Source organism: Hermetia illucens, chromosome 1, assembly GCF_905115235.1.
Source record: "Hermetia illucens chromosome 1, iHerIll2.2.curated.20191125, whole genome shotgun sequence".
Lineage (NCBI taxonomy): Eukaryota > Metazoa > Arthropoda > Insecta > Diptera > Stratiomyidae > Hermetia > Hermetia illucens.
This window is the reverse complement of record NC_051849.1, coordinates 139,047,716-139,293,149: the sequence shown is the minus strand read 5'-3', so window position 1 is coordinate 139,293,149 and position 245,434 is coordinate 139,047,716. Positions and strand designations below refer to the sequence as shown.

The window sequence follows — 245,434 nt, the reverse complement described above, 5'->3', positions numbered from 1 at the left end:
ACTATCTTGCTAGGCCGGATAGCCCCATACGCCCACAAAATCATTGGCCCATACAGGCAAATCAGCAACAGATCAGATTTTCTCTCTGCGGCAAGCGATAGAAAAACTGTTGGAATATGGACAACAGTTGCACCATCTATTCATCAACTTTAAAGCCGCCTATGATAGCATAGCCAGGATAAAACCGTACACGGCCATGAGAGAATTCGGTATCCCGACGAAATTGATAAGATTGACTAGTCTGACCCTGACCAATGTGCGAGGCCAAATGAAAGCAGCAGGATCACTCTCAAGACCATTCGACATCAACAACGGTCTACGACAAGGGGATGTCCTACCATGTGTCCTCTTTAACCTGGCCTTCGAGAAAGTGATACGTGATGCGGAGCTAAATGCAAGAGGTACGATCCTCTTTAAGTCCACCCAACTACTGGCCTATGCTGACGATATCGACATCATGGGAAGAACTACCCGAGACGTACAAATTGCCTTCATCCAGATCGAGCAGGCGGCGATTGGCGCGAGATCTTGGGCTGCACATCAATGAAGGCAAGACAAAGTATATGGTGGCAACGTCAGCACCGAAGACGAATCAACTAACAACATCAAACCGCACTGGTCAAACACGAAGAAGAATAAGGATAGGAGAATACAACTGTGAGACCGTTAATAATTTCTCCTATCTAGGGTCGAAAATCGCAACCGATTACAGCTACAATGAGGAAATTCGCGCACGGTTGTTGTCAGCCAACAGAGCTCGGCTTACAAATTGTTCCGCTCGAAACGTCTCACCATAGGGTCAAAGCTCTTACTGTACACGACTATGATCTTGCCAGTCCTCATGTATTCCTCGGAGACTTGGGTTTTTAGCAAGAAGAATTGCGAACTCTTGGTCAAGAGAGAAAAATCCTCCGAAGAATTGTTGGCCCCCTATATGAGGATGGACGATTCCGTAGCCTACATAACGACGAAATCTATGAGCGATACCATGACCATCCGGTTGTGGATAAAATCCGGCTCAATAGGTTACGGTGGGCGGTTTACTTAATCCGTATGGATGAGGATGATCCCACTCGGGAAGTCTATAAGGGCGATATCTATGGTAGAAAAAGAAGACGAGGCAGACTCTGTCTAAAATGGAGCGATGGCGTAGACCAGAACGCCAGACAGCTTTTAGGGATATCGAATTGGTGGACCTCGGCGCAAAACCGGGATGTCTGGAGTTCCTCTTCGTTGTCGTTTCTGGTCGATTGTGAGGTTAGGCGACACACTTTGAACAGAGCTTTTGCATACACAAACATTCATGCACGATATGTCCAACACGTTCCGTTGATACCTTTAGAGCCTCAGATATCTCGATCAACTCCACTTTGCGCCATCCAAAATTATTTGGTGGACTTCTTTGATATTTTCTTCGGTAATAGCCTCTTCGGGACATCCACACCACATTGGACCACATTGCCCACGATGCTCATTTCACCTCGTTTAGACTTCGTCAACCACTTCTCAATGGGTGATTTTCCCGGTGGAAAGTTCATATAATTTCATCAAGCTAAGCCTTCACTTTAACAGTATTTTTTTTGCCAAAAAGCAATGCTTTGACACACGAAATTCATTTTAATCCATTTTCTTCAAACTAACAAAAGTTGCTTCGTTCAAAATACTCCATCCCACAAATTAATAGTCCGACATCTATCAAAATTGCATACGTGTATTTTGAATTCATTAAAACTAATTATGGATTTAATACTAGAAGTGTTAGCCTATGAACTTTTCAGCCAAACTGTTACATTTTTGGTGGTGTTGGATCAGTAAAGTGGACTACGGATCCTCGAAACTGAGAACCTGCGTCCTGATATTAAAATTGTTAGATGCAACCACACTGAGACAATTCTGTTCCCGAAACCTAGTTGCGATCAACTTATAAATCCAAATTAATGGCTTGCGGAGAAAAGTCATAGTTGCCTCTGCTTACTTATTCTGTGATTCTTTGTGTCTTCCGTCGCCCCAACGACTGTTCTTACAAACCCCTAATAATTAATGGAAAAACAATTACAATGAACACATTTTGTGCCTTTGGGAAGCTATTACTTCTACACAGCTTACTCTGTTTTCACAAATAAATTTTTTGGGGTGAAATCCTAGTTAGGATTCAACATTTATCCCAATACTCTACCTATCGTAGTTTCTGAGTTATTAAAATTTAACATATGTATTCTTATATTTACATGAGTAAAATATATAAAATTCAACCTTCGTAACCTAATGTAGATAAATTTACATTTTATTGGATTTTGGGCTTGTCTGGCGAAGGATTGCCACTATGAAAAATGTCTGCCAATGTAAAATTTGATTTCTGGCACTATCCCGAAAAAAAATATAAAATAAACCTTTATACTATGACGTTGTTAAGTAGGAATTTTATTCACCTTCGCTACCTGTTACCTGCCGAGTCCACTACAACTCAAACTTGTTCCCATACCTATAGGGACTTTACAGAGCCAAACTTTCAAGTTTTATACTATGACGTAGGTCTTGGGCCGCGGACCTTAGAGCAGAACCGAGTAGCCTTGAGCTCTTAAGGGGGTCATCCTGTGTATCAGATCTGCAGAATCGAATTTTTTTTGGCATCAATTGCATCTAGATATAGTGTAGAATATATGGGCAAAGAGATTTTTGATATTCGGAGTCGTTTGGAAATTATAGTGTTAAACACGTGATAAGTGGTTAGATATTGTCTTCTATTTGTAGTAAAGTCTAAAATTGATAGACCAGTAGCTTACTCCAAACTACAATTTTATTTTATTGTGTATATATAATATATGTATATAAGCTAAGTAGCTTTGTACTAATGAAAGGGATAAGTTGCTCCCGAAATATATATATACACAATAAAATAAAATTGTAATTTGGAGTAAGCTACTGGTCTATCAATTTTACGTGATAAGTAACATGCCACATTTATGTTGATCGCCGTAATAAAGCTTGTATTTATCGGTCCGAATGACGTTAGACTGACTTCGCTCAAAGGACAAGAATTGAAGCCAAGGCTGTACATGTGTTTCTTGAAGAAACCTAAGGTTTATGGATTGCAGATTAATGGTGAGTTAAGGTTTTATGACTAAAAATCGCATTTTACTTTTTAAGTGCGTTTTTCTCGAAACTGCATGTTGAAAATCGGCTGCCACCATCCCAGAATCCATGCCCAAAATCTATCCAACCAAATTCTTTGAAATTTCCACGACTTATTCCGAATATATTTCTACGGTACGCAAACTAGAATAATTGCGATTTATTCAGTAGTTTTTTTTATTCATTGAAGAAGCCGTGAAAAAAACACCAAAATTCATAAAAAAAAGTTTAACAAGGCACCAAAAATTTAGCTTTTTAATATTTTTTAATAATCCTAGTTTGCGGACTGTAGTTAAGTCTGTACGTTAAAATGCCGTTTACATTTTTTCTTTAAGATGGTCGCAGCGCCCTCTAGCGTGGAAGCAGAAAAACACCTATTTCCCGAGGCCACAGCAGTAACACGATTCTATGGTAGAGCCGAGAACTGCAAAGACTCATCCATTAACCAGACGATTTATGAATCGTGCTTGTAAGCAATAATACTGAAGATACAATTAAAATATTTGGCTATTATTATTTTTTGCTAATTAAAACTATAATTATAAAACTAATTTTGAACAATCCTAAGAGAGAAGTTCTTCATTATTCGAAATCCGGCCTCTCACTTCTTTAATTACTTTTTTAAAAAACAGCTGAGCCGTGAGATCTACTTTTTAATCGGCAAGGTCTACTTCACACGATTACGATTACTCCGTGTGAAGTAGTTCCGCTCTTTCAAATCGGCCTGGTGGCAGGCCATCTTCCAGTGCACTCGGTGTCCCTCCACCAGAGAAGTACAACACCCGGGAGAACAGGTGACAAAAGTGGGAAGGAAAGAATTGAGTGTAAAGTTTTGTAAGAGGAATTGGGACACTGCGAGATTGGATGTTGCCAATGAAAAAGCAGGAGCTGTTATATCCTATTCTTTGAATACTTCAAAGCACCTGGCATGGATGTATCTATCCAGCGATGCTAAAAGAGGATGTAGAGCCCTTGGAGCAACTACTTTCGAGGAGTTCTTGTTCTGGGCTACGTGCCTTTCTCTTTGCAGAAGGTTAAGGTAGTTATCATACCTAAGCCTGAGAAAGATGATTATTCAAATTCAAAAAACTTCCGACAAATCAATTTAACATCATTTTCGCTAAAATATGTGGAGAGACTCGTTGAGTGTCATATTCGCGAAAACGTATTAAGGTCGCATCAACGAAATGAAAACCAATACGGTTACCAGCGTGTAATGGTTCAAGAGCACTCACAGGGTATTGGCAAATCAATTTAATCAGATGATTGCCGATCCTAAATTAGTTCCAGAATTTTTTAGCAAGGGGGTAACTTTCCTCATCCCCAAGGAACAGGGTGCCTTTTGCCTTTAAAAATGTCGGCCAATTACTTGTCTTCCTACCATCTACAAGGTCTTCACTTCAGTTCTGTGCGCGAACATCTCAAAACATCTTGATGTCGCATTCGTGGTTACTATAAGTGTTACGCTTGTGCAAAATCAATGCCATTCTTCTCCTGAGAAAAGTGATGAAGAATTGGAACACGAAGTTATCGGTATCCTCCCAAACATCAGGAGAGATATTAATCAGGCGTCACATTTTCCAAGGCGACTCCATAGGCCCACTGTGATTTTGCTTGGCTTTGAATCCACTATCCCATCTTTTGCATGAAAGCAAATATGGATTCCATGTCAAACATGGCATATTGTCGAAATGTACATTAAGCCATTTAATGTACATTAACGACATCGAATTGTATGCCAAAGACGAAAACCAACTTCGCTACTTGCTGGACATCACCATCCAGTTTAGTAGTGGTATCGGCATGCAGTTGGGTTTGGAGAAATGTCGCATAAAAACAATTGTTCGTGGAAAACACACCGACAACGAAGGATATAACCAAAATGACATCCAAATTCAGGGTATGGATTCGGATGACGTGTACAAACACCTCGGCATATTGCAAGCAACAGCACCTGCTGTAGCAATAATGAAATCTAAGTTGCCGGGGGAACTTGAACGGCGTCTGGATCTTGTCCTGAAAACTGAGCTATTCGGGAAAAATAAAATCATGGCAATCAACACCTTCGCCATTCCCGTCTTTCTTTATACTTTCTGTGTGATACAGTGGAGTAATACGGATTTAGAATCTGTCAATAGACGAGTAAGGGTAGTTCTTGCAAACAATAACATGCACAATAGAGCTGCCGAAAAATTGAGGATCACTATTCCACGTCACCAGGGAGGAAGGGGGGTACTTGATTTGAAAACGTTGCGCTATAATCCAGTTCATTCTGTTCGAGAGTTTTCTTTGAGAAACAATCCTCTAGTCAATTACACTAGGCTACCGTCGTGGCAGATAGTAAATTATTTCCTTTGAACTTGAGAAGCAGAGAATGGGATCCCATGTCGAATGTTACTTCAGTCCAACAGAAGATTGACAAGAGAAACCCATTCATGGAGATCATATCAAAAAATTGTTTTTGCCAGGCATTGACATCGAAGCCTCCAACAAATGATTGACTAATGGTATACTTTTCTATGAGACCGAAGCATTCCTAACTTCAATTCAGGATGCTTCGCTCCCAACAAAAAAATATAAACGGTACATTCTTCACGACTCCTCAATCACCAACTTCAGTTGTAGGTTATGCAACTGTGAAGAGGAGACCATCCAGCACATAACATCTGCGTGCAGGATGTTGAGCGGTACCGAGTACACCAATCTTCATAACTCCGTCTGCAAGATTCTCCATCAAAACCTTGCGTTGAAGTATAACTTAGTGGCAACCTACCATCCTTACTATAAGTATACTCCGCAGAGAATCTTGGAAAATGATCGGGTCAAACTACCGCAGTGTTAATCATAACAGATCTAGTTCTGCTTCTGAAGGAAGAACGAGCGTGCTTTATAATCGATGTAGCCGTACCGTTGGACCAGAACACTGTTGAAAAACAGCACGAAAAAATCCGGAACTATGGCCCCTTGGCAGACGATATGAAGCAGACTTGGAGACTACAAAAGATCGAAGTAGTCCCAGTAGTAATTTCAGTGACGGGATTAGTCCCGCAAAACCTACATAAAGGGCTCAAACGCTCGATCTTAGGGCTGAACTATACATGGAGATGCAAAAAGCGGTTATCCTTGCAACCTGTGCTATAGTCCGAAGAGTCCTGCCCGGTAACAATCTGACCTAATGGGTTTCAGTCTTGATCCGCACTGTCTTCGATATAAGATCCATATCTCTGTAGTGTAGAACCTCCGCGTCATTGGCTGAAGTGTTTGCGACAATCGGGATGTAGTAATACATTTTCGCATGGTCGCACACACGCTGGGATTCGGGCCTTTGGAAGTTGCCTTCAGCCCATCCTTAGGTTGGTCGCCCCTCGGTCCGGTTGGGCGGGAAGAGGGTCCGTGGGCTTTTTTAACTATATATATATAAATTAGCAGCAGTATTAGTCGGAGGGAATTTTACCAATAAAACACAAGAAAATTTATTTTCACAAGCCAAAGTGGAGTAATTTTTGCGATTGGGTGCAAAAGCCAATTAGGGAAAGTCGTAACATCAATAAAAGTGTTTTAACGAACCAAAGGGGGGCTTTTAATTGCAACAGTTGTCTTTTAGTGAAGTGATTAGTTCAGCATATTATCAAAACCGATGGAGTTTAAACGCTCGGTCAGGAATTATGGTCGACAAACTTTCACTAACTTATATTCTCTTAAACCGTTTAACAGCTGAAAAGCTCGTCCGGTTTTAAAAAAACCGTGTATAGTACTACAGAGAGAACATTGGCAAAGAACGACCGTGATTTTGAGATTGATTTCCAGATTTTGGACATTCGAAATAGCGATACTGATGGCAACATCATTGTACGTTGAGTTTAAGTGGGGATCCATACATGTAAAAAGGGGTGCACTTTTTTAACCGAATATAATGAGGATAACAAATGATTAAAATTATCCGAAGTCGAAATCCTGCGGGGTCGGAAAGTGAAGTTCTTTCACAGAGGCACTCGCAGATACTACCCGACCGAAAATTAAGAAAGATATCATGAAGTTGCCCTTGTAGGGTGTCCAGGCCTCAAAATATCCTTCATACCCAAATAAAATTAATAATTGTATATTTCTACGTTTAAGCGCAATTGACTTGAAATCCCTTTCAGTTTATCTTAGAATCGTTGAGTTGCAGTATTACCTATAGACTACAGTATAGAAAATGGTGAACATCGTACTATAAGTGACAAAGATACAGTAACTCAAAGTTATTTCTTCCATGTAAATTTACTTCAACCTAAAGCACCAAATACAAGTATCACACCAAAGTAACTTCCAATGCATATATATTCCAAGCTAAGTACAAATGAAACTGTTCTGTACTCAAATACACACAAGAAATACACAAAACCTTTCATACCTGAAGTGTCAACCTTATTAAAATTGGTTTACTGTCTGTGCGTCTGTCTGTCTGTCCGTCTTGTTTTTTTTTTAAGGAGGTGGAAATCTTCAAAAGACTCTGGCCTGGGTACGCCAGAGTGTGGGATTTTTATCCAATAAAACCAAGTGAGATTATAATTGATCTCCCCATGCTTTCTCTCCAACCACTCCTCGATGGAAGGGATCAACTGTCAGTCTAACGACCCTTTTCTGACTGATCCCATTGCTGTTGCCATCTGCTTATGGATCTCTCCTATTCGGCTTTTTTCACCTGCGATAAGGGAGAGATGGACCTGGTGTTATAAATGTTCATCATTTCGGTTGCCAAGATCATCCCCGAGATAACGAACGCTGCATCGTCTGAGACGGTCCTGAAGGCCGAACACACCCTTAAGGCTGTTTTTTTGTAAACCGTACTCAGTTTATGAGCATTACCTAAAACTTGCAGGGCTTTTCCCCCAACTGGGACTGCATACAGCATGATAGAACTCACCACCTTGGCTATGAGCAGCCTGCAAATATGCCGCGGTCCTCCTAAGTTCGGTATCATCCTTGTCAGAGCCATACTCGTGGTGGATGCTTTTTCGCAAGTATGCTCTATGTGCTGTTTAAAGTTGAGTTTTCCGTCTATCATCACCCCAAGTATTTGATGGCCGGCTTGGAAGTTTAATTTTTTTTGCGGCGCTTAGTGATGAGGACCGCTTCCGTTTTTTTTTCCGCAAGTGCGAGTCCAGCACTCTTTCACCAAGCCTTAACAACACTGGTTGCTTCGCTTGACTTCAACTCAGCATCTTCGAGAAGCTTTGCGACCACAACCAGTACTATATCATCGGCGTAACCCACCACCATGGCATCCTCCGGAACCGGAAGATTAAGAGCATCATTATACATGATGTTCCACAGTAGTGGGCTCAGTATAGAGCCTTGTGGGACACCCGCGGAGACAACGTACTTCTTGGCTCCATCATTGGTATTATACTAGAGTGTCCGCTCTTGTAAGTAGCTATAGATAATAGCGGCGAGGTAGGTGGGATGTGTATAAGGTTACAATTGGCCGAGTTGAATGCATTCCTCACATCCAGGGTCACCACCACACAATATTTGCTGGTACCCCTTCCGTGAATTACATTTTTGGCCAAGCCAGTAACCATCTTGATGACATCAATGGTTGATCTGGCTTTACGGACTCATACTTCCTATCTGAAAGGCCTCCTTGGCTCTCGCCAACTGGGGATAATGTGTTATGAATAACCCGCTCCAAAATTTTCCCCATAGTGTCTTGAAGAGCTATGAGTCTATAGGAGGACGGTTCCCCTGGAGGCCTTAGGCAGCGGCACTAGCTTCTGCTGCTTCCATGGTGCAGGAAATATACCCTCGGACATGCACGTTTCGAACAGCTCCGGTTTATATTTGACGGCAAGTTTTAGGGCATTATTCGGTATGCTGTTCAGACCCAGGGCTTTGCTGTCGCCTATTCGACTACAGATCTCCATCAGCTCGTCCCTGGTGACTGGTGGAATTGGCGTCACATTCAGGGGACGCTGGAAGGTGTCAGTACCCCCCCCCTCTTCCTGCGGAAATAACGCCTGGATTATTTTCAACAAGGGCATCGGGTACGTGATCTGCGGAGATGATCGGCCTTTGAATTGTCCTGTCACGATCTTATAAGCGCCACCCCAGGGATTTATGTCCGCTTCCAAACAGAGTTCCTTAAAACATTTCCTTTTACTCCGCTGGATGGCGAGCTTCCGGTTCTTACGAGCTTCCCTATAGGCATGCTCCTTTTGCCCTTGATCGATCCTACCTATTGCCCTCTGAGCCGTTCGTCTGGTTCTGTGGCAAATCGATCGAAGGCTGGCAAGTTCACTACTCCACCAATAATTGGGTTTTCTAGTGGGGAATGAGGATCTCCTGGGAATCGATGCGTCACATGCTTTAGAGATGCTTTGTCTAACATGGAGAGCTCTATCCATTAAAGTCACTGGCTATCACCTTTCGATCTCGTCCCCTTGCGTCGTGAACAAGATCGTCTAACAGGTCTTCAAACTCAGGCAGTGTGAGGTGTAGCAGCTGTAGACGAAGGTATTGCTTATTTTTGCCCACACAAAGCCACTAGCCACCTGCCTCATGCTACATTGTATAATTTGACGACCGCACGTCCATATCGCCGCTCGAATCTGCGACCCATACACCACCGTCAAGATTTCTTTACGGTTCGCTAATGACAGCAATCTCCATTGCGGATTCGTAAGTGGTCTGCGCAAGCAAATCTTGTGCGACCCTGCAATGATTAAGGTTTATTTGTATTAATCTCATTTTTTCACAGCAGTTAGCGCTTTCCTAAATTCTGGGCATTTACCACTTCCGGCAATATGCGGGCTATCCCTTCCCTCCTTTTCTTCGCACAAAATGCATTTGAGGTCTCTGTTGCACTCCTTGGCAATATTTCCTTTCTCTCCACACCTTCGACATTGATCGGACCGATCGATGCCGGTAGTTTATGCCTTTGCGAAGTGTCTAAACATTAGGAATTTGAAGCATCTCTTAAAGAGATTTGCTTCCTTAGTCTGAAAACAACCCATCTAATCCGAACGTTCCCCATGGCCAACAACTTCTGCGCTGGCTCCACTGGGAGTCGCATTGTAGCCGTTTGAGTACCGCCGTAAGCTTCTCTTAGGCTCACGATAGATTCTTCGCCGAATTTCTCCAACTTGAATTGTTGCTTTATGGCAGTGCAGATTTCTTCTCTGGATGTTACCTCATCTAGATTCTTGCACTGGAAATAGATCTCATGTTTTTGGGCACGAACCTCAATATTCTCCCCAAGTAAGTTGGTTATGAAAGCCGTCAGTTTTCCCCACGCTGGATTTTTTCAGCTAAAACATGAGATCCCCCTTCTGGGTCCTCCGGATTTTGCTGACATTTCCGCCTAGGTCTTTTAGGTCGGGGTCAGATTTCACCTTCCTCAGTATCTCCGCAGACGTTAGATGTCCTCTGCTGGAGATTACAATTGCCTCCGGGCGAATTCGCACCTTTGATTTCTTGTTTCTTTTTGTATTCACGACCTTAGCCCAACCATCGTTCTTATTCCCTTTCAGTTTCACTTCGCTAGCCGACATTCCTACTATCTGAAAAATCAGGATGCTGCCAGTCTATGGTGCTTAGGCTCCGAAATACCCTCCATGCCGATATCTGTTCAAATAAAGTTAATAATAGTATCTTACTATAATTTTTAGTAACTGACTACAAAACCCTCTTTAATTATGAAATTTTTCAGCAATGTAGGCTGATATGATCCTACCAAGTTTGGTCGAAATCGCACTATTATTAACAAAGTTACAATAATTCAATGTTGTCCCTTCTGAACAAGTTCAAGACTTTGAATCACTCGAAAGTGCATATTCTCACATAATATATGCACATATTACGTGGTAAGTATTAATGGGACAAATGTCCACACAAAACTTCTCATACCTGTAGCGTCCAGCTTCCGGTTTCATGACTTGTTTTTATTTTATTCTTGTTTGATTCTATTGGATTATCGCAATTAAGTTGCGGTAAGTCTTTAATTTAAGGACACCTCCTTCTCCTTCCTAACTTTTGCAGGACTCCCACAACAAGCGCCATTCTCCATTGTTATAGCCTAAGAATGCCAAACAAAAGTTTGAACCCCAAAAGCCGAGCCTCGTAAATATCTGAGGATGTCATGCGTCGTGGATCTTCCTTCTCGAACACTGTACTCGATATTTTTTCATTCCCAATTTTATGGTGTGTGCTTTCCAAAAGGTGAATGTGATATTCCCTTTACGCAAACATATCAGGTTTCGGTGCTGTCCCACATATCCGTGTAAGGAAATGTCCAAAAGAACCAAACTCTCATATTTCTAAATCTGGTTACTACAGAGGCATACAAGCGCCTGTCAATGGGGCACTTCAGTGGAACTTCGGCATTTGAGAACGGATTTTCATGGTCAATTTCGTTGAAACTTTTTGGGTTTTTGGGATAGTTTGGCCCTCTTGGTTGAATGCGTCTAATTGGGATGGTCTGTTGGCCATCGCTCAATCCACTTCATCAATATAAATATTCATCCTTTATACTTGCAAATTGTCACTACTAAACATATTTTAAAGGACATCGCACGTACTTTTCTAAACTGATTTTCGTATAAATGTGAAGTCTATGGGTCAGTCCCCATTTGTGTATTGCTAATGCAAGATTAACTATTAAATTCAACTGTGGAGGTGCTGCAGTGTGAAGCCACTTGGCGGAGATTTATCCGAGCACCACACAAAAGTAGCACAACTCACCACGACTCAAAGCTCACCTCCCTAATTAATAAGCAAATATAAAAATATAATTTGGTAATTTTATTTACTCACAATTGGTGACCCCGTAACAAAGAAGGAACGAGGCCCTTTCTTATCGTGTCTTGTCGTCGTCGGCCTTCAGAATTTGAAAAACTCGGTTAGGAAACAAACTTTCGCTACGCTTCGAAGAAAATCACCAGCAGTTGCAAAGTAAGCGGCGTTCATCTGTGGATCGGCGCAAATTCAGCTCGATACTGTCGTAATTCAGTTAGTGGTCAGTCGATAGCAACGTAAAATTTCGGAGAAACTCGATTTCCGTGGAAAGTTAGCCACAGTTTTCCAGTGTGTGCCTGACCGTGCATCCCATGAGAAGTTGCATTGCATGCTTGTATCGTTTCGTTGTCGACAGTAGTGGCGGATTCCCATAGTCTGTTTGTGGATGGAGAAGAAACTGTTGTGCAGCGCTCGCCACTTGACAGGAGCTGACAAGGTGTTTAGCTAGTCGAGCGAGTTCAGCGAATGATGTCGGTAAACAACTCAAAGAACAACATTTGGTCACGCGATCAACCGATTCTTCCCAACAGCAGCTAATGTTGGTGGTTTGTGATCGGTGTGCTATCCATTTTAGGTGACTTTTTAGCAGCTATTAGCTCAACAACTGGTATCCTGTTGGCCGCCACCATCATCTATCAATGAGTCCTGCATCTTTGCCCGCAAAGCAAAAAGTTGTACCAGCCCGTGCACTTTCCCGGCTTCAAAAAACTGAACTCGTTGGAAGCGGCGGTAGCGGCTACTCAGAGCGCAGCTCCATGCCGTTTAGCAATATTGATCTCTTGAGCAAGCGGCATTATCTGGTCGACACAGGCACAACTCAACCTCACTGCTCAACCATACGCACTTACGGCTACTGGCAGCTAGACGTAAGTCTAGGATTTCGACGAACGTTGTCACGTTTCGTTGTAGTGGATTTCAGCAGTCCCATATTAGGCGCAGATTTACGAGGCCACTATGGATTGGTAGTGAATGTGCAGAATACGTCTCTTATAGACCACAGTAGATCTACTATAGGCAGTACCCTTACAAAAATGACCCCACTTGCAAATGTGCTTGCAGAAGCTTATCTGTACACATCAGAGACGCTAAACAAGGAAAAGGCATAATCTTCGTCAAATCGTATTGGTAAGAGAGAGATCGGTGAGCTTTTGCTATTCTGGTATTAAGGCGTGCTCATCCATATAGCAAAAAGTTGTTTCACGTATTCACTGATACATAAGCAAAAACTTGCGGATCTCACCAATACATTGGCAAGTCCGGGCGGTATGTCAAACACAGCTGATCGGGTTTTCGGTACATCTCGTTCATGCACAAGGGCAAAACAATTTGAAATCGTGTGTACTCGCACTGATTTCCCCCCTTGAGGGGCAAGGGGGAGTGAGGTAGCTGTCTAGTATCTAACTGTGTTATAGACCACGTAACCCCGCTCAGGCCTTCAGGGAAACTTGCTAACGGGTCTACTGTCAGTCTTTCAATCATTTTTGAATAAGTAGCCGATCCTCGCATTTGCGCGCTTTTTCAAAAATACTGCGTCATTATTACCCAAACTAGTCTCTTGCAGCCAGCTAAGCTTAATGCACCATACCACATTCGCAGTACTGGCTCACATTTCTTCTTGGTGCGTCCATTACCACCCGAGAAGCTGCTGGTCTTCTCCACTACACATAGTCTCAAAGTCAAACGGCGAATGGAGACCATGTGGCGATTACAGTTTGGAACATCTCAAATCCATCCATCAACGTCTCCTTGAGGCTGGTCTTGTACTTAACGTCGAAAAATGCAAATTTCTTCGACAGCAGGTAAAGTTTTTAGGCGACACGATTTGCTCTGAGAGAATCCACCCGGATCCAGATAAGGTTCCGACCATCACAGACTTCCCACAACCTAAAACAGTCAAGGCTCTGCGTAGGTATTTAGATATGTTAAACTTCTATTGTCGTTTCTTGCCCAAAGCCGCACAACATCAAGTAATGCACAACCCCTACTTTTGCGGACCTAAGACCAAAGACTTACACGTGATTGCGTGGTCCACAGAGGTCGTCCGAGTATTTGAGCTAGCCAAACCACAGCTGGCGGACGCTACACTCCTGGCATTTCCTCAATCAGATGCACCTCTACCCGTATTCGACGTGCTTCAGACATCCCATTAGACTCTGCTCTTCACCAAAAGGTGAACCAATTCTGGCAGTCATTGAACTTTTATTCAATACAGTTCAACAGAACTACAACACCTACGATCGTGAGCTATTAGCCGCGAACATGCCAATAAAATACTTCCAATATTCCTTAGAAGGCAAGCTGTTCACAGTGTTTATGGACTATAAGCCTCTTACCTTCACTTTTAAGCAGAATCTCGACAAACCGTACCCTCGCCAACTTCAGCACCTAAATTTCTTAAGCTAGTTTACTTCGGACATCCAGCATGTGTTCGGCAACAACAGTGTAGTTGCAGACGCATTGTCACGTGTTTCAGAGGTTAAAATCCCTGCGAGATACAGAAGGATGACGCAGTGCTTCAGAACTTCAAGGACAACTCCAAATACAAATTTCGAGAGTTTCCCGTCTTCGGCACAACCTCCGAAATACTTTGCAAGACATCTGAAAAGGATCTAGGCCATATATTTCGGTCGCTTTTCGCAAGGAAGTATTCCCTGCATCACACGATCTTGCGCACCCAGGCATTCGGACAATGAATCGGCTGGTTACAAACAAATATTTCTAGCCCTGAAAGTATAAGGATGTTAATTCCGTGCATCGCGTGCCAGAAGTGTAAGGTCATCAAACAGAAGTAGGCTCATTCCCTCGGTCTATAAAGCGTTTTCTCACTATCCACATCGACATCATTGGCCCTTTGCAAGATTCGCATGGTTTCAAGCATGGTCTCACAATCATAGATAGATTCATACGGTGGCCTAAAGCAATATCTGCGACATTTGCGCACAATCGTGCGCCGAGGCGCTTTCATGTGAAGGGATCCCACGCAGCTCGAGATTACTCTGTTCTTGGAGTTAGGAAAACTCCTGGGGTTCGGACGACTGCGTACCACCCGTAATCCGATTGGATGCTGGAACGCTGGCGTAGGTCGCAAGTCCTGCCTTTCGTTTTACCTGGCTTACGTACAGCTCATTGTAAAGAGTTTGCCGGCAGCTCCGTCGAGCTAGTATACGGGATCAATTTTAGTCTCCCCAGCGATCCTGTGTTCGATACCACGTCAGCTCTTTCCACCATTGGGCTTTTGCGCTTGCTTTGGGAGGGGTGGGGGGAACACTTCTTTAGGCTTGATGTCGACGGCAGGCCCAAAAACGTTTCCGTGCCCAGGTTGAAGCCTATCCTCTCCGGGGCTGAAGTCTCGGGGAACAAAGGGACACGGCGCGTGAGATTCGATTTGTGCCTCTAAAATTGGCGGGCCAGGAGTCGGGTTTTATCGCTGAAACCCAGTAACAGCTGGTGGGGTGGGGTAGTTTGGAGCGGCTGTAGTATGAAGAGCTTAGTGGAGATTCATTCAAGTTCTACACCGAAGTAGTGCAACTCAAAATTCAGCGCCTGAGTGGCTCGCGGTGGAGCAACCGAGAGAAAAGTCAGCAGGGAGTAGTGAAAAAATGAGAACTCCGAGTAGCATAATTATTCATTAAAATTTAATATTATTAAATTAAAAGTAATTAATAATCGAATCTATAAATATAATTTGGTAACTTTATTTATCCACACAACTGTTCTGAGCGGAGGTTACATATCCTATTCTCACAAATGTGATCTTAATGGAGGTTCTGTTTGATGGACGAGAAACTCTCTTCCCTTAAATCAAATTCGATGAATTCCCAGAATTTTTACGGAGATATCGGGAGGAACAGTGTAACATGAATATGGTAATTACTTTGTATAAAATTGCGAGATATCTTTTTCCTCGCTAACATCAGTTTTCCACTATGATGTGGAACCTGGCGGCTACCGTTTCTATATTCTCCCCTTCCTTATTAGGCATCAATGAGATATTGTACGATTAGTTTTCAAAATTATCCGGCGCCTTATACCAGTAATTCCTAATTACTTGCCGCCAGAAAAAGCAACCAACAAGCGAGCAAAGCAAGTGATGGTTTCGCGTGAGGTTGCTGGTTCCACATGAAATGTTCCCATGACTTTTCCGCCCGCGTCCTACATCCATTTTTCAGATAGATCTGATGTCCTTTGTAGCTCGAATAAAGTTTTAATGAGACTTTCGAAAGTCTTCCACTATGTACATACCAGTTGAAATGGAAATACTTAATGGATAGTTGACGGCACAGCAACCCTTTACAACATTTCCTTATATCCGATGCAGGCAGTTAGTTCTTCCTGGCAGCTTAGTTTAGTTTAGTTCTTGCCGCTTTGTACAGTAATTGCTTGCGGTGAGGGTGGCACACTCCCCCGCCGAGCTGAGTGTATCCCAAGAAAATAATGTGCCCAACAATGAGTGGATAGTAAATTGTTGAAAGTTTACTGCCAAATTGCATTCTAATTGCTCTCCTTTGATTTAATCCTCCCATGCATCATAATCTTGCTTTCGATTATCTTTTCATCGCACGGCATGTCGCTGTGGAGTGTGGAGTCATGGCGCCGACATAAGTTTTTCGCACAACTTCAAGTTTTCGGGATAATGATACAACGGAAACTTTTGCAATTGTGCAAAGCACTCGCAAGCGGAATATAATTCGCGTGAAACAGGCTCGGAATTAAATATGCACTCGAGCTGTCGGGATATAGGCGAATTCCGAAAAGTACAAACTAAGGGGCGAAACTGTGCAATAGTAAGACGGAATTATATCATCGCGCAATGAGCGGAGCCAAGAAAGTCTGAACAAACTCGCAACTGGGGCATTAAGAAATAATGACTGGTAACCGGTCGTAATTGATGCCAGGACTCCGGGAATGTAGGGATAAGGCTTGAAATTTAACTTCATTCGAATGATCTAAGTAGACTTAGCTGGGGATGATACCAACGCCGATACATCTAGCAAGTTTTGTAACGCTTAGTGTCGCCTTGGGAGCCTTGGCTTATTCTGTACAACCTGTGAAATCATACACCCGTGGAACTTACAACAATCATCTAATAAGGAGATAGTCTGGCATAGGATCATTAATTTTGCTTAAGAATACGTGTGGCGGGGTGGCTTGATTCACAGCATCTCCAGCTGGAAGACTCGAAAGTTTTTGAGCGAACTCTGAAATATTTCTGATCCTGAAACTTTATTTACGCCCCAAATTCGCGCTTTTGACTTCATGAAATTGTTGAGAATGTTTTTGCAATGTGTGCATGTTATAAACTGGTTAGAATCTAGGGAAAATGCTGTAGTCAAATTGGTATTTATCCTCATCAGAATGACTTCATAATTTTTTTCAAAACTCAGAGCGGTTTTGAAATGGACTTTTATTTTTTTATTTTTTCTACGCAAATCGAAATGAATCAGGGCATCGTTCGTAAGAAGGAATTATCGAGGACATGACGTGTTACCTTGTCTTCTTGATGATTGCTTTGAAGTGTCTATCCTGTCCAAAGCACTTCCAGTCTCAAAACAGTAACAAGTCGAAAACCGGAAGCCTGACGACGGTTTTATGTAAGTATATTTGAGTGCAGAACTACCCCAGTTGCACGTAGCCCATAATGTATATGCATTTAGCATGTCAGACTACTCACTCAGTGTGATATTGATATTTAGTATTTTGGGCAGGAGTCAATTTACACCGAAGAGACCAAACTTGGGCATATCGTGCTTCATACAATAGTCCATATTATTATTATATATTCTATGACGCTAGAACTAACTTAAAGAGGTTTCCAGTCTATTTACATATTTATTTAATTTGAGTAGATATCGGTATGGAGGGTATTTTGGGGCATGGACACCGTACAAAGGCAGCTTTGTGGTTTTTTTTTAGTTTTTTCGGTTTGGTAGTTTCTGAGAAAGGGTTTGTGAAAAAAATGATCATCTTTTAAGCAAAACTACTCAAAACTTGTCGTCAATAAAACCTTTAAAAGATGGGAAACTACATATACCTAAGTCGAATTTACATGGATAGTAAAAAACTGTTTCCAAGCAACTTTTTGATATGCAGGGAAACAGAAATTCAATTGCATCGAAACGTCAAAGACTGCAACTGCAAAATCAAAATCCTTTCCAGCAAGATATCCAGGCAGAACTTCAAACAAATTGATTGGAAGGAATTCCAGGAGATATTTGCTAACGGTATCTGGGAAAGTGACCACTTTTTGATGGGGTAAACGGTAGTATAATTGCACCTGAACTTGAGAAATGAGGAGATAGTCCGGTACCTTCCTAAGTTGGTGAACTTAACCCGGGACACTATTGAATAAATCGCCACAAGATCAAATCTTGGAATAATGTGAATATGAAACAGTAACCATAAACAAGTCGGGAAACCGGAAGCTGGGCGCTTCAGGTATGAAAGGTTTTGTTTGCTTCTTCTGTGGATATTTAAGTGTAGAACTATTCCATTTGTACGTTATGTATTTGCATTTAGTATGTCTGACTTCTCACTTTAGTGTGATATTGATATTCAGTTGCAGTAAATTTACACGATAAAGTCAACTTCGAGCTACTGTAACTTTGTTACTAATAGTGTGACTTTGATCAAATTTGGGGATAATATGCATCATATTATATTTTATACTGCTACCAACTTTTATAACTCTGAGATATACTTAAGGGGGGTTTACTCAATTTCCCCAAAAATATGATAATATACTATTATTAACTTAATTTGGATGGATATCCATATGGAGAGTATTTTGAGGCCTGGGCACCATATAGAGGCAGCTTCATTATTTTTTTCAGATTTTTTGGTTAGGTAGTTTCTGAGAATGGGTCCATTAAAGAAATCATCACTTTTGACCCCTCCCACTCCCCGCCTTTCTAATAAATCTCAAAACTCAGGTTGGCTTCAAAAAGTACTAATCGAGACTTTTCATTTGATACTCCACATGACTATATTCGGTGAAAAAAAATTTTACAATCCCGTTTTATATGTATGGGGACCCCCCTAAATATCAACGTAGAAAGATATCACTCACTGCATGCAGTTCCGACCTTCTCACCAAATTTCGTGCTAATCGATATAGTCGTTTCTGAGAAAAGTGCCTGTGACAGACAGACAGACGGAAAAACTGGTCGTTGGACATACCGCATCATTCCGGATATTCGAGTTAACATAATTCTTAAGTGGACATGGAGGTTATCGTGCTTATTTACATCGATTTGGTCACGACGAATTACCATGCTGCCCAAGATGCGGTAACGTGGCTGAGAATGCGGAGCATGTCATATTTGATTGGCCCAGGTTCACCACACACCGAACAAGAATGGAAGCGGTCGCAGACAGGCGTTTAACACCCGAAAAACTTTGTGGAGTTCATGCTGGAGTCAACGAATGCCTGGAATCAGGTTGTAAGGGAACTGCAAGCTATTCACCAACAGCTTAGGCAGGAAGAACTACGACGAAAACATGGAAGGGAGATCCAGCCCCGCGACGCAATACTTTATAGGAGTTCCGTGGGGAGAGTGGAATGAGAAGGAGGTGGTTTTAGTGAGTAGAAGTCTCACATAACTGCGTGGCAGGAGCCAACAGTAGGTTTTGAACCTTTCCACCTTCGAACGCCGAACAAAAAAAAAAAGACAGACAGACATACAGACATTGAACCGATTTTAATAAGGTTTTGCTTTGCAAACAAAACCTTAAATACGTTCTGCTTAAACGACAGAAACTACTCTCAAGGAGTTATGCTAGCGTAAATTCTGTAGAGTATACTGGTGCACTCAGGCCCGAGCATATGCGGATAATGTGGTTGCACTGACTGTTGATTGAAACCTCAGAGCATGATTTAATTGACAGTTAGTGCTTAAGAGGCTTTCCATAAATCCAAACAAAATCATAATGGTATTATTTAAAAATAGGTTGAACATCGGGAAGTGGATGCATCAGGCATGAAAGATTTTGTGTAATTCCTATGGAAGAATATTTGAGTTCACCGCTGTTTTAATTGTACAGACATAGCTAATAATGTAAATGCATTTAGTGTGTTAGACTATTTACTTTAGTGTAATGTTCATATTCAGTGTTTTTGGGTGTAGTAAATTTATACAGAAGAGATAATTTTAACCTACTACCTTTATAGTAATACAGTAGAATACCGATAATTCGCATGGTCAAGGGATCGACGATTTGGTACGAAATATCGGAATTATGCAAATATGAATTAGCCGATATATAAGTTAACTTTTTAAACACACGGTTTGTTTAAAAATTATAACTTTATTTGATCAAATCTACTTATCGACTAACTCACATGATTTACTTAATAATAAATTACGCCTGTGTAATTACTGCAGGTTCAGCAATGCGTTCCGGTGCATCCGGTAGCATTCTGCTTACCAGGTAGCGCGTGTTAATATTGCTGACCTATTGATGGGATTGTTGGCGCGTGTTGTTGCAATTCGCTGACATTCGCTTATTGAAATGGTAACTTATATGTTGACATTATATTTTATATTATAGTCTGTATTACTGCAAATTAATATGATTCCAGGATTAACTCCACTCAATTTCCCAAAAAACTTAGTAATGTACCGTTATTAGCTTTATTTGAGCAGATATCGGTTTGAAGGCATTTGGAGGCCTAGACACCATAAAGTGACGGCGTCATGACTTTCTTCAGAATTTTCAGTTGGGTAGTTTCTTAGATTAGGTCCGTGAAGAAGATGATTACCTTCTAACCGGCTTCGAGAAATCCTAATTGAGACCTTTCATTTCATACCCCATATGACTATATTCGGTGGAAAAAAAATGCACCTCCTATTTGCATATGAGAGGACCGTTCAACTTTGAAAGAGCTTACTGAGGTGACGTTATTCAAAACCTATCCACTTTTGCTTTTCTAATTTGTATCGCCAACTGCCCATAAACAAACTCCATTCTTCGATTGAGGTTTTTCAGGACAAAGTACATCAACGACACGATGGATATAGGTGTTAACGAAGGCTGGGAGTTTTTGATAAACGAGGGGGTCATTTCATGTACTGCTTCTTTATAAAATTACATAGAGAACAAAATCAACTTGATGTTGGTTTTGAGATATCTGCATTTCAAAATTTCAGATAAAACAGCACAAACGGAATCTTCAAGATTATCCTCTTCTCCAGCTCCACTCCACTCCTTAAGTTGACCTTCGTCTTTGATTAGAATCTATTGAGTGAATTCTAAACCCCAAACACTCCGGAGTAGGGGGGTTTCCATCTGTGCGTAAATGCAATTAGTCCGGGTGGAGTTGGACCCACCTACTTCCTGAGATGCTAAGCTGTTACACGGCCATTCAGACTGTGATTGGTCCCTTCACCACCATGGCAGAGCCACTAGTGCTTGGAAAGGTGATAGCTCCGATTTTGCTAAGGATTGACGACACGAGCCTTCGATGAATGGCTTTAAGCCAGGCTTTTGTTATCCCTAAAACTCAGTCCCAGTTTGATGATATTAAGGAACGGAAGATGAATACCATTGAATTTAAAATAGTTGAAGGTTTGAATCTTCCGGGGTCAATTTGACCAAATGAAGTATTCAATAATATCATATATAACAGTCACGTATTTTTCTACCCCTTTAGTTTTCCCAGTTCACAGGTCACATTTTCTGACTAGATAATTTCGTATTTTGACAATCTATTATTACTAGCATCAATAATTGATTCATTATTCGAGGTTGTACGAAAAGAAAATTGCAAATTACAGAAACGTGAGTTTTGGAAAATAATTTTTGATGATTAGTGAACATGAAATGCGATCCGAGGGAGGCCCATGAAGGGGACTGAATGTGCATCGACTTGAAGCGTCCATATTGACTTGACTGTTGCTGTGCTGTTCCGTGCCCGGGACAATCCGCCCTTGGCTTCACCCAGGATCGGGACAGGTGCGTGCTCGACGGAAGCGCATCTTGAATTGATTCATAAATAATCCAGGTAAGTGCATCTAGTACATTTATATGTATAGTAGTTCTACATGCATACACTAGATGTCTCACTTCTTTCTACTACTGAATATTGTAACCTATGTACTTTTATATAAGCTTGACCCAGCACTCTATACAGTACAGTAATAAAAGATGTGCAGTACGTCAAAGTCTTGCCGTCTTTCTTTACCACCACCTCACTTTTCTTAACAAATCCCAATGTGCGTATTTACTTTTCAGAGCCACATGTAATGCGAGCTAAATACTTGCGGATCGATTGCAAAAGAAATCACAGTAACAGAAGGACTCGCGAGGAACAATTTAGTCCCGCTAAACCCACGCTAGGCTGCTTCGCGTTCACCAAGACCTGGGATTACACACTTTGTCCTGACAGTCACAGAGAATTCTTTTTTTTAACGTGTTTCGTGCTGGATTCACATTTTTAAGAAATTCCTTAAAGAAGGGCAAAAGATTGAAATCTCCCTGGTTCCTTTTATTTTATTTATCGTGGATCCTTCTTTTCGATCGCGGCACTCGGGTCCGAAGTTTTACTGCTCCACGCGCGTGGTTGAGTTGTCTTTTGTTTGTATTTCAATTCCAGATTTGGCTCGCGTGTTGTCCATTTCGATAGGTGCACGCGAATCTCCACCGGAAAGGACACGTGAATTTTTATGAAATAACTCGTCAGGGATCCATGCCCTCAAAGTACAAAATTAAAACTCTTCCGGTGTCCTACTTGAAAAATCCAAGAACGATGAAAATTCATAAAGCAGATTTGTCTGGAATAGGGTCATTACCCAAAATGGCTTCGACGACAAAGAACATGTTTAAAGACTGTTATTAATAATAATAATAATATAAACTCCACCATAGCCGTTTCTAGGTCCGGTTGTGGAAGGAGGAGGGTTGGATAGCTTCAGTCTGAGTGGCTGTACACCACCGCAGCGCCTCAGGGGGTAGGCGAGGAAAGTGCAGGAACTTTACAGTCTTGTAGATGACTCACTAAGGAAGCTATCACCACACCTGGCAGTTAGGTATAAAATGCAAATCCGTATATGAGAAGAAGACTCGATGGGAGCAGAGGCAGCGACATCAACAATAAGACGCCGCACTGTAGGCAACAGTTTCAGTACTCACCGAAGCACTCTTCTCCACCGTCAGCTGAGGTTTCCGTTGGGGTTCGGGACGAATTCCTGTATAGAATTCTCGAAAATGAATTCTTTGCATGGACCAGGTATTCCCAGGCTCTATGCATCTCGAGCAACTCCGGGAATTCTTTCTCAAATCAAAGATGAGATTACATATCGACTTGTGTATTGTGATGCAGTTACGGTTGTCCGCTTGCACGGTTAAAAGATTGGCTTTCGTGTTATTGGTTTGAATGTCCGAAGAGATCCACCATGGAAAATGCGTCTGGAACGTTGGCGGGACTCACTAAGACAGCACATTGTTAGAGTGATCCAGATCAGCACTGGCAATGCCAGCAGACGGGTGAGAAATAAAGTGCAGTGGGTTCACAGAAAATATGCCAGCCCCAGTGAGACACACGTAGTTGAAATTCTGGACACACTTAAACAGAAACTTTCTGTCATATGCAGTCGGTTACGACAGTATAGCAAAATTCACTCCAGACGTGACGTGACGGAACCAGCGGAGCTTTTTCAGATCTATCAACGAATCCCGACAGAGCGTCCAGACAGTGCAGTTTTCGGTAACGGAAGCGAAAGAATACTGGGGTGGATTTTGGGGGTTACCCACCCAGAATGCTGAGCATGCTGATTGGATCACCGCCGAAGGCACCCGCCATGCCAATACGCCTGGCATGAATTTTGCGGACGTTACCTCAAAAAATTTGTAAGGTCCATTATTAGTGGAAGGGTCAATGCGCCCTCGAGACCAGCAACATTCTGTCCGAAGAGCAGAACGGCTGCCGAGTTGGGTCAAGGGGTTGCAAAGAACAACTCATTATCCACTCGGTAGTTGTACAAGCAACTAGGGGCCAAAGAAACCTCTTTAGTTGCTATATCGATTATGACGAAGCTTTCGATATCATCTTGCATACCGGGCTAATCGATGTCCTACATCTGTATCGCATTGATCCGAAACAGTGCGTACAACTGAGGGTGATAATACCTCAGTATCCGTATACGGAGGGACATATTCCAGGGGGATTCGTTGAGTCCCCTTTGGTATGGCATTGAACCCCCTTTCATGATTACTGAATGATGCTAGAGGACATGGTTTTGCAATAAGTGCGAACTGACACACTTGATGTGTGTGTATGCTGGTACTGACAACCACCTTAGAAGTCTGTTGCGAATAGTTGATATGTTCAGCCGTGATATTCGAATGGTGTTTGAATTAGACAAGTGTCGAATTCAAGCTATCCGCAAAGGTCATCACGACCGCTTGGCGGACACAGCTTTAGTGACATCCACGTTGAAGCTATAACCGAGACAGACTCTACAAGTACCTAGAAATTCTGCAAGGAACCCATGCTCGAGTTGATGATCTGAAGGATGTTCTGCTGTCCGAATTCCTGCGACGTGTAAAGCTGGTGCTGAAATCGCATCTCTCGGGAAAGAATAAAATAAGCGCGTTGAATGTATTCGCTATCCCTTCACTGGCTTATGCATTCGGAATATTGCCGTGGACGAAGATCGACCTGGAAAATGTCCAGCGGCGGATATGAACAACTATATCCAAATTCCGGGTGCATAATCCAAACTCTGCCGTGGAGCGGATGAACCTGCCGCGTGACATTTTAGGTAGGGGCATAGTTGATGTGGCGGAACAACATCATCGCCAAGTCGACTCGTTGTGTGCTTATTTTTACAGCAAAGAGCAGGCGTGTGGGCTGATTCCATTTAACTTGAAGGATCGATCTTTCAATCCTCTGAGTGGGGTGAAGTCGGACCAAGAGCGGATCGATGAATGGAAGTCGAAGGCAATACATGGTAAACACATATATTGTCTTTGGCAGCCATTTGTCGATTTGCATTTATCGAACAGATGGCTGTGTGCTGGGAAGCTCTTTGCTGAGACGGAGGGGTTCATGTGTGCGATTGAGGACGGTGTGGTCGCCACCCGAGCTTATAAAAAGTTTATCATGAAAGAACGGGTGGAGAAAGACCAGTGCAGAATGTGTGGTTCGGCGTTAGAGACGTTGGACAATACATCACCAGGCATAATGCTGTATGTAAGGTTAATCATCAAAACCTAGCATGCTAGCATGGGCTGATCACGGGAACATGTCCAGTTTACCGATATGAGCATGAGCAATTCTTGATAGATCTGCTTATAGCATGTTTTGGGATCGGCAAGTTCTGACTGATCGCCACACTGCACATAACAAGCCTGACGTACTGTTAGTTGACAAGAGGGGTCGTTCCGCGTATATTATTGATGTTGCTATCCCCCATAACAGCAAAATCGAACGGAAATACGTGGAGAAGAAGGTCAACTATGAGCCACTGGCTCGGGAAATCAAAGAAATTTGGCGCCTCGAGCGGGTGGTTGTAGTTCCCATAATATTGTCGGCAACAGGTATTGTGCCTAAATCCCTCACGGCTTCCCTTGATGTCCTGGGACTTTCGCACAGTCTGGTTCAAAGCATGTAGAAATATACCATTCTGCATGCGTACCCGGTGTTGTGGGGAGTTCTCGACGGATTCTCCCATTGACCTACCACCGGCCACTACCACTATCTTTATAATTTAAGTAGGTAGGATCGTCCGAGCCTAAATGTATGGCACTTAGTATTAGCATTAGGTAAAATCCGGGTAGGTGTCCGGGTAGCTGAGTGGTTAGAGCACTAGGCTATCGTACGGAAGGTCGCGGTTCAAATCTCACTGGTGACAGTGGAATTTGTATCGTGATTTGACGTCGGATACCAGTCGACTCAGCTGTGAATGAGTACCTGAGTCAAATCAGGGTAATAATCTCGGGCGAGCGCAATGCTGACCACATTGCCTCCTACAGTCTACTGTGGTGTACCGTTACGGTCTTGAATGAAGTGCTCTAACACACTTCAAGGCCTAGATCCAATATGGATTGTTGCGCCAACGATTATTATTATTAAAATCCGGCATCTGCCGAGATTGTGGGAATTCGGAAATATAATAATCATTAACACGGCATCCAATTGGCACCTCATTCAAGACCGTAACGGTACCCTACAGTACACTGTAGGAGGCAATGTGGTCAACCGTGCACTCCCCTGAGGTTATTACCCTGATTTGACTCAGGTACTCATTCACAGCTGAGTCGACTAGTATCTACCGTCAAGTTACGGTACAAATCTCACTGGTGGCAGTGGGATTTTCCATATGACAGCCTTGTGCTCTAACCACTCAGCTATCCGAACACACTGTGACTGTTATTAGATGGGGAAAAGGTAAAAAGGAAGATGTTATGTCTCTTCCTTTCAATACGACTTCATTGCTTCAGACTCTGAATCAAGCAGTAATTAGCTAATTAATCAAATTGATTCAGACAAACTGTCCATAGAAGAACGATGGAAATCGATCAACATTGTGAAAGTATTAGAAGCATTGATCCTTCATAGAAGAAGAACGCAGAACGAACAAACAATGAACTGACATGACCAAAGGTGATGCAAATGCTTAAAAACTTTCAAATTTGGTGAATGATATCACCCCACTGTGAATACAGGTAGACTAAGTAAAGAGTCAATGGAAGAACAAGTTATCATCCAGAGAAAACAGCCCAGTGATCGCAACTACCATGAAAGAAGATTTCGAAGAGAGCTGTCCACTCCACACGCCAAAGAAGAGTAAAACAACATGTGTGTCAACCGATCTCTAGTCTGATTCAACCGCTGGCTGGAATCGGCGCAAAAAGGCTCAAAACGCTCTAAAGAGGAGAATATGGTCGACTAAATGGTCATCATGGAGGCGCTTTTCCTGAAGTGGATGCTTGTCAAATAACGTAGCGAGCATCTGGGTTATCTACATTTACGTATGTCCCAAGGTGGCATGCAAAGTAGTATCACTTGAACTAGTAAAATATGCGTTTAACTCGTTCAGTAGATGCAAGTTTGCGGGTCCGGATAGAATTATTCCTGCTCTAGGAATAGAGCAAGTGGATGCCCTCGGTCTGCATATTCGGAATATATACCTTGCTTCCGACAAATCAGTCTAACTTCCTTTCTACTAAAAGGATTGGAAAGATTAGTAGATCGGTTCATAAGATCGTTGCATCGTTGCTCACTTACTCAAGGAACTCAAACCCACTAGAATGGCAGTTTTATTGTCCCCTAAGAAGGGACATGAAAACCCTAGTACGGTTTTAAAAATTTGAAGTGCTGGTCTCGGCTATATGCAGTCAATGTAAGGAGGGGAAGAGACAGACCTGCACTTCGTATGCAGCTACCCGGCCTCCTCTGGCCTCAGACGAATGTCAGGTTTTCTTCAACGAAGAGTCTGCGTTTTCTCTGTCTCTGAAGAATGTTATCAACTCAAGACTGTGAACACCGTAGGCAGGAGGCTATTGAATAGGTGATCTCCGGGGAAAGTACAATGGGCCTAACAAAGGCCCCACTGCTGGGACCTGCGGCTTCTCCCACAAATTAAACTATCATTCAATTAATTGTATCTCGCAGGCAGCTTAGGATCAATGAAATGCTTTACCGAGATGATGGTTCAAAAAGATTTCTCGCTCTTGAAGGAATACCCTGCGTTTTACACCGAGAAGGTTTACTGCTAACACAAAATGGTTTAAACCTGAAAAAGCAAAAAGGAAGTAGATTCAGATAGGACTACTGAAGTAAAAAAATTGTCAATGATAGAATAAATTGTGTCCGGATGGCTCAATGCTGACTGCAGCATCCTGCAGTGCACTGTTGTGTACCATTGGAGTTTTGAATGAAGTGGTCTAACCCCAATTCCCTGATCCAAATGGATTGTTGCGCCAACTATTATTATTATAGAATAAATTGTTACTAACAGTGATCGAATGAAATAAAGTGAAAAGCATCGCAACTAACACTGCATTCGTTCTTTCAAAAAGCTTATTAATAGAAAACCACACGAGGAACATAAGGACAGCACTTCTCAGGTCTTTAAATGACTGAATTCGTGCAGTGTATATTCAGTATTTGCATGTATGTGCATATTTAATTATATTGTTGGCAAATGTATTTATTTTATGGTAAAAAATCTTTAAAGCCTTTTCTCAGATAATCAGGGATTAAAATGTATGAGACCTCGCTTGGTGTTTTACGTGGATTCCTCAGAAATAACTGCGGATTGCTTTCGTGTATGAGGTAGGTCACCCCGGATTGGCTTCATTGTTAAAGCTTTTTGATATTACACAATTCCACTGGAATGCCACCAAACCTAAAAAGGCGGATTGATTAACCCTTTTAAAAATAGCTGTCGTAATTTCTAGAAGAATTATTTGAGAAAAATGTTTTATTCAAACATCAAATTATACTAAGTGCGATATTTTTGATATAATCTTAAAATCGCTTGACCCGGTATCGTGGAAAGGTATAGTATGTAGATGAAATATGGGGGGGGGGCTAGTTCTTTAGATTTTGATAACACTACAATCAACATTAATGACAATGAGGGGATAAGAATATCTATTGCGAGGGTATTGAAAACTGGAAACTTTTTTCTGATGTGTACTATGTATCATATAATGACTTACTGATAAATGTGCAAGATATTATATATACCGGAGTGGATGACTCTCGACTCCCATGTGGCATACGTCTTAGATTGCATCCTACACACTTTTTTGAATTAAGATATCAACATCGTCCGCTATACATATATTTCATAGAAATGTAGCAGATTTATGGAAGGAAGAACACTGAAAAGGTCAACTGTCTTCACGGCATATTGTCTTGCTTCGTTGAAAGCTTTCGTCAAGGACACAATTTTCGAATGAAACCCTTTTTAAATATTTGCAGCGTAAATTTTCTGCCTCTAACAATTGTTCAAGCTTAAGAAAATCGTTACATTTAGGATGGGGTGGGCAGAGTAATGCCATCCTCCTTAGTTCATGATGGTCGACGTAGGTTTCGGTGTTTGTAGTTGCCGTTTGTTTCGAATTAGTTTCTGAGTGACAATAAGAATTTTAATTATATACCCCGGCGGGCGAGGGTCAATTGCATCCTTCCGTTTGATATCCTATAACTTTCCGCCGGTTAATTTGCTAAAAGGCAGTTGCAGGCTAGAATGGTTGGTAAGTGTTTCATTTAGTTTGTTTTGATGCGAGCCCAAACAAGCCCTGCTAGCCATCAGTCCACGGGTGTTAAATGCCCTTATAAGCTTAACTGGACCATTGGTAGTTAGATGGAAAGGATTGTAATTATGTCCTGTAGAGTAGTGAAGATCATGGCAGTATTTTATGGCAGTTAGAACAAATGGTTGGGGACGAGGATTGCAAACACGGCTTTTATATTTTCAATGTGGAATTGACCTTAAATAGCAAATGCTAAGAAGGAATTGCATTTGTAAATTAAATTGAGTGAAAAGCCGTTTATAATGCTTGCTCCAATATTAATTTAATTTATTGTAAAGCCTTAGCTGTTACTGTTACATTTGAATACAATATAGTACGAAAAACTAAGAAAAGTTGGTTATAGGGAAGCAGGAGTCAACAATTTTTCAGTATACGAACAAAACCAATTATTCTGATTACATGCATGCATATAATAAAGTGGAATGACGTAGTGCCAAGAAACATTATTTTTCTGACATTTATTGTTCGGTAATATTTCATTTACACTTCTGGTCATACTGAGATAGAGGGTTTGATTGAATGGCGTAATTTGCAATGGAGTTGTCGTCTATCTCAAGCCTAAAATGCAAGACAGTGATGAATGCGTGCGTGCTCAATGAGAGAGCTGTCAAATAAAGTTCATTACACGGGCTTGTATGTAATAACTCCGATCTCCAGTTCAGTCACGAACAGACGTGGCATCTCAGAGGCAACATGAGAACAAACATCATCCGAATCCGAATCCGGTCGGCAGTCATCCACGACGGATAACAAAAAACTTTACCCATTGATATTAATTTCACCGACCGACGTTAGTGGGACGGATAAAATTAGTGTTTTCATATTTTTTATATTTCTCCACAGGTGGAAATCACATCCTCAGGACAACAAAAACAACAAATTGCAGGCAGCAGCAGAAATAGTGGAACCAGGAAGATGTCCGCCAAGAGGGCGAAGACCAGGGACCCCTCTGACGAAGAGGAGGGCCCAAATCCCGGAGACGAGACTCGACCAGAACTGTTTGAAATCATCACTATGCTGAAGGAGTAGATTACAGAATTCCCAGCAGAAATAAAAGGAGAGAGAGAAAAACAGCAGAAAAGAGAAAATCAACAGCAGCTACAACAGCAAACGGAACAACCAACCGAAATGGACGCCATAGCGGGATGTGCGATAATAGAAGGCATCAACAACGAAGCGGCAACATCCGACAATGAGGACGAGGACCAGTTTAACTTCACGTAAAGACGAAAGCCGAAAAGAGTTAACGTTAGTGCCAAAAATGTTAAAAATGTCCGCAGGTTAATCACAGCCCAGCCCCCGCCCAGAAACCCAAAACGCCCAAAATACCGGTAATTGCCGGTTACTCGCTAAACGTCCCACAATTATTAAAGTCTCTCAAGAGCTCAACGATGACTTTAAGGTACTTCCTCAGAAGGTTACACTCGAGAAGATCAGGGCGTTGGAACAAATACAATGTTCCAGCTGCCAGAATTTTGGGCACGTAGTTTAAAATTGCACGATCATCCACGGGTGCATCAGATGCACGCACGTGACGACTGCCCATGCTTCGCAACGGAGGTGCCGCAATGCTGCAACTGCCACAAGGCTGGACATCCTGCCAGCTACAGCGGTTGCCCGGCATACAAAGGTATGCTGGCTCGGGAAGAGGCTGCGAAAGTTCGTAAAATTGATGAGTCACCGTAGACCAAACAGGCAGAAAACGAAATGTTTGGCCAAACCAGGCGTCTCTTACGCCCAAGCGCCCCACCTCCAACAATACCGTCAATCCCAAACGAAGCAGCTGTGTTCCGCGAATTGGTTAGAGCTCAGGTAACACACATGAGCAACGGCAGTTCGCCGCCATCAAGCTCGTTCTTACTCTATGAAGTTAAATATAGTAACTCTTAACTCCGCGACCCTTTCATCTCACGCCCAGCGGGCCACTGCCCAGGTGTTGGTTGATTCTCTGAAAGCAGACATTTGCTGCGTTTCGGAGGCTCATCTTAAAAGCAGGCGTAACGTGAACTTCACCGGATATACACATAGTACCACCCGGGACGACATCAACAGCGGTGCCGCCCTTTTAACAAAAAACTTAACGTCGATGATGATAGCGCATCCCCTTGTCGTAGACCGTTGTTGATGTCGAATGATCTTGAGAGTGATCCTGCTGCTTTTATCTGGCCTCGCACATTGGTCAGGGTCAGCCTAGTCAGTCTTATTAATTTCGTCGGGATACCGAATTCTCTCATGGCCGTGTACAGTTTTGGCTATGCTATCATAGGCGGCTTTAAAGTCGATGAACAGATGGTGCAACTGTTGTCCATATTCCAACAGTTTTTCCATCGCTTGCCGCAGAGAGAAAATCTGATCTGTTGCTGATTTGCCTGGAATGAAGCCTCTTTGGTATGGGCCTAGCAAGATAGAGGAGAATATCTTATAGATGGTACTCAGCAACGTGATACCTCTGTAATTGCTGCACTGTGTGATATCTCCTTTTTTTTTCTCAACATTATGGAGCGTTTTTTCGATAAACGGGAAAAACCATCCAATTTCAAAAATTAGAAGACTGCATGAGCAGGGGAAAACAATCCCACTGGCGACGTTCCTTAGGCCGTGCCAGATACTTAACTCTGACCTAAGCCCCAATACTCCTGTCGACACACCTTGCCTGGTAGGAGTACAAAGAGGTTAAACACTGTAAGAATGTAAAGCGCTATTGACAATTGCATTTGTAAAGGTAGAAATAAGGTAGATGTAAGTAAGTAACTTCAACCTTTTCGCGTCATTAGTGCGGACGCAGTTTGCAAATAGGTTAAGTAATGTTTAATTAAAAACAAGAAAAGGATCGTTGTAAAATTATAAATTTTTTACACAATAAAGTAAATACTGAGAAGGTCGGGTAGGCCAAACAATGTACAGACATCCATTGTAATAATTCTCAGCTTGCTCAGCAACTCCAAGCTACTTGTAAGTTGAAATGTATTAGAAGTAAGTCCCTATTGGGAAAATAAATCAAATGAAAAATGAGTCCGACGTGCAATACGTCATGCAGAAAAGTTCGGAAAAGTGAACTTTTGCGACGCGACAGTTTGTTCACACTTCACGTTATTTGCAGTTTGGCGGTTAGTTTTGAATGCAGTTAATTTGAATCAATTCGTTTTGAGAACTGTCTAAAGATCTATTTGAGGTGTAAGTGTTAATTGTTAATGTCACTTGCATTAGTTCCATCGCTTCCACTTTTAAAATTGAAATTAAGCAGGAGGTATATGCATTCATAGTGGCATTAGTTTTTTGAATTTTATAACAAAAATTATCGGAAGAAACATACGCTAATTGTATAAACTCGAAGATTATGTGCAATGTCGACCTGCGTGCATATTTTATGTTATAAAAATCGTTCAATTAAATGTCTTCTGGCCCAGCGACTATGATTAAGCTTTAAAAGTGAATCTGTCTACTCATGACGCGTGTTGCACTTTTGGTACTGAAAAGCCAGCATTGCTGTCAGGTTGTTATTGACCCTGGCGGGCACTGTTGTGTGGGCATTTCCATGTACTTCTCCCATAAAATAGAACAGAGAGAATATTGGAGCGAAATAGCCTCAGCTGAAGTTAGTATTGTTAGTTGCATTTTCAAATTTTGGAGGATTTAGTACATTAATGCGTCTTACGACATCAAGCTCGGTACCATCGTTTGCAGAAACAATGCCTTCTAGGTATACAAATTTATCAATGCCTTCTATGTTTTGCCCATTTATGCAAATAGGAGGATTGAGATGGAAAGTTAGACTGCATACTTTGGTTTGCCAGTGTTTTTGTTTTCAGTCCAGCATTGCTTGCCTCCTTTTCCAAATGTAGAGCTTTTCTCTTCACTCTGGTCAAGGTCCATGATTAAAAAGCAAGCAGATATCATCAACGTAGTCGAGGTGTTTGAGGAATGATGACATGTGTCCTTCACGTCCTCTCTGAAAAGAAGGTTTCAGTGATAAGGTGCAGCCGTGGTGGACTCAGCTTCGGACTTCCAATTTCCTCAGACTTTTCAGCTCGAGGCAGAACACAATATTTTGTGTGCCCTTCTTGTGTAGAGCATGCATCCGGCATGCATACATTTTCACGCTATTGAAAGCTTTCTCGAAATCGACGAATAATTGGTGGACTAGTGATCTAAACTAGAATGATGCTAATGTGGTCTTTACAGCAGGATCTAGACAGTTTTCGTTCTGCTCTCTGTGGTTCAAATATTCGAGATGTCCCTTGATGCTTTCTTTAACTGTCGCAAGTCAGTTATCCTTTGGAATCTTATCAATCATTCCCTTCTTCCGCTCAATGGGAGATATCTCAGATTCCCGGCATTTATAAATGAGTGGAAATAGCATTTCTACTGAAACTTAAGTAGCTAGACGGAGGAGCTTCGCAGGGAGATCATTAACACCGGCAGTTTTACTCCCTTTGAGTTTGTTATTGTGAGTGATAATTTCGCCTGTATCCGAATGTTACAGGGGCTTGCAGCCAGTGGTGGAACTTTACATTGAGAATTGTGGTGAAGTGCTCTTTTTATCTCCTCAATTGCGTATCATCGTCGATGAGAAGGTTACCCTTAACGTTCCTCAAAGAACCATCGAAAAGCTTACTACCACTAGCAAGTTCTTTCCTGATGTGGAATACAGTGGCGAAATCGCTACTATTGGTGGCAACTTTTGCTTCCCCGCCAGGACAATGGTGGACCTTTTATCACGGAGCATATTACGTTGAAAATACTTTTGGTGGCGGCCCAGTGCTCATCAACATTTCCCAGTGAGTTGTGTTGCATGCGAAGCAAAGCAGTTTTTCCACTGCTGGGCAACATTTCGAAAATTTTGTGATACTCGTATATTAGTATTAACTTTATTTACTCAGAGTTCGGAATGCGAGTTACTTTGTAGACATAAATTTTATACAGGGTGTCCCGTTTATGATGGTACAAATTTTAATGGTGGATATTACCACTTGTCTGAGGAAACTGTCCGTGGAATGAGCATTCTATTTTTTACCGTTACACAGTTATAGTGTTTTTCTAAAATAGTGTCAAAAGCTTGGCTTTCTCAAAAAAGTCATTCCCTGAATCATTTAATCCCAGATATAATACTGTTTTCGAAACTGGAACAATTGGAAAGGTCATCATCGCTTCGGAGATATATATGCTCTCTCACCATTCCTAACTGCCAATATGAAAATATACGGTCCGCGGCTCAACAGTTTCATTATTCGCCCAATAGTTGGGATGCATGGTTCTGTAAGAGGGGGGGCGATTTGAATGAATGGCAGTGCTAAAGTGGGTTTCGTAAAATACATTCTTCTCAGAAACTTTCGAGGTACAATCATGCAACCTGCTGAGGATTTTTTCAATCAATATTTCCGTTTATTGATTTACCATTGATCTGAATATATGATGCCGGGCGCTCATTCTAGTTAAAGAGCTCACCACGAGTCCCATGTCTGTCCGTTTGTCCATCTTTCTTTTTTTGAGGAGGTGGAAATCTTCAAAAGACACTGGGTTGCGCACGCCAACGCGTAGAATTTCTCCCCAATAAAACCACCGACTCTCTTCGAGCCTTCTGTTCGTCTGCCCGTCAGTCCGTCTGTCCGTTCGTGCGTGTTTTTTTTTTTTGAGGAGGTGGAAATCTTCAAAGGACACTGGTCTGGACACACCAGCGTGTGGGATTTTTACCCACTAAAACCACCTCTGACTTCCTCTCGGCCCCGCGGAACCACCATAAGGCATTACATCACGGGCCGGAGTCAGCTCACTCTAGCTTTGTCACCTTTCTTCTATACAGGGTGCACGTGACCGCGTTTTTCTCCTCTTCTCTGCTTTTCGCAGTTTATTTTGGATAGATGCGATCATGCAGTTGGCCACATCCCAATTCTCTTGATGTACTAGCATTTTCGGCACCAGATTTTCTGGTACCAGCACCTCTCCTAGAGTCTCCTCTAGATTCCTCCTTTCTTCCAAAAATCTCGGACAGTGGAAGAATACATGCTCTGGGTCCTCTGGAACTCCATCGCAATTTGGACAGTCGGGTGAGGTCTCCGATTTAAACCTGTGAAGGTATTGGAGATATCCTCCATGTCCCGTGAGAAACTGTGTGAGATTTTAATTAATCTCACCGTGTCGTCTCTCCAACCACTCCTTGATGACAGGAATGAGCCTGTGAGCCCACCGACCATTTCCCGAGCGTTCCCACCGCTCTTGCCATCTATTTATGGATCTCTCCCTCTCAGCGTTCTTCGTCTGCAATAAGGGAGAGATTGACTTCACATGGTATATATTCGCCATCTCATCTGCCAAGATTTCAAGTGGCATCATTCCAGGCAGAGCATAACCTAAGGGTTGTCCTCCTGTAGACTGAATTCATTTTGGTAGCGTTCTCTGACATCTGCAACGCCTCCCTCCAAACTGGGGTTGCATAGAGCAGGTCGAGGTCACCACCTTGGCTATAAGCAACCTAGAGGTATGCCGTGGCCCTCCCATGTTCAGCATCATCCTTGCCAGGGCCATACTAACAGTTGATGATTTTTCGAAAACATACCGCACATGTTGCTTATAGCTGAGCTTCCTGTCTATCACCACCTCCAAGTATTTGATGGTCGGCTTGGAAGTGATGATATGATTTCCGATCCTAATACAGGCATAATTTCTCTTCCGGCGCTTAGTGATGAGGACCGCCTCCGTTTTTTCCTCCGCAAGTGTTAGTCCAGAGCTCTTTAGCCAACTTTTAACAGCACCGATATCCTCGCATGAGTGTAACTCAAAATCTTGGAGATGCTTTGCGACAACAACCAGTGCTATGTCGTCAGCGTAACCCACCACTGTGACTTCCCCCGGAAGGGGAAGATTAAGTACATCGTTGTACATGATGTTCCTCAGTAGTGGGCCCAATACGGAGCCCTGTGGGACACCCGCGGAAACAACGTACTTCTGGGGTCCGTCATCGGTGTCATACCAGAGCCTCCTTTCAGTTAGATAACTATCGACAATTGCGGCGAGATAGGCGGGAATACCAACCTTCGCCAAAGATTTCCGTATTAGATTTCAATTGGCCGAATTGAATGCATTTTTCACATCCAAGGTTACTACCACGCAATATTTGCTGGTACTACTCTTTCCATGAATTGCATCATCGGCCAAGCCAATAATCAATTTTGTGAAATCAATGGTTGATCTGGCTTTACGGATCCCATACTGCCGATCTGATAGGCCGCCTTGGCTCTCAACAACCGGGAGTAATCTATTATAGATTACCCGCTCTAACATTTTCCCCACCGTATCCAGGAGACATATGGGTCGGTATGAGGATGGTTCACCTAGAGGTTTACCAGGCTTAGGCAGAAGTACCAACTTCTGTCGCTTCCATGCCGCTGGAAATATCCCCTCGGACATGCACGCTTCGAAGAACTCAGCGAACATGTCCGGTCTGGATTTCACTGCAAGCTTAAGGGCCTTATTCGGTACTCCGTCCAGGCCCGGCACTTTATTGTCTCCTATTCTACCGCAGATATCCAACAGCTCTGGTGACTAGCGGAATTGCCGTCACATTCAGAGGTGGTTGGAATGTGTCGGCGCTCTCCTCTTGCTGGGGGAATAACCCCTGTATGATTTTTAGCAAGAGGGTGGGACACGTGATCTGCGGAGATGAACGGCCTCTGAATCGCCCCATCACGATTCTGTAGGCACCCCCCTCCCCCGGGTTTATGTCCGCTTCTGAGCAGAGCTCCTTAAAACACTTCCTCTTGCTTGAGTCGTCGTCTCTACGCGACCGTTACCGGGTTTTTGGCGCCTCCCTTTTCGCAGTATGCTCTGTATAGATGCGACCATGAAGTTGATCACATCTTAGTTTTTCTAACATGCTAACATTCTTCGCACCAGATTTTCTGGTACCAGCACCTTTCCTAGAGTCTCCTCTAGGTTCTTCCTTTCTTTCACAAATCTTGGACAGTGAAAGATTACGTGTTCTGGGTCCTCTGGGACTCCATTTCAGTCTGGATAATCGGATGGGGTATTCAATTTAAACCTGTACAGGTATTGGTGGTGATATCCTCCACGCCTCGTGAGAAACTAGGTAAGATTATAATTAATCTCACCGTGCCGTCTCGCCAATCACTCCCTCATGGCAGGGATGAGCCCATTCCGGAGCGATCCCAACTCTCTTGTCATCTATTTAGAAATCTCTCCCTTTCGGGGTTGTTTACCTGCGATAAATAGATAGACTTCGCATTGTATATGGTCGTCATCTCATCTGTCAAGATGCCCATTGACACATCATTCCCGAGATAACGAATGCTGCATTATCTCAGACAGTCTTGAACGCAGAGCACACCCTTGGGGCTATTCTTCTGTAGACTGCACTCAGTTTGTTAGCGTTAAATGTGACCTGCAATGCCTTGCCCTAAACTGGAACTGCATAGAGCAAAATCGAATTTACTGTCCAAGGCATAAGCAATCTGGAAGCATGTCGAGGTGTTCCCACGTTCGGGATCATCTTTGCCAGGGCCACACTTGCAGTGGATGCTTTGTCATAAGCATACTGGACGTGTTGCTTATAGCTGAGCTTCCCCTCTATCATCACTCTCAAATATTTGATGACAGGCTTAGAAGTGATGATATGATTCCCAATTTGAATACGGGCAAAATTTCTTTTACGGCGCTTGATCGTGAGGACCGCTTTCGTTTTTTCCTCCGCAAGTGTCAGACCAGAACTTTCTAGCTAAAACTTAACTACACTGATTGCTTTGCATGAGTATAACTCAGCCTCTTCGAGATACATTGCGACTACAACCAGCGCCATATCGTCACCGTAGCCCACATCTGTGACTTCCCCCGGAACGGGAAGATCGCCGTCAGTGGCATAACAAAGCCTCCGTTCTTGTAAATAACTGTTGACAATAGCTGCGAGATAGGCGGGAATACCAAACTTCGCCAGAGATTCCCGTATTAGGTTCCAATTGGGCGAATTGAATGCATTTCCTACATCCAGGTTCACCACCAAACAATATTTGCTAGTACCCTTTACGCGAATTGCATCTTCGGCCAAGTCAATAACCATTTTGATGGCATCAATGGTTGATTTGGCTTTATAGAACCCATACTGCCGATCTGAAAGGCCTCCCTGGCCCTCAACAACCGGGAGTAATCTATTGTAGATTACTCGCTCTAGCATTTTAGGTTTTATTTGAATAAATCTCATTTTTTTATTGAAATCAGTGCCTTCCTAAATTCCGGGCATTTAGCACTTCCGTCCCTCCTTTCCTTTGCACAATAACATTTGGAGTATGTCTTGCATTCTTTGGCAATATGGTCTTCCTCCGCCCATTTTCTCCATCGATCGAATCGATCAATGCCGCTGGTGCACGTTTTCGCGAAATGACCAAACGGGAGGGACTTGAAGCACCTCTTTAGAGAATTTTTTCTATCTCAAACAGCACACAACCCATCCGATTCGAACTTTCTGGGCCACCAATAACTTCTGCGCTGCGTCCACTGGCAATCGCAATGTCACCATTTGAGTATTGGCGTAGGCTTTCCGCAAACTCACAATCGACTCCTCAGCAAGTTCCTCCAACTTGAACTGTTCCAGGAAATGCAAATTTCTCCTTTGGATGTCACTTCATCGAGATCTTTGCACTGTATATAGACCTCATGTTTTTGAGGCCGTACTGTGACATTCTCCCCAAGTGAGTTCTTAACTTGAGTTCAAAAGCCGTCAGTTTTTTTCAAGCTAAATTTTTTTACCTCAAAAATGAAGACCCCCTTCTGGGTCCTTCCAATCCTGCTGATATTTCCCCCTAGATCTTTTATATTGGGGTCAGTTTTGACCTTTTCCAATATCCCCGCATAGGACAAATTTCCCTTGCTCGAGATCACAATTGTCTCTCGGGGATTTCGCACTTTTGCTTTCTTCTTCGTCTTTTTATTAACTACTTTAGTCCATCCACCGTTTTCATTTTCCTTGGATTTTGCCGATTCGATTGTCGTAGGTCGCACTTGGGGAACCTACTTTCTCTCTTCAGTGTCTTTAGTACCGTTTTTCGGCATTATTTGTATGTGCTTTTTCCTCCTAGGTGCCTGCTGATTCCCCAGAGGATCCACATCCAGTAGTAGCTTAAGTACTGAGGAAGAGAGTAAGTAGCTTTCGAAATACGTGTTTACTAACTATTAAAATATATTGTAGTAGGAGCAAGCTACCTAGTTTTATTTTTATCCACATCTTTTTTCCGCACTCTCCTGTTTGGTGGCAGGATGATTGCAATACGACTAGGTGTGACTTGGGTCACCTGTGTCACCGTTGGGCCAACAGGTTTCAGCTTGTCCTTGGAATTTCTTTCCTCCTGCTGCGATTCGTTTTAGAGCACTCTAATCGCTCTCACCATTTTTTTATGGCTTGGTGCACGTTGTGCTTGTCCTTGATGAACTCGGACAGCTCAATTACTTTTGTACCAAGTTGTGTGAAGGGTAATTTTTTAGGATCAGGGCTTTGTTCTCCGTGGGTCGTAACTGGATTTCTGCTTTTAAATAGTCCTTCAGCTTTGGAATTCATTGGCCTTGCCTCCGTTTTATCTTTTATGATCTTTGGCGTTGGCGGAGATCTCAGGGTCGACGAATTTATACTGAATGGCTATTTTTGTTGATCCTGGAGTGTCCCCTTGAATACGCGCGGTCGGTGTCGTTGCCGTTGCTGGTCAGAATGACCACAATAATTCTATAAGCCTGTATATTATTCCAACGAAAAACCCAATTTCCTTTTCTATTAGAGACATAAACTCCTGCAGCAGGGCCCTGTTCTGTTTATGAGCCATCAATGTAGGTTTATCTCAGTTTTCTCTACGTTTGAGGATGCATTGCAAAAACTAATTCAGTTCTGCCAATAACTTTTCCAATGCTCTACGCTCTCACGTCCGTCAATCGAAGGCCTGTAAATTGCAGTTAGAGCACCGCCGGATATCGGAGGGAGAGAGCTCTACTCTCTGCACTGAAGATAGATATCAACAAAACCGAAGACCTCAGTCTGACTGATCGTTACACGCTTCTCATCTCTATAAATGTGGCGGATAGGTTGGCGTTGAGCAGTTTGTATATTTAAGTAGCATTGTTTCTATTAACTCATTTTTCTGTTGCCAATAAATTGGCATATAACTCCACCTAGAATAGGGGCATTATTTTTGCGTATTGGTTACTGGCTATCGTCATTTAAAGATTATTTTTCTGGTGGTGATCATAATAAGATATGCCTTCTCAAAGGCAAGTCTGCAAATCTTACAATCCATAGACAACAAAGCTACTAATCTACAAGAATCCTAATATTGCTCTAAATGTGGTTTTTACGTTAGAAGTGAAGATGCAGTCATAAATGTTTGATTATTCACCCTGATTGGATTTTGAACTCCCATAAAATAGATGACGCGTAGGTGCCCTAATTAACGTCATTAGTGAACATACCTAGTCCGATCATTCCGGCTCTTGCGAATAGTATGTGTGGTACAACCCTAAATCGATCACGGACATCCTCATTTCGGACGTGATCATGACGTGTTATGCTACTATTCCACGTGAAAATTTCGTCTTCATTACCTTGAGGCGTCGTTTATTGCCGGGCGACAGGGAGAACGACACTGCAGTTAATTTAGGGTCATTGGAGGTTAGTCCGTCAAAAGTATTGTCTAATCGAACGGAGAATTTGTTTTTGATGACATTATCAATCCATCTGTGTAAACATAGGAGATAATGAACTTCACCTTGATGCGGACCAAACAGATTCGTTCATTGATTGACCTGCAGCCAAGTATGTAATACAAATATGCTATCTATAGGCTATGAGGCTTCTTTCACTCTTTGTGTGATTCGTTACTTTAATGCTACTTACTATGGTACTTTTCGGAGGAGCCATTATTATCATTATCCTGTACTCCCCTTCAGCTTCCTTCGCTTTCAGTTTCAGCAATAGAATACCCAGTACTCAGGTTACAATATTCCAATTTGCTTGACCACGACTTCATTTTGCAGGATTAAGGCATCCAACTTTTCTGAGTTCTGCGACTAGATATGAACTCTACTAATTCGTGACTTCAATCTGTTTTTCGAATAAAGCTTCATTTACGTGCACACTATTATTGGCCAATGAAAAAGTACTTCATAACCTAATAACCAACTTACATTATTTTGTCGGGATTATTATGTGCTCATGTTTCTGCTAATGACAGTATTCGCGTCTAAAGAAAGTATTCTAAAGCATTTTCTTGCTACACGCCTGGAATCCAACAGAATTTTCCTTACCTTAAAAGGTGGATTCTTGGAGAACTTCCGAAACATTCGCCGTACGCTTGATGGACATGCCAAATAACAGGGAACTGAAATGCCCGGAATTTTCGAAAATATTGGTAAAATCTTTATTGGATATAATGAAGTAACCACTAAACATTCTTAAATTAATTCCTTAAGTTACAATAAAGACAACCAATTCACAATCCTCCAACCCTTGTCCTTTGTCCGCCATTGCTTCGCTCGTAGATTCCTTTTGTTTTCGTCCGTTTCCAAGATACAATTGCTTCTTAATAAAACTCCTGCTTGCGTCTGCCAGGGCATGATTTACATCTTGCTCAAATGTGTATTTGACAAGTTATTGTCCATTCCTTGTGGTTTAGAATCCTTAAAACTGCTTCGTCCGGGGCCACACTATCAGTCTTGTCGGGCACATTAAAGTGCGGGCAGCAAGTGCCGCTGTCAAGGATATTCCGAGATGATAGAGAACATTCCTGCTGCCTGTCTGTCCTTTACTTTTCCGTTTGCTGTCCGAGAATGTCTTTGACCACAAGAAGAAACTCGGATATAAAGAAGTTGATGCTGAAGAAGATAAATCTATTGTGAAGGAAGAGATGGGAGAAATTTGTTAAAAAAGAGTGACATGTAGTTTAAGATAAAATGCTGTTGGTGGTGAGGATAGTTTGGTGGGTTAAGGACACTAAAATGCAAATTGGTGCAAGCTCTGATATGAAGGTGACGTGATAATTGATTTCATAAATACGTCTGCGAGATAATGCTCCAAGAAAGTAATGGACAAATGTTTGCCGAATTGCAAACAGCGATAGTGGTAAGTTGAAGGATTACCTTCACGCAAACTTATTAAAAAGTTAAATTCGAAGAAACACTGTAAATCCATGACGAATTGTAGGTAACATCATTCCTATCTAGTTGGTACTTTCTCCATAAACGTTTTTCCCATGAGGATTAAAAGAAATTTATTACAAATATTATAAAATCGAACTGCATATGTAGAACTTTGCTGTTTATGGTTACATATGCGTTTAAAGTTTAAATTTCGAAGAAAATTATACGAAAGAGTGTTGGCTTGGCTCGATTCAATCTTAGTGATGGTTTTATTCCGGTTCGGCGCTCCGTTGAATTTTGATATGGCTATTATTGTTGTAAAGATATGTCTCGCAAAAGGAAGAATACTACCGGACCTTTTGCACCTATAACCGCCACAGCGATAAGGGTGCCACCATTCTGATAGTTCTGTTTCTGGTTCCTGCAACTAGAGGTCCAAGCTCGCGGGCCAGGATGAGGAGTCAGTCGGATTCGTTGTCGATTTACTCGGCGAGCGCTTATACGTTCGACTCAAGGAGCAGCTCATGAGCCTGTCAATAAGTGAGACAGCAAAGCTTAATCACTTATTGACGGACTTGACGCTTGAAGGCCGTACTCTCAACCAACTGCTGTGTGAAATGAAGCAGCTGGGCGGGAACAAGATCGCCATGAAACCACTGATCCCGGACCGGTACCTCATTTGAGATTGTGCCCATTACTTAGGAACCTACCATGTTTCTCAATCTTGGATCTTGCCGGGGAATACTGCCAAATCCCTGTAGCACCAGAAGATATTCCAAAGACAGACATTCTAGACACCTTTCGCACTATTTGAGTTCACACGGATAACTTTTAGCATGTCTAATGTGGCGCAACCCTTTTCATAGATTGATCCACTCTGTGGAATTTGAACTTTTGTTTTGTCTACTTGTCTCCTCCATCGATTCCGAGCATTCGGCACCTCTCGAGTGCAGTTTTCGACGTTTTCTTGACCAGGACCTGGTTTTCAACTTCGAAAAATTCAAATTCCTCCAGCCGCAGGTGAAATTTCTAGGGCATTTCATCACCCTTGGCGACCCAGAGAAGGGCGTTGCCTAAAACGGTGAAAATTCACAGAAGTTTCCGATCATTACGAGCCTTTTCTTAACGCCTTCCTGTCTACGCCTAAAACCCAGGAATTGCGCACGGTTGTGTAGTGCAGAAGACATCCAGGTGTTTGAGGCACGCCTAGCCGTAAAACTCGATGCCTCAGATATCGCAGTAGGCATTACTTTTCGTCAGATGGTAAACCAAAGGTCTGTTCCAAATCTCAGGGATCAATATTCCAGCGCAATTGCCACAGATCAGAAGGATGACGCAGTTCAGAGCCTGCAGCCGGACTCCAAATACACTTTCAAGGAGTTCCCTATCTTACTCTCTTTTTGAAGCTTAGAAAGCTCCTTGTCTTCAAACGTCATTGGAGAACTGCCTACGCTCTGCAAAACGTTAGCATCGGACGCTATTATCATGGCACACGACGATCCGCCCTGGTCGCAGATATTGCCTTTCGTTTTGTTTAGCCTCCGTACATCGGTCCTGATGATCTGGTGTACGGGAGGGAAGAAAGATGATTTTGAAGAGACTGTATGATCCAGTATTTTCGACGATACTACAAAGGTCATCGACCACGTCCAGAAAAGACGTAAGATCAGGCTAACTGTGGAATCGGGAAATGGATGGATAAACTGAAAGGATTGAAAACTCTATTGGCTGCTGCGAGTGATGGCAGGCGTGACGCGCTTGAACATCGACACCGAGCGAAATGACAAGAAGGTCATTGTAGTGTGCACTGTCGCACGTTAATCGTTTAAGAAGTGTATACCCCATCACGAAAGAGCTAGCATGTGGTCAAAAATATTTTGGTGGACCCATGAAGACCTTTAACAGCCAACACCTCATCCGCGATGACAGTTATTCGTCAGAGGTGGAAGGAACACTTTACTAAGGTTCTTAGCTTATCATATGCAGTGAAGTTCCGTCTCTTGTGGATAAATTGGCTAGTCACCGCAATATGCAGATACGGATCGTTCCTCCAAACAGAAGATAAATCATCTCGGCCATTAAAGCACTCAAGTGAAATAAAACCGCTGCGTTAGACCCGTAGAGTTATTTATCGCTGCACATGCAGTTATTGCAGATTTGCCACTCGTACGGAATCCAAGACGTTTCCCAGAGAGTGGAAGAAAGGGGTGATCGTTAAGATTCCAGAGAAGGGCACCCGTTTTGAATATGGAGGAGTATCTGCATGCTCCCTGCCGCCACAAAGATAATAGCTAAAATAATCCTGGAAGGCGTCAAAGAAATCGAACCGCGAGCGATGGCGAGTAGGTATGGTTGACGCGCTCCAGTACTGTATTATATTATTAATTTGAGCTATGAAATATAGCTCGTGAACAATGTGCTACCGTTGCTGGTTCACTGAAATGTGCTTCAGCTTGACCCACGACTTCGTCCTCTGTTCTTTGCCATGTATATTACTTCAAGATCGACCACGCATAATTTTATAATGACGGAATATTTGGGCCATGACCAACAACCATTGAAGTTATTCGAAGGTGACTTAGACGGTAGTGCGACCTCAAGAGCTTAAATAGAAATTAACCCGTCCCTTTGACGCTTGCACGGAGTTGGAGTTGCGTACAATTTTTTTTTTCATAGAATACAGTCATGTGTGGTATCAAATGAAAGGGTTCGATTAGTACTTTTTGAAACTAATCTTATTTCTGATATTAGGTGAAATATAGGGGAGTAGGAGTTTAAAATGTGTGCCCCGAAAAGTGAAAAAGGTTTCGTTCTAAGAACCTATCTGACAGGCAAATCTGAAAAATTCACAATGGTGCATCTATATGAAATCTAGGCCTCAAAGTACATCCCATTTGCATGCCTGCTCAAATAAAGAGAAGAGTAACGAAATTTACCCGAAAACCCTCCTTAATTTCATACTAAAAGTGCAAGATTTGATATTGATATAAGGGATAATATAAGGCATAAGTTTGGTAAGTTTGAATGAAATCTACCTACTACTAGCAAGTTATAGGAGGCCAAACTATTCATTTCACGAAAATTTATGGCACTCTAAGACTTGTATGACGTCATCAACATATAAAGTGAACTCATAATAATGGCGGGGTCTTTGGGAACATTTTAGTTTTCTTTTTTAGCTTTTTTGGCTATTTGTATGTATATCAGTATGAATTACTCGAGGCAGCCATGTATGTGCTAGTTAGGTTTGCGGGTAGTGTCCAATAGGATAGACATATGTGACGTTAGTACCAGTGGGATTTACTTTAAGTATATGTATGTTTGCTTTGTGTACGGAGTGAAGTGGGAATGCGTGAAGATGCGTTAGATAAATTTCGATGGGCAACGTTTGTTATGTAGGATTAGCATGTTTTTGATATGTATGTACATATCTATATCTGGAGTTTATTAATAAAGAAATATTTGGCATTTTTAGCTATGTACGGCTGGGAAACCGTGCATAGAGAGTTCTTCACATAAGATGAACACAAAACCTTTAATCCCGAAGCGCTCAGCTTGCGGGGCGAAGTGAAGGGGAAATGGAGTGTTAAGACCAAAGACTTTACTCGATTTTATAGCATTCAAAAAGCAAGTTAGTTAACGATTAACGGAAACCATATGATTGCGAGTTAATCGCCGCAAAGGTCAGTTACCCGTGGGCGATATCAGGCGATCAGAAGACAAAAGTGGTAATGGATGAGTCACACATTAAGGAGAGGCAACAATTCCATTGCATTGGTACCTGCTCTCCCAAGAGGCCCGATGAGTGGGTCTTCCCAAGAAGGCGCAGAACAGTAGAGGAAGCGTAGTTGATGCGTTATGCCCAACCGAAGGGTGAATGGCATATTTCCTTCTAAGCTCCCAGGGTCAACTTATGGTAACATGAAGGTATCATGTAGCAAAGCGCATTGCCATTGGTCAGCAATTTGCAAAATACTACTTTTCCTGTTTCATGACGAATTTGTTTTCTTTGCATGATTCAATTTAAAATTTGCATGACTAAATTTATTTGACTTTTTGCTTTATTTTCACATTGCCCGTTTCACGCACAATCTAGAAAATCCACTGCTCTGTTATCACATGGTGGTCGGCCCATCAAATCAAATGGTTTGAAATCACTCAAAAGGGAGGTTGGAGGTTCGCTACAGAAGAAAGCGGAAGCCGGCATTGTTGAAGACAACAATGTTGTCTCCGTGTTTCTAGATAAGTGTACCGCAGGACAAAAATGGTCTATTTATTTCAAATAATTTAATCGCTAGAAACACCGCATGATTTCCCTTAGATTAGAGTACTTTGACCTCTCTCGGGTGCCAAGCTTAAAAGGGGTAGTAACTCTGGCCGCGTTATAGCTTAATTTAATGAGATGCATCCTCCACAGATTGAATGTAATGGTTAACCCTACTTTCTGGCCGCAAAACGTATTCACCAAGGCGAACAAAGGCATCGAACATGCCACTTACCTAATTGATTAATGCAACTGATCACTTTTACACTATTTGGTTGTTTCAAATGGTATAGGTCTATAATTTGCCTGCGTTGGCGCAGCAACATTCTGTCATCTGTACAAGAAAAATCTGGCCTGATGGTAAAATATTAAGCTCCGGGCTCCCGGCAACTTGTAACCCCACCTACCATCGGCATATTTCTGAACAAGGAGAAATCTTCAAATGGTTGTTCATCCAATTCTTCCCCACCTTTTTCTGAAATTCCTCATTCCTATTATTTCTACATTTTATGAATCGCGTCCTTTAAAACTGTTTGAATCCTATTCGTTGCCCTTGGTCTATGGTGGTGCTTCACGTAAATACTGCCCACCATCACTTTCCCACTCTTTTGATGGATAAACTTCATCATATTTGACTTCTTTTGAAAACCTACTTTGTTGACATATTCAAACGTTCCTCCAGTAGCCTTCCATGTCTGACTAATAATCCGCTTTTGGTTTCCCCAGCTTAGGACATATTGCTTTGAATCGTGATACATTTTATCATCTGATGATCAGTGTGTGTATACTCTTCGCTGATATGCCATTTTAGATGTTTAACCAGCGAGTCGGAATTTTTTGCATCAAATATACTAGAATCTAGATTCTAGCTTTGACATTGGTTGCGATTTACGGGAGTCGGGAGTCGAATCCTCCAAGTTACCCTGAAAAGCTTGAAAAAATCATAATGATACCCCTTCATAACATCTAGCTGTGAAAATAGCTCCCTCCTCAATATCTTCCCAAATAAAGCTAATAATAAGTTATTCTATTATCTGTCCGGGTGTCTGTTCTGACTTTGGCTATTGTACTATTATTCGAATAGGATCGTGGATTATGCTTATGCTCCTTGTTCAGGTTGGGGGATTAAATTAGGTAAGACGATAGAAAAATCTAACGGAAGTAAGCGTGAGTTCGATGTCGGATCAACGCTTACAACAACCGCAAAGGACGTCCTCATTACTTGGGACCTTGCTTAGAACAGGAAATTCCACTTCAGAAAGAAGGACGTTTTAGTAGTACAGCACTACGCACCAACGGAGACTTTCGATCCAGTCAGGAAGAACGCTCTCCATGAGCAAGTGATACATTCATGCAAGGCTTCATAAAGGTGATACTACGATCGTGATCGGTTTCCCGGATATATGATGAGGAAACATGCAATCGCAAGGGCAATGGTGATAGGTTTCTAGATTTCTGCTGTTTCAACCGCCGCATCAATGGTGTCAAATTTCACCACAGGGCCTTTCATATAATTAGTTTGGCTTGAACTGACCGACGACGGACGAGTAATTATTAGGTTGTTGTACATGAAATGGCCGATTTGGTACTACAATTTGAAACGACTATAAAGATTACAAAAATTTATTTAATTAATCAAAATAGGTGCCAGTCGATTTAAAACACTTTTCCCAGCGAGATACAAGAGCATGTATGCCATTTTCGTAGAAGTCCAATTTTCAGGGGTTGATAAACTCGTTGAAGGCAATTTTGATGACATCTTCTTTCTTCAGTTGTTATTCCGCCAAAAAATGATCCAAATGTTTCAAAAAGTGGTAATCGGTTGGCGAAAGGTCCGGTGAATAAGATGAATGAGGCAGAGTCTCATACTGAAATTCGTTCAACTTTTGAACCATTGTTCTGGATTCATGAGGTCGTGCATTGTCGTAAAGGAGTATCACATCATCTCTGTTGACCAATCTCGGCCGTTGAATACTAAATTTTTGGTGCATTTCCTCGTGTTTGGCATAGTATTTCTGTGCAATTATCGTTTCTCCAGGTGTCAAGAAAGAATAGTGGATAACTCCAGCTGTAGACCACCAAACAGTCACCATTACCTTCTTTGAATGGAGGCTCGGTTTCGGCATATGCTTCGGTGGTTCGACAGCAGCTAGCCATTTTCCTGATCGACGACGATTGTCGTATAATATCCACTTTTCATCACATGTCACTATTCTGTGCAAAAAGGGATCGCTTCTGTTGCCGGAGAGTAAAGAACTGCAAATTTCCATTCGAAGCGTCATGTTTTGCTCCGTAAGGGATTGCGGAACCCATTTGTTGAGCTTTTTCACCTTTCCAAGTTGTTGCAAGTGCCGGGAAACTGTCGAATAGTGTAGGCGCAGTTTCTCTGCAATGTCTCTCACAGACTGACGTATGTTGCATTCGAGTGGCAAACGCACCTAGTCGTTATCAATCGATGGTCCTGGATGTCCACGTGGTTCACTTTGAGGGTTTACGCCACTTGAGCGGAATTTTTCGAACCACCGCCGTGTGGTTCGTTCGCTTACCGTATCAGCTCCAAATGCTCTGTTAATGTTACTGGTCGCCTCCACCGCTTTATGACCGAGTTTGAACTCATACAAAAAAAGTATACGTTCTTGGCTCTTTTCCATCCTTTTTTCCTCTTTATTGACTGTTATCCCAACGATGGTCAAAACTGAAATGACTCCTTGATTAAATGTAGGAGTATTTATACTTCATTATCCGACACCAACAGCGTCAACTGGTGGTGGTTTGATACAGCAAAATCGCAAATAACTTCACTTGATTGTCAAATCGGCCATTTTATATGCAACAACCTAATAGATTGAATATATTGCAATCAACAATAAATTTAGGAGCCGACTTCTCGATGTACGTAAGAAGAAAGGTTTCTACTCGGATCATTCCTTCGGTTGCCTGTTGCGTTTTCTTTTTCTCGCAGAATTGGAGAGCTTTGACCTGACAAATTCAACACCAAGAACAGTTGCAACATTTTACAAAGGTCAAATCATCTTGGCAATCAATGACCTCAAACAGGGAAAGGCCGCCGGAGTCGACGGCCTCACCACGAAGTTCTTGATATAACTCCTGCAGTTTATGCTAATGCTACTTTTACTTCGTGGAAATCCTAGGAATTTGAGGCATTTTCCAGTAATCACTGAAATTCCGTAAAAGGATATCTCAAAGGAATTTGAAGGTCAAATCGTAATTCAACAGGACTGCATCGTATTAGCGATATTTTTTCTTTTTGTTATCGGTGAAGTTCTACATGTTTCCTTGGGTGGAAGAAATAGAGCGGTTTAATGTACAATAACATCATCCCTCAAACACCTCGACTACGTATCTGTTTCCTTTTTCACCAAGTCATGGACCTTGGCCCAGTGGTTTTGGAGGAGAAGGCAAGTAGAGTCGGACTGAAAGTAAACATTACAAAGCCAAGGTTCCTATTCTGACTGGTCATCTCACTCTTCCTATCTGTATACATAAATGGGCAGAGCATTGAAGGCATCGATTAATTTGTATTTTGGCGAAATGACTGAAGTATAATAAGTTTGCAGTTTAGGTCCTTAGCAGTTTGTAAAGAAGTTTTAAAACAATTGTACAGAGTTATTCGGACTAAATCTATGTCCTCTAGCTCATACCCTTTCCTTGAATGTATACTGCCAGACTGAGCACAAAACTATTCATTTTTAAATAATTCGCCCAAAATTTCCTTGCTGCTGATTCATTGCACTTAATTTTTTTTAAATATAGCATCATAATTGTATCATTGTCTAGGTTTTGTGCAGAACAAAACCTTGTTAAAATCGATTCACTGTCTGTCTGTATGTGACACGCACTATTCGCCAAAACGGCTGAACCAATACGAACGAAATTTGGTGGACAAATCGGAGCTATGAAATCCCACGCATACAGAGAGTGACATAAATTTATGTGAAGTTTAAAGGGGGCTTCCCATACTTGCAAAGGGGGGATTCAAAAAATGTTTCCACCGGATATAGTCGTGTAGGGTATCAAAGGTCTCAATTAGTACTTTCTGAAACTGATATTAGTTGTACGCACTTAAAGTGAGACAGGACTCATTTTCGGAAACTACCCAACCTAAAAATCCGAAAAAAATCAGGAAAGTGCGCTTAGATGAAATCTAGGCCTCAAAATATGCCCCATTCCGATATCTGCTCAAATAAAGTAAGTATATTATCAACTTTAAGAAATTTACTGAAAACCCCCCTTAAATTCATCCAAGCACTACCAAATTTCGCACGAGCATAGAGGACCGCATGCCATATTTCATGAAAATGTGGTCATTAACGCCAAAATTATAGCAATTCAAATTTAGCAATTTCGCACGAATGTACTGCTTATAAATCCATGCAAATAAGATACAGATGTCATAATTAACGAAAATAATTGACATTCAAATGAAATATTAAAATTCCATTTTTGAGGAATCTAGTTCTTCCTAGCCCTTTTTAAGGTTTTGTGTAAAAAAAAACCTTATTAAAATCGATTCAATGTCTGTCTGTCACGCGCACTTTTCTTCAAAACAGCTAAACATATCCGAACGAAATTTGGTGGACAGATGGGAACTATGAAATCCCACGCATACATCGAGTGGTTTTATTTGGATTAACTGAAAGACCATGTTTGAGGCACCAGCTGTCTATCAAATCAACAGCACGTTGTATATTCCTACACACCGTCCCAAGATCCCGATCAACAGCAAGCACAGCCACGTCATCAGCATAAGCTTGAGCGTGTATTGGCAAATTTTGCAGTTCGCATAGTAGTGAGTCGATCAGCAGCATACTCCACAGGAGTGGCGAAAGCACATCTTATTAGGGGCAGCCCTTCGTTGCTTCTGCAGTCAGGTAGCGATCGACACCCACCTCAGCTCACAGCAATCTCTGCGTTAGCATAGCATGGATCCACTTAATTAAAGCATCATGAACGCCATGCTCTCTAGCGGTATCACAAAGATTTTGAAAAGGCGCACAGTCGAAAGCCCCTTCAATGTCCACGAACACCCCCATCGCGTACTCACCATTCAAAGTTGCATCCTCTATCTTTGTGACCAAAGAATTAAGAGAAGACTCACAGGACTTTCCACGTTGCTAAGCATGTTGGTTTTCACTAAGTGGGTGTGACCTAAGTGCGTTTCCACGAATGTGACGCTCCACCAGTCTCTCTAAACCTTTCAGCAAGAATGAAGTCAAGCTGATCTGTCTGAAGTTCTTTGGGTTAGAATAGTCATCTTTCCCAGGTTTCGGTATGAAGACTACCTTAACCTGTTGCCAAGAGGAAGGCACGTAGCCCAGAGCAATACATCCTCGAAAAATATTTCTTAGAGGTCGCTCTAAACGCTCCATACCCTCCTTTAACATTGCCGGATAGATGCTACCCACGCCAGGTGCTTTGAAATGTTCAAGGGACAGTATGGCAGCTCTCACCCTTTCATGGGTAACAACCGCTTCTGCAGTGTTCCAGTTCCCCTTGCAACACTTGTGTGTTGAAGGTGCTGCATGAACCGTCAACTCTCCCCTTCCACTTCTCTCACCCGTTCTCCCAGGTGGTGTACTTCCAGGAGGGTCTGTACTAAATCCAGTCTGGAGCTTGTGAAAGTACCGTCGGGTTTTCTAAAAGAATCCAACTTGGCCGACTCATCCCTTTTGAGGACTCTGCACAGCCTTGAAGTCTCTCTTTCGCCTTCCAGTTCCTCACAGTACGCTCTAAAGGAGTCTCGTTTCGAACACCTAACGAGCCTCTTATATTCACGCTGTTAGTTCCTGAAACTGAATCAGTCTTCGATCTTGTTACTTTTGCAAACACGGGTTAGAAGTCGCCTGGTTGATTTCATGAGTTTTTGCAGTTCTCGGTTTCACCAAGGAACCGTTTTACCGCTTTGGCCTCGGGAAATAGGATAAGCCTTTTCATAGCACTCTAAAAGTGTGCAGTTCAGAGTTTTCAATTCATCTTCCAGCGTCAGTTCATTGAACTTTTCCCAATCCGTTTTCATAGGCTTCCGTCTTTGTACTGCAGACTGTTCGCCCGCAATAGTCAGATCAGCAGCACCGACATAGAGGGTAGCCTCGTGCATACACACGCCAAGTTTCATAAAAATCCAATTATTAGTGCCAAAGTTATAGCAGTTCAAACTTGTCAATTTCATGCGAATTAACAGCATCCTTAGCCATACAAATAAGATGCTGACGTCATAATTAACAAGAATAATAGACATTCGAGTGAAATATTTAAATTCCATTCAAGAAGAATCTAATTCTCCCTAGTACTTTTTTATATTTGATGCTGGTCGAATTCTTGGCATTTGCTGATAATATTAAACTCAGAGTGTGAAGTGTATGAGGGTGACTATTATCAATACAGGGGTTTCCATCAAATGATTTATTTAAATCGCTTTCTAAAAAATAGAGGGCAATGAAATTGTTAGCTATGTGACACGGACCTGTCGTGCACTCGTCGCTCCTCACATTTTTCTCCTTTTTTCAGCCTTTTTCCGGTTCACAAGCGGGGTCGGCTCGTCGAGATCGGTTTCGTCATTTTATTTTATCAAATGCCTGATCAGGATGTAATCGTGAGGCCTTTAAATCCCCATCCAGCGTATCAAGCCACCGACTTTTTGGTTGCTTACCATTGATTTTGATTGCTTACCATTGACTTCGATGTTCAGACCACACCATCGAAAACGCCTCTCTCGCAGTTTCTCCACGAGCGGTGCAAACTCATATCGATCGCGGATGTTCTTATTTCAGACTTGATCAAAATGTGTCACGCCGCCAGTGCAATGCAGCATCTTCGTCCCCATTACCGCAAGACGCCGTTCATTGTCTTTTATAATCGGCCAACACTCAGAACTATAGAGAGCGGCAAACGGACGACATTGCAGTAAATTATAGATTTGGGACGTGCGCTGATACGTCCATCACAAAAAACACCAGTTGTGGAATGCCACCTCATCCAGGTTGCGATAATGTGTGAAGCAATTTCATCACGCAGTTCTCCATTGGCTGATAGCATTGACCCGGGATATTTAAATCGTTCAGTTCTGGGCAGGTTACTGCTATGGACAGAATTGAGCGATTTAAATATCTCGAGTCGATGCTATCAGGCAATGGAAAACTGCGTTATCCTCCTCACATAGAGAAATACAAAATTTTTTATACCTGAAGCGTCAATCTTCCGGTTTCCCGACTTGTTTTACCGTCAACATAAGACATTAAATATTTATTATGGAAATTGTCAATTCGTTCAGCTTAAATTAGGAAACACAAATTTTACTAAGTAAATATCTTTAAATATATCATTTACTATACATTCCATTACATGTGGAATAAAAACTACTGAAAACAATATAGCAGATGCTAGTATTCTCGGATGCAAACAGTGTCTGGAGTGTTATTGTCTTCCAGGAGACGCGAGCGTATTCCAAGCGCAAATGCCGGCGATACATGTCGATGGGTGGAACATGACCCCACTTCCGAACAAAACGGGCGACACGTTTAAAGTAACCCTCCATCTCTCTCATACGAACATACAGAGGATTGAGGAGGTAGATGGACTGGCCTTACTTTACAGTTGCTGACTTTAGATGGTGGAGGCGTTAAGTGAAGGTCGATCTGGTCCTTCTAGAATGAAACCAGCTCGCGGGAGCTTTTGAACCAAACTCGAGCAAATACGTACAAGATTCCCGCTGTTTGCATGGGGTAGTGGCCTATAGAGAACCATGATACCATATTCGACAGACCCTACAATTCGCATTGTGAAAGTTGTAGAGAGGGGAGAGCCCCAAGCATTTCTTTGGCGATTGCCAATTTCTAGCTAGAGCCAGACTACGGATATTAATAGAAGTAAACGATTTTCTGGGGACCACAAAATATTTGGGAGCTATCATATATTAAATAGACGAAAATGCAACTATTGTGGGAATTTTGCGCTGGTTTAGGAATTAGTGACCATGGATAGCAAAAGCATAGCATAAAGGAAGGAATCAATTATTTTGGGAGAAAACAGAATGTATAAAATGTGCTTGATGAACGAAAGATGCACTTTTTTGTTGTGTAAGCTATAAAAATTCGTCATGTCTAAATTCCTTTAGAGGAATAGGGAGGAAATTTTCGCGGACGTTAAACGGGTCAAAGCCCGCTAGCATATTGTGACTTAATGACAATAAGCACAGAAATTTGCATTTATGAACACAACATAAACCTTCGCGCCAGTAATAACAAACAAACAGGCTTTTGCGGGTTTAGAAATTTGCTCAATGGTAGTTTTATGCCTTTGATTGCAAGGATCGACTGAAAGTTTATTCTTCCAATACAGAATAATCTCATTGATGACATGCATAAGTTTCCCTTTCACCTTCGCCGTTGCTCCCCCCATTCGCGAACAGCATTAATTAACAACCTTTCGCAAAAGCCATTCACGAGCCTGCACCTTTTGATGTCATATTGCACTCTCAATTATCCTGAGTCGCTTTGAATATTAAGGATCGCATTTCCCGTGTGCCAGTGTTTTGTGCTCCATGCGTGCTCGTTCCTCTAACATCAGTTTCTCGAATTTCGGAATTTTAAAATGTTCGACATTATCGCGAGGAGTCCTGAATGCGTTGCCACGGGGTGTGTTGCATATGCATGCAACCAGAACTGCAGGGCAAACGAGGTGAGATTCGAAATATCGCGCGTCGGGATTTCTTTTCCCTCGAGAGCAACTCCGGTTCGTCGAGCTAAACTTGAATTGCACCATTGAACTTCCATCCATCAATGACATTATGCGACCTATTTTCCGAGTAGATGCATCGATTTATTCAATTTGGTGATTGGTTCGCAATCCTCGACATGCATCCTCCTTGCAGAATGGGTACTTAGAAACCGCCTGGGAAATTCGCATTTTGTGAAAATGTTTTAGGAGCTTGTGGTTCTGAATAGGCCTCACAACAAGGTTATGGGAGCACTGATTGTGATTTCATATTCATAATTCGGATTAAGTGTTTGTGTGTTGATCTAAATTTGTTTGTACTCACCTTGCGCCTGCATATGATGCATTTTAATGTCTTCATTAGCATCCGCTAAATTATTTGCGTATTGCGATTGTTTGTTGTTTTCCATCGTACTCAGGGGATCGTCGAATAGAATTAAATTTGTTGATGCATCTAAGTCGATTAGTTTCTCCGTGAGTTGCTCATAAATGTTATAGATTCTGGCTAAGCATGCTAACTGGAAAAGAAAAGGACATATCATTATACGGTACTATTGAGGGTGGGCTAAAGATAATTGTGCACTGCTGAATTATCTAGTTTGTTAGAAAATGAATTTCAAAATTTCTCCGAAGAGGCTTTCATTTATAAACAACAAAAGAGTACATCCTCTTCCTAGAAGCTACGTCATGAGTAAAAAATATAAAGATCTGTGTGGTCCTGTTTTTTTCGATACAGGACTCTCGGACTTCGGGGTTTGGCGTCGTTTAAAAATCTATGGATAACCAGCAAATCAATTGGAGTCTGTGGAAATGGTATCCTGTAATCACGAACATATAATTGTCATGAGGTTAGTTGGATTTCATATGTTAACTATCAAGTAAACAAGTCGGGAAACCGGAAGCTCCGCGTTTCAGGTATGAAAGGTTTTGTTTGCTTCTTCTCTGAGTATATTTGAGTGTAGAACTATCCCATTTGTATGTAGCCCGTTATGTATATGCATTTAGCATGTCAGACTACCCACTTTAGTGTGATATTGATATTTACTTCCAGTAAATTTACAGGCTAAAGTCAACTTTTTTGGCTACTGTAACTTTGTTACTAATAGTATGATTTTGATCAAACTTGGGGATAATGTGCTCCATATTATATTTTATACTACTACCAAATTTTATAACCCTGGGATAAACTTAAGGGGGGTTTTACTCAATTTGCCCAAAAATATGGTAATATACTATTATTAACTTAATTTGAACAGATATCGATATGGAGACTATAGAACCATATAGAAGCAGCTCCATGATTTTTTTCAGATTTGTCGGTTGAGTAGTTTCTGAGAATGGGTCCATTAAAGAAATCATCATTTTTCACCCCTCTCTCCCCGCCTTTCTAACAAATCTCAAAACTAATACCGGCTTCGAAAAGTACTAATTGACATCTTTCATTTGATACCTCTCAAGACTATATTCGGTGAAAAACAATTTTACGCCCCCCTTTTATATGTTTGGGGACCCCCCTGAAATCTCAAAGTAGAAGGTTATCACTCACTGCATGTCTGGGCGTTCACAGTTTCCACTTCCCACTTCTCACCAAATTTTGTGTTAATCGGTGTAGCCGTTTCTGAGAAAAGTGCCTGTGACAGACTGCTGGAATTTAAACCAGGCGAAAACAAGTCAGAAGACTTGCAGAAAAAAATCGAGTCGTCATTGGGTAAGGCTACAGAAGTAAAGCGCAGTCAAAATCGTGTGGTTATTGAGTGTAAAGACTTGGACGAGATTACAACGAAGGATGAAATTTGTCAAGCCCTACGATCCTAGCTGGGATTTCAGGGGTTTAGAATTTGGGCACGTGGCGAAAAAATGTACTAGCGTTCACGATAGGTCTGTCCTGTGTCGTAAATAAGGGGAAAAAGGCCACATTGCAAAAGTCTGCGAAGAAAATCCCAATTGTCTGTTCTGCAGGCAAATAAACGACATTGACAGCGCCCATATCACAAGCGATCGACACTATGCGCAAATGAGGTTCCCACAGCTAAGCCTGAACTATTGCCAAGCGGCTTAGTATCTGCTCTCCCAGACAATATTTGAACACAAAATCGACGTTGCTATTATCTGCGAGCAGTACAAAAATCTCGACAGTGGAGTTTGGGTCGCGGATAAGAGGGGAAAAGCAGCGATATAGACATGCGGAAATCCGGCCATAGAAGGAACCCCGAAAATTCTCGAGAGTGGCTTCACTAGAGCAAAAATAGGCGGAATATCTATTTACAGCTGTTATGCGGCTCCAAGCCTAACGAGAGAGGAGTTCCATTCTTTAATGGAGAGGCTAGCAATGGATGCAAGCAACCATAGCCCTAAGATAGTGGCTGGTGATTTCAACGCATGGGCTGAAGAATAGGACAGCCGAGAAACGAACGAAAGAAGACGTATATTACTCGAAGCTCTCTCTCCTCTGAATCTTGTAGGATGTGTGAACACTTTCCGTAAGCGAGAAATGGGGTCCGTGATAGATGTCACTTTTTTTAGCGATGTTTTAGCTGAGGATCTGCAGTGGTATGCCAGTGAAGAATATACACATAGCGACCACCAGGCCATCATTTTTTAAATCAGACATGGTAAACGAATGAAATTATCCCGGACCAGAGCTGAAAGGTGGGCACCTAATAAGTTTGACGAGGAGGTTTTCAAAGAAGTTCTGCAGCAAAATATAGCGCTTGAAGGAAGCGCAGAAAATAAAGCTTTACAGATTGGCGAAAAGCTGCGACGAGCATGTGACGCACCCATGCCAAGGTGTGTTGTATCCCAGAAGCGAGTTCCGAACTTTTGGTGGAATTCTGAATTCGCCTCAAGGCCAGAAGGCGCAGTCATCGAAATAGAAACCGATCTGGACATGAGCAATTACATGAAGAATACTGCTCGGAAGAAATTACATGTCGCCATAATAAAAAGCAAAAGCGAACACTTTAAGCGACTGTGTAATGAATCTGACACGAACCCCTGGGGTGGCGCCTATAAAACAATAATATCAAAAGTTGAAGGCAAACGCTCCCCACCGAGTTCTGGCCCTACTCTGCTTAAAGAAATAGTAGCGGATCTTTTTCCACAGAATGTGAGTACCGCTAACCTTCCCACTGTCGAGATAGACACCGCCGAAGTTCCCATGGTAAGTGAAAAGGAGGTCCTCGAAGCTGCGGATAAAATTGTTGGAAATAAAGCACCTGGCTTGGATAGCATCCCCAATAAAGCTCTCAAGGCAGCAGTCAAAATAGCTCAAAATATGTTTGCCGAGGCGTTCACCACATGCCTTAAAGAAAGAGCATTTCTTACACAATGGAAAAATTAATACTGATCCCCAAACCAAACAAACCTTTGGGTGAAGCTTCGTCATACAGGCCGATATCCCTTCTAAATAATACTGGCAAACTATTCGAATGAGTAATCTATAACAGATTAATTAATTGCCGAAAAGGATGGCGGTCTCTCCGAAAGTCAGTTCGGTTTTCGAAAGCGGAGGTCTACAACGGATGCAATTGTCCTAGTAGCTAACACAGCTAAGACCGCACTTGACGAGGGCAAATGTTGTGCAGTGATTACACTTGATGTGAAGAATGCCTTCAATTCCGCTGGATGGAAAAATATACTTGAGTCCCTAATGAACTTAGGCGTGGCGAAGTACCTGGTGCGTATCGTCGCCGACTTCCTAATCGATAGGATTCTGTGCTGCGAATCAAATGAAGGAATGAACTCATACCAAACGACATGCGGAGTTCCACAAGGGTCAGTCCTAGGGCTACTCTTGTGGATTATTATGTATAATGGAGTACTGCCCTAGACCTTCCTACTGATGTGACCTCCATTGGTTTCGCAAACGATATTGGTGTAACGGTTGTTGCACACCTTCTCGAAGAAGTGGAGCTTTATGCAAATGAAGCAGTCTATGAGATTAAATCCTGGCTAGAGAATGCGGGTCTACAGCTCGCAGAGCATAAGATGAAAGTAGTACTTATTACCAAGCGGAGAAAGTGCACTTTCACGAAGATCAAAGTTGGACCAGAGGTTAATTTTCAGATTGCATGTGGAGGGTGCAGCAACCAAGGCATATAAGATCGGAGCGCTGGTTGCGAGAATACTACCAAATATAGGTGGCCCAAGGTCGAGCCGTTGACTCCTTATTTCGAAGGTGGTCAGTTCGATCCTACTGTATGCAGCCCCAGTATGGAGAGATGCACTGAAAAATATAGCAAAGAAGAGAAAGATTGGAGCTGCGTGTCCCATAAGTGTACTCCGAACATGTTGCGCTTACAGAACAATATCCAATCAAGCAGCTTGCGTGATAGCAGCAATCGTCCCGATTGAGACTCTGGCGAAAGAAATACAACGACTTTACGATCGAACGTATCTCGCCGGAGAATCCCCTGTCCGTCGGCGACAGTTCGCACCAACTGAAACTGTCGCGAAATGGCAAGAGAAGTGGGACGAGTCAGAAAAAGGTCGCTGCACTCACAAAATCATATGGGATATCCGGAAATGGATCGAGCAATCCCACGGCGAAGTAGGTTTCGACCTAACTCAATTCTTGAGCGGACATGGAGGTTATTGAACATATCTGTATCGATTTGGGCGTGATGATTCGCCATATTGTCCAAAGTGCCCAAATATTGCAGAGGACGCAGAACACGTCTTTTTCATTGCCCCAGATTCGAAGCCCAAAGGGCTACATTAGAAGTTACAACCGGGGAGTACTTTACACCCGAAAATATAATGGAACTTATGGTGAGAGCAAAGGGGATATGGACCGAAGTCGAAAAAGTGATTGCAGCCATCGGGAAAAAGCTTAGGCAGGAAGAAGTCATCCGAAACAATGAACGCGAGAGAAACACGAATATTAACATGCGCGCAGAATAAATGCTGATCCAGCTTCGCGACGTAATACCAAATGGGAGTCCGCGGGGAGAGTGGAAGAAGAAGAAGGAGGTGGTTTTAGTGGGTAAGAGTCCCACATAACCGTGTGACAGGAGCCTGCGGTAGCTTTTGAAGCTTTCCACCTTCCATCGGCAAAAAAAGACAGACGGGCAGACAGACAGACAAACAGACATTGACCCACTTTTAATAAGGTTTTGTTTTGCAATCGTCCACAAATTCGAAATGCTGTGACTGAACAGGCAAGCCAGTGAAAAGCTGAATTCGAAAATTACGTTTAAATTTCCAAAGCACATATACATTCCACTTGAAACACGAGTGTTTAGTAATATTTGTTTATCGGAAATGTCAAAAATGGAAGATCTAAGATATTAAGAGGTGTACACTTAAATCAAAAGATAATGCGGTTAGCACTAAGTTGTCACATTGGAAGGTCGCAGTCCAAATCCCATTATTATTATTAATGCTTATTCGGCGTTAACAGTAATAACTCTTTCGGGTGTGAAAGAAGAAAGGCTATATAGCTGCGGTGTGAATGGCTGTAGGCTATCGCAGCGTCTCAGGCAATTGAGGAAAGAGCAAGAATTTTGTGTTCTTGAAGATTGCTCACTTAGGAAGCTATCATCACACTTGGTAGTTATGGAAAGGCTGCGTCGAAACCGCTAATTATAGAGTGGTTCGAGATCTAGACACCCAAAAATTCCCATCAGGACGTCGGTGGCAGAAGCAAAAGAATATTGGGATGGACTTTGGAGGATACCTGCCGCCCAGCGTGCTGAGTAAATTACTGCAGTAGGCACCTGACATGCCACCATCGCAGATATCAATCTTGTGGATGTTACCAAAGAAGTAGTTCGATGAGCTATAGAAAACTCAAACTGAAATGACGCTGATCTGGAACGGGTGCAGAATTTTTGGTACAAAAGTTCACCAATATATAACGTTGGTTAGCACACCATAAATCAGGTCATCAGTCGGCCAGAGAAATTCTCACCTTCTTCACTACTGGGATTACTTATTTTGTCCTAAAAAGGGCACCGTGCACGTTCCCGTACGCAAGTTCGCATAGAAGCATTTTCCGAAAGATTAATTTCATGGCTAGAAAGTATGGTTTTGCAATCCAATACAGGCCACGCGCTAAGTGCGAGCTGATACACTTGTACTTAGGTAACATGAAGTTGTATGCTCACCCTGGTGACGATTTTAAAAGTCTGCTGCGCATAGATGACATGTTGAGTTGCGATATTTGTAAGGTAGCTGGTCTAGACAAGTACCGAATTCAAGAAGAAGTAAAATTTCCTAAGCCATCTAGGTACCCAACAACAACAAAACGCTTTCTTATATCTCTCACTTCTTGTATTTGAAAATGTTGGCAACTAACACCTTTTCTGGGGAGTATAGGAAAGGGATGGTCCCCGAGGTTTGCTGTTCGACGACTCAACTTTTGATAGCGTCTGCACTAATAGAATTTTTTGAAGTGCTTTACGCATGAGGGACTTTTTTTCAGAAATTATTATTAGAGTCGTTTAATGTAATGAAATGTCAGGTGCCGCATCTAATGAAAATCCACTAGAAATTTGAATTCCAAAGTGAAGTTCCCCGGAGTTGCGTCCAGTCAGTAACGCCATATGTGCTCGAATAAATATTTATTTTTTGAATCCATTGATATGTACATGTGAAACTTCAAATATATTTCAGTTCTTAAATCCAATGATTAATTTTCAATATCCCTGGGATTTAACAAATTTCCATCAGAGGCTAAGCAGTGATGAAAAGTAAAATTTTCAATTTGTTGCCAGTGCAGAACCCTTTTCTAGATCAGGAAGGTTAAATCATTTCAGCCTATTAAATTTTCGAACGAAATTTCCTTAGCCAGTATATTGAAGTACCTCCTCAGTCTGGCTAAGTGTTTGCAGCAGGACACTCGATTTCATCAACTATTGTGCTGGACCCCAAGTCTTTGTGCAGGTCAACGTTACAGAAATGCCGGGAGGAGCGCATGCACATCTCAAAATTTTGGGCTGAGATCGCTGTAGCAATTTAATGTTGGATGGTTTTTTGACAGAGCTCCAGAGTTGTATCTCTTGTATTTCCAAATAAGATTTGTAGATCAACAACTTTAGTTTTGTGAAGCATTCATAAAACGCTCTTGAACTTACAAAAATTTGAGCGGCTGATTTTTCACGTCTATGTACCGCTTCCAGGTGAGTCTTCTCTCGAGGTATATCCCCAGTAATTTAACGTCGTTGGATTGACGTAGAATAATGTTATTGATTTTTTTGTAAGGACACTTTTTTTCGCAAAGTGAAAGTTATTTGAACACAGTTCGGCTCATTTAGCTTCATCATCCACGTCTTCACTTAGATGCCATTCCAGGTGCAAGAAAGTCAGTTTTGGATCTGCATGTGAGCTCAAGTTTGCGGTATCGTCACCAAAGGCAGCTATAATTGTCAGCCCACTGGCAGGAAAATGCACCATATAGATAAGATGTTGCATTTTTACTACCAAAGGTAACAAATTTCGTAGGCTTTAAATTTCATCAGTACCTCAGTACTTTTTCTCATTTTTCAGTCCTTTTTCAGTTAAATAGGTACTATTCTAACAGTTCGAAAACAACAACCAATAAAAACCATAACAAAATGAGCTCACGTGAAGGGGAGGTTCCAGGGCAACATTTCGTTTTAGTTTTTTTAATTTATATATCAATATCAATTATACCAAATAAACTCCGCCATGCTATCAACATAGTATGCTGGTCCCAAACCCAGGTAAAGCAGGAGGGTTTGAGGCATCGTACCCTGTACTATCCTCAGTAAAACAAAAATAAAATGCTGAAATCAGGGAAAAAGAGAAAAATAGAGTAAAGTTGGAGTTATTCCACTATGCTAAATCCAACCTGATCTCTCTTGGTGACAGGTCCCGCGACAGGCCAACCAAGAAAATGCATACAATGTCGTTACAAACATGATGATTGGATTGAGTCACTAGCCTCGGAGAAATGCTAGGGCATCCACCTCAGTCGACGCGGCAGGACGGGCCCCGGTCCTGTCGAGAAATTGGCAAGGGCTCTTGACGCATGGACGGTGTCAGGATGTGAGCAAGTTAGTTCGAACAAAAGGAACAACACAAATACGTGTCTGCAAGCTAAATGTTGGTACCCTAACTGGAAAGACGGAGGAACTCGCAAGAGCCCTTCGGAAAAGATGCATTGATATCTGCGCTCTGCAAGAAACGGGATGGTCTGGTGCCAAAAGCTGCGACATTGAACGCGATTGCGGTAAAAATGGATATAAACTTCTCTATTTTGATAATCCACACACTCAATATGGTGCTGGCATTGCCATCTCAGTGGATTTCCCTGATGCCATTAAAGAAGTTGAACGATTTGATTATCGGCTGATGAAGCTCACCATTTTATCAGCTGATCGCACTATTCGCTTCTTCACCGCGTACGTAGCACAGACAGGTGGACCTGATGCCGAGAAAGATGTCTTCTGGCAACTTCTCGATGAAAAGACTTGTCACGTGCCTGCGGACGACCTTAGTGGTCATGTGGGTGAAAAGGCTAACGGTAACAGGTGCCATGGGGGAAAGGGGCGCAGAGCGCGCAATGAGGGTGGCGAGTGTATAATCAATTTTGCGGACACCCATGACCTTGTACTTATGAATATATGGTTCATCAAACGATTGTCTCATCTTCCTACATTTTATAGAGGGAACAGTAAAACGCAAATCGACTATATTCTCATAAGACACCGGCATTTCAACACTGTCACTGATTGCAAAGTCGTTCCCAATGAGACCATCGCACCTCAACATCGGCCGTTGATTGCCGTTCTGCGAATTAAGCCACCGATAAAACAGCGTAAGGAACGCGCTGGCGCTCACTCACATGATTACCGACCATTACGAATGTGGAAGAACCGTGGAACCATATGAAATACACGATCCACAAAGGGGCCTCTGCAACCCTCGTGGTCACCAACCCGGGTAAGCGGTACATCAACGGAGATACTTGGCTTTGGGATTGTGATTTTGAAATGAAAGGAAACGCCTCTACCACAAATTTCTCGACGATAAAACGCTTGCTAATTGGCAAATTTATAAGAATGCCCACCGTGAAGCAAAAAAAGCAATCGCTGTCACCTGAGCGAACTATTACAAAAATCTTTACGATAAACTGGACACTCGGGATGGCGAGAGAGATCTGTATCGACTTGCTAAAAGCCGTAACGAACGTACACTGGATATGTAACACTTCTGTTGCGTTAATGACAAGAACAGTACTTTGCTTACCAACCGTCAAGCATTTTTGAACGCATTCTTGACAACCGTATTCGCGAAATCGTTGAAATAAATCCGTTGAAATCCGTGTTGATTCACCGAATTTGTCAAAAACTGCGGAACTACCGACGCAATACACGCTGCGCAGTTCCTCATGGAGAAACACCGTAAGAAGTATAGCCCTCCTTACATTGCATTTCTGGATCTAGAGAAAGCGTTTGATCGTGTGTCACACGAACTCATCTGGTATGCTTTTCGAAAACACATAGTGCCAAAAGAACTCGTGTGCTGGGTTCAATTGCTCTACCACAATCCGAAATGTAAAGTTCGAAGTATGGCGGGTTATCAAAACCACTTCGTGTCTCTGTTGGTATTCATCAAGGAAGCGCCCTCTCACCACTCCGCTTTGTTTTTGTTGTAGACACCGTCACACGGGATATCCAACGCCCAGCGCCCTACACACTGCCTTGTGCAGATGATGTCTTCCTCATCCTCCTCCTTCGCACCCAACATCAGGAGTACAACAAGTATCCATTTCAGGGCCTACAGAATATAATGTTTTCACGGCTGACGTTCCCATTCCTGAGACCGACACTGACATTATCCAATATGCCGATGACTCCCTTATTTTCGTATCAAACCTCCGCCCCAACAAGGCCGCCAAAACAATAGAAAAATACTTGGTAGTTCTCTGCAAATACTTCCGCTATTGGGGCATTAGAATAAATGAGGCAAAAGCACGATTGGTCTAGATAGTGAGGTTCTAGAAGTATTTATTATAATAATACAATATGGAGCAATTCACAGACGATCAAATAGTTGGGAGTTAAGTTTCACGAATTTGTCAAATTTAATCCGTACCTGGAGCTCGCTATAAGTAAGGCACGCGGCGCGGTTAGTAAGATCTACTATTTTCTTCGCCAGAAAGTAGGTCTTAGTGCCAAAGCCAAACTGATTCTTTACAAGAATCTGATAAGACCCATCATCTGTTACGGAGCACCTACGTGGGTCACCTGCTCCAACCCTGCCATGAATAAATGCGAAGCGTTTGAACACCGAATACTAAGATATTGTACTGGTCTACCTTAAAACTGTAAGAACTCGGGGAAAACGCCGAAGTATATCCGCGATTAGGAGTGAAACCACTTCGGGAATACGTTCTCAATTTGATTGACAGGTTTTTGAAGAAAACGAAAGCACACCCAAATCCATTATTTCGCCATCTCTATCAACAGGGTAGCACACCCCTATTGGCCATATCTCTCAGGCCCTGCCCTATTTGATACTGCTCGCTTGGTAGGGGTATATAGAGGATAAGCAGGAATTACTGTGATGTGCGGTCGTTTACAGCAGTTTTAAGTAGGTTTAACTGACCTAACTTTGAATTAAGCATGTAAACAGTAGCCTCAAAGTATGTAAAATAATGGCGCTTTTAGTGCGAGCGCCTTTTCTTTAAATAAAGTTAATGTGTGAATATTTATGTATTTATATGAAATACACAGTAAAGTAAATTCACGTAGAAGGTCGGATAGGCCAAACAAATGTAATGGCACCCATTGAAATATAATTAGGATTCACATTTCATTAAAAAATAATACAAATCCAAATTTTTCTTTGCAGCGAGATTAAATAAAATTACGTAATTGGATCCCAAACATTTTATGAGCAAAACTAGCATTTATGTACAGCACATGTTCTACCTTAGCTTATAAATCCTCGGCATAAAAGTACTGACCTTAAATTTGCTGGTACGAAAATGTTTCGGTGTGATGACCAGTTTGATTCCTAAAATGGACGCTTCCGTGTCATTCGGTCTATCTTTCCTATTATCGTATATTACAATTTGATGGGGCGAAACCTGAGGGTCGAGGGTGGAGTGCATGTAAAAAAAGGAAACCAATTTATAAAATCTGAATATTGGATCATCGAGAGGCTGGATCCAAAAGTAATCCGTTTAGTAGGTGTCCGAAATTAATTTTCCTCCATTTACCCGACAGGAGGGTCACATTTCGAAATCAGAGAAATTTGAATAGCCGCCATAGTCAGTTTTCAATTTAATTTAACACTTATCCTGGGCATTACTTTTGCATCCGCAGACTATCGATCGACACCGTTTGATTATGAGCCATTATTTAGAATACTAATGTTTAATTTACTGGTAAATTGTTAATTAACCACGTTAAATTGGCCGCAGGCCTGCCTTTCCCTTGCGAACAATTGGCCGCCAGGATGTCTCCCACGCTGTACACCTTGTCCACACCTTCTATCCTCGGCCCCGATTTCGGAATCTCTGAAACGAGAAGGAAGAGCACTTGTCAGGGGATATTTACACTACATCTGTCTTGATGAAGACTAAACTCCTCGACTAACGTCGTTGTTTGTGATAGGAGGACTATCATGAAAAATGATCCGAAGTCACCAATGAAAAGGGAACGTTGTCCTGAAAGCTGGGCGCTATGAGAAGTTTTCCAAGATTTTATTCAAAAATTTCTCGAATGGCATAATATTCGCCCGGAGGATAGAGTAAATATCCACTTAAGGGAAATTTTCATCATTTACTCATTCTGCGTCCAAAGGACCACTTGATGTCAGTTACAGGTTGAGAGGGGATGATAATAGGGAAACCGAATCTCAAAAGTTTCTTTCGGTTTTTGCCTTTCTCACACTCCATCGCCTTTTGTTAAGTGAGGAAATATTACCTGGCGGAAGTGGGAATGAATGCTGGATTGAAATTGATGTCAAGGGCATCTTGACACAATTATTTAAACTTTTTATTTGAGAAAACAAATTCGTTTGCGGAAAGTGAGGTAATAAGCTTTAGATGGATTCCTTTTATTACATTTCTAGTTGCTACGGTCAGACCCCGTAGACTGGGACTATGTATTAAATACTTTTGTGTTGGATTTCGTTAATATTCGCGAAGGATGCCTGCAAAAGGGAGTTGTGAGAGCAACAGGTTTCTGCTCCTTCTGCTTTCTTACTTTGGAAAGTTCCAGGGAAAATATAATTTTTGAAAGGCTAATATGACGACGTAGAGTAACAGTTGGTAAAAACACTATGAAAAGTAGTATTTATACCTCCTACTTGCCTGCTTCTAAATCCCTAGAGATACGTCTTCTGAAGTGATCCAACAGCATTGCATTCAATATTTTCAATGATAATCTCGACCGCTGCTAAAAAAGAAAGGAAGATGGGAAGAGAAAGACTTATCTAACTGTTTCGGAGAAAAACTGGGGAAGACCATTTTTTTTAATTACAATCATTATTGGGTACTGCCAACTTCATTGGCTAAATTAGGCGTACACCTTCGGGCTAGCACTCTGCGGATTTTTGAAATTTTATTGTCTCGAGTAAGAATTTCCTGTTAGTTTTGTCTAAAAGTCGTCCCCATGCCCTTGGGAAGGTAGAGTCACAATGGTATATGTATGTTTGTCATAAACCCCCATATGAAGTATAGCACATCAACGACATCGAAGTGCCACCATTGTCGGTTCCAGCCAACATTCCAACAAGCTTGTCCTCTCCTCCACTGTTCTGTGCAAACTAGTTCCATGGCGATATATTCATCAGCCGTTTTGAAATGACGTCTTCAATTGTATGGCATAAACTGGTATGCCCATGGGGCCCCTTTCTCAACGTATGGCATATCCACTGACATTTTCGCCTTCTGTTGATCATTATTACAGGTAGTAAAAATGCCTTAACCAGTCATACTGAAAATCTTTGCTTTGGTAGAGTTTATCTTCAGTTCGACTCTATTTGCCTTTGCAAATCCAGAGTCATTTGACTAATCTCTATGACTCGGTCGGAGAGCAAACAGATGTCATCAGCATAGTTGAGGTATTTGGGAAAATATATCACGGCGTACTAAAGATCATCACCAATGACAACAACAAATGATATCGGTGACAAGGACTCCGCTTTCGATCTTAAATTTTTCTGATATTACTTCCGGAAGCACGTGACATATTACGTTATCATATGTCGCTATTAGAATGCCTCTCCTGCGTAGAGCATTCCGGATATATTCCTCCGTTCACGCTGTGAAAAGTGTTCTCGGAAACAATGGAGAACAGGTGGTGGTGGTCCGAAAGATTTGTATGTTGTCATTACAGGAGGATCCAGAGAGAAAACCAACCTGCCCTCGGTCGATCAAACCCAGCAGGTGTTCCCCGCTACATTCTTAGATTATTTTAGCTTTTATCTTTGCACCGGCAGGGAGAGCGCAAAGACCGTTCCGATTGTCGCACTTCTCGATTAGTACCTTCTTCGATTCCCTTCTACGGGAAGACCGTCAAAGCGAGTGGCTTTACTCCCTTTGAATACATTGATGACTTAGATAAAACTTCGTCGAATGAGATACGGTGGAGGACCATGGTGAAATGCTCTTTTCACCTTTTTAGATGTCTCAAATCATTGCAATTTGCGGCAGCTTTTACTTCATTGACTAGAGCGACAATGAATTCTCTTTTATTATGGCATATGCTACGCTGAACTTCCCAGAATTTCGGACAGTATCGGAGTCGAACCGCGTTGCTTTCACCCCCCTTACTTTCGCCGATTCGCTTTCATAATTGCGCAGTCAGCCAGATCTTGTGACGACCTTTCGCGGCAATTTTGTACTAATGCCAAAATCTACAAACTTTTTGCCATTATTGTTACTGAGTACAATAGCACAGTAACGAGAGGGCAAGAAGAGTGTTACCCAGAGTCATTTAGCTTAACCCCAGAATGTGCGCCCTGTGGTGGCGGAGCTCCCGCTCAAGTTGGAGAAAGCGAGCATTCTGGAGGTCAGAAGGCAAAAACCAACTCGTGTCTTCATATGATGACGAAAGATTGTTGGCATGGATAACGTTTCTATAGGCGAAAATTTTTGAAATCTGTACTACAGATGTTCATCCCTTCTAGAAGCCTACGACAAGGAGAAATACGTTGAGTGACTTCTTAACACCCATTTCACAGGTGAGTCACTATCGCAGTGCAGTAAAAACACAATACAATAACAATGAATACTATTAGGAAGCCTCGGCTGCTCACTAAGATGCCAAAGTGTTACGGGGTTATTCAAACTATATGGGGAAAGTTTCTTTCCATTTGGTCTGGTCTTCATCAAGTGAATGGCGGTCTTAATCATATAGATAGATTTTAACAATCCAGTAGCGTATTCAGATGATACATCGGCCACCATAGCTTGCATAAAACTACCTATGAGAACGGATTATTCTACTAGTAGTGTCACACGAAATGGTTGTTGGTGGGGCTCTCCAGACGGGACCACTTTTAACTAAATTGACCATGTGTGTGACCATCAAAAACCGCAAAAAGGTGAGAGCTGCCATACTGTCCTTTGGACTATTCTAAGCATCTGGCATGGATGGTATCTGTCCAGCACTGCTAAAAGAAGGTATAAAGTAGCGATTGACAAGAAATATTTTTCTAGAATGTCTTGCTTTGGGGTACGTGGCTACCTCTTGGCAGAAGGTTAAGGTAGTCTTCATACCGAAGCCTGCGGAAGATCACTATTCAAATCCAACGAACTTTAGACAGATCAGCTTGACTTCATTCTTGCTGAAAGGTCTGAAGAGACTGGGTTGAGCGTCACACTCGTGGGAAGGGGCATAGGTCGCATCCGCTAAATGTAAACCAATATGCTTACCAGCGTGGAAATTCCTGTGAGTCTACTTCTCACTCTTTAGTTAGTCTTTTAGGGTGTTTGACTGTGCGCCTTTTCAAAAACTTCGTGATGCCGCCAAAGCGCAAAGTTTCGATGATACTTTGAGTGGATTTATGCTATGCTAACGCAGAGATTGCTGCCTGCTGAAGTGGGTATCGAGCCCTACCTACCAGCAGAAGCGACGATATGCTGCCCCAAAAAGGGGTACTATCGCCATTCCGTGAAGTATGCTGATCGATGTTTACCACTATGCGAACTGCATTATTTGCTAATACACGCTGAAACTTATGCTGGTGTTGTGGCTGTGCTTGCTGTTATTCGGGATATCGGAACGGTATATAAAAATATACAAGGTGCTGTTGATTTGATTGACAAGTGATGCCTCAGGCGTGGACTTTTAGCTCAAACCGCGCTGGTATTATTTATAAAAAGAAGAAAACTGGCTGGATTTTGCTTCCCAGAGGGGAGTGCAACTCTTCAACTCCCCTAAGAAGTGAAATATCTGGCAGACACTTTAGATAAAAAGCTTGTAGAAGCAAAGTTGAAAGGAGTTCCCACAGCTCATGCAACCGTGGTGTGGTGGGTTAAGGTAAGACAATAAAGCTTTCACCGTAAACTAACTGCACTACAAAGAACAGTGTGTTTGGTTATCACCGGTACCATGAGCATGACATCCGGCGCAACTCAAAATACATTACATTTGCAGTAATGAGAGCAGCTCCTTGACTAATTCGCTTAAATCTATGGTAAAGCAACGGACGTAGGGCACAGAAAATTGAAAGAGTTATTGGCGGAATTGAATCCAATTCTTACAATGCCTTCTGATTCCATACATTTGTTTAGTAGAAAATATGACGGCTGCGATGCCTTCCCAAGGGGGACAAGCTGGGTGATTGGTGAGCGGTTGAAGGGCAGGCGCATCGCAATCTGTAGTAATAACCAGGCTGCACTGAGAGCGTTGAGTAGTCCTTTGACCATTTCAATCGTTCAGGAATCGAGAGACCGATTGAACTCTATCTCTAGATTCAATACGCTGAAACTTGTTTAGATAATGTAGTGTAGAAGGTAATGAAATCTCGGATACCTTAGCAACAGCGGGTTCAATCTCCCCCATTCCAGGATCGGAACCAGTAAATAGAGTATCAGTAGCATTGGCTAAGGCTGTCTTCACAAATTGAGAACAAGCTTCCCATAATGACAGGTGGCAGAGCCTAAATGCCGCTAGACATACCAAACTTTTCCTATCAGAACCTAAGATACATACTGTAAATTTTATCCTTTCGAAAAGCAGAAAGACTTGCAGGAGTGTTGTAGGCTTCCTGATAGGCCATAATTCACTGGCTGCATATATGTTCTGAATAGCAATTGTACAAGAGGATACGTGTATTCCGTTAAATAGAGGAGTCGAGTAAAATGGGCCACCACAGCCAACCACTTTCGTAACACTTAGAAGCGGGGAATGAGTGACGCAATACCCATAGCCAACAGAGGTCCTGGAGATGAAGCCCCGACAAATAATCTTCATAACCACCTGAAGAACATTATCAGTGGTACTGCCACAAACAGACTTAACCTCATCTTCAGAAAGAGTCAGAATGACGAGTTTGACAAAGAATCTCTACTGGCAATGGAACGGATTAATACTGAATACCGGGCAAAACAGCAATTTCATAGAACACAGCCACCCGCAGAAACTTTTCACCAGCTATATCGATCATAGAAGAGACGAGAAAGCAGTTTAGGAGAACCAGTAAGTCTATGAACTACTACTAAGAATACTACAGCAAGCAACCGCACCAGGCGCGGAAGTTTAATGAATACGTCAACAGAATGAAGCCGTTTGATACTCATCCTCTCCAGACAAAGAGGAAAGTCTGATAACCTCACCGCATGCACATATTAGATCCATGAGTTTAGTATTTTGATGAACTGGTTAATAACCTGAATATCGGCGAGTTGGAAGTCTTGCTGACTGAAACGACCCCACCACCAACCATGGAAGGAACGGTGTATCTTTCGTGATTGGTGGTAAGGTCCATGCAATTCATCGGTTTAAGAATTATAAGTGGCCAGGAGCCGATGGAATTACAACCGAACTAGTAAAATATGAAGGTGGCTACACCAGTTTATACTTAACGTTTGGAATAGATCAATCCCTGATGACTAGCATAGCCAGGATTCTTTTACATGACCCGCGAAAAAGTGCTCCGTTATACTGATGTTAATAATTCTTTTCAAATCCCCCAACTGAGGGAAGAGGGAGGGGAGGGAGTTGAAGATACAACTTTATGGGAAAAACAACCCGAAATGTACAAACAACTTTCATCTAGATCAAGCGAGGCGGTAAGCAGTGTTAGATCTTGGGCTGCACATTAATGAAAGTAAAACGAAATATGTGGTGGTAACGTTAATACCAAAAACACACTGGTTAAAAATCACAACCGATAACAACTACATATAAGGACAATATCTGGGCATGGTTTATTGACAGCCAGCGTCTCACCAAAGGATTATAGTTCTTGAACGACAATCGTCTTGACACTTGTTATCCCTCAAAGTCTGCCTTCCTAGTACATACTCTTAGCCGCATTTGACGGAAGAATCCTCCAAAGATTTGTTTGATTCGTTACATGGGCATCCACGATTCCGTAGCTTAATAACGACTAAATTTGTGACTGCTTAGTTGTGGATAAAATCCCGCTCACTAAGTTACGGTGGGGGGGTTATTTAACGGGGGACATTAGAAGAGCTATTTTCACGTACTTTTTTGGAATTTTTTAGTGGGAAGAAATAATTAAAATTCAATCAAATTTTTGAAATTATCGCTCGATAGATCGAACAACTTTTGAGAACTATTTTAAACAATTTAAGCCAAAAATAACAAAGTTACACGTCATTAATCCGCTGAAGGTAGTTGCGAAAGTTCTCCAACTGCGGGATGTGAAGTGACTCCAATTTTTATCTGAAACCAAAATGGTTCTAATTTTGCATTACAACTTCTTTTCTAAAAATATGAACTCCAATGTACGTGAAAACGACCAACACAAAATAGCGCCACTTGCGATATGTAAAAGGATTCACTTTCTCACCAAATTTAGTGACAATCGATTCAGACTTATTCGGGTAAATCGAACATATCGAATTGAGGGAACTCAGCCCAAAGCCAGAATATCTGCGGTTCTTTGCCGGATACCGGTTGTTGGGCCGTTAATGATGACGATAGCGAAACTCACGGAACACTTCCTATGTGAATGCTTCAGCCATCAGATTGTTGGTATTGCTGTGCTACAATTGTATAATATCCACCAACGAAAAGTTTCGAGTACATAAACGAATCCGGAATATTCCGTTAGATGAGGGAGTATAATGAACCACTAAGATCTGAGTATTCAGGGAATGAACCTTTGCTCATCTCAAAATTCCTTTAAACTCCATATAACACGGTGGAATAAGTCTGGATACGTGGTTGCTGTGTCCTAGAAGTGACTGAAATTTTTGATGCTGCAGCACTCAATTTCTCCTCAGACCAGCATCAAGAATTGGACTATTCTTGGCGCTGCCATTCATAACTGGGAACAGAATTTGCATAAGCACAAGTAGCAATGGTTAAATGTTGCTACACAAAATCAGAGAAGCAAAGAAGCAGAAAATATGTAACAACAGTACTATTTGCATTCTGATCGCCATAAGTTATTGTTTAAAATAAGAGTATGTGTCCTTCCATAATAACGAAGAGACGGAATCTGGGGAAAGCTTCCTATATAAATGTCTCTTTTTCGAATATACAAGGCATGCAGTTTTTGGTCCGGATTCACTTCAATTGTGGTGAGATGCACCTCTTCCTCTATCGAAAATTATGTATTCTGTGAAGGAGTCTGGTATATTCCATTAAACGTTAACACGACTGTTTAAGCGATTTCGCCGGATTTTCTCCAGCAGCCGCATCTTTGGAGCTAGCCCCATGAAACCCAGTCTGCTTGCGCATTTAACCTCTTCCGTCGTTACATCACATGCTATGCAAATGGCCTGTTTGGACATCACGAGATTCTTTTCCGCCATTGCATCAGCATGTTACTTACCAAATGGTATATTTGGCCTCGACATGACTTTCTTCCGTGTCAGCAATTCGCAGCGCAACAGCAGGTGTCGATTTACCGCCAACAACCAAATTTATAATAATAAACAAGTGTTATTGTGTTGTGTACAAGAACACTTTCAAAGCAATATGTAAACACGGAAGGGTCAAACATGGGTGACTTAAATAATAGCATTACTTTTAATTTTGAGTAGTCAAAAAGCCTCTGAACAGAGCTAAAGTGTTCTAACCGAGAACACTTTATTTCGCGCGGTAATTTCTTTAACTCGCTTATGAAATTAATTAGTAAAATTGTTAAAAAGAAAAAAATGGAATATTGTGTTTAGAAATAAAAGGTTTGTTGAAGTGGAGTCGCGAGTGTTTTCTTTAACTTAATCCAAGCCAATCAACGTAAGTATAATTCCTAACCTTTTAGCCTTTTCTGTTTCAGTAGTGTTTGATTACCCCATCGTTCCGAAGTTAAGTTTCGGCAGCCCGGAACGAGAGCAACCACGGTCCTATAATTAAACATCCAGGAGCTAGTGCGCGAGCTTGTCCAACGCCCAAGCAGGGTAGTCCACTGGAAGAGGCCGTTTAGGAGATCGCTGAAACAGTAGAAACACGACTACAATGGACCACTACAGTCTGAGTGCTCAGATGCTGACTTTTTCTCCACTTCACACATAAACGCCGGAGAGAAATGAATTCCAAAGAGTTACCTTAGTTAATGTAGTTTGCGGGCTTGCTCCCAGCTTTCCACAATGCATTGCGGAAATAATTTCTTGAGATGTGCTCGACGTGTACTTGGGGTTGTTGTCCCGCTGGAAGACAAACGGTTATTCTAGTCAATAAATACCAATCTCTGGCCCCTTTGAACCCCCAAGTTAACTGATTACTGCCACCATGCTTGACGGTCGCAAGTATGCTGTAAGCTCTCTGTTCCTTTCACAAAAGTGGGTTGTTTTCTTGGTTATTTTCGCAAATACACGTGTTTCCTCCTACCGCTGGACTATGCAACTTCAATACCCACAACACCCTACGTATGTAAGATTAAATTTGTCTGCTCGTGCATTTCGGAATATCTTCCGCCAATGCCGTGGCGTTTTTGAACGGACTGTTTTGTGAATTGAGAACGACATCGCATTATTTTTTAATTGCCAGCACCCGTAGTGAGTCGTCCTACTTTATGACCAACTTCATCGGTTATTTTATACCCTTTATCATATGGTGGACTTCATTCACTGAAATCATACTTTGTTCACCTGTTTCAGAAAGTTACCAGTTCAAATTTTCCGTCATTTTGTCATTTAGCAAAAGGTGATTCTAATAAATATTAACCACGTTTCGGGTTATGTTGAAAAGAATTGAAAAGTAAAAGTAAATTACTAAACAAGTCGGGAAACCGGAAGCTTGACGCTTCAGGTATAAAAGGTTTTGTGGTTCCCTATATGAGGAGCATAACGTAGTTCTCCATTGGCTTATAGCATTGACCCGAGATATTGAAATCGCTCAGTTCTGGGCAGGTTAACGTCATTGCCAGAACTGAGCGATTTAAATACATCGAAGGGCAGGTTACTGGTATTGCCAGAACTCAGCGATTTAACAATTTCGAGTCAATGCTATCTGCCAATAGAGAACGAAACGAACGAACGATGGCGTAACGAAATTGTTTCATGCATTAACGCAACCTGGATGAAGTGACCAATCAAAAATCTACTGCAATGTCGTCCGTCTGCCGCTCTCTATAGTTCTGAGTGTTGGCCGACTATAAAGGACAATGGACGAAGATGTTGCATTGCACTGGTGGCGTGACACGTTTTGATTACGTCCGAAATGAAAATATCCGCGATTGATATGGGTTTGCACCGATCGTGGCAAAACTGCAAGAGAGGTGTTTTCGACGGTGTGGTCTGAACATCGAAGTCAATGGTAAGCAATCAAAGTCAATGATAAGCAACCAAAAAGACGGTGGCTTGATACGCTGGATGGGGATTTAAAGGCCTCACGATTACATCCTGATCAGGCATTTGATAAAATAAAATGACGAAACCGATCTCGACGAGCCGACCCCGCTTGTGAACCGGAAAAAGGCTGAAAAAAGGAAAAAAATGTGAGGAGCGACGAGTGCACGACAGGTCCGTGTCACATAGCTAACAATTTCATTGTCCTCAATTTTTTAGAAAGCGATTTAAATAAATCATTTGATGGAAACCCCTGTATTGATAACAGTCACCCTCATACACTTCACACTCTAAGTTTAATATAATTAGCAAATGCCAACAATTTAACCAACATCAAATATAAACAAGTCGGGAAACCGGAAGCTTGACGCTTCAGGTATAAAAAGTTTTGTGTTTCCCTATGTAACGTAGTTCTCCATTGGCTTATAGCATTGACCCGAGATATTTAAATCGCTCAGTTCTGGGCAGGTTACCACCATTGCCAGAACTCAGCGATTTAAATATCTGGAGGCGCAGATTACTGCCATTGAAAGAACTGAGCGATTTACATATCTCGAGTCAATGCTACCAGTCAATGGAGACCTGCGTAATGAAATGTTTCAAGCATTAACGCCACCTGGATGAAGTGACATTCCGCAACTGGTGTTCTTTGTGATCGTCGTGTCAGCGCACGTCCCAAATCTAAAATTTACTGCAATGTCGTCCGTCTGCCGCTCTCTATAGTTTGAGTGTTGACTATAAAGGACAATGAACGGCGTCTTGCGGTAATGGGGACGAAAATGTTGCATTGCACTGGTGGCGTGACACGTTTTGATCACGTTTGAAATGAGAATATCCGCGATCGATATGGGTTTGCACCGATCGTGGAAAAACTGCAAGAGAGGCGTTTTCGATGGTGTGATCACGTAATTCACGCTAACGAGAATTCAACAACCAGTATTGGTCAGAACATCGAAGTCAATGGTAAGCAACCAAAAAGCAGGCCAAAACAATGGTCGCATGATACACTGGATGGCGATTTGAAGGCCTCGCGATTATATCCTGATCAGGCATTTGATAAAATAAAATGACGAAACCGATCACGACGAGCCGACCCCGCTTGTGAACTGAAGGCTAAAGAAAAAGAAGAAGATGTGAGGAGCGATGAGCCTGACAGTTCCGTGTCACATAGTTAAAACTTCTATTGGCATCTATTTTTTAGAAAGTAATTTAAATAAATCATTTGATGGAAAGCCCTGTATTGAAATAGTCAACCTCATACGCTTCACACTCTGAGTTTAATATTATTAGCAAATGCCAACAATTTAACCAACATCAAATATAAACAAGTCGGGAAACCGGAAGCTGGACGCTTCAGGTACGAAAGGTTATATCCATATATTATGTGAGAGTATCCACTTTAGGGTGATATTGACATTCATAGTCTTCAATTTTCAAAGAAGCAACAAATTTGAGGTATTATAACTTTGTTAATAATGGTGCGATTTCCACCAAACTTGGTAAGATCATGCTCTATATTATAGCCTATATCACTGCATTTCATGGTACTAGGATGAACTTAAGGGGGGTTTCTAACCAATTACAAAAAATTGTAGTAATATACTATTATTAACTTTATTTAAACAGATATCGGCATGGAAGGTATTTCGGAGCCCAGGCACCATATAGTGGCAGCCTCCTGATTTTTTTTAGATTTTTCGGTTTGGTAGTTTCTGAGAATGGCTCCCTTAAAAAAGTGATCACTTTCAACCCCCCGCGCTCCCCACCCTTCCAACGAATGTCAAAACTAAGATTGGCTTGAAAAGTACTAATCGAGACCTTTAATTTGATACCCCACATGACTATATTTGATGAAAAAAAATTTTACACCCCCCTTTTGCATGTATGGGGACCCCCGCTTAAATTCAACGTAAAAGGATGTAATTCACTGTATGCGTGAGCGTTCACAGTTCCCACCTTTCTACCAAATTTGGTGTCAATCGCTATAACCGTCTCCGAGAAAAATGCGTGTGACGGACAGACAGACAGACAGACAGACAGACAGACAGACAGACGGACAGACAGACAGACAGACAGTAAACCGATTTTAATAAGGTTTTGTGTTTACACAAAACCTTAAAAAGGGCTAGGGAGAATTAGATTCTTCTTGGATAGAATTTTAATATTTCACTCGAATTTCAATTATTCTCGTTAATTATGACATCAGCATCTTATTAGTATGGCTTAGGATGCTGTTAATTAGCACGAAATTGATAAGTTTGAACTGCTATAACTTTCCCAATAATAGTTGGATTTTCATGAAACTTGGCATGTGTATGCACGTGACTGTCCTCTATGCCGGTGCAAAATTTGGTACACCTAGGATGAGCTTAAGGGGAGTTTTTTAGTCAATTTCTAAAAATTGATAATATACTATTAGTAAATTTTTTAAGCACATACCGGAATAGGACATCTCTCGAAGATTAGATTTCACATAAATGTTTTACACAAAATCTTAAAAAGGGCTGCAGATAAGAAGATTCTTCATAAATGCGACTTTAATATTTCACGCGAATGTCAATTATTCCGGGTAATTATGACGTCAGCATCTGATTTGCATGGCTTTGGAAGCGGTAAATTCACGCGAAATTGCTAAGTTTGAACTGCTATAACTGTGGCATTAGTTGCCAGATTTCTACGAAATTTTGCATGTATATACGAAATATTGTCCTCTATGCTGATACAAGTCTGGAAGTCTTAGGATGAATTTAAGAGGGGTTTTTCAGTAAATTTCTAAAAAGTAGTAATATACTATTAGTAAGTTTATTTGAGCAGATATCGGAATGGGACATATTTTGAGGCCTAGATTTCATCTAGGCGCACCACTCCGATTTTTTTCCGGATTTTTAGGGGGGGTAGTTTCCGAAAATGAGTCCTGTCTCACTTCAAGTGCGTACATTTTGACTCATTACTCACGCACTTTGCAATTTATGCCAAAACTAATATCAGTACGAATCGAGACCTTTCATTTGATACCCTATACAACTATATCCGGTGAAAAAAATTTTTTGAATCCCCCCTTTACATGTATGGGGAGCCCCCCTTTAAACTCCACCTAAATTTATGCCACTCGCTGTATGCGTGGGATTTCATAGTTCCCATCTGTCCACCAAATTTCGTTCGGATCGTTTGTTTTACACAAAACCTTAAAAAGTACTGAACAAGTAGGGAAACCGGAGGCTGGACGCTTCAGGTATGAAAGGTTTTGTGTATTTCTTTTATAAAAATTTTTGAGTGGGCGTTTGTTCCATTAGTACGTAATACGTAATATACGCATATATTATCCACTCTCAGGTGATATTGACATTCATAGTCTTGAATTTGCAAAGAAGCGACAACTTTGACGTATAATAACTTTGTTAGTAATAGTGCGATTTCGTGGTGCTAAGATGAACCTAAGGGGGGTTTTGCAGCCAATACTAAAAATTATAGTAAAATACTATTATTAACTTTATTTGAATAGATATTGGTATGGAAGGTATTATTAGATTTTTCAGTTGGGTAGTTTCTAAGAATGGGTCCGCTAAAGAAATGATCACTTTCGACGCCCTACACTCCCCACCTTTCCAACAGATGTCAAAACTAAAACCGGCTTCGGAAAGTACTAATCGAGATTTGATACCCCACATGACCATATTTGGAACAAAAACAAACCCCTTTTGCATGTTTTGGGGTCTACCATTCGACGTAAAAGGATGCAACTCACTGTATGCGTGAGCGTTCACAGTTCCTACCCTTTAAACCAATTTTGTGTCAATCGTTGCAGCAGTCTCCGAGAAAAATGCATGTGACAGACAGACAGACAAGAAGGAACAAATTGTTTCAGTGTTACCATAAAAGAATATTGTGAGTGTAATTGCTGGCCCTGCACAAATATGTTGGGAAAACAGTTGGAAAACGTTGTAAAAACATATTTGTAAACTACAGTCTCGGGCGCACTTTTCACATTATTTTATACAGGAATAGCGTCCCGCTCATTGAATTTCAACTTTTCAAGGAGAGGATGTAAAGGTCAACAAAGAATTGAGTTCAAAATCAACTCCTTGATGTTTGCTTCCGCAACGAGGTAGCATTTAACAGTGCCGTCTTCTTCCGCTGCTTGGGGCTCGGTATGCATACGTAATGGATGCGCTGCATAATCCATACGTAAGCGCTCTTGTACCCACAAATTTTTGCATTTTTGCTGGTTATCTATTAAAACAAAGAAGTGCAAGGAATATGAGGGCGTATGGGCTGAATTTAAACAAATTTGCGAGAGACTGTATAATCTGAAAACTCTCAAAACTTTATTAATTTCGCTCCGTTTTCATGCGTTCAGAGTAGGATATCTCCGTCGTTATGCATACTTCACTTAAATTAATACGGAAAACTTTATTTCTCCCACATTTTCATTCCCGTATTGTCTGGCTTTTGTGTATCTACTTGCGTATATCGGTGCGAACTGATTTTCGGACAAAAACATCGATAACTTAGCAACATTTCCAGCGAGAAGAAAGCACTTTCCGAGCCCTGTCCACCATGGAAATGTAGAGACGAGCATTGAATTATGTCTCCCAGTAATTTCACGCGAAAAGAATTATTAATTCGTTCCGCGCGAATTCAGACGAAATAGAAGAAAAGCGGCAGTTGTTGCCGACGGGGTGAATTGCGGCGAAGCATCTCCTGTTGGAACGGTTGGGGATGAAATATACAAAGTACTTCTTTCAATGCTTTTATGAGCTTAAAAGGAGGCTTAGTGCTGAATACATTTTAGGGAAATGTAAGTTTTCCATCGATATTGTGGCATTTTATGGAAAATGATGGAATTGCTGGCACAGACATCTATTTACATGTTGAATTGGCCGAAGGTGGGGGCCTGGCTCGGTTCATTTAGCGCCTGCCTGAAATATTTATAACGAAAAGTATTGGTGAAAACCATACTTTTCCAGTTGAAAAAAGAACAATCCGATTAGACTCAAAACAAACCCCTTCAAATTAAAATCGCGACTCCAGCTAAATATTAAGGTTCAGTTCATCAAGCTGAGAACGTTCACGAATTTGGAATATTATATAAATTGAAAATTCGCCAGTCATTCTCTGGAAATACTGTTTTATCGTTTCTCAGAATTGTTAAATACTAATTGAAGAAATCCCAAAAACCTGAGAGAATTTGAACATCAGTGAAAAGAAGGCTCCGGGAAATGAATTGAATAAGGTATCCGTATTGGAAATTCTTATGAAGATTCCAAGGCTTTCACTTTTGGGACGGAAATAGCCTAGAAAACCTTGAAATATTATTTTTAGCGGTAAATATTTCACAAGTTTATCTATTTGTTGAGTAGGAACGATTTTAGCTAGAATCAAACGTAGATTGGGGTATTTGCTGGCTTCTCTAGCATGCACTAAACATAGAAAGCATAACAGCTCTTTCAACATTATTTGCTATTTTTTCAGTGTCGACTTCTTTCTAGTTTGAATGGGGGATAAACGTACTTATTGGTACGTCATGTATATCCTGTCAGTTAGGGTTTGAGAATACACTCAAAGTTTTCCCTGCTTGGAGCAAAAAGCCAGTAAGAGAGAGAGCTAGCAACCTGTAAATTTTGAACATTTACTCCTATCGAAACATCGATAGTGCCTCGGATAGGGACGAACCTCATGCTGAAGACCTTTGGCTATCGAAAAACAACTACAACTGGTTTTTGGAATGTGCGCATGCTCCTCGACAGCGGTAACGAGGGTCTCCAGAATACTCGATTTCTCCAATTGAAGCGAGATTCCAACGATATCCTGGCCTCAGTAAGGCGCTAGGATTCTGAGGACTACTCCTTTTCCTCTTGCTACACTAATTGCATGCTTTTGCATTCTGGAAAACCAAGTAATAGCAAATTCGGCACCGAATGGATTCTGACGGATACCTCAAGGCGTGCTCTCTTCAGCCGGGAGTCGTTTTCTTGTTATCGGTAACGTTCTTCATACTGTCTTATCCAGAGAATGTGGAGGAAATCCATAGTCTGTGATATCTTTGCTCAAATACCGCGACTACGCTACTCACATCTGTTTGCTCCCATCAACTCAAGGACCTTGGTCAAATAGCTCTCGATTTAGAAAACGAGGTAAGTAGAATTGAACAGCAACAAAACCAAGGTTCTCAGTCTGACTGGTCATCGCATCCTCTCTATATACATTAATGGGCGGAGCGTTGAAAGCGTCGATCAATTTGTATATCTAGGAAGCGAATCCAAACTCAGAATAGGGAACATATTAACAGTGCAGTAACAGAGCCTTCTGTAGAGAAGAAAGATACTTTCTATAAGTAGTTAAATGCAGTCCTAAAGGTGGCATTGCGATTGTGATGACTGATTTGAATGCCAAGGCAGGCTTTCTAAATACCTTCCTCAACAGTGAGCTTGAGCAAGATCCATCATTTGATGTTCGTTTGGAGTGAACTGAGGGCTTTGTGCGGTTCCGAGTGTAAATCTAGGCAAGTTCAGCGTAACGTACGCCGCAGCGAAAGGCAATTTATTATTGCGCTAGTTTGGGTAACAAAAAATTTTGCAAATAAGAATGATTTCAGAACCCTATACCTCAACTCGAAAGAAGTAGCACAACGTTAACGGTCGGCTTCTCATCCATAATGACGTGCAGCTTAAGAAGTATAACATCGGGTCAAGTTCCAATTTTTATGGATGAAATTTTTAGTCACTGTAATATGGAAGTACGAATTGCGGCTACAAACTAAAGTGAAAACATCCCTCCCCAAATGTATTTTAGCAGGACAAGACCGCTGGGTTTGACAGTTTCACTTCGAATCTGTTCAATTGAGTCCCTGAAGTCTTTGCAGAGCTATCACTTTCACTCATCTGCAAATCCTGGCCATCTGAGATTTTTCTTGGGATTACGACAACTAGAGGGAAATTTGCGTACTGGCTTATGACACAAAGGTAATAGCTAAAGTTATCCTGGAACTCGTCAAAGAACACAGCAAAGACTTGATCCACAAAGAGCAGACTGGTTTCCGGTCTTGACTCTCCCGTACTGATCACACCAAGATCCTTCGGGTCATTTTTGTACAGTGCGGGGAGTTCGGATACTAGAGAAACTAATAACTATTTTCAGAGCGACATATGATGACGGGAAATGTTACGAGTTATATCAAAGTTTAATTTCGCATGCCGTCGCTGATACTTTTCCATCTTGCTACCGGTGAACTTCTACACGCTGTCTTTCTTGGACGACGTGAACGATTTTAATGGACCATGACATCTTGACTACGTTCATGATATCTGTTGCTCGATTTTTCATCATCATCATCAACGGCGGGTCTAGGCCTGCGTTAATAAGGAGCTCCAGATATCCCGGTTTTGCGCCAATGTTCACCAATTCGATATCCCTAAAGCTGCCTGGCGTCCTGACTAACGCATCATTCATCTCAGGCAGGGTCTGACTCGTCTTCTTTTTCTACCATAGATACGGTCCTTATAGACTTTCTAGGCTGGATCATCCTCATTCACCTCCATATTTAACCAATTGGGCCGTAATTCCATCAGCTCCTGCCGACTTATGATTTTTAAGCCGATGAATTGCACGGACTGTTTCTTCTATACTTGGTGGTGGCAGTATTTGTCCGTCCTCTTCAGTTGACAGGACCTTCAACTCGTCGATGTTCTGGTTGTTGAGGTTGGTTGTTGAGCAGTTCATCAAAATTCTGTCGGAAATCGGATTTCCTTCTTTGTCTCGGCAGGATGAGCATCGAGGAATATAAGGCTTCATTCTGCTGATTTGTTGATAATACTTCACACCTGGTTTGTCTGTTCCCTGTACTTTTCGGGTTCATAGACTTCAGGCTTCCTTTTTCCGTCTGTGAAGTCACTCGATGGAATTCGCAATAAGTCCCCGCGCGTGCCCGCGTTCTTTGAAAATGCATTATCATTCAGTATGCAGCATTGTTTTGTTTCGCTGCAAGCTAACATTCATCGTTGACCCAGCCGTTTCGACTTTTGTAGTAGTATGTTTGTGGCCGTATCAATGATAACGTTCTTCAGGTGGTTGTGAAGATCATTCATTGAGGTTTCATCCGCAAGACCTCTGTTGACTGCGGTTATTGCGGCATCCATTTTTCCCTTGTAGTTGTCGCGGAGGGCTGTGATGTTCTCAATGTTTACTGTTACCTGATTATCAGAGGGGATTGTGGGTGGTGTTGTGATTGAATAATCCGCAGTTCGTTATCATTGGTATCCTAATGTAAGCTATGGGAGCCAACATATCGCCTGAATTCGGGATCAGCTCCTACTTGGCTGTTAAAATCCCCAAGTATAATTTTGATATCACATTTGGGACGGGTTTCGAGGGTCCGCCCAACTGCCTCATAGAAGGTATCCTTTTCTGACTCAGCAGTCTCCTCTGTAGGGGCGTAAACGTTAATGAGGCGTATATTTCTAAAAGTTCATAGCCGTTGGCTTATATTTTCAAAGCCGATAACAGCAGGTTTCATTTTTTGGCTGACTAAGAAACCTACTCCAAGCACATGGTTTACTGAATGGCCACTATAATATATGGTGGTGCTCTGAAGTGGCGGGGAGGAAGGCGGGGCGGCAACCCTGTCGGCTGAACCAAAACCAAGTAGCCGAGGAGAACTTCCACGTGGTGGCACCGGGAAATGCTGTATCGCATTGGCTTGCCGGCCGTGATGCAGTAGGCAAATGCTCCAAGGCTTAATTAGGGTGATCAGACCCGAGCCTGCACGGGGACTCATCTGAAGTGGTTTCGGCCACCAAACCTTATCAGGGGTATACTGGTACCATGGGAACCGGGGTAGCCCCTGGACTCTTATACTTCGGGAGAATTCCAGTCGTATATGAGTACAGCTCGGTTTTTTTCGGTTCGCCTCCTAGTGGGAGTTTCATGGGGGTCGTTGGTGATGCTCAAGCGAGAAGAGACCTTCGGGCCTCGGCGTGGTGTTGCGTTTCAACACGGGTGCCATACTCCTTAGTTCGGTAGAGATTTAGGTAGCTCTGATTGTGGTCCCAAAATCAATCCGTGTCTTAAGAAGTCCATAGGATTAAGTCTCCACGACAGGTACCTACGTTAAAACCCCAAGGGTTTAACTATAATATATATAATATATGGTGTAATGGTTCTTCTCCAGAAAACCGGTCCCTTTCCAGCGCATCTCTTGCAACGCTGTTACAACAGCCCTATATTGGGACAAGGTATCGGCTAGCTACTGGGCATCTCCTTCTCTGTACAGGGAGCGCAAGTTCCATGAAAAAATGCCCAAATCGTTATTCTGCTTTCGTTGCCGTTTTTGTCGTTGTGTTATAAATCCAGACCGAGGCTCTTTTGTGGCGTCGTAACAAGTTGTTTTCCGTATTAGTTTGTTAGCCCTACCCAACTCCCAACCTGGAGGAGCAGTTGGTATAATTTGTCCCGTTTTTAGGCGCGGGAGACTCGCCCTCATCGTTTTCCGTCGTTAAGAAAGAGCTCCCAGCTACCATATGGAGGTGGAGATAGGGTTTGTAAATAGAGCTGTTGGTGTTGGGTCAGCAGATGTCTCCCAGGTTTTATGCTCCATCGTGGGTACCAACCCACGTTTCGCCCTGGGACCTATACTACCCTTTGACTACCTTAGCTCGACACTTAACAGCGCTAAATCCACCTTCGCTCTTTTACCAGAAACCTGGAAATGCAACTAGCAACAACAACAACAAGTTGAGACAAGTTGAGAGACAAGTTGAGAGTCCGCGCCAATGTACTAATATATAGGAGTAGTGCAAGGAAAGTGGCCGCTGTTGTTACTCTAAAACTTGAAGCTTTGATCTATTGATTAACTACGTTGTGTTATCGGAGTATTTTGCCTACGACAATAACTGATGAAAAACTGGGTCGACTCTTGAAGTGAGTTGATATACATATACTGCCAGAAATCGCCTTCCTTCGATTTATGCACATCCCCGCCTCGCTGGTGCTCCCCTGTGTAGAGAGAGAGGAGCCAAACCTCTTTAGCAATGTCGTTGAGAATGATCTCATTGACCTACTGATATGCATGCAAATCAGTCTTCGAGGTTTCAGTATTAACAGTAGCCCAATTTAGATTCTTTCACGTGGGGTATCTTCATATTTACTCGTAGAGATTAAAACAATATCAACAGCGTAAACATGGACCTGTATTCCAATGTTTGTTAGCTCTCCTAGTAACCTATCAACTACCATACTCAACATTGTCGGCGGTGATAATACTCCATTTTGTGGACAACCTTGAGTAGCATTCAAGACGATAGAATTTTTACCTGCCGGTCCAGAAGTTCATTCTCTGTGTACGGTGTATTATCGAACGTAGTACATACGTCAGCTGATACATGGCATTTCGGTTGACCTTCCTGCCCGGTAAGTGTGTTGACATAAATATAGGGGATTGCGGATTAGGCCGTTAGTTATGATATAGTTGTCTATGCCCTACTCCATCGTTTTAAGTATGCAACACTTAGGCAAATTGGTCTGAAAGATTCAAAGGAGAAAGGGGTCCTTTTTACCCACTTTTAGAATAAAGAATAGTTTTGCCAGCCTCATGGTCTCGGTATATATCCCAAAGTTATACTATCCGTTGCCACTCTTATCGGGAGATCCTGAGATGATTTCTAGGCCTCTCTGAAGTTGCTCTGGGAAAATGCCATCTGCTTCGGGTGGTTTCAGTGGTTTAAAGGTTCCGACTACCCATCTTATCCTAGTTTCCGAGCATGCCTCTTTCGCAAGTTTCCAACTCACCTTTTTCCTATTTCTGTTCATTATTGGGATGTCAGGCAGAATGCTATTGCCCCTCACTGTAGGGTAGGATCCCCAGAAATTAGTTCTAAGAAGCAGATGTATACTGTCCTCCTCATTCTCGGTAAACGTCTCACTTTGTTTCATTAGGCACAAGGTATTGCTCTTCTTTTAACCATAACCTTCTATAGCCCTGAAGCTATTTTGCTTCCTTGATCGCATTGCTATTCGCTTCCTTGATCGTATTGACATCACTCAGTGCTCTTTTGCACCTCAGCTAGTCCCCGATTCATTTCGTCCTCTGCTCTCATTCTGGATAAGTTCATGTTCTACAAGAGTACGTCCTTTGATGACTTGACTATCTTAGCTGCGCAGCTGGACTCATGTACATCCATGTCGACTCCCTTGAAGCCTTCACCCACTGTTTCCAGCTTTATTTCACTCCGGATGTCACGGCTCGCGTGTAGATAAGCCACGTTGTCACTGAGGCGTTTTGTATACGATTCCTTATTATTCTATCTAGTTCCGAATCTGATTATTCTGCGATCCGACATAAAGGACTAATCAGGCACCCTCCAATTCATGACCAAGCCGCTCAAAGAGTAGCCCCATTATTTACGAAACACGGCGATTACACCTGAGAGTCCAAGGCTCATGGGTGGAGGATGGAGGTTCAGCGACGCCTTTACGTAATTTTCGGACCCATGATTTCGGAGCAAAGCCTGGAAGAATATGGGCAAAAGAGTGGAGATGGTTTTAGTGCGAGCGAACCCATAGACTGCTACAACCTGGAGCAAGAACGTCTTTCTAACATTTGCAACTTAAAACACATAACTGCGCTCTGATCAGATGTATCCAGTCTAAGCTGACGGACGCAACAAGCTAAAAATGCACGGCTTCTAAGTCAGCCAGGGAAAATAGAATTAGGTCTAAAATCCAGCCTCGTAATTCGTGGTTCGGGGCAGGAGGTCTTCAGAATTTCCAGAAATCTGAAAGACTTGTGTACCAGACACATTACCTTAGAAGATTTTCATCTCCTGAAAAGAAGGCATACAATGCTTAATGTAAAATGCCACGAAAATAGCTAGTATGCGGTTTTAAAAGGATGTCGTAGTCCCATTTTTTGCCACTTCAAATAGAAGCATCCATTTCAAGATAGCATCTTAAGTGGCACAATTTCCCCAAGCAATTGCTAAGAAATTCTGGAAGATAGAGACGCAATGGCCATCCTACCTCATTGCTTGTGAATACTAGCATAAGGCACTAGTCAAGATATCTTTGAGTAATTTCCATTTAGATTGACCGGCTGAGCAAGACTGACAGCAGTTATCGACGTCATTACATTTATTCAAGTCCTCTCCAGACAGGGCTACCCAGCGTGAGTATGCACATACGACATATTTGCCATTCGACCTAACGACTCCATTCCGCCAGGATAAAAGCCCAGCACGTGTTAGCCTGAGTACATATGCAAATTATCCAGATTTATTACTTGCTTAGTGTAAAACTTACAATACACCGAAAACAAGTGGATTCCATACGTAGCTTTGTATGTTTCTGTTCCCGGCATTTTTTCTATTTTCTGAAGCCCTTTAAAGTCGATAAAAATGTTTTCTTCACATCGTAAAATGCTATTTACATGGAAATGCTCTTATGAGGAAGATAGCCAAAGGTAATTTTAAAAAATAGATTTATCTGACGCTTTATGTGCTCATGCATATGGAGCGAGCGTGGAAGACACAGCGTGATGTATGCAGGCTCCCATGGCGTAGGCAATCTGAATCTGGGGGAAGTCCCTGCGATTTCATGCGTGTGTACATATACACACACACTAATGGATGAGTGAACTGGAATGTTTGGAAACATGTCAACATATAGGATTTTCCTGGTAAAGGATTCACAAACTGCTCCCAAGCATTTCACCCAAGGAACAACACAATTCAATCAGGATCGAACTTTTGAGGAAGCTCCAAAACGTAATGGGAGGAAAGGCTCTCACTGCAGACAGACCTATCGACTGTGTTAATTGAAAATATTGCAAATTACAGTCACCTGCCCGCAGGAGAAATATTTGTGCATGGGGCACTATGTGCAATCTATTAGATATTCTATCTTCCTTGAAAACCACATTTTTCTCATTCAGTTTATGAGAATTCCAAAACAAAGCAAAAAATGAATTAAACATTTCGCTGCAACCAGATTTCGCTCTCGTGTGGGTTGTTAATTGCTCAACATTGCAGTCTCCTCAAGGCAGTTAGAGAACTAATTATCCCCGTGTAGTACACAATTCACAGAGTTCCATCTTTCATTCAAGGTAGCTTCGAATGCGTCGTATTCATATATAATTTTCAACGTCTTCATCTGCTGAAGGACACGAAACACAAGAAAATTTCTTTTCAGTTTCGATGTTGATGTACTTCTTCATGATTATTGCCTCGTCAGCCGACCTGATTCTCGCCCACTCAAGGATCTGTTACTTTAGGCAAGGTCATACGTATGTCTGTAAGAATATAGACCCACGTGATGAGCTATTGAAATTGAGTCCTGAGGGAGAACGAATTGAAGCAGGACAACAGGAAGCAGGATTCGCTAACTGCTTCCACTGAAAAGAACACGCTGCTTAAGATGTTAACATGTTTGTCGCTTTATTTTTCATTTTCTCATTTCATATGAAGTAGGACATCATTAAAGACATCACGGCGGATGCGTTTAAGAGATCCAAGTTGTGAAATAACATTTCTCGCTTTTGTCAGCCGAATTTGACGATGTCAGATATTTGTATCCACTTCTTGGTGCATACCTTGAATATTGCAGTTATGCATCGAAATCCAACAGAAAAACAACAAGTACAACTGGAAGCTTTACACTTCAGGTATCCAAAGTTTTGAGGATCTTCAGTGTGAGAATATTTGGGTGTACAATGGTTTTAGTTGTATATGGCTTGTAGCGCATATGCATTGAGCATGTCCGGCTATTCCCAATGCTGTAATTTAACGCGTAAGACGCGTCTTTTAGGTATTATAACTTTGGTAAAAATAATAGGATTTCCATCAAACTTTTCAGCATGAAGTTCTATGTTACCACGTTGATTCTAGAATAAACTTATGCGAGATTTATAAATTCACTGATCTGGTAAAATACTATTATTAACTTTGTTTGAGGAGATATCAATATGGGGGGGGGGGCAGTTCGGGGCCTAAATATCGTATAGAGACATGACCATATTTTTTTTTAAATTAAAGCCACTTTCCAACCTCCGAACTCCCCCCTTTACAACTGATGACGAAACTGGCGCACTACATCTTTCGTTTTTGCCAGACAATCTTAAAACTGAATGGATTTGATAATATACAATAATCTTCCTTTTTCTTTTTCCGTCAAAAAAGAACAATGACCTTGCATTTAAAGTTGACCGGGTGATAAATTGTGAAATGCAGGCCCAACGGTTGTCCTTATTCAGGCGGTTGAAAATGCATTTGGCACAAAATGAGCGGGACGGAGACCGGTTAATCGAGTGACAGCTGGGCTGGCAATTTTTACTTTTGAAGCGATTCTCGGACAGTGAAGATCTTTAGAGGGAGTGAAGTGTGAAGAGCGCGCGTTGTTAAAAAAAATTTAATTTTGTGAAAATAAATCCAAATAATCGTTCGTAACACACTAATAAATAATGGATGGGGCAAATAGGAACGGAGTGAATATTTATACAAATCAGCTTCTCGAAATTCGCTAGTGTCTGGTGACTTTTTTATGCTGCATATTTTTGCTAGCAATGAAAAATTTCACGTATTAATAAATCACCGACTGAAGTATCGGAAAAACCGTTTATTGGATAGTTTAACGAACAATAGCATGCGTATACAGGTAACCTCAAACGATATGGACTGTTCTGACTTTGAAAAAGATTGGAATTCCAGATTTGTTATAATGTAAAGCGGAAAGATGTTAGAGATGGTATGAGCCATTATTGGATGGTGAACATCTTCAGAGGGAGTGATTCGATTGCACTCCGAGATTTGAAAGTTTTATTTCTTGAAAACGGACTGTCGAAGACAGCGGCTCTATGCTAGAAGTGAAATCAGAACAAAACAAAGTTACAAAGTTAATCCGAAGGTAAATGGATAGCGATTTTTCCTCTAAAAACGGACCAGTAAACCATTCGGCTAGTGTTGTACATACACACAAAAAAGTCAACAAGAGTCAAAGGTGAAAGACCGTATAAAAGGGTGATCCGGCCTGGACTCATGGGGAACAAAGTCTTGATAATATTAATAATAATCGGTGGCGCTATAATCCATACTGGATCAGGGTCTTGAAGGGTTTTCGAGCACTTCATTCAAGAGAAAGTCTTGATCCGGATGAATTATCTTTCATCCAGTCTGGCATGCAAAAGTGTGAATTCACCTAGAGGCGATTATCTCCAACAAAGGCAATCTGTTCAACGTCGATACAGATATTCAAAGAGTCAAAGCTGATTTGTTTCTTGAAGGTCTGAGGAGAATTGCCAAAAGACTGACTGCCTGAATTTGATTAAATGATCTTGATCTTGTTCTAGATGCAATGGACGAAGTCCAAACACCATCCCTGGTGGCTTTTATCAGCCCTGCTCCGGCTCGTTGTATGGGTATGTCTTTACACGTCAGTGAGAGGTACACCCACAGCGATCACCAGGCAGTTTTCTTTGAGCTATAGGGGAGCCACAGCTCAGCAAAAACAGCATTTTCGATGGATGGATGAACTAATCTTTATAGAGGTATGTCTAGACTAAACTAACAAGGTAGACACCTCCATGAAAAGAACTCTCCATGCAATGTATCGTAAAAGCATATGGTGCGTCCACCCCTGGGAGATGTACACTCGTCAATAAAAGATACAATTACTCGCGAAATAGTGTACTAGTTTATCTTTTGTCAGCTTGCCACTAAATCAAACGAGTGGCTCCGAGGGCGTAGGCAAAATCGACCACGGTCCAAAAAGAGCATATTTGCAAGAAAGTCCGCAGTAACCCTAAGCTGGCATACAGCGGAGCAAAATGGAACATTTCCAGGAACTCTGCTCGGCGCAAGTAAACCCATTGCTGAACACATGTAAAATCATAATGGGACGATTCAGATTATGTTCATCTGCACAGATCACGTGCCCTACTTTCTGGTTAAAAATCATTGAAGGGTTTTTCGCCTCTCGCTGTTGTCGTTGCTGCCCAGATCAATAAAAAATGCTAATCATGGGTAATATCAGCAAACATTCAATTGTGATGGGCCTAGGTGTCAGAAATGCATTCAATTGGGTAAATTGGCGCTCAGCTTAGAAATCTCTGGCATAAATTGGTATTTCAATAAATCTCGCTACTACTAGGGCCACGGTATATTTGTAAGCACAACGGCAGTCTTAGAGGTGTACTCTACTTTCAGGACTTTCACAGATGATGGAACGTACGTTACCTTGGAAGTGATACCGATAAAAATCTCGGCAGATTAGATAACCAGCATATACAATGTGAAGTCCATCTCTCTTTATGGTAGACGAAGAATGCCGAACGGAAGAAATATATAAATAAAATGTTTAGAGAGAGTTCCGGATAGGGTTGGTGGACACACAGTGGTGGTCAATTTCAATGTCAGGATGTCCTGATCAGGTTTAAACTTGATAAGATTATTACCTCACGGCTGAGTCAACTGGTATCCGACGTCAAATCACGATACAAATCTCACTGCCACCAATGAGATTTGAACGCGACCTTTCGTACGACAACCTTGTGCTCTAACCACTCATCTATCCGGGCTCTCTTAGCAGCATTAATTGTATGATTTTCATAACAAAAGATATGCACCCAGGTCGATTGTCCGCACAAAAAATCACGGCATTGCACATCATCTTCAAGTTTACCCAATTAGCGTATGCACCTTCCTATATTTTATGTTATGAAAATTATAAAATTAAATGCCACTAAGAGTGCACATACCGGCTTAAAATCATTTTTTATGAATGGAAGTGACGCGACTAATGTAAGTGACATTAATTATTAGCACTTGCAACGCAGGCATTATGCCTTCCGCATTTCTCAAAATTTCTCAATTTGAATGAATTCGAAATTAATTACATTCAAAAGTAATTGTCGAAAACTAAAAGCACCGCCAAATTGCAAATGGAGTAATTTGTCATCAGAATGAACCTCAGTGTGCAGAGCTAGACAAGGTAATATCAATACGAAACGTCAAATTGCTGATGACGTCACTTGTACCGATACAATGTGTAGTGACATTTTTTTTTAACACCTTAACATCTTTTATCTCTGAAACTATTACGGCTAAAGGAAAGTCCATATCTATGAAAATCGGTAGAGACGTCGCAGGGATATTCGATTACAAAATTCCAATTTGGTAAGATGATCACAGATTTGTTAATACTGCGACCAAAAATGAAGTCATCATTAAAATTTATTGTTAGTAAATCGAATGTTGCATTCGATTACGAACAACGAAACACCTCATTTTCAGAAATTCGAAGAAACATTTACAAAATTCATTGATAATAAAGTCAATTAACATGAGTAACATGAGCACATAATATTAATAAATATTCTAGTAGCAGCAAATAATTTAGGTCTCTCGTCAAAAGATAAACACACAGTCGTTAATCTCGTACTTTGATTTTGGTAGTAGTTGCAGCACAGAATCCATGATTCCAGGATTTAGTTTTATCTTTGCCCCCAATTCTTTAGTGTAGGCACTGTTGGCAGTGCTACTTTCCTCTTGTATAGAAGCCTGTCTGCTTGTGGTCTAGCAGAGTAAAGAGAAATGGCAGAAGAAATATCTTCACCATTCCAACAAATCTTTTTATTCAAATTTCCCATTTTTCAAATTTCGTAAAAATACCCTTCAGTGAAGAAATAGTACGTTTTGCTATTTGAAGACCTCAAAGTACTTTTTTATTTTTTTTTTTATTTTTTATTTCCAATTCTTTGCTACAGTTGTGAGCATCCCTGTTTTAAATATTTTATTTAGATTAGCCAAACAAATGTACTTTCACCCTAATGTTAACTTATTCTGTTTAAACCTTAGCGTCTTTTTGAGTCGATTCAGCAGGCGAAATACTTTCTACTTCGCTTTGCCAACTTGTAATCTCTTTTTGCCCTTAATACAATTATCGAAAATTAGATTTGTATTTATTTTGTTGGGGGATTTAGGGAGTCCTAAGCCCACCATCTATTTGCATGGACTGCAGCAAGTTGCTGTGCCACTTTTTATGCGCGGACCAATGAGTCCAATGAGAAAAAAAGCATAAGCCGATAAGCACTACCCAAGTGACGTCACCAAATTCTAATATGGCGGACGTGATGTTCGGATGATAACCTTGTCTAGCCTCTGTACACTGAAGGAGCCTTGCCGACGTGGAGTGAACTTCGCCGACCTGAAATCTTCATTGCAGATTGACGCTGCGAACGGATCGGAGCTTGTCTTGTGCGCATCACGCACACATCTTAATTGTATTTTCCGCATAAGAGCTACAGTGCAAAGCTTGTTTATCAACATACACTTTCGACCAGGGTGAAAATCGGTATGCTGTTGATGATGACTGATATACCAGGCCACACACGGTGGTCTATCTTCCCAAAGTCGCCGCAATGAGAACGGAGAATTTTCTGAACCTTGTAATAGCCATAAATTAAAGTTTTCATACCTGGCTATTAAAAATATTTGGAAGGAAGCGGAAGGCAAAGGCAAACTCCCCATAATCGCGGCGAGGAGGCAATAAAAAAAGTGCCACATCAATTGAGGGGTTTCGAAGGCATTATCTGCACGGGGTCATCAAATAATAAGATTCGAAATCAAGCCAATTCTGAAATAGATGGAACAGTAAGGAATCTCTAGAGAACAAATTGGGGTCCCTATGTAAGGCATCTGAGCAATCTCTTCAATTAATTCTACTGTTGTGTATGTCGTTCTGTCCAGCTTGTTTTTTAGTAAGAAACAAGTCGGGAAACCGGAAGCTGGACGCTTCAGTTACGAAAGGTTTTGTGTATTTCTTAGTACGTAGCACATAATATATGCATATGTCCACTTTCGGGTGATATTGACATTCATAGTCTTGGATTTTCAAAGAAGCAACAACTTCGACGTATTATAAATTTGTTAGTAATAGTGCGATTTCCATCAAACTTGGTATGATCATGCTCTACATTATAGCCTACATCACTGCAGAATTTCGTGCCGCTAGGGTGAATTTAAGGGGGGTTTCCAGCCAACTACAAAAAATTATAGTAATATACTATTATTAACTTTCTTTGAACAGATATCGGTATGAAAGGTATTTCGGAGCCAAGGCACCATATAGTGGCAGCCTCCTGATTTTTTTCAGATTTTTCGGTTTGGTAGTTTCTGAGAATGGCCCCCTTAAAGAAATGATCCCATTCAACCCCCCGCACTCCTCATGTTTCGAAGAAATGTCAAAACTAAGACCGGCTTCGAAAAGTACTAATCGAGACCTTTAATTTGATACCCCACATGACTATATTTGATGAAAAAAAATTGTACACCCCCCTTTTGCATGTATGGGGACCCCCTCTTAAATTCAACGTAAAAGGATGTAATTCACTGTATGCGTGAGCGTTCACTGTTCCCACCTTTCTACCAAATTTGGTGTCAATCGCTATAACCGTCTCCGAGAAAAATGCGTGTGACGGACAGACAGACAGACAGACAGACAGACAGACAGACAGACAGACAGACGGACAGACAGACAGACAGACAGACAGACAGACGGTAAACCGATTTTAATAAGGTTTTGTGTTTACACAAAACCTTAAAAAAACTAAAATAAAAGACTAAAATTCACTGAGGAAGAGGACAATTGGTCCTTGAAATACCCGCATATGGGAAATAAAAAGTCTTATTTTGCGTGCAAAGAAAAATTTAGTCTTTTATTTTAGTTTTTTTCTTCAATCAAAGAAATAGAGAATTACAAAGAAGCACTGATGAGGTGCAGCAACATGGTCAGAGAAGCAAAGTGAAATAGCTTTAAGAAATTATATGGAATGATATATCAAATCATAGAAGCATCCAGGCTATATAGGATTGTAGATAGGGCAATATATCCTGTCAATCTGTGGAAGGAAGATAGGATATTTTCCAAGAATATTAAGGACATGGGACATGAGTACAATGGAAACCTTTCTTATTGATAGAATGAATGAAAGGTATTGTTGATTTTTAAAACAAGAATATTTGGCTACACGATAGTTCCGCTTATACCCAAAATTCAATTCGATGTGGCACTGTACATTATCTAGTGAGGAGTAGTAAATTGATGCTTTGAACTTTGTTAATGATAGTAAGACTTCCCCCAAACTTGCCTGTATGATGTTTCCTATTAAAATCTATTGAAAACCTTACTGCAAAACTTTGCGAATTTGAGATGAACTTTAAGGGGGGTTCGCAGTAAATTTTCCAAAGGAAATAATATACTAATACTAACTCTATTTGAGCATATATCGTAACGAAAAGTATTTTGCGGCCTAGGTGCCATATGCACGGTCCACTATATTTTTTCAGATTTGTCGATTAGATCTTTTCTGAGAATTTCTGAGAATTTGAAGTAACTAATCCCTTTCGGACCCCCGCAATCCTTCCCTTTGTAAACAATGTCAAAACTAGTGCCTGCTTCAAAAAGTATTAATCGGAATTCCTTGATATCCCACATGGCTATAGTCAGTGAAAAAAAAATGTGCGCCCATCTTAAAATCAACGTGAAGTTTCCCATCAGTGCTAATCGGCAGAATCGTTTCTGAGAAAAGTGTGCGTGGTAGACAGTCAGACAGTGTTGGGTCCTCTCTAGTAGAATGTGATGTCCAATGGGGCTCTTCCCTTTCCAGTGCCAGAGCAGACATCGATAATCGGTTTCGCAGATGATCTAACCGTGGTAGTCGTCGCGAAATAATCTGAAGATGTTGAATTTTACATTAACCAATCCATTAGCGCGACAAAGCGTAGCTGGAGATGGTTCAATTTGACCTTGTGGAACAAAAGACGGAGACGGTCTTGATTGTCAATCATAGGAAAAGGAGTACGATTAGTATTTGTGTTGATGGCATTGACCCTCAGGGATAGTCAACGATCCTTCACGGGCCGTTTACGATACGGGGAGTGGCGTCCTCGAATTGCCCGAGCAAGTAGTTCTGACTCCCTAGCTGGCATAATATTTGCGTCCTAGGTAGTAGCCTCGAGAAAGTTTCTCGGTGGAGAGCGAACTGCTAATGACCGATACACGCCGGGACACACTGGGAGTCCCCGGAGCCGTCGACAACTACCTGTTGACGTCGATGGGGTGATGTGAGCCTAGCTCTGCTCTGGTAGTTGTGGCGTCTATCAGGAGCCAGCCCCTTCGGGACTCTGGTCGGGTAGTGTGCATTGAACCGGTGTTAGTAGACCGCGTTGCCCCGAGCGAACGCTGATCCGTCCGTGAATTCCGGGATCAGCTAAGCGTAGGTCAGGCTTAAGGAAACTGGGTAGGGGCTGTGTCCCCGAGAGTATACCCGTTCCTGACTATTGCGGCCGCTCCCTTGCACACGATGCGCTAGTAAACAACTCAAATGGAGAATAAAAACGAACGAAACGAGGAGATAGTGGAAATGGAGAGTGAGCTGGCTGCGTTTATTCGCAGCACGAAAATGAGCCGTTCGCCCCAGCGCCCAGCGAAGGACGCAACAAGGGTTGAAATACCCGACGAGACATCGGGACGCGCAGAGGAGAGAAAGACTCGGAAAGTGATGCGGCACCTGCAACACAGATAGGAACCCAGACCATACCGCACAGCGCTATAATTGGGGAAAGAGGCGCAGTGGAAACTGCCGAAACTAATCAAATGGTTTCGAATATAAGCGAGTGGGAGGACTGTCGATTACTCTGGCGCAAGCTGAAGAGGAAAGACTTATTAAGAAATGCACAGCAGTTGTGAAGCACATGCGATATGCGACGTTCCTCCAGAAAAACGTCGGCAAGGGGGTGAAAAACAGGCTAATGGAACTGGAAGAGCTCCTGGACAGGATTTCATACTATAGGCGAACATGGAAAGTAAGACAAAATCCTCAGTAAGCAGAAACAAGCGCGCTTCCCGAGGAGAACACCACGAGTACCAAACGGATCGCTGACAGCCCATTGCAGAGCGAACTTGGTAAAAAACGAAAGGAGGAAGGGACATCTGAAGGAGACTTCACTCAGGTACTCTCCAGGGCCGAAAAGAAGAAGGCAAAGAGGATCAAAAGACAACAACACGTCGCGCCATCAGAAAAAACCTCTGCCTAAAACTAAGGCGGACACGAAGGACGGAGTACCAAAAGAAAAGGTGGGGAGACGAAGGAGGACTAGACCGCCAGCTTTGCTTATTAAGCCGGCGGAAGGCAAGCCTAAACAGCTAAACAGCTTCTAAACAGCGGGAAAATAAGAATTGGTTGGGTAATGTGTAGGATACGAATTCGGACCGCCCCAACCAAATGTTACAGATGTTTGGGTTATGGGCACACATCTGCAAACTATCGGGGACCTGACAGAAGGGCAACATGCCGTAAATGCGGTCAGGCAGGCCATAAAGCGGGACCGTGGCGCGACTGATGAGAGCATTGCGCACACTGCGGGATCGGGGCGGTGTCCAGTTTTCAGAGCAGAACTGGAAAGAGCTAGGATACGGTCAACATGATTCGCATCCTACAAATCAATATGCACCGGAGTGCAACCGCTCACGAGTTGCTAGCACAGTTCGCTGCGGAGACCAAAGCTGATTTAGTACTCATCAGTGAGCAGTACCGAAACAAGGGCCCAGTTTCATGGCACCCAAACATATCAGGAACCGCTGCCATCTGGGTTCGGGACGGCACCCTCCTGGGGGTTCTTGCCCAAGGCCGAGGGGACGGCTTTGTCTGGATTCGGTGTTTAGGCATAACGTTTTTTAGTGTCTATCTTACGCCGAATGAGACGATGCCGGACTTTTGTCGGAGGCTTGATGCTTTGGAGGACGCTATCTTAAACACGGATGGGCGGATCCTGGTCGGGGGTAACTTCAATGCTAGGGCACTTGAATGGGGCATGCCTCACACAGATTCCAGAGGGAAACGAATTCTGGAAATGGCGGCGAGAACAGGACTGGTAGTTCTAAACACCGGACCTACCCCAACGTTCCGGCGCCCGAGCTGCGAAGGAAGCATTCCAGACGTAACCTTCGCGTCGGAATCACTGGTGTCGCTAGTGGACGGGTGGCGAGTTCTGGAAGACTTCTCTGCAAGTGACCACCAATACATTGCTTTCGAAGTGGTGGACACAAACTCTCGGTGTGCGCCACCCCAGCGATCTTTCTGTACATGGAACGAAGATGGAACACGCTGGAGGGTACTCCTGGGGGCGGTGGCGCCGCAGCTGACACTGTCGTAAATTCAGTTATGAACCTGATAACGACGGTCTGCGGAGCCTCCATGCCCAGGAAGACATCGAGGCGCGGCAAACCCTCCATGTATTGGTGGACAGTGGAAATCGCAGAGCTTAGGAAGGAGTGTCACAGGCTCCGCCGCTTAACACAACGTCTAGGCGACCGGGGGGGGAGGGGGGCATGGGGGTCATGTACCATAATGATGGAGTACAAATCAGCCAAAAGGAGACTCCGGAGCGCAATAAACAAGAGCAAAGCTCGCTGCTGGCAAGATCTGGTCGACGAGGTGAATGGGGATTCGTGGGGACTCGGCTACAATCTGGTAACCCGAAAAATCGGGGCTCTGCGGAAACCCTGTTCACTTAAGGCCGAGCAGATGGACCGCATTGGAAGGGCACTCTTCCCTGCGCACCCCGTATGGGATGGTGACGGCGGCGCGGAGAGCGCAGAGGACTGTCCACTTTTCTCTATAAAAGAGTTGGAACAGGCAGTCCTCTCTATGAAAAACAAGAAGGCGCTAGGACCCGATGGTATTCCAGCAGAGGTATACAAACTGGTATTCCAACACCGGCCAGACCTACTGCTCGGCGCATTCAACGCTTGCCTGAAAGAGGGCATTTCCCCTGCTCGTTGGAAAGTTGCGAGGCTTGCTCTGATCCCAAAAGGGAAAGGCGACCCCGAATTGCCGTCTTCATACCGTCCACTATGTATGCTTGACACTGCTGGGAAAGTACTCGAAAAGCTCATCAGAAGTAGACTCGCTGAAGCGATACGCGCTGCCGGAGATTTACCTCCCCGGCAGTTTGGTTATAGGGCAGGGAGATCGACAATTGATGCTGTCATGCAAGTCGTGGACGCCGTTCGACGAGCAGAGGCACATAGCCGCCGAACTCGACGGGTGGTGCTCCTCGTAACGCTTGACGTCAGAAACGCTTTAAATTCCATAAGATGGAAAGACATTCTAGGCACACTAGACAATACCTTCAACGTGCCGAACTATCTCTTACGGATTTTGAGGGACTATCTGAGGAACCACTCCCTGCTCTATGAAACACTAGAGGGTCAAAGATGGATGGAGGTCACGTCGGGGGTAGCACAGGGATCCATCCTAGGGCCGGACCTCAGGAACGCTACCTATGAAAGTCTGCTTAAACTCGACATGCCAGAAGAGTCGCGCCTGGTCGGCTACGCAGATGATGCCGCAGCGCTTGTTGCTGGACGCACTGTCGAACAGGCGCAAAGCAGACTCGGCATATTGATGCGACGGGTAAGCGGATGGATGACTACTCACGGTTTCAACCTTGCACTGGAAAAAACCAAAGTAGTCATCCTGACTAAAAAGAGAATTCCGACCCTGCGTCACATATCGTTCGGGGAGTCGATCATCGAGTCAAAATCAGCGGTAAAGTACCTCGAGTTGACTCTTGACTCAAAGATGAGCTTTTCTGAGCAAATCCAAGCAGTAGCGAACAAGGCTGCGAGTGGAGTTTCGGCGTTAGGTAGGCTAATGGCAAACATTGGGGGTCCTACGTCTAGTAGGCGACGTCTCCTGATGAGCTCAACGCAGTCTGTCCTGTTCTAAGGCGCAGAGGTATGGGCTGGCGCTCTTAAAAAGGAGGTATGTCGTAAATGCCTCGCGCAAGTACAGAGACGGGGAGCTTTACGGGTGGCGTCTGCGTACCGCACTGTCTCTGAACCGGCCGTGATGGTGATCGCGGGAGTTATCCCCGTTGCCCTTCTTGCTAGGGAGCGTCCGGCCATATACAAGCGCAAGGGAGATGAGCCAAGGGAGGTGGTTGCTTGCGAAGAACGGTAACACACTCTAGACGAGTGGCAGCTCTCTTGGCAAAATGAAACTAGAAACAGATGGACTGCGCGGCTCATCGGCAACTTAGGTGCCTGGCTGAATCGGAAGCATGGTGAGACTGACTATTTCTTTACCCAATTTTTAAGTGGGCATGGAGGTCTTCAGTCTTCCCTGCACAAAATTGGAAAGGCGCGTTCTCCGGATTGTGTGTTTTGCAATGGAGTTTTGGACGACGCCCACCACACTTTTTTCTCTTGTGGAAGGTGGGATGGAGTTCGTCAGCAGCTCTATTTAAACACAGGGGATCTCTCTCCAGACAACATTGTCGAAGAGATGCTGAGGACTGCTGACAGGTGCAACCGTGTTGTCCATTACGTTCGGGCCCTTCTCGTTGCTAAGAAGATAGAACTCGACCGGTAGAGGAGCCGGATGGCAGGGGGTTCCTTGAACTGACAGTTCCCTTCCTCCTCTCCCCTCCGTTGATAAAAGGAATTCCCTGATTTGAAGGCTCAGCAAAGCGGGAGAGTTCGGGGACTAGCCCGAAGTAATGTGACAAACGGTTCCAGGCTAGCTCTCTGATGATGGGGAGGTGTTTAGTTGGTAGTCCGACGACGTACCGAATCGGGAGTCCAACACTGTGTGCGTAAATGCATTCACCTACCCTACTCCAAAAAAAAAACCATAGGAAAAGGAGTATGATTAGTATTTGTGTTGGTGGCTGTAACATCACTTCAAGGTCAATTATAAAATATCTGGGGCTGATGATTAACGCGAAGATCAATTTCAAAGGACACTTCGACTATGCCCGTGATAAGGCGACAAATACCAGCATACTGCTAGCTGCGAGGCTGGGTGCCTTATTGTGGGAATTGTCTGCGAATTCTGGCAAGTGAGGCACGCTGTCTGTGTGTCGGGAAAATGCTGAAGCCGCAAGGCAAGGTAAACTAGTGTGCGGTGAACTTCGCAATCAATTGAATTCAAGTAGAGCTTGGAAAAGCGGTGAGAATTCTACACACTGTTGCAACCTGACGAGGTAGTATCTTTTCAAGGTATTAACCTCCATCCATAAAAAAAGGCAGACAGACAGTAAACCTATTTTAGTAAGGTTTTGTTTTCAAACCTTTCAACCTACTGGGAGTAACTCCTCTTCATCTTCACAGACAAGGGGTGCAGGCTTGAAAAGGTCTGGGCGTATTAGCAGAGGGAAGTGGAGGAGAGTTACCTAAATCGGAAGAAGACATTCTTCTTAGGCGGTAACCTAAATTAATTAAATTGAAGGAAAGCAGGGGAATGAAGTTTCATTTCGATAAAAAACTTGAATCACGATAGATCAACAGAAGGTACCGGGAGAGCGTGGTAGTGACCTACGGCTTAAACATGTAACTGATTACATAATGCATTGGTGGCACGTCCCTCCCAGCAGATGGAAATGATGCAGGAGCCATTATTCCAAGGAGGGTGAAAATATATGCCGTAAACATATGCCTAATTTAACTCGCAAAGGAATGGGGTCTAGAAGTGTATTTTAGGCGGTCAGGAATTGGAGGATGTCGGATGAGCTCTCTATGTCGGATCACAGAATCACCAGATGCGACATTGAGGGCAACTCCGAAATAAAAAAAATAAAAAAAAATCCCGGGAGAAGGGATTTGACATACCCAACACATCTGGACAACAACATGGCTCACCTACAAAGGGGCGGTTATATTAGGTGTGCCCTGGAACTGGAAACAGTGGTGTAAGACCTCAACAGAGTCGTCTTTGACGCATATGAGGCTAGCTGTTCGGCCAAGATTATTAAGTCATCTAGGGATGTACCCTAGCGAAACAGAAACCTAGCCAGAATGAGAACAGAGGTACGAAAACTCCTCAACTTCTTCGAAGAACACGAACGAGAGACTAGCCGTGGTATAAATATGCACTAGCTGCGTATAGAAACGCGATCAGAGGAGCAAAACGGGACAGCTTCAGGGAACGTTGTATAGGGATCGAATAAACCACAACCAGGCTATACAACAAAAGGGTCCGTTTCACCCATTCGTACACAAAGCGGTGGAGAAGGTTGTAGACAACTATATTATATCTAACGTTCTAATGCGTAATTCTTACCGGGCAGGGCGATTAGTCGAAACTGCCCTATATCAGCTGACGGATGTATTAAGGGATACCAAAGAAACAAAAGAAATATATTTCTGGATGGGCAAAATGTTCCTTGAGGTGTGTTAGAGCACTTCATTCAAGACCATAACGGTACACTACAAGATTATAGTACCCTATAGGAGGCAATGTGGTCATCATTGCGCTCGCCTGATATTATTACCCTGTTTCGACTAAGTTACTCATTCACAGCTGAGTTCATTGGTATCCGACGTCAAATCACGATACAAATCCCTCTGCCATCAGTGACATTTGAAACGCGATCTTCCCTACGACAGTCTTGTGCTCAAACTACCCAGCTACTTAATTAATAATCCAACGATTAAGTTATCTTTACCAGACACATTTCGAATATCCGAGGTAAACTGGTTTTGTCGGGCTTCTGCCTTAAGGTAAAAATTAGAGACTTATGGTCTGTGAAAACGGTCAACGCTTCGCCTTGAAGGGAAAAACGGAAGTACTTCAAGTAGCTCCAAGCTCAGAGTTTGAAAAGAGACCCAACGGTTGCTAGTTTTGGTTCATCAACTGGTGAAGAGCAGTGCCTACTGAACTGTCTGAGGTATTGACGAAATCACGATGGCTTCGTATTGTTGAAAAAATGCCAAAAGTGTAGCATCTACCAGCATCTACAAACTCTTGCTGGATTGTGTCAAACGCTTGGACGGCTCCTGGAGTCCACACAACCTCCTACGATTCTGCGGTCTTTAATAAAGTCTGTTGGTAAAGAATCGACGTAGCCAAAAAATTACTCTGGCAAATCCATGTTGGAAACACTTATCGGAATGCTACGAAAGCTTTCTCGGGAGGTCGTTGCAGGATGCAGGCAAGGAGGACGACCTTCAGAGTGGCCGGGAATGTCAGTGAGGCATGGATGTACCTAAATGGAAGGAAGATTGTTATACTTTCTAGGTGGTACCCCAAATTATTGAGACGAAGGGATAACATAACACCGACGGTTCATTTCGATAAGAAATTTGAAACACGTTGTAACTGATTGTTTGGTACAATGGTGGGTGCATCACAGCAGAAGGAGAGGGTAGCATTTTGAATGTTGCGAATACGTCGCGCTACAGGGTCATTGGTCCAAGGAAGATGTAATTGCTACGCAAAGGACTGTTTAAACTCCACCAAGAGGCACCTTCGGATAATAGTGGCAATACTCACTGATAACTGCCGACTAAACTATCACCTGGGGAAGCTGGAAATATAAACAGACATTGCCTGCAGGCTTTGTGCGGAGTGTGTCAACACCTCCATACACGTTCTAGGACAGTGCCCAGCACTTGTGTAAAGTAGATTGAGGCACCTGGGAGAATACTTAATACCAGTTGAAATACTTGGAAGTTGGGAATATATAAAAATTCCAGATGGTTATAAATTTGCTTTAAATGTATACATACTACATTTAATAGGCACACTATAACCAATAAAAGGGGCACAATAATTTTTTTTGGGACGCCTGGAAACTTCCCTTAACAGAATAATAATAAATATATATATACACATATTTGGGGTAGTAGTACTCAATTTTGAAATGAAGTCATCAATATACAACATCCAGTATCACTGAACTTAGCAGTAAACCTCCCTTTTCTAGTGGGGTACACTCCGGGCAAAGACAAATTCATTTTCCAGGTACTCATATCACACTCCATGTTCGTAACTCCTGCTGAGTACACTGTCAGTCTGAAATTGGTACGGTAAAGGTTTTATTGTGCTCCTAAATGCTCGTAAACGTGGAAAATCGCTTTTGAATAACAATTGCAGGCCTAATAGGCACATAAATCTTCAATGGCTGTGATACTAGAATTTACTATTCACTGTGAATGACCCATTACATTTAAAGAAGGGAAATAATTAGTTTTTCATTGTCGCAGATAAAAGGTATGAGGACATGTACATTTCATATGAGGCAATCATAAATTTTCTCTGCCCAAACAGAATTTATCTGCTTTCGGAGACAAATTTTGCGCAGAATTATCCTGAAATGGCACAGCAGGTTCCGTATCAAGTCGAGGGAAAAGCACTTGGTCAGCATAACCTTTCCTTAGCGGATGACTTCACCTTCTATCTTTCGGGGGAAATATCTAATAAAACAGCATTTAAATACTAGCAACTTACCAACAACTTCCAAATCGCCGGACATGATGTCGGTGTCGAAGGACGGCGCGTCAGCTGAAACTTCGCAACTATATTTCCCGGAAACTGATGGTCCGACAGATGTGAGTAGAAGGTGGCTTTCATTCGACTTTGATCGCTGAAACAGAAAATGAATTTAAAATCCATTCTATTGTCTACTCTTTGACAAGCGGAGTTGGGGATCTATTAGATAAATGGATTTGAATGTGGGGGAGACATTAATGAACAACTGAGTCCCTATTCGAAAGGGAGTCCTGTAGAAATACCGGTTGGCTTGTCACCGTTTGCCGGCAATTCTGCCATTGCATAAACGTCGTAACCTTCGTTTGACTATTGAATTTGGTTTATTAATTGGTCCCATTTCGTTTCATTGGATCTTTCTATATTTAGAAGGTGTCACTGAGAGTTCGATTGCTGCCTCCCTCTTCAATGGAGAATGAATTTGCTAAAAATTGATGTTTAAAATTTTGCAATTTTGAGCACGATTTCAGGTGGATGGGACTAGGGATACGTGTGCTACTACACGGTTTTTACTGCCCTAACTTTACTATTCAGTTGGCAATAATGCAAATGCGATAGGCCAAATATCCTAATGATGGCGTTGGGATACTTTACAGCAATTTAATGAACTAGAGTTTCGGACGTGATCCAGATTGTCCGAAGGCAAAAAGAATGATGAAAAGAATCGCAGACCAGATTGGTCTTGCTTGCTTTACATTGGATACAGTAATGAAAATGCAGGATGTAGTATTCCCGAAATCTAGTTCATACTGGGCAGGAAAGTCAACTATGACGCAGTAGAAACAGAGAAAGCAGCATTATCCGTAGATGGCTCAAAGACACCATCGCCTTTTGGTGCGCAAGGTGCTAAAGAAAATACTATAGTCATGAGAAAAACTCAAAGCTGTCCACGTGTTGGGGCCCTTCCACCATTAATATTGGAATATTGGCTAACTGCTGGAGGAGACAATAAATATGGGAGTAAAGGACTAGATAGTAATAGTCTGTTAGGTAAAATGCTAACCATTTGACAGACTTCAGCAACGACTGGTAAATACTTGTGAAAATAACAATAATTTCGCTACCATATATCACATCACGTGATCAGACTATGGTTTTATGAATGAAATGACTACTAACCACAGATACGGATTATTCCTTGAAATAAAAGTGAAAAGCGACATAAAGTCGCCGCAATTTCACAGTCTCCCTTTTTCCTCCGTAGGATTATCACACTCTTGATATTGATTGAGCACTTACGATCTGTAAAGTGCGGAAAAGACCATACCGCAGCCGAATGTTCGCTGACTGAAGCAGATGGCAAGGAAAAAACTTTCTGTGTCAACTGCAGAAGCGGAGGGCATCCGGCTTCGTACCGTGGATGACCGCAATGTTAAGGTCACTAGGCAGCAGGCACCGATATCGGCCCAAAGAACGAAGGTGTCAGCGGCGTTGAACGGTACCGCCCCTTCGGGACCAATCGTCTCGGGGATCCCATTTGCAGAAGTAGTTCGACAAGGGGGAGCTAAGAAGCCCCAACAAGATGCAAGAGGCGGGATGAACACCATCCTCAACAAAATACTAACCATGTGTGAAAACATGTGGCATACGCTACACGTACACAATACAAAAATAAATAGCATAAGAGAATATTTACATAAACAGTATGCCCGCTGCTAGGTCTGCAGTCACAGCGGTACCACTGGATGGTCTCCGGATCATCACGAATAATGTGAATTCCATCGTAGGAATCGATGGTTTCGCTGCCAGACAACAGCCTGACATAGTCTTGATTTCAGAAACCCATCTCAGTCCGAGGCATTCGATAACTTTCAAGGATTTTGAATTCGTGAGGAACGATAGACGAAATTCTGATGGGGGAGGTGGTACCGGAATACTTGTGGGTCGCCATTATCGTTTCAGGCATATTAATAGGCCTGAATTTGAAGCCTGAAGCCAAGTTCAAGGAGGAATTACATTCTCTGTTTACGATACTCGAACTAAATAGGCTGCATAATTATTATATTATAGCTGGCGACTTGAATGCTAAGCATACCTCGTGGCTAAACGCCACAAAACAATCCCAGAGGGGTATTCCTCAAATCTTGGATAGAGCAATACCAGATAGAGTATAAATGCGAATTATATGGGTCAGAGAGTCCAACCTGGCCTAGGGCAAATTCCTATGTGGATTTGTGCATTGCTGACGCGCGCTTGAACTTTAATTTTAGGAATCCTCAACGGAAACTACAGACTCTTCCTTACGATAGCGACCATAACGCTATTCTTATGGTCTATTGAACAAGTCGTCCCTAAGATTAAACCTCGCAATAATATGGAAGGATATGAAACTGCAGCCATAAAACGGTTGAAAAAAGTGAAAAGCCTTCTGCTCACTCGCGTCAACAAAATCTATCGGAGATATGGGGACTATCATCATCCCATATTGGTTGAGTTCAAATCACTTCTAAAGATCGCGTGGGATCTTATCCGTCAACATTACGTAAATGAAGTGACCTTCCAATGGCGGGAGAAGTTAAAGGATATTTCACCAAGCGATTCAGATTCCAGGTTTACTAAGATAAATACGTTATTCCGGAAGAAGTCACGAGTAATTGTGCCGAGAATTAAAGTCGGTGGCAGCGAAATACAACACCTTATTAACTCAGCTATAGACACGAATAGTGTAACTGCTGATGTGCAAGGCAATTACATCGTGATGGATGATGCTCTGAAACTCGAACTTATAGGGGAGTACTTTGAATCGGTGCATCGGCCCAGAACGGACTTAGAGCCAACGCGACTTTCGGAAATTGTAGAACGAGATGTCCACAATTTCAAATATAGCCTGAACGGCACCACAGTTCTTCAATTTAGCCCTGCGTTGCAGGCTGATCTCATACCGAGTGATAATCTGCTTGATTACTTTGTCTCATGTGTAGAGTTAACTTCCATATTTAGAAGAGTAAACAATAAGAGATCATCCGGTATGGATGGCATTCCCAACGTGGTCCTCAGGCATTTACCAGACATTGCCATTCGTAATTATTGCATTTTGTTCAATAATTTATTGAACAATTCCTTCTTTCCAGGACAATGGAAGAAAGCCCAAGTATTCCCGATTTTAAAGACAGGGAAGGATTCATCCAGCCCTCAAAGCTACCGCCCAATCAGTTTGTTGCCTAACATCAGCAAGGTGTTTGAGGTTTTGGTATTGAAAGCCTTGAACGGGCATATCAAGAAGAAGGAATTATTGCCGAACGCGCAATTCGGATTTCGATCTGGACATTCGACAATACATGCAATAACGAAGGTAACGTCTGATATTTGCTGGCGAATTAACAATGGTGAGTGCGTAGGCGCTTGCCTTATAGACATGGAGAAAGCCTTTGATACCGTCTGGTTGGATGGACTGATTTGCAGGCTCCTGAAGAATGAGTTTCCCAGCCACCTCGTAACGATGATGTGTAGTATGCTGTATGGCAAGTGCTTTATCATTAAGGATGGAAATCTCACTACTAGCAGAGAATTTCATGTTCTGAATGGATTACAGCAAGAGACAGTGACTGCGCCTACACTTTTTGCAGTATTTGCCGGCGAATTACTAAATTCTTTCGATTTTAATAAATCTCCCAAAAGGTCGTTGGTTGCCTTTGCTGACGATTTGATAGCCTACACAGCACACAAGAAGGTAACTGAGGTGCAAGTTGAACTTCAGAAGATGTTCAATGATATAAGGGTCTTCACGAACAGTTGGCGGATGAAAATCAATGCGCAAAAGTGTGAAATGATTCTGTTTCGGAATTCCTTGGCGTATGCCAGTAGGAACTTGAAAAGGAATTGGAGAGATTTCCACATTGTCGCGAACGAGGATAGTTCTGAGCGTATTCCTCATAAGAAGTGCGTCTTGACGAGCGTCTCCAATTTAACGAGTACGTTAAAGCCGCGCTAGAAAGCGCTCGCAGGGCATTCATGTCTCTTCGAAGACTCTCTTATGCTCCACATCTTAGCCGGAAGGTTAAGATTATTTGCTATCTTACTTTGGTTAGACCGGTGCTCACCTACGGGTGTGCTAGCTGGTTTAATTTGAGTGCTAGCCAACTGGAGAAAATAAGGATTTTTGAAAGGAAATGTCTACCTGCTTGCACGGGGCTTAATAGGACTGCTTCGTCAAACTATGAGCACTATGTAACTAATGAAGTGATGTATGCAGCTGCTGCTGTGCCAAGAATCGACACAGTTATCGTCAGATTGATTCGGAATCATATAGTGCGATCTGCTTCGCATGGTTTCGCAGCCGGTCTACCCAAATGGTGGGTATTTTGAGAAAACTCTCACGACAGGCTTCATTCCTCCCGAAGCATTCATGTACCTTGACAGAAATGGTCTAATTCTTGATTCTGCCGGTGATCCGGTTATGTATCATATACATAGACGGACCACGGACAAAAGAATAGAGTACCCCCGAATTTGACAGTGGGGGTTCCGGGATGTAAATTGTTATTCGAAAATTTTGAGAATCCACAGTGGCCATTCGACTTAAGTTATTTTTGATATTTTAAAAGATTGTTTTTTATTGTTCATTTTTCCAATCTATATACTATTGTTACCTATTTCTTAAAAATAAAAATGATTTTAAAAAACAAAAAAAACAAAAACGCCTTGTAGACTGTAATTGTAAAAACTAAGAAAATCAGAGCATGCTTTTCGCGAAAACTTATTCTCGAAGGAATATAGACATACTTAGGTGCCATTACATTCTGCGCATCAAGGAAGAGATTGTGATTCCGAAAACTACCTGGCAAAAGGCGTCCACAATTTTAGCCTGAAAAATTAAATATGTACATATATCAGGAAACTCCGCCATGCTATTAACATACGAGTAGTATGCTAGTCCCAAGCCCAGGTAATGGAGGAGCGTTTGAGGCAACGTACTCTGTACTATCCTCAGTACAACAAAAATAAAATGCTGAGATCAGGGAAAGAGATGAATAGAGTATAGTTGGAGTTATTCCACTATGCTAAATCCTACCTGATCTCTCTTGGTGACAGGTCCCGCGACAGGCCGGACAAGAAAATGGATACCATACAATGTCGTTACAAACATAATGATCGGATTGAGTCACACGCCTCGAAAAAATGCTCGGGCGTCCACCTCAGTCGACGCGGCAGGACGGGTCCCGGTCTTATGGACAAATGGGCAAGGATTCTTGACGCATGGACGGCATCAAGACGTAAGCAAGTTAGTCCGAACAAAACGAACAACACAAATACGTGTCTGCACGCTAAATGTTGGTACCCTAACTGGAAAGACTGGGGAACTCGCAGACCTTCGGAAAAGGCGCATTGATATCTGCGCTCTGCAAGAAACCCGATAGTCTGGTGCCAAGAGCTGCGACATTGCACGCGAACGCGGTAAAACTGGTTACCTACCTTTCTATTTTGGTAACCCACACACTCAATATGTTGTCATTGCCATCTTAGAGGGTTTCCGTGATGCCATTAAAGAAGTCGAACGATTTGATGATCGGCTGATGAAGCTCAGCATTTTATCAGCTGATCGCACTATTCACTTCTTCACCGCGTACGCACCACAGACAGGTCGACCTGATGCCGAGAAAGATGCCTTCTGGCAACTTATCGATGAAAAGACTTTGCCTGCTGACGACTATATTATCATTGCCGGCGATCTTAATGGTCATGTGGGTGAAAAGGCAGACCGTAACAGGTGTCATGGGGGAAAGGCATTCGGTGCGCGCAATGAGGGTGACGAGTGTATAATCGATTTTGCAGACACCTATAACCTTGTACTTATGAATACATAACTTATCAAACGATTGTCTCATCTTCCTACATTTTATGGTGGGAGCAGTAAAACGCAAATCGACTATATTCTCATAAGACGCCAACATTTTACCACTGTCACTGATTGCAAAGTTGTTCCCTATGAGGCCATCGAACATCGGCCGTTGTTTGCGTCCTGCCATTTAAGCCACCAATAAAACAGCGTGAGCAACGCACTGGCCCGCGACGCATTAAATGGTGGCGATTTGGTGAGAAGAAAGAAGAAACGATCTTACTCACACGAATACTGACCATTACGGATGTGGAAGAATCGTGGAACCAACTGAAAGACACGATCCACAAAGCGGCCCCTGCAATCCTCGGGGTTACCAAGCCGGGTAAGGGGTACATCAACCGATATACTTGGCTTTGGAATGATGATGTTGAAATGAAGGTTCGTGCAAAGAAACGCCTCTAACACATGTTTCTTGACGATAAAACGCTGGTCAATTGGCAAATTTATAAGAATGCCAACTGAGAAGCAAAGAAAGCGGTCGCTGTCACCCGAGCGAATCATTACAAAAATTTTGACGATAAACTGGACACGATGTCGACATGCTAAAAGCCGTAACGAACGTACGTAGGATATCGAACATTTCTGCTGCGTTAATGACAAGAACGGTACTTTGCTTACCAACCGTCGATCCGCAACGGATAGATGGCGAGAATACTCCGAGCAAATTTCAACTGAAGAATTTGCTCATCCTCCATTTCAACAATCATTGCCGACATTTGCACCAGTTCCACCTGTTAGCGAAACTGGTGCTCAGAGGTGGCGGTGAGGAAGACGGGGCGGCATACCTGTCGGTCAAACCAAAACCAAGTGGCCGAGGATAACCTCCATAGTGGTGGCACCGGGAGACGCTGTACTCACTTTGGTTTGCCGGCCGTGATGCAGTAGGCGAATGCTCCAAAGGCCTAATCAGGGCGATCAGATCAGAGTCTGCACGGGGACTCATCTGAAGTGGCAAATTGGTCACGAAACCTTACCAGGGGTATACTGGTACCATGGGCACCGGGATAGCTCCTGGACTCTCACACTTCGGGTGAACTCCCGTTGTATGTGGGTACAGCTCGGTTATTTACGGTAGGCCCATAATGGGAGTTTCATGGTGGTTGTGGTCATGCTCAAGCGAGAAGAGACCTTTGGTCCTCGACGTGGTGTTGCGTTTCAACACGGGTGCCGTACTCTTTAGTTCGGTAGAGATTTAGGTAAATCTTGCATCCACCAGCATGAATGCTAAGCCATGCACTTGGTATACACTGGTACCTTGCTTGTCTCAGCGGGGCTCTGATTGTGGTCACAAAATCAATCTGTGTCTTAAGAGGACCGTAGGATTAAGTCTCCACGCCAGGTACCTACGTTAAGGACTTAACTGTCAGCGCAACTGAAGTCGAGGAGGCAATAGAACGAATGAAATCGAGGAAAGCCACAGGACTTGACGACATCGCATCTGAGCTCTGGAAAGCGAAGAGCTGGGACCCAACACTGTGGCTCAGTAAATTCTTTCATTGGATTATTCAGGAAGGAAGAAGACCATCTGACTGGCAAGAAAGTACCACACAATATGGAAAAAGAAAGGTAGTCCAGCAGAATGTTCAAATTACCGTCCAATCCGACTACTTTTCCATACCAAGAAGATTTTTGAACGCATTCTTGACAACCGTATTCACGGAATCGTTGAAATAACCGTGAATCAAACCGCCGTTACTCATGGAGAAACACCGTGAGAAGCATCGCCCTCTTTACATTGCATTTATGGATCTAGAGAAAGCGTTTGACAGTGTCCTACACGAACTCATCTGGTATGCTTTACGACAATTGCTCTACCACGATCCGAAAAGTAAAGTTTGAAGTATGGCGGATGTATCAAAACCACTTCGTGTCTCTGTTGGTGTTCATCAAGGAAGCGCCCTCTCACCACTCCTCCTTGTTCTTGTTATGGACACTGTCACACGGGATATCCAACGTCCAACGCCCTACACACTGCCTTGTACAGATGATGTTTTCCTAACATCTGATAGAAAAAATTTTCTCGAACAACTTGTCCAAAAATGGAATGATCGCCTCATACAACACGGTCTCAGATTGAATCTAAACAGAACTGAATTTTTGATCCCCATGAAACAGGTACACTCACTGTTAGCGGCAGGTCACTGAGCGATTTAAATATCTCGAACTGAGCGATTTAAATACTTCGGGTCAACGCTATCAGCCAATGGAGAACTGCACTATGAAATTGCTTCACGCATTAATACAACCTGGATGAAATGGCGTTCCACAACTGGTGTTCTTTGTGATCGAAGTATTAACGAACGTCTCAAATCTAAAATTTACCGCTATGTTGTCCGTCTCTATGGTTCTGAATGTTGGTCATAAAAGACAATGAACGGCGTCTTGCGGTAATGGAGACGAAGATGTTACGTTGGACTAGTGGCGTGACACGTTTTGATCTTATCCGAAATGCACCGATCGTGGAAAAGTTGTGAGAGAGGCGTCTTCGATGGTCACGTAATTCGTGCTAACGAGAATTCACTTGCCAAGATTGGTCTGAACATCGAAGTCGATGATAAACGACCAAGAAGGCAGACCTAAACAACGGTGGCTTGATACCCTAGATGGCGATTTAAAAGCCTCGAGATTGGACCCAGATCAGGCATTCAATAGAGCCAAATGGAGAAACCTATCACAACGAGCCGACCCCGCTTGTGAACGGGACAAAGGCTAAAGAAAAAGAAGAAGATATATCAGGAAACTGGAAACTAGACGTTTGAAGTATGAAGGGGTTTTGTATTTTTCATTTCTATGGTGCAATCTAATAAAACTCTCTAAGACCTTTTTCGAAAAAAATACTGTACATTTGCACTGAAACACCTCATGCCATTATATCTGGCGTCAAGAAACTTCAGTAGACCGGCAACTGGCAGTTGCTCGTTAAAACCGCGTTAAAAACGCTGAAAGGTTTTTTAACTATCCCAAAAGGAAACATGCGTTAGTGGACCGCCATCGCCCGATGAAATCTCGTTTCTTTGGAGTCTGGGTTAAATTTTGAGATTCATTTCAACGTGAGATAACATTTTTCAAACTTGAACTCCAATTTTAATTGATAATATATGACTGCCTTAGTATTTTGTGCCATTATTATTTAAATTCAAATCGAGCAGCAAGGAGGCAGTGGAGTAGGCAGAGAGTATTACAAGGAGGCACATGTCGAGGAAAGTTCTGTATAGTCGTGGTTTACTGACTGTATTTGAATGGAGGCTCACTGATACCTGGTCAACCCAGTGAGTTTCAAAGCAGAGTTTGCTAGGGTGCCATTTTGCTACCGATATTATTTCTTCTTGTTAAAGGTGATGTTCTTCAAACTGCCTTGCCCAGAAGATGTGGAGGAATTTAACTGACTACGAGATCTTTCCTCAAACAGATCTGCTTTCGCTACTCTATCTAAAATCTGGACTTACAATTATCTCAACACCGAGATAAAGTTCTGTGCTATTGTTCTTTCTGCGTTACCGTATGGGAGTAGCATATGAAAGGTGAATCCCACTGTTACCTAAACGCTCCAAGCTTTCGTCAACACCTGTCTGGGCCGTATCATCGCGGTACGCTAGCCTAACACTATTTCAAATAAAGATCTTGGTCGACGTGCAGGCCTACCACTCGTACGTGTGATGTGATTGCAAAGCGGAAGTGGCAGTAGTTCAATCACACATTAGGTCTACCTAATACACTATTCCACTCTCCAACATGATTGAGGAGTGGGTCGTCCCAATAGCACTTGGCACAGAACAGTAGAGGAGAAGTGCGGACGTCTCGGGAAGTCTTAGAGAAGAGCTGAAGCGCATTTCATTTAACCGTGAACGATAGCGCGTAGGTGCGATTGACGCGTAATACCGTACCAAATGGTAAGTGGGTGCCATATATATCCTAACAAAATGGCTGCCTCACTTCTGCGGAGCTGGTTCATGCAGTTGATAAATGAGGTATAGTATAAGTATGTAGAGACAAGTCGGGAAACCATAAGATGGATACTTCAAGTATGAAAGCTTTTGCGGACTTCCTATATAAAAACATTTAAGGGCACATTCGGCCCATTAGTACCAAGAATGTGATGTTTTGCATATATTAGGTCACAATATTCACTTTCGCGTGCTACTGACATTCAAAGTCTTAGAATTTGCACTGAAGCGACAATTTTGGCGTACTACACCTTTGTTAGAAATAGTGCGATTTTCAGGATCATGATTCATATTATACCCTATAATACTTTCATGATTGTAGGATGAACTTAAGGCGGGTTTCACAGATAACTGCAAAAAAATAATAGTGATATTCTATTATTAATCTTACTTGAACATATATCGGTATGGAGGGTAGTTCGGAGCCTAGGCACCGTATAGTGGTAGCTTCGTGATTTTTTTTTCAGATTTTTCGATTGGGTAGGTTCTAAGAATGAGTCCGCGAAAGAAAGGTCCATTTTTCAGCTCCCACCCTCCCCTTGTGTACATTGAATGTCAGAACTGAAACCAGCTTTAAAAAGTACTAATCGAGGCCTTCCATTTGATACCCCACATGGGTATGTTTGTTGAAAAATAATTTAGACAGATATTCTTTAAGTATTTTTCTACCAAAACAGTAAACAAGTAGGGATACCAGAGGCTCACGCTTCAGGTATAAAGGTTTTATATTCGTCTTGTGTGAGAAACTTCTGCCCACTTTTTTTCATCCGTTTATAGCTGGAAATCCAACATATTCCTTCATATTTTTCCAAACAGGAAAGTTGGAAAGTTTCACCCTATATGGTTGGATTTTTTTCAAACTTCACTTGTGCCTTATGTTATTCTTTATATTACTACTAAGATCTTCTAGGATGAGCTTAAGAGGGATTGCCGGTAAATTTCTAAAATATAGAAATATATTATTATTAACTTTCTCTGTGCAGATATCGGAACCGGATGTATTTTGAGACCTAGATTTCGTAGAGATGCTCCACTTTGTTTTTTTTTCAAATTTTTTTGTTCGATAGGTTCTGAGAATAAGACCTGCTTCACTTTTTGAGGCACACATTTTGATCCTTCACTCCTCTATGTTTCACCAAAGATCATTTTCGAAAAGTACTAAAGTCCATGACCATATTTTGTGATAAAAAATTTTACACCCTCCTTTCACATGTATGGGAAGCCCCCTAAAACTCAACACAAATTGTTGCCACTTGCTATATGTAAAGGGATTTACAGAGTACACCTTCTTATTTTGTGACAATTGGTTTAGCCGTTTTCAAGTAGATCGGGTATGACAGGCGGGCAAAAAACAAATAGCCAACGGCGAGCAATACTTTTGTTCCTCAATTAGAAGTTGTCAACCGATGGTTTGGTGCCAAAAGCTGCGACATTGAACGCGAAGGCAGTAAAAATGGCTATTTTGCTAGCCCACACACTCCATATGGTGTTGGCATTGCCATCTCAGAGGGTTTCTTGATGCCACTAAAGAAGTCGAACGATTTGATGATCAGCTCAAGAAGCTCACCATTATATCAGTGATCGCACTATTCACTTCTTCACTGCGTACGCACCAGAGATAGGTCGACCTGATGCCGAGAAAGATGCCTTCTGGCAACTTCTCGATCAAAAAGACTTGTCACGTGCCTGCTGACGACTTTATTATCATTGTGAAGCCACCGATAAAACAGCGTCATGAACGCACTGGCCCGCGACGCATTAAATGGTGGCGACTTGGTGACAAGGAAGAAGAAACGATCTTACTTCCACGATTACTGACCATTACGGATGTGGAACAGTCGTGGAACCAACTGAAAGACACGATCCACAAAGCGGCCTTTGCAACCCCCAGGGTCACCAAGCCGGGTAAGCGGTACATTAACCGAGATACTTGGCTTTGGAATGATGATGTTGAAACGAAGATCCGTGAAAAGAAACGCCTCTACTACAAATTTCTCGACGATAAAACGCCTGCTAATTGACAAATTTATAAGAATGCCAACCGAGAAACAAAAAAAGCGGTCGCTGTCACCCGAGCGTGTCATTACAAAAATCTTTACGATAAACTGGACACTCGGGATAGCGAGAGAGATCTGTATCGACTTACTAAAAGCCGTAACGAACGTACACACGATATCGAACACTTCTGTTGCGGAGTAGTAGTAGTAAGAGGATGATCAGACCCGAAGAGGATGATCAGACCCGAGTCTGCAAGGGACTCACCTGAAGTGGCTCTGCCACGAAGCCTCACCGGAGGTTATCTGGTACCATGGGAACCGCGGTTGCCCTCTGAGAGCATATGCTCCAGGAGAATTCCTGGAAGATGTGTTCTCGGCCCAGTTATTTGCGGTTGGCCCCCTAGTGGGACCACCATGAAGGTGGTTGTGCTAATGCCTACATCGCGGGCAGAGCTCCTCGGAGCTCGAGCATGGAGTTGCGCTGTACAACTCGGGTGCCGTACCCCTTAGTTACGGCAGAGGTGTTAGATAGGCCTCGCATCCACTGGTATGAAGGCTGAGCCTGCACTCAGTATAAACCAGGACCGCTGTGCTTGCATGGCGGGGCTCTAATTGTGGTCCCAAAATCAATCCGTGTCCGAAGAGGACCGTGGGATTATGCCTTCACGGCAGGTACTCACGTTAAACCCCTCAGGACTTTCATGCCAGCGTAACAGAAGTCGAGGAGGCAATGAAACGAATGAATCGAAGAGCTGGGACCCAACACTGCGGCTCAGTGAAAATTTTTAATCGGGTTATTCAGCGGGTTTTGCGTATTTCTTTCATAAAGAAATTTGAGTGTGCATTTGTCCCATTAGCATGTACCACGTAAAATATACATATATTATGTGTATCACTTCCAAGAGATATTGACATTCATAGTCTTGAATTTGCAGAGGAGCAACAGTTTTGACCTAGTATAACTTTGTTAGTAATAGTGCGATTTTCACCAAATTTGGCAGGATCATGCTTTATGCTATAGTCTACATTGCTATAAAATTTTGTGATTCAAGAGTGAACTTAATGGGGGTTTTCCTGTCAATTACTAAAAATTATAGTAATTTACTATTATTAACTTTATTTGAGAGTATGGAGAGTATTTCGTAACCTAGGCACCATATAGTGACAGCCCCCTGATTTTTTTCAGATTTTTCGGTTGAGTAGTTTCTGAAAATGGGTTTGTTAAAAAATTATCACTTTCAACCCGCCGCACTCCTCACATTTTCAACAAATGTCAAAAGTACTAACCGAGACCTTTAATTTGATACCCCACATGACTATATTTGATGAAAAAAAAATGTTTACACTCCTTTTGTCTGTATGAGGCCACCCCCTTTAAATGTAACTCACTATATGCGTGAGCCTTCATAGTTCCCAACTTTCTACCAAATTTGGCGCCAATCGCTACAACCGTCTCTGAGAAAAATGCGTGTGATGGACAGACAGACAGTAAACTGATTTTAAAAGGGTTTTGCATTTACACAAACCCTTAAAAAGAAAGGTAGTCCAGCAGAATGTTCAAATAACCGTCCGATCTGGTTACTTTCCCATATCGTGAAGATTTTTGAACGCATTTTTGACAACCGTATCCGCGAAATCGTTTAAATAACCGTGAATCAAGTCAGATTTGTCTAGAACTGAGGAATTACTAACGCAATACACACTGCCCGATTACCAATGGGGACACACCGGGAGAAGCAGCGACCTCTTTTCATTTCTGGATCTAGAGAAAGCGTTTGACCGTGTACCACACGAACTCATCTGGTATTCTTTACGACAACACTTAGTGCCAGAAGAACTCGTGCGCTGGGTTCAATTGCTCTATCACGATCCGAAAAGCAAAGTTCGAAGTATGGCGGTTATATCAAAACCGCTTCGTGTCTCTCACCACTCCTTTTTGTTCTTGTTATGGAGTCCAGTGCCCTACACACTGCTTTATGCAGATGATGTTTTCCTAGCATCTAATAGCAAAAATGATCTCGAGCAACTTGTCCAAAAATGGAATGATGGCCTCATGCAACACGGTCTCAAATTGAATCTAATCAAAACTGAATTTTAGACGACCGATCCCCATAAAACAGGGACAATCACTATCAGCGGCAGTGATCTGCCCAGAACTGAGCGATTTAAATACCTCGGATCAACGTTATCAACCAACGGAGAACTGCGTTATGAAATTGCTTGACACATTAACGCAACCTGGATGAAGTGGAGTTCCACAATTGGTGTTCTTTGAGATCGACGTATCAACGAACGTCTCAAATCTAAAATTTAATGCAATGTCGTTCGTCCTGTCGCCTTCTATGGTTCTGAGTGTTGGTCAACTCTAAAAGGCAATGAACGGCCTCTTGCGGTAATGGAGACGAAGATGTTACGTTGGTCTAGTGGCGTGAAAACCAAAAGGCAGGCCGAAACAACGGTGGTTTGATACGCTGGATGGGGATTTCAAAGCCACCAGATTGCACCCAGATCAGGCATTCGATAGAGCCGATCATCACGACGAGCCGACCCCGCTTGTGAACGGGATAAAGGTTACAGAAAAAGAAGAAGAACACTACAAACAAGTGATTTCAGCCGGATGGTATCATATCCAACACGACATGCAATACAATTAGTTTCTTGAAAGAAACATTTGACGAAGGATTAATTTCACGAATTGAACCTGCTAGCTCGACCGTGCAATTGTATTTTTTTCTCTGGAATGTTGAGCATTTAGAGACCAACAGTGGACATGTTGTTGCCGAAATGTAGCCTAATGTATTGCAATGAGTGTGTGAAAATTGGTTTTCCTGATGGCAGCATGTTCACCTCAGTCGCGGTGAGGGCATGCCCGGAATCCTATTCAAAGATCAATGCTATCAAATTATCTGTCGAATAACGCCAATTCTAGGACATTAAGAACATTTTTCCGTGTTTGATTCCGATTTAAAATTCTCCGCCTCTAAAAAACCAACTTATAAAAAATAAAGGACTTTGTATGTCATTAACTGTTACTTTCCATCAGAAGCATTAGGCCCTCTTTCACTCGGTTTGATATTTCTATTTTTCCGTGGGATAATTGGAACCAATGCCGACTTTCGGTGACCACCTCAAAATAAACAAGTCAATGCGATTATTTTCGTAAAAAAAGGACGATTATGCGAAGGTTTCGAAAAGCTACTCGTAAACAAAACTTTCGAATATCCGGAATAAAATTTGGCGATTTGTATACGCTTTTAAAAGCAGGAAGGGCATGCATATGAGCTGATGTAGTTTGATATCCTTTTATCCAATTAAAATATAATTAAAACGATTTTATAATCCCCAACAATCCCTGCATGAAATTTGTTTCAAACGGCTCAACACTTCTATCTCATAAAACACCTGATTGCCCGAAAACGGCGCCTTTTTGCAATCCCGACTAAATTGTCCTGTATCCTGTTTCCCTGTTAACGTCTGTTAGCGTAGTCACTCCATTAAAACACATTTAGAGGCTCATAAAAGTTAACTGTCATGTGCACATCCCCGACACATGTTGTGATGTAAATTGTTGTGTACTTTGCAGACTAGGAGCAGGACTGGGCGACTACTCTGAGATACTTTACTTACCTCGACGTTTATGCCGCTATGCGGGAAGACTTTCATTGGGGGAGTCTGACGGGGTGTGTAGCGATAGAACTCGCGTCTACCTTTGTACCACTTCACCGAGTACAGGGTGTCGTTCTGCAAGTCATAATAGCAGCTAAGTGTCGCATTATCGCCCCGCTTAACGGTCCTCGGCACAATTACGCGGACGTCCTTAAGAGCAGTCGCTAAATCTGAAAAGATACGAATAAGACAAAAATTCAAACATAAAAATTACTGGAATATTACTATTGGAAAAGACGTTTTTCGTATCTAGTCCAAAGGAAGAGAAACTTAATTTTGGTTTACGGAGCTCTAATGGAATACACTTAGCCATAGCAAACGGCGGTTTTACGAGGTGTATGACCGCAGCAATATATATCTCCACATACTGTGTGACTTGTAAAGACTAACGCTTTTAGCGTTCGAGCACCTCATGCAGGGGATAATTTTGATAGTTATAAAACATATCTTGTGAGATATCAATATATTTTGAGTGTAAAACAGAGAAGGGACAGGACTAGTCAGCTGCGACTTAGGAACGAAATAGTCATATGAAAACCTTTCCATAGATTTTAGGTTTTGCATACAAAGTCCTAGGTCACAACATAAAACTAAATGCGTCATTTTGAGGAAATGAGGTAAATAGTCTGGTAATTTACCAACAAACAGCTTATATACCTTCTCCGTCGTATTTTGGAGGCTGTATCCCAAAACCCCAAGAGGCAGGCTTCCTAATTCCACCCACAGTGGAAATTGCACGGATTCGCAATAGTAATAAAGCAACCATAGGAAGAACTTCAGCATAACTGGGATTATTCTATCATGGCGGATTTCTAATTGACCTGACCTTGCAAATCTAACACTAAGAACTCTATTGAAGCATTCAAAGCACATTCCTAGTACAGACCAAGCACTATTGAATCCCTTATGGAACAAGGTGTAATATATGTAAATAATTGTAATTGCCCCCTACAAGGTGAAATAATACTGGAATCATGGATGCCCGAGTGCACACAATATTGCAGGTTGATTAGTCGCCTAATGACAGTTTGGGGTCATTTTTAAGCTTCTGTGTAAAGCAAAACCTCACGTGGTGGATAGGTGGGAACTATGAAATGTCACGCATACAATGAGTGACATAAATTTACGCGGAGTCTTAAGGACGGGCTCCATACATGCAAAGGGGTGTAATTTTTTTTCAACTAATGTATTCATGTGGGGTATCAAAGATCTCGATTAGTGCTTTTCAAAACTATTAGTTTGGAGTAGGTTTCAAAATGCGCGAGTAAAGAGGCAAAATATGCACACTTAAAGTGAGACAGGACTCATTTTCGCAAACTATTCAACGCAAAAGTCTGGATAAAATGAGGGTGGTGGGCTTATATGAAATCTAGACCTCAAAATATGTCCCATTCCGATATCTTCTCAAATGAGCTAACTAAAAGTATAATACCAACTTTTTGAAGTTACCCGAAAAACCCTCTTACGTTCATCTCAGGAGTACTAAATTTTGCAACAGCATAGAGGACAGTATCGCACTGCAGCTTACGTCATGCAAATAAGATGCTGACGTCATAATTAACAAGAATAATTGTCATTCGAATGAAATATTAAAATGTCATTCCTGAAGAATCTACTTCTCCCCAGTCCTTTTTAAGATTTTTTATGAAAAAAAACCTTATTAGAATCGATTCGATGTCTCTCTGTTTGTCCGTCTTTCTGTCTGTCTATCTATCCGTCTACCACACCCGATTTATTCGAAAACGGCTGGACTGATTGTCACGAAAATTGATGAGAACATGTGGTCTGGTGTTCGGTTTACATACAGCAAGTAAGGGGGCTCCCCATACATGACCATGTGGGGGGTATCAAATGAAAGGGCTCAGTGCTTTTCGAAACTGGTCCCATATTTGATATCCGGTGAAACGTAGTAGAGTGAGGGCTCAAAATATGACCCCCAAAAAGTGCAACAGGTTTCGTTCTCAGAACCTATCCAAACGAAAAATCTGAAAAAAGTCACAAAGGTTCTGATATCTGCACAAATAAAGTTAATAATAGTATATTACCACACTTTGGAAATTGAGCCGGAAACCCCCCTTAAGTTCATGCTAGAACTATAAAATTGGCACTTGTAAAAGGGATAACATAAAGCATAATTTTGGGAAGTTTAAAGGAAATTAAACTATTATTAACAAAGTTATAGAAGTTGAAACTTTTACCTCCCTCGACGATTACCTACTTTATCGTTATGAGGGAGCTCAATAAGGAAGATCCTCCAGGAAACGGGAGGTGACACCTGAAGCCAAGTGGTGATCAAAACCCCAAACCAAGGTGTGACTACCGTGCCGAGGGCTGAATGATCACAGGGATTAAGATGTGGCCGTAAACGTTGGACTCTGGGTACCAGGCGACCCCCAGTTTCAACTACCCTTGTCTTGGCAAAAAGGGGCCCTGCCGAGATCGACCTACTTTCCCCGATAAAACTGAGACAATAGCAGCCAATTATGAAAAAATAAAAAAACAAAAACATAAACCTATTAAACAAACACAATTAAACCTCGACCGTGACGATCCAACCCCGAGTAAAGGGGCAACCCTAAGCCCATCGATGGAAAACCTGAGTCTAGACTCAGATTTTCTACTTACTCAGGTGGGAACCAATCTAATTGGAACCCAGTCCTTAATGGACGAGTCAAAGCAGGCCCCTTCTGTCAGCACTCCTGACTAGAGGCTCCAATCGGCGCCACCTGCTGAGGTTAAAGTCTTGCCCATGGGTAAGCACCTGTCCACGCATAGCAAACAACCTTCGGGCAAACCACCTTCGGGCAAATCACAACCCAAGAGCTGTGCCAAGGTTGAGGGAAAAGGATCGTTCGGGGAACCTACGACTAAGGGGAAACGGAAGCAGCTGTGGTCCTCGGACGATCCTAACTCTACGACACAAGAGGCAGCAAAGAGGGCTCGGCCGGTAGGTGTATACCGTAAAATGTTACGGCGAAACTTTGCCAACGAAGACACGAACGAGTGACTCAAGCAGCACTATTACTCCCTCAACGATGTGTGGGAGGGTGCGCGACTAACGTTGAGCTACCATCAGTTAAAAATTGCTTCTTCTGCCTTTCAGAAGAAGAGCGGAATGGTGCAGGGGTTCTGGAACAACTTGGTGTGCAGAATAACATCAACACTTCCACCTCGATGTTGCTAGGCAGCAAAACAGGAGAGAGACACCAGAAGGGAACTTTTCTCACTATCGGCGTTCCCGAACCCGATGTTAAGAAGGTTCTAATAGCTAATTTATCTATCCTAAAACGAGAAGGGGTTGATTTAGTTTTCTTAAAGAGTTTTTTAAAACAATGGGGAATAACAATTACCCAGATCTGAATTCAACCTAGTGTCAACCGGTTGTTTGCTAATGAACCAGCATTCATAAGCATCCAGCTGGTTAATCTTTCTTACCTGCCTTAGAACCTTCAAATCCTCGGCGCTTACTTTATGGCCGCATTCCAGCATATGTTTTGCCACCATAGATTTAGTAGGTTTTCGGGAGTACTTGACAGCCAGCTCTGCCTCCTTCATGTGCTCCCTAAATCTGGTAGTTACCAATCTTTTTGTTTGCCCGATATACACCTTCGGACAATCTGAGCAGGCGATTTTATAAATGCCGCTCATCTCCTCTACCGTTTTTCGGTCTTTTTCCCCAGCCAGCTAGGATTTTAGCTGGTAGATACGGCTTGATCCTACCAGCTGTAGGCCAAACCTTTTCAATGTCCTTTGCATGTGTTTGGACAGATTTGAGAAGGTGACACTTAATCGTTTTTGAGCTATATAGTGTAGTGAGATTACTACGTTCTAACCTTCGTGTGTGTTTCCTAATCATTGTGTCTATGGTGGCGCTGGTGTACCCGTTCTTCTTAGCCGTGTCCATGATGTAGAGTTTTTCGCTCGGTAGTCTTCCTCTGTGAGAGGAATTGTTAGGAGGCGGTGGATCATAGTGCCATAAGCAGCCATTTTGTGCGGGTAGCTGTGAAATTTCACTCAGATGGGTTATTTACGTTTACAGAACGGGTGGTACACAGAAAGCGATGAAGAAACGGCTTGAAGTGCACTTCCGAGGCAGTATCAAAAATCTAATCTCGGGGCCAACAGGTGCATACAGCAGCATGCAAAGTAGTATCACTGGAGCGAGTAAAATGGGCATCTAACTCGTTCCATAGATACAAGTCTGCAGGTCCGGATGGCATCATTCCTGCGCTGGTAATAGAGGGAATGGAAGGCCTGGGTCTACATATTCGGAGTATATATCGCGCATGCCTAGCAAACGCTTATGTTCCAATTAAGTGGCGTGATGTGAAGGTGTTATTCATTCCCAAACCAGGGAAACCCACCTAAACAGACGCAAAAAGCTTCCAACCGAACAGTCTAACGTCCTTTCTACTAAAAGGACTAGAAAGACTAGTAGATCGGTTCATAAGGGATACACACATTCCTAAGTGACCACTTCATCATAGGCGGCACGCCTACTAGAAAGGCAAATCCACGAAGACAGCACTCCATGACCTTACGGCAAAAATTGAAAAGGCGATGTCCCAGAAAGAATACGCCTTAGGCGCATTTATGGACATCGAAAGTGCCTTCAATTATCCCTCATTCGCGGCAATTTGTGATGCGGCAAGACAGCATGGAATCGAACCGTCACTAATCAGTTGGATCCTTCACATGCTAGAGTGGAGAAAAATCCACATATCGATCAGCCAGAAGTCTATTGAAGCAGGATGTTTCAGGGGCTGCCCACAGGGAGGGGTTCTCTCTCTACTGTTATGGCTGTGGCTCCTGGAGGACAAAAAAGTCTTCGCGCAAGCATTTGCGGACGACCTAGCCGTAATAATTGCCGGCAAATTTACGGACATAGTATGTATGCAGGTGATTGAACATCAGATGAGCCCAATACTAGCAACGCAAAAAGGACGAGACTACGCACAGGCTAACTATTATATTATGTTGGTTCCTTACGGGACATGGTAGTTGCTACAGGCATTATCTGCATCGCTTTGGGTTGAATGATTTACCGAATTATGCTAGATGCATCGGCATACCGGGGGATCCAGAGCAGTTCGATTGAGAGGAGGAATTTGTATCAAGCGCTGGGCAAGAGCGTGAGCCCGGAAAGTTGTAAAGACATAGAAGGAGTTTTTGAAGGAAGAAAGAAGCGTGAAAGCAGAAAGGAGCAGAAGCACGACTGCTTAAAGGCAAACCCATTCCGCAAAGTAATGCCCAAATGGTGATCCTGGATCTGGTGGGCCGAGAGTGGTTGTTAGTAGGTGTGAATCCCCGCTCGCGCGGCTGAGCTGGAGCGGATGTGTCCTTCTATGATTTTATGGGTCCGTGTACCAATAAAGAAAAAACAAACAAGAATTAAGGTTCCTTACGTACGCAAGTCTTCATATGATCTTTCCATGGTGGCTGCTACATATATTCTATGTACTAACGGGGTTTGAATTCGGTTCAGAAAAACTCATGTATCTAACGAAACCGACAGAGCTTCTGGACAGGTTTTAGGCAGGTGCATGAACTGGAGTAACAATTTTTACTTTGCGCACATTGTAATACAGCTTGAAGCCAAAGTGGAACTGAATACTAGACCATAGCTAAAGTTGCGAGGATGAGGTACTAAGCTAAAATTCGGTTTGACTTAAGACCTTTTCTCCAATGGCTGGCTACCCATGATGGATCATGCATGAAATATATTTTAAAATAGAAAAGACGATAGCACCGGAAGTAATTCCATCTTCGGAAGACCAACTACTTGCTTCCGATAGTCAAAACGCAGCAGACGTCGACATCTTGCACAAGCTGCAATATCGTCACGAAACTTACACGAACTTCAGAGTTGAATCTTCAGAAACTCTCTTAGAAGTACACCATCCGGGAGAACAGGTGATAGGTGTGAGAGGGAAAGAATTGGCGGTTTCTGGAAACCTTTCAATACAATTGAGGATTGTTGCAAGGGGATCGGAGTCTGTTATCAGTATAAAAGCAAGAAGATATTCAGAAATATTGTGGGCACTTTGACTGGTCAAAATTCACTAGCTTGACATGCATATATTCACAATAGGAAATTTTTCAAGATGATTCGTGTTTATCCTGTAATGAGGAAGTGGAATCATTCGCAGCAGATAGCGTCACATTCACTAACGGAAATTCTATGGAATCTGTAACAATTTGTAAGACGAGACGTCGAATACAATGGACCACTAACGGCTAAATGCTCGGAAGCTATGCGTTTCTCTCATCCCATACACAAGCACATGCGCCCACACAGGTCAGACCTATCCCATATTTTGACTCATGTTTTAATAACATCCGGAAGAGCTAACTTTTAGAAGATTGTGATGCCAGCACAATTCATTCCCTTCTAGTTGGTCGGGAGTTCAAAACCGACTTTCTTTTTGATTTTATTATTAGTACCAGTCCACATGTTTGTAATTAGAGCAGCTCGAAAAATTGTGATGCTTAGGACGAAATCGTTAACCAGCTACCAATGGGAATTTGCTACAGAATTCCCAAGGGCGAGTGGTGCAATGGCGAAATAAGATTAGCCGCTCTTCAATCCTCGGATCCAAACATGCGACCGACGCATCAGACCACCAGCCTCCCTCGATTCGTGTTGCACATATACCAGACAGGCATCACGATGGACGTAACTTGACGATAAGTCCTGACCCTTTAACTATTACGGCCATAACGACAGATTCGGACCTGACTATCTGTATGATTGTAACGCATCGGTGTAAGGACATTTAAAGTTTTGTTGAATGACACGTGAGGGATCGAAATGTTTAAAGAGCTCACTTGTCCCCAGCTAGCAAAGAGCCAAACAAGCGAGTGTCGACGGAACACTTCGGTTAAGCTTCAATATGTGCGAGCGGACTTTCAGCGTTTATCAAATTTGGAGGGTTTCCTTTCATTTTATCATTACAGTGGAAGACCAGAAGTACGTTGCATTGTTAAGATACAGCCTTTTTCACCGAGTTGGAGTGGGAGTTTCTTAAATACATACAACAAATCCGAATCATACAGTCTTCTAGGATAGTGTTTTCCTGGCGAACATACTAGTGATATGGAAGACTTATCGGAGGTAAACGTTGGCTCGGCTCCCAAACGAGCTCGCATCAAAACCTTTGCATTGACGGAGTCGTTCTCCAAGTTAAAGAACTAAATGTTGTACGCAGTCGCGTAAAGTGTCTCCCTTTTGGTTCCCGGACACAGAAATATAAATTCGTAGGAGTGAACCACTGAATAGCTGCTGTCACCAGTGGGATCTATTTACACTTCTGTTAGTTGTTGACTTCATATGACACAGCCTTACTGCCGTTGTTAAGTCGATTGGCCCTCTTAAGCACTGCAGTTTAGAATCCAGACAAACGCGAATATGTACATAATTACGGTTACATGCAGACAGCACTGCTACACTCGACATATATTATAACAGGCGCTTATACGCCCAAGAAAGCCTTCATTTCATTTTTTTTTCGTGGGTAGCGTATTCTTTGAGCTCTTAACTGGGAGTGTCTTTTGCTCCAGGCGCCGTTGACTCAATATTTAGTATCTAAAATTGATAGACCAGTAGCTTACTCCTAACTACAATTTTATTTTATTGTGTATATATATATATTTCGGGAGCACTCCCTTACTCCCTTCATCAGTACAAAGCTTAAGTAGCAACTTACTCCAAAGCTTAAGTAGCTTTGTACTGATGAAGGGAGTAAGTTGCTCCCGAAATATCTATACACACAATAAAATAAAATTGTAGTTTGGAGTAAGCCACTGGTCTATCAATTTTAGACTTAACTACAAATAGAACGCAATATCTAACCTCTTAGATTTAGTATCTGTCAACTACTATGAAACTCCAACATAGTTTTTAAGGGGGTCATCCCGTGTGAAGGCCATTTTTTTGGCTTCTTTTATCAATTTTTTGTGAAGAACTGGAGCAAAATGCAAATACGAATTTTTCATAGATTTATTAATATTATATCTTGAGCGTGCATAGTAATTTTTCCAGCCCGATCAAATAGTTCATTATTGAAGTACCGAGCAATTTATACACCCATCTCCAAAAAAATGTGTTTTTCTGTTGCCACGCTAGAGGGCGCTGCGGTCATCTTAGAGAAAAAAAGTAAACGGCATTTTAACGTACAGACTTAACTACAGTCTGCAAACTAGGATTATTAAAAAATATTAAAAACTAAATTTTTGGTGCCGTGTTAAACTTTTTTTTTTGAATTTTGGGGCTTCTTCAATGAATAAAAAAAAAACTACTGAATGAATCGCAATTATTCTAGTTTGCGGACCGTAGAAATAAGTTCGGAATAAGTCGTCAAAATTCCAAAGAATTTCGTTGCGTAGATTTTGGGCTATGGTGGCAGCTGATTTTCAACATGCGGTTTCGAAAAAAACGCATTTAAAAAGAAGAATGCGATTTTTGGCCATAAAACCTTAACTGACCATTAATCTGCTATACCTAATCCATAAACCTTAGATTGCTTCAAGAAACACATGTACGACCTTGGCTTCAATTCTTGTCCTTTCAGCAAAGTCATTCGAACGTCATTCGGACTGATAAATACGAGTTTTATTACGACGATCGACATAAATCTAGCATGTGACTTATCACGTGTTTAACACTATAATTTCCGAATGACTCCGAATATCAAAAATCACTTTGCCCATATATTCTACACTATATTTAGATACAATTTCTCCTGAGGAATTAAAGCTCCACAGACTACTGTGATACAATGACTTGTTCTTGCAATGGATTTATTTTTCAATTGCCACCTTAAATCAGACTCGGCCTCATCTTGACGTTTGTGATAATTTCGTTATAGCTTCAGCAATAGTTCCACAAATCGTTGGTAAAAATATATTCCTCTAATTTTATTTCTAAATGAAATCTTTCAAAGGACCGAAATTAGGTATCATCTCGGTTTAAATTCAAATCAAATCCGCAATTTAACCTCAGCATTCTTGGTACGATTTTTCTAGCACGTAACAGGGCTAAACTTATCCCAAACAAAATTCGTATTTTCAATAAATCTTTTTCTAGAATTAACATAAAGTTTCGAAGGAAAATTGTTCAATTTATTCATGCACAAATACATGTGGGTAGGAATGGATGCAGAAGAAAAACTCATGTTACATGAGAATATGTCTTTATAAGGTATCTATGCATATCGAATATCATTATCAGATACAGTGGAATTGTATCTAGTACTATTGAATAAGAGGAACAAAATAAAGATTGCACAGTGTTCGAAATCTAGACCGATATCTGCATTCAATGCGCCCTTTTAATATTATTCTTAATTGGTAAATAATCCGGGGATTTATATTCAATTTGCGTGGAATCTTTGCTTTTGTAGTCTGCGATCTCCACCAAAGACGGTGTCAAGTTCGTTTAGAAGAGAGGAACAGGAAAGCCACCCCCATAAGTAGTCCAGAATCATTTAGTCACCTCATTGCAGTAGGTAGTAAGAATTGAACGTTAGTGGAAGGTTGACGTTGACGAATATGAGTGAGACTTTTTGGGTGGCCAAATAAGACGATGAAACTTTAAAAAGCATTACCTCCCAGCCAGCACTCAATTCCTGTAGTTCTTGCGACAGCAATGATGAATCTGATATCGAAGGCACGCTCGCGGGTTTGGAGCCCCCGTATCGGAGATTCCAGTAGTGAGCCAAATTTCGATGTTTCTCGACTGTAGTGTGTAGATTATGAATAACTTCACAGTGGCATCTAATGCTGTAGCTGACATAATGGAAAAGACAATCTCTTCAAACACAATTGAGTCTGGAAATACCACAACTGGGTTAGCGGAGGAGCAACTAAGAGAGATAAATGGCATGCCTTCTGTGAGAGAGACGATACAAATGTATATTAAAACTGTGATTCCGACTCTTAAGAAGTCTTTTCGAAAGGTAATGAAGATTTTGAAAGTTGTCTATGCAGGACTCCAGGAGTTATCGGCAGGGAGCCACCAAAACAAAGAAACGCTGCGGTACTACTAAATTTAACGTTATTTAAATGGTTCGTGAAAATACGGAGGTGTAAAATGTTAAACTACCGGCTCCTAAAAAATATCGGAATAATGCCGACGTGGACAACAGAAAATAGATCAATCCCATTTCAGTGGAGTTCCCGTCAAAACGAAATAGTTCGAAGGAGCACGGCTAGGCGGACAAAGAACTTAATAGCCATCAAGCAAAAACGAAAAGGTAATAAAAAGAAACCTGGGAACAGTTTGCTTTCCTGTGGTGGATATCTCATAGAAAGTTAAAGCCAATTCCCAATTCGGGCAGATGGGGGCTGCCGACGGTAGAATAAGAAGGATGGCCTACTTTTCTAACTGAAAGCGGCTGCAGAACAACACACATTCAACAAAGCCAAATTGAAAATGCTTTGAAAGAGGAGTCAACTGATAAGTGCTACGCCCATGAAGCAATGCTGGCCACTACCAAAGATCGCCATTGGGAGATAAAATACACCTAAAGGGGCAAGGTAAAAGTTGTGTGGGTGCCCAGTCATCATCACCATCATCAACGGCGCAATAATCGGTATCCGGTCTAGGCCCGCCTTAATAAGAAACTCCAGACATCCCGTTTTTGCGCCGAGGTCCACCAATTCGATATCCCTAAAAGCGGTCTGGCGTCCATCTTAGGCAGGGTCTGCCTCGTCTTCTTTTTATACCATGCCCTTATAGACCTTCCGGGTGGCATCATCCTCATCCATACGGATTAAGTGACCCGCCCACCGTAACCTATTCAGCCGGATTTTAACCACAACCGGACGGTCATGGTATCGCTCATAGATTTCGTCATTGTGTAGGCTACGAAATCGTCCATCCTCATGTAGAGGGCCAACATTTCTTCGGAGGATTTGTCTCTCGAACGCGGCCAAGAGTTCGCAATTCTTCTTGCTAAGAACCCCAGTTTCCGAGGAATACATGAAGACTGGCAAGGTCATAGTCTTGTACAATAAGAGCTTTGACCCTATGGTGAGACGTTTCGAACGGAACAGTTTTTGTAAGCTGAAATAGGCTCTGTTGGCTGACCACAACCGTGCGCGGATTTCATCATCGTAGCTGTTATCGGTTGTGATTTTCGACCCTAGATAGGAGAAATTGTCAACGGTCTCAAAGTTGTATTCTCCTATCCTTATTCTTCCTGTTTGACCAGTGCGGTTTGATGTTGTTAGTTGGTTCGTCTTCGATGCTGACGTTGCCACCATATATTTGGTCTTGCCTTCTTTGATGTGCAGCCCAAAATCTCGCGCCGGCTGCTCGATTTGGATGAAGGCAGTTTATACGTCTCGGGTGGTTCTTCCCATGATGTCGATATCATCAGCATAGGCCAGTAGTTGGGTGGACTTAGAGAGGATCCTACCTCTTGCATTTACCTCAGCATCACGGATCACTTTCTCGAGGGTCAGGTTAAAGAGGACGCATGATAGGAGATCCCCTTGTCGTAGACCGTTGTTGATGTCGAATGGTATTGAGAGTGATCCTGTTGCTTTTATCTGGCCTCGCATATTGGTCAGGGTCAGCCTAGTCAGTCAAGATGGTATTCAGCAACGTGATACCTCTATAATTGCTGCACTGTGTGATATCTCCCTTTTTATGTATGCGACACATAATGCCTCTTTGCCAATCGTTATGCATTGATTCCCATACCTTGAGCACAAGTTGATGAACCACTTGGTGTAACTGGTCGCGTAAATATTTAATCAATTCGGCTGTAATTCCATCCAGCTGTGTTGTGGATGGCTTCAGTGTTAACTCTCATCTGATTGTCAGAGGGGATTCTAGGTGTATTGTTATTCGAGCTCGGGGCACCATGCGAACGAGATAGTGACCCAAGTCTATATTGCCCCCCCCCCCCCCCCCTATATGTTCTGACATTCACCAAGACTGAGAGGTGGCGGCGTTTGACCAACACGTGGTCAATTTGGTTGAAAATGGTCCCGTCTGGAGAGGCCCATGTATGTTTGTGAACCGCTTTCCGCGCAGACCAGGTACTTACAACAACCATTTCGTGTGACCCTACTAATTGAATAATCCGCAGTCCGTTATCATTTGGGTGTCTAACGTGAAGCAAGCGTTTTAGATAAATTACAGCCACTTGGGTAGAACCTGCAAAACAACTAAGATACATCGAATTGGAGCAGAAGATGTAAAAGACTTCGTTGGCAGAAGACTGCGCGAAAAACTCAATCGGTGTACTTTTAACAGGCAAGAAGGACTGTGGGCACATTATAGGAAACCGCTCAAATCGACTATATAAAAGAGCATTCAACTTAATGCAAAAAAACCTTTGAGGACGAGAGGTGAATATTTTCTTTGTAAAAACGGTAAGACCGTTATTTGACTGCGCAACCACAAAAGAGGGATTTGTCAGAGTAAAAGAAGAGAGTATCGCATTTTTAGTTACTATGCTACTAGAAGAACCAAGTAAAACCAATTATCATTGCTGCAATCTAACAGAGATAATGGAAGAAATATGCTAAAAGGAAGCTTGATGTATATGTAACTAGACGGGCGGATAGCAAGTAAAGAGAGCCCACCATTTGGAGGAAATTAGCAGCCTTAGAAAATTCATAAAAGAAAGCAAATGCAGTTGGCATAGCCAATGCTTAAGTGGTGAACAACCAAGCTTACTGAGTAGAGTGAGTAAGTAATTAGTGCGGATTATTTGCATTCGACTGCTCCCAATCAGCAAACGCTACTAAAGGCCCTGGTTTAGTGTGAGTATCTCTCCCGTAGGGATAATCCCACTTGCTCTTCGAACACTGATTGATTTTGAGACCACAATCAGAGTGCCGCAATGATCGCCGGCCGCAGGCACATGCCTCAGCAATTCATATACTCTCAGAGGACCAACTCGGCAAAGCTTCATGCCAAAAGCCACTTCACTTCCTTGTAGACTCGGGTCTGATCCCTCAGGAGGTACTGTATAATCACCTCCCTTGATGCAAAAGAGGTCTTCATTTTGACTAATTAGGATCACATAATGGGACCGATACATGCCGCCCTCTCTAATGAGAATCGTGAAAGGTTAATTCTCTCATAGACAGCTATATTACGATATAAATGAGAACACTGTGAGCTATAATATGACCACCAGAAGGGTGAAATTTGTTATTGATAGTGTGCTGCGCCAGAAACTCTCCCGTAAAGCATAATAGGATATGTGGATAGTATAGAGATTTTGATTTCCGATGATCACAAATAGGATGTAGAGTATACAGGTTGGAGAAAAGAGACTTGGAACTAGCGGGCAACAAAACAGAAGAACTACTTAATATATATTAGGATTGCACTGAACAAGGGTTAAACGTTTAGGGGGAATTTAAGAGAGGCAATCGCTGCACTACCGACGACGAAAGGAACACGGAAGGTTACTGCTGCCTAAAGTCGTTACCTTGATATTATTGTATGTATAAAACATTGTTTTAGCGATTGAAAGTTTCATAATTACCTGCTGCAAACCTATCCACAAAATTAAATCAAAGGGTAGTAAATCGATACAAGTCCTCATGTAATCTGAGACATGCAAACACATTATTCCCTAAGGTTAAGAGCCAAACTATCGGAGTCAGCAAGTCAACAAGCCTACAAAAAGTTCAGTAGAGTATGCAAAATTACCTTAGAGTTTTAACTTCCATAGCAGGCATCGACTATTCTCTTTGGAAAACTTGTAGAAATTTGAAAAGACCGAAACAACATTCACTACCCTTTCGCTTAAGAAATGGTAACTGCGCTCGAAGTGATGCTGAAAAAGGTGTTGCACTGACGACTTACTTTTAAAATACATCCCACCCAGTAAAATCGAAAGTTTAACTCCGAAGATGCCCACCTTCTTCTGTTAAAGCGAACCTCTGCTTCCAGTTAAAAATGTTGCTTGTATCACCAAAGAACTCGACCCTAAAAAAAGCATCTAACCACAACAAACTTACAGACTAAATGGTCAAGAAACTCCCTCTCCATACTATCAAGCACCTGGTCATGATTTTCAGCGCGATTGCACGTAATAGATACTTCCCGAACATGCGGGGAACTTCTATTATAATTAAGGTCCAACGCAAGTAGCATGATACCGCCCAATTATTATGCTTCCTATCTTATCAAAAGCATTTGAAAAACTGCTGGTATCAAAAGTTCTGTCGTTCCTAACGAATCGCAATATTATCTATTGATCATCATAAGCAACAGAACAGGTTCACTGTATTCTTCTTTTTCTTGAGCCTCATTCTCGATATTGACCAGGCTTCCGACAGAGTGTGGCACAAAGGGCTATTGTTCAAAATTAGAAAAATTCGACCAACAAATATATATGATATCTTGATGATATCTATACAAGAGATCAGTCGTTCCAGTCGAAATACAAAAACTTCACACCCTATCAAAATAGGTGTCATTAATGTATCTGATATATGTTTCCGCTCAGCAAGTTGACGATTTTCTGTTGAACTCTACATTCGTAGACGACATGGCTACTCTTATCTCTCATAATCACCCCGAGGATGCTTCCAAATCCCTAGAAATTTATTTGAAAAAGTTTGAACAATGGCTAATGACATGAAGAATTCGCACGAACGAAAACCGAAGCTTTCAGGTCACGTTTCCTCTGAATCAGAAAACGTGTCAGCCCATTTCGTTAAATGGAATCATCACCTCGGCTTCCACCTCGATCGGCGTCTTACCTGGAGAAGACATATCGAAACTAAACGAACGCAAGTGAAACTAAAAGTCAAAAATATCTACTGGTTAATCACCCGAGATTCTAGCTTATCATTAGACAACAAGTTATTTTTACTTTTGCATAAATTATTTGTTAAACCCATTTGGACATACGGATTTTAGCTATAGAGTGCACCACAAATTTCCAACATCAAACTGTTCCAATCGAAGATCCGTCGAATAATAGCCAACGAACCTTACATTGAGATGCAAATACTCCTCTCGTAGATGACACCAACAAATATGAGACCTGTTTCCCTTTCTGGGGCACGTGTTTTGAGCCGTCACTCCCCTATATTTCACCTAAAGTCAAAAATAAGATTAGCTTCGAAAATTCCTAATCGAGCCCTTTTATTTGACCATATTCTGTAAAAAAAATGTACACCCCCTTCCGCATGTATAGGGAGCCCCCCTTCAAAATCAACAGAAAATAGCACCACTCTGTACATGTAAAGCGACACACAAACCACATGTTCTCACCAAATTTCGTAACAATCGGTTCAGCTGTTTTGGAATGAATCGGGTGTGACAGACAGACGGACATTGGATCGATTTCAATAAGGTTTTGTTTCACATAAAAACTTAAAACGAATTAGTCAGAATATCATAAACTTGACACTTCGGGTATAAATGCCTTAGAGTGTAGTAAATTCAGGTAAAATACACAAATTTGACTTTCTACAACTTTGTTAATCCAACTATTGGATTTATAGGAACCTTTCCAAAATTGGGTATTACGTCATTACTTGTAATAATAACATCGGTCCCATTAATCCAGAAGGTACGTGAAAAAGGCCATGCCTATTATGCAAAGAAAAGAAGGAACGGGATAACCCACTTATTGCGGGAAGCAGTAAATGCACGGAATGCAAGAAAGCGTTGACTGCAATGCAAAAATGAGTTTCTCTTAAATAGGATTTACTTGAGCAGATCATCTGCTTTTGAGATGGAAGTCGCCGTCGTAAGTAAACCATACAGGAAATGGGCACATGGATGACAGAGTCGACTAATGGAGTGGCGATATGGGCTTGCGGTAGGCAAGCTATACAATGCACCATAAGTCAGTTGGTTAGTGGCTTTGTGTGGACAAAAATAAGCGTCATGTACGTGTACAGCTGCTGCTGCTTTCGGAAAGATGGGTATACTTTAATCGTAAACTTGTCCTTTGTTAGCCCTGCATTGCCACGTTGTATGTATGACACGTTAGCAAGGACTACACCCACAACGATCTGCACACAATTATCTTTAAATTAATGAGACAACCACACGGAAGCCAAGTAACATACTCAAAGACAAGAGGGACATCAGGGTGGTCCGAAAAAGCACTGGACGAGGGGACCTTCATGGAAATATAGCTGGATCAACATACTAAGGCTGGCGGCTCCTCGGAAAAAGTTCTCCATATCACATAATGCATTTCTAAGGTATGTGACGCGTTCTTCTTTTTTTTCAGCGTTCGTCCCATTGATAAGCGGGTTCGGCTCGTTGTGATCGGTTTTGCCATTTGGCTCTATCAAATACCTAATTTGGATGCAATCTCGCGGCTTTTGAATCCCCATCCAGCGTATCAAGCCACCGTTGTTTCGGCCTCCCGGTCATTTATGTTGGACTTTGATGTTCAGACCAATCTTGGAAAGTGGAATGGAAAGCCGCGTCCATTCCTAGGAGATGCGCATTAGTAGAAGACCCAGCTGGTAGTGGGGTAGTGAACTGGCCGGCCCTCTATCAGGTTACCACCGGACCAAAAGAACGGTCCAGACAGCGGTAGGTAGGATCAATCAGGTGCAAAAAGAACAGGCATTCAAAAAACTCGCATAATAAAACCTTAAATTTGCCATCCATGGAAAGGGCAAAAGGGAATCTTTTAAAGAGCTCTGCTCTGGGGCGGATGTAAACACGTGACAGAGCGCATACAGAGTTGTGATGGGGCGATTCAGAAGCATTTCCGTAGATCACTGGTCCTGCTTTCTTGTTGAAAATCATCCACATTCTCCCAGCAGAGAGGGCCCTGATACCATTCAAAGTACTCTAAATGTGGTGTGAATTCTGGCCGTCACCATGGGCGAGTTGTTGGAGATCTGCAGCACTCGTGCAGGAAAAGGCAGTAGCGGTCCTCATCACTATGCGCCGGAAGAGAAATTTTGTCCCCATTAGAATTTGGAATCATATCATCATTTCCAGGCCTAATATCAGATGCTTGGGGGTGATGATAGATGTAAATCTGAGTTTTCAGCAGCACGTGAAGTATACATATTTGCGAAAAATAAGTAGTAAGTTCGCGGTATACCTACAGGCTGCTTATAGCCAGGATGGTGGATTTCATCTTGCTGTATGCAGGCCTACTTTGGGGATCAGCGCTGCATATCATATCTAGCGCACAAAAACTGAGTGCGGTCTACAGAAGAACAGCCTTAAGGGTCTGTTCTGCCTTCCGGACCGTCTTAAATGATCCGGCGTTCGTCATCTAAGGAATGATGTCGATTGACATCTTGGCAGATGGATGACGAACATTTATAACAACAAGCCGAAGGCGAAGAAAGTCGGAAGGGAGAGATCTATGATTAGCGATAGGATCAATCAAACAAGGGTCATTGGACACATAGGTAGGTCTCCAATTTCAGGGAGTGACTGGAGAGAAAATATGAGAAGATTAATTATAACCTTACCGTCAACACCTATATAGGTTTAAATTGGACACCTTATCTGATTGTCCAAGCTGCGATAGAATCCCGGAGAACTCAGCGCACGCATTCTTCCAATGCGCGAAATTCGTTGGAAAAAAGGAGAAACTTAAAGGCAACTATAAGTAAAATACTATCACTGGAACAGTTTGTCCCGAGAATGGTAGCTTCTCAAGACGACTAGGATACGATCAACTTCATAATCGCAACCCTTTAAAGTAAGGCGAAAGAGTTGAGGAAGGCGCGGTTACGATCACCGTGGGTAGACGGAAGGGAAACTAGCGAAAGTAAGATAACTCCGCTAATTGATATACATATTACCTGAAGATGGTCCCACGTGGTAGGTTTAAAAATTCCACACACTATCGTGTCCAACCCAGCCCAGTGGATTTAAAAAAAAAAAGGCGTTGCAAAAACCCGACCTAATATACGCCAGAACCACTACCTTGGCAGATCAGGTTTATATCATCCCATCGACGCTGAGCGGCATGCCACCTGCAATTTAGATTCTTCTCAAAGCTGCAAAAATCTAGTGCAAATCTTTACAGTTTTGAGCAGAATTTTAATACTCAAATTTTATTTAATGAAGGATCTATCCGCTATTTGCTTAAAAAGGCCGTTATTGCGTTTAAAGAACGTTAAAGAACGACCCAGACAGAAAACTGTCTGAATAGACATCCAAAGAGAGAGTGAAGTAAGTCAATCGAGAGCTGAGTTCTGAAAGTTATAACTACTTCGCAACAACTACATTTTATCTCTAATGCAGAATGGTATAGCCATTTTCATTTTCATAAATCCCTAGAATGCAGTCTGATTTCAATGTTACTTTGATGAGGTTGCTCGCCCTATATAGCTTGCATGAATCAAGAAATAATTAGCACGTGTAGTTATTGTTCAAGAAATAATATTTGTTTTTCAATTACTAGACTAGGTTGAAGTACAACTTATGCTGCAACCAAAAGATGAAGGCTGTGTGAAAAATACGAAAGGTTTCCATGCTCCCTAGTCTCATTTTCATACATGACATTGAACTACATGTTCATGTCAAGATTATCTTTGTTAATCCTCAAAAACTATACTTTGCTGCTAGTGTAGTCTTACTTATTCGCTACCTTGGTGGTTGGGTCTTAATGTTTGGTCTTTGCTTTATCGATCATTGGCCTGTCTGCGTCATATTGAATAGTCTGATTGGATTTTGTTTCTCCTTCTATTTTTCTACATTTTTTAGGCATCAACCAGTGGCACATTCTATATAATGTGTGGATCTATAGGTACAATCAACAAGAAATGTCTCAGTTTCAGCAACAGCCAACAATCCTTTCGTTTTCAATGGATGCCGTTTGGAAAGCGTACTCGAATGTGCAGTCACAAAATTTGATATCGAACACAAGTCAGAAATTGTGTTCGACCTATTCGACCCTCGAACGGTTGAAAGGAAGGAAAGAGAAAGGACCAGAATAATAATCTGAACCGCCTGAATAAAGGATACTAGGCAAGATATAATGTACATGCATGCATATCTGTGCCCACATTATAAAAGTTTAGTTATTTTTGTATCGATGAAAAGGGTTGGAAAACTTCCGGGAGAAAAATCATGTGGAATTTCGGCGCTAACTTTACACCAACGGAAAAATAAAGGGACCTATATGGAAAACTTCCTGCACCTAAAACTATCCCCGGACTGTAAAACTTCTGTCACATCGTTAACACTCTAAAAGTTTACCAGACTATCTAGGCCGAGCGTAGGCCACAACTGTTACCCAACCGAAAGGACGTGCTGTTGTGATTGAATATGCATCTCACTTTGGAATTTCGGCAACCGAGTCAAGGCTCAAGGGGAAAGGATAACCGCACGAACGGATTCACAGATTGGCTCCTTTCAATCTGATTCACTTAATCAAAGTTTTATCCTGTCCCAGCCGCAAATTGAACGGCCATCACGTAGCAAGACGACAGCGAACAGAGAACAGAAGTTGCGTTGCAGACACCAGTGGTAGATGCGGCTTCGACGAGTTCGAATTGTTTTAATTCGGTTAAAATCATGTCAGCTAATTGATAGACCTCTTCCTGTCTCATTAATCAAACCGCTGGAGCCAATTTATCGGCCGGGGATTGATTTCATTCCAGGATGCGATACATGGGTACTTGTCCTGATAGAGGTTTTCTGTCTTTGAGCCGAACCTATTACGACAGAAATGAACGCAGTCAAATATTGATACGGACGACACGACTTCGTTCGTCCTCGAGGATGCCTATCAGCCTGCAAATGGCTACGGTGTAGTCGTTAAAGTTTAATTTCCCTTTCATGCTCATATTAAATTCCATCGCTGCACTTTTGTGCTTTATTGCTTGCTAATTAAATATTTACAAAAATGTTAATATTGATTGCCATAAGGATGAAGTGATGTTTGTGCGACCCTCACTCATAGAATATTTGTTTCAACAGTACCAAGCTTCTAGGGTAGTTTACATGGTTCCCACAAATGAATTCGATGCGAACTCTGTTTGCGAAACAAGGACTTTGTGCTGTATTTACAGTTTGGATTTTCAATCATTTTAGATATTCGGGAATGTGCCAATCAATACTTATTGCAATTTGTAGCTAATACTTCTATGGAACGGATACTTCCTTCAAAGCGTCTGGTAATACAATGATATCAAATCGTTGGCTATTTGGAGAGATGAATAATTTCTCTCTTGTTTCTTTTAAATTTCAAATATTTGAATATGCTTCAATTTTGTTCCTGCAATATCCTCGAAAACAATAAAAAGAGTGTCGTTTGCACAGGTTGAAATTTTCCCTGACGACTTGAAAGAGGTTCCGGGGTCTATCAAGGCTTTATTCTGGGCAATGTGTGCCTAAAATGGGGGTACTGATGTAAGCCAAAACAAATCCCCACGAAAACGTTCGGTGCAATTCAGGACTCACGTCCAGCTGCCTGTAGCCATAAGCGCCGATTGGAGAGGGGTTCGCGGCAGCCAGTCGCAAGTTTTGCGGTATTAGGGTGTTGGGACAGGGTACGGGGAGTCCAACACCTCTGCGCCCGTGTCGACCAGAAAGTCTGCTCAGAGGGTCGAAAATTGTAAGTCGATGTGGTACTAGGCTTCGCGTAGCCGCCAAGGCACCCAGCGAGCCTAGTTTTTTGTGATAAAATTGCATCCAGTGGTATATTTAGTTTCTTTACCACCAAATCTACGGTAGTCCAGCAAATTTTAAGGCTGACTGGGCGCTCCGGGGTGGCTTTCCCCAAACATCAATTTCGTGACTGCGATCGAGATCTACCTCCCGAACGCAAAGTACTCACCGTCACTGTCAGTTTAGAAACTGCAACCGCATGTGAAGCTACCATTTGTCTAAGGCCCTCGCCTTCCTGTGGATTGTCCCAAGGCATTTCCGCGACCACGTGGTGGGCGTACACCTCGTGGACTTTCTCGACAGTGACGGACAGCACCTCCAGCGACCCTGAGACAGTATCGCCTCCTCACTTAGTGATACATGGCGAATGAGTTGCCCCTTAATCGGGCATAGGAGCAGTCTTCCAAAACGACCGCGACCATTTCGATGGTTTCGTCGTCGAGACCGATAAGCGCATGATTGAAGCGCGTAGCGTCCGCTTTGAGGCCAGCGAGTGCAAATTGCGCTTCCAAATTGAAATGTCGCTTTGTCCTCCTGCGACATGTTATGGAACACCTATTAAGCGGAGTAAGCGAAACGGAGGAGGACACTGGTATTATTACGACCCCGCCGACACAATGAAAGTCAGGCAGCAACACCAACGCCGAAAACGACCTTAGCGGAGACCGGAGTGGAATCTTTTTCTTCAAAAACCTCACGCCGACTCTTGCAGCAAGTGTGCACTGTTATTTATGACACTTTCTAGTCTTTCAAATTCAACCAATCTAAAAATATTCGCATGAGTAAACAAATAAGTCGGGAGACCGGAAGCTGCACCCTTTTGGTATGGAAAGTTTTGTATATTTCTTTTACAAAACATTTGAGTGGGCATTTGTCCCATGAGTACCTAGCACGTAATAAATACATATATTATGAAAGAATATCCATTTTGGCGTGATACTGGCATCCATAGTCTCGAATTCGTACAGAAGCGACAACTTTGATCTATTATAACTTTGTTAATAATAATGCGATTTCCACCAAACTAGGTAGCATCATGGTCTATACCATAGCTTATATTACTGCATGATTCTAGGATCGACTTAAGCGAGCAGCGGTACCCGATAAGTCAAGATGCCATGAAGGCGGGTCCCTAGTCCAGTATTGCTCGTTGATTAGCACTAGATTAGCCTTTACCTCCACAGCGAACTGCGCTAGCAGCTGGTGAGCAGGATGTGGATCATGCTAGCGCTTTCTAGTTCCGCGCTTAAAAATTATTGGACACCGTCTCGAACCCAAAGTGTGCACCACGCTCTCACCAGACGTGCCACGATCCTGGCAGAGAACGCAAGTTTCGTTTTCATTGAAGGTTTAGTTTAGTGACCTACTTGACCGCATCTGCAGCATGCCGTCCTCCTGTCGGGTCCCTTGCAAGTTGCTCACGTGTGTCCATAGTCCAGATACCTGTAGTAATTAATGGCGATCATCCGCATTCATACCCTGCATACTACTCATCCAACTTTGATTTTACTGCTGTTAAGGAGTTTCCTCACATATTGCTCGGAGACTTCCACCACAGCGAGTTTTTGGCCTAGAGCATTTACAAAGTTAATACCTGTGGACATTCACGCTTTATGGCCTTCTTCACTTCAACATTTTCTGTAAAGCAGTCAAGATCTTGGATTTTTAGAAACACACCCCACCACCCCTTTGACCGCTTTATAGAACGTGCTCTTGCTAGTCAACTTCGGACCTGGTTCGACGAGGACTGCACCACCCTTCGTTTTTCGTAAGGAAGAAACTTCTGCACCGTTGTCTTCGGTTCTCATCCTGTAACGGATTTCACTAATCCGCAACTGTTTTGACTTCCGTCGGCTTAATGAGCAGATCGTTTCCTCATCTTTCTTGCTACTGGTTTTTGGTTTATAGCCTCATTTTATTTGGACAGACTCGGCTCTGGCGGCGTAGCCAGTTCTTTCCTTTTATCGGTCTTTGTCCTTTTTTTTGGATAAAATCTCGTTCAGGCAAATCTTCCTCGTTGCACTTCTTCTCCAGTTCGCGATCCGTTTGGCACTTACAATGTTCACAGCGGGAAGTGTGGCTGTTCTATTTTCCGCACGTCTTCCGCTGCTAACCACGTTCAAATGTACAAGGAGATGCGGTCCGGTAGTCCCTCCAGTTCTATCAGCCGATTTTTGACGCCTAAATATCGCTCCTCCTGGCTGCTCGTACATATCCGATGAAGTAAGCGGGGTTTTTGCTGCGATTGCAATGGTGGCTGTTGTTGTCGCGGATGCTACTGATTTTCTTACAAGTGTAGACCTGCTTGCAACAGATACGCTGACATTGCTGACAGCTTTTGAAAATTCAATACTTCGAAATTGATGATTTAGTTGTCTTCGACACTTAATTTATGAGCACCAAAACTGCTCGAACGTCGACGTTCGAGGCAACTACCGGTTGAAAAACAGGTAATCAAAAAAATTGCGCTTATGACTGATAAAAAGCGGATTTGCTGGTAAAGTCTTAGGCCATTGCTCCTGGACTGCCTTCACGTTGCATTTTATTAACGGCTCTTCAGCGAAACTCAGCGCGAAACACTAGTATGAAGTCGACAGGCTAGAATAAGTTATAATCGAGCAATCGTCGAGGTCACCAATTTGATGGGTAGCAAACACACCCTCGAAATCCCTAATCGTTTTATTAAGGTTTTGTGTAAAACAAAACCTTATTAAAATGGATTCAATGTCTGTCTGTCTGTGACACTCACTTTTCTCCAAAACGGAGAACGAAATTTGGTGAACAGATGGGAACTAAGAAATCCCACGTATACAGCGAGTGGCATAAATTTAGGTGGAGTTTAAAGGATGCTCCCCATACATGCAAAGGGGGATTAAAAGAATTTTTTCACCGGATATAGTCGGTATCAAATGAAAGGTCTCGATTTGTACTTTCCGAAACTGATAGTTTTGGTTAGTGAATTGGAAAGTGCGTGAGTAAGGAGCCAAAATGTACGCACTTAAAGTGAGACAGGACTGATTTTCGGAAACCTAAAAATCTGAAAAAAATCAGGGTGGTGCGCTTAAATGAAATCTAATTCCCATATCTGCTCAAATAAAGTTAGTAATAGTATATTGCTAACTTTTAGAAATTTACTAAAAAACCACCCTTAAATTCATCCTAGGACTTCTGAATTTTGTACCAGCATAGAGGATAATATTTCGTATATACGTGCTAAATTTCATGGAAATCTAGCCATCAACGCCAAAGTCATAGCAGTTCAAACTTACCCATTCCGCGCGAATTAACTGCTTCCAAATCCATGTAAATAACATGTTGACGTCATAATTAAAGGGAATAATTGACATTCGCGTGAAATATTAAAGTCCCATTTATGAAGAACCTACTTATCTGCAGCCTTCTTCAACGTTTTGTGTAAAATACTTATGTGAAATCTAATCTTCGAGAGATATCCCATTCCGGTATCTGCTCAAATAAATTTACTAATAGTATATTATCAACTTTTAGAAATTGACTAAAAAACTCCCCTTAAGTTCATCCTAGGTGTACTAACTTTTGCATAGAGGACAGTCTCGTGCATACACACGCCAAGTCCCATGAAAATCCAACTATTAGTGTCAAAGTTACAGAAGTTCAAATTTTCGTGGTAATTAACAGCATCCTAAGCCATACAAATAAGATGCTGACGTCATAATTAACGAGAATAATTGAAATTCGAGTGAAATATTAAAATTCCATTCAAGGAGAAACTTATTCTCACCAGCCTTTTTTTGTATCAAGGTTACATTCTTGGCATTTGCTAATAATATTAAACTCAGAGGGTGAAGCGTATGAGGTTGACTATTATCAATACAGGGCTTTCCATCAAATGATTTATTTACATAACTTTCTAAAAAATAGAGGGCAATGAAATCTTTAGCTATGAGACACGGAGTTGTCGTGCACTCTTCGCTCCGCAAATCTTTTTCTTTTTCTTCAGCCTTTGTCCCGTTCACAAGCGAGGTCGGCTCGTCGTGCTCGGTTTCGTCATTTTATTTTATCAAACGCCTGATCAGGATGTAATGGCGAGGCCTTTAAATCCCCATCCAGCGTATCAAGCCACCGTTGTTTCGGCCGGCTTTTTGGTTGCTTACCATTGATTTCGATGTTCAAACCAATATTAGTAAGTGCATCCTCGTTAGCATGAAGTACGTGACCATACCATCGTTAACGCTTCTCTTGTAGTTTTTCCACGATCGGTGCAAACCCATATCGATCGCGGATATTCTCATTTCAGAATTGATCAAAACGTGTCACGCCACCAGTGCAATGCAACATCTTCATCCCCATTACCGCAAAACGCCGTTCATTGTCTTTTATAGTCGGCCAACACTCAGAACTATAGAGAGCGGCATATGAACGACATTGCAGTTAATTTTAGATTTGGGACATGCGCTGATAAGTCGATCACAAAGAACACCAGTTGTGGAATGCCACCTCATCCAGGTTGCGTAAATGCGTGAAGCAATTTCATTACGCAGTTCTCCATTGGCCGATAGCATTGACTCGAGATATTTAAATCGCTGAGTTCTGTCAATGGCAGTAACCTACCCCTCGAGATATTTTAATCTCTCAGTTCTGGCAATGGCAGTAACTTACTCAGAACTGAGCGATTTAAATATCTCGGGTCAATACTATCAGTCAATGGAGAGCTACGCTATGCTCCTCACATAGGGAAACACAAAACCTTTCATACTTGAAGCGTCAAGCTTTCGGTTTCCCGACTTGTTATTTATTAATTTGATATTATAGTTTTTTTGGTATTCACATATTAGTTTAAGCAATCCTTACATATTCAAGTACTCTTAGCAAAAATTAGAATTGAAAAACAACAATTTGATTTGTTATTTTAAATGAAAAACAATGGACATAACTACAGTAGTGCAATACTTGTGAAAGGAAATTAACAATATTAAAAACAAAATGTTCCTCTTTCGAACTAAACGGGTGAGTGATAAATACCACTTAAAAACGGTGGACACGAGTTCTCTCTCGTTTCTGGGAGCGATGCCATCTAGTGGGCAGGTACTTTCGAGTTCGAATCACATTGCATATCAGTATCCTTTTTTTCCTGTTCAAAATTATACAAAAAAAGAAAAAATTGAACTGGAATGTCAACTGCACAAAACAAAGAACATTTAACCCTTGGCCAATCGCGCTTGTACAGCAGGTTGGAGTAGTCTATGCAGGATGAATTTCTGGAAAGGCTAATAGGGCGAAAGGGCTTGACGTCAAGACAAACGAAACAAACTGGAATCGATCGCTATGTGACCAAAGTGAAATCAGTCAGCTTGATAATGAATCGAAACAGAATACCGCAACCCTTATTCAAAGTTGAGTTGAATCCAGAGAACCGCAAATTGGAAAACAGATAAGTACACCCAATATATAAGTCACAGTGAAAGAATTACATAAACGTGATGGACCTGATCATCGCACGAACTGCCAAGAATTTGGTCACGCCAAGTCATATTTAGCACTTTTTAGTGTGTGCAAAATATACGGGGAATTCCATAAAACAGTTCTATTCACCAAAAATAAAGCAGATGCCAGAAAATTCAGCGACTGTGGACAAAATCATACTTGCAAAGTCTACAGGATGTGAAGCAAACTACACTGCCTGTTCAAAGATGGCAGAAGCAACAAATGAACTCTATGGCATAACCGCTAACTAGCTCCGTTAACTTACCAGCCCATTCCTCCTGGAGTGCGATTTGCTGAGGTCGTGAAAAACCAAGGCCAAGGAACCTGCCGCCGACAGTTCAAGGCATCTTCGATTATTGCTGCACGGTCGTATAATCTGAATCAGTTCATGAATACTATCAGCACCATGATCCGGGAACTAACAACGAACCAAAATATGACTTTGCAGAGTCTTTTCAATGAAAAATAAATATACATTGGAATGCAAACGGCCTAAGCCAACATATCCTCTGATCTCTTTCTACTAACAAAAACTAAGTTCAATTTTCCCGGCTATATTTTTTATGATGCCGAACACCCTGGAGTGAAAGCCGGAGGCGGGCTCGCAATTTTGACTAAACGCCAGCCCAATCCACTGAAAGTAACCAACAAGGATTTCATTCAAACAACCTCGCTATGTCTGCAGATGTGATCGGGAAAACCTGTCATATCATCGGTTTATTGCCCCCTGCGACATAAAATAGCACGGGAACAGTTTACTTTAGGGAACAAATTCATCGCCGCTGGAGATTTGGAGGTTCAAGGTTAGTTTTTTCTAAAGGTGAAGAACTGTATGAGGTAGTTTTAGGCAACAAAGTTGATCACATATCAGCAGGTCAGTCTACTTACTGGCCGACTGATATCAACAAAATTCCAGACATAACCGCCTTTGGGATCTCAAAAGGGCTCCCACACCAATGTAACGCAAACAATTTAAGAGCTATCGTCAGACGGTGCAAAATAAGCTTAAGGTCAATAATTCTTAACCTGGACTGACAATCAAATCCACCAATTGGTGAACATTCAAAAAAAAAATCAACAATAGTGTTTCAAAAAATCATAAATTACTGACGGTTTCGTCCAGGGCAGAGGCAACTCATCAGACGCTGCCTCACCTCTGCCCTGGGAGCAGCGTGACCGAAAGTACTAACAGGTGGAAAAACGCTCCCTTTTATCATCGCAAAAAGACGACAAGGTTGCGAATTATATTGGACTAAAACGACAGTTGTTGCAAGACTAAGGCTAAAGTGTTTCGTTGGACGTTCGATTAAGGAGTAAATTCGACATCGATGAAGTCCTTGAGCGTATCAGCAAAATGTTACTGGAAGCTGCCTCTATAGCACCCACCAAATATTTCAAAGAGAGTCGAATTCAAAGAAGTCTATTCGTCGACAATTTTAAAGCTTTTACGGGATAAAAGACGAGCATGAAGAGAATGGGAACTGCATATGTTTCCCCAAGCAAGAAGTAGACTCAATGAAACCACAAAATAGCTTAAATCGGCGCTTGTGACATTTAGCGATTCGTATACGTCTGTTTCTGAATCCAGTGATTATTCGTTGAGAAAATCAGCTAAAAGGATTATAGGCCAATGTTCAGTCCATGCTAAGAACTAACGGCGGAAATTGGGCTAAAAGTGATGAGCACAAAGCATTCGCAACCCACTTGGAAGCGGCCATTTGAAATTCCCAGATGTCCAATTAGCACCAATCAAAGTCACCTAAAAACTTCCCTGAAAGATGCTGAAAGCATCATTAAAGAAAAAGCCAACCCTAGAAAGGCTCCAGGGTATGATGATATGATTTAATTACTTTCATATTGAAACAGCTAACAGCAAAAGCCCTCAAATTACTGTGTAAATCTTCAGTGCAATCTTGTGAATCGGATATATCCCAAATTGTTGGAAGTATGCAGTCATAATAATGATTCCAGAAATTAGAAAGGATGCCAAGTAAGTCAAATCGTATAGACCATAAGCCTACTTCCAACAATATCCAAGCTCCAGAAGCTATTGCCAATCCAACGTTGTACCTTATCACCAATTCAAAAACAGCACAATACAAGCATTCGACATGGTTTGGTACGCAGGACTTATTAATAAAATCAAACGTCTGGTCCTTGTTGTTTCCATAATCTGTTAATATCGTATTTAACAAAGCGGTGATTCCAGGTGAAATGCAAGGATATTCTCAGTGAACAACATAAGATCAGAGTAGGAGTTCCTCAAGAAGTGTACTCGTTCCTGTACTGTACCTTATCTACACGGCCGATTTTCCTGTTAGCGGATTAACCACCATAACTATCTTTGATGACAACACCGCAATCTTAATTTCACACGCAGATCCAAAAATCACCACTTTCTCTGAACTGTAAGTTGCTGATCTACAAATGCTGATGCTTAAGCCCGTGTGAACTTATGGGATTCAACTATGGGGCTCTGCCAAATCATCCAACATCAATCTACTTCAACGGATTCGGTCTAAAATTCTAAGATGTATATCCGGCGCTCCCTGGTATTTCCACAACGCCGATCTCCATAAAGACTTAGAAACTAGGAAAATAGTAGAAGAAATTGAGTGTTCCGCTAACAAACACATAGCCAGACTAAGAGAATTTTGTCCCTTCAGAAATTCAGGAGGCTGAAAAGAGTTAACCCCCTGGATCTCGGAAAGGATCAGTACTCCCTAAAATTTTGCCCTATAACTTTATTTGAATTAAAGAAAAAAACTGGAAAAATAAAAAAGATTATAGTTGCAATGGCAGAATTAAAATATATTTCAAGCTTCCAAGGTATGGTTGGAATCAAATAATAAACAGTTATTCCAAAAAAAGCAAAACTGAGACACTCTCTCGTCGGCGGAGGTAACGGTGAGAAGATCGGCTTTGTTGTACCGCACCTGCCTCGTGCTAGCCCTCAGCCGCGTCGGCGGAGGGTACGTTCTACACAACACACTGCCGGCAATGCAGTGGGCGGTTCACGGAATTCTCCTGGAGTATATATTCTATAGAGGCCACGCCGGGTCCCTTGGTACCAGATAACCTCAGATAAGGATTCATGGCAAAAGCTACTTTCTCGACTACGTGGAGACGGCATGGCTAAGGACAGGAGCACTTTATGTTATAAGTGTGGCGTATGCATATTGTCCTAACAAGCAACGAAGTGTGCGGAAAAAAGACGTGGCAACTAGTTGAGGACGATAAGACATCAGGCTTCCAAAGAAGAATTTCCGAAAATTGAAAGTCAGACAGTATGACCTACAGGAGTCTAAACACTCATTTGGGCTTATTTTCACTTTCGAGTGCGGATCATTGCGGGAAAACCGTTTTCAGCGTTTGTCTCGTAAAGAGTAAGCCTAGCTTTAATTTTTGTTCGGAAAAGTAGGAGTCCCCAGTCCACTTGATGGCGGGAGCAAATACCACCTTGTAGAGAATATTTGAAGATTTGGGACCCATAATAACCAGCGCATTTCCTTTGAAGGAATAAGCGTCTTCTTGCCGACATCAATCGCCGCTTACAGTTACGCTAGTTGACATGCTCATCGGTCATCCTGAGATAGTGGGTTCCAGTGCATGGCATATCCCACTATGGAATAGTTGCCCTTTCTTATTATGTGACTTATCCACTGCCGTTCCCTGATGAAGGTCTATATTTATTATTGTACCCGGCCCAATTCTCCGCCGATATTATACTGCAAGAATTCACAAAAGTTTGCAGTTTTCCACATTCTACTCGAACATAGCAGCCCAGAGGAAATATTGGTGCGGAATAGTTTCAACTTGATCTTGTTATAGAGATAGTTGCATTTTCGGATTTTGTCAGAGCTTTCAGCTATTATTTCCACGACAGCAGGAAGGACGCAAACACCCCCTCAGTTGACAAAGTCTAAATATGTTGGGTATCCTTAAGTCGCTTTTAAGGGAGTTTAGCGAAGCTCTAATAGCTGCACAGTGACTTGTATTAAAGCTTTTCCCAACATTCCGCCAAAAATCAACAATTTTTCTGCCACCCAGGCCCCACAATCTATATACCATTTTGATGCTCAGACCCTCCCCCCCCCTCTGCCCCCCTTTTTTGCATTTTGCATAAACAAACTACTCCGTCCAGTTTTTTTCCGAGTAGTTCGCTCGAACAACCACTACCAAACCGTAAGCCTTTTTCGAGGCATTCCAGAATGCATGTAATTATGTGTTTTGGAGCACGCCGCCTCTGAACCGCCGTGGTACCTTAATTGTGCTTAGTTCTTGCAGATTAGCGTGTAGTTTCAACCATTCTAGCCATAATTGCCGAGGAAGTTCCTCACTTCATCCTATTTTGAGTTTTGTGCGTAGTTAGGGCTTACGGGTTCAATAAGAGTGATTACTGGGATCATCACCCTCACTGAACTCGTAAGCCCTAACGGGTCCAACAAACGGGCAATGTTTGCTATTGTGCCGGAGCGGGCAATTTGTGTGACGAACACACTCAGTAGCTCTAGTAGTCGGTTGACCATGACTTCAAATATGATTTTGACAGTCACCAGAGAGTCAAGGGGAATAGGGAAGAAAAACGATTCCGGAGGAAAAGATATAAAAATACATATAAATTACTAATCATTCACACTAGTCACTCTTTTATTCGTCTTATTACCCATCCCAACGTCTGAAAATCGATTCCGGACTTGTCTGTTTTTGGGAATACAAATGAATCTCGTGATTTATATTTGGTTCTCTAGTTCCTATGCTAGATCCAATTGCAGGACCTGGCAGCAAACGATAGCGCTGCGTGATAGACTCCACATTGATTTCCAACATATGCTCAACTGGTACTCATATATGAACTTTCGATACTCATCCCTCCAGCCCTTCTTCAAGCTCTTAGCGGAAAGGAAGTTTCCCACAGAAAGGTCTGTTAGTTAGCTTTTTGATAGTTTGCGTGAATTCTTAGCCAAACTTGCTTTCCTGCTGAATCCTGGTTTCGAGAATCGTTCCATTTGCTTGTTTAGTTCCCTATCATCGACATCAAAAACTGCGAAGGTGGCATCTGGTGAGTTAAGGATTATCATTCTGTCTGCAATTATCCTTCCGACTACAGTATTCTACAGTATTGAAAGACCCTTCGCCAGGCGATTTTGCTATAGGCTTAATTCCATATATGTTGCTGAATGAAGAATGTCAATACCACCCGGATGGTGGAATTGGAGGACAACTAAGTGAATATTCTTCGATATACTCCAAACAATGCTAGCTAGCTTTTGCGCTGGATGTTATGATCGTTACGCAGCCCCATAGTCTTGAATAAGTAGGTCGTGTTTTTCAAGAGACATGTCAAGTCTTTTTTCGGCGACTTCAGTTATAATTGTGATCTTGAAACCGGTGTCCAATAAGGCTTTCAGTTTAGCCGCCTTGTCTTTCTGTAGCAGTACCTAGAAGTAATAGCTGACATGATATCAAAAGCGTTTCGGAGGATAACGCTATGAACTCGTATGTTCCTCTAGGAAATTTCACTGCATTTGATACTGGTGCCTGAACATGTTTCTCTTCATTTTTTTAACACACTTTTTATTCACTCATTATAACTAACATTGAAACTATGTAAAACTAGCTTAGCGGCTACCTTAACAGTTATACTAAATCTAAGACTAAACTAAGTTATTGCTAAAGGTATAAAAAAAGCAAATGTTAGCTGATATTTTGAAGGAAAAGTAGAAAAAAACCTCTACTCGTGGAAAAAACTTTGAATGGGAATTGGGATAAGATTAGGTATGGGGCGTAGGAGGGCACACATGCAGAGAGGGTTAAGGATTAGAAGCTAGGGATTGATACTAAGAATGGGTAGGTTTTGTAAATTGGGATTGGGGTTTTGGGATTGTAGGGATAAAAGGAGTTGAGACAAGGAGTACGATGAAGATTGTCTTTAGCGTTTTCAATCCGGATGGCCTGGACGATAAGGGGATCATAGTGTGTTTGGCACTTGGTTAGGAAATTATGGGGAGACGGACGAGGACACTGTCTACGGGGGAAAGAATCTTTGAGGATTTGGTTGGGGATATACTTGGAATGGTCTTCGTTCTTGTAAATCCTGGAGTCGTTTCATTCTCCCAGGCGGAGCCAGAAAATGAAACCAAAAATGAAGAAATATCTAATAAATTGGTCGTAACAGAACAGCTTAATTTTTTGGGTTATTAGGGCGCTGTATTTTAGTACGGAATACAGACACCTTTTGCACGGTTCAATGTCTTGGAAATATGCGATACGTGGGAAAGACGAAAGTTCATGCTTCGTACACAGTGGAAATGGGCGTGTCATGGATTTTAAGGGAAACGAAGGCAATGTCTCTTCTAACTTTCGGCGTGGTCCTTATGTAGCTGCGAAACAAAATTGTTTCACACTTTTGTGAGTTAAGGGATAATTTCCAACAGGTAAAGGAGGAAAATATTTTTGATGGACTTGTAAAAGATCAGGTCTTCCTCGTATTGTAAGGTTTTGATGGGATTAAGGTCCGGGGTCGGTTTAGGAAGGTGAGCGGTGAACAGGGAAAACTGTTGAAAGGACTGAACCTTGGGAAATGCCTTCTAGACATATATATGGGGATAAAAGGTGTTGTTGAATGTTGACTTAGGATTTTCGCCTAGGATTGGCTAGTACAGATGGAAATTAAGAATTTCAGAGAGCTTAAAAACGAGCCTGTATTGCCATATAGAGTCGAAAGCTTTTCTTAGGTCTAGGGGGCAGATTATGATTAATTAATAATAATAATACCGTTAATACCGAGGAAAATATCCGTTTTATAGATAAGAAGCGCTTGCTCAACCGAGTGGTTTGGTCAGTTGGCGAACTGAAAGTCATTTGGAGTCACAGTGCCCATAGATAATGGACTTAAAAGTGCGCTCAAAGATCTTGGCGGAGGAGGAAAGGATGGAGATAGGCCTGTAGCTAACGAGATTAAGAGAGTTTTCATCTCTTTTTTTGGGAATGGAAGTTATACGAGCACTCTTCCAATCAGGTAGTGGTTGATAATTAAGGAAAGAAAGATGGAAATGCTGGAATCATATTTTTTTAGGACTATGGATGGACTTTTGTCAAAGGCTACCGATTTCTTATTTTTTGTCGCCACAATCAACGCTCGGTGTGACAAAATGAATGGGTGGGATGTTCTCCCGACGATCCGGGTAATTGAGGGGATGGGTCAAGAACTTTTGTGTAGTTTGGGTGCAGTCGGAAGATTGAAGAAATTGATTGTTTGAGTACGATTTTAAAAATCTAGTGTGTTTGCCGGAAGTGTTTTGCTAGGATGTTAGCCTTTTTAGATAGGAAAATCGGTTGGGGTAAGATTGGGGTTTGTTGGGTTGGTTTGCTAGGCGAGGACAAGTTTTTCTGATTTCCAGAAGCCTTCGTGGAGATTATCGATATACAGGATTAAAATTCGTTGGTGAATTGAGCGGTCAAGGTTGCGGATTTCTTCACTAAGGTAAGAGGACGATCTATTTCTAAATTGAATTTGATATCGTCGAGGATATCATTGGGGTTACAATGGTTGAGGAGACGACCTAGAATCCTTTCATTGCATATTTGCTGAATTACTTCAGTGTACTAGTAAACTGTTCAATCGATGTTGTCGTTAGATACCACGCTATTAGATGGGAGCAGCAGTGAGTCAAATCTAAGCTTTCCACTAAAGGATATATATTAAGATGACGATAACAGTAATGTTATTGCTAATGATGAAGTGATCTTAGGAATGAGTGATAGTAACCTTTATGGAAGGTGGGAAGGTTTTGGCTGAAATGGGACAAGTTTATGCTTAGATGGGCGTTTGTTAGGAAACGGCAGGGTCCTTCCTCATTCTGGTTCGACCGTGCATCAAACCAAGACTGTTGCCTGGCGTTGAAGCCCCCACTTATTATCAAGTACCAGGCTTTACCTTGTGTTCTTGGTCAAGAGGCAGAAGAGGATTGAATTCTTTGGAAGCCGCGGGTATCGAGAGACAAATCCGGACAGTAGACAGCAGCGACGTGTTATTAAAAACACTTTTCTTTTGTTACTTAAATTAAATTGTAATTAAAATTACTTTGTTTTATATATTGCAATATTTAAATTTATTAACAAATTACTCAATCATATTTTTTTTTCGCAATATTAGTCGGCAGACTCAACCACCCGCCCTCAATCGAACTTCAACTAATATCGAAAAACAATTTGCGCTATCAAAAATTGTTTTCCGATGTCATGGCCGACACGCAAGTTGTTCGTTCCGTACAAACGAAGACCGAGGACGATTGGGTTTCAAAGGAAATGAGAATAAATTCTAGTGATTTGAAGCTGTTGGCGAGTGGGAGGTAATGGTAAGACAGGAGTTTCTGGGCGATAAAAATGGCTGAACCATCGCCGATGGAGCGAGGATTGAATTGTGGGCGGCCAGTACGGAAAGGTTGAAGTTGGGAAATCTGGGTTTTTCGTTTCTTCTCATTAAGTTAAGTTGATTAAGATATTTCATACTTGTTTATGGTGCCTAGGTTGGCGCGTTTGAAGTATAACAGTGTGTGGAGCTTTTCGTTGTACATTAAAGAGGTTCCGGTATCCCATACGTAAACAACTCAAGCAAAGATGCATCTCGTCGCAAATTTTGCTGGTGGGGGCAGGGTGATGTTTTGTGGATACCAATGTAGCGACGAGTTGGATGTTGATTTGTTCTGAGGCGGTGCTCGTTTGTTCGGCTGCACGGTCCCCAATGTTAGAAGCTTCCGTTGGAGGAATGATAAGAATATATCCAATTGTTGCAATTCCCTCGATTTTGCTACTGTTTGTTCTCATAACACATAACCCTTCATACTAGCAAATCGTCTGTCTGTCTGCCACACCCACTTCCTCAGAAACGGTTAAACCTATTAATACGACATTCAGCGAGAAAGGAGGGGGAGGGAATCCTGTGAATCCTTTCGCATGCAGTGAGTAACTTCTTTCTACGTTGAGTTTAAGGGGGTCCCCATATATGAATAGGGGTGTGAAATTTTGGTTCATCGGATATATTCATGCGCGGTATCAAATGAAAAAAGAGGAAAATAGTCAATTACTTTAAGGTCGCGTTCTCAAAAACTACTTACTCAACCATTAACTGATGCTGGCCCAAGCACATGGTATCTAGGCTTTAAAGTAACCTACGATATCTACTGAAATAAATAATCATGAATTGCCATATTTTTGAAAAATTAACTGCGAACCCCTTCAGTTTATTCTAGAATGACCAAATTCAATAATATAGGCTGTAATATTGAGCACGATACTACCAAGCTTGATGGAAACCAGGCTATTACTAACAAAGTCATAAAGTGTCAAAGTTCTCGTTTCTGTGCAAATTTACTGCAACCTAAGACTTCAAATGTCAGTATCACACTAGATGAATTGTATTGCTTACTAAATGCATAAAAACTATGAGCTACGTACAAATGCTCCGGATAGCTCAATGGTTAGAGCGCTAGACTGTCGTAGCGGATGGTCGCAGTTCAAATCTTACCGGTGACAGAGAGATTGTTATGGTGACTGAATGTCGGATACAAATTGACTCAGCTATGAAAGAGTACCTGAGTGAAATCAAGGTAATAATCACGGGCGATCGCAATGGTGGCCACATTGCCTCCTACAGGGTACCGTAATCCTTCCCTTACACAGTTCTAGGCCCCCCTCCAGTTGGATTGTCATGCGAACTATTTAATTAAAATAACGAAGAGAGTATTGCATTTTTTTATCACTTTCCGATCAGTAATGCTTGAATTAGATCTTCAAAATGAAATTCCATTTCACCTACAATGAGAACTCACTCAATCTGTCAAGATAATTTCTCAGTTATCCTCGGCATATTTATTTCTGATTATCAAGTCTAACTACGGCTCCTAAATAAATGAATTTAAATATCTAAAGTTACCAACCTCAAACATGAACCAAAACCATTGAAGCATATTGCCGTTGCCGGCTTCTCCAGAACGAACGTAATCTGGATGATTCCCACTTAAGCAAATACGGAATGATTGTTAACAAGCACAGAATTAGCTCAAATTGCACACTCAACAAAGTAAATTTAGTTATTCCGTCAACTTTCCATGCGTTTTTTCAACAACAAGCTTAAAATGGAAACATAATTCCAAGGAAATGTGGATCAGAAAAATACCAGAAATGTGTTTATTGTGCTCATCCGATTTATTTCTACCTCACTTAAAACTAGAAGATATGAACGTAGAACACCCTTGATTTCAGCACCGAACAAAAGCAGCAGCGCATTCAGAGAATTTTCCTGCTTATTCCAAAATAAATGCGGCGTTACCGTGCCAATCAGTTAAATCAATCGAACGAACTTGATTACGATAAAGCCTTTTATCTGCTTCCCACCCCAGGAGGAGCAGCACAATCGAATCGAGCAGCGGAACCGCGGCGAGCCAGGAAGGCAGGAAGACAGCCTGGAGTGGAGCGCAAAAGAAGTTCTAACTTAATTACCTGATCAGCACCTGAAAAGAAACAATTTTTCCACCTTGGCAATTTATTTGTTTGCTTGCAGTTTTCTTTTTTCCGACTCGGCCCGATAAACAAATTTTGCAATCAACGAAATTAAATTCTTTCCCGGTTGTCGTTCCACCATGAAGATTTGCGGGTTGTTGTTAGGATGGATTGAACTAAGGCCGCGGAAAACTTATTAGACATATCTGTCTTGCTATGTATACCAAATAAGAATCATTTTCAAAGTAAGAAATTTGGAACCCTCGAAGTTGTGAATCTTTTACTTTTGACCATCACTCGCATCGTCAATGGGAAATAGAAAATTTTGAGGGGGTCACATCCGTACTTACAATCGCAGTGTCAAGTTTTTGTTTATGAAAATCTCCCAAAACAATTTGGAGGAAACAGGAGGAAACGGAAACAGCTTACATTGCAGATACTAAATATAATACATTTTCTGTGATTGAAAAATTCCACTCTGGTTTAGATACTTCATCCTGCGCCCTACCTCTTAAAATCATTCCTCCTTCTAGGGAACCCTTCCCCTCATGACATTTTCTAATGACACCATTGCACCTGGGTTCTCTTTTAGGTTCTTGATTCATCGGACAGTAAAAGAAAGGTGCTAACTTGCAGAGGTATTCCAAGTGTTCCACTTGGTTCATAAGAAAAAGAGCAAAATTATGTTACCTCTTCAGGCTTTCCCCACACCCCATCATTAAACTTTAGGTCCCCTACTTAATTAGGTTTTGTGTAAAATAAAACCCTTACTATTTAATGTATGTCTGTCGATTTGTTAGTCTGTCGCATGCAATTTACTAGGAAACGGCTATATGAAATATAGTTGGAACGTGTGGTTTGTGAATCCTTTTACATGCGATGAATGTGGCTTTGTATTAAATTTGAGGAGGCTCCTCATATATGTGAAACGGGGTTGTAAACATTTTTAAGGTTTTGTGTAAAACAAAACCTTATTGAAATCGATTTACTGTCTGTCAGTGTGTCTGTCCGTCACATTCCTTTATTTCGGAGCCTGTAGCAGCGATTGACACCTAATTTGATGGAAATTTGGGAACTGCAAACGGTCACGCATACAGAGAGTTACAGCCTTTTACGTCGAATTTAAGGGGAGGTCCCCATGTGGGGATCAGATTAAAGGTCTCAATTAGTACTTTCCGAAGCTGGTCTTAGTTTTGACATTTATTGGAAAAACGGGGAGTTTGGGGGGTCGACAGTGATCATTTATTTAACGCAGCCATTCTCAGAAACTGCCCAACCGAAAAATCTGAAAAAAATCAAGAGACTGCCACTATATGGTGCCAAGGCTCTGAAATGCCCACCATATCGATGCCTGTTGAAATAAAGTTAATAATAGTATATCACTATAATTTTCAGTAATTGGCTGCAGAACCCCCCTTAAGTTCATCCTAGCACCACAATGCAGCAATGTAGACTATAATATAAAGCTTGATCGTACCAAATTTGGGGAAATCGCACCACTACTAACATAATTATATCATAATTGGTCATTTCTTTGTAAATTCAAGATTTTGAATGTCAATATCATCCGAAAGTGAATATTCTCACATAATATATGCGTATATTACGAATTACGTACTAATGGGACAAATTCACACTCAAATGTTTTTATAAAAGAAATAAACAAAACCTTCCATACCTAAAACGTCGAGCATCCGTTTTTCCGAATTGTTTTATCAGAATGTGGTCATTTGCGCTTCAAGATGAGAGGTCTCAACTAGTACTTTTCAAAACTGGCATAGCTTTTCGTATCAGCTGGGGCGTAAAGGGGTGAGGGCCCAAAATGAAGGCACTATAGAGTACATCAGTTCTTGGTCTCAGAACTTACATACCCAACAGAAAGAATCTGAAAACAATAATCACAAAAATGCAATCTAGGCCTGAAAATACATTCCATTCTAATAGCTGCTAAGATAAAGTTAGTAATGGTATGTTACTACTGAGGGTACTGAGTGGTTTGCACGTTTTAAAAATGGAGAAATATCAATTGAAGACCATCCCCGTTCAGGACGCCCTTCAACGTCAGGAAGTGACGGAAACGTAGACCAAATCAATGCCTTCGTTCATGACGGCAGCATAGATCAACTCTGCAAGATGTCTGGAATATCATGGACAGTGTTGTCGGATAAGTGAAAATTATGGTACTGAAAAATGAGTCTAAAAGGTACTTTTATGAGCGTACTTAGGTTCAAGCGAGAAGAAAAGATTGTCACCCCTGCTGTTGTTGCATTTTGTAGCATACTCATGTATATCGTGTAATGTGACTACCAATGATATCGGTAAACTGTGAAACATTGTTTTAGGAGAGAGGAAGTTGTAGAGCATTCATCTTCACATACATAAGGTGATACAAATAAAAGACCAAGACATTTATTCCGGCGTAAAACAGCTAATACAGGGAACGCAATTAAACTGAACATAACTCAGTGCACGAAATCAACAGATTCTAAGGAAAATCAACCAAATTTGAACTTCCAATGCTTAATCGACTGAACTGGAAAGGTATTGAATAACATGGGGTGAATTCCGCTCCTAGCTTCCTACAATGCCTCTCGGAAATCATTTATTAGATGTGTGATATATGGAGTCCTAGCAAATACTGCAGATTTTCAACCAAGTTAAGATTTACCGATTGGGAAAGCATATTGATTCGGCGTGGGACATTGTACAGTAACTATTCTGGTGCCGAGAAAAATCTGTACTTGGTGCTGTTATTCTACTGGAAAACCAACGGTTGTTCTATGTCTAAGGTGACATTTTATAAAAAATGAAAGTGAAACACATTAGAATAGACTTGCTCTTCATGTTCTGGTCAATAGATACCAATCTGTTCACTCTAGTCACTTTGATGGCCCAATTTAAATGACTCTCGACACCATGCTTGCAAGTTGCATGTATGTAACAAGTTTTAAACTCCGCATTAGCTTACCTACAAAACAGAAACAGGTTATTTAAACTTTTTCCCGACACAAAACTAGATATCCATAATTTTTATAGCACGCTCGTTCACAAAGGTAGACCGTTTTCTAGGACGTAAAAGCTTTTCTTCTGGTCGAGGGACTGTGAAACTTTGCCGCCCACAATACCCCGTATATGCTCTAAAAGTGAACTTGTCCACCTGTTATAAGGTCTAACCCTTTTACAATGTCGTGAACTGCATTCACCGAAATCGTTACTTTGTTTTCGCGATTTTTTTGCTAAATATTAACTTCGTTTGGATTTCTGTTAAGAAGTACTGAAAATTACCCATTTAATTAAAAAAGTATTGAAAAATGAGGAAAAGTTCTAAGATACTGCTGAACTTCAAAAAGTACTAAATTTAATACCTTTGGTACTAAAAAGCCAAAACTGATCATGGAGTTCAATTCAAAGGATTTTACTCGAAAATTTACACATGATAACAGTTGCAGTCAAATTGTTCCCTCTTCTTCTCACAGACGAGCAAAGAAAGTGTCGACTTGAAGCATGTTTTGAGATTCAAAATCAGCTCAAAGAATTTTTTTCCTAGCCCCCTGCGATTTCTCTCCGCTGACTCAAAAAACGTGAAAGGGAAACGTTTTGCTACTCTGGAGGAGGTAAAGTAAAAATCAATGGGAGACATAAAGAACATCTCTATAAGGGAATTTAAAAACTGTTTTGAACCATGGAAAAATCGTTTGGAGCAAAAGCGTTGTCTTCAATAGAAAATATTTTCAAAGTAATCAAAATTTGGTGTAAAAATATTAGGAAAAGAAAAGAAGTTGTTGCGAATTTCCGGTTTTTTGGGTTGTCCCTCTATATTTAAGATACCTTGGCATGATCATGGAGGGTAATTTGAAGGAAATCCTACAATTACAATGTAATAATAGATCAAAGAAAGAGGCAACTTCGACTCTACTATAACTTTGTTAATGTTGCTCCATGTTAAAACCTATAATATATTACTGCATCTAGGATCTAGATTGACCTTAACAGGGGTTCGCAGTAAATTTCCAAAATATACTATTCGAAAGTTTATTTGAGCAGATATAGTAAGGCATGGATCAGCCTAATTTCTTTATCAGATTTTTCGGCAGGGTAGTTTCTGAGAATGCCTGCTTGAAGTAAATAAACCCTTTCAGACCAACGTACTCCTCTTCTCTGAAACCAAAGTCAAAACTAATACCCATTTCGAAAAGAACTAATTGAAACCTTTCATTTTATACCCAACATGGCTATATTCGGTGAAAATCCCCATTCTTTTAAGTGTAGGTGTGTAAGTTCAACGTTGAACGTGGGCATTCATAGTTCCAACCTCTCTACCAAATTTCGTGTCAATATGTAAAACCGTTTCTGAGAAAAGTGTGACAGATAGACAAACAAACAGACAGGCAAGCAGACAAACAGTAAACCAATTTTAATAATGTTGTAAGAAAACCTTAAAAACGAGTCGTTATTCAAAGGAGAATCTCGAAAAGTTCCAGGTGGATCTGGAAATTTTTTTGCCACTCTTCGTGACTATGGATTCATCATTTTGATACTGAAATGAAACAGTAATCTTATTTGGCAATGAGCCCCCGACCCCGAAAAAGTTAAAAAATGCCTAAGTTGGAGGCTTAGCCATGTGAGTTGGGACTTAGGAAGGCGACTTAAGGGATGCAAATTTGTGTCCTAGCAACTCTACCGTCACGGACACGTCAACAACGTCTCGCATAGGGTCTCACCTCACGGTTAGCACCTCTGACAATCAAAAATGAACAATGATTAGTTTCTGCAATGTGTGCAATCTCCTCGACAACGATATTGAAGGTCTCTAGAATGCTTGCTTTCGTTAACTCAAGCAAAATGTCAATCAAACACGCTAGACATTCTGGACCTAAGCGAAATAGAGACGAAGACTCCGGAGAGTACGCCTCTCCCTCTTGAGGCAATATGCATTTGTACCCCGGAAAGCTGAGTGGTAGTAGACGTGAATCAAGTGTCTGATCGCTTCTGCTAGTTACCGCAAGGCACGCTCTTTTAGCGCAGAAGCCGGTTCCTGACAGTGGCAGATATGTGGTGAGGAAGCACGGTCTTGGTGACCATAACGATAATGGTGGGGGATTGTAAATTTCTCCAGTTTCCACCACCTCGTCATTGTGCTAAAAACCTGTCATAAAGTTAGTTGGGTTTCAATTGACTGACACCGTACGAGCAGCATTTGATTGTCGCTTACGTGTTGCATCCGCCACTTCCCGCAGGGTTGGAGATCTGTGACAATTTAAATGATCTCGATGCCATCCGACAATGGGGAAGCTATCTTACTGCAGAGGTGTCATAAGATCTGGTTGACTGGAGCAGATCGATGAAGAAAGAAATTGAAAGATCTATTGCTCTCAACGAGTGATGTTGAGAAAGGCAATTGGATATTGGTTATTAACTTCAATCTCAAAATAACCTTCACTCATGAGATTGAAGTTAATAATCAATTGCCTTTCTCAGATATATTAATCAAACGTCAGAACGGACAACTTTCTTTTTATATTTACAGGAAACCCACCACCACCCAGAAGATAATCCTGGCCACTTTATTCCATAAACCATCATCATCATCAACGGCGCAACAACCGGTATCGGGTCTAGGCCTGCCTTAATAAGGAACTCCAGACATCCCGGTTTTGCGCCGAGGTCCACCAATTCGATATCCCTAAAAGCTGTCTGGCGTCCTGACCTACGCCATCGTTCCATCTTAGGCAGGGTCTGCCTCGTCTTCTTTTTCTACCATAGACCATGCCCTTATAGACTTTCCGGGTGGGATCATCCTCATCCATACAGATTAAGTGACCCGCCCACCGTAACCTATTGAGCCGGATTTTATCCACAACCGGATTTCTCCTATCTTTATTCTTCTTCGTGTTTGACCAGTGCGGTTTGATGTTGTTGATTGATTCGTCTTCGGTGCTGACGTTGCCACCATGTATTTTGTCTTGCCTTCATTGATGTGCAGCCCAAAATCTCGCGCCGCCTGCTCGATCCGGATGAAGGCAGTTTGTACGTCTCGGGTGGTTCTTCCCATGATGTTGATATCGTCAGCATAGGTCAGTAGTTGGGTGGACTTGAAGAGGATCGTACCTCTTGCATTTACCTCAGCATCACGGATCACTTTCCCGAGGACAGGTTAAAGAGGACGCATGATATGGCATCCCCTTGTCGTACACCGTTGTTGATGTCGAATGGTCTTGAGAGTGATCCTGCTGCTTTTATCTGGCCTCGCACATTGGTCAGGGTCAGCCTAGTCAGTCTTATCAATTTTGTCGGGATACCGAATTCTCTCGTACCCGTGTACAGTTTTACCCTGACTATGCTATCATAGGCGGCTTTAAAGTCGGTGAATAGATGATGCAACTGTTGTCCATATTCCAACAGTTTTCCATCGCTTGCCGCAGAGAGAAAATCTGATCTGTTAGTTAATTTATGGAGGATTGAAAACTTTGGAGGATTCTTCTCTCGAACGGGGCCAAGAGTTCGCAATTCTTCTTGCTAAGAACCCAAGTCTTCGAGGAATACATGAGGGCTGGCAAGATTCTTGTCTTGTGCAGTAAGAGCTTTGCCCCAAGGGTGAGACATTTCGAGCGGAACAGTTTTTGTAAGCTGAAATAGACTCTGTTGGCTGACAACAACCGTGCGCAGATTTCATCATCGTAGCTGTTATCGGTTGTGATTTTTGACCCTAGATAGGAGAAATTGTCAACGGTCTCAAAGTTGTATTCTCCTATCCTTATTCTTCCCGTGTGACCAGTGCGGTTTGATGTTGTTGATAGCTGGTTTTCGGTGCTGACGTCGTCACCATATATTTTTGTCTTGCCTTCATTGATGTGCAGCCCAAGATCTGGCACCGCCTGCTCGATCTGGATGAAGGCAGTTTGTACGTCTCGGGTCGTTTTTCCCATGATGTCTATATCGTCAGCATAGGTCAGTAGTTGGGTGGACTTGAAGAGGATCGTACCTCTTGCATTTACCTCAGCATCACGGATCACTTTCCCGAGGACAGGTTAAAGAGGACGCATGATATGGCATCCCCTTGTCGTAGACCGTTGTTGATGTCGAATGGTCTTGAGAGTGATCCTGCTGCTTTTATCTGGCCTCGCAGATTGGTCAGGGTCAGCCTAGTCAGTCTAATCAATTTCGTCGGGATAACGAATTCTGTCATGGCCGTGTACAGTTTTACTCTGGCTATGCTATCATAGGTGGCTTTAAAGTCGATGAACAGATGGTGCAACTGTTGTCCATATTCCAACAGTTTTTTCATCGTTTGCCGCAGAGAGAAAATCTGATCTGTTGCTGATTTACCTGGAGTGAAGCCTCTTTGGTATGAGCCAATGATGTTCTGGATACCAGCATAAAATTGCGATAATCCAGCGCCTTCTGACAATCCCACTCACAGAGCAAGACTACGAAATTGAAAATCACTATATTATGGACATTACAAGGAAGAGTGGGTACACCACCATAGATGCGATGATCAGGAGAGACGCACGAAGGATAGAACGTAGTAACTGACTACACTGTTCACCCAACAATCGACTTCTACCACATTAAAAAGATCAAGCGCAACCTTGTCAAATTTGTCCAAGCAGCATGCAACTGGTAGGATCAAGTCGTCTCGATTAGCTAAAATCTCAGCTTGCTAGAGAAAAGGACCGGAAAACGGTAGGGGAGATGAGCGGTATTTATAAAATCGCATGCTCAGATTGTCCGAAAGTGTATATTGGGCAAACAAAAAGGCTCGTAACCACAAGATTTAGGGAGCATACGAAGGAGGCAGAGGTGGCTATCAAGTACTCCCGAAAACCTACAAAATCTATGGTGGCTAAACACATAGTGGAATGCGGCCATAAAATAAGCGCCGCCAATCTGAAAGTATTAAAAACTAAGAAACTTATTCATTAACAAACAGCCGGTAGACACTACACTGAATTCAGATCTAGGCAATTGCTATTCCCTATTATTTAAACAACTTATGAAAAACTAATTAAAAAACTATTTTGCTTTCAGGATATACAAATAAGTCCTTAAAGTGTAATTAAATATTCCTTCCTTTTAAGGATTTAGATCTATAATAAGTATACAAACTTATTTAGCAATATAATTGATTAGAATAAAACGATAGATTTAGATTCGTATAAAAATAGTTAATAAACCCACTGATGAACAGACTTGTTAGCACTGATGAAGGGAACAAGCGTTTCCCGAAATATCGGTATTCGCAAAACCAATAAATAACACTAGCCAATGCAAAAAGCAAATTTTCATTATTTCAAATTGGAGAAGTATCTGCGTGCGCACTGCCGTCGTGAAGATAATAATGAAAGCAATCCTGGAGCGTATCAAACAACATCTCGAAAGCTTGATCGCCGAAAAGCAGGCTGGCTACCACCCCGAATCCTCCTTCATTGACCACATTAACACCCTAGGGATCATTTTGGAACAGTGGGCGAAGTTTAGATCTTCACTTCACTTACTCTTCATTGATTTCGAGACAGCTTTCGATAGCGTGAACAAGAAATGTATCTGACGTACTCCACGCAAGAGGGCATCCTGAAACTGAAAAGTATTATCAAAACGACATATCATAGTGCAAAAAGTTACATGCTGAATTGGGGCAAAATCTCAGAGGAATTTGAGGTCCGGACCGGAGTCCACCAAGAATACTTCTTGTCACCGATATTATTCCTCCTTGTTATCAATGATGTTCTTCATGCTGCCTTGTCCGAAGGAGGTGGAAGATTTTAATTGACTATGACATCTTTCCTCAAGCACCTCGACTACGTTGGTGACAGTTGTCTGTCTTCTTACTGGGTCATCGACCTAGTTAAATTGTATATGTATATCTAGGAAACGTGGTTTCAGCTGACGACGGCATTAGACCCGCTTTCACTGCCCTGTCTAAAATCAGGAAATGCAGTTATGTCAACATCATGACCAAGTTGAGACTGTCCTGTGCTAATATCCTTTCTTTGTTACTATATAGTAGTAGCAGATAGAAAGCGACCGTGGCAAGTAGCACTGGATGACGCCAATTGCACTGCTAAGAACATCATACAGTGGAACCGATTCTTCGAAGATGGCCAATGAGTGGGTGGCGCTAAAAATACTTGCCGCAGAACAATAGATGAGGAATGTGGGTATCTCAGAAATTCCTGGCGGGAGTTGAAGCGCATTTCAGCGAGAGAACCACTATTAAGGGGTCTAACTACACTAGACCAAATAGCAAGATTCGAGAACTGGTATTCGAACACGTACCACATTTGAAATATCTAGCCTTCGGTGACTTTTACCTCATTCCTCGTTTAAAGGAACGCCTGTGAGGCACGGAATTTGAAGACAATAGTGAAGTGATGGTGTCTGTTGAGGCATCTGGGAAGGGTCAAGTAAAACATTTTTTTCGAAAGGAATGTTGGGTTTAGAAAAGGATGAAATAAATATAATATAATGATTTGTTAAGAGGCTACGTAGACAAATAAACTATTTTTAACTGTACTCATATAGGATTTATGATTACTTCAGGTAAGACGAATATCTTGTAGGAAGTTACCAGAGTTCCCATGGGCGCAATGTAAAAGACGACGACGAACTTATTACAATAGTCGATCCAAGTTAATAACGATAACATTGAACTTGTTGAGCTATCTACGACTCGAAGAAGTGGAAACAGATTCACTGTGGAGAAACTATTCGATTTTCACTTCTCCACAGATGCCAGGAGCAACAAAGGATAAATGTCAGAGGAGTTCTTTGAATTGGCCGCACAATGGGAGGAAAAGTTAATCTAGTAAAACTAACTCCTAAAGAATCGCCGAGAAACTGTATGAGGTAATTGACAACAGTCAAGAGTGTGGTAACAGTCATCACTGGCTTGTAAGATAATTTATCACCATCATTATCAACGGCGCAACAACCGGTATCCGCTCTAGACCTGCCTTAATAAGGAACTCCAGACATCCCGGTTTTCCGCCCAGGTCCACCAATTCGATATGCCTAAAAGCTGTCTGGTGTCCTGACCTACGCCATCGCTCTATCTTAGGCAGGGTCTGCCTCATCTTCTTTTTCTACCATAGATATTGCCCTTATAGACTTTCCGGGCTGGATCATCCTCATCCATACGGATTAAGTGACCCGCCCACCGTAACCTATTGAGCCGGATTTTATCCACAACAGGACGGTCATTGTATCGATTATAGATTTCGTCGTTATGTAGGCTACGGAACCGTTCATCCTCATGTAGGGGGCCAAACATTTTTGGGAGAATTCTTCTCTCGAGCGCGAGCATGAGTTCGCAACTTTTCTTGCTAAGAACCCAAGTTTCCGAGGAATACATGAGGACTGGCAAGATACACAGTAAGAGCTTTGACCCTATGGTGAGACGTTTCGAGCGGAACAGTTTTTGTAAGTTGAAATAGGTTCTGTTAGCAGCCAACAACCCTGCGCGGATTTCATCATCGTAGCTGTTATCGGTTGTGATTTTCGACCCTAGATAGGAGAAATTATCAAAAGTCTCAAAGTTGCGGTTTGATGTTGTTGGTTGGTTGATTTTCGGTGCTGACGTTGCCACCATATATTTTCCCTTGCCTTCATTGATGTGCAGCCCAAGATCTCGCACCATGATGTCGATATCGTCAGCATAGGCTAGAAGTTGGGTGGACTTAAAGAGGATCGTACCTATTGCATTTACCTCAGCATCACGGATCACTTTCCCGAGGACAGGTTAAAGAGGACGCATGACATAGCATCCCCTTGTCGTAGACCGTTGTTGATGTCGAATGGTCTTGGGAGTGATCCTGCCGCTTTTATCTGGCTTCGCACGTTGGTCAGGGTCAGCCTACTCAGTCTTATCAGTTTCGTGGGAATACCGAATTCTCTCATGGCCGTGTACAGTTTTACCCTGACTATGCTATTATAGGCGGCTTTAAAGTCGATGAAAAGATGGTGCAACTATTGTCCATATTCCAACAGTCTTTCCATCGCTTGCCGCAGAAAGAAAATCTGATCTGTTAGATAATTTATGAACGATTGAAAAGCAGACGCATAAGTCACATATCAAAAGGTTTTGGGCTTGGGAGTGGTACCACACTAAAAATAGAGGGTGAACAAAGTAGGGACAAACATTGGGCACTGAGACACGTAATAGATGGGAAAACTAGCTGCGTCAGAGGCCATGGGAAAAAGCAAAAAAAGTAATATAAATGGAGAAGCCGGAATTGAACCCAGAAATAGAAAGAACAAACTCTAGAACTACATACATCACATCTTAATGTAAGCGTAGAAAATGCAAATTTATTTTTCCTTCTGTCTCCGCCACTAGTTCGAAGCGATTATGTCACAATGTTGCAGTGATATATTTTACAAAACGAATGTTCGTTACATACCAACCGGTGTGAATAGGAGATGCTTATAATAGACTAATCCCATTTACTATTAAAACTTTCAAATGTCTAGACTTTAGCCTAGTATCCATAGTAATTATTCGGAACTAAAGATGGAATTTTGCCTAGAATTCATTCAATCAGAAAAATTAAATGCAAACACTCAAATGAGAAAAGTTAGCCGTAATTGATTAAAATGCAGCATACGTTTCCATGATTTCTACTCCATTATACGTACAGAGGGGATGGAAAGTCAACAATTGTCTTCCAATTACTTCACTGGTCCTGACAAAGCGCATTACAAGCAGGTATGTATGTGAATCCTGTACCTGGAACCACCACTGAGCTTTTCCCTAGGGAATTCCAACATGAATCTTTGAGAACAGTGGATTCGGTAGTCTATTGTTTCGTACATTATCTCCCCAAACGCATGCCGAACTCTTCGCTGTACTATATGTAATTATTTTCAAATTAATTGCAGTAAATGCGTTAGTCTCGCATGTGTTTCAAATTCGTCTTCGAATTAGAAATCTACATACTTTGAATGGAATTTCGTTTTGGACGATTTTGTAGGGTTGTGGTAATGATTTCAAAGTTCAGCATGCAGCAGCAACAGTTCCTTATCTATTATCTGAGTGTGATGACCGATATATCATATATTAATATCACGGTCCAAAGCTCACCGGTGTCGGATATACTGATGCTTGAGCTCCCTGGGGCCAACCTGTCTCTCTGGGAAAGCTATCTCTCTTCGGAGGTTTTATGTGGTTCTCCAGGAGCCAAGTGTCTCGTCTGCCAAGGCCGTGAGTTAGTGGCGATAGCGACACCCTGTACGAGGTGACCCTACTATTAAGAAAACACTACGGATATAGACTAGGGAGTCGAAAAACCCCTCCCCTAGTCCAGAGTGTCATGCGAACTGTGTCCATTGAATAATTTTCCGTCGTAAAAACCAAAAGAACTACAACCAAACAAGTGAGACCCCGTACCGCGGGCAAACTGGCCAACCAGAGGGAGGCACATTTCCGAAATACTGAGAGCCAGGTGATTACACCCAAAAAGGAAGAAGTTGGGACGTCAAGCAGTGGATCCAAGGTCTACATTAGCATACTATGAGGGGAATGCTACCAAGAAACCCTAACCTGAACCCAAGAGGAGGGAAAACCAGGGTAAATCAGTGGTCAAGGCAGGAATCAGGAAGCCCGCCGTTAGCTATGCTAGTACGATCAAGGGCACTCGATTAGCCATACTTCCAAAAACGTTTTCCGAGCAAATATTAACACGTTAGGTGTAAAAGATGGACTGCGAAGCTTGTGTTCACCGAGATTCGCTTCTGACCAGGTCACATACTGGTGGATTGCGCGACGGAGAACACTGGGGAGTAGCTTAGGACTATAGTTAATAGATTGCCAGGCTGAAAAGGAGCAGAACTGTCGACATATACTGGGGATGACATATCAGGAGCACACATAATAAGAGTGTTTCTTTCTAAATCCGCAGCAATAGAGACGAAATAGAATAAGGATAAGGTCTGGGGACGCAGCTACACAAAATCGAAGACGTGAGTATCTTCTTCGCAATAAGTTAGAAATATATAACATAGGGAACATTCCAACATTCGTGACCAGCGCTAGCCAAAATGTACTAAATTTAACTGTAGGGAATACGCTTATGCACGGGCTCTTCAGGAATTGGAGGGTGTTGGATGAGCCTTCTATGTCGGATCACAGAATAATCAAATTCGACATTGAGAGCAACTTTGAAATAAAAGGAATAATAAAGAATCCCAGGAGAACGGGTTGGGATTCCCACGCAAAACACCTGAGCAACAACATTGCTCACCTTCAAAGGGGCGGTGATATCAGGGGCGAACTGGAACTAGAAACAATGGTGGAAAACCTCAACAAAGTCATCCGTCATTGACGCATATGGGGACAACTGTTCGGCTAGGATAGTTAAGTCATTAAGGGATGTACCCTTGTGGAATAGGGACCTATCCAGAATGAGATCAGAGGTACGAAATTTCTGCAACCATTCTTCAAGGTACAAAAGAGCACTGATAACGCGATCAAAGAATCAAAGCGGAATAGCTTCAGCGAATTCTTTGGAGGAATCGAACAAACCACAGAAGCAACTAGGCTACACAAAGCAATATCTTCTGTCAGTCTGAAAATGGAAAATGTGACATATACCGAGAATGAGGAAGAGAGAGTATACCTGCTTCTCAAAACTCGTTTATCTCATTCCACGATGGAAGGCGACAATATTCTGCGTGACAGCCCAACAATGAACAAAAGGGAAAGAAAGGAGAACTGGAAGCCAGCGAAAAAGGAATGCTGGGAAGCTAGGGTCAGATGGAACTTTTAAACTGAAATCACCCAAAGTAGACAGCATCTTCCAGCACTATTTCAGAGAGACTTATAAATCATCTTAGAGTATCTTCTAAGGGTGGTAAGGCGCAGGATAGCTCTGGCGTATATACCAAGGGCATGGAGGCAGGCAAAAGTGGCTTTTATTCCGAAAGCGGGTTAAAAAGATCATTTTCATCCTAAATTTTTGAGACCAATTTGCCAGACATCGTTCGTACTCACAACGGAGGGGGAGCCATAGACAATTATATTAGAACTAATGTTCTAATGCGTTATCCCATACATCAGTGTTAACACGGTTACCGAGCAGGAAGATCAATCGAAACTGTTCTGTATCAGCTGACGCGTGTATTATTGAATGCTATAAAAACTGCACTATGTGCGTTTTTTGACATCGAAGAAGCAGTTAATAACACATTCCACACAGAGATACACCCTAGCTTCCTGGAGGAGCAGAATATTAGAGAGTAGGCATTTGTCTGAATAGTACTCAAGGTTGTCCTCAGGGCGAGGTATTATCATTCTTAAGTGGAGTATGGTAGTGGATGAACTCCTGTACTTCATTCAAATACATGTCCAGAGTTACGCTGACAACAGTGTTAATGTGATAGAATCCAAACTCCAAGGATTACTAGCGCCTGGTGCAGGAAGGTGGGGCTTCGCATCAATTCAGTCAAAACCTCCTTAATATCATTCACTAGAAAATGAAAGCGTAATCGCCTGAGAGCCATAAGGTTACATACATGGAGGTGAAACGAAAAACATAGGTCAAATATTTGGGAATTACGGTAGGTATATTGGAAAGCCACGAGGGCTCTGATGACTTGCAGGTCCATAGCAGGAAAAAAATGAGCTTGCACCCCGAAGATATAATTCACTTTGGATATACACTATTCCAGGCGAAACTATAGCTGTAGACAGATCTGCCTTCTTTAATCTTCAAAGGAAATTTTGGGGGCAGAACATTGTTATGCTGACCGACAGTCAAGCAGCCGTCAAGACACTCAGGTCCAACCAGGTGAATTCTAAACTGATATGGGAAAGCCTTGAGATACTGCTGTAGATTCGGAAACGGGTTCATGGCTGTGATATTAAAATAGGAAGATGAAAGGCTGAGGAAACTCTACTGGGCGGTTATAAGGGGACACGAACCCAAAGCGCTGTTTAAACCTCATCTAAAAGATTCTCCTGATTAGAGTGGGAATACCCATTGATCACTGCCGACTAATCTATCACTTGGGGAAGCTAAAGATATATACGGACACTGCCTGCAGGTTCTGTAAGGGGTGTGTCGAAACCTCCATACACTTTGTGGGATAGTGTCCAGCACTGGTTGAAAGTAAAACGAGACAAAAAAATTCTTCACGATTATAGGCTTGCTTGAGATACTATATTTAGTAGTTACACTATAACCAGCAAAAGGGGCACAATAGGCGCAGTGCAACTTCCCTGTACAGAATAATAATAATAAGGACCGACCTGAGTGTCCGGAGGCGACTAAGATCGTGTAGGTCCATCCGTAAATACTGAAAACCCAGTCAATTGTTCCCTCCACAGCTAGGCTTTGGAATGTGGAAGTCCTCCTCGAACCATCCAGTCGTCCAAGCAACTTGCTCTCACTCTTTATAGTCCACGGACTCCTCTTTTTGAGTTTAACATCCAAGGTTCAAAAAGTAAAAGAAGGTTTAACATCCAAGCTTCAAAAAGTACTTTTATTTGTTGAACTCAAAAAAAGGAGTCCGTAGACCATAAAGAGTGAGAGCAAGTTGCTCTCCATTTGGTCCGGTTCGACTTTCCTGGTTATGTTCTGTAAAAAAGAGTGTTACACCCTCTTTCCAGATTTATGGGGAGCACCCTTAAACTTTACACAAAATGGCGTCACTTGCTTTATATAAAGGGAATCACAGACCATACTTTCCCACCAAATTTCAACCGTTTTCGAGTACATCGGATATGACAGACAGACTGTCTGTCTGATAGATATTGAAGTGATTTTTAGAAAGTTTTGCTTGGCCGACTGCTTTGTCCTAACTCGGTTGATTTCATGTGGATGAATGAAAAAATGGCAAAGCTTCACCCCCTATAACTTTGTTAATAATAGTTGGATTTTCTTCAAACTTGACCAAATTCTGCACTATGTTATCCCTTATACCCATGCTAAATTGTACTTCTGGGATGAACATAAGGAGGTTTGCCGGGTAAATTTTTAAAATGTGGATATATACTATTATTGACCTTATTTGTGTAGATATTGGAAACGGATGTATTTTGAGGCCTAGATTTCATAGAGATGCACTGCTGTGATTTTTTTCAGATTTTTCGGTTGGATAGGTTCTGAGAACGATACCTATTACACTTTTTGATGGTTATATTTTAAGCCCTCGCTCCCCTATGTTTCACCCGATATCAAATATGGAACCAGTTTCGAAATGTACTAATTGATACCCCACATGGCCACATTTTATGAAAAAGAAATTTTCACCCTTCATTCACATGTATGAGGAGCCCCCTTAAGCTTAACACAAAATGATGCCACTTGCTGTATGTAAAGGGAACACCAGATCACATACTCTCACCAATTTGCGTGACAATCGGTCCAACCGTTTCCGAATAAATCGGGTGTGACAGACAGATGGACAGACAGATACCGACTCGATTCTAATAACAAAACAACAAAATTAATAAACGTAACTACTTTAGATTTCAGCCATATAGCCGTATCATTTTTCGTTAATGGATAATTTGCCGAATGCGAGCTAATCAAATCAAGGAAGTTTAGTGCTCTTCATTTATATTCGTTGTATAATGTGTGTGCTGAACAACTGATTATCGTTATTGTGGAACGCACGCGCGTTCTTTTGGCTTCATAGATTTTCGAAAAAAAATTCCAGTCTCTCTTGATGGCCATCGCGCGTCTCAATGATTTCCTACCTTTTTGTGACTTTCATTCTCAAACGCAAACGAACGTTAAGATCTCGCCATGCAAGGTAGGCTGAAAATCAAAACGGTCAACCTGCAATATTATAGGCTAAGAATGCCAAGGCAAAGTGGCAACCCAAAAGGCTGTGCTTCATGAAGATCTGAGCCATTATCTACTTTGGTTTCCTTGTGCAGCTTCACCTCGTGTGTTAGCATATCTTCCTCTAGATTCTAGCTTATTTTCCTATGTTTGGTTAGATTTCAGGTTCCAGTACGGATCCACGTATTGGTTTGAGGATACATAAAATTTTGTAAAACGACATATAAGGGAATGAAGTCTTCAAAGGTCCCCCCCCCCCCACCCATATTGGAAGCAAAGGGACGTACAAGCGCATGTTGATGGAACACTTCACTGGAGTTTCAGTATTTGCGGGTAGATCTTCACGGTCAGTTTCGTCATTTTTAGGTTTAGATACCTCTCCACTCTAAGTCCACTTTTTTCTACTAAGATTTAGCGCTGGTAATGCGTCGAGCAACATCTTTACAGCGCCACCACGCTAGCGGCACTAACAATATCCTCCAGATATATAAGTTGGCCAATGCCTTTAATGCTCTGTCCATCAAGTGCTATGAGCCCTTAGATTCATAACTTTGGTTGCTGGTGTTTATCTTCAGTACAAGTCGCCTTTCCTCTTCCTTCAAATCCAGAGTTATTTAAACAAGTTCCATGGTGAATCTGCCCCTCCCAGCTTGCTATAGCATTTCAATTAAGACCGTAATGGTATACTACAAGGCGATGTTGTCAGCATTGCACTCGCCCGTCATTACTGCCCTGATTTTTTTCTGCTGCATATCTGAACATGACATCCAGGTGCAATACATATCATTCCGCCACCCGTGAAATTCGAACTGCGGCCTTTCATTGCAACAACTTCTGTGTTCTAACTACTATGTGATCCGAAGCGGGCATTGTATTGGTGGCAGAAAAAAAAAATCGCAGTAAAACTGGTGCATCATTGGAGTCAGCACGTACAGTCAATGGAAACTCCACATCAAGTTAGCTTGCATAGAGGTGGGACTAGGTGCTACTTATACTGCGTCGGCTGACGAAACTTTCTCAACGTGGGTACCAATTGCTAAGGCTCTAAAACGCGGTGCTATGATGCCATCCACTGACAAGGATGCTCTAAAGGGTAAAGTGGTTGATATTCACGCTACCATATGACGTGGTTTTGACTCCTATCAACAGACAAACCTCTCTGCAAAAGTGCCTAGGTTGACTAAAGTGGTATTATTTTTACCGCTTAATGAGGAGGACATGAAAACCAATATCAATGTCGTTCGAAATTTCTTCAGAAAGATCTTCACCGAGAAATTTTCGCTGACTCTGCAATCGAAGGAGTTCTTAAAATTTGAAAAGCGTGTTCAGGTAGCAGGCAGAAAACCATGCGAATAGATGTTCCAAGGAAGACTAAAAGGCATTCTGACCTAAAAATTTACATTTCCGAATAACCCCAGGAAGATCTTCAGCCAAACTGCATTTTAGAATAAAAATCTGCTGGAAAACTTGTCTTGGATGTATTATCTATTATCTGTAAATAATTGCAAGTAGTTTTGATAATCCATTTAGGAGAAAATTTAAGAGAAGAACGTTGTGTAAAACCGAGATTTAAGGGAGAAGTCTACCCCTAAATATCGTACGAAAACTAGCGATGAATTACATTATATTGGATGGTCCTGCTATGATTAAGATACACCAGAAACTCTGAATGCAGTTTAGAAGAACTTGCAAAAAGGATAGCAAGCAAGCATGCAAACTTGTGATTAAAACGATTCCAGTGTACATCTTGTCTCCGACTCTGCTTCCGGAATTTCCTTCACTTCCTTGCTCCCTTTTTTGTACATCTCGCGCAATGCAATTTTGCGTTACATTGGTTTTGGGAAAGTTTAAATCCTTTTTTCTGCTCTTTACCCTCCTGACTGCCACTCGCTCTCTATCGTAAGCGAAGGATGGAATTCTTTCGAGCAACTTTGAACTGACTGTAAGAAATAGATGTACATGGAAGGATGGCAGGAAAATGGTTTTAATGTCGATTATCCTTGCTACGGGTTAAGCTCGTCAGTTCACCCTTTTTTCTGTAGTTTGAGTATGGAATAGTTTGGAAAGGATTTACACTAATTGGAATTGAATAGATTAATAGGGCGATATCTTTTATAAATTATTGCAGAAAGGTGATCGGATAAATTTGGCCTGTTCCCAATCCACTTAAAACAGTTTAGCAAATCATGAGGACATGTGCAAATAATTATACGGAATGCCTCGCCGATGAACTGATGGAATTGGTTCTAATAAATTGCAGATTTGGACGGCACAGCTCTTCCTGGAAGTTCTTTATAACGAAATTTTCTCCCCACGTTCATTGACATGGAAATGCAGTCGGCGAAGAGATTCTGTTCAGATGCAAATACTAAATAAAAAAAGGCGACCAGGAAACCGAACAAAAGGCTCAGTCACCATTAGCAACCAAACTCTCAGGACTTCATTGAAAATAATCATATTATTTCGTTGAATGCGGCAAAAACACGCAATCGATCCCAATTAAACGACGGAGAGCAGCCAATAAACAAAAGTAATTGTCAAATCAACGATTTTAATTAATGTTTTCAGCAATTTGATGAAGGTCCAATTAATTTTCAATTTTCAATTATCCAATAAAATCGCCATATTTTGTGTTGCATATGTTGCTCTTTAAAATTGAATCGCATGGATGCCCTGGGTAACTCACACCCTTTATCCATTTTTAAGGTTTTGTGTAAACACAAAACCTTATTAAAATCGGTTTACTGTCTGTCTGTCTGTCTGTCTGTCTGTCTGTCTGTCTGTCCGTCTGTCTGTCTGTCTGTCTGTCTGTCTGTCTGTCTGTCTGTCCGTCACACGCATTTTTCTCGGAGACGGTTGCAGCGATTGACACCAAATTTGGTGGAAAGCTGGAAACTGTGAACGCTCACACATACAGTGCATTACATCCTTTTAAGACGGTTTCCCGACTTGTTTTTCTTTCTCAACAGTAGTTTGACCTGTTATTACTTTACCCCAGGTAGCTCGCGCATCTAATTCCAGTGCATCGATCAATCCACGTATTATTGAATAAGAAGCGAAATATTCACTAGTAAGATGCATACATTCAACGTTCTCTGATTCCCGTGAAAATCGTCTAAAATAGAATATTTAGAGCAAAATATATTAATGGAGACTTCAAGGATATATCCACCTGTTCCTTGCGGATAGAGAACACTAATATGATAGAAAAGGAGATTTAGGCATTCATGGGAGGTCCATGCATTCAGTTGTGCAGAATCTAAGAAAATTTGGTTCGGTTGTGAGAAATGTGCCCCTTGCATCACCTTTATTCTAACTTGGAACATGATTAAGGAATTCAACTAGGCCGCAATTCCCAAATTATCTGTAATTCTAGGCAATATACATAAACGAATTTTGGGAAAACCGCTAAACAGTAATATTCCCTTACTGAGATGGAATAAATGGGGTTTCGGAAGCCTCGTCATCACCTCGGGGAAGACACAGAGTCTCAACGGAAAGAAACCACACCAGGAAAGAATCCGCATCGCATTGGGGAGCCACACTATTTATATAACTGAAACCATGTAACCAGAAATTGTCTTTAATGAAAACGAAAACGAATCTGAAAAAATAAGGAATAAAGGGCTCACCAAACAGAAAACCGACTGTCCGCGCGGGCAGGGATGCAGGGACATTGCATCATCCTAGTCAAACAGCAAGCGGTTTACCGAGGCGGACAAGTCTTGCCGGCAGGGGACGGCGAACACGTTGTAAAATATTACAGAGTTCGCGAAGGACAAGAAAAATGGATACCGAAAAAGGTAGAAGTTCTTCTTCATCGGATATCATCTCGGAAACCAAATTCGCAGCGGTGACATTCAATCACTTTTGGCATAAAACTAGTCCACTGTAAACAGTCTGCGTGCGGTTTGACATCACCTGTCCGCGCCGGACTTTGGCACGGACAATTCGCGCGGACAGGCCGCTTCTTGTTTGGCGAGCCCTTAAATGAAATATTCCTAGGATTTTTTTTAAATTATAGGACCCGACAATAGTAATTTGGTTCCCCAGGATCAACACTTCTTTCAATTTTAACGAAAATTTAGATCAGATAACATACGCTGAACATCTCCGACTTAAGTAAAAGAAATGAAACTAATTCTTGCCGTACTGGGCTTTTGTTCTCTCGAAAGTCTAGTGGTAGTAGAGGTAAATCCGGTATAAGACCTAAAGACGACATTGTGATGACGACGGGCGATCTAATCCCTAAGGTGGCCTCTGCTAACACCTTACTCGATTCTGGTGACCGCAGTAACTACGGTAAAGGTTTGTAGTTTTCTGCGACTTACGCCTACTCATTAGCGGCAGCATATCATTTGAGCACAAACCACGCCTTCCCAAAGATCAGCTGATTTTCAGTGGCAACGAACACCTAATCAGATCGATAACACCACGATCAGTGGTAGATATAAAAGTTGTCGTTTGAATGTGTAAAGAAAGGAAGGCTGATTCGGCATCGAAAAGGACTATTAATGGCGCGGCGACGTCTCAAATTTACTACAAACTATTTTGGCAATCCAACTGACTGCAACAGTGGGAAAACGTGCGTGCTGCATGACATAAACTATCAACAACCCGTCCAATCAAGAGCATTTTTACCTCTGACATGGGTTAAGTTGTGGGCTACGTCCCAAAAGGGCGTCAAAAGATCTGGAAGCGGATGGATAAACGGAAGTAGCTAGAAGCTCTACTGATAGCTACGAGCGGGGGCGCTGTTCCTCCAAAAAAGTGAAACTTTCAAAAGAATTGCTACTGCCACTTTTGCAAATATTTTCGCAACCTGACATACAGTGAATACTCAATCCGAAAATAGGTACCTTCCTTAACCGCTACAACTAGGATGGTATTTGCATGGTCCATGCTGTTCAAATTGTAATAATTAAAGTAATCTTGGAACCGATGTTTGCAAAAGGATCCTTGTGCATCCCAAAGGATCCGACTCGCATCATCTTTGAATAACATGTGGGGAGAAATTTATTCTTTCCTCTTCTTTTTCTAAGGATTCCCACGCTGGAATTCGAATGAGTTTAATGCACTATGTTAGGACACTCGATTGGTGAAGCGCCAGAAACTATAGCGGGAAAAACCTTAACCTACCTTAGCGAGGCAAATTTTACTTCTTCTTCTTTACTTCTATTAGATCAATCAAATCTGGTGTTTCCAAAATAGAAATTTGATGTTAAAGCTGAACAAATCTCCCGGCAAGACAAAAGTTGTATCAGGTAGCTGGAATTTCAAAAATAAAGGAGTTTCCGAAGGCCTCATTCATCACAACCATATTTACGGTTGTTATGCTCTGCCTGACAAAACAATGAAGCAATATGAGAAAATGCCTGAGTTTCCGATAGTAAAACCCGAAACTGAGGGGGAACAGGAAAGAGAAACCTGAGAAGAGCATATAAACCTGAGAATAACATTTATGAAATGCATTGCAGTCCCTTTTCTCATATTGGCTAGATATAGTCGAGAATACTACTATGTACTAGTTCAACAAGCTGGAGGTCGGCCAGCCTTTAATTGCCGGATAAATACTGCCGAGTATGAAAGAAACCATTAATACTATTAAAGAGTTTAAGAATCGTCACTGTGAGTTGATGGGGTGGAATGGGAAAATTGATATAGCGAATCAGCGGCAACGGCACGTTGGCACGGTTGGCAACGGAGCATCATTTGACCTGTACATAAAGGAGAAGATATCATTCAATTCAACAATTAAGGAGATAGCACATTACTCAGTATCATCAATTAGATATACTCTGCTATCTTAGAATGGCATTGGCCCATATAAAAAGGTTTCATTCCAGGCAAGTCAGCAGCAGATCAGATTTTCTTTCTTCGGCAGTCAATAGATATAGGATAGGTCAATAGGATTAGTCTGCATGCATTCGTTTGAATATGGTCCTAAAAACAATTAGCAAAAGGGCGTGAGACATCGAATTGGTGACTAGGATGTTTGGAGTTTCTTTTTAAGCCGAAAGCAGGCAGAGCACCTGCTGTTGCACCGTTGCTAATGACAGTGGTGATGAACAGGTGAGGACGAGTTTGATATTGATTTAAAAATAGAAGATCGAAAAATGCTGCTTAACGAAACATCCAACATTCTTGAAAACCGTGGGTTGATGAGTACGATACTCAGATAAATGAAGCCAGTAAATATAGGGATCAGCTGCAGAAGACGCCGAAGTTTTATTAAGTGTAAAGAGGATACAGCAGTTTGCACTACTAGAAGGAAATTTTACCTACCAATAAATGGGGTAGTCTATGTAACATTTTTGATTAACTGCCAAGCGACTAATCCATAGGCATCATTTGTCCCATATCGGAGTAAAAATGTACCACCTTCTTAGTGATTTCAAGACGACCAAGCCAAAATAAAATGTTACACGGTCAGAAGAAACTTTGACACACCAACAAAATTAATCAGAATCACTAGGTTTACAAGGCAGATCAAGGCAGCGGAATCATTGTTAATATCTGCAACAGGAAAACATGTGAACATTTCACCTAGCTTGGAAAAAATTGAGATACATAGCTTGGGACCATTCACATTAAATATGCCGAATTACCAGCCGATGCTGATGATATTCAAATTATGTGCAGCAACGTACTTGACCCTTGGCTTTGTTCAAAGTGTGAGTAGGTGGGATAGTATATAACAAACACAAGACCAAATTTATGTTGACAACTTCAACATCAAAATGCCTTTTCATAGGGTATTAACTGTGAAAGGCTATGATCTTGCCAGTCCTTATGTATTCTTCGGAAATATTAAACATAATTAGGCATTCTTAACTGCATTCGAAAGGGACATCAACCGGAGAGGTTGAAGCCTTTTATGCGGTAATGGACGATTTTTATGCCCATATAATGACAAAGTCGTTGAGCAATATTGAGGATAAAATCAACCTCAACTGCTTCTAAGACGTCCATCACCCTTTAGAGTATTATTTTACCAATTGTTGCGAAGCAAATAAACAATCTCCTTATGATCGCATTCAAAACAAACGAATCCACCACACACATATCATGTTGGAACGGAAGAAATGGAGAGCAACTTACTCCCACGTTAGTTGGCCCACGGACGGGTCCTATGCCCCAAACTAGGTGACTGTGGACCAAAAAAGGTGGGAATAAGCTACTCTCCATTTAGTCCGGTGCAACATCAAGTGGATGTGGAGTTAGGATTCCTCAAATAAAAATCTAGCTTTAGGCTAGCTCAGGCTCAAACTATTGCGGGTTTAAATTTGGACCCGTGTCGTGCGACACTACAGTTAATGCGCAAGGACAATATTTACACAGCTTTAGAGGAAATAATACCCGAACACAGGTATCCAAGAAACTTTACTCGCATCTTTACATGGGCATCGATAAAACGTACGTTTCTGGGGGATTGCAGACCACAACGAAACATGGATTTGCCCTGAACGAAATTCGAACCTTGAGCCGGTTGAATATTCTGCGGTATCTCTTCTCTTGTGGCTTAATTTGAATTTAAATAATAATGACGCAAAATTCGAACTCAATCAATTATCATTTGAAAGAGAGTTCAAATTTAAAAAATGTTAACTAACATTGAAATGAACCTCAAAATTTAAAGCTGACTCCAAAGGAACTGAATTTAGTCGAGTGATGGCGATCCACTTACGAATATTTCCTTTTGGGACGGCTAAAAATGCTTTTAGCGGGGTTTTTACGGAATTATTTGTGTAGCAAAGCACCAAACAATATTTCACCGTCCTTCTCCACAGTTCACGCGCGAAATTAACTTTGAGATTTTGATAGCAACTACCAGATGCCGGTCCACTGAAGTTCCTTGACGTGATCTGTGACGTCACACACAATGGCGCGCCCTTTATAGTGCGTTTGAATTTGATTGAAATTTAAAATGCCAATAGTAGTAAGTACAATATTTTTTTCAAAAACAGTCTTTGAGATATTAATATTAAGTGGAGCCGATTATCTGCACTGACTTTTTTCCATAAAAACCAAAAATTATGCGTTTTAAATCTTTGAGCGATTTATTGTTCCACATGTACATTTCAGTATTGCTACCTTGATCAGTAGATTATGAAAGAAAAAACCAGTACGTTGTTGTATTTATACCTATTCCTAATACTCAATACATATTAAAAGTTACCTAAGTATACTATCCTACTATGTTTATCTTGCGATTAGTTTGAAAATGGGGAACGTGCGTTGCCTAGGTCCGTGTTTAAGCGTGTTTCTTGCATTCCCCTTTCTACGAAGAAGAATTCATACGCGTCAAGCTTAGCCCGTTTGACCTCTTCCAATATTTCGACCTCCTCCATTACATGCCTTTGAGACTGTTTTTAGATTCCACCACAGAAATTATTTTCGTCATTAGTAAAAATAAAGCGGGGAGTCTATTACCCTCTCTTCCACCCTTTTAAAAAGATTTCTATTCAAAACGTGCTCATTATTAATAAATATAACGTTGCCCGTAATAACTCATGTGGCCCATTAAGGTACCCTACTTGAAATCTTCAGCGGTTAAGTACCGGACATAGTCATGTAAATTATCGAAATGAAGGCAAGACAAAATATATGGTGGCAACGTCAGCACCGAAAACCAACCAACCAACAACATCAAACCGCACTGGTCAAACAGGAAGAATAATGATAGGAGAATACAACTTTGAGACTGTTGATAATTTCTCCTATCTAGGGTCGAAAATCACAACCGATAACAGCTACCATGATGAAATCCGCGCGCGGTTGTTATCAGCCAACAGAGCCTATTTCAGCTTGCAAAATGTGTTTCGCTCGAGACGTATCAGGGTCAAAGCTCTTACTGTGCAAGACTATGATCTTGCCAGTCCTTATGTATTCCTCCGAAACATGGGTTCTTAGCAAGAAAAATTGCGAACTCTTGGCCGCGTTCGAGAGAAGAATCCTCCGAAGAATTTTTGGCCTCCTACATAAGGATGGACGATTCCGTAGCCTACACAATGACGAAACTTATGAGCGATATCATGACCGTCCGGTTGCGGATAAAATCCGGCTGAATAGGTTACGGTGGGTGGGTCACTTGATCCGTATGGATAAGGATGATCCAGCCGGAAATCCTATTATTATAAGAGAAATTACAGTAGGTCAAAAGTGCATCATATTCAAATGAATAGTCTAACATACTCGGTGCAAATACACTACGAACTTAATGCAAATGGAACCCTCAAGGAATCAAATATTCTCATATAAAAAATACACAAAACCTTTCGTACCTGGAACGCCGAGCTTCTAATGTCCGACTTATTATTGAAACTAGCAAGCGAAATGTTCAACCTTCTGCAAATTACACATTGCTCTATGCAGAAATCGATTTTCTAGCTTCCCACAATAAAACTTGAAATGATCGTCTGATGAAGCAAGGCCTACAGCTCAATCCGGGCAAAAGTAAAGTTTTTTGACAACCGACCACAATGAGACGGGGATGACTATAGTTAGAACTGACAACTCTAAGCAATTTTGATTGCTCTTAACCGACGGCAGATCATCCAAAGTTTATCTGCTTTGCACCAAAATCAACAAACGCAGCCAATTAGTTTTGGAGATGAACATATTGGCTGAATGGCATTATAGGCAATGATCTCATCTAAAATCAAGAGATTCATGGTCGATAATGACACCATATCAACTAGAACAGAACAGTCAAGTTATCCGTACTAATGATAGCTCGTTTGATGGAATTTACCTGAATATTCAAATCGACGTAAACGACCCCAGTCTTTGGGTCGCTTTGAAATCTTGTGGACTCCACCTTGGTTAAGCTTTCCACGAACGGTGGATAGCATAACGTTTAATAGATATGCTCCAGGCGATCTTCGCGCAATTCTGATTTTATCTTCATTGTCCATACCAATTAATTGATATCCATTCCTCCTTCATGGTTTTCATAATAGTTCCGAGTTTGGATCCTAGAACGTGCCCCCCTGTTCATCACCCGACTCTTAGAATACGCATCGAACAATCCGAAAAGTAGAAGGGTTGATCGGACTCTCAAACGGACACGGCATAGATTTTGTCGTTCACAAAAATTTCGGCCGCAACGTCAGAGACTTCAAACCAATCAATGCACTGATGCATTTCGAGTTAAAACTGAGTTTGTTCAACGCCTGCTAATCAACATATGTATATGCTCCAATGGAAGACAAGAACGGCTCATCGACTCTCATCGACATATTTCCCGCAACTCAGGATTCACAAGAGAACGTGGGCCATACGAAGTTGGATGACCTTCAACCAGATTTTTCTTATCCTCATTGAGAAGCTGCGTGAACTACTACACGACCACAATTTCGCAAGAGCAAGATACCGTTGTCGGGTAGCAATCAATTGAAGTACCAGGCTCATCCCAGCTGCCAGGTTCGATATTGAAAACCTCCATAACGAAGAAATAGCCTTGAAACATGTTGGTGCATTACAAAAGCACATCCTGCAGAGGATACTCCAACACCAGGAAGCCGATAACCTTGACGGAAAGTGGAATTAACTGAAAGGCGCCGTCAAAACAACTGCAAAAAAAACCTATTAAACATGACCCCAGTGCAAAAGAAATGAGTGACTTAACAAAAAGCCTCCCATAGGATCCCAACAAAATAAATACGTAGAAGAAATACTGTTAACAGGATCTACAGAAAGAGGAAACGAAAGCATATAAATTACGAGATCTGCATGAATCTGGTTGAACGACGATTTCAAAAGACATAAATTAAGATTAAGATGCCACAGCCCTATCTCCGCGCATTGAATGGACAAAGCTCGTGCAGGCACCTCGATTCTTTCAGAATATTGCACCTGTCCTCTAATATACTTTGATTCTAAAAATCTTTGCATCCACCACCAAAAATTTTAAGGTCTTGACGGTGTCTAGCTTTTTAGCAAAAAAGTTCAAGCCTCATCTATGTTTAGATCAATCGATGTCATGTCATATAAAAATAACAACCATTTTCGTGATTTGGAGATTCTCTCCACAATACTGATCATAATCATCAACGGCGTAACCACTAGTATCCGGTCCAAGATAATAAGAAACTTCAAACATCCCGGTTTTCTTCCGAGTACCGCCTATTCGTTGTCCCTGAAAGTTGTCTGCCGTCCTGGCCTATCTATAAGATAGATATTGCCCCTATAGACTTTTCGGGCTGGGTCATCCTCACCCATACAGATTAAGTGACCCGGTCACAGAACCCTATTGAGCCGAATTTTACTCACACCCCCTTATATAGGCTACGGAATTGTTCATCCTCTTGTAGAGCGCCAAAAATGCTTCAGAGGATTTTCGCTGTTGGTTCTCCCCTTGTCTTAGACCGTTGTTGATTTCGAATGGTCTCAAGAATGATCCTGCTGCTTTTATTTGGCCTCACACATTCGTCGGGGCAGCCCAGTCAGTGTTATCAATTTCGTCGGGACACTGAATTGACTCATGGCCGTGTTCAGTTTTACCCTAGCTATGCTATAATAGGCAATCTTGAAGTCGATGGGAAGATGGTGCATTTGATCACCATATTCCAATAGTTTTTCCATGGCTTACCGAAGAGAGAAAATGCTATCTGTTACTGATCTGCCTGGAATGAAGCCGCTCTGGTGTGGGCCGGCGAAGTTCTAAACATATGGGGCTATCGGGCCTAGGAAGATATCGGAGAATGTCTTATAGATGGTAACAGATAAAAGTAATGCCTCTATAATTGCTGCATTGATTGATATTGCCTTTTACTGTATGGTACAGATTGATTCGCTGTCGCACACCGCATAAGATGACAAACTGTTTGGTGTAGTTGCGCGTCTCCCTCAGTTCAGCTGTAATCTTTTAGCACGTGAAGACTTATGATTTTTAATCCGATGCATTGCACGAACTGTTTCAATCAGAGGAGCTTTTAGGCAGTGTTGAAAATCGAGTTCGGAGTACCATGCGAACGAAATAGTGATCCGAGTCTTTATTATATGCTCTGATATTCATCAAGGCTGAAAGGTGACAGCGTTCGATCAACACGTGGTCAATTTGATTGAAAGTGGTTCCGTCTGGAGAAGCCCACGTTTGTTTGTGGATCACTTTCCATGCAAACTGGATACTTCCAACAACCATTTTGTGTCACATTGCTTTATGCAAGTTATAGCAGCCAAAGTATCGCCAAAATACAGGATCCGTTCCGACTTGGCTGTTGAAATATCAGATATCATACGTGAGATAAGCTTCGAGGGTCTCTTCTATTGCTTCGTAGAGGGTATCTTTCTCCGACTATGCAGTTTCCTCTGTAAGGATGTGAACATTAATGAGGCTTACATTTCTAAATTTGTCTCGTAAATGCAGAGTGCATAGCTGTTCACTTAAAGCCGATAATAGCAGGTTTCATTTTTTTGGTGACTAGTAAACCTACATACCATGTTTCACTGGATAGCCACTATATGGTGCGGTGGCTCTTTTCCAGAAAACCGCCCACGTCCAGGGTATCCATTGTGATACTGCGACATCAGCCCTATTTTAGTACAGGGTATCGGCTAGCCATTATAAAGTGCAAATTTCCAAGGTTTATCCATGTTTTCTGCCCTTTAACTGCCCTCCTCCACAGCCTTGGCAATCCAAATTGGATATAACATTTTTTTCCCAAAGCCAAGTGTATAAGAGTAGGGCCACAACTTTCACAAAAAAAAAACATGTAGGATCCACTTGATTACTCACTGAAAATCCACAATAATGGAAATATTCATACCAATATCTCTTTCTTCTTTAAGGTATTGTTGGTCGAAAGACCAACCAAAAAATCTGAAAAGAAAATATGCTCATCCATGCATGCATATAGTATGTAGGCCTCAAAGTTCCCTACTTTACGATATTTAGCTAATAACAGTATTATATTTAGTTGAAACCACGAGATGTTTCAACATCGACTCCAGATTAAAGCAAAGTGGTGGACTAGCCCTAATCTTAAGCCAGCTCAACACGCTTGCTGCTTGCCACAAACTCCAAACCTTGGTAAAAATTCGCCTTGATTTTGCGCATCAAACATCGCCATCGGTTGGAAGTGCGTTACATTAACCACAAACGTGCAACCACGTTGTCAACCAAGTCTTTGGTTGCAGATAGTGCAAGATTTTTTGTCTCATACATAAAAAGGGAGATATCACGCAGTGCAGCAATTATAGAGGTATCACGTTACTGAGTACCATCAATAAGATATTCTCCGCTATCTTGCTATGCCGGATAGCCCCATACGCCCACAACATCATTGGCCGATACCAAAGAGGCTTCACTCCAGGCAAATCAGCAACACATCAGATTTTCTCTGTGCGGCAAGCGATGGAAAAACTGTTGGAATATGGACATCAGTTGTACCATCTTTTCATCGACTTTAAAGCCGCCTATGATAGCATAGCCAAGGTGAAACTGTACACGGTCATGAGAGAATTCGGTACCAATGTGCGAGGCCAGATAAAAGCAGCAGCATCACTCTCAAGACCATACGACATCAACAACGGTCTACGGCAAGGGGATGGCCTATCATGCGTCCTCTTTAACCCAGCCCTGGAGAAAATGATCCGTGATGCTGAAGTAAATGCAAGAGGTACGATCCTCTTTAAATCCACCCAACTACTGGCCTATACTGACGATTCCTCATGATAACGACCCGAGAAGTACAAACTGCCTTCATTCAGATCGAGCAGCCGGCGCGACATCTTGGGTTGCATATCAATGAAGGCAAGACAAAATATACGGTGGCAAAGTCAGCACCGAAAACCAACCAACCAACAACATCAAACCGCACTGGTAAAACGGGAAGAATAAAGAAGGGAGACTACAACTTTGAGACCGTTGATAATTTCTCCTATATAGGGTTGAAAATCACTACCGATAACAGCCACGATGATGAAATCCGCGCACGGTTGTTGTTAGCCAACAGAGCCTATTTCAGCTTAAAAAAACTGTTCCGCTCGAAATCTCTCACTAGACCCTATGGTGTCTTATGGCTCTTACTGTACAAGACTATGATCTTGCCAGTCCTCATGTATTCCTCGGAAACTAGGGTTCTTAGCAAGAAAAATTGCGAACTCTTGGCCGCGTTCGAGAGAAGAATCCTCCGAAGAATTTTTGGCCCCCTACATGAGGATGGACGATTCCGTAGCCTACATAATGACGAAATCTATGAGCGATACCGGTTGTGGATAAATTCCGCCTCAATAGGTTACTGTGGGCGGGTCACCTAATCCGTATGGATGAGGATGATCCAGCCCGGAAAGTCTATAAGGGCAGTATATATGGTAGAAAAAGAAGACGAGGCAATATCTATGGTAGAAAAGGAAGACGAGGCACACCCTGCCTAAGATGGAACGATGGTGTAGGTCAGGACGCCAGACAGCTTTTAGGGATATCGAATTGGTGGACCTCGGCGCAAAACCGGGATGTCTGGAGTTCCTTATTAAGGCAGGCCTAGACCGGATACCGGTTTTTGCGCCGTTGATGATGATGCCGCAAGATTGCACGTCAGCGGGCAACTTGCTGTTGCCACAACATGATCGCTCAACCTCTGTACACAGACGCGCTATCTCGCTGAAACCGCAACTTGCGCGCAGGCATGCAGTCTCGCTACAACCAACAACTTGCTTGGCAACTTGGTTGCACGTCTTTGGCTAGTTTTAAGTCGGCTCAACACGTTCGTCGCTTGCCGCAACCCAGCGAGAACCAAACGCGTGCTTCCATAAAGACTCATTTAGGATCAACGCAATTAATCTTAATGGAATCTGTGAGTGAATGATGCTTCGAAATTCCTCTATAGGTAGCTTGGTGGAAGTACGCACGCATATACACTTTTAAGCTGCGGTTACAGCACAGAGCATGTATTAACGTGCAGCGTGTAAGCGGGTAGAGGAGTGAATAGCGTATAAATTGGTTGCACTAGATGCACTGGCGTGGTTTAGGTTCTAGCGAGCGATATAAATTGTTTTAATTCACACGCTTACCTGTTACACGCTAACACGCTTTGAACCGTAATTGCAGCCTTCTTCTTTTGTTCTATTTTCTCGTATGCGCTTTTTGGAAAAATTTTGATTCATCTAAGCCATTTACTGAAGGGCAGTGAAACGAATAAAACTTTTAGGAGCAGAAGTGCAGTGTTATAAATATAGACTTCATTGGGTAAGTGGCGAAAAAGGCTTGTTCTTCAAATAGAACAAACATATTTCATACATTGCTAGCAATCCATTATGTACTAGCATTACAAAGCTTTCATATTGCCTCTTCCTCTATTTTTGGGTAGTACCCTAGAAGCAAATAAATAGATACAATCAAGATCAATCTTTCGGAATCTAGAAGGAAGCAATATCAAAGTTTTTAACTGCTTCCGCACAATGACATGCAGTGTTAAAATGAAGTGAGATGTCATTGGAAAGGGTATGCATCCTCACCTCTCGGGGCAGCAGTCAATCATTAATCTTTGGTTCATTGGTCGCCTATAAGCGCTAGCAACCAAGCCAAACACCTTATCCACACGGTTACTTTTGCAAATGTTTCTTAAGGCGTGGCAAACATGTAAATGGGCCTTTATTTAATATCTCTCTGCAGTATATGATTCAAAAGATGCCAGTGGATCTAAATTTCTGCGCGATCGTGCAAATTAGCGCATATCATAGCCTATGGGGATGACGTAAGTATCCTTGGAAGACCGTAAAAGGAGGCCCTGATGAAGCTTGGAGTAGTAGCGAAGAGGTTGGTCTACAAACAAGCGAAGAGAAAATCACATCCATGACACACACCAGACACTAAACGATTGCAACTATGAACAAATTAACTGCACTTAGCCACAACCCTCATAAACAAACAAATAGACAAAATCAACAGGCAGATCATGCTTGCCAACAAGTAGACCTTCATATCCAAAATATTGTAAAAGAATTTTATTCAATGCATGTACAATGTCTATATATAGGAACCATCCCCTAAATCAAGGGTTTTATGATCATAACATAAATATCTCGAAAGTTGAGATGAAAACATATCTTATTTGGAAATTGTGTGCCATATTCGCTTGTGCTATATCTGACAATCCCCAGTGCAGTAACCAACTCGCAACGTTGATAATTCGGAGATGCAGGAATACATAAAAGACGAAAGAATATTAATTCTACGAAATAAAATGCTTGCAAAAATAAGGGACTTATTAATATTTACAGTATTTACGGCAGAGAAAAGTCTTCGACCCGGTATGTCTGCTCGCCCCCGTAAATGTTAACAAGGCCCCAGGAAAGAGAGCAAATTATGCCTGTGCAAGGACACCCTACTCACTAACGCCGGAATTTTTTTGAAGGTCAATCATAAGTTAATTTCCAATGTAGTCGACTTTCCATCTTTCTTTGGTATTATGAGGCTTACACCAATCAAAATGAGGACCAAAACTTGAGTTGAAAACTTTTCAATGATTACACATTTCTCAGACGCAAAATATTTTCAACTTTTGCCATAAGCATTCAAAAATTATGGCTTCTTATGGTGGGTGTAAAAGAGAGTGCAAAGTGTGTTTAGGCCGGGCCTTTTTTTCCATTTTTAGACTCCGGAGGTGGAGGTTTTGAACCCAAGATGTATTGCTGCTTATCTCACATGGAAAGAATTTCACTTGATTTCCAACGTAGATAGCAACTAGCCTCTTCAAGCCGAAGTTGTTATATTTTGTTTAATTTCTTCTAATAATCCTATCAAAACGAAATTATTGGGTGGTGGTGAGTGTAAATCACCATTTATGCCAAACATTAAAATTACGGTTGAACCCTGCAAAAAACGTGCCTGGAAGATAATTGAAAGACAAGAAACAACGAAATAATTCATTTTACAAATAGGTTTGCTGCAGTACCAGGAAAAATTAGTGGATTTATTTTGAAAACTGGATCCAAAAGTAGAAATGAAAGTACAGCAAGTAAGCAATCTAATAGGGACATTAGAAATTTAATTTTTTGTGAGGATGAAAACCGGAACACTTGATGAAAACCCGTTTAAGCCGGCATGTCACTAAAATATACTTTAGGCGCCCTAAGGATTATCCAGCAACAACAGTGAGTCAGTCATGAGTTAAATCGTCTACGGCCTTGTTTTAACAACACAACACTTGAATTCTATAACCAAAGTACTATTGCCAAGGCAGAAGCATAACTGACTAAAATTGCTCTGAACCTAGTAACTATGCAGCAGAAGAATCATCCAACACTCAAATAACAGGTGGAAACCCGCCTAACTCAACTCAACACTTAGGGTATGAAAGGTTTTGTGAGTTTCTGGTGTAAGAATATTTGAATGCAGAGCTGTGTTAGCTGTACCGTGTAATGTATTTATATGCATTTACGTTGTCACATTACTTACTTTATTGTGATGTTCATATTTAATTTTTCAGATTACAGAAAATTTACACAAAAGAGACAACTTTGTTAGCAATAGTGCAGTTCCTACCAAACTGGGTGTGCTCTATGTTGTAGCTTACATTACTACTTGCCGATTCTAAGATAAACTTAAGGGGGGTTTGCAAGCAATTTCTGAAATATAAAGTAGCAATAAAGATAGCAATATATTATAATTAACAAATATCGATAAGGAATGTGTTTTGAGGGCTTGACACCATATAGTGGAAGCTTTGCGATTTTTCGGTTGACTAGTTTCTATCAGGTAACCTATCTTTCAGATAACCTACACAGATTGCGAAAAATCATTTATAGGGCAAACCATAAGACTGATAACGGCGAGGTTCAACGAACATATAAAGGAAGCAAATCTGGCGAAAACGAAAAGCAGACCAACTCATGACCTCAAATCATTATTAACCAGACACATCATCGGAAAGAAGCATGCAATAACCGAGGATAACTTAAGAGTAATTAAAGAGGATAATGACTTCCCCAAATTAGCTGCATTAGAAAGTTTAATTATCCACAAAATACGTGAGGATAAAAGGATTATTATTATCCTGTTAAGGGAAAGTCACACCGCGTCCTTGAAGAACTATTGTGCTCCTTTTACTGGTTATAGTGATGCCTCGACCTACTTTGCACAAGTGTCGGACACTGTCCCAGGACGTGTATAGAGATTTCGTCCTCCTCCTCACAAAATCTGATGATAGTTCAGCCGATAATGACCAGTGAGAATTCCCACTATGATTCGGAGGTTCTTATCGGTGAGGTTTAAGCAATCCTTTGTGCTCATCGGTTCGTATCCTCCAATAAGCACCCTGGACTGCCCCTTTCCTGGTAGGCCCGCTCAGTATTGTTTCCTCAGCCGTTCCTCTTCACTTCTTAGATCCATAGCCATGAAACCGTTTCCGATTCCACAGAAGGGTTCTGGCCCGTGTAAAGGCGTCCCTGCTCCCTTCTTGGTTAGTTCGTCCGCTGCCTCGTTGCCTTCCAACCCAGCATGGCCTGGAACCCAAAGTATCCAGACCTTGTTGGACGAGCCGAGTGTATTCAGTCTCTCAAGGCATTCCCATACCAGTTTAGAGTTCACCTGGTTGGACGTAAGTGCCTTCATCGCTGCTTGGCTATCGGTGAGAATAGCAATGTTCTGCTCCCTGTAGTTCCTTTGCAGATTAAAGGAGGCACATTTGTCTATGGCGTATATTTCCACCTGGAATATGCTAGTGTACCTACCCATTGGCTCAAAGTACATTTTCCTTGGACCAATGACACCGGCACCCGCTCCCTCTGCTGTGAGGGATCCGTCAGTGTACCAAGTAATCAGTTGCTGGTTTAAGCTGTATGTCGCAGCCACGCTCTCCCAGTTTGCCTTGTTACTCCAACGTGTTTCAAACTTCTTATCGAAGTGAAATCTCGTTGTTATGTTATCCCTTGGTGTCAGTAATTGGGGATACCGCGTAGAAAGAATATCAATCTTCCTTCGATTTAAGCAGCTCCCCGTCGCATTCTTACTACCGACCATCTTGAATATTGATCTGCTTGCCTGCATCTGTATATGCAGGTAGAGAGGAGTTAATCCCAGAAGGACCTCCAGGGATGCCGTTGGGCATGTCCTCATTACCCCACTGATATACACGCAAGCCAGCCTTTGGAGTTTATGTAATTCCCTGGCTTGTGTGCTGAGTTAGGTTCTTTCTGCCCAGATTACCGGTCCTTAGGTAATCATTGGCCTTACTACTGCAGTATATATCCAAAGTAGTATCTTCGGACTGCAACTCCATTTTTTTCCTGCTATGGATCTGCAAGTCATCGACAAGTGTTTCCGACATGTGTCTTGCAGAGTAATTTTTGATCTAGCGTAATTTCCAAATATTTGACCTCTGATTCTCGTTTCGTGGTTTTGGCTGGGTTGATCCGCATTCCCACCTTCCTGCACCAGGCACTAGTAACCCTTAGTCCAGTTTGGATTCTATCACATAGGGTATCTTCATATTTGCCCCTACAGATTAAAACGATGTCGTCCGCGTACCCCTGGACTTGTATTCCAGTATTTGTTAACACGTCCAGGAGTTCATCCACTACCATATTCCACATCAGCGGCGATAGTACTCCACCCTGTGGACAGTCTTGAGTGGTGTCCATGACAATAGAATTTGTACCTGTCGGTACTTCTATTTGCCTACTTTCTAACATTTTGCCCATCCAAAGTGCCAGAGTGTTTCCCACTCATTTGCGGCTCAGGGCATCTTGTATCTCTGTGTGCGATGTGTTGCCGAATGCTCCTTCGATATCCAAAAACGCGCACAGTGCAATTTCTTTTGTTTCTATGGCATCCCGTAGTACCTCTGTCAGCTGATACAGAGCAGTTTCCGTTGATCGTCCTGTAGGGGATTACGCTTTAGAACGTTAGTTCTAATATAGTTCTCCATCGTTTTGAGTACGAACAATGTTAGGCAAATTGGTCTGAAAGATTTAGGGGTCTCCATGCCCTTGGTATGTATCCCAGTGCTATGCTCCCCCTTACCACCCTCAGAAGAGACTCTAAGATAATTCCTAGGCCTCTCTGGATAAGTGCCGGGAAAATACCATCTACTCCGGGAGATTTCAGTGGTTTAAAAGTTCCCACTGCCCATCTTAGCCTAGCTTCTGAGGATACCTCTTTTGCTAATTTTATATAAAAGGATTAACTACGATCTGTAACAACAGTTGGCTTTTTGAGTTAATCGGTAACTAATTAAATTAAGTAGCAATTAAAATCTAGATTTAGGTATTCAAAGGACAAGTTGGTCAGTAAGCAGGTCAGACTAAAACACACTGAGGAAGAGGACAACTAGTCCGCGAAATACCGGTATATAGGAAATAAAAATTCTTATTCGACATTGAAAGAACAATTATCCATTTTGTTTTTTCTTACTAAAAAACAAGGCAAAACAAGGGGATCTGCTTTTCCTTCCATAGTTTCTAAGATAGAGAACTCCGAAAATCTGTTCGTGGGCAATAAAAGGGCTTTTGCCTGTGCGCTTTTTCAAGAAACAGAAATATACATACATTGATATGATTGACATTTGGCACCTCAGCCACGGGCTTCCAGTAAATTCAAATGGTATATGATGGTTTTATTTACAAAAAAGAAATGGATGTTGTTTCACATAAGAAACTTTTTTCTGAAACAAACGTTATGGGTGTGAATATGCAGGCATAATTTTAAAAGGGATTATTTTCTTGGAACTTGTTCGTTATTCTAACAGTCACATTTCTACCTCGACCTGTTATCACTGTTAGGGCAGGAGGATTGCCGCACCAAGAACGGTCTTGTATTCTAAGAATATGAATGCTCATTAGTGCCTAAAAACAACTATCGAATAAAAGGGCTCGTATAGTATATTCCGAAACTGGTCTTATTTTTTATACTGGGTAAAGCATAGGGAAAATAGGGCTCAAAATGTGTGCCCCAAAAAGTGAAACCGGCCCCGTTTCCAGAACCTATCCAACCGAAAAATCTGAAAAAAATCACAGTGCGTCATTTATATAAATCTAGGCCTCAAAATACATCCCGTTCTGATATCTGCACAAATAGAATTAATAATAGTATATTACCTTCTTTTTTAGAAATTTACCGGAAAACTCCCCTTAAACTCATCCCAGAAGTACAATTGGCAGCAGCATAGGCGATAATATAGGACATAATTCTGAAAAGTTTGAAGGCAATCCGACAATTTCTTATTAAGGAGTGGAGTAAGCTGGAATGACAGCTATGTTGTGGCAGTCATCACAAACTCAGTCGAAGCATTTGAAAAAAGTAATCATTTCTGAATATAATTTGCACATGGGTGGTGTGGTCTTTTGTATCAGATCAATTTTTGGCAACGTTTCGAACGACCATAACGGCCAACAAGAAATGATGGCGGCTATTTTGTTCGTTGGGGGTAAATATTTACTTAGTTCAAAATTGGTTAGTTTTTCGCAAGTACAAATCAAATATTTAAAAGATAAAGAAAAATTTTCAAATAAATACAGATAATTACATTTTAAAGCACAAAAATAAAAAAGACCCACAATAGAGTCTTGTGGGATGTTAAAGAAGGGGGAAAGGAACGAGATGTGCAGTCATCAAAAGAGATGCGGTAGACTTAGTTGGAAAGATAAGAGGCAAGCCATGATGCAAGTGATATGAAAACGCTGAGAGAGGTGAGCTTGGACAAAAATATATTGTGATTTACAGGATCGAAGATTATACCAAAATCAGTGTATATGGAGTGAATTCACTGCCGTGGATTTAGACATTTGGCCACAAAGTGAAGTCGAGCAGGCTAGAGGCAGTCGACATACGCTTAACAAATTTGTGTTGCTCTTCTTTGTAGTTTTTCGCAGGGAATGCATTATTCAATGAAAGTTGAAGTTTGTTTTTTAAATAAGTAAACCATTGGTAACTCATTTTTTAAAGGCTAAGTTTCGATTCCTGCAACAAATTATTCGATCTTTTGTTGGACTGAAATTATACTTGGCATGAAAGACTATCATCTACTCTTCAAGTTCAATGGAGACAATTTATCGTCTGGCACAAAAGTATCAACTAACGGAAAGAATAAAAGAATATACCTAGCATACCAGTATCAAACCCCTGCAAACGTAGATCAGAGTGCAATATGTATGTCATGAATTTCGGATAATGGTATGGCCCATCAAATCTGCTAGTTAATCTTGTAAATAAGTGACCGTGGATAAACAGAATATTTGCGGTCATGTTTGTTATCCTCTATCTCACTCTTCAGTCTCTATAAATAATCCATAATTTACAGTAAAGAAACCAACTTCCCACTGAATGAATTATAACATACTTTTGGAGGGGGCCATTAGGCATTAAAATATTGAGGCTTTGTTGCCGACTGTTTCCCCGTTACTCGTGGGAAAAAAAGGAGGAAATTTGCTTTTATTTCTTTTATTCGCACAAAAGAGGCATGAAGACTACACCTAACAGGCTGCTAACAGGAGTCCGTGAACAATCACAGAATGTCTCTTCACCTTTGAACAATTTGACGAAGGTGCCGCTAATTACTAGTGAGGGTATGCATCCGGATAGCTGAGTGGTTAAAGCACAAAGCTGTCATACGGAAGGTCGCGGTTCAAATCCCACTGGCAGCAGTGGGATTTATATCGTTTCTTGCCGTCGGATATCAGTCGACTCAGCTGTGAATGAGTACATGAGTCAAATCAGGATAATAATCTCGGTCGAGCGCAATGCTAACCACATTGCCTCCTACAGTATACTATAGTGTACCGTTACGGTCTTGAATGAAGTGCTCCAACACACTTCAAGGCCCTGATCCAATTGGATTGTTGCGCCAACGATTATTATTATTATGTATATCTTGAGGCTGACCTTATCATTATTTTTGTCCTTTCTTGATGGTTTTTTTTTCCCCTCGAATTACATTTCATCTGACTCCCCCCTCGTTCAAAACGGTATTATCGGTTGACCCTAGTCCCACAAGCAGATGTTACAAAACTATTAACAGAGGTTTTCTCACATCCAATCTATGTATCTTTTGCAATCCCTTATTCCTGCGCATGGCACTCTTTCAACTTGAATGAAGGGGGTCATCCCGTGTGCTGGATCGGCGGAATCAAACTTTTTTTGGCATCAATTGTATCTAGATATAGTGTAGAATTTATGGGTAAAGTGCAAATTAGGATATGCGATTCATTCAGTAATTTTTTTTATTCATTAAAGAAGCCTTTAAAAAAAACAAAATTCACAAAAAAAAGTTTAACATGGCGACTGTAGTTAAGTCTGCACGTTAAAATGCCGTTTAGTTTTATTCTTTAAGATGATCGCAGCGCCCTCTAGCGCGGCAGCGGGAAAATACTTTTTTTGAAGATGTTTAGTAAATACATGCTGAAAAATTTGTATTTGTGTCTTTATCCAGTTCTTCACAAAAGAATTCTAAAAAAAGCGAAAAAAAACACCCTTCACACAGGATGACTCCTTTAAACGCGTTATCTAGTAGGAAGAAAATAACATTGGATAGAACCCAGTTGAGGATAAATTTTTCATATAATCTGTTTTTACGGCCATCTTTTCAAAGTTAATACGCAACCTTACTGGACAAAATTTACACAACAACAATAAAGTAAATTTACATACATGTTAACTGCTTTGCACATTATACGAAAATCACCCAGTTTCTTCGTTCTCATTGTTATTTTTTCCCCACTTTAGTTTCAATAAGATTGTACTTCATTTTCGTTATCATTATGCTGTAGAAGTAATAGGTCTTCAACTGCAGGACAAGGTTAAACAACACTCCGCTTTTGTGAACATTCTCCTATGCTCAAAAGTACCTGAACTCTGCCTTCCTCAGTTCCTCAGATAAAATCCTCTTTCAATGGGTTTTAGTCGATCTCCCATCTAAAAGATCCTTTCTTATTAGCAATAATGATATAAACGTAACACTTGTTCAATATTACTTTCGTTGTTCACAACACTGAATCACTGATTGATAGTCTGGCAGTCTGGGCCAAAACACTACTACAGCAAATGGTTCAAACCCGCCCTCCCTAACTATTATGCCTCATTCTTCTCATCATGTCAAATAAGCTCTGATAACTAACATCCTAAAGTCGAGAATAAACCAAAATCACTGCAACTGAACCAAAAAGTTAAGCTACCAAACTTACAACTAGAAAGGGCTCATAGGCTCATATATCCTTGACAGATAAAATGCGATTATCCCCAGAAACTTGGTAGATTGAAAGCTTTAACTGATCAAATCAGGATCAGGATCTTGATACTCCCAGCGTACCAGCCATTCTTTCATTTTAAAACGAAGGCATCAGAAAAAATCGTAAGAATTCCTTCAAAAGGGCATCCTCATATCTTTATAATAGCAACCCCTTATTAGGGAAGAGGATTGCGCGCGAACAGTACTAGCATATGTAGACCAGCATTCCTGAATTCGCAGCACAGCATCTCCTTTTACTTCGATGCACATATTTCGCGAAAAAAAACAACAAAGCAATGGGAAAATAATAAAAACATCTTACGAAAACGCCCCGAGGTGGCTAGTTTGCAAGGATTCATGGAGAAAACTGAAAGTAGCAATGAAATGCTCCATCTTGCTATCAAACAACAGGACACTGAATATTCACGGAAAGTGAGAAAAAGGCTGCAGAATTGGAGCACGACGAAAGGATTATAACGCCATAAAATATTCAGTTGAGTGCTGTCGTACAAAGACGCATCCTTGCTAAGATGCTCCGTGTTTTGTCCAAATAAAAAAGGCTTCGCTTTCCCATTCACTTTTCTTGAATTCATTCGCAAATAAGATGAAACATTTTTTCCTTTGTTTGCATATTATCTTTTTCGTTTCGCCTAGTGGAGCGCTCTTCAAGTTTGTTATTTTTTCGTAAGTTAGATGCTTTCCAGGGAATGTAAAATTAATGTCGGTAGTTTCAGTTTCTTTTGTAAATGCAAAGTAAATGAAATTCTGCAAAACTTTACACGAACAATATCATAAAGAAGTTGCAAATTGTCTTTGTTAGGGAGTATGCAGCTCCAGAAATTGCATTTAAATTGTGAAGAATAAGATTCTGGAGAGTACTGTAATTTTAAACATTCATGCAATTTAAGATGGTCCACCGTAGTGCAGAACATCATATTTTCTATATTTTGTTGCAAATTCCCAATAAAAAATTTAGAAAGCCTTTCAACCGTCTTCATTGGTTGTTCACCACATACTTCACACGCTTGGAAAAACGAACTTTCTCTTTTAGCGTGTGCTAGTGTCCCTTTGGACGTTTTAAAACATTTATTTTTAAAATATCGGCCATACACGTCGTCGCTAGTTTTGTATAGAGCTTCACTTTCTTTTTGCACTCTGGAGTAGGGATAGGTATCAGTGGTCGCTCTGGTTAGCCTAATTATCACTGTGGTTTGCCGTTTTGATGCCGCAGACTCCTAAAACCATGACTGCTGTGAGAAGAACAAGGAGAATATAATCTAGTCGGCTCAGATCTTCAGAACCAGACGTTAACATTTACGAAGGATAACAGCTACCCACCCTGTAACTAGGGATCTCTTTGATATCCTCAAAGAATTGTTTACCTAATATCCCCAACTTGACTGTAGCAAGAGCTACGTATGTACTCTTGAAGGAAGTGCCTGAGTGTCCCTCCTCTCCACGAATTATAGAGTACACCGGCATGACCTCATGCAAACCGTCATAATTCTGAACGTATTTGGAGAAGCTGCTCTCCCCGACTTGGTGCGATTGGTGACCCTCCGCCATCTGAAATCAGTCCTCTGGAGTACTAGCATGCCGTTGTAATTCCTGGAGTACTTCTATCACGGGGATGCTTATAAATCCATAAATATATTCGGAGAGTTCAGTGGTTAGAGGATTAGGAGAAGTAGCGGAAGGCTGTGGTTCAAATCTCATTGTTGACAGAGAGATTTGTATCGTGACTGGATGTCGGACACAAGTCGGCTCAGCTGTGAATGAGTACCTAAGCCAAATCAAAAATGCTCTAATATACTTCAAGGACTAAACCCAATTGCATGTACATCATATGAAATTAAGATTTCTTTCAACCTCCCGATGACACCGGAAGTGTTTCGTACTATTATATATGGTTGCTGAATGAGGCACCGCGTGTCAACCACGACCAACCACCATCGGTTTATTTAAAGGTGTTTTTACCGCCTCCAGGACTTCATACTTCTGCTTGGTAAATACTCTTTATTTTCCGAATTTCGCATATCCACCATTTGCCTATGTTGGTCGTTGGAAAGTTCATACCCGCTATTATTTGCAATATTTCTTCACTTTGTGATTGATCCTTGATTCTTGGTAGCCCCGAGTTTGACATTCTGAGTTGCACCACGTTAAGCATAATTGGCATTCATTCAATAATGTTTTTCGCTCTTTTAATCGAATTAGGTAATGGGTTATCACTTGATTCTGAATATTCTTCAATTTTTAGTTTCCCGAATACTTATTTATCCATGATAACTAATATATTGACCTTACCTCTTATTTGAAAAATTTCATTTATTTATTAACTATTATATTGTGGCGCAGCGGGGCTAACAACATTCGAAATTTATTTGGAATGTTGTTAATTTGATTGACAGTTGCCACCACCGGTGTTCCCCGTGGCGGAGTAGGTGGCATATTTATCGCTACAAGCTGTACTCTTGAGGAAATGGTTTGACGAATCGAGCTGCATAAAAGACTTGCGGAAAGCACAAGATTTGCTCGAAAATATTTTTTAGGTTAATGAAATTCAAACAGAATCGAGTAGAGATCCTCTTCACAAGCACAACTGAAAAATTTCATGGACCTTCCGATAGCTCAAACACTTTTCTTGGCTGCATGTCTTCTAGTTGCTAACCTTTCCATTGTGTAGGTAAACCCGATCTAAGTTCCAATGGTAAATAAGGGGGAGCTCCGAGACGGTGGGAAGAAAGTACCCGAAAATAAAACCCTTGCCAGAATAATATTCCCAACAACGCCCTGAAAACAGCAGTCAAGACTGTGCAAATATATACTTGAAGCAGTTACCGCATGTCTTGAAGATGGAGCATTCCCCAGTAGCCAAACTTAGGAATGTGAGAGAGCACTTTAGTCCTAAACAGCCTTCCTCCTCGGACACCACCTTGTCGTGATGTGGGAGCCTATAGTAATTAACTACTTAAGTAAAGGTAGTAATGGATTGTAACTCTCCAAGTGGTAAGAAGACGCAAACTTCGAAAGGATCTGATAGTGTAAGCAGAATCGAGTGACCCGCAACTCTCGACAGGTTGTGATGCGAATTCTCAGCATGCTTGTTGGGACAGTAGCAAATGCACTTCAGCTGGCCTGAAGACTGTGAACAGAAGGTTCGCGCGTTCATGGGGCCAAAAAGAAGTGAATTAATTGACCCAAAAATTTACACCTAAAAGCTGTTAGAGTTGATTACAGACTACTTAGTTTTAGATGAGGTCTAACTCTCAGATCACAGTTGCATAGAATGTAGTGTGACTGTTGCAGGCAAACACTCTGTAATATAAAGACAGACACCTTCTTGGCAACAAAATGCAGCTCCCTAGACGACTAAGGACTCCCTTGGCGATAGAAGATCAATTGGAAACTCTCAATCGTATACTTTTAGAGTGCTCTGAAGAGGGTTATCCTATTTCCCGGGGCCGAGGCAGCAAAGCCGTTCTATGATAAAACCGAGAACTGCACAGACTCAAGAAATCAACCAGACGACTTCTGAGTCCTGCTTGTAAAAGCGATAAGAATGAAGACTGGTTTATCGTCCGTGATTCAAAACGTATATATAACAAGCTCTTAAGATGTTCGAAACAAGACTCCTTCAAAGCGTACTGTGATGAATTGGAAGGAGACAGGGAGACTTCCAGGCAGTTAACTGTGCGCCTTTCCAAATGCTCTGTGATACCGCCAGAGAGCATGCTCTTGATTAAGTGAATCTAAGCTATGCTAATGCAGAGGTTGCAGAGCACTGAAGTCCGTGCCCGGATTTCATCGTCATACCTGTCATTGGCTGTGATTTTCGACCCTAGATAGGAGAAATTATCAACGGTCTCAAAGTTGTAGTCTCCCATCTTTATTGTTTTCGTTTGACCAGTGTCATTATTTGTTGTTGGTTCTTCGTTCTTCGGCGCTGACGTTGCCACGGTGTATTTCGTCTTGCCTTCATTAATGTGCAGCCCAAGATCTCGCGCCGCCTGCTCGATCTGGATGAAGGTAGACTCTATATCCCTGGTTCTCATAATGTCAATATCGTTAGCGTAGGCCAGTGGTTGGGTGGACTTGAAGAGGATAGTGCCTCTTGCATTGACATCTGCGAAGCACTGATAGGGCATCCCCATGCCTTAGACCGTTGTTAATGTTGAATGATCTCGAAAGTGACCTTGCTGCTTTTTTCTGCCGTCGCACATCGGTCAGGGTCAGCCTAGTCAGTCTTATCAATTTCATTGGGATACCAAATTCTCTCTGGCTATGCTGTCAGGCGGCGTTGAAGTCGATGAAAAGATAGTGCAACTGATGTCCTTATTCCAACAGTTTTTCCATCGCTTGCTGCAGAGAGAAAATCTGATCTGATGCTAATTTACCTGGAATGAAGTCTCTTTGGTATGGAACGATGAAGTTCTGGGCGTATGGGGTTTTCCAGTCTCGCAGGATAGCGGAGAGTATCCTATAATGGTACTCAGGATATATGTCTGTGAAACAGTTTCCGTGCAAACCAGGTATTTCCAACAGACATTTCGTGCGTTATTGCTAACTAAATAATCCGCAGTCCGTTATAATTGGTATCCTCATGTAAGCGACGGGAGTGGACGTATCGCCTGAATACGGGCTCCGCCCCTGCTTGACTGTTAAAATCTCAAAGTATGATTTTGATATCATACTTGCGACAGGCTTCGAGGGCCCACCCAACTGCCTCGTAGAAGGTCATGTAGAGATCAAAATGAAACGAGCTCTCACAACTTATGGACTGTATAGGCGGACTTTTGCGTCTACATGGGGTCTTAGGCCTCAGGTAGTGGCGTGGATATATGTTGCTTTCATTAGACCAGTGTTCGCTTATTCATCTGTAATGTGGTGGGGTAAAGTGAAACTAAAGAGTTTTCGCTGTAAACTAGCTGCATATTTTGTGCCTGGGTATTACCGGTGCCATGAGTACAACATCTGGCGCAGCTCTGAATGCAGTTTGAAGGAGGGAGGGACTACTTTGGGTGTAGAGAGAAATCAAATCTCGGATGCTTTAACAAAAGAGGGTTAAACTTCTGCTATACCCGGCCCGGAACCAACAATTAGAGTGTCAGTAGCATTAACTAATATTACTATCAAAAACTGGGAACTTCAATGCTCACACCAATTTTTTTCCTAGCAGATTCAAACAAACATACTGCCAAGTTTATCCTGTCGAAAAGGAAGACTTGCAGGAGTATTATGGGCATTCTGACAGACCACATTTCACTAACTGGGCATCTGTTCAGAATAGGAATTCTTCATCCTATAATGAGGAAGCGAGATCCATGGCACATTTACTAGGTAAATGCCCCCTTATGGATGCATCGGACACCATATTTTTCCTGCTGATGTACTCCAACTGCAGTGGGTAGCAGTCCCGGGAATCGTAGGAAATTCTGCAATACCGAAGGGGAGGAAGTTCTCAAATCAAAGAGAATGGAATCTTCTTTATATTAGTATATTGAAACAAAATGAAAGGTGAAAAAGGAAGAAATTTTGCATGTTAGCAAATGTATTCCATCATCAGCTTGTCACCGCACAAGAAGAACGGAATGGTGCGTATCCCGCGAGCTGCGGACACTTCAAAAACGGTTCCTTTCTTCTTACTGGTTGTTTATTTGCACGGAGGAAAGTGACAAATAGCGCCCGAAATGTATATGCACATCTGCAGACAAATAAACAAGTCGGGAAACCGGAAGCTGGGTGCTTCAGATATGAAAGGTTTTGTGTGCTTCTTTTGTGAGTATATTTCAGTGTAGAACTGTCTCATTTGTACGTAGCCCGTTATGTATATGCATTTAGCATGTCAGATTTAGTAGTTCGGGTTGTAAATTTACACGGTAAAGGCAACTTTGAGCTACTGTAACTTTGTTACTAATAGTATGATTTCGATCAAACTGGGAAATAATATGCTTCATGTTATATATTATATTACAACCAACTTCTGTAATTCTGGGATAAACTTAAGGGGGGTTTCACTCCAGTTTCCCAAAACTATGGTAATATACTATTATTAACTTAATTTGAACAGATATCGATGTGGAGAGTATTTTGAGGCCTGGATACCATATAGAGGCAGCTTCATGATTTATTTCAGAGGTTTCGGTTGGGTAGTTTCTGAGAATGAGTCCGTTAAAGAAATCATCACTTTCCACCCCTCCCACTCCCCCCTTTTCTAACAAATCTAACAAAAACTAAGACCGGCTTCGAGAAGTACTAATCGAGACCTTTCAGTTGATACCCCACACGACTATATTCGGTGAAAAAAATTCTTACAACCCCCTTTTACATGTATGGGGACCCCCCCGTAAATCTCAACGCAGAAGGATATCACATTCTGAGCGTTTACAGTGCCCACCTTCTCACCAAATTTCGTGTCAATCGGTATAGCCGTTTCTGAGAAAAGTTCGTGTGACAGGCAGACAGTCAGACAGAGAGGCATTGAACCGATTTTAATAAGGTTCTGTTTTGCAAACAAAACCTCAAAAACTAGGAGACCAAAAGGAACCGTTTTCGAATTTTTATCGCAAGTAAATAAATGATCGATAAATTTTTGTGCTACAAATCAGATGATTGACTGAAACCATATCGAGTTCTGCAAACATCCATCCTGGGCCCGCTCCTATGGATAATTATGTACAACGGAGTACCGAGGTTAGAACTCCTTACTAATGTAGCCACCATGGTGACATTGCACTGACTTTCATTGTACGCTTGCTCGAAGAGATTGAGGTTTACGAAAATGAAGCAATTTATGACATTAAATTCTGATCGTTCTCAAAATATAAGACGAAAGTAGTACTTATTTATAAGGCGAAGAAAGTGCACGATCAATACAGCATATGTTCTCAGTTTAAAGAGGCCATTTTGTTTGGTAATTGCAAGCTATCGACAGTGAACGTTTTCAGTTAATTTGTGAAAATTGAGAAAATCCGATCCAGTCCTTTTATTTAAAAGGCCCCAGCTCAACCGGTAGTCTGCTCCTTCGTTTAAAATAATAAAACATTGGTTAGTAGAGTTTAAACGTGGCCGTACGAGCTGTCAAGATGAGTCTCGCAGTGGTCGACCAAATGGAGAAACGACCCCAGAAATCGTGAAGACAATCCCAAATGCGGTTCTGAATGAGTGTCTGTTGAAAAGTGCGCAAGTTAGCAGACATGGAGAGCATTTCAAAAAGTGCAGTATATATTAATTGAAAATTTGAACATGGGAAAGATGTGCACAAGTTGGTTGCCGCGCTTGCTCACACTTTACCAAAAATCGTGTCGTGAAGATGTTCCAATTGAGTGTTTAGCGTTTCAGAGGAACAAAGCAGAATATTTGCTCCGTTTTATAACTATAGATAAAACATGAATGCACCACTTCAGTATCGAAACAAAAGAACCGTCCAAACAATGGACTCAAAAGGAAGAGGTGCTCTAACACACTTCAAGGCACTGATCCAGTATGGATTGTTGCGCCAATGTTTATTATTATCAAGTCGGTTCGTATTATAACAAGTCAGAAAACCGGAAGCTAGACGATTCAGGTTTGAAAGGTTTTGTGTATTTCCCTTATAAAGAGATTTGAGTGTGCATTTGTCCCATTAGTATGTAGCACGTAATATATGTGAAAATATCCACTTTCAAGTGACATTGACATTCATAGTCTTGAATTTGCACAGAAGCGACAGTTTTGACCTAGTATAACTTTGTTAATAATAGTGCGATTTTTATCAAATTTGGTAGGATCAGGATGCACTATGCTGTAGCCTACATTGTTGCAAAATTTCATAATTCTAGAGTGAATAGTCAACTACTAAAAATTATAGTAATATACTATTATTAACTTTATTTGAACAGGTATCAGTATTGAGGGTATGGAGGGGCCTAGGCACCATATAGTGGCAACCCCCTGATTTTTTTTCAGATTTTTAAGTTTGGTAGTTGCTGAGAATGGGTTCGTTAAAGAAATGATCACTTTTAACCCCCCGTCCTCTCTAGCTGTCCAACAAATGTCAAAACTAAGACTGGCTTCGCACTAACCGAAACTTTTAATTTGATACCCCACATGACTATATTTGATAAAAAAATGTACACCCCCCTTTTGCATGTACGGGGACCCCCCTTAAATTCGACTTAAAAGGATGTAACTCACTACATACGTGAGCGTTCACAGTTCACACCTTTCTACCAAATTTGGTGTCAAACGCTACAACCTAGAGTATTTTTTCTTTATAAAGTGAAATCCTGGATTAAAATTGATGTTTACATGGGGTAGACCATTTTTGGAACCAATATCCGACCGCCTTCAAAGATGGGCTATCTTCGTAGGTCTATCATTCCAGAAATTAATCCTATGGGGTAAAATTCAATCTCGATTTACTGAGGAAGATTACATATTAGCCAAATCCCGAAAAACAAACAGGCCATCAGCCCTTCACTTCACTTAAAGGTTTATTAAGGGAGAAAATCTCTTAACTCTCTGTAAACCCCTTTTATGCATTGCAATTTTAATTAGACTCACTAATAAATCACTTATTATGTGACCATAAACAAAGACCGCTTAGTTAGAGAATGCCAATGTGGCGTATTGAATTACCGTTTTTGTTCAATGCGAATGTAATCACACTCCAGGCTCAATCGGACAATACATGCACAGATTGCACACCAGCAATTATTCATAATCATCGTAATTAATGCCTGTTATTGTTGCCAAGTCAACAAAAGGTGTTAGTTGAAAGCCTGGTTGAATTATTATTTTGAAATACTAAAATATTCCGCGGGACATTGGAAATTCAAATCATTATGTGCAACAAAGCGTAGAAATAAGTATGCCTGGGAATTGAATCGGCTTAGCGGAGCTGTTAGAGAATCAAATTAGTTTGCACAGTGAATAATTTATTGAAACAAGCCATAGGTGCAGCCTTGAAGCTTGTTTGGTTTACTTTGGTCGAGTGGACTTGTGAATGGACTCAGGGTATCAATACCCAGACCCATGAATCCAGCCATCCCACCCAAGCTCGCAAATGAAAGCGAGGTGAATCGCAGATAATTAAAAACCAAAGACAGTTTTCTTCAAATACATATGCAAAGTCGAGTCTTAAAACAAATAAAAGCTTCGTACATATATGTCCATGGAAATGATAATACCCTCCATTAAAGTCAGGTCCAGCATACCGTCGATTTTAATACATCTAGAACTAATTAATTGGCATCTTTGTCCCTAGAGGGCTCTCGGCACCCGATTTCAACATGCAATTTTGAGAAAAACGCATTACACATTAACAATAAAATCCTAGTTGTCCATTAATCTGCTATGCCTGATTCATAAACCTTCAATGTCTCCAAAAAAATCATGTAGAGTAAATTATTTCTCCTTCGCTTCAACTCTCACTTTTCTAGCCAAGTCATTGGACCGCCCTTCGGACCGTTCTTCATTCCTGCGATCGATATAGACCTGACAAACGACATCCTACCTGTTTAACACTGTAATTTCCAAATGACTCAGAATATTGAAAAATAACTTTGCACTATATCTGGAAACAACGGATGGCAAAAATATCGGCCTCGACACACAGGATGACTCCTTTCAGTACAGCCGTTTGAAAATGCTTTTCGTACGCGATACCTGCGCTAGCGATTTTGCGAAAATATGCCGTTTCTTTCTGTCCCTCAGCATCATTCTACAAAGAATCACGTTTCTTATACCCGTTCTATCTGAGCTCGCGACGACATGAATCTTACAAATTCAAAAATGGCCGACATCGCGACAAGGTTGTTCTCGTAGACTCTATTAGAGAGATATCTAATACGCAGCATCCACACTGAATGGGGTCAGGCAGTGCAGGATAGATTGATGCGGAATATATGTGTAGTTCCCTCGAGCCAACCTGTCTTTCTCTAAGGGCGATGTGTCGCTTTTCGAGGGTGATATGTGGTTCTCCAGGAGCCAAGCCTCTTATCTACCAAGACCATTAGTGAGTCGTAATAGTCACACCCTGTACGAGGTGACCCTACTATTCAGAAAACGCTATGGATCTAGACTGGGGAGTCGAAAAACACCTAACCCAATCCAAAGTGTCATTCGAACCGCGCCCGTTGGACAGCTTGCGTAGGGAATAACTGACTGTATTGGAACGAAGCCTAACTGATACCTGGTCGCCTCACTGAGTAAGTGTGACCTTGCTATGCTACGGGGGCTATGGCACAGCGCACCTCCTAACACCCATACTCATAGGAACCAAATGAGTAGAAGAATGAACACAAAAAAAGCTAAAAGCAAGCAAGTGGGGTCCCAAACTGCACACAACACTGGCCAACCAGGCGGGGGCATATCTCCGAAACACTGAGAGCTAGGTGACTTCACCCAAAAAGGGAGAAGTTGAGCATCAATCAGTGGAGTCAATATTGGCCTACTACCAGCACGTCTGAGATCAGTATCTTAGACATCAGGAACGAGTCAGGCCTCAGTGGGGCAGGTGCTAAATGGTATAAGAGGCCCTTAAAAATCCTCAGGACAGACCGAAGCCATCTTTATCGGAGCCAAGAAAGCGAGGCGCGGCGGAGATTAGCTCACATGACGGGAATACACCAAAAAAATTCAAACCAGAACCCAAGAGAGGTGAAATTTCGGGTAGGTCAGCGACAAAGACAAGAGTCAAGAAGTCCGTCATTACCTATGCTAGTGCGGACAGGGGCATTCGACTGGCCATAATGCAAAAACGATTCCCGAGCAAATATTCACTAGTGAGGAGCGGGAAAACCTACCGAGGTCCCCGAAGGAATCCCGGAGGCCATAGGGGCTGAAAGGACTGAATCAAGCAGATAAGTAGATCTGCTGCCTAGTGGAGAGGAAAAACTGGACGACCTAGACCTAATTTTCTAGAGCTTAGGGTGAACAGGAAAGCGCCTTATCGGGGAGAAGGATGGTACTCCGACAGTGGGGAGGAACTCCAAACACTAACGGAGCCAGTGACTAGCACTAAGATAACCCAGATAAACTTCCACCATGCAAAAACTGCATCTGCAGTAAGAAACATAGAAATAGTGCTGACACAGGAGTCTTGGATGTACCGGGAGCAGATTCGCGGTCTGCAAGGAAGAAGCATGCAGGTAATTTAGAACTCTTGTGAAAAACCAAGAAACACTGGAAACCGGGCGGAGAACTTTAGAGGCAGTCGTGGCTTCGGGTTACTTCCCAAAAGACCACATTCGGATTCCACTGGAGCTTGTCGCTGGATTAATGCGAGAGGAAGGCGCTACTACTTCTCCTCGGCTGCGATGCCAACGCCCATCACGAAGCCTGCGGAAGTAGAAACACTAATCGAAGAAGTGAATACTTTCTTGAATTTATTCCTAGCAATAAGTTAGTAATATGTAACATAGGGACACTCCACCATTCGTGACCAGCACTAGGCGAGAAACACTAGTCATAACTGTAGGGAATACTTTGATGAACAGGCTAGTCATGTATTAGAGAGTCTCAGAGGAGCCCTCTATGTCGCATCACAGAATAATCAGATTCAACATTGAGGGCAAGTCCGAAATAAAAAGAATAATGAGGAATACCAAGAAAACGGACTGAAACTGCTAGGGAACGCACCTGACCAACAACATGGCTCACATACGAAGGGGCCGTGATATCAGCAGCGAACTGGAAATGAAATCCGTGGTGGAAGAGGAGAGACTGCCTAAGGTACAAAAATGCACTGACTGCATACAGCAACGCGATCGGGGAACCAACTCGGAACAACTTCAGGAAATTCTGTGAAGGGACCGAACCACACACATCGAAGTAACCAAGCAATACAAAGCTATAACCAATGGCAGGGCAATATCAAACCACATAAGCAACCAGGCTATACAAAGCTCTAGCCAAAGACAGGGCAATATCTTCTGTCTGTCGGACGAGGGAAGATGACACAGAGGACAGAGTACATCCACTTCTCAAAATTCTTTTCCCGGGGTCCTACCCCACAGCGGAAAGCGGCAACATTCTGCCTGACACCCCAACAACGAACAAAAAGGGAAGAAAGGAAAAGGCAGGCAGCGGAAACCTGTAACCACTGACATCACTCGGAGTAGATGGCATCTTCCCAGCATTACTACATCAGTGTCAACACGCTTACCAGGCAGAAAAGCCAAACGAAACTGCTTTGTATCAGCTGATGGCTGTTTAAAGGGATGCCATAGAAACAAAAAAATAGCACTGTGAGCGTTGTTGGATGTTGAAAGAGTATTCGATAACACATCGCACACAGAGATCCAAGATGCCTTGATCCGCAAAGGAGTGGCAAAAACAAAATTCGAATTCAATTGTCATGAATACTACTTAAGATTGTCTACAGGATTGGGCACTATCACCGCTTCTATGGAGTATGGTAGGGGATGGCAGCAAATATGAGAATTCCCGATGTGATAGAATCGAGACTATACTAGGAGTTACTAGTGACTGGTGCAGGAGATAAGACGAGAAACAGAGGCCAAATATTTGGGAAATACAACCAATACCAACCAAAAATTACTCTAGAAGACGCATGACGGAAACACTTGTCGGAAAGTTACGAGGGCTTTGGCGATTTGCAAGTCCATAGCAGAAAAAAAAATTAGGTTGCACCTCGAAAATATACCCTGCACCTATAGGGCGGCAATTTGGGCAGAAAGAACTGAACTCAGTACACACAGCCAAGGAGTTGCACAAACTTTAAAGATTGGCCTGTGTGTGCAATGTGTGGCAATGAGAAAATACCCAACGGCATCCCTGGAGGTCCTTCTGGGATTAACTCTTCCCCATTTGCACATATATATAAAGAAAAAAAAGTCGATTTTTTAAAATCGTCATACCCTTACCACCCAAAAAAATTGACAATGTTTACCACCAGGGTACCCAGGTACCCAAGCACAAATTTGTAAGTAATACTATACTGTAGCTGAAAATAAGTGCATATATTAGGCAGATATTGACTAAGTTATGGTTCACGATGGTATTTAAGCTGAATAAAGTAATATATAGTGTAGTAGAGTTTTGTATTATATTGGGTTGGGGAAAAAGAAATCTCGTATTTTGTCAATAGATGGCGGCACTTAAACATATCTTATGTTGTATTTATCGCATCGAGTCATACTGTACGGCGATTTGAAGGCGACAATCTGTGCTACAAGTGTCTCTTTGACAATGTTATGATCGTAGGTTTCAGTCTCAAGTTATAGCGCGTCAAAGGTCGATTCCACCAAGCAAGGAATTCGTCATATTTTCCAGAGTTGGTTCGATCGATTTCGTTCTGGTGTAGTGGATGTCGAAAATAAACCCCGTACTGGTAGGCCAATTGTCGGAGAAACCGATAAAATCGTCGAAATCATCCAAGTAGAGCATTCGCTCGGTTGACCAGAAAGATTGGATTTCAAAAAAGCTGGATGTTTGGGTGCAACACGAGTTGACGCAAAAAAATCTTTTGGACCGAATCAACGCCTGTGATGCACTGCTAAAACGGAACGAATTCAACCCATTTTTGAAGCGGATGGTGACTGGTGATGAAAAGTGAATCACGTATGACAACCTCAAGCGAAAAAGATCGTGGTCGAAGCGCGGCGAGCCGGCCCAAGCCATCGCCAAGTCCGCATTGTCGGCCAGAAAGGTTTTGCTGAGTGTTTGCTGGGATTGGAAGGGAATCATCCACTATGAGCTGATCAACTATGGCCACACGGTCAATTTGGTCTTCTACTGTGAGCAACTCGACCGTTTGAAACAGGCGATTGACCAGAAGCGGCCAGAATTGGTCAATAAAAATGGTGTTGTGTTCCACCAGGACAACGTTCGGCCTCACACATTTTTTATGACCCGCTAGAAGCTACGGGAGCTCGGATGGAATGTTCTATCGCACCCATCATATAGTCCGGACCTGGCACCAAGTGATTACCATCTCCTCCGGTCCATGCAAAACGCTTTTGGTGCTACTAAGTTGGCCTCAAAAGAGGCTTGCGAAAGCTGGCTGTCTGAGCTTTTTGCAAATAAGGAGGGGGGGGGGGATTATAAGAGGGGGATAATGGAGTTGCCTTGCAACATGTTTGCGAACAAAACATTTGACTGGATCAGATAATTCTAAGTATGTTAAATAAAGCGTTAAATTTCGATCACAAGTACGTGACAATCGGTCCAGCCATTTCCGAATAAATCGGCTGTGACAGACAGATTAACAGACAGACATCGACTCGATTGTAATAAGGTTTTGTTTCACACAAACACAAAACACAAAAAAAACTACTAAATGAATCGCAATTATCCTAGTTTGCGGACCGTAGAAATATGTTCCAAATAAGTCCTGACAATTTCAAAGAATTTCGTTGGATAGATTTTGGACTATGGTGGCAGCCGATTTTCAATATGCAGTTTCGAGAAAAACGCATTTAAAAAGAAGAATGTGATTTTTAGTCATTAAACCTTAACTGACCGTTAATCTGCTACACCTAGTCCGTAAACCTTAGGTTTCTTGAAGAAACACATGTACAGCCTTGGTTTCAATTCTTGTCCTTTTAGCGAAGTCATTCGAACGTCATTCGGACCGATAAATACGAGTTTTATTACAGTGATCGATATAAATCTGGCATGTGAATTATCACGTGCTTAACACTATAATTTCCGAACGACTTCGAATATCAAAAAATCACTTTGTTCTATATTTTGCACTAAATCGATTCCTCGGATCCGACACACGGGATGACCCCCTTAATACCTAACACGTAATATTCATATATTTAGTGAGAATATCGCGTGACGCTCATATCAAAAGTCTTGAATTTGCACAATAGCCTACATTGCTGCTCTTGATTTTAGGATGTACTTAAGGGGGTTTTGCAGTCAATTACTGAAAGTTATATTAATATACTATTACTAGCTTTATTTGAACAGATAGAGTAGTCTCTTGATTTTTTCAAATTTTACGATGGGGTAGTTTCTGAGAATGGGTGCATTAAAAACATGATCACTTCGACCCCCGCCCTCCCCACTTTACCAATAAATGTGAAAATTATAATAATAATAGCATATCATAGCATAGCATATCAATTTTACAGCCAAATTTCTGCAGCTTGCAAAGTCAAGTCGTTTCCAACCTTGGCGCTGAAATACCCCTTGAAATATCGTGATATCATCGGGAAGCAATGAGTCATATAGTCTTTCCAGACTATCGTAAAGTCTCTCTTAGACTTCGTCATTTTTTCTTCAGTTAGACCCGGGTTATAGCCTTTCAGAAAAGTAATCAGCAGATTTTTCAGCACGTTATAAAAGATAGATACGACCAAATATGTCAGATCTTAATTTTTCACTGGCAGGGTAATGGTTTTCCGATCAGAGTAAAATTAAAATATATTTATTAGACTACTTGCAAAATGTTTGGAAACTTTGTTGATTTGAAGCGTTAGTACGTTTACATATCTGATTCATACCTTCGTCTAATTTATCTTTTAAGGCAAGATAAAAGATCTACTGTTAGTTAGTTAGGGTTTGTATTTTAACAAGTCATATATTAAAAAAAACCTTGCTTTGATGCCAAGTGCAAGCTATAATATATTGCATGCATACGTTAGCAATCGATAACATTCGCTTTAAAGTCCGTATCCACGATGAAAACGAGTTTAAACTCGATTACCTGGTAAATTCCTACTATCGGTTATCTCGAAACCATTCTAATTTGTTTTCTGGACTACTAGAATCCTGACCTTATACTTGGTAGCACCAGATTTGTTTAGTGATCTAGTTTTCCAGCATCCAAGAGCGCCGTTATTTATTCGTTTACGCGATTATTTCCGTGGTATCAATCCTGACCGAGGCTATTCATTCATTTCTAATCCCGGGACTAGTAGTAAACGAGAAATGGCGGAGAATAAAAATCTACCCCGAAACAACAGAAAGAAGAAAAAATCTAATCCTAAAAAGAAAGTTTACCTGGAAAAAAGAAAAGTTCGTTGGAGGGATTAGTCCACGTTCTCAGGATGTTACAAATCAAGATGATGAAGTTGAGGATGGCATTATATTACTTAAAACAAATATTTTCAGATGAAAGTGTGTTCCTCATTATTTAAATGTCAAATATGTATTCAGTACTGAAAACTGGTATATGCGTCAACATCACTCAAGAAGATATACTTGAGTTTTTGGCAATTGAATTGGTTATCGGTGTAATGAAACTTCCTGCGTACACCGGCTACTGGTCATCAGATATCACGATTGAACACGTGGCCAATATTATATTATTATTATATATTATTATTAACAAATATACAAAAATACGTCAATACTGGCATTACGTATTTCAAAATAGGACCTTTATCCAATATAATAACAAAAAAATTCTGGAAATATAGATACTTGAGTAACACAATATAGCGTTGATGATAATCGTATATATATTGGTACTAGAACGAACTTAAGGGAGGTTTTCCAGCCAATTACTAAAAATTAGTGTAATATACTATTATTAACTTTATTTGAACAGATATCGGTATGGAAGGTGTTTCGGAAGCTAGATACCATATAGTAATAGCATCGCGATTTTTTTCAGATATTTCCATTGAGTGGTTTCTGCGAATGGGTCCCTTAAGGAAATGATTAATTTCGACCCCCTGTACTCCCCACCAACCAATGTCAAAATTAAAACCGGCTTCAGAAAATACTAACCGATACCTTTCATTTAAAATACCACATGACTATATTTGATGAAAAAAAAATTACACCCCCCTTTGGCATGTATGGGAGCCCCCTTAAATTCGATGAAGAATTATATAACTCACTGTATACGTGAGTGTTCCCAGTTCCCACCTTTCCATCAAATTTGGTGTCAATCGCTACAACCGACTGAGAATAATGCGTGTCACGTAAAGACAGACAGACCGACAGTATACCGATTTTAATAAGATTTTGTTTTACGCAAAACCTTAAAAAGACTGATTTTTCATGCCCGTATATTGTAAAAGTTTACAATGTTCACATGGGAAGTGTTGATGTTACCGGCAGTCTGATCTCAATATGTAGGACAAAAATGGTACGGTAACTAGTGCATGGTTGCTCAGATCGAGAAATGAAAAGTTGAGAAATATTCGGTTGAAACAATTCAGAATGCAAGTAGAAATGACAATAAGTGTAAACAAAATTATTCAGTTCTCAGGTATTCATGTTGCTAACTTTGCTTGCATTTTAGCTCTCCAGAGGACAGTAGAGGAAGGCCTTCTTTTGGTTGCAGAGAATCGCGAAACCTTCAAAATACAAGACGAAAAACGAGGCCAACAGCGGTACCACCATCAAGTGTAGCGATGGACAATGCGGCACATTTTCCAACCTTTGATCAAGAAAATGTCACAGTGCCACATAAACAAAACCACAATTTTTTGCATAAAGTGCAACATTCTTTTATGTTTTGTGCCCATTAGGGAATGCTTTAACATTTTTGATAAAATTTATAACTGGTCAAATTGGGATGGTAATTCTATATATTTTTTATAGACTTTTTTTCAAGACATAATATTATTTTTGTATTCAACGAAGTTCCTACTGAAAAATGTTTACACATGTATTAACTCCTTGGCCAAAATATGATTGATCCAGATTCCCAAAATTATAATATAAATGGAAGTTGCTGTTCTGCAACTGGAGAGACTTCTAGGAACAGCTCCCTACAGCTCCATACCGCTTTACTACATTGTTGATAGATATGGCTTCGCTTCTATCTGGAGGGCAATCCATATTTTAATGTTAAAACAACTAAATATTTCCCGGGTGTCATAGGATTGAGAAGTGATCCTTCAACCTTGTACGCTCATCAACATTGTGGATGAAACGTCGTCAAGTTCTTTTAGGAAACAATTCAAAGAACTCTGGACGCCGAAAAGCGTCAGAAAAGTATATGCTGTACCGGAACAATTATTAATTGCAGAATCTTCAGTTTCTCTTTCACGACCTATGCTTCCCATTTCTGGATTTTTTCAATATGTTCACCTCTTTCCCTCCAGCTCGCAGCGATCGTTAGAGATCTCAGTCCTTTTCGCTTTTCCACCCATTTCACGTTTCACACAAACATTAAAACACTCAGTCGGGAGGTAACCAACAAGGAAAAAATCGCTATTAATGGTGGTTCAATGTTCATCAATATTCTTCAACAAAATATTCAAAATATTTCCCTCGGTGCCAAACAGGAGCTGAATCATGAATAACAGTTTATTTTGAACTTGGCGGACCGAATTTCTTAAACTATGTACTTCTGAGTGTAGTTACGCGGTGTTTCTAGCGATTAATTATTTTAAATAATAAAACTTGGTTTTCCTATTTGCTAGTGTTGAAATCAACAAAAACAAATTTTATTATTTCAAATATGTACCTCTGCATAGTCGTCAAGTGATGACTTCTATGACAGCCGATGAGGATACTTCTATTCAACACAACTAGATGACAACTCTTAAATATGGCTAATCTAAAGCAGACGTTCACTGTCGTCGCTTAAACTAGAACAATGCACCACCAACGTCGTAGCACAAAGTATTGTAAGCACCCACAAACGTTTCACCATTTCATCATGATGCCCCAGACTGTGTTTGCACGTCACTCATATCACTAATCATAGTCACAACCTCACCTTTAGGTCGCCTCTCCTGGACCTCATCCAACTCACAGAAAGCCTTACCTCCTCTATATTGGAAGTCTCCGTTGCTGCTTAACACTGTACTATAGAAATGTTCATCATTCTCGACCGGTATCTTACAGTGAGTATTCTGTTCGAAATTGACATATAGGTAATGTACCTTTCGGTAGCCGCAAGCATAAGTAAAGTACCAGATGCACACTTACTTGAATTAGGCTTTCTAACAGTCCTGAGTAAAAGGACTGCTCTAACGAGTCTCACCGTTCGACCTTAGCCCTGGAATGCTCCACCAAATTAAATAAAACGAATATTCTGAGGATCGTTGATTCCGTCATTAAGGAGAGCACACATATTTCAGAAATCGATTCTTGTCTTTATACGATAGGCCAAAGTCGTATTCGACAAATTCATCCTTATCCGACGCGTAAATAATGCTTCGATAACACAACACTATTCAGAAATTACTCATTCTGGTCCGAAATCTCGGAGTCAATTCAGTCAGTCTAGAGCCGGTTTCCAAGTTATAGGGCATGCCTTGCGAATGCCGCTATCAATAGTTCAGCAGCTGCCAGTTTGAAGAAGCTTTCTAAAATAAAACAGCACGATGCTGCAAAAGGTGGAGAAGCTGTGTCCATGAACTCAAGAATATAGAACCTGCAGCCCTGGGATTGTCCACTTAGACGAAGTAGGTTTTCTAGTAGCACTCGATACCCTTGTTGAAAAGTATATAGGCGTCCCAAGAATGTTTATATTTTCCATTTGCAATAGGAGATCGTTTCACTAGGAATTACTAGCATCGAAATACGGTGAATATTTTGAGTAAATCCCTAATCTTCAGCTCAAAGGATATTCTCTATGTACTTCAGTAAAACCTAAGATTACTTTGATTAATAATGGCCAGTATTCTAGTATTCACAGCGCATGCAATTTTCCCATCACTTAGTTTCTCGACTGCATCAGATTTATAATGACCCTACCCCTACCCCTCCATTTGTGAAATGAACAAATGGACTGTCATCGACGTCTTCATAAGGCAAACTTTTTCTCTAAGCTGGTTAGTACGGCTCCGGCATTAGGTCCCTACCCAATTTTGCAAGGTAACTTTTCCGAGCTTGGTCCACTTAACGATAACCTTCTTCTTCTAACCAATATTGGTTCGCTTACTTTGCTGTTTCTTCACTTTCTTGTGGAAATTATGTATATAGATTATAAACTGCATTTTTGCAATTTATTCGATTGTAACACAAAACTGCCAGCACTTGTTCACCTAACAGCTTTCAGGCTATTCAATAGGCCCACACACGTATCTCGGCCTATGTATCTCGTTTATTAATGCTTGTAATTTATTGTCTATTCTTTTCCTTTCTAGCAAGTCTTCACCGGCGCTATGAGTTCTGCATTCGCCTACTTCTGCCAAGAAATTTCAACTTCGCTTTTAGGAGTACTCCTTCCTGGAATTTGTTTGTATCCGAAGGTATTTTTTATTATTTTTATACTTAGTTTTAAGGAGTTAAATCCCACATTCTTCTCCGAATCCCGGTGCTAATTCAAACCATTTGAAAGCGCGGCCTTCAAAAATAAGAGTCTCAACTCAACGGAGATGATTTTCTCTTTAATTAATAGAGTGTGGGACAAAGCTCCATTTTTTTGATATCTCATGTAACATTAGATGATTTAGTAGCCAACTTTCCATTAGACAATTCAAATCCATTTATCATTCATGCCCATTTCAATTGATTCATTATGTTGTTCGTATGTTTTCAATTGTGAATCATGTGTTCTCGGCGGATCTTTATATTAATAATTTCAGAAAAGCTATTATTTTTTCCCCACCGATGAAGCCAACGGTAGCTTCCCAAAATTCCTTATTCCTGTTTTCAAAAAATTCAAAGGTGTTCACACGTTTATATGTTTATTATATGCGAAGTGCACTTCAACCAATTTCAATGAATTCAATCAACTCAAACCTGATTATAGCAAGTTTGTCCCTGCATGCAATATCTGTAACACACACCCCCAATCTACGGAGTACCCTAAGCCTGGAGACGAAAGAAAATTGAATTCCACGCACTGGTGGATGTTTCCTACTTGGGTACCGAATTGAAGAAGCTGTGACTCCATCTAATATACCCCCGCAATCCACCGAAACAAGATACTCGAAATGTTGAAACCACAATTCATTTAAATTCTGCGTTGCTTTCCCATTTGGGTTTGAAATGAAATTGAAACTGGAAAAAATATAATTTCTCTCGGCACATTCCTCACTCCAAAAACAACAGTCGTCCTACATATTATTCACTTACATGTAAGATTTATTACGAGCCAGCATATCCTAGTAATTGTTTTTGTGGTTACCAGATACGCAATTGACATTTTCAATAACCCGCACACGCAAGCACACAGAAAGGATGGCAAGCTGGAGGACAAAAGACGCACAGCTCGATTCGGAGCTATCTATTAATCACATTCATAAAACGGGCTCGAATCCGAAAACACCGTTCAGAGTTCATACACGCGTTTCGTACAGGAACGTAACCAACGGAACTCTTATTTGAACGCACGCTACGAATGACTCGAGGATTTTCAACTGACGACAGTTAGTTTACTCTGGGAATTGATGTCCTGGGGGACGCTATGTGTACGTTGCTTTTATGAGAATTCACTGAATGAATTATCCTTTACATGTCAAGGAGTACGAAGTGCTTACACGTTAACGTGAGTTCACTAAAGTTAGAGCGCGCTGCCAGTAAACAACACCATGAACGACCTGTACGCACTGAACGAATCCTCGAGATCCTCTCTATGATTCCATTCCAACCGGAACAGAGTCAGGCCCAAGAATGACTGCGAACTCGTGCCAGGATATCTTCTGTCAAAGGCGCCTCCGAATCATCAGGAATTTGAATGCAGTTCAGAGCTGCCGCCGCGTGTTTAAGGAGCTACTTTTTTTTCATTATAGACAAATGGGAAGTATAAAGTTTAAGCTAGCATCGGAGGAGAAAAGGTACAAATTGGATATATGTCAATTTAAAATAGGGTGAATAGGGTGCTCCAAGTTCAGGAAGCAGTTAACTATCACGGGAAAAGGATGACAGTTTCAAACATTGAAAGTCATAGAAGTTACGCTCCTACAGAGCAAGTAATTTCCATTCTTATAATGAAAGCTCTTGACCAACAAGGCAAAGTGTAACCTCAGTCGCTAAAGATATCCGTAAACCTGTCTCATGCACTTAATCCCACGGTCCTCTTAAGACACGGATTGATTTTGTGACCACAATCAGAGCTAAGCCGCAGCAAGCTACGACGGTACCAGTCAATAGCGAGTGCATGGCTCAGCATTCATACTGGTGGATGCAACACCTGCCAAAATCTCTACCGAACTAAGCAGTACGGCACCCGTGTTGAAACGCAACACCACGCCGAGGCCCGAAGGTCTCTTCTCGCTTGAGCATAACCACAACCATCATGAAACTCCCACTAGGGGGCCAACCGCAAACAACCGAGCTGTACTCACATACAACAGGAGTTCACCCGAAGTATGAGAGTCCAGGGGCTATCCCGGTTCCCATGGTACGAGTATACCCCTGGTAAGGTTTTGTGACTATTGCCACTTCAGATGAGTCCCCCTACAGGCTCGGGTCTGATCGCCCTAATTATGCCTTTGGCGCATTCGCCTACTGCATCACGGCCGGCAAGCCAATGCGGTACAGCTTCTCCCGGTGCCACCACTATGGTGGCTCTCCTCCGCCACTTCGTTTTGGTTCAGCCGACAGCGCTGCCGGTCTTCCTCCCCGCCACCTTTGATGATTATATGTCAGACCACTTTGACGCGGTCAGATAGGGTGCAGTAAATTTACAAAAAGTAAAGACAACTTTGGTTTATTAGATTTCGTTAATAATAGTAAGATTTACACAAAATCTTTCATGATTTTTTTTTTTGGGAGTAGGGTAGGTGAATGCGTTAACGCGTTTACGCACAGAGTGTTGAACCGTTTGACACATCACTTCGGGCTAGCCCTCCCGCTCTCCCGGCTTTAGGAGCTTTCAAATCGAAGTGTTACTTTCACCAACGGGAGGGGAGGGGAGGAAGGGAGTTGTTAGTTCAGGGAACCCTTTACCGTCCGATCCCTCCACCGGTCGAGTTCAATCTTGTTCGCAATAAGAAGAGCAAAAATATAATGCGCAATACGATTCCAACTGCCAGCATCTCTCTGACAAAGTTGTCTGGAGAGAGCTCCCCTGTGTCTGCATAAAGCTGCTGACGACAGCTATCCCATCTCTCGCAAGAAAAAAAAGTGTTTTCAGCGTCATCCGCCACTGCATTGCAGAACACACAATCAGGAGATTCCGCCTTCCCGATCCTGTGCAGGTAAGACTGAAATCCTACATACCCACTTAGAAGTTGCGTAAGGAACCAACGGGTAAGGAGGGCAACGGGAATCACTCCCGCGATCACCTTCACAGCTGATACGGAGACGGTGCGATAAGCAGACGCCACTCGCAAAGCTCCCCGCCTCTGTATTTGAACAAGGCGTTTACGATGCACCTCCTTGTCAAGGGCATCAGCCCATAACTCCGCACCATAGAGCAGAACCGCCTCGTTGTTCTCATAAGGAGACGTCTCCTAGTTGATATAGGGCCCCCCACGTTCGCCATTAGCCGACTCATGGTCGCGACTCCAGCTGCAGCCCTGTCCGCTGCTGTTTTGATTTGCTCGAAGAAGCTCATCTTCGAGTCGGGAGTTAAACCAACATATTTAACCACTGGTTTTGACTCTATAGTCAACTCGCCGATCGATATGGGACACAGGTTCGGGATTTTCCTTGTGGTCAAGATGACTACTTCGATTTTTTTCCAGCGCAACGCTGAAGCCCTAGGATGGATCCCTCTGCTACTCCTGACGTGATATCCATCCTCCTTTGGCCCTCTAGCGTCTTATAGAGCCAGGAGCGGTCTTTCAGATAATCCCTCAATGTCAGCGATAGCGATTCTAGTCCTGATGAGAGTCTTGAGCACTTTTCTGGCCATGTCAAGCATACAAAGCAGTCGGTATGCAGACGGGAGCTTCGGATCTTTCCAGCGACAAGGAAAAATGTCCTCCTTCAATCAAGCGTTGGATACTTCAAGGAGCAATTCTGGCCGTTGGGGGAACACCAGTTTGTAAACTTCCGCCGGGATGCCATCAGGACCTGACGCCTTCCTGTTTTCAGAACCGTTTCTTCGAGCTCTCTCATTATGAAAAGGGGGCAATCCTCGACGCTTTCCGCGCTATTAACATTAACCTGTACAGGGTGTCTGGGGAACAATGTCCGCACAATGCAGTCCATCTGGTCGGTACTTAGTATGCAAGGCATCCGCAGAGCCCCGATTTTCCGGGTGACAAGCCGGCATGGAAGCCTCAAACGCTGTTGTTATCAGGTTCATCACTGAATTTACGACGGTGTCAGCTGCGACACTAGCACCTCCCGGAGCACCCTCCAACCCGGTCCTGCCTGCTCCAAGAGCTTCGACGAACTCCCCGATGTACATCCTCGCGACTTCGAACGCGATGTACTGCTGATCACTTGCCGAGAAGTCTTCTAGGACTCGCCACCCGTCCACCGATGATGCCAGGAATGCTTCCTTCACAGCTTGGGCGCCGAAAGATAAGCGTGGATCTGGTATTTAAACCAACGAGCCCGACTATCCGCATTCGTGCCCTGCATACAGCCCATCGGATTTTGATTCTCCCCCTGCTAAGGAGTTTCCTCGCATATTGCTCGGGGACTTCCACCACGAGGAGCTTTTGGCCTCGAGCATTTACAGAAGTGATACCTACCCGGACATTGGTTACCTCTGGACATTCACACTTTAGCGCCTCCTCTACTTCGACCTTTTCCATGAGTTAGTCAAGATCCCGGATTTGTAGAGAGCACATGGTCTCTAGGCTGGAAACAAAAGCCTTCTCCCCCAATAGCTCCTTGACCGCTTCGCAGAACGTACTCTTGTTAGTCGTCGTTAGGCCCAGTTCGACGAGAAGTTCGCCACTCCTCGTTTTCCGTATCGAAGACACCTCTGTTCCGTTGTCTTCAGATTTCATCCTGTAGCCGATTTCACTGCGGACTTCCGCAAATGTCTTGCCTTCCGTCGGCTTAATGAGCAGAGCCGACGGTGTAGTCCTTCGCTTCCTCGTCTTTTTTGCTCCTGGCTTTTGGTTGGTAGCCTCCTTGTCTTTGGACAAACGTGTCTCGGGCGGCGGAGTCAGCTGTTTCTTTTTTTCATTCTTCGCCTTCTTTTTTTTGGGCCCTGGAAGCTACTTCGATAAAGTCTACTTCAGGCACGTCGTCCTCTTTCCGCTTTTTCCTATTTTTGACGCCTTTGCTGACGTTCCTCTGGAGGAACGTTGCCGACTGTATACGCTTCACCAATGCTGGGTATTGCCTGATGAGCCTTTCCTCTTGGGACGGTCGACTGCACTTCCACTCGGTTTGTGTCCGAATCCATCTGCTTAAGACTAGCGATTCTGACTGAGCTTACTTCCGGAACAGAGGTATTACAAGGTGTCGGAGTTGCCATCACCGCACGGTCAGTCGCGCCACTTGATGAGGCTTGCTCTTTATTTGGGCGCCCCGGTGTCACATCAGGTATGTCAGCCCTCGCTGCCTCTTTCGCTGATCGCTGCGGTGAACGACGCATTTTTGTGCTCCGCCCAAACGCACTCAGCTCTTCCTCCTTCCCTGTTGTTTCGTCGATTTTTTTTATTAATGTATGTTTTTTCTCCATGAAAAACTAACCAGCGCATCGTATGCAAGGGAACGGGCCGCAATAGTCAGGAACGGGTGTACACTCGGGGACACAGCCCCTACCCCAGTTCCCTGAGGCCTGACCTACGCTTAGCTGATCCCGGAATTCCCTCGGGGCAACGCGATCTACTAACACCGGAGACTCCCAGTGTGCCCGACGTGTACCAGTCATTCGCGGTTCGCTCTTCACCGAGAAGCTTTCTCGAGGCTACTACCTAGGACGCAGGTATACTGCCAGCTAGGGGGTCAGAACTACTTACTCGGCAATCTCGAGGACGTTACACCCCGTATCGCAAGCGACCCGTTAAAGGTCGCTAACAACCCCTGAGGGTGATTGAATGCTATCTTATGACCTGCACTGTTATAGGATGTACTCCTAGAACACAATTCAAGGGGATTTTTCATTATAAAGATGATATACTGTTATTACCTTTAATTTTAATGATTGATGACTTTTGAGGGTATCATTGCGCCTTAAAAAAAATTTTAGTTCAGGGATTTCTGGAAATCTTCAGCATTCTCCCTACTATGACCAGATACTACTCAATGACTTTCATATGATATTCCATTATATAAAGAAAAAAAATGTGCGTATTCCCTTCGTATATGTGTGCAAAATTGGGATTTCTGGAGTTCCTTACTAAGGCAGGCATGGACCGGATACCAGTTATTGCGTCGTTGATAATGGTAAAAATGACAACACTCGATGATAAGAATTGACACCCTTCTTTGTCATGCAAAAACGGTACCTACTGCATGCGATAGGATTTACACCTTGCTACCAAATTTCGTATCAATCGAAATGACCGTTTCCAAGAAAAGAGCTGTGACAGACAGAGAAGGAATTCGCGACGTTGGATTTCCTCTTTGGAAAAGTCTAGATGGATAACTTGGCCACCAAGGCATCTAATGCTAGAAGTGATTTAGATTTGGCAAAGAAGATGACCAAGCAAAGCAAGACCTTATCTAGAACACCATTATCGAAGGCGAAAAATAATGAGCTAATGAGCAGCTGAAAGAAATCGCTGGCGGATTTCCATACTTACCATATTTGTTCAAGAGGCACGCCCGCAGAAGATACTCCAAGACCAAGGAATTGACCCACTCACGAGAAGTTCCCCAATTCTTCGATTAACACCAATGCCAAAGACGACATAAAGTGAAAGCTAAGAAAACACAATACATACTAATGGGAGAGGTTAGTTTAAAAGGAGTGATCATGGCAGGGCTCCTAGGAAACATACCTCTGACCCAGAGGAACTATACATTTTGCAGCTGGAAGCTAAAATGTCCGGGTTTATCAAAGATAAGACAGTGTGTACCAAGCCTATAGTTAGGGTTCTCTATAATAGGCCCCAGGAGGAGGAAAGAGGTCACAAGAAAAAGCGGAAATCTGCCGTTCAAACGGCCAAAATGCAATTACCAGTGGAGGCAACGCAGAATTTGTTGCCGAGAGGAAAGGATCGCATGCATGGATGGATTGTTTGTTGACTGAGAGAGCAGATTTCACTAAAGAGGTTCTTCAAGCGCCTCATATTTAGGCTACACTAGCATCATGGATCAATTTGATTAATGCATATGTGTGGAAAAGGGTCATATTGCCAAGATATGCAATAGCGACCCAAACGCCTACTCTGCAAAAAAAAGGCAGGACGAGATAACCGGCATATTGCCGGAAGTAATAAATACCCGGAATTGAGACAATCGATGACTACAATGGAAAAATGAGGTCTGCGCGGTTAGACATATTTCTGGTCAACGAAGGTGATGCTAACGCCTTTCGGAAAAAGGGGTCTTCCACGATCGTAGACCTAACCTTGCGTGGTAAATCCTGGCACGTTGGTGAAGATTACATCTACAGTGATCACCGGCTACCGACTTTGAACTTGGGAGAGAGACGGGGAAGCAGCATACCCCAACGCAAGAAAGACATCGGGCTTATGTACGGAAGCAATGAATAAGCAAACTTGTGCGGAATTGTGGTTAGACCAGCCTACTAAGGCTGACAGGTCCACGGGAAGAGCGATCCATATGACACAATGCATCGCCAAAGTAAGTATTCCTATTAGATGCATATTCCTCAGTAGAAGATCCAACTGCTTTGAGTTGTGAAGTTGTGAAGTTGTGAGTTGTGAACTAGCTAGCCTGCAACCAACTTGTCCCCAAGCCGAACGAACGGCGCAGAGGACGGATTGATTAAGAGCGCTTAAAGGATTGTGATAGGATGACGCTGAAGTTGGTCATCCCCACAAATCCCGTACTCGACACTTTTACTGCAAATCATTTGACGGTTATTCGCGCAACAAGAGAGGCGCTAGAGGTGGCAGCTATTCTTGCGGCATCCACAGACGAGCTGTTGGAGATCTGTGTGGAATACCGAATAAGACCTTCAAAGCTTTCGGGACATGTTTGCTGCGTTATTCGAAACATGCTTGTCCGAGAGGATATTGCCTACAGCATAAAAGCGGCAGAAGTTGGTACTGCTGCCTAATTCTGGCAAATTCCCTGCTAAGCCATTCTCCTATAGACCCATATGTCTTTTAGATAGTATTCGCAAAATGTTTTTCCGAGGAATCTATACTCCCGTTCATTGAGAGCCAAAGAGACCTTTCGTATCGGTAGTATGGTTTCTGTAAGGAGGTAGTATGCTGACATTTGTAGAGACCGGACGTTTCTACATGTTAATATTATTAATATAAAGAATTTTAAAATTTCAATTAAATTAAATTAATTTTTATTGTGTCCGGATAGCTGAGTGGTTAGAGCACAAGGCTGTCGTACGGAAGGTCGCGGTTCAAATCTCGCTGGCGGCAGTGGGATTTGTACCGTGATTTAACGTCGGATACCAGTCGACTCAGCTGTGAATGAGTACCTGAGTCAAATCAGGGTAATAATCTCGGGCGAGCGCAATGCTGACCACATTGCCTCCTACAGTCCACTGTGGTGTACCGTTGCGGTCTTGAATGAAGTGCTCTAACACACTTCAAGGCCCTGATCCAATATGGATTGTTGTGCCAACGATTATTATTATTATTAATTTTTATTAATAATATAAAAGAACTTTACTTAAAACAATATAATTTAAAACTTAACATAAGTTTAATTTGTTCTTTAAGTTTCTTTTCCCCCGAAAAATTCTGTCATGTCAATCTGTCAACTGTGTTAGACCGACCCTCCACCAGAAGGCCTAGGGGCCTAGCCCGTAACGAGGAGGATCCGGACCTAAAAAGAGCCAAAGTAAGGATAGCCAACCTAGAAAGAAGAAATGGCGAGCTGGCGAAGACGCTCGAAGATCTGAAAAATCAAATGTCAATATTAATATGAGAAAACGAAAAGCTTACGGAGCAGCTCATGGCTGGGGAGGCGGGCCCGCCGTCTCCAAAGGTAGCCAGGAAAAAAGTAAAGTTTTCTTCGAATACTTCTGCAGCCATGGAGGAGCCGGGCTGCCTACAGGGCAAGCATGTTTTTGACAGCGAATCTGTTGGTATGGAGGAAATAGGAAACCATTGAGTTGACGGTACGAGAGGCGGTGATAGCGGCAACCGTTGGAATGTCCCAGAGAAGGCTGCTAACCAGGCTGATTGCGGTAGTGAAAAGTGCAGCGTTGATAGCCCTGAAGAGGAAAGACTTGGTAAGCTTTGGTAACGTATAGTGCAATCCGCTCAGCATGGTAAGAACCCTTGGCTTTCGCAGCCATTCTATCTAAATAACGATTTTGAGAAAACTCTCACAACAGGCTTCATTCCTCCCGAAGCTTTCGTGTATCTGGATAGGAACGGTTTAGTTCTTGATTCTGCTGGTGAAACGGTTATGTGTCATATATGTAGGCGAATCGCTCGACGAGAAGATTTAATATCCCCGGAACTTGACTGCGGGGGCTCCGAGATTCGACTGGAGATACTCCAGAGGGAGAACAATTAATGGTACGCGGGATGAAAAGGAGAAATCCTGATGCTAGTGACTTCGAGATGCGACTAGCGGCGGCCGTGCTCAATTCTGCCATTTGCCTATTAAATATTAAATGAAAGGTCTCAATTAGTCCTTTCCGAATTTGATATTAGTCTTGACGTGAAATTGGAAAACCCCTCATCCTAGGACTACGCGAATTTACTGCTTCTAAAGCCATTCAAATAAGATGCTGACGTCATTATTAACGAGAATAATTGACATTCAAGTGAAATATTAAAATTTCATTCATGAAGAGTGGAATCTCCCCAGCATTTTTTTTGTATCTGATGTTGCCTTCTTCACATTTGTTGAATCCTAGCAATATAGTGCTTTACAGATGAAATTATTTGTGTAAATGGCTTTTTAAAAAGTAGAAAGCAATTGAATTTTTAACTATGGACACAGGGAACTGTCAGGTACTCATCATTCCTCACATAGGAAAACACAAAACCTTTTATACCTAAAGCGTCTAGCTTCGGGTTTCCCGACTTGTTTCTTGTTAGATTATAAGATTGTTTTTCTTTGATTGTTCTCAATCTACATTATTACTGTTCAATATTTGTTTTAAATAAAAATGATTTTGAAAATGAAAATGAAATTGATTCTGTAAAGCCACATCAATCAAATTGGTTACTGGCCCCGCCCAAATTGCAATTCATGGATAAAACAGCACCAGCGAATATTGCGTGGTAATGACTCTGCACGTAAGGAATGTATTCATTTCGGCCAACTGGATCCTTATACAGTAGTCCTCGGTAACGATTAGCAAGATGTATGTTGTCTCCGCGGATGTTCCACAGGGCTCCGTGCTGAGATGATATACTTAATCTTTATTGTGGTCGCAAAGCATCTCGCAGATACTGAAATGTGTTCATGCGAAGCTATCGGTGCTATCAAGGCTTGGTTAGAGGGCGCTGGAGTTATTTACAGTGAAAAAGTCAGAAGCGACCCTCTTTAGCAAGCAACGTAAGAACTGGGAGTCACTTGTCCATCAAATGCTTGGAAGTGATAACAGATGCAAAGCTCAAGTTTAAGTAGCTCATAAAGTATACTTCCGAAAAAGCATCCACCGCTAGCATGACGTTAACAAGAATGACGCCGAATGTAAAAGTGTCATGCCATACTTGGAAGCTGCTTATGGCCAGAGTGGTGAACTACATATTGTTGCAAGCAGCCCCAGCTTGGAAAACAGCACTGTATGCTTTATGTAACGCACCTAAAGTAAATGCAGTCTACAGAAGAACAACCCCAAAGGTATGTTCTAGTTTCAGGACCATCTCAGATTATACGGCGCTCTCCATCTCAGCAATGTTGTCAGTTAGCATCTTGACAGACAGAATGACAAACATATATGTACATATAACATGAAGTCCATTTCTTCTCTATAGCAGATAAAAGAAGCCGAAAGAAAAGATCCATAAGTAGATAGCAGCAACGATAAAACCACTCGAAAAAGGATCTTTGGACACAGAGGTTGATTTTGTTTTACACAAAACCTTGAAAAAATTAACAAATAGTAGCCAAGTTATAGAACAATGTGAGGCCGTAGAGCAACAGAAATCTAGAGGGGAACAGCTCGAAAACTTTGTCTCAAAATTGTCGTTAGCGGATCAGGCGCGACTCTTCGGCCATATCGAGTCTCAGCAAACTATCGTAGGAAGCGTTCCAGAAGTCCGGCCCTAAGATGGATCCCTGTGCTACGCCCGACGTGATTTCTATCCTCCTTTGGCCCTCTAGCGTCTCATAGAGCAGGGGGCGGCCTTTCAGATAATCCCACGTTAAATGAGTTTTCTAGTGTGCCTAGCATATCTGTCCATCTTACGGAATTCAAGGCATTTCTGACATCAAGCGTTATGAGAAGCACTATCGGTCGAGATCAATGGCTGTGTGCCTGGGCTCCATGAACCGCATCTATCACCTCCATAACAGCATCCACTATAGATCTGCCTGTTCTGAACTCGAAGTGCCTTGCGGGTAAGTCCCCGACAGCCCGGATTGCTTCAGCGAGTCTACCTCTGGTGAACTTTTCGAGTACTTTTACGGCCGTGTCAAGCATACACAGCGGTCGGTACGCAGGCCGGAGCAACGCGAGTCTGGCCACTTTCCACTGACAAGGAAAAATGTCCTCCTTCAAGCAAGCGTTGAACACTTCAAGCAGCAATTCTGGCCGTTGACGGAACACCAGTTTGTAAACTTCCGCCGGGATGCCGTCAGGGCCTGGCGCCTTCCTGTTTTTCATAGTGAGAACCGCTTCCTCGAGCTCTCGCAATCCTCGACGCTTTTCGCGCAATTAACATCAATCCGTGCAGGGTGTCTGGGGAAGAATGCCCGCACAATGGGGTCCATCTGATCGGTACTTAGTATGAAGGGCTTCCGCAGAGTCCCGATTTTCCGGGTGACAAGCTTATAGCCCAGTCCCCTCGGGTCCTCATTCATCGCTCCTTATTAGCGACAAAACCCAAACAGGTTTTATTTACTTTTTCCAGATCACAAACTCAACACCACAAGTTTAAAAAATGTATAGCACGGTCTCTTCTCGATCATTTTCGGAGAAGAACGATTTGCTTCCTACCGGGCGGGTGAAACTTCACCCGGGAACCTGTCCGCCCGTACATGTCGCAACATCTTCTTTCAATGCCGTGGCGCTTTTGAACAGACTTTTATGTGAATTACGAATGAAGTCGCCTTGTTTTCGAATTACCAACTTCTGCAATGGGTCGTCCCACTCTATATCCAACTTAGTGTGTTATTTTGTACTTTTTATAATATCGTGGACTGCCTTCGCCGAAACCGCTATTTTGTATTTGCGATTTTGCAGGAATTTGGACGTGTTTGACAGGCAATTTAACATCATTCTGGTCATTTTGCCAGGCAGCACAGCGTAATATTGACAAATATTAGCTCTCTCACGGTTTCTGTTGAAAAGTACTAACAAGTCGGGAAACCTGGAGCTGGGCGCTTCAGGTACGAAAGGTTTTGTATATTTATTATATAAAGAGATTTGAGTGTGCATTTGTCCCATTAGTACGTAGCACGTAACATAGGCATATATTATGTGATAGTATCCACTTTCGGGTCATGTTGACATTCATAGTCTTGGCTTTGGAAAGAAGTGACAACTTTGAAGTATTCTTATAGTGCGATTTCCACCAGGACCATGCTCTATGTTATAGCTTACATCACTGTAAAATTTCGCGGTCCTAAGATGAACTTAAGGGGAGTTTTCAGCCAATTACGAAAAATTATAGTAATATACTATTTTTAACTTTATTTGGACAGGTACCGGTATGGAAGATATTTCAGAGCCCAGGCACTTTATAGTGGCAGCCTCCCGATTCAAATTTTTCGATTGTGTAGTTTCTGAGAATGCGTCCGTTAAAGAAACGATCACCTTCGAACCCCCACACTGCACACCTTTCCAACAAATGTCAAAACTAAGACCAGTTTCGGAAAGTACTAACTGAGACCTTTAATTTGATATCCCACATGACTATATTTGGTCAAGAAAAAATTACACTCCTCTTTTGCATGTATGGGGACCTCCCCTTAAATTCGACGTAAAAGGATGTAACTCACTGTATGCGTGAGCGTTTACAGTTCCCACCTTTCTACCAAATTTGGTGTCAATCACTGCAACAATTTCCGAGAAAAATGCGTGTGACGGATAGACAGACAGACGGACGGACAGACCGACAGACAGTAAACCGATTTTGATAAGGTTTTGTTTTACACAAAACCTTAGAAAGTACCTATTTACCTAAAAAAATACTGAAAATGAAAAAAATAGTACGTTTGCTACTAAATAGTCATCACTGGCTGTACCTCTTTCTTCGACTTTACTGTAATAAGACTGCTCGTAAGCCGTTGTTCACATAAATACAGGAGCTTAAGGAGCTATACCTCTGTACTATATCGAAGCGCTTCGAGTCTATCTCGGATAGTGTTCGGAAGTTAGTCTCATATACTACGCTTCTTCTAAAGTAATTGTCTGAATTATATATTCCCTTGATGAACTTTTTGGTACGTGGGTTCACATAGTTTCCAATTTCACTCAACTACAGGTTATATTTTAGGAAATATCATCTGATTTGTCACTGCCTCGAAGAGCAAATATCATATGCGGCCTTTGTATTAAAAAAAAAAACTTTAAAAATATAAAAGCTCCTTTAATTTACTCTAGAAAGTGCAAGGGGTATTTTATTGAAAAGAGGTAACTTTGGACTTGCGTTCGAACAGTTCACACAGATGACGCTACTAGTATTAAATCCATATGACTTTTAGTTAACCTTAACTTTCAAAAGACACGTGTACAAATCTGACAGCTGTGAGACTATTAGTTTGTGGGATGGAGCAGTTTGAGCGAAGCAACTTTTGTTAGTTTGAAGAAAATGGACAAAAAGGAAATTTTTGTGATAAGAAAGCATTGTTTTTGGCGAGTAAAAATACTGTTGAAACCCAGGCTTGGCTTGATAAACATTTTCAGACTTTGCATCAGGAAAATCAACCGTTGAGAAATGGTTTGCTAATTTTAAACGAGGCGAAATGAGCACCGAGGACGCCAAACACAGTGGACGCCCCAACAAAAGTTGACGATTCTGAGCAGTGTTTGAAGCTCTACAAAAAACTCGAATATAAGCGTCGATATGTGACAATGGATGAAACATGGATCCTTTACTTCATACCAGAATCAAAACGATTGTCATCTGAGTGGACAGCAGGTGGTGAACCGACTCTAAAGCGTGTAGAGACCCAACAGTCAGTTGGCAAGCCTATGGCATTCGTATTTTGGGATTCGCATGGTATAACATTTATCGACTATCTTCAGAAGGAAAAAACCGTCAACAGCGACTATTTCATAGCGTTACTGGAGCGTTTGAAGGATGAAATCGCGGAAAAACGGCCCCATTTGAAGAAAAAGAAAGTACTGTTTCATCAAGACAATGTACTGTGTCACAAATCAATGAAAACGATGACAAAATTGCATGAATTGGGCTTCGAATTGCTTCCGTTACTTTTTCCTGTTCTCAGGCCCCAAGAGAATGCTTGCCGGAAAGAAATTTAGCGTCGCTGAAGAGGTAATCGCCGAAACCTTTCAGCCCAACTACATATTAGAGATGCCGGGAACCGACAATAATTGCGCTTAGGTGTGATTAATGGGCTATGGCCTACTTCGGGGTATTCGCGATACAGTACTCTCCAGAGGGAAGTCTTCGGTTTGAGAAATAATAGCCAATTCGATTTATAGCCACAGCAGGTAGGTAGGTTTTCTTAACTATGAAACATACCACAAAATGCTTAGATCATCTCCGACTGGAAGTTTGGCTTTTGAACCATTCCCTACCAGGATTTAGATACCTGGAAAAAGACTCTGGCTTCCACGAATTGGCAACTCTTGTCGTAAATCTTGCAGCAGTGTCCCCTACGGCACAGTAGGAGATTCTGTTTACAAACTTTCGTATATCCCGAGCCCTTGAATGGCTCGTGCGCATTAACATCAGATTCATCCCTATTTCATTTGCATCCGCCGCACACACAACGTGACGTCGCCTATTGAAACTCCTTTGAAGGGAGTTCAGTTCGGCTCAACAAGCTTGTTAACATGGCCAGGAGGCAAGTATTCGACTAGCGATTCACATGAAATGCAATATGCGAGCGAGTGCATTCGTAAGTCAAGGATAATTGCATCCTATTCCAGCGAACATTTGTATCATTTTCTTTTTAAACGCTTGTCCGGAATAAGAAGTTGTTTTAGAGTTTAATTTAGTTTTCAGTTTGAATCGTTGCAAATTAAGTGCAGAACTTCCATGGGAAACTGCTTCTAAGGAGTTTTCCTGTAATTGGTTCATTTGAATGGAGGTTTGTGAAAATTTGAACGGAGCCCTCTGGAAAGTTATTAAAATTTTGAGGGAAGGTAAATTTACAGGGTTTGGCGGTTAAACGCGGAGCGGACACTTCTTGTTCAGATTCAAATGAAACACACAAATTTCATGAAAGACAATCAAGACACCTCCCATGCTACGAAGGAAATTGTTATAAATTACAAAACATCAACAGCCTTCGACTGGGTATTCTCTGGAGTAGAAAATGTTTACCAAATCATAATAATAAAAAGGGAAAATACAAAATTTGATATTATTTAATTTTTTCGTTATATTTATAGAATTTTACAAAATAAAGCTTTAAACGGAAAAATTAAGGGTCCAACAGAAAAATAAAAATAAAAATTTTAATTACAGTTTTGTTGGCATAAGATTCTAAACGCCGCGGGGAACGGGAAAGATATGCCTAAATGGGAGTTTTGCCTCCTCAAATTAAAAAGAATTTAGCTAAAATTCATAATGCAAAAATATATTCTCATCAATTCAGCTACGCACATTTAGTCAGTCTTGCAGATTACTCACTACGAAAGCTATCACCACACCTGGTAGTTAGGGATAAAATGCAGTACCAAAAATGAGGTGAAGGAGAATTTTAAGGTCCGGCACGGATAACGGCACGAGTCGTCTGGCTTAGTGACTGAGTCGGCCTCCCGTAATGAACAGCACGACGCCGAAATCGCTAGTCGTGGGGCGGTTCGACGGCTAGGGGACACGAATACCAGGAGCACCTGAGGGTGCTAATACACCATGGGGGCAAAGGTGGCGACATCAACAACTCCACACCGCACTACTGGCAACATTTTCAGTACTCGCCGAAGCACTTTTCTCCACCGCCCAGCTGAGGTCTCCGCTGAGGTTCAGGACGAATTCCAAAGAGCGTGTGTAAAATTCTCGAAATTAATTCTTTGCATAGGCCAAGTAGTCTCAGACTTTATGCATCTCCAGCAACTCCGAGAATTCTATCTCAAATCAATGATGAGATTGTATCTCGAGTGTGTGCTCATATATCGCTGCTGCAACTACAATCATTAGTGTATTGTGACGCAATTACTGCTGCTAGATTGCACGGTCAGATTGGTTTGAGTGACCGAAGAAATCCACAATGGAAAATTCGTCTGGAACGTCAACGTGACTCACTAAGGCAGGACATCACGAAGAGGAAGTTCAACAAGCCATAAACAGCTCGAAGAACTGAAGGGGCCCAGGTCTGAATCGGGTGCAGAATTTCTGGTATAAGAAATTTACCAGCGTCCATAGCCTGTTGGCACATAGCATAAATCAGCTCATTAGCCGGCAAGAGGAGTTTCCACACTTCCCCACTGCGGGAATTACCCACCTTGTCCCTAAAAAGATACGGTATATGACTCCTTGCTTACCACCCTTCTACAAATTCATAACGTCTTTTTTTAGTGGAAGGGTCAGTGCGCAACTTGAGGCCAGGGAGGCGGGGGGTTCGAGGAGCAGAAGGGCTGCCGAGTTGGGTCAAGGGGTTGCAAAGAGCAACTCATTATCGACTCTATAGTTGTAGGACAAGCACCTAGAGTCCAAAGAAACGTCTTTATTTGCTTTCGATAGCGTCCCGCATACCTGGCTAATCGACATCCTACATCTGTATCGCATTGATCCGAAACTAATAAAATTTTTGGCGACAGTCATGGAAGGGTGGCATTCCACCAGTTCGTACATCTGAGAGTGCTAATACCTCAGAGGCTATCCATATACGGAGAGATATCTTCCAGGGGGATTCGTTGAGTCCCCTTTGGTTTTTCATGACACTGAACCCCCTTTCATGGCTACTGCCTGATGCTAGAAGGCATGGTTTTGCAATAAAAACGTGCTAAATGCGAACTGACACACTCGATGTACTTAGATGACATCGAACTGTATGCTGGTACCGACGATTGTTCTGAATAGTAGACATGTTCAGCCGTGATATTCGGATGGAATTTTGATTAGACAAGTGTTGAATCCAAGCCATCCGCAAAAGTCATCATCGCATGCCGGGCATAGCATTGGTGACCTCCACATCGAAGCTATGACCGAGACAGACTTCTACAAATACCTAGAAATTATGTAAGGAATCCATGCTCGAGTTGGTTATCTGAAGGATGCTCTGCTATCCGAATTTCTATGACGTATAAAGCTGGGAATGGCATCGCATCTCTCGCGAAAATAAGCGCTTTGAATATATTCGCTAACTATTCACTGGCTTATGCATTCGGAATATTACCGTCGATGAAAACCAATCTGGAAAACGTCCAGCGGCGGATACGGCCTACTATGCCCAAATTTCGAATGCATCATCCAAACTCAGCCGTGAAACGGATGAACCTTCCTCGTGACATCGGAGTTAGGCGGACGTGGCGGCACAACATCATCACCAAATCGACTCGCTGCGCGCTTATTTTTACAGCAAAGAGCAGGCGAGTCCTTTGCATGCGGTTGTCTTTAAGGTAGACTGTGGGCTAACTCCACTTAACTTGATGGACCGATCTTTCAATCTTCTGAGGGGCGAAGTCGGACCAAGAACGGATCCATGAATGGAAGTCGAAGGGAAAGGAGCTTTTTGGTGATACAGAGGGACTCATGTGTGACATTCAGAACGCTGGGGTCGCCACCCGAACTTATATAAAGCTCATCATGAAAGAGCGTTTGGAGAATGACCAGTGCAGAATGTGTGGTTCGGCGTCAGATACGTCGGACCATCTCATTTCTGGCTATACTGTTATGGCGCCGGAGCATACACGATCAGGCATAATGCTGTATACTCGTATAAGGTGATTCTTCAAAACCTTGCATACAAGCATGCGCTGATCACAGGAACATGTCCGGTTTACCAATATGAGCCGCAGGCAGTATTTGATAGTTCTGCTTACAGCATGTATTGGGACCGGCAAGTTCTAACTGATCGTCACATACCATATAATAATCCCGACGTGCTGTTAGTTGACAAGACTTGTCGCTCCACGTTCATTATTGATGTTGCTTTGCATGGAAATATGTGGAGAAGAAGGTGAACTATGAGCCACTAACTCGGAAAATCCAAGAAATTTGGCGTCTCGAGCGGGTAGTTCTCGACGGGTTCGCCCACTAACCTACCACCGGCCACCATCACCAGCGCACTTTTATCTTTTAAGTAGGTAGGATCCTCCGAGCCTAAATATCATACTTGGCACTTAGTGCTAGTATTAGGTAGAATTCGGCATCTGCCGAGATTATGGCAACTCGGAAATAAATAATGCAATATAAATATATGATAAAATCATTTAAAAGAACTTACAATTCTCCACCCAGAGCTCTGTGTATTCATCGATTTTCTCCTGGTTGGTTGGTGTGGTTGGTTTATTATAAAACAAGTCGGAATACCGGAAGCTCGTGCTTCGGGTATAAAGGTTTTGTGTTCATCTTATCGCATATTTTTCTACCCGTATACAGCTACAAAATTACGAGCCATACGTACATATTACAGCCGTAGATGTTACGCTCACCTCAAACAAACAAACTGCCTATTTTCGAATACTGTACACATATAGGCACGTATATAAATTGATCGTACCCATATTTCCGATTTACTTCTTATATCTATCTGAATTAGGCTCTACCCGCAAAGTTCATTAGCACGCATATACTATATACCTACATACACACATGTCTCGTTGGAATAATTGATATTCATATCCAAATGATTAAAGAACTAAAACAAAATAATTCTTTTCAAACCAATTCATACGAACCTACTTGGTTGTGGTATTGACAAATTGATACGTGATGATGACGTCATGCAGGTTGTAGAGTGCACGAAATTCACAAAAAATTGAAAAGTTTTACCCCCTATAACTTTGTTAATAATAGTTGGATTTTCTTCAAACTTGACCAAATTGTGCATTATGTTCTTCGTTATATGTATGCCAAATTTTGTACTTCTGAGATGAACATAAGGGGGGTGCCGGGTAAATTTCTAAAATGTGGAAATATACTATTAGTAACTTTATTTGTGTAGATATCGGAACCGGATATATTTTGAGGCCTAGATTTCGTAGAGATGCACTACTGAGATTTTTTTCAAATTTTTCGGTTGGATAGGTTCTGAGAACGAGACCTGTTACACTTTTTGGGGGTCATATTTTGAGCCCCCACTCCCCTCTGTTTCACCCAATATCAAATATTGAACCAGTTTAGAAAAGTACTAATTGAGACCTTTCATTTGATACCCCACATGGCCACATTTTGTGAAAAAAAATTTTGCACCCTCCTTTCACATGTATGGGGACCCCCCCTCAAACTTAACACAAAATGACGTCAGTTGCTGCATGTAAAGGGAACGGCAGATCACATACTCCTACCAATTTTCGTGACAATCGGTTCAGCGGTTTCCGAATAAATCGGCTGTGACAGACAGACAGACAGACAGACAGACAGACGGACAGACAGACAGACAGACAGACAGACAGACAGACAGACAGACAGACAGACGGACAGACAGACATCGAATCGATTCTAATAAGGTTTTGTTTCACACAAAACCTTAAAAAAATATCTCAATATCTTAAGTTTATGTCTTCCTTTTTATGACATATTAACAACCCTCGTCCAGTGACCTCCAGCCCTCTGATTTGAGATCTAACAAAGTCCACCAAAAACCGGCAGCACCCAAATCAGTATAAGTTCTGCCGACTGGTGCTCTCACTTTTCCCGCTAATAATGATAACGAATCTGCACACGACGTACTTAGAGAGATACCGTTGCCACATCCACTTAAGCGGAAATTTTTCCTTTCGGTTTCGATCCGTCCGGAAAATGTTCACCAAATCCGACTAATCTTTCACCGCTTTGTGAAGTTATGTAAAAAACGTGATGTTTACAAAATAGAAACGAAAAGAAAATGCGCCCCGAAACGGCAACCACTCAATAAAATCTTGCGATTTTCTAATTTAGGAAAAAAGTCATATGCAAAACGAACGAATCGTAGATGGCGGGAGGCTGTTTCTTCCGTTCGCTTCGAAGTGTGATTTTCGCGGTGAAAAATCTCTGCGGAAAGCTAGGGAATGTTAGGACGAGAGAAAACGGAGGAATATTGCATATTATTAAATACATTCTATCGTCAGATTGTTCCTGGACAAGGCAAAGAATATGTTGTCAATGTCGCAAAGTCGCAGCCACTACAGAATACCCCATGACGAAAGAGCTTGCATGTGGTCGCAAATCTTTCGATGACCTTGTGGAAGACGTTAACGGTTGACTTCTGATCAATGGTTTTTAACCGTATTATATCTGATTAATTTTCTTCTCTTATTGATGAAATGGTTAGCCACCGTAACATGTGGATACGAACTGTTCCACCAAACAGAAGAGAAATCACTTGGGCCATCAACGCGCTCAAACGGTGCAAAGCCGCTTGGCTTTACGGTCCCCCCGACAAGTTATTTATCGCTGCACTTGCAATTACTGCAGATCTGCTTTTAGGAATCCGAGACCTTCCCCAGAGAGTGGAAGAAAGAAATAGCCGTTAAAATCCCGCCGTTACAAATATAGTAGCTAAAATAGTCCTGGAATGCATGAAAGAACATCTCGAAAGCTTGATCGATGGATAGCAGGCTGGTTTCCGCCCCAGATCCTCAGACCACATCACACCCTACGGATTACAGTGCTCCGAGTTTAGATCTTCGCTTCACCTGCTCTTCTCCGATTTCGAGATAGCTTTCGATAGCGTGAACAAGGGGTGCATCTGGAGTGCTCTAAGGAGTCCGCCACGGTTGAATATTGTCACCGATATTATTTCTTCTTATTGGTGACATTCTCCAAGCTGCCTTGTAAGGAGGGCGTGGAGGAATTCAATGGACAATGAAATATTTCCTCAAACACCTCGACGACGCTGACGACATATGTTTGCTCTCTCAGGAAGAACTCGGCCGACGCACAAGCCTGCCACTCATACGCACTGTGCTCGAAACGCGGAAGTGGCAGTAGGTATGGCAGTAGGTCATACATTGAAGAGGGGCGACAATTGCATTGCTGGCCATGCATGCCATGCGCCAATTGGCGCAGAACAATAGAGGAGGAGCGTGAGCGTCTCAGAACGCCGTGGAGAAGCTAAAAGGCATTTCAGATAACGGCAAACGATGGCAACGTATAATAGATATGGTTGACGAGCTTTCACACCGCACCAAAGGTGATTGGCAACCATATATCTTATTATGTTACAGTACGTTATGCCAGAGACAAACAATTCCCCTTTTGTTTGGCTACCAGAAATACCAAAACTTTTGACGAAATTGACCGTAATGCTGAATGCCCCAAATGCTGAAGCTCCACTGAAATGTTCCGTCACTAGCTAGGCTCCAAAATATACACAGTGCTTTATTCAGATGATTTTTTTGTAGCATCTGATAGCAGAAATGATCTCGAGCAACTTGTCGAAAAATGGAATGATTGCTTCATGCAACACGGTCTCAGATTGAATATAAACAAAACTGAATTTTTAACGACCAATCCCCACGAAACAGGCACAATCTCTGTCAGCGGCAGTGATTTTGCCAAAACTGAGCGATTTAAATACCTCGGGTCAACGCTATCACCAATGGAGAACTGCGCTATGAAATTGCTTCACGCATTAACGCAACCTGGATGAATTGGCGTTCCACAACTGGTGTTCTTTGTGATGGACGTATCAACGAACGTCTCAAATCTAAAATTTACCGCAATGTCGTCCGCACTGTCGCTCTCCTTAGTTCTGAGTGTTGGCTAACTATAAAAGGCAATGAACGGCGTCTTGCGGTAATGGAGACGAAGATGCTACGTTGAACTAGTGGCATGACACGTTTTGATCACATCCGAAATGAAGATATCCGCGATCGTTATGGGGTTCCACCGATCATTGAAAAATTACGAGAGAGACGGCTTCGATGGTATGGTCACGCAATTCGTGCTAACGAGAATTCACTTGTCAAGATTGGTCTGAACATCGAAGTCGATGGTAAACGACCAAAAGGCAGACCTAAAGAACGGTGGCTTGATACGCTAGATGGGGATTTGAAAGCCTCGAGATTGCACCCAGATCAGGCATTCGATAAAACCAAATGGCAAAACCGATCACGGCAAGCCCACCCCGCTTGTGAACGGGACAAAGGCTGAAGAAAAAGAAGAAGAGCAAATGTTCTATGTTAATAGTGTTTGGCTATGTATATGCCTAGCACGTGGAACTGTAAAACTCGGGACCCGAAGGACACTTCACATCCTCAATCGGCCTTTGGGGTTCTCCACCCTTCCTTGGCATCCTCTCGCCATTATATTGGAGGATGCCTCTTTAATTACTGTGAGTATTGCGGGTTACAGAGGAAGAAGGGAATAGGAAGTCCTCAAATCAAAAATAAGTATTTGTGATTCATTTCATTATAATTCGAAAAAAATTTAATTTAATTCATGCAGAGGCAAAAAATTAATTAATTTAAAAAGGCATAAGGTAGGTTTTATGTATTTCTTATTTAAAAATATTTTAGTGAACATACTCAATTTAGCGTGATACTGGCATTCAAATTTCCTGATGACCTAAGGGAAGTTGTGGGGTCAATGAGGGTCCTATTATGTATATTCACGAGCAATCCATAGTGGCACTGGAAATACATACCTAAGATGCTGATGTCCGCGATAATGAATCGCCAAGAAAACGTTCGCCGAAGTCCAAAACTCAAGTCTCCCGGCCTATGGCCACACGTCAACGAAGAATTTGCTGCCGCGAGTTTTAACGATTGCAGTGTTAACTTCTGATGCCGGGATCTGAGAAAAACGAAACTTCAGCACCTGTATCGACCAAGTAGTTGCGCTGACTCCGGGGGTCATAGACAAGGACTCCTGGCAAGTCTGATTCATTTGGTGTCGCGCTCGTTGGATTTCTTAGGGGCGCCGACTCTCCGAATGCGCCTAGATACGTGGTAATTCACGGGTACGCTGCCGCGAGTGACAATTAAAACAACGATGGCGGAGCCTACTCACAGTGCGAATAGCCGACACTTGCAATTTTCGCGTTCGCCACCTGTTGAGCGGCCTCGGTCACTGGAAACGAACTGCTCTCGGTCACACAAGTAATGGGATCTGATAATTTTGTTTTCCCTCCTCTTTCTGTCGACGAGCTTCGCGCACTGCAATTGTACCGAAACGAAATCCTTGACAGGGAAACGCTTGCCTGCAACTAACGTGGAATTATTGAATTAATCCAGAGGATGTCATCACGGTCCAACCAGCAGTCACAGGACACTTCAACACTTCAACGGAGCGGGTAACGAGGCAGCGACTCCTCTGTTTTATTTTAATTAATTCTTAATTAATTGCAATTTAAACACTTTATTTTGCTTTTATTTTATTTTGTAATACATTACTTTTATTTATTAAACTTAACTAGAGAGTAACCTCTCTCCTCCTGCTTGGCTTCTCGAACTCCAACCGACACCGAAAAACAATTTTCATAAAAAAACCTCATCCTAAGATAAGCGCCCCCGACGACGACCATATCTAAAAACCGAAACTTACGCTAGGGCCTTTCCCATTACCCGCTCTTAGGATATCCAGTTGGATTAATCCTAGTTGGCGAATCCCTAATTCATCTTTACATTATAACCCAATCAAAAGAAATCTGAAAGTCCCTTTTTGGCTAAATTTTTCGCCAGAATGGTTTCGGCACTAATAAACTGCTTCAATAGGGAATTCTGGGACAAAAATTTAATAATTTACCCATCTTCATTAAGAAATACTTGGATTGAAACCGATAAATTCTGTGTGAGACCAATTAGCTCGCTTTGTAACTGGCTAGATAGCTAAACAACGTAACATGGTCGAAAAAAGATGACAAAAAGAAACTCCCAGGATTACCTGATCCAACTTTCGTCAGACGATAATTCGACGACAATAACCATTCGAACATTTTTCAACCCTTAAACACCACCACTCCAAGACGCAGGGAATTTACTTTTGCACTTGGGATGACGGTTCCAGAAATTGTCTTCATCGCTCAGACGGAAATTTATCTTCCTTAAGTTTCGCAATATTTATAAAAGTAAGCGTTGAAGCTCTAAAGCGGAAAATCCAGGAAGTCAATGGCATGTAAAAAAGTTTTTATTAGCCGTTTGTCTTTCAACTTTTCACGTCGACAGATAAATGTCGACCGACAGACCTGGCCTGACGTCAACCTGCAGAAAAAGGAGGACTCCGGGGAGGTGATAATTTAGGCTAATCTGCCCTATCTCTTCTTAATTTCTCATTCTTAAACGGCGCATGCAGAAGGACTTAAGGGTGTGTGTTTTCCACTAATTTCCACAAACTGTGTTTACGGCTTACACGGCCGCTGTGCAAGGAGATTTTCATTGCGCCCCTAATCCAGATCCAAACCAGATGCGAATCCAATCCTTGCTTGCATAAACAGCACTTGCTCGTTCCTAACTCTCAACCCGAAATTCTAGGCAGACTCTTTGAAAAGGAATGTAGGCCAGAATCAGGAGGTTTCCGTCAAGTAGCGCGTAGATTGTCTCCTTAAGAAAGTTCGCTGATGCTGATGAGCGAAGATGTATGGCAGCGGAATACTTTCCATCCGTCTTGAACGTTGATAAATGAACTTCCTGTTTGCCAAGTTTTCGGAGAAATATTAGCAAGAGTTTTATGTCGTGAAATTCTCAAAGTTTTTCATGCCTATAGTGGATTTTTCCGCAAAGAGAGTTAATTTTTAGTGTGATGATTCTCGCTGAATATTCCGCTTTTCCGCCATTTGGGATTTTTGGAAAGGCAACAGATGCATTCGTGCCGGTGTTTGCACTTAGGAAACGATACGCTTTTGGGAAATGTTGTGGAGTGGGTAATTCATAGAAAATTACGGAAGCCGCTTTGCAAACTTCAGTTTTAAATATGAATTATATACTGCTTCAGCGAAACTGTGAACTAAAACTCATTTTCCGGCAACACAGCGTAAGAAAAAAGATGTTCATTGTTCTACGGGTGCCACTGAGAATGGGAACTGACATAATTGAGGATAAGTTTGAATTATTAATTAGCCACCCCGACTGAAGTACTGCTTAAGTATGGAGATTGTTGTGGAAAAATTCTTCCATAATATAAAAAAATTAGAGAAGCAGCAGGAAAAGTTCAACATTGTCCAGGGAAAGAAATTTTCAGGTCAGGAACCGTCAACCTCTCTTCCAGGATTAAGTTTCGGTATGTTCACACACTTCTCAATAATGGCAGGGAGGACTCCAGAAAACTCACGTTTGCCACACGGAGTGAAAAAGGGACTACTACGAACCGAATTTTGTTGAGCTAAGGGCAATGAAACGAATGGTGTCTCGAGATCACTCCTTTCACATCTATAACACTGAAACGTTCTACTACAAGGTCCTTATATCTCTTCTCTTGTGCAAAAATAAGAAAGTGTCATGTTTCTTGAAAAAAATGTTATTCGCCGGTAAAATTTCAGATTATCTATTTATTTGGATGAACGTTTGCAGCCGCACTCTTCAGAATAGCCTCGACAACAAATAGCATTTCACCAAATATTGGTGCTGGAACCAGCAGTATTGTGGAACCAGAACCTTGTCAAGACAACCTATCAACCCATTTATTTCCAATCGCGCTCGAGTGATCGATTATGTGATTAAAATAGGTGTCTTGAAAGGCCGTATATGTATTTTGTTTTTTTTTTTCCTACACGGAGGTAGAAAAATCTTAAAAAGGCACCACCCCTCCAACTTGGCCCGATGATATGGGTAAGCGTCCACCAAGTTTTCCGCAAAGTCTGGAATTGTAACCTTTTTTCCAGTTAAGGGGCATATACATTCCATTGTACTTCACACTCTACAAAAGAGGACCAAATATTGAGTTTTGTGTCACATCTGCTATGTACTCTCTGGATCCTTCATACCTTCAATCCCAAAGAGGTAATTTCCGAATATATGCGCCAACTATCTAAGAACATTTATTTCAACCAATGTCTCTTCAATTCGGCTCTAGTGTTAAATGCGCTTTTGATATCCAATGCTACCATGATGCAAAATTGGCCAGTATTCACCGCATCTCTTGCCAGGTTCATCACCATTCTTACTGCATCCATAGTGGAAATAACGTGCAGGAACCCACAATGGCACTGCCAGAGGCTATTGCGATTATCGGCAATGCGCAGCAGGTTATTGTAGACGACTTCCTCCATCATTTTCCATATTGTATCCGCCATCTAGATCGGGTAATCTGATGTTGGGTTTCCAAGTGTCCAGTCAAGCTTGGACAACAATACCAACGACCGCCGCGAAAAACATGTCCACCTCAAAAGCCTTGACAGTTCATCCGGAAACACTACCCACCATTCTGAAAGAATTATTTTTGGTGGCTCATTTCTCTATGATTTACCTGCTGATATTTATTTATTTACAATGAGTATACAGCTAACTAACATGATAAATGTGGGACCCACATATGTCAGATCTATTATAAACACTATCTCATCCTTTCCCCACGTATATGAACTCTCAAAATTCGGACATACTATTTTTCACCTCGTCAAATGTTTCGAACAGAATGGGTCCGTGAACATTGTTTGTTCGTCGATATACTTAAGAGCAAACCCGGTCAAGTATGTGACTATGCTTTGCCGATAAAAACAATAGTGGTCTGTAACCCAGCCGCTTTTTACCGTTTCATCCCTGATTACTCATCATCATCAACGGCGCAACAACCGGTA

At 41.9% G+C, this 245,434-nt stretch overlaps 1 protein-coding gene across 1 annotated transcript; it reads right to left on the bottom strand.

Annotated features, from left to right (window-relative positions):
* Positions 1 to 41,604: 41,604 nt before the first annotated feature.
* On the bottom strand, positions 41,605 to 219,937 carry LOC119661409. The gene is made up of 7 exons (XM_038070743.1): positions 219,419 to 219,937; positions 120,924 to 121,132; positions 105,478 to 105,613; positions 66,649 to 66,782; positions 66,228 to 66,350; positions 55,617 to 55,809; positions 41,605 to 42,045 (listed from the first exon to the last, which is right to left on the bottom strand). Exons 1-7 carry the CDS (start codon positions 219,486 to 219,488, stop codon positions 41,837 to 41,839), a joined length of 1,074 nt encoding a protein of 357 aa, XP_037926671.1. The 5' UTR covers positions 219,489 to 219,937; the 3' UTR covers positions 41,605 to 41,836.
* Between the last annotated feature and the right edge of the window lie 25,497 nt (positions 219,938 to 245,434).

What these genes read in the sequence shown, in the direction of transcription:
- LOC119661409 (XM_038070743.1), bottom strand. Translation starts at nt 219,488, where the DNA reads ATGTCAATTGCGTATCTGGTAACCACAAAAACAATTACTAGGATATGC. An exon ending in GCTCGTAATAAATCTTACAT is followed by an intron (nt 121,133 to 219,418) that starts GTAAGTGAATAA and finishes GTATCTTTTCAG; the next exon opens with ATTTAGCGACTGCTCTTAAG. An exon ending in GGTTAATTAACAATTTACCA is followed by an intron (nt 66,351 to 66,648) that starts GTAAATTAAACA and finishes CTCGACCCTCAG; the next exon opens with GTTTCGCCCCATCAAATTGT.